The sequence below is a fragment of the Miscanthus floridulus genome, chromosome 1 (assembly GCF_019320115.1).
Source record: "Miscanthus floridulus cultivar M001 chromosome 1, ASM1932011v1, whole genome shotgun sequence".
Classification (NCBI taxonomy): domain Eukaryota; kingdom Viridiplantae; phylum Streptophyta; class Magnoliopsida; order Poales; family Poaceae; genus Miscanthus; species Miscanthus floridulus.
In genome coordinates this window covers 37,027,660-37,314,448 of record NC_089580.1, presented here as the reverse complement: position 1 = coordinate 37,314,448, position 286,789 = coordinate 37,027,660, and the positions used below count along the sequence as shown (strand labels likewise).

Here is a 286,789-nt window from a genome sequence, read left to right as displayed (position 1 = left end):
GGCCTCCCGATCGGACCCCTACAACGAGCAGGGGCTTGGGGGCTACGCTCGCACCATGACCCGACGAACAGTCACACATCATTAAAAACACACGGTAACTCACGCTAACAAAAGGCACAATTCGTTAAGAGATGATAGGTCTTTTTTACAATATTTCTGCTGATGCAAAATACGAGAGTCTATCCTAGGCAGGGATCAAGGCGGCCTCAGCGTCGACGTCCTTGGGGGTTGGCAAAGGAGCACCGGTCAGCAGGGATCAACCTTGATGTTGGCGGCCGCTCAAGGCCCCAGGCCCCGGTGGCCTCCTCGACGATCCCCTCGGCGGGAACCAGATCGACGACGGCGTCCGCTGCCTCCTCAAAGTCCTCCCGAGACCCGTCATGGTTGGCTAGCTCCTGGCCCTCCGGGAGCCCCGCCAGGTGGTGGAGCACGTGCCCCGACCGCACATGCGCCACTGTCAGGGCCACCGCTGCCCCACGGTGGACACCAAACTCCACCGCGTCCCGCACGCGGTTGGGGATGTCAAGGATGTGCTCCTCCCGGCTCCCGCCGCGGGCATGAACGTACCCCGCTGCGGCATCCGTGGCCTCCTGGATCCCCAGTAGCTCTACCTCCAGCTCTACCCAACACACAAACGGGACAAGTAAGAAAATGAAAAGAAGCAGTCGAATTAGAACAACGGGCGGAGAACTCACCAGCCACCCGGCCGTCCGTGGCAACCTGTTGGTCGCGAACGGCCTACATCTCCCGTTCCACCGCCTCGAGCATGGCCTGGGAAACCTCCAGGTACCCCCTAAGTCTTTCCAGCTCCGTCTCCGTCGCCGCCACCGGCGGTTGCGCCGGTTCCGAAGACACGGCCAGAGGTAGGCGCCCCCACGCCCGGCATGGGATGACGCTCCCTGTCAATGTTTTCAACTAATTCCAATAGGCCTATACCAAAAAAAAAGAAACAAAGGATATGTTTTTGAAAATCACTATAATGCTAAACTGAGCCTAAGAGTTCCACTGATAGAAGATATGTTGCTAGCAGAAAAGATCTATTGAAAGAAGCAGATTACTGCAAGCAGGAAAAACATTGCCCACCCTACATGTGAGTTTGACTTCCCAGCAGTAAACTTTGAGGCCATAGTGACATTATCACGTAGAGAACGATAATCATCAAGAACATAAATAAATTTATAGACAGAACAGTTTGGGAAATTACCTACTGCTTGCCCGAAACGGGGTCTATCACGAGGCGGTATGCTGGAGCATGCAAGTCCGAGACGAATTACTAAACAAGGCTGAAGCATCGTGTCAAATCCATGCCAAAAGACTAAGTGAGACCATTTATCAAGTTCTTGCAATGTAAGTACGTGAAACGTCTCCCTCCAATGAATTGTCTTCTTTACCGAAGAGAGTAAACTTGAAAAGTCACCATTTGCAGCGACATAAAATCTGCGTAACTCATCTTCAGTAAACCTGAAACATCCATCTAGATTCTCAGGCCCTGTTTAGTTCTAAAAACTTTTCACGAAAAACTACAGTAACGAATCTTACGGCACATGCATGGAGTATTAAATATAGACGAAATAAAAAACTAATTGCACAGTTTGCGTGTAAATTGCGAGACGAACGTTTTGAGCCTAATTAGTCACTGATTCGACACTAAAGCGCTACAGTACAAATGTGCTAATGACGAATTAATTAGGCTTAATAAATTCGTCTCGTAGTTTCCAGGCCAGTTATGTAATTAGTTTTTTAATTAGTATCCGAAAATCCCTTCCGACATCCCATGAAACATTCGGTGTGACACCTGAAAACTTTTCGCGAAACAACTAAACAGGGCCTCAGTTGTGTGGAACTAGATGCTCATTTCAGACATGTGCTACCTTCCTAATAAAGGCAGCTTGATTAAAAGACTACTGTGTACTGTGGCAATAGCATTCATAAATGAAATGATATTATATGTCTTCTTTATTTTTAGATAATAGCATTGCAAGCAAGATCAAAAGATTACCAACATAATATAACAACTAGTGTGTAGAATTCATTAAATTGAGAACTTAGAAGCTGTGTCTATCCTCACACAGATAACATAGACAGTAACATATTTCTGCACTTCTATCAAAGTTCTCTTCTTAAGGATAAACTGATGTCCCCATATTCAGAAGTACAGTAAAAAAGCGCTGCAAAATGTACAATGAACTTGTTTGCCTGCTGCATAGTGTTTCAGATCCTAACTCAAGGACAAATACTCCAATAGTTCCAAATATGATGCACATGAATAGCAAAGAACATAGCAGAAAGTTCGCGAAAAGAAATTTTTTAGGTGTCACATCGGATGTTTCATGGGATGTCGGAAGGGGTTTTCGGATACTAATAAAAAAACTAATTACATAGCTCGTCTGGAAACTGCGAGACGAATTTATTAAGTCTAATTAATTTGTCATTAGCGCACGTGGGTTACTGTAGCACTTAAGGCTAATTATGAACTAATTAGGCTTAAAAGATTCATCTCGCGATTTCCAACCAAACTATGTAATTAGTTTTTTTTTATTTACATTTAATGCTCCATGCATATGTCCAAACATTCGATGGGATAGATGGAAAATTTTTGGTTGGGAACTAAACAGGGCCCTCTCGGGCAAAGCGATTCCTTGCTTGTCAAGCTCCCTGAAAAGTAACACAAGCCAGTTCTCTTGCACGATTTCCTTTGTGCCGTCAGCAGCATCGCTAAAACAAGTCAAACCCACTGTGTTATTAAACAAGGCAGGCTTTTGTTAAGAGTATATTTGGTAGTTAGGATTGTAAATGAGGTATCGACGTAAGTATCCAGGGAGGTGTCTTGCCCCCCAAGTCTATGTACTCTCTATATATACTGCCCGAGAGGGCCCATCCACGTATTGGCCTCGTTCGCTTGGAGGAATTTGTGAGAGGAAAACATTGTTCTGGATGAAAAAAGATGCGGATCAAGCCGGGTTTAAGGCCATTATTCGCAATCCTTCCGGCTTCACTTTTCATACCACTATCTAATTGCTGTGATAGGATGCCAGAAGAACTAGAATAGTATGATATCATAATTCAATGACAACAAACCAGCAAAGTACTGTATAAACTAACAGATATTTATTGGCTTATTTCTCAAGTTTTAACCAACCTTGTGCCACTTCATTTGTTTCAGAAGGTGTCTCAGAATGTTCTGTATTGTTATCTGGTTCATCGTCACGCTTGGAAGATAGCTCACTTACTGTTGTTATGACTGACAGAACAACAGTGGCATGGATAGTTTCTGCAGTAGAGAACAAATCATCAGTTACTTGGAGCTCTTTTTTTTTTGGGGGGGGGGGGTGGATAAAATGCTGTTTTGGAATGTGTTATGCAACCCATTCAAGTATCCAACAATGTATTGAAGAAGGGAAAAGATACAAATGAGATTTGATTGACATCTACAGCGCATTCATCACATGAATTTACTTGGGATGTTCCACAGTAAGTATAGGTTATCTTGTGAAGTGCTGCAATGTACATTAAATAAGACATGTCCATTTTTTGTCACTGTCATAAACGTTAGCTGCATCCGAGCCACCTCGCGTAGCGCTCACCACATTTTAGGAAAATGTTTTTGATTTCATAATCTGTCTAGAAGCCCAGATGATGTTGCAAGAAGCCCATTGTGCAAAACACCCAATGCCCCAAACCAAACTTCTAGTCTTATGCCATTGCGAGCTATAAGCTGAGTAGAATTCTTCATATATTAAAGGGTTAATTGCATAGGTGCCATTGCAACTGTCACAATTTGGAAAAAAATATTATTACTATTCATGATATTGGATGAGTGCCGTTACAATTCGTTGTGCATCTGAGATACGCCATTCTGTACACTCTAGACAGCATTGGACCCATATGCAGGATGGTCCAAAATGTCCCTGCCACTCCCCAACTCTCTATCTCAATGATTGAGGACTGTACCTCCCTTCTCCTTCCTCCAGCTCTGCCTAATCTCCGCAAGGCAATGGCCGGCGAGGGGTGCAGGACCGGTGGCTGGCTCGCGCGGCACCAGAGAGATATGCCTCACGCCCCTCCCGTGCGCTGGCTCGTGCGACGCGAGAGATATGGACAGCTGCGGCTGCAAGCACTGGAAGCACAAGTGCCGGTGATCCAATCTCTGTTCCTCGTGCTCTCCGCTCTCGTGTCAGGATAGGACTGTACAGTCCTCAATCAAGTGGGCAAAATCAAGTAGCAGCAGGTGCAGGTCCAGAATTCGTGGAGTAGCAACCAGATGTCTCCGATGTTGGTAATGGCCATGCTTCGGGGCCGGCGAGCAGAGCGCCGCCGCACTGTGCACCCTCCTGTGCTTGCCGGTGCAGCAGCTGTACGTTCCCTCTCGCAGCTAGCGCTCGTCGGCAACGAATAGCCTGCTCGAGCTGCCCCTCCTCTTCACCTTCCAAGACCTCGCCGCACCATCCCGTACGACCCGCAGCTCACCAGCCAGCCAGGCAGCCACCATGGCCGCGCGGAGCGACGAAGCCAGCGGGGGGCTACTCGTGCTCCAGCCCCCCCTACCTACGGCCATGATTTACACGGAGCCCGGGCTTAGCCCGAGCTACCGCCATGAGGAGGAAGAAGAAGGCAAGGAGGGGCTGGAGGAAGAAGAAGAGGAAGCCAGCCCTGGCTTCGTCGATTCCTGGCTTCGTCGCTCCGCGCCAGAGCGCCGACCCGCACCAGCCTGCTCGCCGGCCCGCCCACCATGTCCTCTGCTCTCGCTGCTATCCATGTCCGTTGGGTACCTCGCCGCACCGCCGCTCGTCGGGCCCCTCGCCGGCTTTTGGCCCGGTGGAGGTTTGGCCGAGCTGGTGGAAGGAGAAGAGAGGAAGGGGATGACGTGTAGGGCCCTCGTGTCATTGAGATAGAGAGTGGGGAGTAGCAGAGATATTATGGACCATACAAACACACGGACATATGCATGTGGGTCCGATGCTGTCCAGAGCGTATAGAATGGCGTATGTCAGTGGCGAAGCTAGAGCAAAATTGAGGAGGGTGCACTACTTCCTACTACTTTACCATAAGTACGGATATACATATGATTTCATATGGTGTTCTTCTAAATAATGATGTATTTAGTTCGAATTTAACACAATGCATGAAAACGGCGTAGCGAGAGTTTAAAAAAAACACTTAATAGTATTTTATTATGATAATGGAGTGAAATAATAGTTCAACCTAGCAAAAGGAGAACAAATACTTTTAGACCCAGTTTGGATGTTGTAGTCTATTAAAAAATAAAGTATTGAAATACAATAGTTTCCAAAACAATGATAGTCCTTCCGTACCTAAATAAACCAACTTTTAAAGTTGTCGTAAGTCAGACTTTTATAAGTTTGATCAAATTTATAAAAAAAGGAGTATTAACATCTATGTCACCAAATAAGTAGAATATAATAAAAATAATTTTTTTGGTATCTATAGTTCTTTGTGCTTGTATCTGGATGCAAAGTATTGATTGGAACTAAAATTAGTGAAATTGAATGATTTGAAATGATGGAAAAAAGGGGGAAAAAAGGTGGATAACAAGAAAACCACGCTGAACTGAGCCATCGACTTCTTGTTCTGCCCGCTAATGCTCAGCCTATCAGCTCACTGTATTGATCTTGGGGGGTGCATGTACTTGGGCCAAGGGGGGTGCATTGCCTAAAATTTAGGATAGTTAGCTCTAGATTTTTCTTTTGTTGTGGGTGCATGTGCACCCACTATCATATAGGTAGCTTCGTCCCTGAGATGCACAAAGAATTGTAATAGCATCAATCCAATATGATGAATAGTAATGGCAGTTTTTCAATCCGCGATAGTTATAATGGCACCTATCCAATTAACCCATTATTAAACAAGAGGGTGAAACATTTCACTACAGATTAACTCTGGACCAGTCATGGTTTGATTCGGCATGGGCTCAAAGGACGGATAAAAATGTTTGTCAAGGCTAAAAAAAGTAAAACATGCAATTGAGCAAACGCCTAAAACAGTGCTCTTGTTGCTGTAGTGTTGAAACTAAAAAAAAAGGCTGCTAAAAAATATGCCAGAATGGAAAGAAAATTTGAGCATCCTAAGAACCTATTGACAAGATAATGCTGCTGGATCTATGTTAATTTCTAGAGAAAATTGTTCTAGGTCACCATGTTCGAAACACAAATAAACTATATAACTTACATCAGAACCGAACATGTTATTAAGATTGTGAGTAAATGAGACAATGTTGATGTACTACAGTACTATGATCAACTCAGTAGAAAGAAGGTTGTAATGTATAATAAAACTAACCGGAACCCCGCGCGTTGCCGCGGTCACAAATCAAGCTGAAAAGGGATATGGCATAATTGCAAATTAGGACACATAGGCTAACAAAAATTCGATTGAAATGACGACAGTGATGTCCAAAAGGTACTTATAAAAAGCAAGATTGGCCATTACATGCTGAAATGGAGCCTATAAGTTTTGAACCAAAAAATATTTCTGAAAGTTCAGACCATTTCAAGGAGTGTCCTGAAAGCATGCACAGAGAGAGTGAGCTCGAGAGTAGTCTATTAAACTAAACACTGTAACCTGAGCGACAAATGACATTAAGCTACCAGGTAATTCTCTCATGTTTTTTGGCTACCTGTTATTAGTAAAAAAAATTCTCGAAAATGCAGAAGAGCTACACTTCATTGTATTAAGAAGAAGAAAGTTGGGCAAGAGCCCTGTTACAACTCTTATTAGTAATTTCATTTAAAAAAAGGTAGCATGGGTCATTAAGTTTTAGATTTATACAATTAGGATAGATCTAATAACTTGGATTCGACAGAAGACATTAAGCTATCAGATTGAAAAGGAACGCCATGATATTTATGTGGACCTTTCTCTATATCATCTAGTTGACAAAGTTTGCCAAGTGAACTAACACCATGTAGGATCTATATCTGTATAACAAAATGATGATAAGAATTGATAATGCGCTCTTAGCCTGACCAACATCGGCTAAATATTAAAGAAAAATTACTGAAAATTTCGAACAATAAATGTTGCATATTCTATCAGTCAAACTTTTAAAATTCTTTAGAAAAATATTGTACCTTCTACAGAAGGTTGGCAGATGTTTGGAATGTGCTCGTGCTGCTGCCTTCTTTTCTGCAAAAAGAATGACAGTAAGCAATAAATGTTAGATATTTAGAAACAATCCTTGTGCACAGATAAATGTTCTACTACAGTGAAGCAAAACAAACCCAAAGGCAATGCTTGTTCTTTTCTCGGCAAGCATTCAGCATTGTGAGTTACCATAAGAAAGTATCGTTGACCAATTACTAAGGCTATTTCTTTTTTGCACTATCCTCCGAGATTATATATTTACATCACTGAATCTGAATCGCTTGTAAGAACTCTATTTGCTGAGGGTAAGTCCTCTAATAAGGCTATCCTGTAAGCACATACATTGACTATTAAAAACACAGTTGTAAACCTGGTGCCCACACATTTTTGTGGTATGATATGATCATGTAAGAGAACAACTAAGTACACTCAACGCATTAGCATAATTAAGAAACTACGGATTGACATTGCACATCGGGCTCTCAGTTTCAATATACTAACAGGCTATCAGAAGAGTAAACAGGAGCCATAAAGCTAACATGTGAATTCTGTATACAAACTTAAATGAATAAGCTCTAATTTTTAGTGTAAGCTAATTACTTGACATTGCACAGAATCGTTGTTTGATGAACCTAGTAAGGAGGTCCAAAGATTTGCACATACCACCATTTCTTCTTATTAAGGCCCTGTTTAGTTCCAAAAACTTTTCGCGAAAAACTACAGTAACGAATCTTACGGCACATGCATGTAGTATTAAATATAGATGAAATAAAAAACTAATTGCACAGTTTGCGTGTAAATTGCGAGACAGACGTTTTGAACCTAACTAGTCCGTGATTTGACACTAAAGTGCTACAGTAACAATATGCTAATGACGGATTAATTAGGCTTAATAAATTCGTCTCGTAGTTTCCAGACGAGTTATGTACTTAGTTTTTTAATTAGTATCCAAAAATCCTTCCGACATCCTATAAAACATCCGATATGACACCGACTTTTCGGGAGAGAACTAACGGGGCCTAAGACCGCAAGGGTCGGCAGCCGCTCAGCCCATCCACGACAGTAAAATTAATTTACTCCGTCAGATCTTCTTTCTATGGTCTGAGTTAACCCCACTTTTTGTCACCGTACATGGCCCGTGTGTCATCATTTAGGCCCTATTCAGTTTCAAAAAAAATTCACGAAAAACTACGGTAACAAATCTTGCGGTATATGCATAGAGTATTAAATATAAACGAAATAAAAAACTAATTACACAGTTTAGATGTAAATTGCGAGACGAACGTTCTTGTCCATCAGCAGCTCGCTGCTCTGTTGCGTTGTTCCCTGCAGCAATGCCGATTTTACTGAAGGAAACAGCATCATGATCGATTCTATTTCTTTTTCTGCATCTTCAGGCCACAAGTACGTACAGCTAGCTACCCGCCATGATTTCTTCCAACGCGGAATAAAAAGTACAGTGAGCTCCACGAATAGTTCACCTAATCTGCACGACCTATGGACAAATGCAACAGCACTACGGCATGTGAAATCGGCCAATATTGCGTACTCCAGCTCTTTTTTTTCTTTTTTATTTGTAGCAAAGTGAGCGAGGAAGCCCGTCAAAAGAAAAAAATACTAGGAACCGAGGATAAGGTCTAAACTAGAGACGCAATAACACGCAAGGGGCTAAAATTCAGAAAAGCAAACTAAATTTTAAAAAGTAGTAGTCGCACAACGGGTGATAGCACAGAAAAAAACAGATTAACATAAAAATAGCAGTCGCACAACGGATGAAGATTAACACAAACACTTGGAACATGCATTTCCAGTATATCCAAGGAAGCTACTCAACTTAAACCATCAAATAAACACTGGATCCCTTTTAGGGTTTAGCACAGATCAACATCAAAGGCCCACCCTTCCTTTGCTATCATCTCCTGACCTCCCTGATTTTTGCAGTGGCGGCCTCCATACTGTTCCGTCAGGTAGAGCCTAAAAGTAGAGTTATACAGGCTATGTTAGAATCCCCCGGGTAGTCTGGTCTTGTTGAATAATAAGCATGTAATCTGACATGATTCTTAACAAAATTTACATACTTGTGTGGGGGCTGGAGCGTATCAAACCCATTTTGTCTGCAATATCCAACTTGTTTTTGGCATATTCATAATAGGTCTTGAGCCTTAGAACCTGCAAATGAATTTAGCTTCCAGATAAGCGAAGTCAAGCAAATATTTGGAACACATTAAAAACCAGAATAAAGGTACATCTAAAATCTCAAAAGAAAAAAAGAATCAACTAACAAGTTTTCTGACAGCCTCGAAGATCAACCAATAAGCTTCACCTTCTTCAAGCTACATACAGACAAGAATTGCTTTAGTGCAAAGAAAAATTCCAGTTGGACACTGATCTCCAAGAAAAAAATAGCTTACATTTTTATCTATGCCATCCACACATGTTTTATACTGGAGAGAAAAATATGAAAGAATTAGGCACTGGGGATAGGACAGAGAATAAATTTCAATATATAAGCGAATGACGCCTGTGAACAAGGGCGACTTAGACTTACATTATCACTTTCTAGCTCAGCATTCACTTCAGGCCACTGGAAGGGCCACATGGCTTTGTCGTTCACTTCATCCAAAGCATCTTTGAAATTCATCTAAACAATGTTCAAGGGGAAAAAATGACCCTGTGATTAATAAACATATAAAGCCAGAACAAATTGAAAAAAAAAAGCACTGTAAATTTCTTAGTTCTGCATATTCAGACAAAAATCCAAACCTTCTGCTTAGCAACCCGTTTCCAGATCTCAAAATAGAGACGAGCATAAAAATGATCACTCCTAACACTATCCAAAAATTCCTGAAAAGAAAAGCGATATGTAATTGTCGAATACTATCACTTGCAATATCCAACACATTAATATGTTGAGGAGCTAGGATCGTTACCAATAAGAAAGGACCAAGTAACCTCGAATAAATTTGGGGGTAATCTGCTTTAATCTTCGCTGCGTGATAGTAGGTCACACAGTCCATTTTCCTCCGCTAAACAAAAAATAAATGAAACCACTTTAGGGTGTGAAGACTGAGATAGCATCGAACACATTCAACAAGCCTATTAACCACAAGAGAATTTTAGGGGCTGTGTACCTCTTGCGGTGTGAGTTTGTGGTAATGTTGAAGCCACTGCATGTGACAAAAAGGTTATCAAAACAAAATTGACATATGACCAGAAGTGCATAATCAATAACATCGCTTATACCTTGGTTTTATCTAATAGCTTTTCCCACAAGCGGACAAATTGTTGATCACTCTCAAGTGTACTAAAGGCATTGTAATAATAAGACCAGTCTTGGTAACCCTGCACGAAGAAAAAAAAATAACAATTACACATTTTGTTTCGTCACTACTGATAGCACAGGTGGTGGGCACCAAAGACATGGGGAAAAGAAGTAAATCCGGTGCCAACTTATAACTGCTGGGTGTAATTTATTTATGGATGTCCCACTCCCACTGCATTAGCTCTGTCAATTCTGCATTGACAGGGAGACAACTTACGACAACAGCCCTTGCAAAGAGCCACATAGACAAGGCACCACTCCATTTCAAAGCCTTGAGCGAATATAGATGATCCAGAGCAACACAGACTGTTTAATGTGGCTCAAAACAGAATGCATCTCGGACTAAAAATGCGATGACGTGGGCTTAGCAGCAAGAATGGATCTGAGAAATAGTAGTGCCTAAGTGTTACATACATGATCATTAAGGAGAATGAGACGCTGGTAGTCCTGGAATCCAGCAATCTTGGAGCGTTCGACGTCGAAGGTCCACTTGGGATCACGCTCGTAAGGTCGGAAAGGCCCATCTTGTTCGAGTATGGACAACAACTGTGCATCGTTCAGCCCAGCACCCTTTGATATATCGGCAAAAGCAAAAGCAAGGCAAGGCATAAGGGGTATATTAAACAGATGCAAGTGCGGAAAGCAGAATTGTACACATCCGATGTACTATATGGTTACCTTGTGAGCTCTGATGTGAGCTATGGCGAGGCGTTTTTGGACTTGTTCAGTCTGTTGGTCATCGTTTAAAACCCAAAAGTCATCATCTAAGTCAGGAAGGCCGAAGTAATTAAAAAAGGAATCGACTTCCACATTGACATCAGCATCGGTCCAATCATAGCCTTCGACCTGCTTCCAATCAAAGCCTTCAACTCGCCCCGCTCCTTGTTCTGGTCCGGGTTCAGTGCTGATCATAGGAGCAGTCATGTCGACACCCTCAGAAGTAGGTGCGCTTTGGACCTTTGCCTTCTTCTTACCCGTCCATGCGCTTGTTTTCTCACCCACCATGGCATCTCCTGTTTTCTCCCCCACCATGGCATCTCCCCCGATGGTCAGAGGACGAACGCGGAGTCGAACGCTCTGTCGCCTCTCTCCATCAGCCTCCCCACCAGCAGCTCCGGATCCGGATTCACGCAAGCCGCTAGCTCAGCGCGCAGGACCCCGTGCCGACATCAGATCCTAATCCAAGTAGAATCAGGAAACCCTAACCTCGGGACTTCTCCGCGATTCGAGTAAAAGCGTGGACGGGTAAGGGATTGGCTTGGAGGAGAGCGTGGGGAGAGTCAGCGGGCCGGGAGGCGGCGTCTGGTTTGGCCGGCAAGGATGTCGGGATTGATTTTGGGGATCCGCCGGGCAGGATGAGAAAACAAAAGAGGCCGCCGCCGCCGCAATGTGACTCGCAAACTCCGACTTCCCCCTTATATGTATGGACTGATGAGGCGGTGGTGGTGATGAGGCGGTGCGCTCACCCAACGGGCCACTCACATAGCCCGCGTTCCTCTCAACTGGCTGGGATCGTGGGCCGCTCTTCTTTTCTATTTTGTTGGCCCATCTCTTGTTGTTTCTTTTTTTTTTCTTAACAAAGCTGCGTGTCATCGTTCAATTGGCTTGGAAAGAAATATCTCCCCACGTCCCTCAATAAAAAAAAGAAATATCTCCCCACGCAAAATTAATATGCACCGTCGGATCCACATTTCACGGTCCGGGTTAACTGTAGCAGAACCGCCCGAAATAGCGTACTTACAGAGGCGCTCGTCTTCCACCAGACACTAAGCACCCCGAAAGCGAGCTACAGCGAGCGGTGTCCGTCGGGCACACTCCAAGGGAGAACCCGAAAGATCCACATTTTTCCCAAGGATCCAATAATGAAAACGAATTACAATACTTGTCCATTTCATACATCAGAGTTTCTTAAAAAGTACATTATTACAATACCAAATACCAGAGTGCGGAATAATAAACAGCGGAATTTAAATAAACATCTAGCGATAGGAGCGAGGATTCCATCTGAGCCCACCAGAAGAATCCTCCAAACAAGGTACTTCTCATGCATCACCTGCAACAGGGGTAAATAAACCCTGAGTACACAATGTACTCGCAAGACTTATCCGACTAGTGAGAATAATTTCTCGACTCCAAGGAATATGATAAGCTTTATGGTTTGTTGGTTTTTTTTTTGCAAAATAGCACTAACAGTGAGTCCTTATTCATATCTTATTATAAGTCGTCTTAAGTTATCATCTACCCAGTCTATATAAGCACCTGTTCTACTTTCAAGCAAGAGTTGAGCAATCAGTTCCATTCTTCTTCTTTCCACTTTCAGTTCTTACTACGGTGCTAAACCGCACACAAGCCGAACCGGATTTCACGGTAATTCACGAATCAATGTGCCCAGCTGGGTGCCCCAAAAACACACGTCCCGCTTGTACCCCAGACACAAGCAGGACTAACCCACCACTCTCCTATCCCGGGTGTCCAGGTTCCCGTCCAAATTTAGACTCCAAGCCCCCACTCCTGAGTCCCGGACTCAGTGCGGTGTAAGGACCTCCACCACCCCGCCTCCCATCAGTTGGTCTGGAAAGAGCCGGATCCGCGACAAGAGAGCAATAAGCCTTCCCTGCGCCCATACCCAAGTATGCGCTCGAAACAATAATATGTGACTTGCCTAGAGCCATATGCAACGATCGGTCCTTAATCGACACAGACAGGGAAGAAGTGTAACCGAGCTATGCCCTGTTGGCCGCAGAACACAACCCCATACACCCACCAATACCCAAATCATATCCCTGCCCGGTCACTATTTTTCTTTCCACCATTTTGCCATGAGTGATCATTTTATCACCTATTTACGAGTAACGGCAGGTTACTCACGCTACCGATATCCTGAGCATAGCAGCTACTCGGCCTGTACTAGTTGGACTCATAGGTAGATATATTTATGCATGTAGTATCTATAAAATGCCTGTAACATAAATGCACATTATAGATATATATTCAGTGATCATTTAAAATAGTGGTTATGCACCGAGGCTTACCTTGGGCAGGCGCGGGGGTCAGCAGGGTCAGCACCAACAGGCTCCTGGGCTTCCTCCTGTACGAAGATCTCCTCCTCGTACTCCTCGATCACCACGTCGTACTCCGACTCGCCGACAGGCACGAAGTCTACCAGCTCGTGATCTACATGCATGAAATGATGATGCAATGCTTAGGAATATAACAACAGCAGCTCTTAAAATAAAAGTACATTGATTTAGCTACTAAGCTATGGCTATCGACCATGGTACCAGGCTACCTATTGTTACCGATAACCATTTTGAAGTATCATTATTGTCATAGCAACTACAGCTATTCTTACTTCTAATGCTAATTTATGCTATATACGATAAGGCAAAGGTAATAGCTACTCTATCTAGCAACTCGTTCTTACCACCAGCAGCTCCGGATCCGGATTCACGCAAGCCGCTAGCTCAGCGCGCAGGACCCCGTGCCGACATCAGATCCTAATCCAAGTAGAATCAGGAAACACTAACCTCGGGACTTCTCCGCGATTCGAGTAAAAGCGTGGACGGGTAAGGGATTGGCTTGGAGGAGAGCGTGGGGAGAGTCAGCGGGCCGGGAGGCGGCATCTGGTTTGGCCGGCGAGGATGTCGGGATTGATTTTGGGGATCCGCCGGGCAGGATGAGAAAACAAAAGAGGCCGCCGCCGCCGCCGCCGCAATGTGACTCGCAAACTCCGACTTCCCCCTTATATGTATGGACTGATGAGGCGGTGGTGGTGATGAGGCGGTGCGCTCACCCAACGGGCCACTCACATAGCCCGCGTTCCTCTCAACTGGCTGGGATCGTGGGCCGCTCTTCTTTTCTATTTTGTTGGCCCATCTCTTGTTGTTTCTTATTTTTTTTCTTAACAAACCTGCGTGTCATCGTTCAATTGGCTTGGAAAGAAATATCTCCCCACGTCCCTCAATAAAAAAAAAGAAATATCTCCCCATGCAAAATTAATATGCACCGTATGATCTACATTTTACGGTCTAGGTTAACCCACCGTTTATTTCTGTAGATGTTCCACTTGTCATCATCCAATTGGCTCGGGAAGAAATCTCTCTCCTGCACGATGGACCCCCCTTGCCGATGCCACGCCATACACACCTCTGCCACTAAGGACACCCTTCACGCTCCCATCATCGTCGACGCCCCTTTGCCTCTCCCCTCGCCATTAAGCTTGATGTCGGTGGTCCCGCCATCAAGCTCGTCGTTGTAGACGCCCTCCATGCTCCCACATCTCTTCCTAGCCCATGACTTGAACATCATACTAGTGCTTCACCGCATCTCGCTAGAGTACGACCCGCTCTTCACCTTTCGCTTGCTCTCCATGGCTTTCGGCGTTGTGTTCACCAGCGGCCACCTACACTTGGTGTAAGGTAGGAGTGGAAATGGTAGGGGAAAGGCGGTGGTAAGCTAGGAGTGGAAAAGGAAGGGAAAGGCAAAAGCAAAGCAGGGCGCCAAGCTTCCCACATGGAAGGAAAGGGCAACCATGGTTTTAGATGATGAGGTTGGCGAGAGAGGAGGAAAAGTTGGTCTAGCCTCTAGAACTCTAGATGGGGAGGGGCCGGCGCAGAGAGCACTCCGCTCTCTCGAGAAAAATGCTAGTCGGTGCGCCCAATGCAAAGGATTATCATAGCGCAACGTATGAACTATGTAAGGAGCTGAAACCATTCAAGTCAGTGTGTTGTGGCCTTGTGGTTGACAACTTTAACTTACACTAACGAGAAATCGCATTGCCCTACTAAAGCAAACCAGTTAAGAAAGACATCGAAGGGGCTCAAATTGAACTGTGAACCAACATTGCCACACACAAGATTATTGTCGAGTACCGATAGTAGCCATACCCAACTAAAGGCATTAATAGCCTATGATCCATCAAATCACCCAAGGTTTAGGGCCAGTTTCTATGGCAGAACCGACCAATTCATACAGGCTTAAGTAAGAAAATCACCTGCCGACGCAGATAAATTAACATACTTAAGTCCATATGAACCCGGTAGTCCGTGAAATCACGAAGGATTTCAAACCATCCAACATACAAGCCAAGATCGTACAAGTTTAGCAGCCACTATTCATATGTTACATAAAGTTCGCAACTTCATTCGAATATATCGGAGTTTAGAACATAAAGTTATTACAAACCAAGTTCATCATAAGTAGCGGAAGCAATTAGTTTTCGAACCACACAATCACACTTAGTTCAGATACAGTGTCATATAGTGATCAAGTCCCACAAAAGCAGTAGATAAGACGTAAGGAATGAGCATGCCCTTGGTCCTAGTTGTCGTCCATAGCTGGGTAGAGACAGTGGATGCAATAACCATAGTATATCTGACCATCTGCAACAATAATGGAAACAAAGCCCTGAGTACGAGAATGTACTCAGCTGGACTTACCCGACTTAAACAGAAATAAAAGCGACATCAAGGAGTATGCAAGGCTTTCTTTTGGTGGGCTAGCTTGACTCATTTGCGGAAAGCATAAGTTATCATGAATAAACCATTTTAAGTACTTTTGTAGCATCTTTATTATAACCTATTAGTCTAGGTAAGCACCTATGCTAAAGCAATCACTTGATTAACCATTAACATCCAAGTTACCATCTCAGATTTAGCATGTCCAACTTAATCCACGTAACCATCCATGTTCCATCATCATTACTACGATGCCCTAGCTCGAGTCAAGTGCTCACTGTCCAGGAGCAATGGCGATTCGAATCGATTCCTAACCAGCTGGTGATTTATTCCACACACAAACCACGCTTCCCTCGTCAGGGTCGCTTAGATCACAAATGGCACTATTCTGGTAAAGTCATGGGACAAACAGGGACCGTAATACCCAGGGACCGCCTGACTGCCAAGAATCAGGACGCACCTGCCCTTGGGCTCACTCAGAATAGACCAAGATATCATCTATAAATACCACCACAAATTTCTCCATCTGAGAATGAAGAAGATCACATTGAACATTTACGAGTGGTTCTCACTAGACTACGTGAACACAAGCTGTATGCAAAGTTCAGCAAGTGTGATTTCTGGCTTCATGAGGTACCTTTTCTCGAGCATGTGTTGTATGATGGTGGAATTATAGTGGATTCCACCAAGGTGCAAAAAGTGTTGGACTGCAAGGCTCCAATCTCGGTGCATGAGGTTCGGAGTTTTCTAGGATTGACTGGCTATTATCGTCGCCTCATCCCAGATTTCTCTAAAATAGCCAAGCCTATGACTCAGTTGCTGTAAAAAGACATGAGGTTTGTTTGGACTTCCGAGTGTGATGCGGCTTTTCACACCCTATGAACCCTTCTAACTTCGGCTCCAGTTTTGGTGCAACCGGATATCGAGAAACCTTTTGATGTGTTTTGTGATGCATTAGGCACAAGTTTAGGAGGTGTTCTTATGCAGGAAGGTAGAGTCATTGCTTATACCTCTCGCCAACTTTGGAAGCATGAGGTGAACTATCCTACGCATGACTTAGAACTCGCTGTAGTAGTTCATGCTTTGAAGGCCTAGAGACATTATTTGATTGGCAATGTATGCCACATCTACACTGATCATAAAAGTCTTAAGTACATCTTCACTCAACCTGAGTTGAATATGTGTTAGAGAAGATGGCTCAAGTTGATCAAGGATTATAACCTCCAAGTGCACTATCACCCTGGCAAGGCAAACGTCGTTGCGGATGCCTTAAGCAAGAAATCTCATTGCCACTCTTTGGTCGAAAGTGACCTCCATTTGTCACAGCTCTTACATCCTGCAGTCCTTCACAACATCACTGTTAGTTGTACTCTACAGAGTCGAATTATTGAGCTATAGAAGATAGATCCAAGTGTGTTCCACATGAAGCGCAAGATGAACGAGCAAGAAACCAAATATTTTCGGGTAGTTGAGAATGACGTGTTATGGTTCAAGGACAGGTTAGTGGTCCCAATGGATAGAGATCTTAGAAATCAAATCATATTCGAAGCACATTTCTCGAAATTATCTATTCATCCTGGTAGTAGTAAAATATACCATGATTTGAAGCCTCGTTTTTGGTGGATCAAGATGAAGATAGAGATAGCTGCTTATGTGGCTAGGTGTGACACTTGCTGTCGAGTCAAAGCTGTACACATAAAAGCTAGATTGCTTCAGCCACTCTCTATTCTAGGTTGGAAGTGGGAGGAGATAAGTATTGATTTTATTATTGGACTCCCTACTACCTAGAGGAATTTTAACTCTATTTGGGTGATTGTAGACCGTCTAACCAAGTCTGCACACTCTATTCCTGTTCACGTAGATTTCCGTCCAACTGACTATGCTGAGTTGTACTTCAATCAGATAGTCCAACTTCATGGGATACCTCGCACTATTATCTCTGATAGAGGACCATAGTTCACTACTCACTTTTGGGAGCATTTACACGGATTATTGAGAACTAAGTTAGTAAGAAGCTCTGCCTATCATCCGCAAACCAATGGGCAAACTGAGCGAGTAAATCAAATCTTAGAAGATATGTTGAGAGCGTGTGTCATCTCGTCTAAGGGTTCATAGGAAAAGTGGTTGCCCCTAGCTAAATTCTCTTATAATAATAGTTATCAAGAGAGTATCAAGATGGCACCATTTGAAGCTTTATACGGCCGGAAGTGTAGAACCTCGTTTAATTGGGTTGAAGCCGGTGAAAGGAGATATTATGGAATTGATTTTGTTCAAGAAGCCAAAGAACAAGTCCGTACTATCCAAACCCATATGGCCACAGCTCAAGCTAGGCAGAAAAGTTATGCTGATCGTCGTAGAAAACCTATCGAGTTCAAAGTTGGAGACTTCGTTTATCTGAAAGTCTTACCCATGAAGAGTGTCCAACGCTTTGGTGTGAAGCGAAAGCTTGCACCGAGATATGTCGGTCCGTTTCAAATTATAGGACAGAGTGGTAAGGTAGCATACAAGATACAATTACCTCCTGATATGAGAGCTATCTTCAATGTCTTTCACATATCTCAGTTGAAGAAATGTCTTCACGTCCCTGAAGAGAGAGTTCCACTGGGGGATATCGAGTTAGAATCTGATTTAACTTTTGAAGAAAAGCCGGTTCGAGGAATTGACACTCGAGAGTGAGTGACTCGGAGTCGGGTGGTCAAGTTTTACAAGGTCATGTGGAGTAATTAGGGTAGTGAACGTGATGCAACTTGGGAAAGAGAAGATTATTTGAGGGAAGGTTATAAGGAATTCTATCAACAATGGTACGCTTATCAAATCTCGGGACAAGATTTTTATAAGGGGGGAGGACTGTAATACCCCAGGTGTTTGGCTTCTACATTTGCACTTGCATTTCATAAACATGAGCATCATTCATCCATGCACGAGCTTTGATTGTTTGGAACATGCTTTTGAAACATTACAACATATGTTTATATTCCATGTGTGTTTGTTTTATGAAATGAATAGTGTACAACACTCAAGTACAACATGTGCAACTCACTCTTGAAACATGTCACATACTTTAGTAACATGGTTAGTTAGTACTATGCAATAAACTCATGAAACATGGCTTTGAAATAAAAGTAACATTTCACTTGTTCTTCCTTGTTTCAATACATGTGATGCTTGATTTTGGTGTGACCAATGTGTGGTGTGGCTAATTATCCTCTTAAACAACTTAGCTACACTTAGAAGGTCATTAGGAACAATGTTCATGTTAACCATATTGCCTAATTATGTTTCCAAGGAATAAGTTTGACTAGTGTTGACCCCTAGAGCTCTCTTGTTTGACTATTTAAAAAGTGCAGCTTAGAGTATTTGCATGTCTGAGAAACCTAAAGCAAAGTTGTAGAAAATTTTATAAGGAACAAAAGTTATTTTATGACCATCTCATGAAAATATGCAGAACATGCTCAAAAAGGGCCCACAAGTCAGTTTTGAGGTCTATTTGGAACCTCAGAAAAATTCTAAGTCAAAAACCAAATTTCAGTTTCATTGACTCGACTTGGTGATGATTTTACTCATGATTCTTGGAGAATTAGGTCTTGGTCTTTTAATAGAAGTTGAAGATGGTATAAAGGGCTACAACTTTCATTTACATTGTTTTCGCTAATGATCAGCGGTTTAGTAGTTTCAACGCGATGAAAGTACGCTGTCAGGCTCGGTTGGCTTCACTGAATCAAAGCTACAGTAGTCCGACATGTTCAGAGTTTGAAGGCCGTGTGTGCGCCGCGCGTCACCGCCGGCCTGACCAGCCAGGCCACGACGGGCTGCCGCGCGACACATCAAGCCCCAGTGCGTGCCCGTGAGCCTCCTAGTGCCACATTTCCATTCCTGCTTCTCCTTCGCCTCCTCCGCTCCTCACGCAACAGCAGTCGTAGCCCCAGCGGACCACCGCCGTTGCCATTGCTCCGCCGAGCTCGCACGAGCTCGCCGCTGCACCACAGCCGGCGCTAGCCCTCACATAGCTCCGCTAGCACCTCACGGACCTCGTCGACGTACTCGCTGAGCCATCCGAGCCCTAGGTGAGCGGCATTGCCGACTCCGCGCACCGCCGCGCCATGGCCACCATGGCCGAGCCACCGTGCACCATGGCCGACGCACCTTGAGGCCGGTAGCATCTAGGTTTAGGGGGTCAATCGATGCGGGAGACCTTGGGGAACACGGTGGTACCGGTGCTGTCGCCGGAGACGCCGCCGTCGGTGAGCTCCGCCGGTTCCGCGCCGTCCCGAGCCGCCTCCTCTGTTTTTCTTTCGCTGACACGCGGGCCTAGCTAACCTATGGGTCCCAGCTGTCAGCGACACTGATTTGAAAGCTAGTTCATTTATTTCCAGTTTTGATGCTATTTTGTAAAATCCATATCTAGAGTTTGGTAGATCCAAATTGGGTGGTTATAATTTTGTTAGGATCTTGATGAAGTGTAGTATTTAGGAAAAATATAATATGAGCACTTGTAGTAGAGTTTCTGGAAGAATTAAATTGAAACTTGAAATGTGTTTTTAAATGGATGCAAACTTATTTAAATTATATCTAGAGTTCTTGTACTCCAAAAATTATGAAATTTATATGGTGAGCTTTTATTGATGAGTATAAGCTCTGGTAAAAATTTGAGAGTCGGTGCATGAATAGTTTTTGAGTTATAGATTTTCCTTTTATAATTAGGTGATCCTTGTGTGAATTTTTATAAATTATATATGAATCCAATGCTGATGAAATTTATTGGAAGTTGTCCTAGTACCTTAGGGATGCTAAGAAAAATATAAATCTATTTCTTGACCCTTTTGATTAGGGTTTCCTATTTATGTTATTTTATGCCTTGTTATTTTTGTGTAGGATGTTATACTTGTTCAAATGATGTGAAATTTTTACAGTAGCCTACTTGGAGCATATAGTGCCTACCGTAATGTTTGTAGATTAAATGATGCAGTTTTCATATATGTTTATTATTCCTCTTAAACAATTAAATAAATTAAGAAAGGCATTAAAAGAAATGAATTGGTGGTGAACACTTTACTTTCTGGTGTTATTTTGATATGTGTAATGAGTTAGTAAAGTTGGTTTTGTCCATTTATATGTTTGCAACATAAGTTAATAATTATTTTCTTGCATTATGTCTTTCTAGATAGTTCTGGGAACTTTGCAAAATTCACCATGATAATTTGGTTTTTTGGGAAAGTGGTGAGTATAAAAGTTGTAGATAACTTATGTATCTAGCTGCTGTTAAAATTTAGTGGCATTTGGCCTAGTAGTTTAGGAGTTACAGTCATTCAAACTTGGATCATAGTTTTGCTTACTCTCTGTCTTGTTTGGACCTGATTATGTGGTTATGTAAATTTGACCTGGTAAAGTTTGGAATCATGCCTTGTGGTCTAAAAATGAATTATAGGAAATTTCATAAGCTTTCCAAATTATCTTGTTGTCTGTCATTTCGATTTGTAGATCTCCAGTTATGATCAGTTTACTATACCGCTGTATAGTCTCTGTTTTGCTGAAATACGAATGTTTATGTGTATGCTTTGTTGCAATGTTCTTATTGATTGTTTAGGTGCTAGCCTAACTTGAGAATATGCTTAGGTGCAGGAGCTAGGTCCTTAACTGAAGATGAGCAATTGTACATTAGGTTGTATAAACTTGGTAAGTTAAAGTGATTTAAATAGAGCAATTGTACATTACGGGTTAGGGGGAGAAGAAGAAGGAGCGATGCTAATCCAAGGAGAGGAAAAAGGGGAAAAGCACTCACCAATTCGATAAAGTCCTCGTCGGGCTGTATCGGTGGATGGACGTCAAACATGGTGTCGTCGAGGGCGCTCCTGAGCGCCAACCTGATGCACTTCTTGATCTCCTTGCGGCGGAGCTCCCCCGGTCGGACACCATCCCTTCAAGGGATGCACCAGGAACCATCTCGTCCAGGCTGCGTGCCCACCACATCAGTGGTAGCACCCTCCGAGTGTGGAACGCAGTGATGACTCTAGCCCCGATGACCCCCACATTCACTAAGCGCTTGACCGCCTAGAGAAGAGAGGCAATCTTCTTCCCCTCCTTGGTGGGGGGGTGAAAGGTCCTAATATGGCTAGAGGGGGATGAATAGCCTATTTAAAAATCTACAAACCAACTAGAGCAAATTGATTAGTATGACAAATAGCGAAATGCAAAGTTGCTCTAGCTCTACAAGGGTTACAAGCCATCTATCCAACAATTCTAGTTGCAATGATTGCTAGTCACACAACTTGCTATGATACTACTCACTAAGAGCTCTCAACCTTGTTACTCTAAAGAGCTCCACTAGATGAACTTAATTAGCAAAGCAAGCTCTCAATTCTAATTACACTAAAGAGCTTGCCATAACTAGTTTGCAAGAATATAAATGAGTGAGTAGGATGATTATGTCGTCACGTAGAGTAGTGAACCAATCACAAGATGAATACTTAATCAATCACTGAGAGAATACAAAAGGGCAAGTGACAACTGATTTTCTCCCGAGGTTCACGTGCTTGCCAACATGCCACGTCCTCGTTGTGTCGACCAACACTTGGTGGTTCGACGGCTAAGAGGTGTTGCATGAACCTCGTCCACACAATTGGACATCGCAAGAATCTACCCACAAGTGAGGTAACTCAATGACACGAGCAATCCACTAGAGTTACCTTTCGGCGCTCCGCCGGGGAAGGTACAAATCCCTCACAATCATCGGAGATGGCCACGAACAATCACCAACTCGTGCCAATCCTCCTCCGCTGCACTAAGCTATCTAGGTGGTGGCAACCACCAAGAGCAACAAGTAAACCCCACAGCGAAACACGAATACCAAGTGCCTCTAGATGCAATTACTCAAGCAATGCACTTGAATTCTCTCCCAATCTCACAATGATGATGGATCAATGATGGAGATGAGTGAGAGGACTTTAGCTAAGCTCACAAGGTTGCTATGTCAATGAAAATGGCTAAGTGAGTGAGCTTGAGTCGGCCATGGGGCTTAAATAGAAGCCCCCACAAAATAGAGCCGTTGTACTCCTTCACTGGGCAACAACACGGGGTGACCGAATGCTCTGGTCATATTGACCGGACGTTGGACCTCAGCGTCCGGTCGTGCGATGCACGCCACGTGTCCCCTCTCTTCAAATGTCGATCATCCGATCTCAACGGTCAAGTGATGACCGGACACTGGACTCCAGCGTCCGGTCATTTCTAGTAAGGTTCCAAACGCGAGAATTCACGACCAGACGCGTCCGGTCATGCTCGACCGGACTCTCCCAGCGTTCAGTCACTCAATGTCTCCTCTGTGCGCCCCACGTCAACGTACGTCAGCATTGACCGGACGCACCCTGCCAGCGTCCGGTCACTTTTAGCGCCAGCATCCGGTCGAAGACTGAGACCGCGCGCTCACTGCTGCTACTGACCGAACGCGCTGGTCCAACAGAGACCATCGTCCGGTCACTTATAGTGACCTTCGTATTTTCTGTCTTAGGCGCCGGTGGCACCGTCGGACTGTCCGCACTACACTCCGTCGGTGAAGTATCATACCCTTGCTCAAATGTGCCAACCACCAAGTGTATCACTTTGTGCACATATGTTAGCTTATTTTCACAAATATTTTCAAGGGTGTAAGCATCCCACTAGATCCTAAATGCATATACAATGAGTTAGAGCATCTAGTGGCACTTTGATAACCGCATTTCAATGCGAGTTTCACCCCTCTTAATAGTACGGCTATCGATCCTAAATGTGATCACACTCGCTAAGTGTCTCGATCACTAAAACAAAATGGCTCCTATAATTTATACCTTTGCCTTGAGCCTTTTGTTTTTCTCTTTCTTCTTTTCCAAGTTTAAGCATTTGATCATCACCATCATCATGATCTTCACCATTTCTTCATCACTTGGAGTAGTGCTACCTATCTTATAATCACTTTCATAAACTAGGTTAGCACTAAGGGTTTCATCAATTCACCAAAACCAAACTAGAGCTTTCAGGGGGCCCCAACCCCAGTGCTTCGGCGTGACCATGAAAGAACGGTCGGTGAACACCGGTAGGGGCGCCTCGGCGTCATTCCTAAGGTAGAACCATTTATGGTGCCACCCCTTATTAGATGACATGCCCTTCATGGAGATGTACCCATCCTGCCAGCTCTGGCGCACCTAGATTGAGCAGCTGCCAATGGGCACCGGTACCATCTCCCCCTTCACCGTCTTGAGGAAGACGGAGCCGGAGAAAAAGTGTCTCCACAAGGCAAAGTTGGGCTTGATACCCAAGTAGCCCTCGCACAGCACCATGAAGACCGCCATCTGCAGAACCGAGTTGGGGTTCAGGTTCTGCAGCTCGATCTTGTAATGGTGAAGGAGGCCATGGAAGAAGTTGCTCGCCGGCGTCCCGAGGCCCTGCTTGTGGAAAAGCACGAAGCTCACAACATAGCCGGTGGGACACTTCGGCACATCTTCTTTGCCAGGGACGGCCCACGCCGACTGTGCGCCACCATCTAGCCAAGGGCGGAGGAACCCCTCCTCGACGAGCCGCAACGCTTCCATCTTGGTGAAGGAAGAACGCGGCCATGGTTTCATCGACAGGGATGGGGGGAGATCACTCCAGCAACTATGGCGGCAGCGACGGAGTTTGGGTGAGCCCTTCTCTCTTCTCTCTTTCTCTCCTGCTCTAGCAGATGAAAAACTTGAGCATGACGAAGGCGAATCGCTGGAGGCGTACGGAGGAAGGGGCGGACGCCTGCTTAAAAATGGGGACGCACAGCAACCCAACCACCCGCATTAATTGCGGCGCCCGGTATGCTCCCCACGATTCCCAAACTCTTCGGTAACCGCACACGCATTTCCTGCAAAACTGTCCCATCATGCCGTGCCGCTCGCCTCGCTCTCCACGCCTACCGTTATTCCATTACTATGCAGGTCTCGGGCGCATTCCACCTACACAGGCCAGACGTGGGCCTCGGTAGGTAAGTACGGGATATAGGGCTATAGACACCCCTACGGCCCATCTTACGGTCCAGGGGTTCAAAGGCTGGCCCACTAGGAGTTCGACAACCGCCTTAGGATGACTTAGAGTCAGGGGTGGCAAGGGATGGGCACACTAGCGGCCAGTACCCTAGCGCGGGCACCGAGGGCATTCTGACCCATGTTTGAGTTCTCATGGATAACAGATTCATGGTATTCCTTGGTGGAAGGCATCGAGCCCTCGAGACCGGTCGGACGGCCCCGGGAACTATATGAATCGGCCATCGAGAAGTTGGAGTGCATCACCAGCTTGACCACTAGCCGGCGCCCAACGGATGGGACCGGGGCTCCACTCAAACCTACCCGCTAATAGCTCACTGAGCGCCATGGTTCGTCCATCGAGGATAGCATGATCTGGCTCACCCCCTTCGTTCTGCAGAGGAACGCGTGAGGGGCTGAACCAAAGACGAGAGGCCTCCCGATCGGACCCCTACAACGAGCAGGGGCTCGGGGGCTACGCTCACACCACGACCCGACGAACGGTCACACATCATTAAAAACACATGGTAACTCACGCTAACAAAAGGCACAATTCGTTAAGAGATGATAGGTCCTTTTTACAATATTTCTGCTGATGCAAAATACGAGAGTCTATCCTAGGCAGGGATCAAGGTGGCCTCGGCGTCGACGTCCTTGGGGCTGGGCAAAGGAGCACCGGTCAGCAGGGCTCAACCTTGATGTTGGCGGCCGCTCAAGGCCCCAGGCCCCCGGTGGCCTCCTCGACGATCCCCTCGGCGGGAACCAGATCGACGACGGCGTCCGCTGCCTCCTCAAAGTCCTCCCGAGACCCATCATGGTTGGCTAGCTCCTGGCCCTCCGGGAGCCCCACCAGGTGGTGGAGCACGTGCCCCGACCGCACATGCGCCACCGTCAGGGCCACCGCTGCCCCACGGTGGACACCAAACTCCACCGCGTCTCGCACGCGGTTGGGGATGTCAAGGAGGTGCTGCTCCGGGCTCCCGCCGCGGGCATGAACGTACCCTGCTGCGGCATCCGTGGCCTCCCGGATCCCCAGTAGCTCTACCTCCAGCTCTGCCCAACACACAAACGGGACAAGTAAGAAAATGAAAAGAAGCAGTCGAATTAGAACAACGGGCGGAGAACTCACCAGCCACCCGGCCGTCCGTGGCAACCTGTTGGTCGCGAACGGCCTACATCTCCCGTTCCACCGCCTCGAGCATGGCCTGGGAAACCTCCAGGTACCCCCTAAGTCTTTCTAGCTCCGTCTCCGTCGCCGCCACCGGCGCAGCGTCCGGCGGTTGCGCCGGTTCTGAAGACACGGCCAGAGGCAGGCGCCCCCACGCCCGGCATGGGATGACGCTCCCTGTCAATGTTTTCAACTAATTCCAATAGGCCTATACAAAAAAAAGAAACAAAGGATATGTTTTTGAAAATCACTATAATGCTAAACTGAGCCTAAGAGTTCCACTGATAGAAGATATGTTGCTAGCAGAAAAGATCTATTGAAAGAAGCAGATTACTGCAAGCAGGAAAAACATTGCCCACCCTACATGTGAGTTTGACTTCCCATCAGTAAACTTTGAGGCCATAGTGACATTATCACGTAGAGAACGATAATCATCAAGAACATAAATAAATTTATAGACAGAACAGTTTGGGAAATTACCTACTGCTTGCCCGAAACGGGGTCTATCACGAGGCGGTATGCTGGAGCATGCAAGTCCGAGACGAATTACTAAACAAGGCTGAAGCATCGTGTCAAATCCATGCCAAAAGACTAAGTGAGACCATTTATCAAGTTCTTGCAATGTAAAGTATGTGAAACGTCTCCCTCCAACGAATTGTCTTCTTAACCGAAGAGAGTAAACTTGAAAAGTCACCATTTGCAGCGACATAAAATCTACGTAACTCATCTTCAGTAAACCTGAAACATCCATCTAGATTCTCAGGCCCTGTTTAGTTCCAAAAACTTTTCACGAAAAACTACAGTAACGAATCTTGCGGCCTATGCATGGAGTATTAAATATAGACGAAATAAAAAATTAATTGCACAGTTAGCGTGTAAATTGCGAGAAGAACGTTTTGAGCCTAATTAGTCCGTGATTCGACACTAAAGTGCTACAGTAACAAATGTGCTAATGATGGATTAATTAGGCTTAATAAATTCGTCTCGTAGTTTCTAGGCGAGTTATGTAATTAGTTTTTTAATTAGTATCCGAAAACCCCTTCCGACATCCCATGAAACATTCGGTGTGACACCCAAAAACTTTTCGCGAAACAACTAAACAGGGCCTCAGTTGTGTGGAACTAGGATGCTCATTTCAGACATGTGCTACCTTCCTAATAAAGGCAGCTTGATTAAAAGACTACTGTGTACTATGGCAATAGCATTCATAAATGAAATGATATTATATGTCTTCTTTATTTGTAGATAATAGCATTGCAAGCAAGATCAAAAGATTACCAACATAATATAACAACTAGTGTGTAGAATTCATTAAATTGAGAACTTAGAAGCTGTGTCTATCCTCACACAGATAACATAGACAGTAACATATTTCTGCACTTCTATCAAAGTTCTCTTCTTAAGGATAAACTGATGTCCCCATATTCAGAAGTACAGTAAAAAAGCGCTGCAAAATGTACAATGAACTTGTTTGCCTGCTGCATAGTGTTTCAGATCCTAACTCAAGGACAAATACTCTAATAGTTTCAAATATGATGCACATGAATAGCAAAGAACATAGCAGAAAGTTAGGTCTTGTTTAGTTCGCGAAAAGAAATTTTTTAGGTGTCACATCGGATGTTTTATGGGATGTCGAAAGGGGTTTTCGGATACTAATAAAAAACTAATTACATAGCTCGCCTGGAAACTGCGAGACGAATTTATTAAGCTAATTAATTTGGCATTAGCGCGCGGGGGTTACTGTAGCACTTAAGACTAATCATGAACTAATTAGGCTTAAAAGATTCATCTCGCGATTTCTAACCAAACTATGCGATTAGTTTTTTTTTATTTACATTTAATGCTCCATGCATATGTCCAAATATTCGATGGGATGGATGGAAAATTTTTGGTTGGGAACTAAACAGGGCCCTCTCGGGCAAAGCGATTCCTTGCTTGTCAAGCTCCCTGAAAAGTAACACAAGCCAGTTCTCTTGCACGATTTCCTTTGTGCCGTCAGCAGCATCGCTAAAACAAGTCAAACCCACTGTGTTATTAAACAAGGCAGGCTTTTGTTAAGAGTATATTTGGTAGTTAGGATTGTAAATGAGGTATCGACGTAAGTATCCAAGGAGGTGTCTTGCCCCCCAAGTCTATGTACTCTCTATATATACTGCCCGAGAGGGCCCATCCACGCATTATTCGCAATCCTTCCGGCTTCACTTTTCATACCACTATCTAATTGCTGTGATAGGATGCCAGAAGAACTAGAATAGTATGATATCATAATTCAATGACAACAAACCAGCAAAGTACTGTATAAACTAACAGATATTTATTGGCTTATTTCTCAAGTTTTAACCAACCTTGTGCCACTTCATTTGTTTCAGAAGGTGTCTCAGAATGTTCTGTATTGTTATCTGGTTCATCGTCACGCTTGGAAGATAGCTCACTTACTGTTGTTATGACTGACAGAAACAACAGTGGCATGGATAGTTTCTGCAGTAGAGAACAAATCATCAGTTACTTGGAGCTCTTTTTTTTGGGGGGGGGGGGATAAAATGCTGTTTTGGAATGTGTTATGCAACCCATTCAAGTATCCAACAATGTATTGAAGAAGGGAAAAGATACAAATGAGATTTGATTGACATCTACAACGCATTCATCACATGAGCGCGTGCTTAGTTTCAGGAAGTTGAAATTTGGGGCTACTGTAGCACTTTCGTTTTTATTTGGCAATTAGTGTTCATTCATGGACTAATTAGGCTCAAAACGTTCATCTCGCAATTTCCCACCAAACTGTGCAATTAGTTTTTTTTCGTCTACATTTAATGCTCCATGCACGGGCCGCAAACATTCGATGTGATAGGTACTGTAGCACTTTTTGAGAATTTGGGGTAGAACTAAACAAGGCGTGAATTTACTTGGGATGTTCCACAGTAAGTACAGGTTATCTTGTGAAGTGCTGCAATGTACATTAAATAAGACATGTCCATTTTTTGTCACTGTCATAAACGTTAGCTGCATCCGAGCCACCTCGCGTAGCGCTCACCACATTTTAGGAAAATGTTTTTGATTTCATAATCTGTCTAGAAGCCCAGATGATGTTGCAAGAAGCCCATTGTGCAAAACACCCAATGCCCCAAACCAAACTTCTAGTCTTATGCCATTGCCAGCTATAAGCTGAGTAGAATTCTTCATATATTAAAGGGTTAATTGCATAGGTGACATTGCAGCTGTCACAATTTGAAAAAATAGCATTACTATTCATGATATTGGATCGGTGCTGTTACAATTCGTTGTGCATCTGAGATACGCCATTCTGTACACTCTAGACAGCATTGGACCCATATGCAGGTGTCCGTATTTTCGTATGGTCCAAAATGTCCCTGCCACTCCCCAACTCTCTATCTCAATGATTGAGGACTGTACCTCTCTTCTTCTCCTTCCTCCAGCTCTGCCTAATCTCCGCAAGGCAATGGCCGGCGAGGGGTGCAGGACCGGTGGCTGGCTCGCGCGGCACCAGAGAGATATGCCTCACGCCCCTCCCGTGCGCTGGCTCGTGCGACGCGAGAGATATGGACAGCTGCGGCTGCAAGCACTGGAAGCACAAGTGCAGGTGATCCAATCTCTGTTCCTCGTGCTCTCCGCTCTCGTGTCAGGATAGGACTGTACAGTCCTCAATCAAGTGGGCAAAATCAAGTAGCAGCAGGTGCAGGTCCAGAATTCGTGGAGTAGCAACCAGATGTCTCCGATGTTGGTAATGGCCATGCTTCGGGGCCGGCGAGCAGAGCGCCGCCGCACTGTGCACCCTCCTGCGCTTGCCGGTGCAGCAGCTGTACGTTCCCTCTCGCAGCTAGCGCTCGTCGGCAACGAATATCCTGCTCGAGCTGCCCCTCCTCTTCACCTTCCAAGACCTCGCCGCACCATCCCGTACGACCCGCAGCTCACCAGCCAGCCAGGCAGCCACCATGGCCGCGCCAGAGCGCCGACCCGCACCAGCCTGCTCGCCGGCCCGCCCACCATGTCCTCTGCTCTCGCTGCTATCCATGTCCGTTGGGTACCTCGCCGCACCGCCGCTCGTCGGGCCCCTCGCCGGCTTTTGGCCCGGTGGAGGTTTGGCCGAGCTGGTGGAAGGAGAAGAGAGGAAGGGGATGACGTGTAGGGCCCTCGTGTCATTGAGATAGAGAGTGGGGAGTAGCAGAGATATTATGGACCATACAAACACACGGACATATGCATGTGGGTCCGATGCTGTCCAGAGCGTATAGAATGGCGTATGTCAGATGCACAAAGAATTGTAATAGCATCAATCCAATATGATGAATAGTAATGGTAGTTTTTCAATCCGCGATAGTTATAATGGCACCTATCCAATTAACCCATTATTAAACAAGAGGGTGAAACATTTCACTACAGATTAACTCTGGACCAGTCATGGTTTGATTCGGCATGGGCTCAAAGGACGGATAAAAATGTTTGTCAAGGCTAAAAAAAGTAAAACATGCAATTGAGCAAACGCCTAAAACAGTGCTCTTGTTGCTGTAGTGTTGAAACTAAAAAAAAGGCTGCTAAAAAATATGCCAGAATGGAAAGAAAATTTGAGCATCCTAAGAACTGCTGGATCTATGTTAATTTCTAGAGAAAATTGTTCTAGGTCACCATGTTCGAAACACAAATAAACTATATAACTTACATCAGAACCGAACATGTTATTAAGATTGTGAGTAAATGAGACAATGTTGATGTACTACAGTACTATGATCAACTCAGTAGAAAGAAGGTTGTAATGTATAATAAAACTAACCGGAACCCCGCGCGTTGCCGCGGTCACAAATCAAGCTGAAAAGGGATATGGCATAATTGCAAATTAGGACACATAGGCTAACAAAAATTCGATTGAAATGACGACAGTGATGTCCAAAAGGTACTTATAAAAAGCAAGATTGGCCATTACATGCTGAAATGGAGCCTATAAGTTTTGAACCAAAAAAATATTTCTGAAAGTTCAGACCATTTCAAGGAGTGTCCTGAAAGCATGCACAGAGAGAGTGAGCTCGAGAGTAGTCTATTAAACTAAACACTGTAACCTGAGCGACAAATGACATTAAGCTACCAGGTAATTCTCTCATGTTTTTTGGCTACCTGTTATTAGTAAAAAAAATTCTCGAAAATGCAGAAGAGCTACACTTCATTGTATTAAGAAGAAGAAAGTTGGGCAAGAGCCCTGTTACAACTCTTATTAGTAATTTCATTTAAAAAAAGGTAGCATGGGTCATTAAGTTTTAGATTTATACAATTAGGATAGATCTAATAACTTGGATTCGACAGAAGACATTAAGCTATCAGATTGAAAAGGAACGCCATGATATTTATGTGGACCTTTCTCTATATCATCTAGTTGACAAAGTTTGCCAAGTGAACTAACACCATGTAGGATCTATATCTGTATAACAAAATGATGATAAGAATTGATAATGCGCTCTTAGCCTGACCAACATCGGCTAAATATTAAAGAAAAATTACTGAAAATTTCGAACAATAAATGTTGCATATTCTATCAGTCAATCTTTTAAAATTCTTTAGAAAAATATTGTACCTTCTACAGAAGGTTGGCAGATGTTTGGAATGTGCTCGTGCTGCTGCCTTCTTTTCTGCAAAAAGAATGACAGTAAGCAATAAATGTTAGATATTTAGAAACAATCCTTGTGCACAGATAAATGTTCTACTACAGTGAAGCAAAACAAACCCAAAGGCAATGCTTGTTCTTTTCTCGGCAAGCATTCAGCATTGTGAGTTACCATAAGAAAGTATCGTTGACCAATTACTAAGGCTATTTCTTTTTTGCACTATCCTCCGAGATTATATATTTACATCACTGAATCTGAATCGCTTGTAAGAACTCTATTTGCTGAGGGTAAGTCCTCTAATAAGGCTATCCTGTAAGCACATACATTGACTATTAAAAACACAGTTGTAAACCTGGTGCCCACACATTTTTGTGGTATGATATGATCATGTAAGAGAACAACTAAGTACACTCAACGCATTAGCATAATTAAGAAACTACGGATTGACATTGCACATCGGGCTCTCAGTTTCAATATACTAACAGGCTATCAGAAGAGTAAACAGGAGCCATAAAGCTAACATGTGAATTCTGTATACAAACTTAAATGAATAAGCTCTAATTTTTAGTGTAAGCTAATTACTTGACATTGCACAGAATCGTTGTTTGATGAACCTAGTAAGGAGGTCCAAAGATTTGCACATACCACCATTTCTTCTTATTAAGGCCCTGTTTAGTTCCAAAAACTTTTCGCGAAAAACTACAGTAACGAATCTTACGGCACATGCATGTAGTATTAAATATAGATGAAATAAAAAACTAATTGCACAGTTTGCGTGTAAATTGCGAGACAGACGTTTTGAACCTAACTAGTCCGTGACTTGACACTAAAGTGCTACAGTAACAATATGCTAATGACGGATTAATTAGGCTTAATAAATTCGTCTCGTAGTTTCCAGACGAGTTATGTAATTATTTTTTTAATTAGTATCCGAAAATTCTTCCGACATCCCATAAAACATCCGATATGACACCGACTTTTCGGGAGAGAACTAACGGGGCCTAAGACCCTAAGGGTCGGCAGCCGCTCAGCCCATCCACGACAGTAAAATTAATTTACTCCGTCAGATCTTCTTTCTATGGTCTGAGTTAACCCCACTTTTTGTCACCGTACATGGCCCGTGTGTCATCATTTAGGCCCTATTCAGTTTCAAAAAAATTTCACGAAAAACTACGGTAACAAATCTTGCGGCATATGCATGGAGTATTAAATATAGACGAAATAAAAATCTAATTGCACAGTTTAGATGTAAATTGCGAGACGAACGTTCTTGTCCATCAGCAGCTTGCTGCTCTGTTGCGTTGTTCCCTGCAGCAATGCCGATTTTACTGAACGAAACAGCATCATGATCGATTCTATTTCTTTTTCTGCATCTTCAGGCCACAAGTACGTACAGCTAGCTATCCGCCATGATTTCTTCCAACACGGAATAAAAAGTACAGTGAGCTCCACGAATAGTTCACCTAATCTGCACGACCTATGGACAAATGCAACAGCACTACGGCATGTGAAATCGGCCAATATTGCGTACTCCAGCTCTTTTTTTTCTTTTTTATTTGTAGCAAAGTGAGCGAGGAAGCCCGTCAAAAGAAAAAAATACTAGGAACCGAGGATAAGGTCTAAACTAGAGACGCAATAACACGCAAGGGGCTAAAATTCAGAAAAGCAAACTAAAAGCAAACTAAATTTTAAAAAGTAGTAGTCGCACAACGGGTGATAGCACAGAAAAAAACAGATTAACATAAAAATAGCAGTCGCACAACGGATGAAGATTAACACAAACACTTGGAACATGCATTTCCAGTATATCCAAGGAAGCTACTCAACTTAAACCATCAAATAAACACTGGATCCCTTTTAGGGTTTAGCACAGATCAACATCAAAGGCCCACCCTTCCTTTGCTATCATCTCCTGACCTCCCTGATTTTTGCAGTGGCGGCCTCCATACTGTTCCGTCAGGTAGAGCCTAAAAGTAGAGTTATACAGGCTATGTTAGAATCCCCCGGGTAGTCTGGTCTTGTTGAATAATAAGCATGTAATCTGACATGATTCTTAACAAAATTTACATACTTGTGTGGGGGCTGGAGCGTATCAAACCCATTTTGTCTGCAATATCCAACTTGTTTTTGGCATATTCATAATAGGTCTTGAGCCTTAGAACCTGCAAATGAATTTAGCTTCCAGATAAGCGAAGTCAAGCAAATATTTGGAACACATTAAAAACCAGAATAAAGGTACATCTAAAATCTCAAAAGAAAAAAAGAATCAACTAACAAGTTTTCTGACAGCCTCGAAGATCAACCAATAAGCTTCACCTTCTTCAAGCTACATACAGACAAGAATTGCTTTAGTGCAAAGAAAAATTCCAGTTGGACACTGATCTCCAAGAAAAAAATAGCTTACATTTTTATCTATGCCATCCACACATGTTTTATACTGGAGAGAAAAATATGAAAGAATTAGGCACTGGGGATAGGACAGAATAAATTTCAATATATAAGCGAATGACGCCTGTGAACAAGGGCGACTTAGACTTACATTATCACTTTCTAGCTCAGCATTCACTTCAGGCCACTGGAAGGGCCACATGGCTTTGTCCTTCACTTCATCCAAAGCATCTTTGAAATTCATCTAAACAATGTTCAAGGGGAAAAAATGACCCTGTGATTAATAAACATATAAAGCCAGAACAAATTGAAAAAAAAAAGCACTGTAAATTTCTTAGTTCTGCATATTCAGACAAAAATCCAAACCTTCTGCTTAGCAACCCGTTTCCAGATCTCAAAATAGAGACGAGCATAAAAATGATCACTCCTAACACTATCCAAAAATTCCTGAAAAGAAAAGCGATATGTAATTGTCGAATACTATCACTTGCAATATCCAACACATTAATATGTTGAGGAGCTAGGATCGTTACCAATAAGAAAGGACCAAGTAACCTCGAATAAATTTGGGGGTAATCTGCTTTAATCTTCGCTGCGTGATAGTAGGTCACACGGCCCATTTTCCTCCGCTAAACAAAAAATAAATGAAACCACTTTAGGGTGTGAAGACTGAGATAGCATCGAACACATTCAACAAGCCTATTAACCACAAGAGAATTTTAGGGGCTGTGTACCTCTTGCGGTGTGAGTTTGTGGTAATGTTGAAGCCACTGCATGTGACAAAAAGGTTATCAAAACAAAATTGGCATATGACCAGAAGTGCATAATCAATAACATCGCTTATACCTTGGTTTTATCTAATAGCTTTTCCCACAAGCGGACAAATTGTTGATCACTCTCAAGTGTACTAAAGGCATTGTAATAATAAGACCAGTCTTGGTAACGCTGCACGAAGAAAAAAAAAATAACAATTACACATTTTGTTTCGTCACTACTGATAGCACAAGTGGTGGGCACCAAAGACATGGGGAAAAGAAGTAAATCCGGTGCCAACTTATAACTGCTGGGTGTAATTTATTTATGGATGTCCCACTCCCACTGCATTAGCTCTGTCAATTCTGCATTGACAGGGAGACAACTTACGACAACAGCCCTTGCAAAGAGCCACATAGACAAGGCACCACTCCATTTCAAAGCCTTGAGCGAATATAGATGATCCAGAGCAACACAGACTGTTTAATGTGGCTCAAAACAGAATGCATCTCGAACTAAAAATGCGATGACGTGGGCTTAGCAGCAAGAATGGATCTGAGAAATAGTAGTGCCTAAGTGTTACATACATGATCATTAAGGAGAATGAGACGCTGGTAGTCCTGGAATCCAGCAATCTTGGAGCGTTCGACGTCGAAGGTCCACTTGGGATCACGCTCGTAAGGTCGGAAAGGCCCATCTTGTTCGAGTATGGACAACAACTGTGCATCGTTCAGCCCAGCACCCTTTGATATATCGGCAAAAGCAAAAGCAAGGCAAGGCATAAGGGGTATATTAAACAGATGCAAGTGCGGAAAGCAGAATTGTACACATCCGATGTACTATATGGTTACCTTGTGAGCTCTGATGTGAGCTATGGCGAGGCGTTTTTGGACTTGTTCAGTCTGTTGGTCATCGTTTTAAAACCCAAAAGTCATCATCTAAGTCAGGAAGGCCGAAGTAATTAAAAAAGGAATCGACTTCCACATTGACATCAGCATCGGTCCAATCATAGCCTTCGACCTGCTTCCAATCAAAGCCTTCAACTCGCCCCGCTCCTTGTTCTGGTCCGGGTTCAGTGCTGATCATAGGAGCAGTCATGTCGACACCCTCAGAAGTAGGTGCGCTTTGGACCTTTGCCTTCTTCTTACCCGTCCATGCGCTTGTTTTCTCACCCACCATGGCATCTCCTGTTTTCTCCCCCACCATGGCATCTCCTGTTTTCTCCCCCACCATGGCATCTCCCCCGATGGTCAGAGGGCGAACGCGGAGTCGAACGCTCTGTCGCCTCTCTCCATCAGCCTCACCACCAGCAGCTCCGGATCCGGATTCACGCAAGCCGCTAGCTCAGCGCGCAGGACCCCGTGCCGACATCAGATCCTAATCCAAGTAGAATCAGGAAACCCTAACCTCGGGACTTCTCCGCGCTTCGAGTAAAAGCGTGGACGGGTAAGGGATTGGCTTGGAGGAGAGCGTGGGGAGAGTCGGCGGGCCGGGAGGCGGCGTCTGGTTTGGCCGGCGAGGATGTCGGGATTGATTTTGGGGATCCGCCGGGCAGGATGAGAAAACAAAAGAGGCCGCCGCCGCCGCCGCAATGTGACTCGCAAACTCCGACTTCCCCCTTATATGTATGGACTGATGAGGCGGTGGTGGTGATGAGGCGGTGCGCTCACCCAACGGGCCACTCACATAGCCCGCGTTCCTCTCAACTGGCTGGGATCGTGGGCCGCTCTTCTTTTCTATTTTGTTGGCCCATCTCTTGTTGTTTCTTATTTTTTTTCTTAACAAACCTGCGTGTCATCGTTCAATTGGCTTGGAAAGAAATATCTCCCCACGTCCCTCAATAAAAAAAAAGAAATATCTCCCCACGCAAAATTAATATGCACCGTATGATCTACATTTTACGGTCTGGGTTAACCCACCGTTTATTTCTGTAGATGTTCCACTTGTCATCATCCAATTGGCTCGGGAAGAAATATCTCTCCCGCATGATGGACCCCCCCTGTCGATGCCACCCCATACACACCTCTGCCACTAAGGACACCCTTCACGCTCCCATCATCGCCGACGCCCCTTTGCCTCTCCCCTCGCCATTAAGCTTGATGTCGGTGGTCCCGCCATCAAGCTCGTCGTTGTAGACGCCCTCCATGCTCCCACATCTCTTCCTAGCCCATGACTTGAACATCATACTAGTGCTTCATCGCATCTCACTAGAGTACTACCCGCTCTTCACCTTTCGCTTGCTCTCCATGGCTTTCGGCGTTGTGTTCACTAGCGGCCACCTACACTTGGTGTAAGGTAGGAGTGGAAATGGCACGGGAAAGGTGGTGGTAAGCTGGGAGTGGAAAAGGAAGGGAAAGGCAAAAGCAAAGCAGGGCGCCAAGCTTCCCACATGGAAGGAAAGGGCAACCATGGTTTTGGATGATGAGGTTGGCGAGGGAGGAGGAAAAGTTGGTCTAGCCTCTAGAACTCTAAATGGGGAGGGGCCGGCGCAGAGAGCACTCCGCTCTTTCGAGAAAAATGCTAGTCGATGCGCCCAATGCAAAGGATTATCATAGCGCAACGTATGAACTATGTAAGGAGCTGAAACCATTCAAGTCAGTGTGTTGTGGCCTTGTGGTTGACAACTTTAACTTACACTAATGAGAAATCACATTGCCCTACTACAGCAAACCAGTTAAGAAAGACATCGAAGGGGCTCAAATTGAACTGTGAACCAACATTGCCACACACAAGATTATTGTCGGGTACCGATAGTAGCCATACCCAACTAAAGGCATTAATAACCTATGATCCATCAAATCGCCTAAGGTTTAGGGCCGGTTTCTGTGGCAGAACCGACCAATTCATACAGGCTTAAGTAAGAAAATCACCTACCGACACAGATAAATTAACATACTTAAGTCCATATGAACCCGGTAGTCCGTGAAATCACGAAGGATTTCAAACCATCCAACATACAAGCCAAGACCGTACAAGTTTAGCAGCCACTATTCATATGTTACATAAAGTTCGCAACTTCATTCGAATATATCAGAGTTTAGAACATAAAGTTATTACAAACCAAGTTCATCATAAGTAGCGGAAGCAATTAGTTCTCGAACCACACAAGCACACTTAGTTTAGATACAGTGTCATATAGTGATCAAGTCCCACAAAAGCAGTAGATAAGACGTAAGGAATGAGCACGCCCTTGGTCCTAGTTGTCGTCCATAGCTAGGTAGAGACAGTGGATGCAGTAACCATAGTACATTTGACCATCTACAACAACAATGGAAACAAAGCCCTGAGTACGAGAATATACTCAGCCAGACTTACTCGACTTAAACAGAAATAAAGCGACACCAAGGAGTATGCAAGGCTTTCTTTTGGTGGGCTAGCTTGACTCATTTGCGGAAAGCATAAGTTATCATGAATAAACCATTTTAAGTACTTTTGTAGCATCTTTATTATAACCTATTAGTCTAGGTAAGCACATATGCTAAAGCAATCACTTGATTAACCATTAACATCCAAGTTACCATCTCAGATTTAGCACTTCCAACTTAATCCACATAACCATCCATGTTCCATCATCATTACTATGATGCCCTAGCTCGAGTCAAGTGCTCACTGTCTAGGAGCAATGGCGATTCGAATCGATTCCTAACCAGCTGGCGATTTATTCCACACACAAACCACGCTTCCCTCGTCAGGGTCACTTAGATCACAAATGGCACTATTTCGGTAAAGTCATGGGACAAACAGGGACCACAATACCCAGGGACCGCCTGACTGCTAGGAATCAGGACACACCTACCCTTGGGCTCACTCTTCGTACCCCTATCGTCCCCTATCCAGCTCCAATACGCGCGCCCATCAGGTCGATCTTGGCCCGAATAGTGCCACTAGCTTCGCGGTCAGAATGACTTATCCGGCCAGCTAAGTGTGAGGCATGCGTTCAACATGACAAGAGGGATGAGCAACGATCGGTCCTTAACCGACACAGGCAGAAACTACGAACACCCCAGAACCCTGTCTGGTTGCCCACTACACATTCTGCTCAGTCTCTATTTATCCATCAACACTTGGTTATTTCCATGATAGTATCCATAGTTGAGTATCTAGGTAACCACCTATAATTGTCGGTGACCAGAAATCACCGACTGCTACCGGTCTAGGCAGGGCTAAGCAATTAATGCGGTCCTAGACCTAACAAGGTAAGATATATTAAGGTAGACAAGGATAGGGCGGGCGAATTCTAGCTGCCTCGGGGGCTCACCTACCCCCACTAGATCCCTCGCTTCCTTCGCCTCAGGGCGGGCCAACCCTGACTTCCTCGGGGGCTCACCTCCCCCGAAATGCTCCTTTTCCTCCTCCTCCCTAGCCAGGGAGTCCAGCCAGTCATAGGACTGGGCCCCCTCCTCTTCTTCACCCTCCTCATCATCGTCGTCATCCTCCTCCACCTCGCCGGCGGCCCACTGCCTCCTTCGGTGCTGGTCGCGCTCCATCTTCTTCTTGGCCTTGATGTTTCTCTTTCGCGTCTTCTTATCCTTTTGCTTCTTCACCCCCTCAGCATGGGTCCAGTTCGCCGCATGTCGGGCCACGTCCTCGGGAAGAGGAGGGTGGCTGTTAGGGACAATGCAAAGGTTCCCCTACAATTCCCAAATTGCAGGTCAGGGGAAGAAGAAGAAGAAGGAGCAATGCCAATCCAAGGAGAGGAAAAAGGGGGAAAGCACTCACCAATTCGATAAGTCCTCATCGGGCTGTATCGGTGGATGGATGTCAAACATGGTGTCGTCGGGGGCGCTCCCGAGCGCCAACCTGATGCACTTCTTGATCTCCTTGCGGCTGAGCTCCCCCGGTCAGACACCGTCCCTTCAAGGGATGCACCAAGAACCATCTCGTCCAAGCTGCGCGCCCACCGCATCAGCGGCAGCACCCTCCGAGTGTGGAACACGGCGATGACTCCAGCCCTAGTGACCCCCACATTCACCAAGCGCTTGACCGCCTAGAGAAGAGAGGCAATCTTCTTCCACTCCTCGACGGAGAGGGGGTGAAAGGTCCTAATATGGCTAGAGGGGGGTGAATAGCCTATTTAAAAATCTACAAACCAACTAGAGCAAATTGATTAGTATGACAAATAGCGAAATGCAAAGTTGCTCTAGCTCTACAAGGGTTGCAAGCCACCTATCCAATAATTCTAATTGCAATGATTGCTAGTCACACAACTTGCTATGATACTACTCACTAAGAGCTCTCAACCTTGTTACTCTAAAGAGCTCCACTAGATGAACTTAATTAGCAAAGCAAGCTCTCAATTCTAATTACACTAAAGAGCTTGCCATAACTAGTTTGCAAGAATATAAATGAGTGAGTAGGATAATTATGCCATCACGTAGAGTAGTGAACCAATCACAAGATGAATACTTAATCAATCACTGAGAGAATACAAAAGAGCAAGAGACAACCGATTTTCTCCCGAGGTCCACGTGCTTGCCAACACGCTACGTCCCTGTTGTGTCGACCAACACTTGGTGGTTCGGTGGCTAAGAGGTGTTGCATGAACCTCGTCCACACAATTGGACATCGGAAGAATCTACCCACAAGTGAGGTAACTCAATGACACGAGCAATCCACTAGAGTTACCTTTCGGCGCTCCACCGGGGAAGGTACAAATCCCCTCACAATCATCAGAGATGGCCACGAACAATCAACAACTCGTGCCAATCCTCCTCTGCTGCACTAAGCTGTCTAGGTGGTGGCAACCACCAAGAGCAACAAGTAAATCCCGCAGCGAAACATGAATACCAAGTGCCTCTAGATGCAATCACTCAAGCAATGCACTTGAATTCTCTCCCAATCTCACAATGATGATGGATCAATGATGGAGATGAGTGAGAGGACTTTAGCTAAGCTCACAAGGTTGCTATGTTAATGAAAATGGCCAAGTGAGTGAGCTTGAGTCGACCATGAGACTTAAATAGAAGCCCCTACGAAATAGAGCCGTTGTACCCCTTCACTGGGTACAACACGGGGTGACCGAATGCTCCGGTCATATTGACCGAACGCTGGACCTCAGCGTCCGGTCGTGCGATGCATGCCACGTGTCCCCTCTCTTCAAATGTCGATCGCCCGATCTCAATGGTCAAGTGATGACCGGACGGTCCGCTAGAAAGTGACCGGACGCTAGACTCCAGCATCCGGTCATTTCTAGTAAGGTTCCAAATGCGAGAATTCACGACCGGACACGTCCGGTCATGCTCGACCGGACTCTCCCAGCGTTCAGTCACTCAATGTCTCCTCTGTGCGCCCCACGTCAGCGTACGTCAGCATTGACCGGACGCACCCTGCCAGTGTCCGGTCACTTTTAGCACCAGCGTCCAGTCAAAGACCGAGACCACACGCTCACTGCTGCTACTGACCGGACGCGCTGGTCCAACAGAGACCAGCGTCCAGTCACTTACAGTGACCTTCGTCTTTTCTGTCTTGGGCGCCGGTGGCACCGTCGAACTATCCGCACTACACTCCGCCGGTGAAGTATCATACCCTTGCTCAAATGTGCCAACCACCAAGTGTATCACTTTTTGCACATATGTTAGCTTATTTTCACAAATATTTTCAAGGGTGTAAGCATTCCACTAGATCCTAAATGCATATGCAATGAATTAGAGCATCTAGTGGCACTTTGATAACCACATTTCAATACGAGTTTCACCCCTCTTAATAGTACGGCTATCGATACTAAATGTGATCACACTCGCTAAGTGTCTCGATCACTAAAACAAAATGGCTCCTATAATTTATACCTTTGCTTTGAGCCTTTTGTTTTTCTCTTTCTTCTTTTCCAAGTTTAAGCATTTGATCATCACCATCATCATGGTCATCACCATTTCTTCATCACTTGGAGTAGTGCTACCTATCTCATAATCACTTTGATAAACTAGGTTAGTACTAAGGATTTCATCAATTCACCAAAACCAAACTAGAGCTTTCAGGGGGCCCCAACCCCAGTGCTCCGGCGTGACCGTGAAAGAACGACCGGTGAACGTCGGCAGGGGCACCTCGGCGTCATTCCTAAGGTAGAACCATTTGTGGTGCCACCCCTTATTAGATGACATGCCCTTCATGGAGATGTACCCATCTTGCCGGCTCTGGCGCACCTGGATTGAGCAGCTGCCAATGGGCACCGGTACCATCTCCCCCTTCTTCACCATCTTGAGGAAGACGGAGGCAGAGAAAAAGTGTCTCCACAAGGCAAAGTTGGGCTTGATACCCAAGTAGCCCTCGCACAGCACCATGAAGACCGCCATCTACAGAACTGAGTTGGGGTTCAGGTTCTACAGCTCGATCTTGTAATGGTGAAGGAGGCCGCGGAAGAAGTTGCTCGCCAGCGACCCGAGGCCCTGCTTGTGGAAAAGCACGAAGCTCACAACATAGCCGGTGGGACACTTCGGCACATCTTCTTTGCCAGGGATGGCCCACGCCGACTGTGCGCCACCATCTAGCCAAGGGCGGAGGAACCCCTCCTCGACGAGCCGCAACGCTTCCCTCTTGGTGAAGGAAGAACGCGGCCACGGTTCCATCGACAGGGATGGGGGAGATCACTCCAGCAACTGTGGCGGCGACGACAGAGTTTGGGTGAGCCCTTCTCTCTTTCTCTCCTGCTCTAGCAAATGAAAAACTCGAGCATGACGAAGGCGAATCGCTGGAGGCGTACGAAGGAAGGGGCAAACGCCTGCTTAAAAATGGGGACACGCAGCAACCGAACCACCCGCATTAATTGCGATGCCCGGTATGCTCCCCACGATTCCCAAACTCTTCGGTAACCGCACACGCATTTCCTACAAAACTATCCCATCACGCCGTGTCGCTCGCCTCGCTCTCCACGCCTACCGTTATTCCATTACTATGCAGGTCTCGGGCGCATTCCACCTACACAAGCCAGACGTGGGCCTCGACAGGTAAGTACGGGATACAGGGCTATAGACACCCCTACGGCCCATCTTACAGTCCAGGGGTTCAAAGGCTGGCCCACTAGGGGTTCGACAACCGCCTCAGGATGACTTAGAGTCAGGGGTGGCAAGGGATGGGCACACTAGCGGCCAGTACCCTAGCGCGGGCACCGAGGGCATTCTGACCCATGTTTGAGTTCTGATGGATAATAGATTCATGGTATTCCTTGGTGGAAGGCATCGAGCCCTTGAGACCGGTCAGACGGCCCCGGGAACTATATGAATCGGCCATCGGGAAGTTGGAGTGCATCACCAGCTTGACCACTAGCCGGCGCCCAACAGATGGGACCAGGGCTCCACTCAAACCTACCTGCTAATAGCTCACTGAGCACCATGGTTCGTCCATCGAGGATAGCATGATCTGGCTCACCCCCTTCGTTCTGCGAAGGAACACGCGAGGGGCTGAACCAAAGACGAGAGGCCTCCTGATCGGACCCCTACAACGAGCAGGGGCTCAGGGGCTTGAAAGGTCCTTGTTTGGTTTTGGTAATTGAGTGACAACTTAGGTGGACTAATTGTGTTTATGTGAGATACACAGGTGATTAGTCCACAGGTACATGTGTGTGAGCAACATATGCCATGAAGGTGAAAATGGCTTGGAGATGTTGCAAAGCTCACACATGTGATGATGAAGGAGCTTATTGCACATGAGACATGACATTGAGTCATGTGATCAAGGTGGAGAAGATCAAGACAAGACTTGGCTTGATGGACCAGTTGCAAGCGTGAAGGGCAAGTCGAAGGCTTTGGAGTGATGGACCGCGTGGCGGTGAAGCTTGAGCAAGACTTGGCGCCGATGGACGATGGCAACGGTGAAGAGCAAGTAGAGTCAAGATCGATGAACCAATATGATCATGTGATGATATGAAGTGGATCATATCATTGTTGATCGTGTTGGTGCATGTGTTGCATCGACATTGGAGGAGATGGAATGGAATGCGCAAGGCAAAGGTATAACCTAGGGCATTTTATTTCACCGGTCATAGGTGTGTAGAGAAGTTTATGACCGAGTTTAGGATAGATGGCCGTACTATCAAGAGGGGCAAACTTGTTTGCATATCGGTCATCTAGTGCCACTCGAGTGATCTAACTTTGCATTTGTCGCTAGGATCGAGTGGCGTGGCAAGTTGAGTGGCTAACATCCTTTGAGAAATGATTGTGAAAATGCTAACACACATACACATGGTGGTGTACACTTGGTGGTGTTGGCACATTTACAAAGGCGGTGGTGTTGGCACATTTACAATTTGGCGCTTTCGGGAAAATGGAATGTCTATTTTCTATTGCGCCGGATGCAAATTCTGGTGGTTAGCACATTGGTGCAAGGGTGAAGAAGTTAGAAGTGAAAACGAGTTGGTCGCGAAGATGCCGGCGTCGGTCAACTGACCGGACGCTGGATCTGAATGCACCAGACGCTGGAAGGCTGCGTCCGGTCAGACTGACGTACGGTGACACAGTAGTTGGAGTGTGACCGGACGCTGGCTGTGTCCGATCACGTTCGACCGGACGCGTCCGGTCATGCTCGGGAGCTTACTGGAAATGACCGGACGCTAGGGGTTCAGCGTCCGGTCAGTTGAGTGCTGCTGCGTCCGGTCAAGTCAAGTGACCGTTGGAACCGGGACACATGGTCGTCTGCGAGCGACCGGACGCTGAGGTCCAGCGTCCGGTCAACACGACCGAAGCGTCCGGTCGGCCCGACCGTTGCCCAGTGAAGGGGTAACGGCTAGTTTAGCCCTTGGGGCTATAAATAGAAGTGGCCCTCGGCCATGGCTGGTGCTAAGCACCTTGGGGGACTTTGTGTCCCTGCTTGAGAGTGCTTAGGAGCCCTCCATCACACATATACTTGATATTGATCATTCGATTGTGTGAGTGAGCGATTCTAGTGCGATTGCATCGTGAGGTTGCATCGAGTGGCACTAGGTGATCGAGTTGCAAGCCGGTGGTGCTTGTTACTCTTGGAGGTTGCCACCTCCTAGACGGCTTGGTGGTGGTCTCCGTCGAAGCGCGCAAGAAGCTTGTGCGGCGCTCCGGAGAAGTACTTGTGAGGGGCATTGTGCTCGCCCCACGGGAGCCGCGAAGAGCAACTCTAGTAAAGCGTGTCATTGAGCTACCCTCACTCAAGGGATAGGTTCTTGCGGCGCCCGATGTGCGGGCTTAGCGGGTGATGCTAATTAGCCGCCGAACCACCAAGTGAGCGGTCGACACAACGGGGACTAGCGTGTTGGCAAACACGTGAACCTCGGGAGAAAAATCATCGTGTCAACCTTGTTCTTCCTGTTGGTTTGCATCCCCATTACACAAGCTTGCAATTACTTTTATACATATTAAGCTTGTGTAGTTGCTCTTGTAATTAGATAGCTTGTGTAGCTTGCTAATTACCTTCTTGCTTGTGTAGCATAGAAGTAGCTCCCTTACGTGGCTAATTTGGTTTTAGTAACCTTGTTAGTCACATTGCTTAGTTTGTGTAGCTAAGTATTTGCGCTCTCTAATTAGGCATTGGTTGCCTTGTTATTGAGCACTGCTAGTGAGCTTAGTTAGCTTTGTGCTTTTGCTTACTAGCATGTGTAGGAGCTCCCTTGTTGCTTAAAGTACTAGAGGCATAGGTTTGTGTGACCTTGCTCCTAGCATTGGTTAGGTGAGCTCTAGCTAGCCCGGCACCTTTGTTGCTTGATTAGTATCTTTGGAAGGTGCTAGAGAACATATATAAAGGGGTGTAGTCTTGGCTAGACCGATTGTTTTAATTCCGCATTTATATCGGTTAGCCGACGCGATTAATTTTAGAAAAAGACTATTCACCCCCCCTCTAGTCCGCCATCTCGACCCTTCAGGGCTACGCTCGCACCATGACCCAACGAACGGTCACACATCATTAAAAACACACGGTAACTCACGCTAACAAAAGGCACAATTTGTTAAGAGATGATAGATCTTTTTTACAATATTTCTGCTGATGCAAAATACGAGAGTCTATCCTAGGCAGGGATCAAGGTGGCCTCAGCGTCGACGTCCTTGGGGCTGGGCAAAGGAGCACCGGTCAGCAGGGCTCAACCTTGATGTTGGCGGCCGCTCAAGGCCCCAGGCCGCCGGTGGCCTCCTCGACGATCCCCTCGGCGGGAACCAGATCGACAACGGGGTCCGCTGCCTCCTCAAAGTCCTCCCGAGACCCGTCATGGTTGGCTAGCTCCTAGCCCTCCGGGAGCCCCACCAGGTGGTGGAGCACGTGCCCCGACCGCACATGCGCCATCGTCAGGGCCACCGCTGCCCCACGGTGGACACCAAACTCCACCGCGTCCCGCACGCGGTTGGGGATGTCAAGGAGGTGCTCCTCCTGGCTCCCGCCACAGACATGAACGTACCCCACTGTGGCATCCGTGGCCTCCTGGATCCCCAGTAGCTCTACCTCCAGCTCTGCCCAACACACAAACGGGACAAGTAAGAAAATGAAAAGAAGCAGTCGAATTAGAACAACGAGCGGAGAACTCACGAGCCACCCGGCCGTCTGTGGCAACCTGTTGGTCGCGAACGGCCTACATCTCCCGTTCCACCGCCTCGAGCATGGCCTGGGAAACCTCCAGGTACCCCCTAAGTCTTTCCAGCTCCGTCTCCGTCGCCGCCACCGGCGCAGCGTCCGGCGGTTGCGCCAGTTCCAAAGACATGGCCAAAGGCAGGCGCCCCCACGCCCGGCATGGGATGACGCTCCCTGTCAATGTTTTCAACTAATTCCAATAGGCCTATACCAAAAAAAAGAAACAAAGGATATGTTTTTGAAAATCACTATAATGCTAAACTGAGCCTAAGAGTTCCACTGATAGAAGATATGTTGCTAGCAGAAAAGATCTATTGAAAGAAGCAGATTACTGCAAGCAGGAAAAACATTGCCCACCCTACATGTGAGTTTGACTTCCCAGCAGTAAACTTTGAGGCCATAGTGACATTATCACGTAGAGAACGATAATCATCAAGAACATAAATAAATTTATAGATAGAACAGTTTGGGAAATTACCTACTGCTTGCCCGAAACGGGGTCTATCACGAGGCAGTATGCTGGAGCATGCAAGTCCGAGACGAATTACTAAACAAGGCTGAAGCATCATGTCAAATCCATTCCAAAAGACTAAGTGAGACCATTTATCAAGTTCCTGCAATGTAAGTATGTGAAACGTCTCCCTCCAACTAATTGTCTTCTTAACCGAAGAGAGTAAACTTGAAAAGTCACCATTTGCAGCGACATAAAATCTGCGTAACTCATCTTCAGTAAACCTGAAACATCGCCCTGTTTAGTTCCAAAAACTTTGTAACACCTCGGTGTTAAGCATGCATTAACATTCCATCTCATGAGCATAATCATCATTTCATTATGCATAAGCAGCATCTATGCATTCCATTCTAAAGAAAGAAAGTGTCATTTCATGTGGTACTGAAATTAAATTGAAATTCATCATGTTTAAACTATTTGAAATGCCATGCTCATGTTTGGGTGATATGATTTCTTGGTTTGATCACTAAGATAGCTTATAAATATTTAGGATACAATTTGGAGCAAAGTTTATATTTAAATTTTTGCCAAAATTTTCTTTTAAAAATAATCTTCCAAAATAGGGTTTTGAAATTTAATTGACTTTAATTTTATAATTCAAAATCTAGCAAGAATTTGACTTTGGTCATTAAAGCAAAGTTATAGAGTACATTTTTCTGAGCAACTTCTATTTTGGGTCCAACTTTTGAAACTGCTTTGAAAAGGTTCAAAATTTTATTTGAATGGATTTGGAGAAGAAAATAAAAAGGAAAAATCACATTTTCATCCTTAATGGGCCGCCGCCTCCCTTTCGGCCCAGCAGCACAGGCCGGCCTGGCCTGCCTCCGCGCTCGATCGCCCGCTCGCCCGTGCCGCGCGCCTGCGTTCGACCGCGCCCGGAAGCACAAGCCGCGTGGCTGCCATGCGCCGGCGAGCTCGCCGCGCGGCACCGCCGACCTGGCCGTCCCGGTGGCCCCTGCGTGCGCCCACGTGCCCGCCTTCACCTGCCCGACCGCGCCACGCTCCCCACTCGCCCCTCCACTTCGCCCTCTCTTCCGCCAGTGCAAGCAGCAGCCGCAGCACACTCGCTCCGCCACGCGCCATCGCCGGAGTAGCCGTCCCGGCCACGCCTGACCACCAGAGCTCGCTATATCTTCGCCACACCTTCGCCCCGGCATCGCGTAGCTTTTGCTCGTCTCCTTTCGACGTGGTAAGGCTCGAGCCGGCCGCTATTGCTCGCCGGAGCAGCACGGCTCCATGGACCTCCCCCTTTTCGCTCCCTTTCTCCTTCCGATTTCGCGCGCGTTAGCACCGCCTTGCCCTTGTGAACCTCGTGCACGCCTCCCCGTGCCTTGCTGTGGCCGGGAAGTGCCCGCACGCGGGCATGCCGCGCCGTCATGTCGCCATGCGCGCCGGCGAGCTCGCTTCCGAGCTCCTCCAGTGCCCGCTCTTGGCGCATCGGGTCCGCCTCGTAGCGGGAAGCCGCTGGTGGTGACCTCACCGCCAGCGAGCTCACCGGCGGCGAAAGCCGGCAGGTCAACGACGACCCCTGCCTCGGCTCCGGCTGACGCGTGGGCCCGGCTTGACCGCGGGTCCCACGTGGCAGCACCTCTGGGTGCACTGCACCGTGTGCACCTAGCAGATTAGGGTTCGGTGGAATTTCAGTTTTAAAGAAAAGGATTTCTAAAATGATTTCAAAAATTGATTAAAAAGCTTGTAAAATGTATATCTCGAGTTATATTGCTCCAAAATTGATGAAATAAATTTTGCTAGGTTTCTTGTGACTAGATCTATCTGTTAAAAATATTGCATGTGGTTTTTGTGATACTTTTGTATAGGGTTTTATTTAATTCTTGTATTTGCCGTTTCTTGGAAAATGCTTAATAAATAGAATATACATCAGAAAAATATGATTCTAATTTGGTTGATCTATTCTTGAGATGTACTTTCTGTGAAAAATATATGCCATGCATGTTCTGTAGAGAAATATTGAGGTGTAGTTCAAGTGCCTTTAATTGATGATTTTTGTTATTTTAATAGAGAGCAAAAATTGTATAAAACATGTGTATGATAATTTTTGTGCAGTGATTGTTTACTGTGTAGAACATAGGAAAAATACCAAATCTGTTGTTTAACACTTTTCATAGTACTATTCGAGATAATTGTTTATTTAATTGTACCTCGCATTGATGAGGATTCCTGCAAATAATCAGAAAGCTTCAGAAAATTGATGGTTGTAAATGAAATGCATGTGTTCTTCCACCGATCTTCGAAACCTTGATGAGTTCATCATGGGGAAACGATCTTAATGTTGTCCATTCATCTATCCAGACAGATACAGAAGGAAGATTAGTATCAGATTATACGGGTGAAGCCCCAATAGGCTACTGCTTTTCAAGGGCATTATTGATAGGCGCAGGCAAAGAGGGTATCAAGATGTTCATTCGCTTGTGAGGTACTACCGTAGTAGGCATGACCTGTTACTTAGATTATGCGATTTATGAGAGTAACTCATTTCTGATCATGCCTTCAAGCTCCAAGTTCATGAACAAATGATGCTGGCCAAATTATCGAGACCTCTAAAATGCTCTAATGTTTTTTTAATTAATTTATTTTCCCTCTAAACACATTCCACTGTTTGCTATCTAAACACATTTCGCTGTTTGCAATCTAAACACATGCTCATTATATGATGATGGTGTGGGTGTGTTGTGTATCACTAAAATTACGCTGAAAGCCTCTTTGCTTATGAAAGGCTGTTCTAGGCATTTGCCAATTCATGTGATGCATTCCTACTTATGAAAGGTTTTGCTAATATACATTGTTGTTAAGCAGTTTCTGTTTCTTTTTTTTTTGCTCTGCAGCGTCGGCTCATATGCGTGTCTGTTTTTTTGTTAGGTCTATATTCCCTACATCTGGGGTGCTTCTCATTTGTTTCAAAGATCCAACAGACACTTTTGTTGCTCCTACAAATCGCAGGTTGCTGTTGTTCAGACTGGTGGGCTAAACTCCTACTTTTCTTTCTATTTTCCTCATCTACGTTGCACTTTTCACCTATAGTCATAGTGTTGCTTGCTGAATTTGTAACTTCTGGTTATTCATATGCACGTTCACGTGCCGGACTGCCGGTTCTATTCTATTCTACTATTATTATTCAGATTGATTGGGTTACAACATCCATTTTTTCTTTTCAAACATACAATGCTTGATTAAGATAATGAAAAAGGCATCATAGCTTATTGACTTTTCTGATAACCATTGTTTCCTTCTTTGCCAAAGTAATTGTTGTTCTTCGAGTGATATGTATGACATAAATAGTACGGTAAAGGCATCAATAATTGTTGTTCTTCGAGTGAGATGACATATATAGTATGGTAAATGCATCCAAAAATTGTTTTCATTCGTTGCTGTAGCTAAATCCTTAACTATACCCTCCTATGATTGTGTCTGATGGATGCCTGTGATTTGAGATTTTAAGATATTGGTTGCTCAGGTAAATTTGTTAGGGTTTTTTACTGCAATATATACTTACTGCTTCAGTAACTTCACACAGATTTTTTGCACTCTTATTATCTTTAAAGCTTCTCACTTATTCATATATTGTAGGATTAGATTGATCTGAAAAATGGGAAAAGAAGTGAACAACCGTAATCCTATATCACAAAGCAACTGCTGATATATGATGAATGGAATATGATTTGTGAATGTTAGCTTGTCTTAGAAGCGGAGCCTTGGCGCAGTGGTAAAGCTGCTGCCTTGTGACCATGAGGTCATGGGTTCAAGTTCTGGAAACAGCCTCTTGCAGAAATGCATGGAAAGGCTGCGTACAAAAGACCCAAGTGGTCGGACCCTTCCCCTGACCCTGCGCAAGCGGGAGCTACGTGCACTGGACAAATGACAGTTCTGGTACTCTAATTAGTTTCAACTAATATTAATGCCTTTCAAAATCCAAGTCACCGATGTGCTTAATGAACACTTCTGGTTCATTTAAACCTTAAACGTTCAAAATCTGACTTTTTTTTTACATAGTGCATAACCTGCTAGAAATTAAAGCAAATGCTCCCATCAGCTATTTTTATTTTCTGAGGAAATTTCCGCTTCACTAAATAGGATAGCAAATGAGGTCAATCAAAATTATTTTGTCTTATCATAGAATGAATCCATGTCTTAGTACTGTATTCAAGCAAATCACTCTTGACAGTACTGAGACAAATGCATCGTCTACTGCATGTATCTCCGATCATATCTTCATGCATAGTTTGAGGTGGCCACATACTTCTACAGTTAAGATATAGTATTTCCCTTTCCTTAAAGAAAAGGCTTCCATTCTTGCTAATAACACACCTAATTACTATAGTTCTAGAACATAGGTTGAAACACAATAGTGTCTTGCTGCCAGACAGGTGAACCATTAGCATTGTACCCCAAAAAATGTGATCTTTTTTTACTGACATGTCATCTATTGACATATTCATATAATATCTAATGCATATTACAGGCTTCAGCCACACCTGTTCAAAGCACGGTACATCCATCGGTCCTCTATGGAAGCACCACAAAACAGCAAAGGTACTACGTCACCATCGTATGCCAATTATCTGTACCCAATACAAAGGGTACATTATGAATTACCATCACCATTAACCAATTTCAGATACACATCAACAATACATAGCCATTGGAAGACTAAACGCATACAGCATGCACCCAGATGAAATTGCAAAAGAAATTGCAGTACCATTTAACTTATATGTCACCATTTTCAAGGTAACATATATACCACCAAAGCTTTATCATCCATTTAAGCAAAGCGAATCTACAAGCAAATCTACTTTCACAGCAGACGCTCCATGCAGCGAGCTTTGACTTGGAGATGTTACCGTGATGCAAAGAACATGAATTGGCTTATCTACCGTGGATGGCAGGTACATTCACCATGCCATAAACTGACACGGCTAACAGTCATCATGCTCTACATTTATCTACAAAACTGTGACTTTTTCTGCTATAATTTGGAGTGTTTTTTAAACAAGTATTTTTTTTAACAGTAGGTAGATCCAAACTTAATGTTTCAGCAACCATTTTCCCTGTTGATTTCAGATTGATTGACATTTTGTTTCCACATCCTAGGCGCCTGTGTGGCTCCAGCCTTCATCTGTGCCACTTCAATAGGTATGTTTCTCTTGCACACAAACAGAAGGCGTGAGCCTGTCTCTTCAGCATTCCACTTCATTTGGTCCTCTGAACCCCCATTCTCTGCTTTTGTTTCCTACCAGAATATGTGCTCCTTATAGTGAACAGTGCATACAAACAACCAAACGCCAAGATCTACAACCCGTTTCGTTGGTCTGGATTTGTATGGGATTAAACTCTAAGGACTCTTTGGATCATGAATCTAGCACATGATAATTGTACATGAATGTGTAACTTTGAAATTAGTTGAGACACCTGCATTTGTTACCTTAGGTTCACATAATGACCACATTTACTTTGCTTTGTTCCGAAGCTGTAGTTGGGCCTTAATGAATTGTGAAATATCGATCTGATGATTCATGTTGTTTTTGAGGTTGTATGGAGAGAAGATAAGACAGTTGTAAACATTGCCAAGACATGTTTTCTATTTACAGCACATACACTTACCCGACGCGCGCAGGGGCACGCGCATTCCACTAGTGTGCTCGCAATCACATGCACAAGAACATAGGGACACAACGTGAGAAGGGGAACGAGAATTATTTCTGTATTTCTCTTTCTTTCTCATGTATACAAAAGATGAAAAGCACCTCCTATTTATAGAGGATGGAGGTTGGATGGATGTGTGAACTCCTTGACTTTCTTCCCTCTCTTCATTTAATTTGGCCACACTCAAAGTCTCCCTTTCTTATACTGTTTTTGGACTTTGATTTACAACACTCCCCTTGGCCAAATTTATGCTATGTGTATGGCTCGTTAAAAACTCCCAAAACCTAGTGGGACATCACAGCCACCATTGGATTTGCACAAATTCGCATTGATCCGAAGCGACGCAGTGCGTAGGGGGTATGCCCTTAATGGCACATTAATACTTTTTTTTCGTGTACGCATTTTTCTCTCCTCAAGGACATATGTTATCCTTTTCCTAGTTTATGCACAATTTTTAGAGTTGTGAAGAGCAATTGAAAAGAAAAAACTTTTTGAAAAAGCAGGTTTTAAATGCTGCCTATTTATTTATTACATTGTCCAACTTGAAGCCTTAATAAATTATATTTTTTTATCGCTTCATGTTTAAATAAGTTGAGTTTTCTCTTAAGTTAAATTGCTAGCTACTACAAGTTGTTTGAGAATCCAGCAACTTGTATTTTCCACAACCAGGGGGGGCGCACACCACTTATCCAACGGCTCAGTTTGTTCCGAGATTCGTGCAAGCCAACCCACTCTTACCCCACTCCAAAAAAAAAAAGCACTGGCGCATGGAATTTTTTTTACCAAAAAAGCACTGAGGCACGAATCTTGAAGCAAATTGGACGTTGGGAGATAAGGGGTGGGCGCATACCCCATTGTGGTTTGTATTTAACCATTCTAAAATCTCAAGCGCCATATACCCTTAAAATATCAGTAGCTGATGTTGCTGATCTTTCTATAAAATACATACATTATACATGGGTGTTTTTTTTGAAGGAAATTATACATGGGTGTTACATGAACCAAATCACAAATACAGCACAACGAATTGCAGGTTTCTATAGTTACCACGAACTCAACGAGTGTGAAGACAACAGGAACTCCAACAGGTGTCCAAATGTGCCATTGTGTTTGGACGTGCACGGCTGTGGAACAACCTTTCCGGATTTTCTCCATTTTGCATTCTGGCATGTACTTTCTGTGTGGCCCTTACCGCCCTGCATTTTCAGGTCAATGTTCTGCAGTGTAATGCCTTGACATGGAACATTCTCGCTACAGCTCATCTTGATGGCATCCTTAGTAACAGTTGTCCCTCTGACGTTCTTGAAGACAACATTGCTGATCTGCACTGCTGACCTCTGTTCCTTGCATGGCCTAGCCTTGTCGCAGTAGTTCTGGTCAATGATGATCGGGTTCTTGACATTGTACATGATCATGTTTTGGAATGTGATGTCCTTGGCATATCCACTTCCTTCATGCGCCGCGAGTCGCGGGCCAAGAGATACCTGAGCAAGCTGCTGCGCAGCTTTGGGCTCCGGTGCAAGCTGTGACAACGGGTGACACTTGTATGCTAAGCTACTGGATGCATATGCTGACATGCGAGCGACACAATTGGTCAAAAGCTCCGTTGCACGCATTCTTCCGTCTTCGTCTCGTGCGTTTCAGACTGTCAGTGAACTAGTAGGTTCATCGAGTTTCCTTTTTTTTCTTTTTCTTTTTCTTTTTCCTGATGAACCAAAGATCGACCTTCACCTATGTGACTACGTGAGGATGGCCAATTCTTTTTTTGGTATGAAAAGTCTCGAAACATAGTTGTTGACAACTTCTATGTTGCAGGTGACTTTTCCACCGCTGGTGAGGTTACCGGAAAAACGTTTTTGGATTTGGCGGATCCAATGGTTTACTTTTTGTCTTCGTGTAAGCATTTTTTTCTCCTCAAGGACATATGCTATCCATTTCCTCGTTTATGCATGATCTTTAGAGTTGCAATTGAACTTTTTTTTGAAAAAGTAGTTTTTAAATGCTGCCTATTTATTTATTTATTAATTACATTGTCCAACTTGAAGCCCTAATAAGATATAAATTGGCCATAAAAGCGGCCGATGCTAATACTGATGCTGATGCTGATGTTGATGCTAATTTATTGTGAGAGAAAACACTATAGCTGATAAGTTCAAGCGAACACGGCTATGCTTCCAATCCGAGCTAAGAAAAATGACGTGAAATGTTGTAGCCAGATCACCACCAAGCTGGATTCTCAAATCTCAAGCCGCATGTACCCCCTAAAATATCAGCAGCTATAGAATAAATATTGATGCTAATTTGCTGCGCCTTCTATAAAATAAAATACATTATACATGGGTGTTTCTTTGAGGAAATTATACATGGGTGTTACGTGAACCAAATCACAAATACACTGACCAGCACAACGAATTGCAAGTTTCTATAGTTACCACGAACTCAACGAGTGTGAAGACAACAGGATCTCCAACAGGTGTCCAAATGTGCCCATGTTTTTGGAGGTGCACGGCTGTGGAACAACCTTTCCGGATTTTCTCCATTTTGCATTCTGGCATGTACTTTCTGTGTTTCCCTTGCCACCCTGCATTTTCAGGTCAATGTTCTGCAGGGTAATGCCTTGGCATGGCATATTCTTGCTGCAACTCATCTTGATGGCATCCTTGGTAACGGTTGTCCCTCTAATATTCTTGAAGACAACATTGCTAATCTGCACTGCCGACCTCTGTTCCCTGCATGGCCTAGCCTTGTCGCAGTAGTTCTGGTCGATGATGATCGGGTTCTTGACATTGTTCATGATCATGTTTTGGAATGTGATGTCCTTGGCATATCCACTTCCTCCCTGGTACGTCTTGATGCGTGCTCCATTGGTGGTGCCATGTAATTGTACTGAATCTATGGTAATATCAGAGACTTTGGCTCGTGAGTTGTCATCTCCTAAGCTTCCGATGCTGATCCCGTGCCCAGGTCCACAAACAACATTGGAGACATGAAGTTTATGAGTCCCGTCCTCAATTGATATGCAATCATCCCCTGCGAAGTTTATATAACATGAAAAAAGTTCTAAGATAGTGAAAGTTTGAAGACATAGTGGCATATATGATGCGAAGAATCCAGAACATTTTACTTACCAGTCTTGATCTTGCAATTTGTGACCCGCACATCTTTGCTCCGAGTGATGTGAATGCCGTCAGTGTTAGGGCTCGTGCCAGGTGCTGTGATGGACAACTTCGCCAGTTGCACATTGGCGCAGTCCTCGACCGACATGTGGATCTGTTGGCTATTCACAATTTTCAGATTGACCACCTTCAGATTGGTGCAGTAGTGGAATGACAAAGCTGTTGGAGCCTCCTTGCAAGGCTGCAGAAAACAGAAGCCAATTCAGCTAGGTCAGGTTAGGAGTCCGGACACTTTTTTTCTGGAACACACACGCGCCCGTCAAAAAATTACTGAAATGAGCCGGAGCATGGGCGCCACTCTTTACCAGAGCCTTGTTGATCTTGCACGAGAACGGCCACCACTTGTGTCCGTTACCGTCGATGGCGCCACCGCCGTCGAGAGTGAGCTTGTTGACGCTCCGGAACACGATCCAGAGCCTCCTGTCCTTGTCGCTCCAGTCCGCTCTGTTCGGCGACGCCACCAGCGTGCCCTTCACGGTGACCGTGACGGTGGACTTGCACGGGCCGCCGAGGGTGACGACCTTGAGCAGGTAGCGCCTGCCGTTGGGGACGAGCACGACGGCCGGCTGTGGCGAGGCGCACGCCGCCTTCCACGCCCTGGCGAGCGCGCGCGTGTCGTCGTGCCTGCCATCGCCACGGGCGCCGTAGCGGTCGAGGCTGAACACGCTATGGTGGGACGACGGCGACGCCAGGGACCCGCGGCTGCCAGATGAGCTGCACGTGTAGCCCGCACCGTCAGCTGAGGTGTCGTTGCTCGCGCCTACTACAGCCTCGAGAGCGCCGGACAAGAAGAGGAGCGCGAAGAGGGGTAGGGGCGCCATGAACGCCGCAAGCTTCGTCGGATTCCTGCTGGATGCCATTGGCAGCGCTAAGCACGATGGACAGGCAGCAGCAGCCCGGACTCCGAACTGAAGTTGAAGGCAATTGTGCAGCTTGAACTTAAACTCTGATCGCAGGGGACTAGAGACAATGCAGTTGCTCGGCTTGGCGTTGGGATTGTGATGCACGCGCGGGACGAACTAGATTCTATTCTATCTGGGGTTGCGTTGCCGTTGAAGAATCACACACACGGACGGCAGAGTTAGGCTGGTTTGTAGTGTGCATGCATGCGGCCATGTTTGCAGGCAGACGGAAACCCGTAGATTCTTGCTTCAGGTATGGCACGGATAAAATGAGTAATGTGACTTGAGTCTGAATCTGAGCCTTCTGTTGCTTCCTCGTGACAAAGCTTCTCTGCCCTGTTCGCTGCTGATAAGTCATGGCTGAAAGTACTGCTGACTGATTTGTTGTGAGAGAAAAATAATGTTTGTTGGCTGAAAAAAATACGGCTTATAAGCCAAGCGAACAGGGCGCTCAAATTTGCATCCCTCCACCCTGCAGTTGGCACGTGTACGTCAGCACACATGTACTTTGGTTCAGGTCAAGTAGTCCAGATGATGTTACGGAACTTTCAGAAAACAACTGAACAAGAGTTGCCTGACATTAGCAAGCTCCTGGCAAAGCATATTCGTGACACTAAAATTAAACTGACAGGGAAGTATGTAGCTTTACTGAAGGAATAATCACATGACACTATAACCAGCTCAAAGCTAGACGATCATGACAAAATCTATAAATAAAGATCTCTAAACTTGGTGACGATGATAGCTACAGTGCCGCTTCGTCTCATTGACTCAGAATCCGGTTCATCCACAGTAACCATCCCTGGCCATCCGATCCTTTCTTCCTGCGCTGGATGCCCACCACGCTCCCGTGCGGCCGCTGCGCCCCGCCTGCTTCCTTCGCTCGGCCTTATCCTTTCCCCAGACCCACCGACGCCCACCAAAAAATCCCCGCCGCAGCGGGAGGCGCTAGGCGTGTCCGCCCCCGCGCGCTGCAGGCGGACGGCCCGGCGCCACTCTCTGGCTGTGCGACGTAGCACAGCCGCACGGACGCGCGCCGGCGGTGCCCGCCTCCCGAGGCGGCGCGGTGCGGGCGACCCTCGTCGGTGGCCCCCGCAGCGCCTGGCCCCCCTCGCGTCGCCCGACGCCTCTTCGTCGGCCGTCCACTCCGCCTTTACCTCTGTCCTTCCCTCTCCTGATGCGTCCATGCTCCCGGCCACAGAACTCCACCCCAGGTTCAAGAACGGCAGGGGAGCAGAATGGGAGCACCCTTTGGTGCACGCGACCTCGAATGCGTCGGATCAGTTGGTGTGCCCACGAATTGTGAGTCCAACCTTCTCTGTCTTTGCCTCTCTAGACGGATTTGATTAGATTAGATTCGATCTATCTGTCTCAAACAGGACCGATGATGGTGTGGACCATTTGGTGTTGGCCTCCAACTGCGACTCCATCCTTCACTCTTTACCTCCGATGTAGCGTGGACTTGCCTACCTGCAGAGGCGAGGCCGGCAAGGTGCGCAGCCGTGGTTTTGACCCACTGTGCCTCTGTTGCCTCCTCATTTATTTCCCAGTGTTCATGCTCATCGCTGTATAGCCTACAGGACACAATGCCATACTGATTTACTCATCCTCTGCTCCGTGTTGCTGTAAATTTTGTTGCATTTTTTAGTGTTGCCTCCCTCGACGTACTTGCTGAATTATTAATTTCACCAAGCTGATTACTGTCCCATTTTTTAGGCACATACAGTATTCCATAGTACAGGTCTGTGATTTATATAAAGCTGTGCAGCTTGGATTCCATCAGTGCGCTGGAAAGGAGGACTTCAGAAGATACAAATTGAGGTGTCTGAATTCAATTGTATTATTTCTGTTCTGGCAGAGCAATAAAATGTTGCTCACATCCTCTTCGACACATTTGCACCAAAGCATTACCATGAAAATTCACATGAAACCTCCCAGGAATTATCTACCCAGGTACACGTAGCAATGCCACTACTGACTTCATATGTACACATATTGACTTTGCTGGCCAAAGTACAACCATATATACTTTAGGCTGTTTATTTGCCTTTGGGACGCACAGACTATATCATTACTCATGCAGTTGTTTCGTACTACAACATAACTTCATATTACACTTGCAAGGTTATATGATCATTAGGCTATAGGCAAAATAGTCTCCGGTCTTAACATGTTCTTACACAGAATCGCTTGATTGTTTGTTTCTCTAGTGTGTGGACTCCAAAACACTATGCTCAATACATTGTTTCCGTACTAATAGTGTCATCCATATTCCGCCTTTCAATAGTGAAATTGAGATCGTCACATCTGCTTACTTACTGCTACAATTACCATACTTAGTGAACCATACTTTTGTCTACTGTTGCATGTTCTCAAGAGTGAATTTGGTTACTCCAAAATTTACGGCACCATATCTGCAACTGTTGCATGTTCTGAGTAGTGAATTTGGTTACTGCTAAGATAACTAGGAGACAAGTAAGATGTAGTACGGTCTAGGCTCACAATGGTTGTTCATATTTGATTTTATAGTTGTAAATTAGTTGACCAAATGCCTCTTTGGGTTGTATTGAAAATTTTGGATGGGTACCTACTTACACATGCAAAAAGCTTCTGGTCTACATAAAAAATCTGTCATTTATTTTGCATTTACACTTCCAAAATGATTTCGGTTCTACGGGAAACAAATTTGGCTGTGCATGCGGATGCTTGGGTTCTCTGTTTGCTTCTCCTACTGTATGGTCATTCTCAGAAAGTTGCAGAATGCATGTTCCTTTCTACCTGTCTCATTTACAAGCATATCGCCACTCAGTAACATTTTGTGTCATATCAGTTTAGTGCCTATACAATGATAGGTCATATATGCATCAAAGGCAAAGTATGGATTAACATAGTGAACGCTTTTTGTTCGCTGCTGGTGCAAATTGCAATTTGGCTGCTGTGAACATTGTCCTTTTAGGTGAATCTACTCTTCTAAAGATGATTTCGCTTTCAGTCAATTGGCTTATTATCTACTCTTCCGTACCTTTTTCCTTTTTCTCAATCTTCGCTTCGTTCTACCTTACGTATTAATTTCACGCCCTGCTATTGTCCATTCACGCCATTATAATTTTTGAAGTTTGAAAATACGTCATTACAATTCACCTATTTGAAGAAATACCCTTATAATTTTATCTCTCATCCATCCATGCCATTTTATACACATCTCGTGTACATGGGCTCACTATCAGGTCGTATGCCTACATGAATACGCGTACAGGCCCGCTGTGCGCGAGCCGCGTGCGGAGGCGGAGCGGCGGCGGTCTGCCTCAACGGAGGAGCGCGTCGCGCTAACCTCGAGCTCGAGCGGGGTCTCGTGCGCGCGCCTGCGGTGGCGCGCCGGACCATGAAAGCCGAGGCCGACGACAGCGCCCGCCGGAACAGCAGCGCCTACGCCTTCCGCGGCGAGGACAGGATCGGGGTCAGGACTCAGGACCGGCTGCCGCCCGAAGCCCCAGCTAGAGCAGCCCTTGGCGGCGCCGTTCAGCAACAGCATGTCGCCGGCAGGGAGGATCAGCATGTCGCCCATGACGCGGCCCGCGTGCATGTCCTCGCTCTCCCACTGCGCGTCGGGCCTGCCCAGATTGATGCGGGCATTCCTCGCTCTTCCCCAAGGGCACTATTTGCCTTTGATTCATTATTTTCTTTTGTAATTCATGATCGTTAGAACGCATGGTCTACTAATAAAGCATGCACTGCTGCTGTTTTGTTGTTAAGAATAAAGTACACAGATAGTTCACTACATAAATGCTTAAATTGCCCGTCTAAGTGGCCAACAATGTTCTTTTTCTACACTCATGAATCATGAATTTCATGACAGACATTGATTGAAATGCCATTGTTTAAACACTTGCGCCGAGCCCATCATATTAGCAGGGAGAGGCCCAACAATCACAGCCCAGCTTGAATTTGTCTAGACTTGAATCTTCTTAACCCAGCTTTGCACTGGCCTGATCGACTGCACTTTCGGTCCTTTTTTAAGGTTCCACACAAAGATTATTAGGAGGATTCCTTGCAAACTCGAGGATCAAGTGCATGCTTGGTTAGCATCCAAAATATACCAAGTCATGGTTTTGGTTGTTATTTGGTTTGCTACAAAGATTTGCAACCTCTCACATATGGTTTGTCAAATCTATAGCAATTCTTTTTCCAACTTTTGCTTGCCAATCTTTAGCCTAACAAATTTTGGCCACAAACCAAACAGCCCCAAATACGCAAACTCTAATCCATTAAACCTATCTATACCATGAATTTGTGATGGAAGTAAAATAGTAGTACGTAGGCCCATATCCAGTCGTTCCCGAAAGCTTTCCACCACTGTGGCCCTATTGCACTAGAAAAAATTTAGTGGAGACAGTCCCATAAAGCAACCATAAACACCTGTCGCGAACTTGTGACACGTGTCATGTTGAAGCATCTAACGCATGTGAGGAAAGATAAGGCACTTGGAGGCCTCGCAAGAGGACGGATAAGACATGACAGATAAGAAAGCAGAAAAAAGAAAGTAAATGAAAAAAAGATAAAAAAACATAAGGATATTATAGATATTTTTCTCTTTTTATGTACCACGAGGACCTATTTTACCCAACCAGCTTCATCTTCACCCGCGCGAAGCTGCTTCTCAAGCTCTAAGTCAAAAAAACCTGCTCCACTAGTAAAGTAGAGTTGTACCAAACACAACCTTAGCTCGCGATGTGTAATCTAAAATCTTTTTTCTACTTTAATACTGTACAAAAGAAGCGCAGAGAAAAGAAAGATGGATCGAACAAAGTAATGACGTGTATGTAGACGCTTACGCACGTCAGAGCGAGCACCTGGCCAATTAATCCAGTATCGGAATGAATACGGATTCTGGTGAATTCTGGCCTCGTTCGCTTCGTTAAAAAAACAAGCCGAAATACTATTCTAACTGATTTGTTGTGAGAGAAAACACTGTTCCAGCTGACAAAACAAGTTGAAAAAGACGGATTATAAAATAAACGAACATAGCCTCTATTTGTCGTCCGTAATAACGTGTGTCTGCCGGAGACGGACGGGATCTCTCGCTAGGTTCTAGCAAGAGAGACAAGAGTACGCAGTAATGCTGGAGATGAATACTCGTACACACCAAGAGACGAGAATCTGGTGGCGCGGCCCCTCCAGCCGACGGCGTGGCATCATGCAGATCGATCGGCAATCAAGCAGTAAGCACAGTCATCTATCATGGCCGTGATGATGATGAGTTGATGACGAGGTGCAGTACAGTGTATGCCTGTCAGCATCGAGGTTACTGATTGCTGATGGGACGTTTTCACCATCCACGGTTAAGGCTGGTGAGATGACGTGGTACCGTGTCCCGCCGACGGGGGCACCGGCCGGCACCCATCCGTACGTAGCCGGAGGCGGAGGGGACGCCCCCCCTCAATGCCCATGATAACTTTCATCGTTAATCCCGGCCCACTACAAGTTGTTAATATCTTGGATTCTGCCATATAATTTTACGTTTTCACAGTGTTAATTAACTACTAAGGGTCCGATTCCATGATCCTAAGTACGTACTAGAGTATGCGTCTCTATGATTTTTATATTTATTATTACGATCTTACAATTACGATTGTTCCTAAAACCCCGCAATTTAATTTTGTTTTGTTTTAATCTACGATTTTGACAGCCGTTGCAATAATATAATTCTGCAAAGGCCACGGCGGGCACATATTGGTCGAGACTCACTTAATTCTGCAAATCCACCCCCATTTTCTTTTCTCTCTGGCTAGTCATTTGCCTCGCGCTAGCTAGCTGGGCCGCTAGGGTTCCCGTTCCCGTTCCGGTTCCGCCCGCCTCCGCTGCGTGCATCTGCAATTCTGCATGCATGCCAGGCGGCCACTCATTTCCGGCCATCGTGCGGCGCTTAACTTAACCATTGCTTTTGGTAGGTAAAGCCTCATTTATTTTCTTATTATGAAATCCGGAAAGGAGGAAAAAACAAAGGCAAAGAGATCGACGATGGCCTACTACTACTGGCGGCCTTAGCACTAACGTGGATCATGATTGAGAGAATTCCTTATTTGACACCAGACAAATGACCCGTTCCTTTTTTGGCCCTTAAAAAATTTTCGTTCCCTATTTGACACCAAGTTCAACTTTCGTTCCTTATACGACACTCCGTCGGGTTTGCCATCCGTGAACCGTTAACTGACATGTGGGCCCCACCACCCTTCTCCCCTTAACTGACATGTGGACACCAGACAAAACAACGGCGGCGCTTGGACGGGGCGCATCCGCGCGTGGAGGTGGCGGCGCAGGCGCGCTCGCACGGCCAGGGGCGCGTCCCATCCCCGCAGAGCCAGCACCCCGCAGAGCCCATGCCCACCCCACCCGGATGGACACCGGCCGGCCGATTCCCCACTCGATCCACTCGCCGCGGCTGCGCATATCATCGACGACGGACGACGACACCTCGATCACCCACTGTCCAATCCGCGGGACCACAGCCCCGCCGGCCGGAGCCGGACCCCCATCTGCCCGCGCCCGCTCTGCCTGCTACCAGGACTGCTAGCTCGCTCATCAGTCGCGTGAGGAAATAGCTTGCTGCTGCGAGAGCTAGCGAGGTCGCCTAGCTTCTTCCGGGTTCCCCAAACACTCTATAAGTAGAAAGAACTAGCCACAGCGGCAAGAGAGCTCCCCTCCCCTCCCCTGGATCGTGTGGTGCGTGGTGCAACGACGTGCGCGCGCCCCGAGCTGGTGGGGTGAGGAGCTGCGGTCGTCGCCTCGTTGGTGACCCATTATTGCTGGGCTGGCCGTGGCCGGCCTGCTGTGGTGTGGTCTGGAGGAGGAGGAGGAAGAGCTAGCGGCAGGGAGGGCTCGATCGACCGGCACGCAGCGGCGGCGGCGGCCATGCAGCGCGGGGACCCGCTGGTGGTGGGGCGCATCATCGGCGACGTGGTGGACCCCTTCGTGCGCCGGGTGCCGCTCCGCGTCGCCTACGCCGCGCGCGACATCTCCAACGGCTGCGAGCTCAGGCCCTCCGCCACCGCCTCCTGCTGCTCCAGTTCCTGGACGACCTGAGCGCGAGTAGGAGGACGCCGTGGAGCGCGCGGACTCCGCCCCCCGTGACGACGGCGGCGGCGTTGGCGGCTCAGGCCTGCCGTTGAAGATGGCGTTGAGGAACCCGCGAGCCGCGCACCAAGGGACGCCGGCCTCCTTGGCAGCCTTCTTCTCCGGCACGGGCTCGGACTTCGCGGCGGCGGCGACGCTCGAGACGAGAGCCCGTCATAGCTGGAGCACTCGGAGAGTCGGAGAAGCTCGACGTGGTGGCACCGTGCGGCCCTGGAGCCGCCGCCGCAGCCTTGCTGCCACGATAGCTCCTCGCCGCGGGGATGGGACGCGCCCCTGGCCGCGCGAGCGCGCCTGCGCCGCCACCTCCACACGCGGATGCACCCCGTCCAAGCGCCGCCGTCGTTTTGTCTGGTGTCCACATGTCAGTTAAGGGGAGAAAGGTGGTGGGGCCCACATGTCAGTTAACGGTTCACGGATGGTAAACCCGACGGAGTGTCGTATAAGGAACAAAAGTTGAACTCGGTGTCAAATAGGGAACGAAAATTTTTTGAGGGCCAAGAAAGGAACGGGTCATTTGTCTGGTGTCAAATAAGGAATTCTCTCATCATGATTTGTCATCCGAGCGCACTTGTTCTCGGCATCACCGTACCTTTTTTTTTTTTTTTTTTTTTTTTTGCAGTTTCTTCTCAGTGGTGTTCCCTAATCCGTCGGCCGCCATCATGTGCTGAGTCACCCACCAATCTCAAGTGAACAATCCCTCAACATGCGTTCCAGCCTCTAGAAAAAAAAAAGAATATAAGCAGAATTAATAAGGGAAAAAAGAAGTGTATAGTATTTAGACGTCAAGCCGGTACAATGATTGGTTTGGTGGTAAAGATAGCAGCTAGCTAAGCTCCAAAGCCTCCAAGCAGGGCATTGGCATGATTCGTGGAATCACTTTTTTTTTTAAAAAAAAACATTTTACTTATGCGCGCACACATCGTGCAACCTCTATGAGCACTTGTATTGAGTCGGACACGTGGACTTTAACCGGCTGCATCACTTTGCTTTGCACAAAGTTTTCGATTCGCTTGGCTAGCCTCCTCCACTCGCTCATGACCAGGGGTGAACAATGAGCGAATTGTATTTTTTTTTTCGAGTTTTCTTCAGATTTGACATATTTAACTAATGAGCAGAGGCAAAATAATTGGATTTTATTCAGAATTTGCTACTTTTGATTTTGGATGGATGAAAAACAAATACAAATGCAATTGGATTATTGTTTGTTTTTTGATAGGTGGATTATTGTTTTTTGGAACGAGCCACTGGGTGAGTTCATTCGACAGTAGTTTTGCCCGGTCCTATTCATGATGTACCGTGACACGGATGATGACTCGGAACGCGCGCAGGGTGCGAACAAAGGCAGTGTTCGGCTAGTACGAATCCGGTACCGTTCATGATGGAATTTACTCTTTACGCTGAAATTTTATAACAGAAAAACACTACTCCAACTTAAAAAAAGAAGTCAACCAGCCAGCCCAACAATGCCGAAGCTTGAAACCGAGAGCTAACCTACCGGCACCCGTAAACCCTCAGTTTATAGTAGTAGTTACAGAAAAATACAAAACATACGACTAGTTTCTTGGTGTGGTGCTTTACGTTTGCCAAGCTGTTACCAGCTAATTAAGCAAACAGACAGCATGTATACATGGCAGCACCTGAGCGATCCAAGGTCGCTCTCTGCGACTGCAACGTCTCTGCGAAATCAACCCATTTGTTTTAGGGCACTGTTCGCTTGTCTTATAATCTGTAGTTTTCAGCTTGTTTTTTTAGCCGGAACAACGTTTTTCTCTTACAATAAATCATCCGGAACAGTGTTTTAGCTTGTTTTCAGCGAAGCGAACGGAGCCTATCTGTTGTTGTACCCAAAGGCCAGAGGCCAAGCCGAGCGTGCCAATCGACGTCCTCGCGCAGGAATGTCGCACGCACGCACAATATTTTAGCCCGCACATCTGTGCCTCTAGCCACCGTAAACCAGCCAGCTGGCACTGGCGCACTGCACCCATCCGTGCTGCGTCAGCCCGCGCGGCGACTGACTCGGCGCAGCGCGGCAACGAGCGGGCGAGCGCGACAGCCGGTGGGCCACGTCACCCGCCGTGTACACGTCCCGCGGCCGTCGCGCACACGCAACCCCGCGGCCCGCGCACACGGGCGCGAGGGCGGAGGTGCAAACGGCGACACCCCCCTCGGCGCGCTCGCGGACGACAGAGACGTCGCGTCGCGTCCCGGGCTCGGCTGCGCTAAGGAAGGAGGAGGGAGGAAAGCGACGCGGCCCTCGCGACAGCGGCCGGCGAGCGACGCGCGGGCCGCCCCCGCACGTAGAAAAACAAGAGCGAGAGCGACGGCCCGCCACGACCTGGGCCTGTGCCTGTGCCTAGCCTGCCTGCCTGGCTGTACCGCCCTATCATCATCATCCATCCATCCCAATCGCGCGCGGAGCAGAGCATACTTGCCCGCGAATTAAACTAGTGTCGTGATGAGCTGCTGCTGAATACTGATGATGATTTTGGGCGATGACTAGTACTGCTAATACTATTTATTTATTAGCATGATAAACAACCGTGAATTAGTAGAGTAATCCCGTTGGCTTTTGGTCGCTGTTGTTTGTCCATAGTACGTACTACAAGATTATGCTTTCAAAAGACGTGCGTGGATTGGGCTTTCTGGTATCTTTTCTCTTCTCTAGTGCCCCGTCTCGATTGCGATCGATAATAATGCAGATAATAAAGCAACAACACTAGTAGCTAATCGACACACCACACCAGCACCTATCTACTTTCGCTAGGCGGTTTAGTAGTAGCAGTAGTATACAAATTTATTTACAAAGCTCCGTGCACGCTGGAACGTGATGGCACAGTACAGTAGCGTGTGTGTTTTTCGTTACGCTATCCATGCACTACTGTTAAGGCTGGACGAAAAACTCGAAGCTCGTTAGCTCGCTCGGCTCGTGGCTGGCTCGACTCGGCTCGGCTCGGCTCGTTATGATAACGAGCCGAGCCGAGCCAAGATTTTAGCTCGTTAGCTATAACGAGCCAACTCGAGCCAGCTCGCGAGCCGCTCGCGAGCTAAACGAGCCAAGCTTCCAGGAAAAAAAGTATCAAAACTTGTATTAGTTTTTGTATTACTTCATGTCTTGCACTTTACAATTGACTGGTAACTGATCTAGGCCCTATAAATTGACTTGTAACTGATCTAGATGCATTTCTTTTGTATTATTATTATTCTCAAATTTTAGATAAATGCAAATATTATATTTTGTGTATTTTTTATACCTGGCTCGCGAGCTTAACGAGCCGAGCCGAGCTGGCTTTCTGGCTCGTTAGGATAACGAGCCGAGCCGAGCTAGCTCGTTATCTTAACGAGCCAGAACGAGCCGAGCCCAAACGAGCCGAGCCGGCTCGTTATCCAGGGCTAACTACTGTACAACTATGTGTTTTATACAGTTTTAACATATGAATTTTTTTCACCGTAGAATTAAGATTCAACAGCCTCCATCCTTTTTCTACCTCCAGCCTACAGCCTCCACAAATCACAGATTACAGATCACAAATTTTTTTCTATGAAAGGACAAATCACATATGCGTCGCCGCCACTGCCATGGCCGGCGCGGGAGCGGGGAGGCGCACCAGGCGCGCCAGCACGCAGCAGTCACATGTTGTATGTGTTGTGCTGCCCTCCCTATGGCCTAGCTGAGCCAGCTACTTGGTCTGCTACACAACAGACATATGGGAGAGGTCCGTCGAATCAGAAGAGCTACTTGGTCTGCTGTTGTATGTACACGGCTAGGCCAACCAAAAAGAAACACAGACGCGCCAGATGCGCGGGCGCGGGCGCCGGGGCGAGCTCACCGGTCACCGGCGCCGGTGATCACCGGTGAGAAAGAGAGAGGAAGATAGATAAAAAAAATCCATGTGTTTTTTTTTTTCTAAAACATATGTGCATTATATAGTATTTCTGTTATATATATAGTTGTCAAACTTGTCAAGGTTTCAAGTTAGAAGAAAAAATGGCAGTAGATAAGGGCAGCCTTTTCTTGGTGCTTGTTTAGTTCCCAAAAAGTTTTCCAAAAAGTGTTATAGTAGCCATCACATCGAATCTTGCAATACGTGCATGGAGCATTAAATGTAGACGAAAAAAAACTAATTGCACAGTTTGGTTGAAAATTACGAGACGAACGTTTTGAGCCTAATTAGTCCATGATTGAATACTAATTGCCAAATAAAAACGAAAGTGCTAGCCAAATTTCTAAAATTTACGAACTAAACACGCACTTGTTGCGAATTGTGCTCATCGTATCCTTAATTTGACTGCTCTGTACAAGCCGTAAGTATTACTGCTATACCACTAGTAGTGCTTGGAAGCTTCAGTTCAGCGCTTAGGTACACGACAAGAAGCTGGAGAAAAAAAAAGGACAAAGAGAAGTTTCTCGATGGGAGATTCTTCTGCCTGCCTTCGTCTTCTTACGTAATTTATCAGTCAACCAATAATATTTTTCTTTCATACCAAATCAATCAACAATACTTTCGGTCATGGCTTATAAGTCAAACCAGTCTAAACAAACAGGGCAAGTAAAAGAAGCCTATCAAAGTACTGTGACGCGCCACTGTCAGTTACTACCAACATTTAGCTTTTCATTAACAGCGTACTTCTACTAAAACCCTTATCAGAATCACACACAGTCAAAAGTGCTATAACTTGCAAACTGGCAGTGTCAAGAAACATTCGGGGCAATCTATGGATGGGATTAAACAAGCTCCCATTTGCAGTAGTCAAGTCGCCAATCTCCAGGTGCACGGGAAGTCAGGCATGCAGCTGGAACACGAACACCCACGCCGCTGTGATGACTGCAGTGCATGCACCGGAACCGGAAGGGAACTTGGGCGATTCCCCCGACAGCTACGTGTCATCCGCGCGCGCCAATGGACGAGCCTGCCGAGACCCCATCCCATTTCCCATCAGCCATGGGCCATGGCCATCACTTGACTGACCCAGCTCGGGCTGCCTGCCCATCCTCCTCTCCTTGATAAACTCCGTGGTCCGCACCGAGCCGAGCCGAGCACAGGCACTGGCACGCTCGCACGCACGCACCAGCACCACACCACGCTCTCCTCATGCATGGTGGAGCCTAGCACGGGCAGCTCCCCGGCGGCGACGACCACCACCACATGTTGCATGAGCAGCAGGCACCGCCATCACCGGCAGTAGCAGCGCCACCGCCAGTGCCCTCGGCGCCGAGCCCGGCCAGCAACCACCACCACGACGACGACGGCGACGGCGGCCATGATGTCGAGGTCACGACGTTCCGCGACATCCACCCTCTGACGCCCGACGCGCCGACGCCGACACCGACGCCCCCCGCGCGTACCAGGTCCTGGGACACCGCCAGCCACCGCTCCTTCTCGTCCGAGGAGCAGTTCATGACGATGAGCCGCGAGTTCACGGCCATGGTCGCCGCCGGGGCGACCATGCAGACCGGCGGAGGCGGCAACGGCGGGTACGACGGCGGGGCCGACCAGCTCACCAGCATCGGCGAGGACGAGCTGGAGGAGACCAACCCGCTGGCCATCGTCCCTGACAGCCACCCCATCGCCACGCCCGCTAGGTCCAGGGCGTCCGCCGCCGACGCCGGGCTGGAGGTCGTGCCGGCGCCGACGCCGACGCCGCAGCCGCCCGCGCACGTGGAGGCTAGCCAGGTGAAGAAGGAGGAGGTGGAGACCAAGGTGTCGGCGTGGCAGACGGCCGAGGTGGCCAAGATCAACAACCGCTTCAAGAGGGAGGAGGTGGTCATCAACGGATGGGAGACCGAGCAGGTGGAGGAGGCCTCCGCATGGCTCAAGAAGATCGAGGTAAAATCTCTCAAAATAATAGCCCTTTTGTTCACTCCCTTTAATTTATTTTCATCAATCAATCCATGATTTATTAATCTGAATAACGCAAATACTAGATGCAATCTCTGTTAACAGTTTCTCAATTTCTTTTTTTTTTCTCGAATACATAAAAGGTTTGTGCATCTTTTATATTTATATTAAGATTGAGAAATAGTGAAAGTTACACCGATGAGCCACAGACACGGCACACTAGGGGGATACAGTTATACAATCAGTTTCTCGATTTCTGATGAACACATGCAGCCGATGGTCTTTGATTTCTAAATTGGGCGAATCTAAATCTGCTACACTAGATGTTAACGGTTCTTTCATCAGGAGAAAAAGGGGGGAAAAAAAGTAAAACATGACAAGCAAAGCACATGCACTAAATTGCCAACCATGCTTGTGGTCTTGCAGAAATCAATATGATTTCAAGCTGGTTATCGATGAAATTAGGTAGCATCTATGTGAATTCTGATGGGCAAACTGAAACAGAGGGGGTCATATGTGTCTTCAGAGTAGCTCTAGTTATTCAGTCCTGTTGCAGGAAAACAGTGGGTTCAATTTTCCTCTTGCCTCATGTCTGTTAAAAAAACAAACTCATCTTCTTCATGCAACTAATTTCTACAAGGAAAGAAAAAACTAGCTTGACAGGTTTCGTAAGTTGTTTATTTATTGTGCGTGGTCGATGTTCGTCCTGAGTCCCTGAGCACCCTATAAACAGCTGCATCGCGTGTCAATCTGTTCCTCCTCGACAACTTGACTGTTTTCAGTTTGGACAGGGCGACTGGCTCTACTAACAGAATTACAGAAGAAAGATGCGTGCTGTCTTTTTGACTGGATATATTCCTTGATTCCTTTGCGCAGAGGAAGCTGGACGAGCAGCGCGCCAAGGCGGTGGAGAAGACGCAGAACGACATCGCCAAGGCGCGGCGCAAGGCGGAGGAGAAGCGGGCGTCGGCGGAGGCCAAGCGGGGCCTCAAGCTGGCCAAGGTGCTGGAGCTCGCAAACTTCATGAAGGCCGTCGGCAGGGTGCCCACCAAGCGCTCCTTCTTCTAGCCGATCCATCCGGCGATCCCTACCACCTCCGATCCCCAGTACTGCTGCTGCTGCTGCCTACGGTTACGACCATAGCTAGCTCTCTCTGTCTCTCTGTGCGTGATCGATGCACGCTCGCCGCTGCATCCGAGAACCTAACTGTAAAAAAAAATTGTAAGCTGTATACGTACCGCCTGGTTCCCTGTGATGCCTGTGATCCATCACAGGGTGGCCGTTCTTCTCCCTCTTTTTATCCTGGCTTGTACTATATCGATCCATATGGTGGTGCTTGAACGAACTGTTTGCTTAACCCTGCAAACATACTGCATTCAGAACCCAACACTGCAACTAAGAGCTGTTACGTACTTGTGCAGTGCAGAGAATAGAATACGGCCACATCACATTACTGCAAACATGTGGAGGTTTTCTTGCGGTCTTGCTTCTCCGATCTGTCTGTTTTGTATGTATACAGCCATCGCCATGATCGGTACTGTAGCACTGCACGGCTGTGTTCGGCTACTCAGTCACGATACAATATTTTTCTCTCCTAACAAATTAGCACAAGTGGCTTATAGACCAGCCGAACAAGTCCTAAGCTTCTTCTGATCATGCATCATGATCAGAAGCTACTGTACATGTCTGTTATCTTCAGGAACGACCATACATATCTGTAGGAGTACACCGCGTTAGCGGCAGTCGCGCATCATCGCGACTGACGAAGAATGGCATGGCGACTTGAGGAAAGGAAAGACCCATCGCCCTGCTCGGCACGTCAGTCGGTAGCTTCATGCCCTCGATCGATTTGCCCTTTTCCTCATGACAAGGCCACCTCGATTTGGATTTAGGGGCCATGCAATTTTTGAAGAGGGGATGGATCCAAGGTAGTATACGATAGGATCGTGAAAGGGACAGGAGGACAGGTGTGGTTGACCGGGAGGGGGGGGGGGGGGGGGGGGGGGGGGGGACGACCGCCGGGCATCTTTCGTGGCTGTAACGTCGGCGACGGCGAGATGCCCGGCCGTCCGTCTCACTCACGCTGGCGCTCGCCGTAGTCCAGGCGGAACGGATGGAGACGGGCACTTCAGGGTTGTGAACTGTGACGAACGAACGAAAGGCGGTCTGCGACGTCCCAGACAGATTATTCCTGGCTGGTCAAGGTCTCGAGATGATGTCGCATGCAGAAACTGCTGGTTGGATAGAACATCACAAGTTCAGAGTTACGTTGCGACATGGGAGAACAAAGTCGCACGTTCAGAGTTTTGTCGCGACAACGGACGAGACTTTGTAGTAGGTTTCATTAGTGTCCCGCCCGTTTCTTACCCTTCACTTGGCTATTGCCGCCTCTGCTTTACGTGGTGAGTAACTGAGTACTGGCTTCTGAAATCTCAAAAAGTAAATTTAGTTTCCAACACACATCCGAAAAACAAAGCGAATTTGCGCGTGCGTCAAAAGCCCGAATCAAAGGTGTTGTAAAAGAAAAGGTCGGTCCGTGGCCAAGGCTTTGCAAAATGATAGGTCGACGGGAGCGCGGCTTCAGGTTAAGCTTAAGAGACAACTGATCCCCTTTCTCAAGAAGAGTCAACAGCAAAGATGGCAACGGGGATGTACCCATCGGGTATCGTCAGAACGTTCTCTTTCCCGCTACGGAGAATTTATCCTGTCCCCGTCCCCGTTAACTGTCTCGGGTATAGATTCTTGCCCATCCCGTACCCGTCGGGCATCGGTCGGGTAACAGATACCCGACGGGTACTGCATACCTGATAAACAAGGACACTTGGGGTCACAGCTTTGCAATCGGAGACGTTTCTTCTTCACCTGGGTATAAGTGTCGGAGTCTCGGAGCTGCCGAGGAGAAGGAGCGAGGTTGCGAGGAGGACGAGCAAGAGGAAGCAAGGGGCACGAGCGCTCGTGAGGCAGGTGTGCTTGTGCTGCTGGCGGAGATGGTGAGGAAAAATTGAATTAGGGTTCCTAGAACACACAAACTATATATACGATTATTCAGATTTCGGCCAAAATACCTATGTTGAGCTTCTTTGGACCTAATACTCGCATGACAGCTCAAATTGTCGGGTTCCCCCAACGGGTAACGGGGACGGGTAAACAGGGAACGTTCGCGTACCCGCTATACCCGTCGGGGATGGATTCTTGCTCATTTAGATGCCCGCGGGTAAAGATATGATCCCATCCCCGTTCCCTAATGGATCAAATACCCGTCGGGTATCGGGTATCGGGTATCGGGGCCGTTGCCATCTTTACCTTTAGTCAAAGAGTGTGGGTCTGTGGGATCAGATTTTTTTTTGTTTGATTGAGAAAAGTCTGTGGGATCAGATGGCCGCATGGACAGAGAGAAGCGGACCGAGGCCCAGGAAGAGTCAGAGTGTGGGATGGATGGCCGCATGGACAGAGAGAAGCGGACCGAGGCCCAGCAACTGGGGCCCGTTGAGAGATCTGAGCTCGTGGGTGAGTGAGCTCGCTGACCAGGAGCCAACATCCTTCGGCAAGGCATGTTACAAAACCTGTTGTGTGCTCTTCATAGTTTTGGAGATTTGGAGGCAGAGAAACAACAGAGCTTTTGGCAGGACCCTGAAAACGGCTCAGGAGACCTTCAATGACATATCAAATCTGCCGTGCGCTTCTTACGCATGGCCTTGTATTTTTTTTTTTGAAAGATCCGGTTACCCGGCTTTGATTTATCATAAGAAGGGGTCAGCAAACAACTGTTACATGCGCGAGAGGCGCGACCAGCCACAGCCTAAGCTATGGAGGTTTAGAGAGTTACATAGTCTATTACATAATGGGAAGATTCGCAACTGATAAAGACTTAAGGGCATGCCCGCCTGAAATCGACCAAAGATAACACTCATCCTTTATTTCGAAGAATATGGCCTGCTCATCTTTCCGGCTGTTCTTGAAAATAATAACATTTCTTTGCTTCCATAAGGTCCATAAGGCCTGTTCTTGAATATGGCCTTGTAATCAATCTCTACTATACTTATCAATGAATGAAATTCAGGTGACCGGATCTTTCGGGGAAAAAATACAGATCCCCTAATGGGACAATTCAGTTTCGTCAAAATAGTTGTAATAGGTGAAAATTGAGGCACAAGCCTGCTGCATCTAATAAAAGAGTGAAACTAAGAAGGTTGGCTGTATCAGTGATGATCCATGATTCAGTGTGCTGACAAATTATTAGGTGCTTTTACTATCACCAGTTTGATAGAACATGCATTTTTCAGTGTATATCCAAGGATGCTACTTAACACTGCAAACCAAGTAAACACTGACTCCGTTTTAGGCTTATCACCATCAATGGCGTGCCCTCCCGTGCTATCATCATCTCCTGACCTCCCTGATTTTGTAGTGACCTGATGACCACCAAAATGTCCTGACCTCCCTGATTTTGTTAGAACTTAGAACCCATGGAGGCGTCTAATCTTGTTGAACAATAAGCATGTAAACCGACATGATCGCTGACAAAATTTACATACTTGTGTGGGGGGCTGGAGGGGATCAAACCCATGTTCTCTGCCTTCTTTTTGGCATAATCATAATAGGTCTCTAGGCTCTTTCTTTTTTTTGCGATCGGACGTTTCACTCGTTTTTCATTAAGAGGAAAATAGGTCTCGAGTCTTGGAACCTGTAAATAATTTTAGCTTCCAGACAAGCAAAATCAGGCAAATTTGGACAAAAGCATTGAAAGACCAGAGTAAAGGTACATCTAAAATAATAATAATAATAATTAACAAATTTTTTGACAGCCTCCATGATCAAAACCAATGGCGTGCGAGGAAGCACGAGTCGGTCCAGCGGCATGCAGGAGACGACGCGCGCTATCGGAGGCCACCACAACAGCTCCCAGTCAGGCAGGCGGCGTGCGGGAGAAAAGACGCGCGCTCTGACGGACACAGCAGAGTAGCTCTGGAGACGGTCCGTCAAAACAGTTATAAGACTGTCACCCATTTCAACCAAACCCAAAATAGGTAGCAAAAGGCCCAAAATCAGCCTCCAACAGAGTACCTATACAGGAGACCTATTTTGGGTTGCCTGAGAGGCACAACCCAAATATGAGCATTCTCTCTTCTGAAAACCTATTTGCAGAAATGATTCTCTTTTAGGTCTTGTTGTTGGAGAAGATGCTGAATAGGTATTGAACCTTTTGCCTGTAGCGCTACCCAAAGGACGAATGTGTCTTGTATTTTGGTTGTTGTTGTTGAAGATAGCCTAATAGGTGAAAATTGAGGCATATGCCTGCTACATCTAAAAGACTAATAAAGCCAGGACGGTTAGCTGCATCTGTGATGATCCATAATTCAATGAGCTGAACAAACTATAGGTTCTTTTACTATTAGCATTTTGATAGAACATGCATTTCCAGTATATCCAAGGAAGCTACTTAACTTAAACACTGTCTACCAAATAAACACTAGATCCGTTTTAGGGCTTAGCACACATCAACATCAAAGGCCCACCCTTCCTTGCTATCATCTCCTGACCTCCCTGATTTTTGTAGTGGCCTCTAAACTGTTCCGTCAGGTAGAGCCTAAAAGTAGAGTTATTGTACAGGTTATGTTAGAACCCACGGGTCGTCTGATCTTGTTGAATAATGAGCATGTAATCTGACAAAATTTACATACTTTTGTGGGGGCTGGAGGGGATCAAACCCATTTTCTTTGCAATATCTAACTTCTTTTTGGCATACTCATAATAGGTCTTGAGCCTTGGAACCTGCAAATGAATTTAGCTTCCAGATAAGCAAAGTCAAGCGAATATTTAGAATGCATTAAAAACAAGAATAAAAGTACATCTAAAATCTTGAAAGTAAAAAAGAATCAACTAACAATTTTTTTGACAGCCTCCACAATCAACCAATAAGCTTCACCTTCTTCAAGCTACATACAGACAAAAATAGCTTTAGTGCAAAGAAAAATTCCAGTAGGACACTGATCTCCAAGACAAAAGTAGCTTACATTTTTATCTATGCCAGCCACATATCTTTTATACTGGAGAGAAAATATGAAAGAATTAGCCACATTATCGCTTTCTAGCTCAGCTTTCACTTCAGCCCAGCGGAAGGGCCACATGGCTTTGTCGTTCACTTCATCCAAAGCATCTTTGAAATTCATCTAACCAATGTTCGAGGGGAAAAATGTCCCTGTGATTAATAAACATATAAAGCCGGAACAAATTGAAAGAAGAGCACTGTAAATTTCTTAGTTCTGCATATTCGGACAAAAACCCAAACCTTCTGCTTAGCAACCCGTTTCCAGATCTCAAATTAGAGACGAGCATAAAAATGATCAGAGTCAATAACATCGTGCATACCTTGGTTTTATCTGATAGCTTTTCCCACAAGTAGACAAATTGTTGATCACTCTCAAGTGTACTACAGGCTTTGTGGTAATAAGCCCAGTTTTGGTAACCCTGCACAAAGAAAAAAAATAACAATTACACGTTTTGTTTTGTCACTGCTGAGTACTGACAGCAAGTGGTGGCACCAAAGACATGGGGAAAGGAAGTAAATCTGGTGCCAACTTATAACTGCTGGGTGTATTTTATTTCTGGATGTTCCACTACCACTCCACTGCATTTAGCTCTGCCAATTCTGCATTGACCGGCCGGGAGACAAGGCACCGCTCCATTTCAAAGTCATGAGCGAACATAGATGATCCACGACAACACAGACTGTGTAATGTGGCTCAAAACAGCATGCATTGCGGTGACGTGGGCTTAGCAACAAGAATGGATTTGAGAAATAGTAGTGCCTACGTGTTACATACATAATCATGGAGAGCTAGCCGCTGGTAGTCCTGGAATCCAACAATCCTGCAGCGTTTGTGGTCGAAGTACCACTGGGGAATGCGCTCGTAATCGCGGAAATACCCATCTTCTTCGAGCATGGACATCACCTCTGCATCGCTCAGCTTCGCTCCCTTTGATATATCGACAAAAGTAAGGCAAGGCATAATAAGGTTGTTATAAATGAAACAGATGCAAGTATGGCCGACTGAAAGTAGAAATTGTCATGTTCTATATGATCTCGCCACATCCAACCGATATCGATATAATATAGGCTTGGCCCATATAATATTTAACAAATCAAATAAACTCTATGGTACGTAACATTAAGTGTTGTATGGCTTAATACCATACGGGATTTTGCATGAACGCTGACTCAGCTTATATGGTTGAAAATTACTCATCTAAATTGAGAAGCTGAGAAAAGGATAAAGGCGTGCCACACGCGCGCGCGCCGCGGAATGTGGCGGGCGGACGTGGCCAGTCTTTTGCCACTTAAATCCACATTATCACGGGAGTTTCGCTCCTTGATGGTGGAGGCGAACTGACTGCGTCAGTTACCGTCCCTTCCGCTTCCGCTTCCCGTCTCCTGGGATTCTCCGCTGCCTTCGTCTCCTTCCCCTGTCGCAGCCATATATCCCGTCTTCCGTCAGTCCAGAGATCCTGTCTTCCGCCGTTCCCGAGAGAACCACAGATCAGCAGCCCTTCTGACTTCCCCGCCCCGTACCTCTGCGCGCACGGAGGAGCGGGAGAGCAGGTGCCTCCGGAACCCTCGTCCGCCTGAGAATCCTGCACGGGGTGAGCGGCGATTAGGTTTTTTGGGAGCGATCCGTGATTGCTCGTCCATCTTCTTCCTGCTGGAGATCGCTCTTGGATCCGTCTTCTCCCTGGAACGTCAAGGCGTCTTCTTCCTGGTGATCCATTCGTGGGACTGCACTGCGAACATCTTCCTATATCGACCGTGGTCCGCGACTTCGAGCAACGCGCTATGTCGACCAGTGCGAATAGAGCCTCCGATGCCCTCGGCATGGGACCCTCCGCTGGGTACAGTCTAATCTCTGTGATGACTGTATTTTGTATTTTTACTGTATCGATCTGTATGTCATCTATGCATGTTGTAGCGTTCATAAGAAAGATACACATGCACATATATGCCGTCACAAACCTGCTGATGTTATATTTCTGGATTAAACTGATAATGAAAATGTCTAAATATCTAACAATCCAAAAACCTAATAATAGGCAATTTTCTGTCAGTGGATTTGCTGCCACTTTGAAGCCGAATAATTTTAATGGCAGGAATTTCATGATATGACGTGCAAAGATGGTATTGTGGTTGACTACGATGAACTGCTATCACGCCGCATAGGGGAAGCCTGAACAGTTTACTCCTGAGGAGGAGCGAAAGTTTTTTGCTGCCGATAACCTGTTTCGAGGCGCCGTGATTAGTGCACTTCATCCCAAGTATGAGAAAAACTACATATCTTGCACTTCAGGCAAAGAGTTATGGGATGCTCTTGAGGTAAAGTTTGGGGTTTCTGATGCTGGTAGTGAGCTGTACCTTATGGAGCAGCTGTATGACTACAAAATAGTTGAAAACCGTTCTGTGGTCGAACAGGCTCATGAGATACATGCACTGGCAAAGGAACTAGAACATTTCCCATGTTTGTTGCCCGACAAATTTGTGGCCGGCGGTATAATCGCTAAGTTGCCACCTTCTTGAAGGGATTTTGCTACTTCTCTAAAACACAAGAGACAAGAGTTTAGCGTGGCTAAGCTTATTGTATCTCTTGATGTTGAGGAGAGGGCGAGAGCAAAAGACAACCGTGGAAAAGGAGTTGAGTCTTCCACTGCCAATATGGTGCAGAAGAAAAACTCATTTGCTTCTCGTAATAAAAAGAAGAAGAACATGCAAGAGAACAACAATGCAAAGCCTAAGCAGACTGCACAGTTTAAGAAGAAAAACAATAAGAAAGGTGGAGGATGCTTTGTTTGCGGGAGTGATAAGCATTGGGCAAGTGCATGCCCAGACCGCAAATATAAGCAAGAAAAAAAATCAGCAAATATGGTAATTAGCGAGACTGGAGGAGGAACATTTGGGTATGGTAATTCTTTACCCTTTGTTCTTTTAGTTTGTCTTTCACCTGAGTGGTGGATGGACAGTGGTGCTAATATTCATGTGTGCGCTGATGTTTCTTTATTTATTTCCTATCAGGCCGGTAGGAGTGGAGCCTTGCTGATGGGAAACGATTCGCATGTGCGTGTTCTTGGTGCTGGTACGGTCGTTCTAAAGTTTACTTCGGAAAAGACGGTGTTATTAAAGAACGTGCAGCAAGTCCCCTCCATCAAGAAGAATCTTGTTAGCGCTTCTCAGATGTGTCGCGATGGCTTTAAAATTATGCTTGAGTCCAATAAGTGTGTTGTATCGAGACATGGAACATTTGTTGGAAAAGGTTATGATTGCGGAGGCTTGTTTCGCCTATCTTTGCTTGATGATGTGTATAATAAAGTAGTGAACAATGTTATTGTTTCGAATAAGTCGAATATATGGCATTCACGACTTTGTCACATTAATTTTGGTTCTCTCACGCGGCTTGCAAATCTGAATTTAATCCCGAAATTTAACTTAGTCAAAGATTCTAAGTGCCAGGTGTGTGTGCAATCAAAGTAACCGCTCAAGCCTCACAAGGCTGCTGAGGCGAGGAACTTGGCACCATTAGAACTCGTTCATTCTGATTTATACGAAATGAATGGCGAATTGACTAAAGGCGGTAGACGATACTTCATGACATTTATAGATGATTGCACTAGATTTTGCTACGTGTATTTATTAAAAACAAAAGATGAAGCGTTGCATTATTTTAAGGTCTATAAAGCTGAGGTAGAAAATCAACTTGAGAAGAAAATCAAGCGTTTGCGGTCCGATCGCGGGGGAGAATATTTCTCAAATGAATTTTCTGAGTTTTGCGCGGTGCATGGAATTATTCATGAGAGGACGTCACCATACTCACCATAGTCCAATGGGATTGCAGAGAGAAAGAACAGCACTCTAACTGATTTGGTTAATGTCATGTTGAAAACTATGGGACTATCTAAGGAATGGTGGGTGAGGCTATTTTGACAGCATGTCATGTCCTGAATAGAGTGCCCATAAAGAACAAAGAAATTACACCATTCGAAGAATGGGAGAAGAAGAGATTAAATCTCTCTTACCTGCGAACTTGAGGTTGTTTGGCAAAGGTGAATGTGCCAATAAACAAAAAGTGAAAGCTTGGACCAAAGACGGTTGATGGTGTTTTTCTTGGTTATGCTATTCACAGCATGGGTTATAGATTTTTAATTATAAACTCTAGTGTTTCTGAGATAGCTATTGATACAATCGTGGAATCTAGAGACGCTACATTTTTTGAGAATAAGTTTCCCATGAAAAATGCACCTAGCACAACTGGTCATGAATTTATAATTTCCCATGAGCATGAAAACTTTATTCCGATAGAACAAATTGAGGAACCCTATGTGCAAAATCCTGAGGAGGATGACACTATAGTCACCAGAAAAAGTAAGAGACAGAGGACTGCAAAGTCTTTTGGTGATGACTATATTGTGTACCTTGTGGATGACACACCAATAACCATTGAAGAGGCATATTCCTCTCCTGATGCTGACTTATGAAAGGAAACAGTAAGGAGTGAGATGGATTCTGTTATGTCTAATGGAACTTGAGAAATTGTTGATCGTCTCTATGGGTGCAAACCTATATGGTGCAAATAGGTGTTCAAGAAAAAGCTTAGGCCTGATGGTACTATTGAGAGGTACAAGGCAAGACTTATGGCCAAGGGTTATACTCAAAAGAAAGGTGAGGATTTCTTTGATACTTATTCACCGGTTGCTCGATTGACCACAATTCGAGTTTTGCTTTCCCTGGCAGCCTCTTATGGTCTCATCGTTCATCAAATGGACATTAAGATAGCTTTCCTAAATGGAGAGTTAGAAGAGGAGATCTATATGAATCAGCCTGATGGGTTTATTGCAAATGGTCAAGAAGGCAAGGTGTGTAAATTATTAAAGTCATTATATGGCCTAAAACAAGCTCCTAAGCAGTGGCATGAGAAGTTCGACAGAACTTTAACATCTGCTAGCTTTGTTGTGAATGAAGCTGACAAATATGTGTACTATCGGTATGGTGGGGGTGAAGGAGTCATTTTGTGCTTATATGTTGATGACATACTGATCTTTGGATCTAGCCTTAAAGTGATTGAGGAGGTGAAGGAATTTCTATCTAAAAATTTTGAGATGAAAGATTTAGGAGAGGCTGATGTTATTCTTAATATCAAGCTTCAAAGAGAAGGTGATGGTGGGGTAACTTTGTTACAAACCCACTATGTGGAAAATGTGTTGAGTTGCTTTGGGTTCAGTAACTGTGCACCTGCTCCTACACCTTATGACCCTAGTATGCTATTGAGGAAAATCGAAGAATAGCAAGGGGTCAGTTGAGATATTCCTAGATCATTGGTTCACTCATGTATCTTGCTAGTGCAACAAGGCCTGACATCTCATTTGCTATGTGCAAGCTGAGCTGGTTTGTGTCAAACCCAGGAGATGATCACTAGTGTGCTCTTAAGAGAGTAATGCGCTACCTAAAAGGGACCATGAGCTATGGTATTTGTTATATCGGACATTCAAAAGTGCTGGAAGGCTACTGTGATGCCAACTGGATTTCTGATGCTGATGAGTTTTATGCCACAAGTGGATGTGTTTTCGCTTGGAGGTGGCACTGTTTCCTAGAAGTCTTGCAAGCAGACTATCTTAACGAAGTCTACAATGGAAGCAGAACTCACAGCGTTAGACACTGCTGGATCTGAGGCTGAGTGGCTTTGTGATCTCCTTATGGATTTACCGGTTGTTGAAAAACCCATACCGGTTATTTCTATGAACTGTGATAACCAGACTGTGATTACAAAGGTTAACAGTTCTAAGGATAACATGAAGTCCACAAAGCATGTTAAGCGACGACTAAAATCTGTCAGAAAATTGAGAAACTCCGGAGTAATAGCGTTGGACTATGTTCACACAATCACACGTCTAACAATTTGGCAGATCAGTTCACTAAGGGTCAATCACGCAATGTGATAGAAAGTGCATCGAGAGAGATGGGTTTGAGACCCACTTGAAATTTACTATAGTGGTAACCTGTTCTATGTGATCGGAGATCCCGTGAAGTAGGACGGTGAAACAAACTAATAGTAAATTATGAGGAAAGATCCTTGGTAAGACTCATTTATAATGCATATCTTTCCTTTCTGTAAGGCAGGCTGGCTTTTGCCTTAATGTGTTCCAAGTGGCTTGTCAAAGCAAAGATGTTGTCCTACAGAACATCTTTTGAGGAACACACCTATATGAGTCAGACTGCTGGTCACAGTCTATGAGATTTGGGTGATCTCTAAATACTCATGAAAGGCACTGAAGTATGACTTATATGCTTCAAATAGAGGGGATGTCTTTTGCTGCCCAGTATTAGCTAAGGACTTTAGTGACATTCAACTCACACAAAACTGTCAATTCAAGACTTAGTTCATTGTTCAATTGTGACTGAGTAAAACTATTGTTCTAGATGGATGTTTAACTTAACAGTCTCCATCGAAACACTGGTATATAAAAGAAATATGGTTCTAAGACTACTTTGTTCCAAACCCTAGAGTTTGGTGGGGATTGTTGGATATAATATGGGCTTGGCCCATATAATATTTAATAAATCAAATAAACTCTATGGTACGTAACATTAAGTGTTGTATGGCTTAATACCATATAGGATTTTGACTGAACGTTGACTCAGCTTATATGGTTGGAAATTATTCATCTAAATTGAGAAGCTGAGAAAAGGATAAAGGCGTGCCACACGCGTGCGCGCGCCGCCGGCTGGGCCGGGCCGTGGGCCGGGCCGAGGCCATGGGCGTGGCGTGGCGAGGCAGGCAGGCAGGCGAGCGGCGAGCGAGCGGGCGGGCGTGGCCAGTCTTTTGCCACTTAAATCCACATTATCATGGAAGTTTTGCTCCTTGATGGTGGAGGCGAACTGATTGCGTTAGTTACCGTCCCTTCCGCTTCCGCTTCCCACGGAGGAGCGGGAGAGCAAGTGCCTCTAGAACCCTCGTCCGCCTGAGAATCCTACACGGGGTGAGCGGCGATTCGGTTTTTGGGGAGCGATCCATGACTGCTCGTCCATCTTCTTCCTACTGGAGATCGCTCTTGGATCCGTCTTCTCCCTAGAACGTCAAGGCGTCTTCTTCCTGGTGATCCGTTCGTGGGACTGCACTACCAACATCTTCCTGCATTGACGGTGGTCTGTGACTTCGAACAATGCACTATGTCGACTAGTGCGAATGGAGCCTCTGATGCCCTCGGCATAGGACCCTTCGCTGGGTACAGTCTAATCTCTGTGATTACTGTATTTTGTTTTTTTACTATATCAATTTGTATGTCATCTATGCATGCTGTAGCGTTCATAAGAAATATACACATGCACATATATGCCGTCACAAACCTACTGATGTTATATTTCTGGATTAAACTGATAATGAAAATACTTAAATATCTAACACTATATGTTTACCTTGTGAGCTCTGATGCGATATACGGCGAAGCGTCTCTGCAGATCTTTAGTCCGTTGTTCATCACAGAAATTCCAATAGTCATCATCTTGGTCACGAAGGCCAAAGTGAGGCTGTCTCCAATAGGAGACCCATTGCGGAACACAAACTCAAAATGGGTCTCCAACACAATATCTATAGCCTCCAACAGAGTACCTATATAGAAATATTTTGGGTGCCAGAAGAGGCATAACCCAAATCTGAGTATCCTCTCTTCTATAGACCCATTTGCAGAAAGGGTTGTCTTTTGGGTCTTCTTGTTGGAAAAGATCACAATAGGTATTGAATCATTTGCCTGTAGCGCTACCCAAAGGACAAATGGGTCTTATATTTTGGGTCGCGGTTGTTGAAGATAGTCTAACGACCGAAGGAATCGGTTTCCACCTTGACATTAGCCTCGGTCCAATCAAAGCCTTTGACCTGCCTCCAATCAAAGGCGCATTTGACTTGCCCCTCCGCCCCTTGTTCCGGTTTAGGGTTGATCACATCGACGACAGCAGTAATGTCGAGATCCTCAGAAGCATGTGCGCCTTCTTGGACCTTTGCCTTCTTCGCACCCGTCCATGCGCCTGTTGTTTCCACCACCACCACCCCACCAGCAAAATCGTGCCGGATGGTCGTCAAAGAAGGCGAGCAGTTCTTCTTCTGTGGCTTCGTCCTCCCATCTGCTGATCCTGAGCTCTCTCTATCTATTTCTATCGATAGCATCAGGTCTACATCGATCTGCCATGTGTCGTCGCACCGCAGACCCTAACCTAAGTAGAATCGCCCAGCCCTAACCTCACTTGATCAGAATTTGTTTGGAGGAGTAGCGGGATTGGTGCGGAGGAGAGCGGACGTGCCGACACAAACTCCCACCTTACCCGACATGTGGGGCCGTATTTCACCAGCGTCGCGCCTTGCCGCAGTCACTGCCACCTGGTCCCACACTCCCTCTCTACCTGTGCAGGTGCGGCCATAACCCATAGGACATATCAACTCTTTTTTTTCAACCAAAAGGACATATCAGCTCATGGTGTTTGAATTTTGATTGCTCTAACATGACTATTATTTTTTGTTCATGGAATGTAGAATGTGTGTGGCAGAACTGTCTAAGCTAATGCCTTTCAGGAGTACTTGTCTTCCATTAGACACTAAGTACTCAAGGAAAGACACTAAATGACGTAGTTTCGTCGAGCACACCCCAAGGGAGAACCCGAAAATCCAAATTTTCTATCAGGATCACAAATGAGAGAATAAAGCTTACAACATTTTAGCCATTTCTTACATCACTTTTCATGCAACATCAGAGTATAATATTTATTGATTATAACAGCGAAATATACCCATGTTACCAGAGTTATGAATAATTTAATTTAACAGCGGAATATAAACATGCGATCAGAGTTACAGCGGAAATAAATATATATTCATAACATGATGAAGCATTGATATATAAACTATGACAACAAATTATAAAACATCTATTTATAAAAACATTTAGCGAGAGTTATAAATAAAAACTAAGATCCTAGCGTAAAGGAATCATCTCTGAGCCCACCAGGAGGGATCCACACACAAGAGTCAGCTCTAGCATCCGCCTGTCACCTGCAACAGGGGAAAATAAAACCCTGAGTACTCAATTATACTCAGCAAAACTTACCCGCCAGGAGGAAATAAAACACTCCAAGGTTATACAAGGCTATCTGGCTTGTGGATTTATTGCATCTGCTGGAGCATTATTAAACGTACGTTCTTATATTTAATTTTATTAGCAGTCAGCATTAGTTCATTAACTAACCCTTCTATGTAAGCACCTGTGCTACTTTCAAGTAGGTGGTAAGCAATTAGAATTATTTTACCATCTTTCATCTTTCAGTTCTTACTATGGTGCTAGACTGTAGACAAGTCGTACCGAATCACCCGGCGATTCGCGAACCAATGTATCCCAGCGGGGTACCCTAAAACACACGCCCCGCTTGTACCCCAGGCACAAGCAAGACCAACCCACTACCCTCCTGTCACGAGGTCTAGGTCCCTGTCCAAACTTGGACTCCAAGCCCCCGCTCCTGAGTCCCGGACTCAGTGCGGTGCTTAGACCTCCACCATCCCTGCCTCCCATCAGTCGGTCCAAAAAGAGCCGGAACCTATGACAAGAGAGCAATGAGCCTTCCCGCGCCCATACACAAGTATGTGTTCAGGATAATAAGTCTATGACCTGACTACCATCCATTGTAATGACCGGTCCTTAACCGACACAGGCGGAACAAGTGCAACCCAAGCCTCGCTCGAATGCCAAACCAAGTCTAGATCCAAAGTACCATTCCGTCCGGTCTCCAATTATCATTCATATATATTCTATGTGATAGTAATATAATAACAACAATAATATCTTTCCTATCTCTCGCAAGTGACAGGCAATCACTCGACTTCTACCGGAGTCCTATAGCATAGCAATCTACGTGATCATGTCATACTAATAAAACTCATAGGATAAGGATATATATATATATATGCAAGTGGGTGTCATTCAACTCCTTAAACTTAATGCACAAGCATAAAATTAAGAAAAAAGAGTTTCGACCCTCTTTGGAAGACGTTTTTAGCCTATATATGTTTTTAATTTTTGAAATTCAACTAGCTCCTTTGAAGTTTTTGTGTTCAAAACGGAGGCCTTAACCCTGATCATGTCGATTTGTAAAACTGGTTTGTGAATTAATCTATGACGACTCACACGAGTTAATTTGATGCTACTCATGGCATTGTGTGACTCACCGGGGACCGGGGTTCTCTTAATCGGGTCAAATTCTCTATACTGACTTGGTAAGTTCCACCTATGGAATGTACGGTTTAAGCACTTAAAATTTACTGTGGTTGTTATATATATTCTAAAATAAATAAATTATGTTGCGGTTATTTTTTCTAGATCTAATTATCAACACATGGAGCTTAAGCCACAGGATCTTTAATCTTATTTGACCTTTATGCAGAGGATCTCTAAATAGGATCTCTACTCAATCTTTTGTGTTAGAAAAAAACTTAATCCAACAACGGTCCAACTCAAGTTTCTACTTTCCTAAAAAAAACTCAAGTTGGAGACCTCCAAAGCTCCCCCTCCTCTCAGGGGAAAAAACTCTATGGATACAGTATCCACGGTGCTCCTGTGCATACATACTCCTAGATGCTTGCCACGTGTACAGACAGATGGATCCAACGGCGTGCAGTCATGCGGAGTCGTGCGTCAAAGCCGAGCGGAGGAAGCTGCGGAGAGCTAGGTATGTATGCACGGAGGCTGTAGTGGATACGGTTTACATGGAATTGTTTCCCCTCTCAGCCCAATCTCTGGTGCAGTGGTGCGTAGGGAGCTTCCTACCTTATCCCACCAAAAACTCACCTCTGCTTTTTTTTCAGACTTTCTCCCACGCCACCACCCTGGCGAAGGGACCGCGTTATAGCGCGACCTGTCGCGCCATGGGGGAGCGCGCGACCCCTTCATGTGCCCCGACATTGCTCAAGCTGTGTTTAAATTCAGAGATAAAGTTTAGAAATGTTATATTAGGCGTCACATCATGGTGTCATGTGAGAGTGTTTGGATAATAATAATAAAACAAATTATAGAGGTCCTCAGTAATTCACGAGACGAATTTATTAAGCCTAATTAATATGTCGGCAGCACACGTTTACTGTACCTTTACTATAGCACCGCATTGTCGAATCATGGACTAATTAGGTTTAAAAAATTCATCTCGCAAATTAGTCACAATCTGTATAATTAGTTATTTTTTATCTATATTTAATATTTCATATATATATATCAAACATCCAAATGTAATAGTGACTAAATTTTATGGCCTCGATGGGATTCGGACCAACTCACGCAAGCAAGCCGAGGTAATATCTGCTGGCTATAACGGCCGTCCACCTGCTCCCGTACAATGATTCGAACCCCTTCCCGTCGACCCGCTGCAGTCCCGCTGCATGTGCGACATCAAATGCATGCAACTGACGTAAGCGAAAAACCAAAACTTTTTTTTTGGAATTGCTTTAACTTTTAAATCATTTATCCGTTTTCAATTTCGTCTATATCGGTATGTTCTACGTGACGAGACGAATAAAACTAAATCCCACTTACCTACGTTTCGAAGAATTTTATTTTAGTAGCAATTTATGTGTAAAAATGTGATAGGAGATTTATGAAGAAAAAAAAGTTGCTATACTAAACTTGCTACTCTAAAAATAGACTAAAGTTTTTGATTTGGTATGCACATCGATTGTTACCATGAAAATATAATAAATTTGTTATATAGTATTTACATAAAGTTATTAATCCCTAAAGAGAGTAATAGACCAAAACAAGACAAGCTGCAAACTAGAGGGCAAATTACTAAAATAAACATTGCATAAACTGTTAATTAGGGGGCAAGTTATTATAAAACACATTAAAAAAGTCAGGATACATGACTTGCTGTCAACTAAGGGCATTTATTATAAAATGAGGGTAGCGATACAAAAGAAGACAAGCTACAACCTGAAAGCAAATTGTTAGAACAAACATTGCATAAGCTGCCAACTAGAGGGGCAAGTTATTATAAAACCCACTATATAAGCCGAAAAAACATGACTAGCTGCAAATTAGAGGGACGTTTATTAAAAAAGACAAGAGTAGCAACCCAAAATAAGATAAGTTGCACCCTGAGGGGCTAATTATTAGATGAAGCATGTCATAAGGTGCCAACTTAGAGGGTAAATTATTATACAACTAATATGCAGGATTTAGAAATGCATTCGAACCTAAAAGGATGGCCGAGAACTGAAACTAAAAAAACATGACTGAAAACTGAAACTAAAAAAAATGAAAAAAAACTTGACTGAAAACTAAAACTGGGGGCAATTTTTTTGTGGCAACTTATGTGTGCAATGGCTATACTTTTATAATAACTTATATATTATAGGTGATGCAACTAATATGCAATATTTAGGAAGTCGAACCTAGAAGGGTGATTGAAATCTAAAACTAACAAAAAGTAAAAAAAAAAGTTGAATGAAAAATGAAACTAAAAAAACTGAAAAAACAGACTGAAAACTAAAACTAAAAAAAAATAAAAAAAACATGACTGAAAACTGAATTAAAAAACTGAAAAAAACTTAACTAAAACTGAAACTAGGGGTAAATTCTTTTGTGTCAACTTATGTATGCGATGACTATCATTTTGTAACAACTTATATACTACAGGTGAGGCAACTAATATGCAGGATTTAGAAAGACATTTGAACGGTAACTGAAATCTGAAACTAAAAAAATAAAAAAAAACATGACTGGAATATGAAACTAAAACCATTCTGAAAACTGAAAATAAAAAACATTTAAAAAACCTCGTGAAACAGAGACTAAATGAAACAATGAAAAAATCAGAAATGAAACAAAAACTGCTCCTTGCTGTACGTATCAGCAGGCAAACAGACACAGAGCATTGCAACATTGAGGTGATGTAGACATCATACGCCCATAATGTGTATGTGTACGCTAAAGGTCAATGTGTACGCACCTTGACATCCAATTGTGACGTGCGCGCGCACGTACAAGAAGATTGGTAGGCATGCTCATCTCGATTTTCTTTCATGATTAGCATCAGTGGCCCGATTCAAACTGATGCGTATTTTAAACCTGCTTCAATATTTTCGGTCCGGCCCACTTCATGTTCATATAGGCTGCTAACTCGGGCCTATATGCCACCGTACGCGCGGACGCGGACGCGGACGCAGGCCGGGAGTCGCGCGCTCCGACAGGAGCGCGACCGTACGCGCAATAGCCCCTTGGCCTGGTGCGGCTGCCCTCCTTGGCGCCCGTTCCCGCGAGGCCCATTTAAATATGGCTCCGCTCCTCTCGGTGAGGTGAGACACTCGACACACACACACACCGTGGGTCCGTGGCTCTCCTCCTTGTGCCATCGATCGGACCTCTCCGTGTCATCTCCCGTGCTCCTCTCTCGCGCCACCATAGCTCACTTGATTTGAAACGATAGTGGATGTGGCCGAATGATGAGCAGGTCCCATATGCCAGTGTATACTGCAATGGATTTGAGGGCCCTGATTAGTGCATTCATATTAGAGTAGATGAAAAAGAAAGGGTCTGTCTACCGAAAACTCACCCGAGTGACAGAACAGATAAAATCACTCAAATTTACCATACAAAAGAAATCGAGTGATTCAAGGTGATCTGTCACCCGATTCTCATAACCACAACAAAATCCAAAGAACGAAATGAAAAGGTCAAAAACAAAACAAAAAATAAAAAATAAAAAAATACAGATTAAACATATCAGTTGTATTAAAGGCATATTAGAAGAACAAAGCAGAAAATCAAAAGAAAAAAGACAGATCTAACCGATCATTTCTATAAAAGGCAAATTAGAAGAAGATCGAAGCAAAAAAAAAACAAAGAAAAAAGACAGAATTCACAGATCATTTCTATGAAAGGCAAATTAAAAGAAGATCAAAGCAGAAAAAAAAAACATAGAAGAAAGACAGATTCAACCGATCATTTCTATGAAAGGCAAATTAGAAGAAGATCAAAAGCAAAAAAACATAGAGAACTGTTCAAGTAATCCAAATGACCACTCTCATTTATAAAGAGTTAATTTACACCAATTAAACCTAGAACTTACACCCATGGTAAAATATGCTACATTGAGGTGTAATCTGTAGCTACTAATCAAGAAATGAATTTGCACAAGGCAGCACCTCGGCCCGGGCTGCGACGCGGCGGCATCGGCACTGGACGAGTGGGGATGGGGAGGAAGAACTACGCAGGGCCGCAGGTGCACGCGGCGCACGGCACGCCGGTGTGCGGACGCCGGAGTGGGGTCGGAGGCGAGGAAGAAAGAGAAGGATGCGAGAAGAGGAGCGAGGAAGAAGGAGGCGCGCTGTCCACTGCACGAGTTAATGCGATGCCTTTTCCGGTGCATGCGGCGGGGCCATTGGAGAGTAGAGTGCGCGGGATTAGGCGCGCGCTTCGCCCATCTGTCATCGCGTCCGTTCATGCCACCAGATGGATGGCAGAGAAATCGAGTGACACGACACCCAGAATCACCCGAGCGCCATATAGATTTAGCGAAAAGAAACACCTCAAGTGTACGTGAAGCCGTCAAAAGAGGATATAGCAAAAAAAAAAAGCAATCAACACAACATATTTCCAAAGAAAAATTAAAAACAATCGCAAACAATTAATCTGAAAGAACAAGGAGGTCACTGATGATAGATTCTCCACCATAAAACCAAATTGCATGACGATATAAATAGAACTGTTGCGGCAGCAAGGTCAAATGTTCAATCCTGGTACACAAATTAAACTTGTCCATCAACTAGGAGAACATGCATCTGTTTGGAAGATGAAGTACCAAATATGCTTCAGTGTCTGTTGGCATGTTGTTTTTTGCCTAGGTCAGGTACACACAAGCATTTAGATGGAGAAAATCCGATCGAGCTGTATATAACAAACGGTAATGCGACAATGCGTGGACAGGGAGAAATGACATTCAGAGTAGCATCCATTAGGTCTACTGACGTGGTGCTTCTTCCTCCAGCTTCAGCACAGGTTTCCCTGGATGGTCTGCAAGCTGGTCCTGCACGTCATGCTTCAGTGTTTCCTCGTAGGAGCCCTTCAGCCAGACTTCCTTGAGTTCAGATAGATGAACCAGGCCAGAAAGCTGATGTGACGACCCACTGCAGCAGTCAAATTTCAGCAGATCAAGTTTTTTCATTGTTTCTGATCCAAAAGTCACATGTAAGCTGGACATGCAAGCAATCTCAAGGACCTTGAGCTTCTGATAAGAGCGCTGCTCAACTCCATCTATAAAAACACAAAAATGGAGCCGAACATCTTCAGGCTGATTGACACAAAGGCGCAGAATGCATAGTTTTGGTAGCATGCCAAAAAACCTTATGTCCCATTCCCTTAATGTGGTTATCTCTAGATCCAACTTTGCGAGCTTGCTAAGCTGGCCGATCTGTAAAAATTGCAATTTGTCTACAAGCCCGTACAGTTTGAGGCTCTGTAGGTTCTTTAAAGGCAGGAATGTGTCATCCAAACAACATTGACTTTCTTTGTCGAACCACACTGACAAGGATTCCAAATGGACATGACCCGATATTGCAGAGGAAAACGCCGTACTGTTATTCCTGTTGACGCCGAACACTCCCAGCTTGCGCAATTGGGTGAGCTTCTTTAGCGCTTTCAGTATGGCCTCCCCCGCTGAAGAACCTATATTAACTACACCAAGCGTGTGCAAGGACCTCAGTTCCCTGATCCCAATGGGCACCCGAACACCAACAAGATGACTGAGATGGCGGAACTTGGACAGCCAGGATGAAGAAGCATTTGGCACTGATGGATCCTCTAATGAGATACTAGGCGTGCCCCCACGGATATACTGCAGCATCTGTAGTTTGGTGATAGTTGCTGGCAGAGTGACTATGGAGGTGTCCATCACGTCCAAAGTCTGAAGCTGCCTCAGACCACCAATTGAGCTAGGTAGATGGAAGATCCCACGGCATCCTCTTAGCGACAGGAACTTGAGGCAACACAGCCGCTTTACCATCTGCTCAACATCTGCATCTGTTAAACCTAATGAATCCTCCAGATCCAACACCCGGAGAAGCTTCATACTTTTGGAGATGAAGAATGATTTCCACATTCCAACCACTGTCATTGACCGTAGCCGTGAGAAGTCGATCCTCTGGAACACAGTCATATTTCTGTCCCAGTTTTCAGATATGACAAGATGACGTCCACTGCTTTTGGTGGTTGGGCTGCTAGTGTCGGTCAGTTCAAATACAAGGTTTTCCTCCATTGCCCGTGACAGGATGCACTCACGCAAAAATCCATTGACTCGGCATAAGACCACCCTTGCGTCACTGATGGCTGATGACTCCGGTTGGATTATGCTCAGATTGAGGAGCTTGGAGAAGAACTCCTCCCCATTCTCCTCTGCAGATTTATCATCACTGTCCCTGGAGTAGCCCTCAGCGATCCAACGCCTTACTAGACGCCTTCGCCGAATGTTGTGGTCTCTAGGAAAAAATGATAGGTAGAAGATGCATGGCTTGATGGAATCCGGACAAGTGCGGAAGCAGGAATGCATCCAACTAAATAGATCCCATAGGCTGTCAAACTCCGGGTTCATCTCTACCTCATTTATAAACCTCAGATTGATGGAACCTGCAGCGTCCATCCACGCTGCCTTGGTAGCCAATATGCCAGCCATAGCCACTATTATTGAGGGAAGGCCCCCGCACTTTGAAATAAGTTCTCGCAGCACCTCATTTTCGCGATAAGACGGTGAAGCGGACAATAGAGTCTTCTTAGATACTACCTGTACATTCAAACAGATCAACAACTGACCTTAATTACCATTAATTTGCGTAGGATTTTCACATAATGTACTTATATAATTATATACACTAGTACATCAACTCATGCTCACATCTGGACTAGAATCTTAGTAGTCATAAGTATCAAGATGTTTACCACTAATATTTACAGCTAATAAAATATTTCATATAGATACTCTATGATCTCTGTCCAACTGTGATATGTTGGATATATTATGGGCTTGGTCCATATAATATTTAATAAATCAAATAAACTCTATGGCCCGTAATAATGTGCGGTGTATGGTTTAATACCGTATGGGATTTTGACTAGACGTTGAATCGGTTTATATGGTTGAATATTGTTCATCTATATTGAGAAGCTGAGAAAAGGACATAGGTGTGCAATATTTATCTAACATGATAAACTTATCAATTATTATCTCATGCCATATTTAGATGTCCCTGGGTGAAATGGTAAGTACGAGCATGCATGCAGGAAAATACCGAGGTTACTGAAGTAGCAGGATATCATGTATATACATGTTTGTTTCTATGTATGTGTTTTACTTCTGATCTATATACTGGGCGGATCGAGGAAACACACCTCATTTTCGAAGAGATCAAAGGCTGCATCAGCTTCTAGAGTTTTGACATTAAACGCAAGTTCTTCCTTATCTGCGCAGTATGTTGCAAAACTTGCTTCAGTTGTTATCACAATGATGACAGTTCTAGATTCAGAGTGTCTAGATACCAACGAAGATTGTATCAAATCCCATTCCTGTATGGACTGAAGACCATCGATAACAACAAGGCACCGACGTGTACTTAGAACCTCACGACACTTTCCAATGGCGCCTTTGATCCCCACTATATTAGAGGGTGCAGTTTCCTTGGCTTGAAGAGACTCTGAATGAAAATTCATAAGCAAGCTTCGTGAGAAGTCCCTTAAATTGAAGGGTCGGGAGTGTGATAAACCCACCCAACCGTATTCTTGAAATTGCTGGTTCTCTAGTATCCTGTCGCAGTACAAGTTCCTGACAAGAGCTGATTTCCCCACGCCAGGTATCCCCCAAACAGACATAACTTGAGAATGGTTCATTTGTGCCTGAACTGTACAGTGACGAAGTTGATCCATCTGCAATCGGCGTCCAACAAGGGAAGAATTCTGCATCCAGTCCCTGGCTGCTTTCATTTTAGAGTTGGGGACGATCCTGTGGTAAGAGGAATAGACATTCCTCTGGTTATGGCTGAAGTCATACTCTGTTGATATCTCATTGCTTCGTGTCGATGTGCTATCATTGTTGGCCTCGCTTTTATCTCCAGCGTCTTCAAAACCCTAAAAATAAGAAACGGGTAAAAGACAGAAAAAAAAAGTTCTTAATTTTGTGCAGAAATTTTAATCACATGAATATGAATAAAAAAATTAAGAGTAAAATTTATGGCCGATCCTCAAACTTATATTATCTCATTGCTGGTCCATGTACTCTTAAATTGCACCGGTTCAGGCCTTAAACTCTGTTGGGGTCTCTTAGTCGTCCAAACAAATCTGACCCTACCCATGTATCAATGTGGCATACGAAGTGTGTGTTGTCATTGACCCAACATGTAGAACCCACATATCAGCTCCATCTCTCCTCTCCTACCTTTCTCATGGCCATGATCGATTGGCTCGTGCTACTCATGGGCCATAGGGGGAGAACTGGAGAAGGCATAGGCGGACGAGCTAGCCTGGCGATGGGCGGCAGAGGGTGCAAGCTCTAAGGTGTGGGCCAAAGATGGCATGGACACGACGGGGCAGAAGGGAGATAGGAGGCGAGTCACACTTCAATGATTTGGATGGCAGAGGCTGACTCATGGGTGCGGTGAGCCGGTGATGGAACTCGACAAAACTCCGATGAGCAATTTCTCTACATCTGATGCTCTTTGGCAAAATCCAACATCACCATTGAGTTCGCCTTTGTAAGCTCTATACCTCGGTGTAGCTGGTTACAAAGATCTTCGTTGTTGTACCTTGTCACGATCCTGACCAGATAGATAGGTTTGCCGGCGTGCACGCGCGGCTGGGAGCACGGCGGCGGCGCCGCCCCGAGCAGACAACAGAAGGAAGAAGAGGGTTCGGAACTAGGTTTTTATTATTCGCTGACCTCCCATCCTCCCACACAGCGAGTATTTGTTCAGTTCTACGATAAGGAAACGGGCCGAGCCCAGACGATACATCCATGCGGCTCGCAGGCCATCTTACATGCCATTTCAGCTAGTGTGGCCCATCCACGAAGAGCAGCCGGAGGCCTGGTCGTGACATTTCCCCCTCCTTAAGCAGCAGCGCGCCCTCGCGATGCAGTGCCAGCTGACTGCAGCAGCGATGATGGTACATTCGTAGCACGCTCCCAGGTAGCCCAATGCACTGGACAAGATTCACGCTGCAACAAAGCAACCGGTACCACCCGGTGACCTACCAGATGAAGCCGCTGATCCAGTACCTGGGATGGGGGAAGCCCTTCCAACATGTAGAGAAGCTGAAGCTCATCATCATTAGACAGATTAGTGTTCGAAGGTAAAGCCTTCTTTAGCTGTGAGACATGCAAAACAGGATGAATTTGACTATTTGCAGGTAACTGAAGCTTATATGCTAGTTTACCCACGGTTTGGAGCACCAGATATGGTCCGAAGTACTTGTAGCTAAGCTTTTGGTTGGTACGACGGGCAACCGATTGTTGTATGTGTGGTTGCAGCTTGACATAGACCCAATCACCCACAGCGAAGGTTCTTTCCTGACGATTCTTGTCAGCTTGATGTTTCATGCGCTGCTGAGCGCGAGCCAGGTTGTGCTGGATATGCTGCAACATGATATTACGGGACTGGAGCCAAGCCTCCAGATCAGGAACTGAGCAGGCATCAGTAAGTGTAATGCCGAAGTGCTTGGGCGGATAGCCGTATAAGGCCTCAAATGGGGTATGACCATGGGCCGAGTGGTAGGTGGTATTATACCAAAACTCGGCTAATGGAACCCACTGAGCCCACTTGTGAGGACAGGAGTGAACCATACAACGAAGATAGGTTTCTAGGCACTAGTTTAAGCGTTCCGTTTAACCGTCGGTCTGTGGATGATAGGCTGGGCTCATGTTGAGTGTGGTGTCAGTCAGCTTGAAAAGCTCTTGCCATAGGGTACTAGTGAATAGGCGATCTCTATCTGAAATGATGACAGAAGGCATGCCGTGCAATTTGTAGACATTGGAAATGAAGGTGTGAGCCACTGACAGGGCAGTGTAGGGATGACTGAGGCATATGAAGTGGGCATATTTGGTTAGTTTGTCGACAATGACCAAAATAGTGTCAAATTGCTTGGACTTGGGTAGACCTTCAATAAAATCAAGGCTGATAGTGTGCCAAGCATGTTGGGGAACGGGTAATGGTTGCAATAAACCGAGCAAACGACAATGTTCAGGTTTAGCCTGGGCAAGCGTTGATATAGTCAATGACAGATTGGTTCAAGTTGGGCCAGGCAAACAGGGCACGCACCTTGTGATAAGTGGCAGTAATACCACTGTGTCCTCCCAGACCACTAGAGTGAAGTGCCAGTAACACTGCTTGGTGGGCTTCTGTATGATTGCCCAGCCAAATTCTATTTTTATACTTGATAAGACCATCCGATAAGGTGAAGCCTTTATCATTGGAGCCAGTGATGCTGAGTTCTGTGAACAGTTGCTTGGTCTAATCATCCTTGGTATATCCTTCCACTATGATCTCTAGCCACCTAGGTGTACTGGTAGAGATGGCTGCCATCGTACTAGGTTCAGCTTGCCTAGATAAAGCATCAGCAGCCTTGTTTTCCAACCCTTTCTTGTACACTATCTTGTACTGCAGACCTAGAAGCTTGAGAAAGGCTTTATGTTTCATCCCTTCCTGTAACTTTTGTTCTCCCAAATGGATCAGGCTTTTATGATCAGTGGCTATACTGAACTCCTGATGTTGCAGATAGGATTTCCATTTGGTAACTGCCAAGATGAGTGCCATGCATTCTTTTTCATATGTAGATAATACTTGAGTTTGGGGTCCAAGTGCCTTACTAATGTAAGCCACAGGGTGGTTGTTCTGGGAAAGCACAGCACCAACTCCTATGGAGGATGCATCTGTCTCAATGGTGAATGGCTTGCTGAAATCTGGTAGGACCAGAACAGGGGCTGAGATCAAAGCCTGTTTGAGAGCCTCAAAACACATTTGCAGTTGGGGGGTCTAGTGAAAGAGAACATCCTTCTTGAGGAGGTCAGTTAATGGTCGACTGATGAGTCCATAATTCTTGATGAATTTGCGATAATAGCCAGATAATCCAAGGAAACCCCTTAACTGTTTGAGATCTGTTGGAGTGGGCCAATTGGCCACAACTTCAATTTTCTTAGGGTCTATGGCTACTCCCTCAGCACTGATGATGTGGCCCAAGTACTCCAAAGTCTGTTGGGCAAATGAGCACTTAGAGCGCTTGAGGAAGAACTGATGCTGCTAAAGGATCTTGAAAACCTCTTGCAAATGTTGCAAGTGGGCATCTAGTGTTGGACTGTAGATCAAAATGTCATCCATGAATACCAGCACACACTTGCGGAGTAGGGGCTTGAAAATTGTGTTCATTAAGGCTTGGAATGTTGCCGGGGCATTGGTGAGCCCGAAGGGCATCACCCAAAATTCCTAATGCCCACTATGTGTTTTGAAGGCTGTTTTCTCTTCATTAGCTGGTTGCAGTCTGATTTGATGGTAGCCAGAGAGCATATCCAGTTTTGTGAACCAGGCTGCTCCATTGAGTTCATCCAAGAGTTCATCAACAACTGGTAGGGGGTACTTGTCCTTGATAGTGATGTTGTTCAGTTGTCTGTAATCCACATAGAAACGCCAGCTGCCATCTTTCTTCTTTACCAAAAGAACTGGGGAGGCAAAGGGGCTGTGGCTGGGCTTGATAATGCCATTGGTGAGCATTTCCTGGATTTGGCGCTCAATTTCATCTTTCTGGGAAGGTGAATATCGATAAGGCTTGATGCAGAATAGTAGGGGTTATACACCGGGGCTTGTCTGGGTAAGATATAACAAAAAATTAGTATTCCATCTTTGTGACCTGATCCCTGGCACCATCTTTTTAGCTACCCCAGTTGATCCCATTAATCCATCATCGTTCCTAAATGATATGCAATATGCAATGCATTCTCAAGTCAAACAAGCATAACAAAACATTTACAAACATTAAACAACAAACAACATGCTAAGCATGCAATTATTACCAAACAAAGATGAGCAACACTTTACTTAGTCAAGCATGGAAAACAAGTAGCATATAAAGCATTTATTAACGTTATTCTAAACATCTAGTATATATAAAAGCTTAATCACCTACAACGTGGAATTAATAATCAATAAAGCACATGGCATCATGAAACTTATATAATAACATTTTATTAAGCACTAGAGCCATATTATGGGTTAATGGAACACAATAATTGTGAAAGTACATGATGGAACCACATTTTCTATTTTTGTCTACTTTTAATAATTTTAAAAACCATTAAACAAGCATATTACGAGATAAATCAATAACTCAAAAACTATGTCTCAATAGTGCATGAAATTTTTACCAGAGCACACACACGCCAACACTAGTCTACCATAAAATTTTCACTGCATTTGGATTACTAGAACATCCTCTAACAAATAAACATAAAGACCAAACTACACAAAACAACCAAAAACTTTAGACTAAAGCATATGATATTATATGTCTACTGCATAGAGCTAGTCACAAGGATTCCAAAACATATTCATTTTCCTTTTTATGATTTTCTACTATTTACTATGAATTTTCAAGCATTCAGCCGATTACTGAAATTAACAAAACACCGAAAAAGGAAAAAGGGTCCTTAGGCCCGAAGCGGCCCAGCTCGGCCTGGTCCAGCGGGCAAGGCAGCCCAGCCCAGCCAGAAGCGGCTGGCCCACGCGCGGCCCAACCAGGGAGACGCCGACTATTTTGCGAAGGGACCCTTGAGCTTCTCTCTATTCAACATGCAGTACATCACACACTATGCATCGCTATTTATATGAGTCACGGTTTTGCATTAGGAACCCTGGAAAAGTTTCTATTCTCACCCCGAGGTCTACTCTTCTTCCTCATGAGCAGAGCAGGGGCAGGAGACCGGCCGACGGCCGATTCGGCCGGTTGGGAGCCCGCTAGCGACGACTAGACGGCCGAGGAGGCGCGCGGGCCACGATCGGCCCAGGGCCTGACCACAAAGCGGACCGAGGCGGGGCACGATATAGCGGCCATGTGTGGCCACGGCAGGGGAGGCGGAGTGCCAGAACCCGGCCGGGGAGGATGGCCGGTGGCGGCGGAGAACGCCGCGAGAGCAGCGGGGTGCTTGACCGCACCCGAGGGGCTGCTCTGCTTGGCCCGAGGCAGGCCAGGTCAGCCTGCTGGCTGCGGAAGCAGACGACGGCAGCGATGGCTGCGTCGGCAACTGTGGCTTCCGGCAGCGACGCGGTCGGCGGAGGAGGCGCTCAGGAGCTCGCGCAGGGCAGCGTACGGCCAGACGGACAGCTGCAGCACGCATGAGTCGGCGTCCATGGCGGACGCGTGAGAGAGAAAGGGAGGGAGAGAGGGCAGGACAGAGGGGCGCGAGAGCAAGCTAGGAGCCATGTGTGGCACACCTTGTCCAGAAGCCAGACGTAGGGGCAGAGCGGTATAGGCAGCGGCTATGGCACCATCGAGCTTGGTCCTTTCCTCAATAACGTGCGAGTCGTACCAGGCGTGGTAGGTGAGATGAGTGGCTGTGAACGCGCGTTATCAACAGCGGCACAATGGTCGCGCGGGGCCGATGCACAAACGACGCGCGAGAAGTGCAGTGGCACCATGATCAGAGCATTAACTCGACGTGCCAACGCGGGCAGGCAGCGGCTCGGCGAGTAGGTGGTTCGAGCGGCGAAGAAACGCCATGACGCGACAAGGCGAGGCAGGAGACACGCCGCGGCTTCGGTCGACACGCGACAGCAGCATGTGTGCTGGCCCGCAGGGAGAGGCCACGGCCGGCCATGGGCCGAGCCCGGCGCCAGCAAAGCACGTGGGCACGATCACCGCGAACACAAGGTGAAAGACAGAAAACGGTGTCGTGCACGCTATTTAAAGCATACCAAAACTGCTTAAAAGCTCGACTAAGGCTCAACCAACTACACGAACCTAAAGTCCACACCACCTGCTATCCAGCGAAGCAATCGTCGAGACTAAAGAGTGACTAGAGGGAGAGGGGAGGATGCCAAGGTGATCATGTCGCTTGAACACTGGTTCACGAGCAAAGCACCGGTGATAAGGTTCTAGTGCGTTCTGATCGAAGTTAGGCAATTTCTATGAGATTACCGTGACACCTATCGCCACCTCGACCTACACCGCTCTCAAGTGCTCATTTCGACGCAGCTGACGGTGCAAAAACATGAAGTTGGTGTTTAGGAAATTTTGTGGATATTTAAATGTCGAAGTAGCATTGTCTATCATCTTTTCAGACTTAAAAGGAATTCAAGGTTCCATTTAGAACTAACACTCCCTAGCACTTTTGGTTGAATTTTTAAACAGTCTAAACTTTACCAAACTTCACCAACAACCATTTCACGACTTAGCACACACTTTATACCAAACAATAGAACCAAAATATTAGGGCGTTATTTAACTATTTTGTATTTTATAAATCACCAAAAAGTGTACTTTCAACACAACTTCAAATTTTTGCCGATTCAACGAAAAGGGCTAATTTTAATTTCCAATTTGATTTTTGAGCTTCCAAGAACACTAGTTAACAACCTTTGTTTTCAAAAATTAAAGTTGCACTTTTCATTTACACCATTTGCTCATCACCTTTACTTAAGCACTACACACAAGCTATATTTATTTTTTTGTTTATAGAAATTGCTTTTCGTGCCAAACAATTAAAACTACTTTTCTTATTTTCTTGTTAGAATTTTCATTATCGCATTTGATTAAAGTAACTCACTATACTTATAGATCTATTTCTCAGGCCACAATCTCAGTGCTTAGTGAGCTCGTAACACCAGAGGTGTTACAATGTGTAAGACACAAACATATCAATTCGTTATAAATTCCTTTTAGACCCTCTTTTTTTTTAAAGGACGGTAAAAGCTTTGTCGCAAGTTTTATTAGACGATAGGAAAAGAAAAAAGAGTTTCGACCCTCTTTGGAAGACGTTTTTAGCCTATATATGTTTTTAATTTTTGAAATTCAACTAGCTCCTTTAAAGTTTTTGTGTTCAAAACGGAGGCCTTAACCCTGATCATGTCGATTTGTAAAACTGGTTTGTGAATTAATCTATGACGACTCACACGAGTTAATTTGATGCTACTCATGGCATTGTGTGACTCACCGGGACCGGGGTTCTCTTAATCGGGTCAAATTCTCTATACTGACTTGGTAAGTTCCACCTATTGAACGTACGGTTTAAGCACTCAGAATTTACTGTGGTTGTTATATATATTCTAAAAAAATAAATTATGTTGCGGTTATTTTTTCTAGATCTAATTGTCAACACATGGAGCTTAAGCCACAGGATCTTTAATCTTATTTGACCTTTATGCAGAGGATCTCTACTCTATCTTTTGTGTTAGAAAAAAACTTAATCCAACAAAGGTCCAACTCAAGTTTCTACTTTCCTAAAAAAAACTCAAGTTGGAGACCTCCAAAGCCCCCCCTCCTCTCAGGGAAAAAAATTCTATGGATACAGTATCCACGGTGCTCCTGTGCATACATACATACTCCTAGATGCCTGCCATCCAACGGCGTGCAGTCATGCGGAGTCGTGCGTCAAAGCCGAGCGGATGAAGCTGCGGAGAGCTGGGTATGTATGCACGGAGGTTGTAGTGGATACGGTAGTACATGGAATTGTTTCCCCTCTCAGCCCCGATCTCTGGTACGTAGGGAGCTTCCTACCTTATCCCACCAAAAACTCACCTCTGCTTGTCTTTTTTTTTTTCAGACTTTCTCCCACGCCACCACCCTGGCCAAGGGACCGCGTTATAGCGCGACCTGTCGCGCCATGGGGGAGCGCGCGACCCCTCCGTGCGCCCCGACATTGCTTAGGCTGGGTTTAAATACAGAGATAGTGTTATATTGAATGTCATATCGTGGTGTCACGCGAGAGTGTTCGGATAATAATAATAATAAAATGAATTATAGAAGTCCTCAGTAATTTACGAGATGAATTTATTAAGCCTAATTAATATGACGGCAGCACGCGTTACAGCACATTTACTGTAGCACCATGTTGTCAAATCATGTACTAATTAGACTTAAAAAATTTATCTCGTAAATTAGTCGTAACATGTATAATTAGTTATTTTTTTTTATCTATATTTAATATTTCATAGATGCGTCCAAACCACCCCATGTAATAGGAACTAAAATTTGCGAGCTAAACAAGGCCTCCATGGGATTTGGACCAACTCACGCAAGCAAGCCGAGGTAATATCTGCTCGCTATAACTGCCGTCCACCTGCTCCCGTCGACCCGCTGCAGTCCTGCTGCACGTGCAACAGCGAACCCGTTCGCTTGTCCGAATTCTGAAGGAATTTGGATAGTTTGATAAATGCTGGATGAATTTGTGAGAGAAAAACACTGTTTCGGATGAAAAAAATAAGCAGATCAAGCCGGGTTTAAGGGCACGCGAACGGAGCCAGCAAATGCATGCAACTGACGTAAGCGAAAAACCTAAACTTTTTTTTTGGAATTGCTTTAACTTTTAAATTATTTACCGTTTTCAATTTCGTCTACATTGTAATATTCTACGTGACGAGACGAATAAAACTAAACTCCACTTGCCTACGTTTCGAAGAATTTTATTTTAGTAGCAATTTATGTGTAAAAATGTGATAGAAGATTTATGAAAAAAAAGTTGCTACCATATAATACTAAACTTGCTACTCTAAAAATAAACTAAAGTTTTTAATTTGGTATGCACATCGACTGTTACCATGGAAATATAATAAATTTGTTATATAGTATTTACATAAAGTTATTAATCCCTAAAGAGAGTAATAGACCAAAACAAGACAAGCTGCAAAGTAGAGCGCAAATTACTAAAATAAACATTGCATAAACTACCAATTAGGAGGCAAGTTATTATAAAACATATTAAAAAAGTCAGGATACATGGCTTGCTGTCAACTGAGGGCATTCGTTAAAAAATGAGGGTAACGATACAAAACAAGACAAGCTACAACCTAGAAGCAAATTGTTAGAACAAGCATTGCATAAGCTGTCAATTAGAGGGGCAAGTTATTATAAAAACCCACTATATAAGCCGGGAAAACATGACTAGCTAAAAATTGGAGGGACATTTATAAAAAAGACAAGAGTAGCAACCTAAAATAAGATAAGCTGCACCCTGAGGGGCTAATTATTAGATGAAGCATGTCATAAGGTGCGAACTTAGAGGGTAAATTATTATACAACTAATATGCAGGATTTAAGAATGTATTCGAACCTAAAAGGATGACTGAGAACTGAAACTAAAAAAACATGACTCAAAACTGAAACTAAAAAATGGAAAAAAAACTTGACTAAAACTAAAACTAGGGGCAAATTCTTTTGTGACAACTTTTGTGTACAATGGCTATACTTTTGTAATAACTTATACATTATAGGTGAAGCAACTAATATGCGGTATTTAGGAAGTCAAACCTAGAAGGGTGATTGAAATCTGAAACTAACAATAAGTAATAAAAAGTTGAATGAAAAATGAAACTAAAAAACTGAAAAAACAGACTGAAAACTAAAACTAAAAGAAATAAAAAAAATCCATGACTAAAAACTGAATTAAAAAAACTGACTGAAAACTAAAACTAGGGGCAAATTTTTTTGTGTCAACTTATGTATGCGATGGCTACTCTTTTGTAATAACTTATATATTACAGGTGAGGCAACTAATATGCAGAATTTAGAAAGACATTTGAACCTAAAAGGGTAACTAAAATCTAAAACTAAAAAAATTAAAAAAAAACATGACTGAAATATGAAAATAAAAGATTTCAGAAAACTGAAAATAAAAAACATTTAAAGAACCTCGTGAAACTGAGACTAAATGAAACAATGAAAAAATCAGAAATGAAACAAAAACTGCTCCTTGCTGTACGTATCATCAGGCAAACAGACACAGAGCATTGCAACATTGAGGTGATGTAGACATCATACGCCCATAATGTGTATGTGTACGCGAAAGGTCAATGTGTACGCACCTTGACATCCAATTGTGACGTGCGCGCGCAGGTACAAGAAGATTGGTAGGCATGCTCATCTCGATTTTCTTTCATGATTAGCATCAGTGGCGCGATTCAAACTGATGCGTATTTTAAACCTGCTTCAATATTTTCGGTCCGGCCCACTTCATGTTCATATAGGCTGCTAACTCGGGCCTATATGCCACCGTACGCGCGGACGCGGACGCAGGCCGGGAGTCGCGCGCTCCGACAGGAGCACGACCGTACGCGCAATAGCCCCTTGGCCTGGTGCGGCTGCCCTCCTTGGCGCCCGTTCCCGCGAGGCCCATTTAAATATGGCTCCGCTCCTCTCGGTGAGGTGAGACACTCGACACACACACACACCGTGGGTCCGTGGCTCTCCTCCTTGTGCCATCGATCGGACCTCTCCGTGTCATCTCCCGTGCTCCTCTCTCGCGCCACCATAGCTCACTTGATTTGAAACGATAGTGGATGTGGCCGAATGATGAGCAGGTCCCATATGCCAGTGTATACTGCAATGGATTTGAGGGCCCTGATTAGTGCATTCATATTAGAGTAGATGAAAAAGAAAGGGTCTGTCTACCGAAAACTCACCCGAGTGACAGAACAGATAAAATCACTCAAATTTACCATACAAAAGAAATCGAGTGATTCAAGGTGATCTGTCACCCGATTCTCATAACCACAACAAAATCCAAAGAACGAAATGAAAAGGTCAAAAACAAAACAAAAAATAAAAAATAAAAAAATACAGATTAAACATATCAGTTGTATTAAAGGCATATTAGAAGAACAAAGCAGAAAATCAAAAGAAAAAAGACAGATCTAACCGATCATTTCTATAAAAGGCAAATTAGAAGAAGATCGAAGCAAAAAAAAAACAAAGAAAAAAGACAGAATTCACAGATCATTTCTATGAAAGGCAAATTAAAAGAAGATCAAAGCAGAAAAAAAAAACATAGAAGAAAGACAGATTCAACCGATCATTTCTATGAAAGGCAAATTAGAAGAAGATCAAAAGCAAAAAAACATAGAGAACTGTTCAAGTAATCCAAATGACCACTCTCATTTATAAAGAGTTAATTTACACCAATTAAACCTAGAACTTACACCCATGGTAAAATATGCTACATTGAGGTGTAATCTGTAGCTACTAATCAAGAAATGAATTTGCACAAGGCAGCACCTCGGCCCGGGCTGCGACGCGGCGGCATCGGCACTGGACGAGTGGGGATGGGGAGGAAGAACTACGCAGGGCCGCAGGTGCACGCGGCGCACGGCACGCCGGTGTGCGGACGCCGGAGTGGGGTCGGAGGCGAGGAAGAAAGAGAAGGATGCGAGAAGAGGAGCGAGGAAGAAGGAGGCGCGCTGTCCACTGCACGAGTTAATGCGATGCCTTTTCCGGTGCATGCGGCGGGGCCATTGGAGAGTAGAGTGCGCGGGATTAGGCGCGCGCTTCGCCCATCTGTCATCGCGTCCGTTCATGCCACCAGATGGATGGCAGAGAAATCGAGTGACACGACACCCAGAATCACCCGAGCGCCATATAGATTTAGCGAAAAGAAACACCTCAAGTGTACGTGAAGCCGTCAAAAGAGGATATAGCAAAAAAAAAAAGCAATCAACACAACATATTTCCAAAGAAAAATTAAAAACAATCGCAAACAATTAATCTGAAAGAACAAGGAGGTCACTGATGATAGATTCTCCACCATAAAACCAAATTGCATGACGATATAAATAGAACTGTTGCGGCAGCAAGGTCAAATGTTCAATCCTGGTACACAAATTAAACTTGTCCATCAACTAGGAGAACATGCATCTGTTTGGAAGATGAAGTACCAAATATGCTTCAGTGTCTGTTGGCATGTTGTTTTTTGCCTAGGTCAGGTACACACAAGCATTTAGATGGAGAAAATCCGATCGAGCTGTATATAACAAACGGTAATGCGACAATGCGTGGACAGGGAGAAATGACATTCAGAGTAGCATCCATTAGGTCTACTGACGTGGTGCTTCTTCCTCCAGCTTCAGCACAGGTTTCCCTGGATGGTCTGCAAGCTGGTCCTGCACGTCATGCTTCAGTGTTTCCTCGTAGGAGCCCTTCAGCCAGACTTCCTTGAGTTCAGATAGATGAACCAGGCCAGAAAGCTGATGTGACGACCCACTGCAGCAGTCAAATTTCAGCAGATCAAGTTTTTTCATTGTTTCTGATCCAAAAGTCACATGTAAGCTGGACATGCAAGCAATCTCAAGGACCTTGAGCTTCTGATAAGAGCGCTGCTCAACTCCATCTATAAAAACACAAAAATGGAGCCGAACATCTTCAGGCTGATTGACACAAAGGCGCAGAATGCATAGTTTTGGTAGCATGCCAAAAAACCTTATGTCCCATTCCCTTAATGTGGTTATCTCTAGATCCAACTTTGCGAGCTTGCTAAGCTGGCCGATCTGTAAAAATTGCAATTTGTCTACAAGCCCGTACAGTTTGAGGCTCTGTAGGTTCTTTAAAGGCAGGAATGTGTCATCCAAACAACATTGACTTTCTTTGTCGAACCACACTGACAAGGATTCCAAATGGACATGACCCGATATTGCAGAGGAAAACGCCGTACTGTTATTCCTGTTGACGCCGAACACTCCCAGCTTGCGCAATTGGGTGAGCTTCTTTAGCGCTTTCAGTATGGCCTCCCCCGCTGAAGAACCTATATTAACTACACCAAGCGTGTGCAAGGACCTCAGTTCCCTGATCCCAATGGGCACCCGAACACCAACAAGATGACTGAGATGGCGGAACTTGGACAGCCAGGATGAAGAAGCATTTGGCACTGATGGATCCTCTAATGAGATACTAGGCGTGCCCCCACGGATATACTGCAGCATCTGTAGTTTGGTGATAGTTGCTGGCAGAGTGACTATGGAGGTGTCCATCACGTCCAAAGTCTGAAGCTGCCTCAGACCACCAATTGAGCTAGGTAGATGGAAGATCCCACGGCATCCTCTTAGCGACAGGAACTTGAGGCAACACAGCCGCTTTACCATCTGCTCAACATCTGCATCTGTTAAACCTAATGAATCCTCCAGATCCAACACCCGGAGAAGCTTCATACTTTTGGAGATGAAGAATGATTTCCACATTCCAACCACTGTCATTGACCGTAGCCGTGAGAAGTCGATCCTCTGGAACACAGTCATATTTCTGTCCCAGTTTTCAGATATGACAAGATGACGTCCACTGCTTTTGGTGGTTGGGCTGCTAGTGTCGGTCAGTTCAAATACAAGGTTTTCCTCCATTGCCCGTGACAGGATGCACTCACGCAAAAATCCATTGACTCGGCATAAGACCACCCTTGCGTCACTGATGGCTGATGACTCCGGTTGGATTATGCTCAGATTGAGGAGCTTGGAGAAGAACTCCTCCCCATTCTCCTCTGCAGATTTATCATCACTGTCCCTGGAGTAGCCCTCAGCGATCCAACGCCTTACTAGACGCCTTCGCCGAATGTTGTGGTCTCTAGGAAAAAATGATAGGTAGAAGATGCATGGCTTGATGGAATCCGGACAAGTGCGGAAGCAGGAATGCATCCAACTAAATAGATCCCATAGGCTGTCAAACTCCGGGTTCATCTCTACCTCATTTATAAACCTCAGATTGATGGAACCTGCAGCGTCCATCCACGCTGCCTTGGTAGCCAATATGCCAGCCATAGCCACTATTATTGAGGGAAGGCCCCCGCACTTTGAAATAAGTTCTCGCAGCACCGCATTTTCGCGATAAGACGGTGAAGCGGACAATAGAGTCTTCTTAGATACTACCTGTACATTCAAACAGATCAACAACTGACCTTAAGTACCATTAATTTGCGTAGCATTTTCACATAATGTACTTATATAATTATATACACCTAGTCCATCAACTCATGCTCACATCTGGACTAGAATCTTAGTAGTCATAAGTATCAAGATGTTTACCACTAATATTTACAGCTAATAAAATATTTCATATAGATACTCTATGATCTCTGTCATACTGTGATATGTTGGATATATTATGGCTTGACCCATATAATATTTAATAAATCAAATAAACTGTATGGTCCGTAATAATGCGCGGTGTATGGTTTAATACCGTATGGGATTTTGACTAGACGTTGAATTGGTTTATATGGTTGAATATTGTTCATCTATATTGAGAAGCTGAGAAAAGAACATAGGTGTGCCACACGCGCGCGCGCGCGCCGCCGCCGCCGGCCGGGCCGTGGGCGTGGGCGTCGCGGGACGGGGCCGTGTTTTACCAATCAAGTTGCATAATTACGGAAGTTTCTTCCATTTTTAATCAGTGGCGACTTGATTATGGGAGTTTCACCCGTTACCGCTGGCTGAGCCTTGATGGACAGAGCTCTTCCGTCTCCTAATCTCCTCCTGAGACTCATCGCTTCCCTGCCACGAGCATATATTCCCAACTCCTCCGTCAGTCATCTTCTTCTTCGCTTCGGAGTCAACCACATTTGCTGCTCTTTGGTTCTCCCCGTCCCGGTTCCCTGCGCGCAAAGGAACTGGGATGAGTAGAGCCTCCGGGAGTCAACCACATCCCAACTCCTCCGTCAGTCATCTTCTTCTTCGCTTCAGAGTCAACCACATCCTGCTGCTCTTTGGTTCTCCCTCGTTCCCGTTCCTTGCGCGCACAGGAACTAGGGTGAGTAGAGCCTTCCGAAGTCAACCACATCTGCTGCTCTTTGGTTCTCCCTGTCCTGGTTCCCTGCGCGCACAGTAACTAGGTGAGTAGAGCCTCCGGAACGTCTGCCGTCTTCGAGTTCACCTGCTCGGGTGAAGGGCGGCAATCACGTTTTTGGGGAGTGTCGTTAGCGGCACGACTACTCGCATCGATCGTCTTCTTCTTCCCGGCCTCGGCGCACGTCTCTAGGTGATCGGCACTGCTTCCTTCCTGCACTGCAACGAGCGGGACGACTACACCGACCTGCACTATGTCGACTAGTGCATCCGGCTCTAGCCGCTGGGTATGTCTCTGTTCTCCGTTATCCAGTAAGGTCTTGTGTACTTACCTTGCTGGTTAGTATCATATACATGACGTTCATGCTTAGATCACACAAGCACATGTATGATGTCACCAACCTTGGCTCTGCCGCTGGGTATGTCTCTATTCTCCGTTATCCAGTAAGGTCTTGTGTACTTATCTTGCTGGTTAGTATCATATACATGATGTTCATGCTTAGATCACACAAGCACATGTATGATGTCACCAACCTTTTGTTTATCGTTTTTTTTTGGATTAAATTGCTATTGAAAATGCCTAATTATCTAACAATCCAAAAACGTGACAGGCAATTTTCGGTAGTTGGCTTTACGGGTATGCTGAAACCGAATGTGTTTGAGGGCACTCACTATAAGAGGTGGCGGCAGAGGTGCATATTATGATTGACTGCTATGCACCGCTACTTTGTTGCTGAGCCTAGGGCTGTTGGGCCGCATACTCCTGAGTAGGAGCGTGCGTTCCAACATGCTGACAATACGTTCAAGGCAGCAATTTTGAGCGTGCTAGGAGACTCCATAGTAGATGCATATGTGCCACTATAGACTGGTAAGGCCATGTGAGAAGCACTTGAGGCCAAATATGGAGTGTCTGATGCTGGTTCTGAGTTGTATGTCATGGAGCAGTTTCATGACTATCGGATGGTCGATGGCCATTCTATAGTGGAACAAGCTCATGAGGTACAAACACTAGCAAAAGAACTCGAAATGTTTGGATGTGTGTTGCCCGACAAGTTTGTGGCAGGCTATATCATTGCTAAGCTGCCACAGGCTTGGACAGATTTTGCTACCTCTCTGAAACATAAGAGACAAGAGTTTGGTATTGCTGAGCTCATTGGCTCTTTGGATGTTGAAGAGAAGGCGAGAGCAAAGGATGTCCGTGCCAAGAAGGTTGGTGAGGGGAGTTCGAGTGCCCATGTGGTACAGAAGAATCATCCTAAGCCCCAAAAGAAGACATTCCAGCAAGAACTCAAACAAAAGTCTACCACTCCTTTTAAGAAGAAGAAGAAGAAGGAAAGGGGAAATTATTTCACTTGTGGCAAGCCTGGGCACTATGCTAGAGAGTGCGAGGAGGCTAAGTGGAAGCCAAACAAGAAAACAGCAAACACAGTTGAGACTGATGCAGGAACAACGGGGTATGGTAATTTATTGCCTACTGTTCTTTCAATTTGTCATTCACCCGATTGGTGGGTTGATACTGGTGCAAATATACATGTGTGTGCTGATGTTTCTTTATTTTTTTCTTATCATGTCGGGCGGACTTCCTTCTTGTTGATGGAGAATGGGGCACGTGTGGCTGTACGTGGTGTTGGTACGGTCGATCTCAAGCTTACTTCGGGAAAGACCGTGCAGTTGAAGAACGTGCATCATGTCTCCTGAATAAAGAAGAATTTGATCAATAGTTCTTTGCTTTGTCGTGATGGTTTTAAACTTGTATTCGAGTCTAATAAGTGCGTACTTTCTAAGTATGGTACTTTTGTTGGAAAAGCTATGAGAGCGGAGGCTTGTTCCGCTTGTCTTTGACAGATACTTGTTTTAATTTCATGAACCATGTGAGCCACGATGATGAGACAAATATTTGGCATTTGCAATTATATCATATTAATTTTGGTTGCATGACTCGCTTAGCTAGGTTTAAATTTAATTCCAAAATTCGATGTGGTCAAAGGTTCTAAGTGCCATGTATGTGTTGAATCAAAACAACATCGCAAGCCTCACAAGGCTGCTGCGGCGAGGGATTTGGCACCGTTAGAACTAATCCATTCTGACGTGTGAGATGAATGGAGAGTTGACCAAAGGTGGCAAAAGATATTTTATAACTTTCATAGATGATTGCACTCGTTTTTCCTATGTGTATTTATTAAAATTAAAAGATGAAGCGTTGTATTATTTTAAGATCTATAAAACGGAGGTAGAGAATCAACTTAAAAGAAAATTAAACATTTGCGGTCTGATCGTGGGGAAGAATATTTCTCAAACGGATTTTTTGAGTTTTGCGCTGTGCATGGAATTATTCATGAGAGGACATCACCATATTCACCACAGTCCAATGGGATTGCAGAGAGAATGAACCGCACTCTAACTGAGTTGGTTAACGCCATGTTAGAGACTGCAGGACTATCTAAGGAATGGTGGGGTGAGGCTATATTGACAGTGTGTCATATCCTGAATAGGGTGTCTACAAAGAACAAAGAAATTACACCATTCAAGTAATGGGAGAAAAAGAGATTAAATCTTTTTTACATGCGAACTTGGGGTTGTTTGGTAAAGGTGAATGTGCCAATAAACAAAAAGCGAAAGCTTGGACCAAAAACTGTTGATTGTGCCTTTCTCGGTTATGCTATTCACAGCGTGGGTTATAGATTTTTAATAACAAACTCTAGTGTTCATGACATGGTTGTTGGTACAATTATGGAATCTAGAGATGCGACATTTTTTGAGAATGAATTTCCCATGAAGAATACACCTAGCACTTCCAGTCATGAATCTATTTTTCTGCCTGAGACACATGAATCGGTAATACACGCTGATGTTGAAACCCATGAAGAAATTCCCGAGGATAATGATATAGTCACTCGAAAGAGTAAGAGACGGAGGGTTATAAAATCCTTTGGTGAAAACTATATTATATACCTTGTGGATGACACTCCCACAACCATAGTTGAGGCATATTCATCTCTTGACGCTGACTTGTGGAAGGAAGCTGTTCAAAGTGAGATAGATTCTATTATGTCTAATAGAACTTGGGAAGTGGTTGATCGTCCTTACAGATGTAAACTAGTGGGGTGTAAATGGGTATTCAAAAAGAAGCTAAGGCCTGATGGTACTATTGAGAAGTACAAGACGAGGCTAGTGGCTAAAGGTTATACTCAAAAGGAAGGAGAGGATTATTTTGATACTTACTCACCAGTTGCCCGTTTGACGACCATACGTGTGCTATTGTCCTTGGCTGCCTCACACGGTCTTCTCGTTCATCAGATGGACGTTAAGACAGCTTTCTTGAATGGAGAGCTTGAGAAAGAGATCTACATGGATCAGCCTGATGAATTTATAGCAAAAGGTTAAGAGGGTAAGGTTTGTAAATTATTAAAATCCTTATATGGTCTAAAGCAAGCTCCTAAGCAGTGGCATGAGAAGTTTGACTAAAACTTTGACATCAGCCGACTTTACAGTGAATAAAGCTGATAAATGTGTTTATTATCGGTATGGTGGGGAAGAAGGTGTAATTTTGTGCTTGTATGTGGATGATATTTTAATCTTTGGAAATAATATTAATGTGATCAAGGAAGTGAAAGATTTCCTGTCTAATAATTTTGAGATGAAAGACTTGGGTGAGGCTGATGTTATTCTTAACGTTAAGCTACTGAGAGAAGGAAATGGTGGGGTAACACTTGTGCAATCCCACTATGTGAAAAATGTGCTAAATCGCTTTGGTTATAGTGAATGCACGCCTTCTCCAACTCCCTATGACCCAAGTGTGCTATTAAGAAAAAATCACGGAATAGCACATGGATCAATTGAGATATTCTCAAATTGTTGAGCTCACTAATGTATTTGGCTAGTGCAACAAGACCTGATATCTCAGTTTGCTGTGAGCAAACTTAGCCGGTTTGTTTCAAATCCGGGAGATACACATTGGCACGCTCTTGAGAGGGTGTTGCGCTATCTGAAGGGAACCATGAGCTATGGCATTCACTATACCAGGTACCCGAGGGTACTGGAGGGTTACTGTGATGCTAACTGGATATCTGATGCTGATGAACTGTATGCCACAAGCGGATACGCGTTCTTGCTTGGAGGTGGCGCTGTTTTCTAGGAAGTCTTGCAAGCAGACTGTCTTAACGAAAGTCTACAATGAAAGCAGAACTCACAGTATTAGACGCCGCTTAGCGCTGAGGCCTAGTGGCTTCGTGAACTCCTTATGGATTTATCGGTTGTAGAGAAACCTATACCAGCTATTTCTATGAACTGTGACAACCAAACTGTGATAACTAAGGTGAACAGTTCTAAGGACAACATGAAGTCTACAAGGCATGTGAAAAGGCGGTTAAAATTTGCCAGAAAACTGAGAAACTCCAGAGTAATTGCATTGAGCTATGTCCATACATCTAAAAATCTGGCAGATCAGTTTACTAAGGGTCTGTCACGTAATGTGATAGAAGGTGCATCGAGGGAGTTGGGCTTGACCCACTTGAAGTCACAATCTATGAGATGTGAGTAATCTCTAGATACTCATGAAAGGCCGTTAAGTGTGACTTATATGCTTCAAATAGAGGGGATGCTTTTTGCAGCCTAGTACCAGTTAAGAACTTTAGTGAAACTTACTTCACACAAAACTGTCAATTCAAGGCATAGTCCATTTTCAGTTGTGACTGAGTGTAACTACTGCTCTAGATGGATGTTCAACTTAACAATCTCCATCGAAACACTGGTATATCAAAGAAATGTGGTTTTGAGACTAGTTTACTACGAACCCTAGAGTTTGGTGAGGATTGTTGGATATATTATGGGCTTGGCCCATATAATATTTAATAAATCAAATAAACTCTATGGCCCGTAATAATGCGCGGTGTATGGTTTAATACCGTACGGGATTTTGACTAGACGTTGACTCCGTTTATATGGTTGAATATTGTTCATCTATATTGAGAAGCAGAGAAAAGGACATAGGTGTGCCCACACGCGTGCGCGCCGCCGCCGGCCGAGGCGTGGGCGTGGGCGTGGCTGTGGCGAGGCAAGGCGAGGCAGGAGGCGGCGAGCGGACGGGGCCATGTTTTGCCAATTAAGTCGTATAATTACGGGAGTTTCTTCCGTTTTTAATCAGTGGCGACTTGATGATAGGGAGTTTCACCCGTTACCGCTGGCTGAGCCTTGATGGAGAGAGCTCTTCCGTCTCCTGATCTCCTCCTGAGACTCATCGCTTCCCTACCGCGAGCATATATTCCCAACTCCTCCATCAGTCATCTTCTTCTTCGCTTCGGAGTCAACCACATCTGCTACTCTTTGGTTCTCCCCGTCCTAGTTCCCTGCTCGCATAGGAACTGGGCTGAGTAGAGCCTCGGGAACGTCTGCCGTCTTCGAGTTCACCTGCTTGGGTGAAGGGCGGCAATCATGTTTTTGGGGAGTGTCGTTGGCGGCACGACTACTCGCATCGACCGTCTTCTTCTTCCCGGCGCCGGCGCACGTCTCTGGTGATCGGCACTGCTTCCTTCCTGCACTGCAACGAGCGGGACGACTACACCGACAGGCACTATGTCGACTAGTGCATCCAGGCTCTGCCACTGGGTATGTCCTCTGTTCTCCGTTATCCAGTAAGGTCTTGTGTACTTACCTTGCTGGTTAGTATCATATACATGACGTTCATGCTTAGATCAAACATGTATGATGTCACCAACCTTTTGTTTATCGTCTTTTTCTGGATTAAATTGCTATTGAAAATGCCTAATTATCTAACATGATAAACTTATCAATTATTATCTCATGCCATATTTAGATGTCCCTGGGTGAAATGGTAAGTACGAGCAAGGACATACATGCATGCAGGAAAATACCGAGGTTACTGAAGTAGCAGGATATCATGTATATACATGTTTGTTTCTATGTATGTGTTTTACTTCTGATCTATATACTGGGCAGGATCGAGGAAACACACCTCATTTTCGAAGAGATCAAAGGCTGCATCAGCTTCTAGAGTTTTGACATTAAACACAAGTTCTTCCTTATCTGCGTAGTATGTTGCAATGCTTGCTTCAGTTGTTATCAGCAATGATGACAGTTCTAGATTTAGAGTGTCTAGATACCAACGAAGATTGTATCAAATCCCATTCCTGTATGGACTCAAGACCATCGATAACAACAAGGCACCGACGTGTACTTAGAACCTCACGACACTTTCCAATGGCGTCTTTGATCCCCACTATATTAGAGGGTGCAGTTTCCTTGGCTTGAAGAGACTCTGAATGAAAATTCATAAGCAAGCTCCGTGAGAAGTCCCTTAAATTGAAGGGTCGGGAGTGTGATAAACCCACCCAACCGTATTCTTGAAATTGCTGGTTCTCTAGTATCCTGTCGCAGTACAAGTTCCTGACAAGAGCTGATTTCCCCACGCCAGGTATCCCCCAAACAGACATAACTTGAGAATGGTTCATTTGTGCCTGAACTGTACAGTGACGAAGTTGATCCATCTGCAATCGGCGTCCAACAAGGGAAGAATTCTGCATCCAGTCCCTGGCTGCTTTCATTTTAGAGTTGGGGACGATCCTGTGGTAAGAGGAATAGACATTCCTCTGGTTATGGCTGAAGTCATACTCTGTTGATATCTCATTGCTTCGTGTCGATGTGCTATCATTGTTGGCCTCGCTTTTATCTCCAGCGTCTTCAAAACCCTAAAAATAAGAAACGGGTAAAAGACAGAAAAAAAAGTTCTTAATTTTGTGCAGAAATTTTAATCACATGAATATGAATAAAAAAATTAAGAGTAAAATTTATGGCCGATCCTCAAACTTATATTATGTCATTGCTGGTCCATGTACTCTTAAATTGCATCGGTTCAGGCCTTAAACTATGTTGGGGTCTCTTAGTCGTCCAAACAAATCTGACCCTACCCATGTATCAATGTGGCATACGAAGTGTGTGTTGTCATTGACCCAACATGTAGAACCCACATATCAGCTCCATCTCTCCTCTCCTACCTTTCTCATGGCCATGATCGATTGGCTCGTGCTACTCATGGGCCATAGGGGGAGAACTGGAGAAGGCATAGGCGGACGAGCTAGCCTGGTGATGGGCGGCAGAGGGTGCAAGCTCTAAGGTGTGGGCCAAAGATGGCATGGACACGACTGGGGTAGAAGAGAGATAGGAGGCGAGTCACACTTCAATGATTTGGATGGCAGAGGCTGACTCATGGGTGCGGTGAGCCGGTGACGGAACTCGACAGAACTCCGATGAGCAATTTCTCTACATCTGAGGCTCTTTGGCAAAATCCAACATCACCATTGAGTTCGCCTTTGTAAGCTCTATACCTCGGTGTAGCCAGGTTACAAAGATCTTCGTTGTTGTACCTTCGACCCTTATCTCCCTCTCCAACTCCGGGCGCTGACACCGAGCCGGCCGCCAACCGTGGCTTACCTACGCCCAACCCCATGTGCGCACTCCGCTTACCGCCAATGTCACAACCGCCCAATGCTATGCCCCGTTCGTCGCTGCCTCCCTCCCCCTCCCTCCTCCCGATTAGCCATGCTGCACTATCCCAGCCTAACCCCATTGGCCGCAAGCATCGATGGATGATGGGCTGCACAACCCCAGCCAGCTATTGTTGCCCACTGCTGCAGAAGATGATGATAGTTTTGGGAAATAACCAGGGGAAGTTTGTATCTTCACATAAACCCCTCCAAGCTTCTATGTCAAGCAAGTCCAGTCCTACATTGGCCCCGCATATTAGAGTCACATCACCACACACTCAACATGCCACATGAGCACAAAGGCACAAGCACTGATCCTGTTTGGATGGCCACTAAGACCTAACAGAGATTTAGGTCAAAACGATGCAATTTAAGATTATTAGTAGCGGCATATCACACCGATGTAAGTTTGAGAACGGCCATGCACTTCACTCAAAAATTAATATCGTACCTCTTATGGTGCAACCATCATAAACTAACTCGGTAAACCCGAACAACTATAGCTTAGCTCGAGTAATACCAGGAACCACCGTGGGTTCACGAAAAATTATAACCGAAATATGGATGGATACGGGGCGGACCCAGAAAATATGAATGAGGAGGAGGGGTTATAGATGAGTTATAAGAGGGGCAAAATCAATTGTAGGTGTTCCTTTGATAGGGCTGGGTAACTTAGATGCAAATGTAGGAGTTATTTTGATAGGGCTGGGTAACTTAGATACAAATGTAGGGGTTACTTTGATAGAGCTGGTAGCTTAGATGCAAATGTGGGGTTACTTTAAATTATCTTTTCATAATGATTGAAGTATGCAAATTTAGAGGTTACGCTAGGTTATCTTTCATAATGGCAGTCTTTTTTTTTTAACTTTCATAATGGCATAGTCAGTTAAGCAAGATGCAAATTTAAGAGTTATTACTTTGTATTACCTTTCACAATGTTAGATGGGTAATTTAAATACAGATTTATAAGTTATTATAATGTCATACGTGGGTGATAATAAATGATCCCGCAATCGACAAATGAAGAAAGAGGAAAGTTGTATCATGATAGTGATACAGTTTTGGCACGAAATCCAACCATTAAACCATGTACTTCCCTCCGTCTAGAAAAAAACGCAATTCTAGCTTTGAACCTGGACAAGGTGTCCAGGTTCAAAGCTAGAATTGCAGTTTTTTTTCTAGACGGAGGGAGTACGGCTATTAGGTAGAGTTGTTCCGTTTTATATTAGTTTTGGGCCCAATGTCATATAGGAACAAATATATGCTATAATTAATGGCATCGGTATAAGGAGAAATACTCCAAGACACTATGGATCTGATTGGGTACATGCATTAACTTGTATCAAGGCTTGTGTAGTGCACAGTTTATCGTGTTTGGTTGTCTGTATAGACTTTTATGTAGGCTTTCACGGTGCTCAAAGCAGCCCAATACAACATTAGCCAGAAAACTAGATTTCATTGTACTTAGATAATGCATATTTGAACAAGCTAATAAACAAAAATAAAATATTTTTACTCTGCGTACCTCTACTATAAATACGAGACCTCAACTACAACATAGAGTTGGCTACATTATAAACAACGAAACATAATTATCAAACTTGGCTATGCTAATGCAAGCAACCAATCAGACCTTAAGGCACGTACAGCGTCGTCTTTTTCCCTTCTCCATATCGGCAATTTTGCAAAATTCCCCCCGTTCGGCTCAGTAGACGGTCTCCCCGTCGTCTCGCGTGGCGACGTGCAGCCTGATCGGCAGGGAGCCGCTGGCTGGGCTGGCTGGCCAGCCCTCTCAGCAAAACACTGTTCACACGAACCAGCCAGCAGTATTTTTTTCTCACGTAAACGAATCAGCAATGATACGAACCAGCCAACCGATCATGCTGGTGGAAGGCCCGTACTCCGAGGCCAGTTGACGGAGAGAGCCGCGCTGTAGGACCTCATCCTCACTAGTCGACAGGGTGCTTGGTTCCCGCGTGGGCACGCGCAGTTTCTGGTTTGGGCGTGCACAGGATGGTGCGGCGCGCCAAACTCCCCGGTGTCCTCGCTTTCTTCCCCGTCTGTGTCGGCTTCGATTAGGAAGGGCATGGCGGCGGCGGCAGCCACCAACACCATGGTCGCGGTGGCGGCGAGGCGGCGGTACCCATCCCCATTGGTCATGGTGGCGGCCGGCGGTAACTTCCTCGATGGCTGGATCTAGCGTGGCCGATTCGCCCCTAATCCATGGCAGAAGCTGGTCCCGTGCTGCAGAAGAGCGCAACACTGTGTGAGGTCGTAGACGCGGCGAGTGTGTGGGGTGGGGCTGTGAGATGCATAGTCGCGGGAGCAGAAGAGGGCGGCAGCAGTTGTGCGGCGCAATGACAACGACGGTGGGTGATGGGCATGCAACGTCATCTGCACCCAAAAAGCTCCTTCGGTGGCCTCGCATTGGCTTCAGTTACCAGTATCTGAAAATTGGTTATCTGTTATCTGAAAATTGGTGTATTAGTGTTATCTGAAAACTAGAGTCATAGATGGCCATGTTTTTGTTATCTGTAATCTGAAAACTGGATTCATATATGTTCATGTTCTGGAAAAGTTCAAAGCTCCAATTATATTACTGAACATGTTGTCATGTATGAGCGGTTAGTGTATTGTTTCTTACTCAAATGTTTCACTGAATATGCATATTCTTTGTTTAGTCAGTTGTCGGTGTTTCGGACCAAGGGGTCCTCAACCAACTAGTAAATTTGTACTACGTGTTCCCAATCCCGGATGGTGATGCAAAGAGACACAAGGCTTATACTGGTTCAGGCGATCGGTGCCCTACATTCAGTCTGAGAGATTGATCTTGTATTCCTTGCACCGAGGTGCTTGTAGTACGGGGTTACAAGCTGGGTGAGAGAGCGAGCTATTCCCAGGTCTCGGCACGGAGTGATGGGGGCTGCTTGAGACGTTGCTCTCAGACAGCGGGTGAGTATGCGTGTTACAGGGTGTTGTATTTGTGTGTGCCTGTGTTCCTCCTCTAGAAACGACCCAAAGTCCTTTCTTTTATAGTTGAAGGGAGGACCAGGGTAGTACGTGTGCTAACTATACGGCGTCGTGCGAACGGAGGCGGCGTGTCCGAGCTTGTAGCCGGTTCCTGTGGCGGTATGGTCGTCGGAGTGGTTCGTCCTTGAAGCGCTGGGGCGACGTGCTGGTCATATCCGATCCTGTGCGTCATGGAAGCTCCAGGGCTACCTCGAAGCGGGTGTGGCGGTCAGCGTGCAGGGTCGCTGTGGGTTGACTGCGCGCGAGGCCGAGGCTCGATTGGTGCCGAAGGCCGAACCATGGTGGGGGTCTCGGCAGACGTGAATCTCGAGATGGCCGAGGCCCTGATGCAGGGTGCCGAGGCTCGGAGGGAGCAGTCGGTCTGGTACGCTGGTTCGGAGGCGATGATGACCCGGGTCGGACCTCCCATGCCGCGTTGTCCTCGGGGCGGGTGTTACGGGGCACAGCGTAGCGCCGGCGCTGATCGTGGGCACAGCGCCGGAACACAGTGGCCGGTAATCCCCGCCATGCCTTGTCTTAGCCGGTATGGTGTTGATGCGACTCCTCGTCCCGTCGGCCACTCCGTGGTGTCGAGCCGTCGTCCGGCTGAGATTGCGGGAGTGGTTGACGCATTAATAGGACGTGACATGTTGTCGGGAAGACTGGTCGAGGCGGGAGCGACGGGTTATTGCCAAGCCAGCCTCGGGCGATACGGAGAATAGCTGTCTCATCCGAGGCTGTACGCACGGGGCCTCGGGCGAGACGAAAATTGGGCTCCTTGCGAGGCCTCTCGTGGGAGGCCTCGGGCGAGGCGAGGATTTCGTCAGGGTGTCGAGACCTCCCGCGCGAGGCCTCGGGCGAGGCGGAGAGCCGGTGGGCTCGGACGGGGCTGGTGGTGAACCCATGACTTACCTTCTGTCTTTGTTTGTTGATGAGATTTAAGTGACTCTTTTGGTGTACGCTCGGGGTACCCCGATTTATGGTACCCGACAGTAGCCCTCGAGCCTTAGGGGGAGTGCGTGCACTCTCCCTGAGGGTTTGTCGAGACTCGGCTTGCTAGCCGCTCCTGTAGGGATTGCGTTTTTTGTACTTCGAGGCCTCGATGGGTGCGCGCGAGCGCACCCGCCGGGTGTAGCCCCCGAGGCCCTAGGGGAGTAGATTCATTCCCCTAGGGTCTTTTTTCTCACTTTGAGTGAGAGATTTTGCATTTGCCGAGCCCACAAGTGCGAGTTCGGGTCGTGGGGTTTAGGCAAGGTCACAGGAAGAGCCCCCGAGCCTCTGTATGGAGCGAGAGGGCGATCGGGAGCACCCCTGACTTTTTGTACGACCCTCGCGTTTCCTTTTCGCTCGGAAGGAGGGGTGGGATATGCCAAGCTACCCTCGGTGGGCACAAGCGGTGACATTCCCGATGAGCTGTTATCGGGTAGTCCGAGTGGAGGCCCGAGCCCCGTTCGCTAAGGGTCGGCTAGCAGTCCGGAGACGCACTCCAAGAGTACCGGAGGGTTTCTCTAGTGGGTGCCAGGGCCGTTTGCTGGGCCCCGGTGGCTTGTTGCCTCCCTACGGTGGGATCTCATTCGGAGACCTCTCTGCCGGTCTCGGACACGACTTGGGGCGTCCCGAGCGATCGTTCGCTCGGGCCTTGGCCATACTTGGGCTTGCCCCCAGTCGTCCCCGACTCTGTTGCCCTGGGGCGGCTGTCAAAACCCTGGGGGGCCTAGCCTTCGAACCCCTAGACCGTAATGGGCTTGATGCCCTTTGTCGTGTTTTTAACGAAACTTCCAGCGCGGGCCTTTATCGTTTGTCTTTGTCTTGGGTGCAGGAGAAGCCCCCGAGCCTCCACGCGGAGCGAGAGGGCGGTCAGGGGTCCTCCTGACTTTTTTGTTCGACCCTCACATATCCTTTTTGTTTGGACGGAGGGGTTGTTTACCGAGCCCATTCGGGTGCGAGCCTGGGTCGCTGGGTCTCGGCAAGGTTGCAGGAAGAACTCCCTAGCCTCTGCATGGAGCGAGAGGGCCGTCAGGAGTTCCCCTGACTTTTTGTACGCCCCTCACGCGTGAGGGTTTGTTTTGTCGAGGCCCCCTTGGGCGCGAGCCTGGGTCGTGGGGTCTCGGCATATCTGCAGGAAGAGCCCCCTAGCCTCTGCACGGAGCGAGAGGGCCGTCAGGAGCTCCCCTGTCTTTTTGCACGACCCTCACGCTTCCTTTTCGCTCGGAAGGAGGGTTTGTTTTGCCAAGCCCCCTCGAGTGCGAGCCGGGGTCGTTGGGTCTCGGCAAGGTTGCAGAAAGAGCCCCTTAGCCTCTGCACAAAGCAAAAAGGCCGCCAGGGGTTCCCCTGGCTTTTTGTACGACCCTCATGCTTCCTTTTCGCTCAGAAGGAGGGGTGGAATGTGCCACGCTACCCTCGGTGGGTACGAGCGGTGGCACTTCTGGTGAGCTATTATCGGGTAGTCCGAGTGGAGGCCCGTACCCCGTTCGCTAGGGGTCAGCTAACGGTCCAGAGACGCACTCCAAGAGTATCGGAGGGTTTCTCTAGTGGGTGCCGGGGCCGTTCGCTGGGCCCTAGTGGCTCGGTGCCTCCCTACGGTGGGATCCCATTCAGAGACCTCCCTGCCGGTCTCGGACACGACTTTGGGCGTCCCAAGCGTTTCGCTTGCTTAGGTCTCGGCCCCGCATGGGCTCGCCCGCGGTCGTCCCTGACTCTGTTGCCCTGGGGCGGCTGTTGAAACCCCTAGGGGCCCAGCCTTCGAACCCCTGGACCGTAATAGGCTCAGCGCCCAGTTCCTTCATCTGAAAGGAATAGGGCGAGGGGAATATCTTCCCCATCGGCTCGGCAATGGCTGGCGTGCCTTTTGAGGCGGTTTTCTAGGGAGACAGAACATCGCCTGCTACCGCAGCGGTCGGGCACACCGTGGTGTCAGCGGATGGGACGTAACTGTTCCCACAATTAATGAGAAAAAAGGTGGGCATGCGGGCGGTAAAATCGGATCGGGGTTAACCGCGCCGAATTCGGGGGAAACTTCCCCGATTTCATCGCCCGTCCGTTTCGTCTTTACCCTGCATAAATACGTAACGAGCCTCGCCCCTCCTCACCTTACCTTGCCTGTGTTAGTTCTGCCCCCATCGAGCCATCGCTAGAGCAGTGGACGCCGAGAAGAAGAAGGGAGGAAGGCGAGCTAGGGAGAGAGAGAGAGAGACAAACTCACCACCGCATTCGAACCCTCCACCACACCCATGGCCAGCGACATCGTTGTCATTGAGGTAGACCCCTGGGATCCGTCTGATGTCATCGTGGAGATGCTTCAATCGCTCATCGACGGCGGACTCCTTCGTTCGGTGACGGACCCTAATAGGCCAGAGTGGATCGCTTCGTCGGGCGAGCTGGAGCCGAGGCCTCGCGACGGCTACATCGTGAGCTTCGTCTCCTTTCACGAGCGTGGCCTCAGCGTTCTGGTGGATTGGTTTATGCGGGCACTCCTGCATTACTATGGCGTGGAGCTCCACAACTTCAACCCCAACTCCATCGTGCAGGCGGCCATCTTCGTCGCTGTCTGCGAGGGGTACTTATGGATTGCTCCCCATTGAGAGTTGTGGCTCCATCTCTTCCGGGCGGGGCATACCACTAAGCCAACGGGCATGTCGGGCATGAGGAAAGTGGTGAGGGCCGGTGGCTGCACTCTCCAAGTGCGTCAGGACCGCTAGCACCTCTACATCCCGGCCCAGCTCACGTCATCTAATCGTCGATGGTACACGAGCTGGTTCTATCTTCGCAACGACGACGGAGGACCTACCCCCTACACTAGGCGGATTGTGGGGAGCTGCCCAAAAAGGTGGCAGTACGGCGTCCCGAGGAAGGATCAGCCCAAGCTGAAGCCGCTTCTGGAGGGGCTGGAGAGGCTACTAAGCCGTGGCCTTACTGTGGCCGTGGTCGTGGCTGCCTTCCACCGCCGAAGGGTGCTGCCGCTGATGGCTCGGCGGCGGCGCCTGTTCGAGATGAGGCCGGGTGAGCCAAATGAGGGCATCCGGATGTCCTCCTCCTGCCCTTTCCGATGAGGAAATTCTTCACCGGGTGGGGGAGACGGTGGAGGCGAAGCTGAGAGGCGGCAACCTGACCCCCATCGCGATGCGCCCGTCGCGGGGGTTCCTCTCGCTGGTAAGTCGCGCGCCGCTGCAGCCCTCGAGCCCTCTCTATTTTCCACTATTTCTCGTTCCCTTATGCGCGATCACCGTTCCTGCAGGGGATGAGGGATGTGCGAGCCTCTCCGCCGCCCGTTCCCGAGGACGCGAGGCGGCGGGCGGTCAACCGGGCGCACGCCGAGGCGTAGAAAAAGAGGAAGGACGCCAAGGCGGCGAAGCGTACGAAGCAGATTCTCGCGCGCAAGAAACTAGATGAGCGTCGCCGGCAGCAAAGGAAGGATGGCCTCCCGTTGGAGGAGTCCCCGTCGCCGTCGTTATCGACGGATGCCTCGGACGAGGATGACGAGGGCGAGATGGGGCGGGGTCCCTTGGACCATCTCCCTGACGTAGGGGAGACGGTGCCCGGGGCATTGGCAAGCAGCCTGGCGCTCCCAGGAGGAGGAAGAGGAGCTGCCCCAGGGTCGGCGGTTGCCCGCCTCGGGGCCGAGGCCGACACGCCCAAGGAGCGGGCGTTGGGCAAACGTGCCATCAGCCCGGTGGGCTTGGCGGCAGTGGTGGAGCAAATGGCGGCGGGTGCAACGCCACCGCCCCTGTAGAGGATCGAGGGAGCACCGAGGCCCGTTGGGGACAGGCCGGCGCCGGCGGATGCGGAGGCCGCGCCCCTGCCACCGCCACCGCCCTTATAGACGAGGGTTGCAGTGCCGAAGCGGCTGCAGCCTCGCTCGGGGGTAAGCGTATTTTTGGGTAGAGCCTCAGCGTTTTCTGTTCACTCTTTGGTCTCGTGCTGACCCTATAAGTGATTTGTCCTTAGTCGGAAGCGACCTACGGAGGTGCTTTCCTTGGCGCCCCTCAAGGCGCTCAAGGTGAGCCCTGGCTCCTCCATCCACTAGGTGGCAGAGGCGCAGGCCGCCCTACAACGCGGCGCGGCGTCGGCGAGGGCCGACCTGAAGGAGCCGGCCACCCAAGGAGGGGCTGCCGAGGCGACCCCGACACAGACGGGGGAGGGAGTGCTTCCACCCCGCGAGGGCGAGGCTCATGAGTCGGATGGGGCCAGGGTGCCCTTAGTTGCCGAGGCCACCGAGGTCGAGGTCCCTAGGATCTCTGAGGCTGAGGCAACGGAGGCCGGGGCGCCCAAGATCGCCGAGGCCGCAGCGGCGGTGGTCGATGTTTCCGCGACCACCGAGGCCATGATGGCGGAGGCCGGAGCTCCCGAGACCATTGAGGCCATGATTGTGGAGGCCGGACCCCCCGAGATCACCGAGGCCGACGTGACGGCGGTGTGGCCATCTGCCCAAGAGGTGGAGATGAAGGCGGCGGAGGCCTTGGTGGTGCCCTTGGTTCAGGGCCCGCCGTTGTTATGAGAGAGCGCCCGGGAGGCGGAGGTCTATCCGATCTCCTCCGACGATACTTCCCGGGCGCGGGAGGTGGTCGACGCCGAGGAGACCAGCGCTGTGGAACAGCCGGTTCTGACCCTGGGCGAGGGAAGCTCGGCCCTCAGTGCAGGTGCGACCCGAGCCTCGCGGGTGGGATCACCCGCAGTGTACTGTGGTAGGAGCCAGGACGACCCTGAGGGGGAGCCTCTGTTCGCCCTTGAGGACAGCAGCCGAGGGCGAGCGCTGGGACACCTTCGAGCAATACCGCCAGCTCACGGAGCGGTCACTATGGACGGCGCTGTCCGTGGTGGACCGACAAACTACCCGGAGTCGCCCAGGTTCGCGCTTTCTTTTCTCGTGACGATGTCGTCTTTTTCTGAGTTTTATTGTAGTGAATGACCCCTGTTCTGCTTCCCCAGGAGCTCGAGACCCGGTCCCTTGGGAAGTCGGTCTTTCTCCGGCGGGAGAGGGACGTCTGGACCAGCTCCAGCGGCAAAAGGGCCTGCTTGCGGGTGCCAACGAGCTTCTGGCGGCGCGGAGCGCGGAGGTGGAGGACCTTCGGCTTCATTGTGCCGACGCGAAGGTCGAGGTGGTCACGGCCAGGAGCAGGTCGCCCCTTTGGCGGCGCGGGTCAAGGAGTTGGAGGAGGAGCTTACCCGCGTCGCCGGTGATCAGGATGCCTTCAGGTCCCGGGCTGAAGAAGCGACGGCCTCGGGCAAGGCCCTTGCTGGGCAGCTGGGGGCGGAGCAGAGTGCGCACCAGCTGACGAAAGGCGCCTTGGATGAGGCCCTTACGGCGGTTGAGGCCTCTCGGACCGAGGCTGTGGTCTAGGAGGGGAAAGGCCGAGGGTGAGTACTGTCCCCTTCGTTTTCTTCGTTTTTCTTGTGTTCGCCTCCTAACTCCCTGGTGTGATGCAGAGCTGGGGAGAGAGGCTCTAGGGCTGCCGAGGCTTCTCGGGTCGAGGCCCAGCGCCTGAAGGAAAAGGCCGAGGCTTCCCCGTGCCGAGGCCCAGCGCTGGGGAGAGAAAGCCGAGGCCTCTCGGGTCGAGGCCCGACACTAGGAGCAGAAGGCCAGGGGTGAGTTCCGCAGGCTTCCGTCCCTTTTTTGGCTTGTTTTTCTTCGCGCTCAATCTTACTCCGTTTCCTTGGGCGCAGAGTTGGAGGCGGAGGTCACCCGGGCGGCCGAGGCTTCCAGCGCTATGTAGACGGTGCTCAAGACCGAGATCGAGGAGCATGAGGCACTGAAAGGTGCCACCCTTTCCGCCTGTGAGGCCTTGGAAGTCGAGGGGGTTCAGTCAGGCAGCTCCCTTGGGAGCCGTTTGATTGCGCTGAGCAGCCAGATGCGCGAGCGGCTTGAGGAGCGCTGCACACGGGTGTCAAGCGCGTGTTGGCCGTCATCGCCTCTCACTACATTGGCATCGACCTCCCGGTCATCAGTGATGGTTATGTCCTGCCTGATGATGACGAGGAGGCCAATGCGGCGGTCACGAAGCTGATGGAGGTGGCGGAAGGCCCTGGCACGGCGCTGGCAATGCTGTTCGAAGAGGAGGTGGTCCCTCCCCTGCCGTCTGCCGATGCTGGAGGCCCTGAGCCTTGACCTAGGCCCAAGGGGCCATGTAAAATAGAGTAGGAATTATCTTTGTATCGTAACGCTTGTGGCCGTCGAGGCCTTTCTTTTTGAAGTACTCGTGTTTCTTAGTTAGTTTTTCTCGTGTTTCCGAGCCTCTGCCCTCTGTTGCTCTGATCAGATTTCTTTTGCAAAAAACCTCCTTGGAGCTTAAGCCGTCCCTTGGGCGAGAGGTGGTGAGGGAGTGCCGTAGCCCGGAGGCGTAGGCCGTCTCACGACTCTACCGGCCTCCTGCTTAGGAAACAGACTTTCGGTCCATGGGCTTTTTACAACCGATTCATCAGAGCGTGCTAGAGAGACTTGGCGTAGGAATTTTTTTCGAAAAATGACTGAAGAATGGTGCTTGAAGAATGGTGCATGGGACTTAGGGGGAGTCCCCCATCTAGCCCCCGAGGGAGGCTTGGTTCTGCAGAGGCAGAGCCGAGTCTCCCTTACAGTGTTATCGTATTGCCGAGACCCACGATGGGCTCGGGGGGGTTTCTCGAAAAATTAGAACAACTAAAGAACGCTTCTTAATTGTATTCCGAGAAACAATATATACAATGCTTGGAAATTTAAGGGTAAAAGCGACGTAGCTGTTCTATGTTCCAAGCGTTGGTGAAGATTTCGCCCTTCTCGTTGGCTAGCTTGTAGGTCCCGGGCTTCAGTACTTGGGCGACGATGTACGGCCCTTCCCATGGTGGGGTCAGCTTGTGGCGGCCCTTGTTGCTCTGTGTTAGCCTCAACACCAGGTCGCCTACCTTCAAGTCTCTGCTTCGAATGCGCCGAGCCTGATAGCGCCGTAGGGCTTGCTGGTACTTGGCCGAATGTAGCAGCGCAACGTCTCGGGCTTCCTCTAGTTGGTCGAGGGCGTCTTCGCGGGCGGTGCGGTTGCTTTGCTCGTTGTAGGCCTGTAGCCTCGGGGAACCATATTCCAAATCAGTGGGGAGGATGGCCTCGGCACCATAGACCAGGAAGAAAGGTGTGAACCCCGTGGCTCGGCTTGGAGTGTTCCTCAGGCTCCAGGTGACCGATGGGAGTTCGGCGAGCCATTTCTTGCCAAACTTCTTCAACCGGTTGTAAATTCTTGGCTTGAGGCCTTGTAGGATCATGCCGTTGGCACGTTCTACTTGGCCAGTTTGTCCTTGGGTGTCCTACGGCCGACCAGGCCACACGGATGTGGTGGTCGTCGCAGAACGCCAAGAATTTTTTGCCGGTGAACTGTGTCCCGTTGTCGGTGATGATGGTGTTTGGGACCCCGAACCTGTGGATAATGTCGGTGAAGAATAGCACTGCTTGCTCGGATTTGATTTGATTGATCGGACGAGCCTCGATCCACTTGGAAAATTTATCGATTGCTACCAAGAGATGGGTGTAGCCCCCGGCGCCTTCTGCAGAGGCCCGACCATGTCGAGCCCCCATACGGCAAATGGCCAAGTGATGGGGATGGTTTGGAGGGCTTGGGCCAGGAGGTGCGTCTGCCGTGCGTAGTACTGGCATCCTTCGCAGGAGCGTACTAACTTGGTGGCGTCGGCAACCGCCGTCGGCCAGTAGAACCCTTGGCGGAAGGCGTTTCCGACGAGCGTCCGAGGCGCCGCGTGGTGCCCGCAGGCCCCTGCGTGCAAGTCCCAAAGTAGGGCTTGGCCTGCCTCGGTGGTGATGCATCGTTGGAGGACGCCAGAGGGACTTCGTCTGTACAATTCGTGATTGCAGAGGACGTAAGTCTTGGCTTGTCGCGCAAGCCATCGGGCTTTGGTCCTATCGCTAGGAAGCTCTCCCTGAGCGAGCCAATCAAGGAACGGGACTCGCCAGTCCATGTTCTGGTCGGTCTGGGGAGGCCCCGTGTCCACTTCCATGACCTCGGGCTCGGCCGAAGGAGTCTTGGCAGCCGAGGAGGCGTCGAGCCCCACGGTGGGTTCGGCCGGTGGGCCCCTCTTCTGCTGAGGCGTAGTCAACGGAAGGCTTGTGGAGGTCCCTGGCAAAGACGTTCGGGGGGACCGGAGCCCGTGTCGAGGCCATCTTTGCCAGTTCATCCGCGGCCTCGTTGTATTTCAGGGCGATGTGGTTGAGTTCGAGACCGTCGAACTTGTCTTCTAGGCGACGTACCATCTTGCAGTATGCCTCCATTTTGGGGTCGAGGCAGTTTGACTCCTTCATGACTTGATCAATGACGAGTTGCGAGTCGCCCCGGATGTCGAGACGCCGTACTCCAAGCTCGATGGCGATCTGCAAGCCGTTGACGAGGGCTTCATACTCGGCCGCAGTTGTTGGAGGCGGCGAAGTGGAGCCAAACCATGTAGCGCATGTGTATTCCGAGGGGCGAGATGAAGAGCAGACCCGCGCCTGCCCTCGGACTTCATCAGGGACCCGTCGAAGTACATGGTCCAGCACTCCGTCCGAATTTGAGCAGGTGGCAGTTGGGTGTCGGTCCACTCAGCCACAAAATCGGCCAAGACCTGAGACTTGATTGCTTTCCGAGGCGCAAAGGTCAGGGCTTCCCCCATGAGTTCGACTGCCCATTTGGCTATCCTACCCGAGGCCTCCCGGTTATGGATTATCTCTCCTAGGGGGAAAGACGATATTACCGTTACCGGGTGGGACTCGAAGTAGTGGCGCAGCTTGCGTCGAGCCAAGACTACGGCGTAGATAAGCTTTTGGATGTGGGGGTAGCGTGCTTTGGTCTCGGAGAGCACTTCGCTGATGAAGTAGACAGGTCGTTGGATGGGTAGAGCATGCCCCTCTTCCTGCCTCTCTACTACTACGGCCGCGCTGACCACTTGGGTTGTTGCGGCGACGTATAGTAAGAGGGCCTCGTCCCTGGCTAGCGGTACCAGGACGGGAGGATTGGTGAGCAGCGCTTTGAGCTTGGCGAGGGCTTCTTCGGCCTCGGGGGTCCAAGAGAAGCGTTCGGATTTTCTCAAGAGGCGGTACAGAGGCAAGCCTTTTTCGCCGAGGCGCGAGATGAAGCGGCTCAGGGCCGCAAGGCATCCCATGACCCTCTGTACTCCCTTGAGGTCTCTGATTGGTCCCATGCTGGTTACGGCCGAGACCTTCTCCGGGTTGGCTTCGATGCCGCGTTCTGAGACTATGAATCCCAAGAGCATGCCTCGGGGGACCCCGAACACACACTTCTCGGGATTGAGCTTGATGCCCTTCTCTCTAAGGCATTTGAAGGCTATCTTCAAGTCGTCGACGAGATCCTCGGCCTTTCTGGACTTGACCACGATGTCGTCCACATAGGCCTCGACGGTTCGCCCGATGTGGTCGCCAAAGACCTGGGTCATGCACCGCTGGTAAGTGGCCCCTGCGTTTCTGAGGCCGAAAGGCATAGTCACGTAGCAGTACATGCCGAATGGGGTGATGAAAGAAGTCGCGAGCTGGTCAGGACTCTTTCATCTTGATCTGATGGTAACCAGAATATGCATCAAGGAAAGACAAAGTCTCGCATCCCGTAGTGGAGTCAACGATTTGATCGATTCGAGGTAATGGGAAGGGGACTTTTGGACAGGCTTTGTTCAAACCGGTGTAGTCTACACACATCCTCCATTTCCCATTTTTCTTTTTGACCAACACAGGGTTAGCTAACCACTCTGGATGGGATACTTCCCTGATGAACCCGGCCGCCAAAAGTTTCTGCACCTCCTCGCCGATGGTCCTGCGCTTTTCCTCAGTCGAATCGGCGTAGGCGCTGCTTCACCGGTCTAGAGCTGGCCCGGATGTCTAAGGCGTGCTCGGCGACCTCCCTTGGTATGCCCGGCATATCCGAGGGACTCCACGCGAACATGTCGGCGTTTGCGCGGAGAAAGTCGACGAGCACGGCCTCCTATTTGATGTCGAGGGTGGCGCTTATCCTCAGCGCCGGTCGTCGGGGCAGGCGGGGTCGACTGGGACGAGCTTGATGGCCTCCGCGGGCTCGAACGTCCCGGCTCGACGCTTGGGCTCGGGCAGCTGGCTGCCGAGCCGGTCGAGGTCGACGATGAGGGTCTCGGCTTCCACGAGAGCCTCGGCGTATTCGATGCACTCGACGTCGCAGTCGTATGCATGCTCGTACGTGGACTCGATCGTGATGACGCCGTTGGGACCCGGCATCTTGAGCTTGAGGTAGGTGTAGTTGGGGACCGCCATGAACTTGGCGTAGCACGGCCGCCCCAGGATGGCGTGGTAGGTTCCCCTGAATCCGACCACCTCGAAGGTAAGTACCTCCTTGCGGTAGTTGGACGGGGTGCCGAAGCAGACGGGAAGGTCGATGCGCCCGAGGGGTCGCGTGCGTTTCCCTGGCACGATGCCATGGAAGGGCGCGGCGTCACCCCGGAGCCGCGAACGGTCGATCTCTAGGAGCTCCAGGGTGCTGGCGTAGAGGATGTTGAGGCCGCTGCCTCCGTCCATCAATACCTTGGTGAGCCAGGTGTTGCCGACGATTGGGTCGACAACAAGCGGGTACTGCCCGGGATTCGGGACATGGTCGGGGTGGTCATCTCGATCAAAGGTGATCGCTTCCCGAGACCAGTCGAGGTATCGGGGAGTGGCCACCTTGACCTGAGAAGACCTCTCGGCGCTCCCTCTTCCGCTGGCGCGCTGTGAGGCACGCCGAGGGTCCGCCAAAGATCATGAAGGCGTTGTGAACCTCGGGGAACCCATCGTCCTTGTCATCGTCCCGGTCGCCGGCCCCTTTTGGCTTGGTGTCAGTCGTCGGGGGGCCCGAGCTTGGCGTAGTAACGCCTGGAGCATGGAGCAATCCTCGAGGGCGTGCTTTACCGGGCCCTGATGGTACGGGCAAGGTTTCCTAAGCATGTCGTCGAAGGGCCTAGGGCCCTTGAGGCCTCGGGGATTCTTGCGTTCTGCGGCCGCGACCAGATCGGCCTCTAGGACCTCCTGCTTCCCCAGGCGGCCCTTTTTCTTTCTCTTGGGGAGGTGGGAGGCTGAGGCCTCGGGGGCCTCGTCCCTCCGCTTCCCCTTGGCGTCGCTGTCGGGGAAGATGGCTCCAACAGCCTTCTTCGCCCGAGGCGAAGTTGGTGGCGATGTCGAGGAGCGCGGCAGCTGAGCGCAGGCACGTTCCGACCTAACTCTCGGACCAAGTCTCGGCAGGTGGTGCCGGAGAGGAAAGCCTGGACGATTTCCGAGTCGCCGACGCTGGGCAACTCGGTGCACTATTTGGAGAAGCGCCGGATGAAGTCTCGGAGAGACTCGTCCGGTTTCTGGCGACAGCTCTTAAGATCCCAGGAGTTCCCAGGGCGCACGTATGTGCCCTGGAAGTTCCCGACGAAGATCCTAACCAAGTCGCGCCAGTCGTGGATTTGTGAGGGAGGAAGGTGCTCGAGCCAGGCTCGCGCGAGTCTGACAAGAGCAAGGGGAGGTTGCGGATGATGAGCAGGTCATCGTCCACGCCACCTAGCTGACAGGCCAGGCGGTAATCGGCAAGCCAGAGTTTGGGATTGGTCTCGCCGCTATACTTCGCGAGATTGGCTGGTTGCCGAAACTGGGCCAGGGAAATGAGCAGCGCGGATGGCTCTGCTGAAGACCCGAGGGCCTGGCGGTTCAGGAGAAGGACTAGCGGTCCTCCTCACTGTCATAACGGCCACCTCGGTGTGGGTGGTAGCCCCGAGGCAGGCCCCTCATTGTCGTGGCGTCGTCGCCTGCTGACCACCTCATGGTCTCCCTGCACCTCGCGTCGATTGCCGAGGCGGTCAAGCAGCAAGGGGACCCTATGGGCTATCGGTGCTCGAGCGGGCTCGGGACGAACCGAGGCTTCCCTATCCTGCCGAGGCTGGTGCCGTGGGCAGGTTCAAGGTGCCCCCGTGCCATCGGGAGGTGGAACTCTCGGCCTGCTGCACCGCGGCGGTCTCTAGGAGATCTCAGAGCTCGCCGCGGACCCGTCGCCCCTCCGTGGTAGAAGGCTCGGGCATCGCGTGGACCAGCATTGCCGTAGCCAGCGACATTCTGGCTAGCACGATTGAAGACTGGGGTTTGCTCACTCCCTTCGTCGTCGTGGATGCGGTGATGCACATCTGGGCCCTCCGTCGGGCTCCTCCGCCGTCGCCGCGACCTCGCTGCTCCTGTTCGAGAGAGTCTCGAAGCTAGCTGTAGAAGGAGTCAGGTCTTGTTCGACCTTGGCCTAGAGCTCACGGAGCTGTTCCAGGTCCAGGCGTTGAGGTCGTGCAAGGGCGAGGTTCTCGTTCCGTGCTGCCGGCAGGACAACGCGCGGAGGTGTGGCGGCGCCTGTACCCGGGCGAAGTGGGGAACGGCTACCACCCCCTTCCTCCTCGTCCGCCCTCGGCATCCCGAGCCCGACGTGGAAACACTCGCGAGTGGGGTCGTAGGTGCCCTCGTCGTCGGAAGTCGGAGTAGCCAAAGCAGTATTCGCTTGCGGCCAAGAAGCGGCGCATGGCTTCAGGGTCGTGGAGTCCGGAGAAATCCGCTTCGGGCCATGCCTCGTCCTCCTCCAAGGAGTCGGCGTGGGTGTCGAGGTTGAGAGCGAAGCGCTGGCGGCGTCCTAAGGGATCCTCGTGAGCGAAGTGTAAGCGTAAGCATAAGAGGCGGCGGCATTTCTCAACCCAAAGGGGTATGGGGATGGTGCCAGTCGCCGGGCTCTGCTCCGCCGGAGTTGGCTCCTCAGGGAGCGGTGGAGCGGAGCTTGATGACTGGGCGTCGCCGCGTGCCACCGGCGTTTTTCCCTTGTCCAAGCTCAGGCTAGACAGGTCCCCAACCAGGGACCTTGCGCCAACAGCTGGTCGTAGGATATCGGCGGAGAGCGGCGTGTCGCCCTGGATTCGCATAGCGTCGGGGTGATCCTGCTCGCGTCGTGCCTGGCGAGCGCGGCGAGAGCGGCCGCCCGGGCGCCGCCTGCTGCCTGGGCTGCCGGTGCGTGACTTCATCGTCGGTTGGTGGGGCTCGGGGCGTGAGGAGTACCATGTCGTACTCATGCCCTAGAGACATGAACTCTAGGCTCCCAAACCAAATCACCGTGCCGAGACGCAACGGTCGTACGGGGTCTGCCATCCGGAACTTGTTGGGATGACGAAACTGACACGCAGAGGCCCCTACCTGGCGCGCCAACTGTCGGTGTTTCGGACCGAGGGGTCCTCAACCAACTAGTAAATTTGTACTGCGTGTTCCCGAATCCCGGATGGTGATGCAAAGAGACACAAGGCTTATACTGGTTCAGGCGATCGGTGCCCTACATCCAGTCTGAGAGATCGATCTTGTATTCCTTGCACCGAGGTGCTTGTAGTAGGGGGTTACAAGCTGGGTGAGAGAGGGAGCTAGTCCTAGGTCTCGGCACGGAGTGATGCGGGCTGCTTGAGACGTTGCTCTCAGACAGCGGGTGAGTATGCGTGTTACAGGGTGTTGTTTTTGTGTGTGCCTGTGTTCCTCCCTAGAAACGGCCCAAATCCTTTCCTTTTATAGTTGAAGGGAGGACCAGGGTAGTACGTGTGCTAACTATACGGCGTCGTGCGAACGGAGGCGGCGTGTCCGAGCTCTGTAGCCTGTTCCTGTGGCGGCATGGTCGTCGGAGTGGTCCGTCCTTGAAGCGCTGGGGCGACGTGCTGGTCACATCCGATCCTAGTGCGTCATGGGAGCTCTAGGGCTACCTCGAAGCGGGTGTGGCGGTCAGCGTGCAGGTCGCTGTGGGTTGACTGCGCGTGAGGCCGAGGCTCGGTTGGTGCCGAGGCCGAACCATGGTGGGGGTCTCGGTAGACGTGAATCTCGAGATGGCCGAGGCCCTGATGCAGGGTGCCGAGGCTCAGAGGGAGCGGTCGGTCTGGTACGCTGGTTCGGAGGCGATGATGACCCGGGCCAGACCTCCCATGCCGCGTTGTCCTCGGGGCGGGTGTTACGGGGCACAGCGTAGCGCCGGCGCTGATCGTGGGCACAGCGCCAGAACACTGTGGCCGAGTAATCCCCGCCATGCCTTGTCTTAGCCGTATGGTGTTGATGCGACTCCTCGTCCCGTCGGCCACTCCGTGGTGTCGAGCCGTCGTCCGCTGAGATTGCGGGAGTGGTTGACTGCATTAATAGGACATGACATGCTGTCGGGAAGACTGGTCGAGGCGAGAGCAATGGGTTACTGCCAAGCCAGCCTCGGGCGATACGGAGAATAGCTGTCTCATCCGAGGCTGTACGCACGGGGCCTCGGGCGAGACGGAAATTGGGCTCCTTGCCGAGGCCTCTCGTGGGAGGCCTCGGGCGAGGCGGGGATTTTGTCAGGGTGTCGAGACCTCCCGCGCGAGGCCTCGGGCGAGGCGGAGAGCCGGTGGGCTCGGACGGGGCTGGTGGTGAACCCATGACTTACCTTCTGTCTTTGTTTGTTGATGAGATTTAAGTGACTCTTTTGGTGTACGCTCGGGGTACCCCGATTTATGGTACCCAACACCAGTAAATCAATAGTTTGCAAAATGATTTTGTCCTACCTGATTAGCTGCATGGAATGGTACTGTGTTTGGCTAATACATGGAAAACATTGTCACTATGCTATTTTCATAATGTGAAATGGTAGCTGTTTTTGGCTGACTCGGGGCTAAGAGGATGTGTGCCTCTTTGTGGATCTTTCTAGTGAAATTTTCATTGAAGTCAAATCTGTAGCAGTTGCTTGCGCTATGGAAACAAAGAAAATAGATAAAGATGTTGCAATTATATACAATATATCATTTATATTGATTATTTTAAAATATTGTAATCATGTTCATCTTATTTAAGTTTGATCCGTTTTTTAGCAAATAGCAACACACTAGTATACAAAATAGTCTTGACAATTGATCTAGGCTATATACACAACAATAAATAGTTCACAGACAGTGAAACAATTTTTAGTTGTCTCTATGTCAGATTCGAGGCTCGTACAGACGACCCCTGTCTCTGGGTTGTACACGCCTTTATGTGTTAAGAAAGTAGTATTCTTCTTGTAATCTTATGGCATTGAAGTTTTGGAGCAAGTGCGACAATTCAATGGCTTAGTTCTAACCCTAGAGAAATACGAATACTATACTCAATATGGTAGACGGGATATTAATCCAGCGTGCGCACAATCACACACATAACAAAGACTAAGGCTAAAAGAAAACGGAGGATGTTGTGATACTGGCACCTTACGCGGAAGCGATTGCTTGGATCTACCTAGGCGAGATGCTCACGAGAGATCGCACACACCGCAAAAGAGACTCGATGTTTGGTAACGAGGTTCGGCCGAAGACTACGTCCCCGGGGCATGCTTACGGGCGCTCCTGCTCGAAACCGTGACACTGGCTGGCCGAGGCGCCGGCCAAAATCACCAACACCCCCCACGAGCCTGTTTGTCATACACCCAAATGAGGGCTGAAGGCCCATCTGGTCTAGGTGCCAGGGGCAGCAACAGTGCCGCAACCAAGGGGGCGCCGCCTAGGAAGGAGGCGCGCACAGCAAGGGAGGGTCCCCGCCGCTCCACTATCCATACCCAGATGATCCCCAATAGGAATAGGATCGGTTGAGATTAGATAGGGAGGAGTCCATATCTATAAGGACTTCCCTCAATAGATTAATTATGATACAAGTTTACCTAGGACTATAAGTAGAGAGGCTATGTAATCATTGCGGTCAAGAAAGAACAGCCTAAGGGCTTCCCTATCCCTCTCCTCTCTCTCTGTTGCGTCACCTCCTCCTCTTCTTCCCCTGTGCCACACCCTCTTCCTCCCCTAAACCCTAGCCGCCACCACCATAGCCGCAGCCACCCTAGGGCCCCTAACCAATAGGGCTCTTACACTGGTATCTCGAAGACTAGATCGAACCGATGGCCACCACCACCAAGATCGTTGATATGGAGACAATCTGCAACAACGTCCACAACATCACCGATCGCTTTTTGGAGGAGATGAACAAGTTCCTTGATCAGCAACACCAAATCCCTCCGTCAAATCTAATTCAACTGGAAAAGATCACACCAACACTCAGCAGATTCAACACCAAAATCAGCCCTACTTTTGCTCCTATAGATGCGTCTAAGGAGTCTTCAGATGGAACCTCCACGGTCACCAAGCACGACACCAACTCCACAAATGAGATCACCGCCGAGGGAACCACACACGACAACAGTAGGTTTGTTCCTCAGGGGAACGACGTCTACCACATCGTCAACAATGGGTATGCTCCGATCACCAACTTTGGGGCTACCACAGCCGCCAACAGCAGCAGCAGCCCGCTGTTGCCTGACACAGCCGCGCCCTCACTGCTTGCTGCACCTCGCAGCGAAGACGCAACCAGCCGCGCCGCCGCCGGCCATCTCCACAGCGACCTCGCCACCAAGATTGGGGACAACGACGCTCGCTGCAATGACGAGCATCCACGCCCCAAGAAGACCCCCGACATCCGCGACGTCACCGACCAGTGGATGAAGTTTGGCGAGCTCATCGCTCGTCTCGACACTCTTGCACCGATAGCGGTTCCAGAACTACTTTTGGTGGGGACCCTCTCGGCTCCGACAATGGCAACGACATCAGGCGCGCCACCAACACATCTACCATGCCCCCTCAAATGCCTCACCTCCACGAAGATGATGGAACACGACCACAAATGCAAGAACCTCTTCGACATCACGGTTGTCAACAACTACGACACCAAGGACATCGACAATAGCCTACTCATGATGATCGGTACTACTCAGTGGGCGGTTCATAGCTCCCCTCCCATGTTTCTTGCAGGAGCGATATTGGGCACCGACGTCCACATATTGGTTGACACGGGCGCTACACATAATATCATCGACATCAACGTCGCACGAACTATCAGCCTCCTCGAGCAGCGCATCACCACCACCATTCTCATTGGCAGTGGCCACGACATCTCGTGTCGAGCAGGAGCCTTCAGCGTGCCACTCCGCATTAATGCGGAAAGCTTCCAGGTCAATGCCTTCCTCCTCAACATTGGCAATGACGTCGATGTCATCCTAGGCACGCCATGGTTGGTGGACCTCGAACGCTTCACATGGGACTTCCCCACCATGGAGCTTCAGTACTACCGCAATGAGCGCTCCATCTCCTTCACCGCCGTACAGCCCCGACGCGCACCGGTGACCGTTCTCGCTCTCCTGGCACTGCCGCCCATCACTAGGATACCACAGGAACAACCAGTGCTACCTCGACTACAAGCACCACCGTCACTACCCCACGACATAACAAACCGGGCAAGCCGGTCTCGATTCCCTCAACAACATCGGCACCATCGCGCCGGTCTTTGATAGTCTATGACGGGCCATGCTTCAACAGAGAGAGCTACGCCACCTCGCCCTCACCATCACCCAAGGGACGGTAGTGCTGGCCTGGTCAATTGACCAAGGCTTGCTCTTCTTCGATGGGCGCCTCTACATCCCCGCAACATCGCCACTCCTTCTGGATCTACTTGCGGCCATATCACTAGGTGGCCCTGATAATATGAGGTACCTGGCTCTAGGCAAACACTCACCACCAATGGCTCCCCACCATAATGCCACCCCCACAGGCATTCTATTGGGTCACCCATGGCTGTAGGACGTAGTCTCCCCCACTACGGTGATCTTCATCAATGGCTTGGGACGACAGATCTTCTGCGTTCACAACATCTTCACCGGCCTCTGACCCGACTCTGACCAACAACAGCTGTCGGATACCATAAAAAGGGGCACCCTAAGCAAGAACCTAAAAATTGCTTAGACCTTGTAAATATCGAAGCCAAGTAACAACCACGAAGCCTCGGCCGATTCTCCGATTCACCCGAGGCCCACGTCGCAAGGCCTCAGACGTGGTACCAACCCTTCGCCTCGACTGAGGCCCCCTCGCCCGAGGCCCCAAATAGCAAGGCCTCGGACGGACCCCAAGGATCCGCCGGGAGGACAACAGCGCCACCTGCCATGAGAGCGGAGGAGAATGTAGCTACGGCGGTAAGGCGTACTCTCGCTATCTCTCACCTCTCCTCCCCCTTCTCCCTTCTTCTCCCCGGCGCTCTCTTCCCCTGTTCTTAGTAACTGCTCGAGGGCAGAAAGGGGCAAACGCAGGCAGCAAGGTAAAGAGGGGTGGGGCGAGGCTCGTCACATATTTATGGGGGAGGGAAGGGGGCGAAACGGATGGGTGATGAAACCGGGGAAGTTTCCCTCAGATCTGGCGCAATTAATCCGGATCCGATTAAACCGCCCACATGTCCACCTTTTCCTTATTAACCGCGCGCGCAGAGTAACGTCCCATCCATAGACATTACGTCGCATCCAACTACAGCGATGGCGGGCGCCGTTCCGTCTCCCTGAGAAACTGCCTCAAAAGGTGTGCCCGCCATTGTCAGTCGATGGGAGGGGGAATATCCCCCACCTGATTCCTTTCAGGCTAAGGAACTAGGCACCGAGCCCATTATGGTCCAGGGGTTCGAAGGCTGGGCCTCCGAAGGTCTCGATAGCCGCCCCAGGACAAACAGAGTCAGGGATGACTATGGGCGAGCCCGTATGTGGCCGAGGCCCAAGCAAGCAATTGCTTAGGATGCCCTAAATCGTGTCCGAGACCGGCAGGGAGGTCTCTGAATGAGATTCCATCGTAGGGAGGCACCGAGCCCTCGGGGCCCATCGAACGGCCCTGGGACCCACTAGAGAAGCCCTCTAGTACTTTTGGAGCGTGTCTCTAGACCGCTAGCCGACCCCTATCGAATGGGGCACGGGCCTCCACTTGGACTTACCCGATAACAGCTCACAGGAGGTGTCACTGCTCGCGCCCACCGAGGGTAGCCTAGCATACTCCACCCCTCCTTTTGAACGAAAAGGATGTGCTAGGACCGCACAAAAAAGCCAGGGAGACTCCTGATCGCCCTCTTGCTCCGCGCAGAGGCTCGGAGGCTCTTCCTGCAATCGAGCCGAGACCCAGTGACCCAAACATCGCACTCGGGGGCTCGGCCAATAATCCCTCCTTCTGAACGAAAAGGATGCACGAGGGCCGCACCAAAAAGCTAGGGAAACTCCTGATCGCCCTCTTGCTCTGTGCAGAGGCTCGGGGGCTCTTCCTGCAATCGAGCCAAGACCCAGCGACCCAAAAAATCGCACTCGGGGGCTCGGCCAACAATCCCTCCTTCCAAACGAAAAGGATGCACGAGGGCCGCACAAAAAAGCTAAGGGAACTCCTGATCGCCCTCTTGCTCCGCGTAGAGGCTCGGGGGCTCTTCCTGCAATCGAGCCGAGACCCAGCGACCAAAGATCGCACTCAGGGGCTTGGCAAACAAACCCTCCTTCCGAACAAAAAGGATGCGCGAGGGTCACACAAAAAAGACAGGGAGACTCCTGATCACCCTCTTGCTCCTCACGGAGGCTCGGGGGCTCTCCGTGCAATCGAGGACCTGAACTCGCACTCGGAGGCTCGACAAACGCGATAAAATGACTAAGGAACTGGGCACCGAGCCCGCTATGGTCCAAGGGTTCGAAGGCTAGGCCCCCAAAGGTTTCGACAGCCGCCCCAGGACAAACAGAGTCAGGGACGACTATGGGCGAGCCCGTACATGGCCGAGGCCCAAGCAAGCAATTGCTTGGGATGCCCTAAGTCATGTCCGAGACCGGTAGGGAGGTCTCTGAATGGGATCCCACCATAGCGAGGCATCGAGCCCCCAGGGCCAATCGAACGGCCCTGGGACCCACTAGAGAAGCCCTCTAATACTTTTGGAGCGCGTCTCTGGACCTCTAGCCGACCCCTATCGAATGGGGCATGGGCCTCCACTCGGACTTACCCGATAACAGCTCACCGGAGGTGTCACCGCTCACGCCCACCAAGGGTAGCCTGGCATACTCCATCCCTCCTTCCGAATGAAAAGGATGCGCAAGGGCCGCACAAAAAAGACAGGGAAACTTCTTATCGCCCTTTTGCTCCGTGCAGAGGCTCGGGGGCTCTTCCTGCAACCGAGCCAAGACCCAGTGACCCGAACTCGCACTCAGGGGTCCGGCAAACACGATAAAACCCCACACTCGACAGGGAAAAAGCCGCTAGAGGAGTAAATCCACTCCTCTAGGGCCTCGGGGGCTACACCCAGCGGGTGCGCTCGCGCGCACCCACTGAGGCCTCGAGCAGAAAAATACAATCCCGACGGGAGCTGCTGCGAGCCAAGTCTCGTCAAAACCTCAGGGAGAGTGCTCGCACTCCCCCCAAGGCTCGGGGGCTACTGTCGGATACCATAAAAAGGGGCACCCTAAGCAAGAACCTAAAAAATTGCTTAGACCTTGTAAATATCGAAGCCAAGTAACAACCATGAAGCCTTGGCCGATTCTCCGATTCACCCGAGGCCCGTGCCGCAAGGCCTCGGACGTGGTACCAACCCTCCGCCTCGACCGAGGCCCCCTCGCCCGAGGCCCCAAACCGCAAGGCCTCGGACGAGGTACCGATTCTCCGATTCGCCCGAGGCCCGCGCCGCAAGGCCTCGGACGAAGCACCGATTCTCCGCCTCGCTCGAGGCCGGCTCGGCAACAACCCCGTCGCCTCCGCCTTGACCGACTTCTCTGACAGAATGTCACGTCCAACTAATACGTCCAACCACTCCCGCAACGTCAGCCGCACGTCGGCGTAGTACAAGCAGAGTGGCCGACGAGACGGGAGTCACATCGACACCATGCAGTCAGGGACAGGACGGGGCGGGGGTTACCGGCCGCTGTACTCGACACTATGCCCACAGCTGACACCCGTGCTGCACTGTGCTGCCTAACCCCTGCTCCAAGGATAGCGTGGCGTGGAGGGTCATGTCCGGGTCCCTGTAGCCTCGGAATCGGCATGAAAGCCCAACTGCTCCTTCCGAGCCTCGGCTACCCACCTCTGCACCTTGTAGCCTCGGGACTCGCGCTCACCGAGCCCCCCACAATGGTTTAGCCTCTGCACCGACGGGACCTCGGCACTCTACGCTGACGACATACAGCGATCGGCACCACGCCCGTAGAACGCGCCATACCCTGCGTCGGGCTGCAGGAGCTCCCACGTCGTGTACAGGGCCTAGCTCCTGTAGCCTCGGAATCAGCGTACCCGCGCCATCGCATCAACCCTGCCTCGGCACTCCACGCCGGTCAAACATATAGCGACCAGCACGCCTCCTATAGAAGAGGGCACGCCTGCCACCACAGGAGCTCCCACGTCGCACAGGATCGAGCGTGACCGACGCGTCGCTCTAGTGCACCGAAGACAACCGCTCCACCGACCATACCGCCATAGTGACAAGCTGTAGGGCTCAGACATACCGCCTCCGCCAAGAGAAGAATGCCACGTAGCTAATACCTGTACCGCCCCTGTGCCTCCCTTCGACTATAAAAGGGAGCAACTAGGGCCGCTTCTAAGGGGGAAGACGCGCGAAACGGTAGAGACCCGCAGAACACACCCGCACGAGCGACGCGCAACACTTTGTAACACGCACTCCTCCACTGCGAGAGATCAACATCTCAAGCAACTCGCACTACCACTCTACGCCGAGACCTGGGACCGGCTCCCTCTCTCGCCCTGCTTGTAAACCCCTACTACAAGCACCTCGGTGCAAGGAATACAAGATCGCTCTCTCACACTGGACGTAGGGCACTGATTGCCTGAACCAGTATAAACCTTGTGTCTCTTTGCATCACCATCCGGGATTAGGGGCACGCAGTATAAATTCACTCGTTGGTTGAGGACCCCTTGGTCCAAAACACCGACAACAGCTATCCCCTAACGAGTTCGAGAAGGGCTACTTCATGTTCGGCACCATTCTGGACCTGACAACAACGCCAGCTACACGCTCCAACTCCACCATCTGGCGACGGGTGAACAACTACTTGCTTCCTGACATCGCCAATCACTTCAACAACTTCACGGCTCCACCGAAAGAGATGCAACACTTCGCCGTTGACGCCGCGGTCCGCCGCACCTTGCTGCTAGCAGCCCGCCGAATAACGATGACCGCGGAGGGAACAATCAGGCCATACACCTACTTCTTCTACAGCTACATCAGCAACCTACTCTACCGCCTCGAGTTCGTGTGGAATGCACGAGGGACAACCTCATCCTTGCAGACCCAATTCGTGGCCGCCTCTTCGTCGCCATTGAAGCCATCCTCCTAGGACAAGCGTATCCACCCGACGGCGTCAACACTTGGACACTACTTCAGCGCGAGGACGCGCTGATCGGAGAAGGGGGGAGTGATGTCATACGCCCAATGAGGGTTGAAGGCCCATTTGGCCTAGGTGCCAGGGGCAGCAGCAGTGCCGCAACCAAGGTGGGCACCGCCTAGGAAGGAGGCGTGCACGGCAAGGGCGGGTCCCCACCGCTCCACTATCCATACCCGGAGGATCCCCAATAGGAATGGGATCGGTTGAGATTAGATAGGGAGGAGTCCATGTCTATAAGGACTTCCCTCATTAGATTACTTAGAATACAAGTCTACCCAGGACTATAAGTAGAGGGGCTATGTAATCATTGTGGTCAAGAAAGAACAACCTAAGGGCTTCCCTATCCCTCTCCTCTCTCTCTCTCTCTCTGTGTGTGTGTGTTGCGTCACCTCCTCCTCTTCTTCCCCTGCGCCGCCCCCTCTTCCTCCCCTAAACCCTAGCCACCGCCACCATAGCCTGCAGCCACCCTAGGGCCCCTAACCAACAGGGCTCTTACACTGTTGCTTTGGGTTGCTTCTCACTATCGTGATTGAGTAGGTTACGAGTGCAGCCCCCTCCTTTTATAGAGGAACCGGGTTACAAGAGTCAATATCTAGCTCACCTAACCCTCTATTGCTAATTACAACACAAGTTTACTGTAGCCCCAATTAATACAATTAAATATTCGACGCATTTATAACATAGGAAGTAGCAAGAGAGTAATTTTATTTGCAGAATTAAGGTAACTGGCGGGTGTTTTCAGGTTTACCTCTCTCAAGAAAGCACAAATATAGTGTTCACCCGGCAACTGCTTCAGGTCCAATACTTGATACGAATGTCCCACGCATAAACTTGCAACTTCGTATTTCTGTGAGGCCACGACGATCCAGCTGCCATTCTTTCTGTTGGGAAGGAACGTCCGGATTGAATCCCACTCTGCCATGGTGGTCAGGTCTTCCAAGACAACGAGGTACCTGTTCTTGTCAACTATCTGAACGAACTCACTGAGGAGATCGGCACTCGCATCCATACTAGTTAGGACATCAACACCAATGACTGCTCCTTTTCGTTCTTGGCAACTGTTTGCGTAGAAGTGAGCCATCAAGGACCGGACAAACTCACGGGGATTGAATGGGTGAGTGAGGTTGACCCAGGCTCGGCATATGAAACTTTGAATGATCTCTGGATCACTGTAGCAGCTTCTGATGATGGATGTCGTCCCAATACCTCCGTCTGCCCCCCACACCGAAATCACTTGAAGGTCAGCATCGTCCTTGTTGGTGATAAGCTGGGTGAGATCCCCTAAGATGTGGTGTCTTCTCGTGTCGTATCCGACAGAATTGGGAGGCGCCGGTTGTTGCTGCGCGAGGACGGGCTTGGACTTGGAGCCAGAGTTGCTGATGAAGCTGTACCGAGAGTTCCAGTGGCTAAAGTCCTCCATCCTCACCCTTAACGCCTCGATCATAGACACTGCTTCCCACGAATCGACGTCACCATTCAGGGAAAAGACGGCCTCGATGCAGTCTTCTAGGTCATAGGCCAGCTCACGCACCTGCCTCACCCAGTCCCATGCCACGACGTCGTTGATGTGCACCTCGTTAGTGACTTTAAGGGATTGGATCAAACTGAACTCTTTGTTTATGAACGCCTGGACATGCTCCACGCTCACGGGATGCAGATTTAACTCGACTGCCCATTGGACCTTGTTCTGGGCCACCTCCAACACCGACTTGGCTAACCCAATCACCAGGTCCCGCATTGTGTACTGTACGTGCTCTCTCAGCCTTCTAACTCCCGTTATGTTGGTTGTTTCTTGTGTGGTGTAGCTAGTGGCAGGAAGCAGTGATGCTTGTGCTGGAGACGAGGATGTATCCACTGGAAGTACCTGGAGATGGGATTTTCAGAAGAGGATATCAGAAGCCTTATTCTAATAAGAAAATTAAAGTGCTGGAGTTCCTAAATACACGATGCAGAGTTTCCTCTTCCATTTATCCAGAGTACTGGAAAGATGCGTTATGCGAGATGAGTTGGTCTTAACTACAAGTATTATTGTACTCCTACCTATATATGTCACTTGCTACAACTTTCAACAAATAAAAAACAATTCAGCATCTGGGATTCTAGGCTGTTGAGGTGCTTGTGAAAATTTAATGGCCGAAATAATTTCCTTTGTATTATCTGGTGGTTAGACTTAACAATTGAAATATGCGTAGGCCCGTCTCAATGGGGAGTTTCATCACACAAACTGACACGTCAACTTTGTGCTGGTAACTCTAACAGCGGGTTTCATCTAGATAAAACTCTACGAAATTCTCTATCTCTCACTTCATAATTAACATGTCAACTCAGCAAATTTGCTGATATGCCACAACACTAAATGAGAATAAAACTCCTTTAAAACTTTCATTGAGACTGGCCTTATAGTAATGTATAAAAAAAGGCATCAAGAAATGGTCAACGTTAAACAACATATGCCATCGCATGTACTATTTTGAGGCATGATAATTTTGCATACTAGTCTATCAACCCGTGGTACTCCATGTGCACGAACTAGAATATTAGAAAATATAAGCATTAGACTTTAATGTTTAGTATTTACAACTAACCAAAATTATTAGTTATCTCTGCTTGCACTCTATCTTTGTCCATTATCTAAATACTCAATATTGGTACTCTACAATCTCTATCCGCCTGTCATAATCTTATCAATTACTATGTATCTTTTTTACATCCATATAAACATTTTTTCCTTCGTTTGCATAGCACCTCCATGCATATATATCCAGCATGAATTTAGTTGAGATCTTATTTTAAGCTACGATAGTTCTTGTTGCGTCTTATGTCTCGTGATGTCATAATTCTTTATTTTACCTTTTTAAATTTAAATCTTATTAGTTGCTATGCAATTTTTTTATCAATATGTGAAGTTGAAACTCTTTTCCTTATTGTGCCTATTACTCAAAACTCTCCTTTTGTATTCATTAAATGTAAGGTCTTAAAGTTCTAGACTACATGTTGATTACTATGATGATATAAATGGCCATTTAAGCCTGCACTGCATTGCTCAAGATAGAAGGTGGATCTTGGAGTAAGATTTAGGAGGGGCCGATGAACCTCAAAAAGATATTGATATTTAGATTAATTATAGTAACATTCATGTTTACTCCAAAGAAATTTTAAACACCAGGGAGACCATGACCATCTTTGGGCTATACTAACCTTCTACGTTGCTTGAGATGTTGAATTTCCTCTATCAAAACATTATATGTGTAGTACTATTTGTTTATAGAAAAATAGTGTTAAAATTATATTATGGATATATCATAATGTTCTAGTCAAAATACATAAATTTATCTAAATTAGCCACTTACATTAATTATTTTCATGGAAATTAATATAATTTTAAATGAATTGGTACATGCGTTGTTAAGTGAACATTTTCCATGATTGGTAAAACATACAAATAAATTTGTATGCTCATGAATGTATGTATACTTGATATGCACTGATGGCACAACATGCACTTTTTTACTTAATGGTAATAGAATTGGGTAATTTAGCAGCACATATATGAATAATTTATGGTCATTTAAATTTTTTCTTGTAGCAGTAGTAGTTGTTGTTGGTAATTTTTATGTAAAGGACGTTTTACTTTGTTCTTAATAATGGTATAAGTGGGTAATTTAGTTATAAATTTAATAGTTACTTAGATTACCTATCATAATGGTAGGGCAAGTATTTTTATACAAATTTAGAGGTTACTTTAGATTATGTTTCATAACAGTAGAGGTGAGTAATTTAGATGTAAATTTAAGGCATTATCTATCATAGTGATAGGGAAGGTAATTTGATGCAAATTTAGGAGATTAATTTAGATTATGCTTCATAATGGTAGATGTGGGTATTTTTAAAGGAAATTTAGGGAGCTCCTGTATACTGTTTTCACAATGGCAGGAGTGGATAATTTCTTATAAAACATATTAGAGTCAACATATATTATTATCAAAGCATAATTTGCTACGGGATATTGCATTGCCAGCAGACATCGAAAAAATTCGAATTGGTCGATGCCTGGTGGATACTTTGGTTTGTGACAAATTTTCTAGAAGACACCATGGCAATTAAAATAATCATTTTTTTGCCTCCGGAGGAGAAAGAACAATGGTGAAATAAATGTGCGTTTTGCGGTCGAGAATGGGATTCGCTAGATAGCTTATTTGATAGCTTGGAAATCGAAGTTGACGCGAATCCGAACAAAGACTTAGTCATTTTCTTAAGTCAGAAAATGGATCGACGAAGTGAAGTTTGGGAATTTTTATAGAAGAATAGGTTTAAGTAGTAACATGGTTTTAGGGTATGTTTTAGTAGTTTGATATACCATCTCGAGCGTTAAATAGTTAGTTTAACTATAGGATCATCGAGTTGGATTTTTGAGCCGCTTTAACAACCGTGCATGGCACGTTACCATCGGTCGCTGCGTTTGGACGTGGTCACCCTCTGTTTCGGCTTAGCGCGCTGCGCTAGTCCGCCCGCCGCGCCAGCTGCCCAACGCGCCCGCCGCACGCGGACCACCGCGCTGGCCGGTCCTGCCACTAGCTCCGTGGTGCGGGCCGTGCCGCCGTTGCTGCGCCCTGGCATGCCACACACGCACACGCACGCGCATGCCGCGCCCGACGGCCTGGCCGCTCGGCCAACACCGTCGTCGTCGCAGGTCCGCTGCTCTGCCCAGCCCGCTATAGCCACTTCACCATGTCGCTGACCACGCGTCGCGCCACTGCGCTGCTGCTAACCACGACCGTTTGCGCAAAGTCACCGCGTGCGCCCTGCCACCACCGTCGCATCCGCTTGGCCGCTCTATTGCCTCACGCCCGCCTGGCGGTACCGTGCGCGCGTGGCCACTTTTGGCATTGCCCGCACGTCGCCTTGCCTCGCCTGCTTTGTCGGTGTGTCAGCACTCGACGACGCTACGCTGCTGCCTCCTCTGACCGACACCATGTCACTGCGGCGCGCTGGGCCGAGCCATCGTCGGCAGTTTGTGAATTATGGCCGTGCGGCCCACCATCCTGAGCACGTTGGTCGTTTCCCCATCGCCCTATAGCCGTATGTGTTGTGCACCGATTGACAGTCGCGTCCCACCATGGCAACGTCCCGCCAAGCCACATCGGCCGTCCCCTGTTCCTCTACCGCCTTGGTCGTCAGTCCCGCGCTTGCAATTCAACCTGGTGAAGCCACCTCAGTCCAATTAACCCCGTGCACAACTCCATCATGTAGCCAGCCAACCGCCCGACCCCACCTTGCAGTGAGCCTCGCCGTGCCATGCTCCAATTCGGAGTTTTCCCTCGCCGGGTCATTAAGGCCGCTGGGGCATGCGTCGAAGGCCAGCTCCCTATCCAGTGTAGCTCGTGTTAATTCGTTGCACCGCTAGCTTCGCCTCCGCCTACTCATCAGCCTATGCACCTTTGCCTAGTCGCTACCACCACCTAGCCTCCCCTGACGTAGCCTTGCCACCGCCGTGCGCCACCGCACCGCCCGTGCACACACGGCTAGCCCGGCTTGGGCCGCCTCTGGCTGAACCATCGCGTCGTCTGTGTTCGTGGCGAGTTCCTTGAGCTCACTCGCTACCCCAAGTTCTCCAGCATTGTTGTAACTCACCGGAACATCGCTGTTGCAGTGCAGGAGCTCCGCCGTCGTGGACCGGCCTCGCTGCGATGTCCCAGCTCGCGCTTCCTTTGCTCAGTGCTTCGCGTTCAAGCCTAGTAAGGTATCGACTCCGTAGATAGGGCGGGGAGGGGCTGGTCTCACCGGCATAACCACCGGTGTCAGCGTCGCCGCGCCGATGCGCGCGTGGGAGGGCCCGAGGGTATGGCCATGGTAAAGGAGATAGCAGACTGGCGAAATAGTGCTAATAGTGTTCGTGCGATTACCGGGTAGGCCGGGGGTGTTTTTGCATGATGACCGATGCGCGCGGGCCTTCCCGTCGCGGGCCGTCGTCGCCCGGCTGGGCCGCGCCCCTGCATGGGCTGCGCCATGCATCGCGCGCATGCGCGAGTCGCGCCAAACTGGGCCGAGCCGCTCGCGTTGGGTCGCGCGGTAGAATTGAGTTTTCCATTTTCCAGTAAGGTAATAAATGCTTATTCAATTTAGTTTTGAGCTGAACTTTGATAAATTGTAGTAAATCTTAGAGATGTCCAAAAATAGTGAGACAAAATTTGTTGGGTTCACAAAAATGCCATCTATCTGTTAGTGTAGTTAGTTTACAGTTAGCTATAATAATGATAGGTTCATAAATTCAATTTAGAAAGCTTAGTATTATTTAGCCTAATATTTGTAGGAATTTTTGTGGCAAATTGATGATAGCTTTAGACATGAAAGTTTTATAGTAGGTTCGTTAGATTATTATGTGCTCACTGTAATTTTTGTAGCCCTAGAGTAGGTTGATAAGTAGAGTAGCTAGTACCCCTTGTTTTATCATATATAGAGTAAATCGGTATTAAGAGTAAGGATACCTTTAGTTGATAAGATAATATATGTCAAACTTCATACTTGTTTGTGGTAACAGTAGGTAACTTAGCACCTTAGTCGGTAGGACTAGCTTACTAGCTTGATAGATGTATTTTATTTTAAGAGCTGCTGTTGCCATATTACTGAGTGTTGCATCATCATTTCGTGCATGTAGATCACGAGTTGGTAGAGTTTGTGCCCGTGGATGAATAGGATTATGAAGAGGTCATTGAGCAGTACAAGGAGGAGATCTTCGTGTAGGAGGGAGCCCCGGAGCCTTTTGGTGCTGACTTTGTTGACCCACCGCCTGCCCAAGGCAAGCCCCGGTGCATAACCCGTAATTTTAATGATCACTGAATATGTATGATGTGCATTTACGTTACAGGCATTTTATGGAAACTACATGCATAAATATATCTACCTATGAGTCCTACTAGTATAGGTCGAGTAGCTGCAATGCTCAGGATTGAGGTAGCGTGAGTAACCTGCCGTTACTCACAATAGGTGATAATTATGATCACTCATGATAAATGGTGGAAAGGAAAATTGTTGATCGGGTAGGTATATGGTTTGGGTACTGGTGGGTATAAAAGGTTGTGTCCTACGGCCAACAGGGCATAGCTTGGTTACACTTTTTCCGTGTCTGTGTCGGTTAAGGACCGACCGTTGCATAAGTCTCGAGATAGGTCACATATTTATTATCACGAGCACACACTTAGGTATGGACGTATGGAAGACTTGTTGCTCTCTTGTTGTGGGTTCTGGCTCTTTTCGGACCAACTGATTGGAGGCGAAATGTTGGAGGTCCTTGCACCGCACTAAGTCCAGGACTTAGGAGCGGGGGCTTGGAGTCCAAATTTGGATGGGGACCTAGACCCCATGACAGGAGGGTGATGGGTTGGTCCTGCTTGTGCCTAGGGTACAAGCGGGGCGTGTGTTTTTGGGTACCCAGCTGGGGGCATTGATTTGCAAATCGTCGGGCGATCCGGTACGGCTTGTTTTGGGTCTAGCACCGTAGTAAGAACTGAATGATGAAAGGTGAAGAAATGGAACTGATTGCTCAACTCTTGCATGAAAGTAAAACATGTGCTTACATAGAATGGCTAGATAATCAATTAATCATGGCTATTAATAATTACATAAATAAGGAGTCACTATTAGTATTGCTTTCTGCAAAAAGGAAACCAGCAAACTATAAAGCTTTGCATATCCCTTGGAGTTGGGAAAATATTCCCACTAGTCGGATAAGTCTTGCGAGTACATTGTGTACTCAGGGTTTATTTACCCCTGTTGCAGGTAATGCTTGAGGAGTACCATTGTGTGAAGGATTCTTTTGGTGGGCACATACGGATCCTTGTTCCTTTATCGCTAGATGTTTATTTTTATTCTGTTGTTTAATATTCCGCACTTGTGACTTTGTAAATGTAATAATGTACTTTTTACGAACTCTGGATGTATGAAATGGATTAAGTATTGTAACTCGTTCTCATTATTGGATCCTTGGGGAAAAATGTGGATCTTTTGGGTTCTCCCTTGGGGTGTGCCCGACGGATACCGCCCGTTGTAGCTTGCTTTCGGGGCGCTTAGTGTATGGTGGAAGACGGGCGCCTCTGTAAGTGTGTTATTTCAGGTGGTTCTGCCATAGTTGGTACCAAAGCCAATAATGAGTTTACGAGTTCGTCACTCTTTTCCAAAACTTAAAATTTGACCAACAAAAGTTTTGCGAAAAATAGGATGCGTTAAAATCATGTAAATAAGTATAAGCCCTAGCAATATGGTCTATTTAGGATAGCGGCACTGGTTTTATCTAATCAGTTTCTATAGGTACACTGACTTACATTGCGTAAGAAATCGATTAGCATACGGAAAGTGAGTGTGCGATGTGCCGAAATCTTTGTGAATGCCGCTATATTCCGGCCTGAGTGATCGGATAGGCCGATACATGCATCATGATAATAGCATCTTGTTTAAAACTAAAATCCCCCTACACGTATAATTTGGATTAGTAAATTGATAGGATAAGTAAAAGAATGCTTTAATAAATGTCTCGTCGTTTCTCTAATCCCTTGTTTATGAATCTGGAGGGTTGTTCTAAATAGATGGTTCCTATCTCTTACAGATGAACCTAAGGTCCAGACGTGGGAGCACCAGTGCCGGGGCGGGCCACGATCTTGGCGAAGGCCAGGTGAAAGTGGTCGGGCCAATGAGCACGACGGGGAGAGCCATGAGGCTCCACTGTTGGCTCCTCCTCCTCCGCCACCGCCGCCGCCACCGCCAATGACTCATGCGGATATGATGGCGGAAATGATGGCTGCTCATCGCGAGTCAGCCCGTGCCATGGAGCTGCTGGCACAGGCTGTCGCTGGCTTCGCTCGTGCAGGCCACAGGGGCAATGGTGGGAATGGGGGTGGTGCTCACGGTCCTGAGGGGCCCTGCTCTTACCAGGATTTCCTCAAGACGCACCCGCCTACGTTCACACCATCTGCTGAGCCCCTAGATGCGGAGCATTGGCTTCACATTCTGGAGCAGAAGTTCCTGTTGCTCAACGTGACAGACGAGTAGAAGGTGCGCTTTGCAGCTCAATAGTTGTTGGGGTCCACAAGTGCATGGTGGGATACCTTCATTGCCATGCAGTAGCCATGTCATAGGGTGACCTGGCAGGAGTTCACCGTAGCATTCAGGGAATTTTATATTCCTGTTGTTGTCCTCAATAGGAAATTGACAGAGTTCCTAGACCTACGGCAAGATAGTTTGTCAGTGATGGGCTACGTCAATTAGTTCAATCACTTCTCCCAGTATGCTGGGACTCATATGGATACAGACAAGAAGAAGAGGGACCGCTTTTATCGTGGCCTCTCTTGCAGCCTTAAGGAGAAATTGGATACTAGGAACTATCAGACCTTCGGGGCAATGATGAATGCTGCCATCGCCATGGAGGGCTTGCAGCGGGATTCCCAGGCGGAATGGAAGAGAAAGCGGATGGCTACGGGGTCTTCTAGCCACCCCCATACTCAAAAAGTACAGGTTGTTCGATGGGTGCCCTATCAATCATCAGGCGGTCATTCGTTTTGATAGCCCCAGCATACTTCTCAGGCTTCTTCCACATAGTACCATGCACCTACTCAACAGGTGCCGCAGCAGCAGCCCCAAGGACAGCAGGCCCCACCTCAGCTGGGATAGGAAAACAAGCTGGGTGCTTGTTTCAAATGTGGCAAGGATGACCACTATACCTAAGAGTGTCCCTAGAACCAGCCAGCCCAGTCTACCCAGCCATCGGCTAACTCCAGGCTAGTGAAGCAGATAGTGATCAAGAAGAAAGTGCCAGTCAGCCGATCTAGACAAGTGAATTTTATGGATGCTGAGCAGATATTGCAGCAAGAACTAGTGATGGCTAGTATGTTTACCATTGATTCCCATCCAGCTTATGTGTTGTTTGATTCTAGTGCATCACATTCATTCATGAGCATGGGATTTGTAGACCGGCACAATATACCTCTTATGGCTATACCGTATGCCTATAGAATTCGTACTCCAGGTGCGCAGATGTGCATCAATACTCGGACGGACACAGTGAGCTTGGTATTAGCCACTCACACCTACCGTCTCCAGTTCATGGTGCTGCCTGGGCAAGGCATTGATGTAATTCTTGGGATGAACTGGTTGCGGGTGTATGGGGTAGTCTTGGATCTGAAGCAGAGAATTATTGAGTTACGGTTTCCTTCTTCTGAGGATAGGATGTCTCTTCTAGTACCCTCAGATCCAGTCTTACCTGTTGCTGCTCATGCTGAAGCCTCTCTTGATCTTGCCTCTATTCTGGTAGTATGTGAGTTCCTGGATGTTTTTCCTGAAGATCTACCAGGGTTGCCACCGGACAGAGAGGTGGAATTCTCTATTGAGCTAGAGCCCAGTACTGCTCCTATCTCCCGACGCCCGTATCGCATGGCTCCAAAGGAATTGGCTAAAATGAAGAAGCAGCTAGAAGAATTGATGGAAAAAGGATTCATCCGTCCTAGCTCTTCACCATGGGGTTGTCCAGCCATTTTTGTGAAGAAGGATGGCACTCTTCGGATGTGTGTGGATTACCGCCCTCTTAATGCGGTAACCATTAAGAACAAGTATCCTTTGCCTCGTAAAGATACTTTGTTCGATCAGCTAGCTAGTGCCAAGGTGTTCTCCAAGATTGACCTCCGTTCGGGCTATCATCAGATCAAGATTAGACCACATGATATACCAAAGACAACTTTTTCTACTAGGTATGGGCTGTATGAATATCTAGTAATGTCTTTTGGTCTCACCAACGCTCTTGCATTCTTCATGTACCTGATGAATTTGGTCTTTATGCCGGAGCTGGACAAGTTTGTTGTGGTGTTTATTGATGATATCCTGATATATTCCAAGAACGATGAAGAGCATGCCCAACACCTTCGGATTGTACTGACTTGATTGAGGGAACACAAGCTGTATGCTAAATTCAGCAAGTGTGAATTCTGGTTAGATCGAGTACAGTTTTTGGGGCATATGTTGACACCTGATGGTATTTCTATAGATCCCAGCATGTTGCAAGAATGCTGAATTGGAAGTCTCCCAAGTCTATGCACCAGATTCGTCAGTTTCTTGGTCTAGCTGGGTACTATCGGCGTTTTATTCTAGATTTCTCCAAGATAGCACAGCCGATGACCAAGCTGCTCCAAAAAGAAGCCAAGTTTGATTGGAGCCTAGCCTGTGAAGAAGCCTTCCAAGCTTTGAAGACATTTCTGACCACTGCTCCTGTGTTGGCCCAACCAGATAATGATAGGCCTTTTGATGTATATTGTGATGCCTCAAAGATGGGGCTGGGATGTATGCTTATGCAGGATGGGCGTGTGATAGCTTATGCTTCGCGCCAACTAAAAAAGCACGAAGTGAATTACCCCACTCATGATTTAGAGCTGGTTGCTGTGGTCCACACTCTAAAGATTTGGAGGCACTATCTGTTGGGCAACAAAGTACATATTTTTATAGATCATAAGAGCCTCAAGTATATTTTCACTCAGTCTGAGTTAAATATGAGGCAAAGATGGTGGTTGGAATTGATTAAGGATTATAACTTGGAGGTGCATTATCACCCAGGAAAGGCCAATGTAGTAGCTGATGCTTTGAGCCGAAAGTCACATCAAGTTGAAGAAACACCTTTGTCTCTTAACCATGCAGAGGTGCTGGCTCACATTGCCTTGACCTCAGAATTGCTGGAACATATTATTCTGGAGCAGAGGCAAGACACTGAAGAAATTCCTCACATTAGGAAATTGATTGCCAAAGGGCGTGGCCCGCACTTTAGTATTGATGAGCAAAATATAGTGAGGTACAAGGATAGATTGGTGGTTCCATCAAATGATGAGCTGAAGAGGAAGATTTTGAATGAAGCTCACCATTCAAATCTATCTATCCATCCTGGCAGCAACAAGATGTATCATGATTTGCGCCACTTGTACTGGTGGTCCAAAATGAAGCAGGATATCACCCAGTACGTCGTGGAGTGCGACACTTGTGGGAGAGTTAAAGCAGATCATATGCGTATCCTAGGATATTTGCAGCCCTTGACCATTCCTATTGGGAAATGGTAAGATATCTCCATGGACTTTGTGGTGGATTTGCCCCATACATCCAAGGGCTATGATTCTATTTGGGTCATTGTGGACCGTCTCACTAAGTCTACTCATTTTATCCTGGTGGACACTAAATATACAGTCAGGAAATATGTTGAGATATATTTTGATCGGATCATGACCCTACACGGAGTCCCCTTACTATCATCTCTGATAGAGGGTCAGTTTTTGTCTCTCATTTCTGGGAGCAACTACAAGAATGTCTTGGTACTCGTCTCCTCAGAAGCTCAGCATATCATCCACAAACTGATGGCCAAACTGAAAGAGTGAACTAGGTTCTCGAGGATATGTTGAGAGCTTGTGCCATTTCTTTTCTTGAGAAGTGGAATGAATGCCTGAAGTTAGCTGAATTTTCTTATAATAATAGCTACCAAGAGAGTATTCGTATGGCACCATCTGAAGCTCTATATGAAAGAAAATGCAGGACGCCACTTAACTAGGTTGAAGTGGAAGACCATGGATACTTTAGGCTACATTTCATCAAAGAGGCTCAAGAGCAAGTAAGCATTATTCAGAGTCACTTGAAGGTAGCTCAGAGCCGACAGAAAGCTTATACAGACAAGCAAAGAAGGCCCTTGTAGTTTGCAGTTGGAGATTATGTGTATCTCAAGGTGTCTCCTATGAGAGGGGTGCATCGGTTTGGTGTCCATGGCAAGCTAGCCCCTCAATATGTGGGTCCTTACTAGGTGTTGGCATAGTGTGGCCCAGTTGCCTATCATCTCCAGCTCCCCGATATTTTATCTGCGGTACATAATGTGTTTCATGTATCACAATTGAAGAAATGTTTGTGGGTTCCTGAGGAAGCTGTAGAAATTGAAGGACTTCCCCTCTAGCCTGATTTGACTTATGTTGAGCACCCGGTAAAAATCCTGGACAAAAAGGAAAGAGTGACTAGAAACAATGTGGTGAAGTTCTACAAGGTGCAGTGGCAAAACCACTCAGAGGATGAAGCCACGTGGGAACATGAGAGCTATATATTGAAGCATTACCCCCACCTTCTCTCTAGTTCTGATGAGTAGTAGTTACGCTAAAATGTATTTCCTATCTCCTTCCCACACTAGGCACATGAAATCTCGGGTAAAGATTTTGTTTTATGGTGGGTAGATTTGTAACACCCTCTGTGTTACACTGTACAGTCTTTTGCTAAACATTGCATGTGCATCATGTTTATGTGATAGTGTATGAAATATAATGTATAAATAAATTCATGTGACTTAAAACATTTATCGGAAACACGAAACGGAGGTAATATTTTATGTCGCGTTATATCGCTTAGAGTTCTAGACGAATTTTTATTGGACGAAAATACTATAGAACGCATATCCGTCACTTTAATAAAGTTTGTAGTACATACTTCATAGGTGGCGATGAAATACTTGCGGTCGAGAACGGGATTCGCTATATAGCTTATTTGATAGCTTGGAAATCAAAGTTGACGAGAATCCGAACAAAGACTTAGCCATTTTCTTAAGTCAGAAAATGGATCGACGAAGTGAAGTTTGGGGATTTTTATAGGAGAATAGGTTTAAGTAGTAACATAGTTTTAGGGTTTCTTTTAGTAGTTTGATATACCATTTCGAGCGTTAAATAGTTAGTTTAACTACATGATCATCGAGTTAGATTTTTGAGCCGCTTTAAAAACCATGCAGGGCACATTACCGTTGGTCGCAGCATTTGGACGCGGTCGCCCTCTGTTTCGGCTCGGCGCATTGCGCTGGTCCGCCCACCGCGCCTGCTGCCCAACGCGCACACCGCACGCGGGCCACCGCGCTGGCCGGCCCTACCACTAGCTCCGCGCTATGGGCCACGCCGCTGTTGTTACGCCCTAGCACACCACGCACGCACACACACACGCATGCCATGCCCAGCGGCCTGGCTGCTCGGCCACCACCACCATCGCCACGGGTCTGCTGCTCTGTCCATCCCGCTATAGCCGCTTCACCATGTCGCTGACCCACGCGTCGCGCCACTGCGCTGCTGCTAACCATGGCCATTTGCGCGAAGTCACCGCGTGCGCCCTGCCACCACCATCGCGTCCACCTGGCCGCTCTGTCGCCTCGCGCCCGCCTGGCGGTACCGTGCGCGCATGGCCACTTTTGGCATTGCCCGCACGTCACCTTGCCTCACCTGCTTTGCCATCGCATCGGCACTCGACGATGCTGCACTGCTACCTCCTCTGACCGATGCCATGTCACTACGGCGCGCTGGGCTGAGCCACCATCGACAGTTTGCGAATTATGGCCGTGCGGCCCATCGTCCTAAGCACGTTGGCCGTTTCCCCATCGCCCTATAGCCATACGCGTTGTGCACCAATTGACAGCCACGTCCCGTCATGGCAACGTCTCACCAAGCCACGCCGGCCGTCCCCTATTTCTCTGCCACCTTGGTCGTCGATCCCACGCTTGCAATTCAACCTGGTGAAGCCACCTCAGTCCAATTAACCCCGTCCACAACTCCATCGTGTGGCCAGCCAACCACCCGACCCCACCTTGCAGCGAGCCTCGCCATGCCATGCTCCAATTTGGAGTTTTCCCTCGCTGGGTCATTAAGACCACTGGGGCACACGTCGAAGGCAAGCTCCCTATCCAGTGCAGCTCGTGTTAATTCGTTGCACCGCTAGCTTCGCCTCCGCCTGCTCATCACCCTACACACCTTTGCCTAGTCGCTACCACCGCCTAGCCTCCCCTGACGCAGCCTTGCCACCGCCGTGTGCCACTGCATCATCCGTGCACACGTGGCCAGCTTGGCTCAGGCCGCCTCCGACCGAACCACCGCGTCGTCTATGTTAGTGGTGAGTTCCTTGAGCTCACTCGCTACCCCAAGTTCTCCGGCGTTGTTGTAACTCACCAGAACATCATCGTTGCAGTACAGGAGCTCCACCGCCGTGGACCGGTGAAAGCTCTAGTTTGGTTTTGGTGAATTGATGAAACCCTAAGTGCTAACCTAGTTTTTCAAGTGATCATGAGATAGGTAGCACATTCAAGTGGTGAAGCAAATGAAGATCATGACATGATGATGGTGATGCCATGGTGATGATCAAGTGCTTGGACTTGAAAAGAAGAAAGAGAAAAATAAAAGGCTCAAGGCAAAGGTATAAATGGTAGGAGCCATTTTGTTTTGGTGATCGAGACACTTAGTGAGTGTGATCACATTTAGGATCGATAGCCATACTATTAAGAGGGGTGAAACTCATATCGAAATACGGTTATCAAAGTGCCACTAGATGCTCTAACTCATTGCATATGCATTTAGGATTTAATGGAGTGCTAAAAACATTTGTGAAAATATGCTAACACATGTGCACAAGGTGATACACTTGGTGGCTGGCATATTTGAGCAAGGGTTAGAAACTTCACCGGCGGAGTGTCCACCGGTAGAGTGCGAACAGTCCGACGGTACCACCGGTGCCCTATACAGAAAAGACAGGGTTTCACAGAGTGCACCGGACGCTGGTCTCAACTAGACCAGAGCGTCCGGTCAATGGAAGCTATGAAGATGCTGGCGTCGGTCTTCGATTGGACGCTAGGTCACTTTGTGACCGGACGTTGGCGAGGTGAGTCCGATCCTGCTGATGTGGCAGCGCACAGAGACAGTGAGTGACCGGACGTTGGGTGAGTCCGGTCGGGCTTGATCGGACCCGTCTGGTCGGGCTTGATCGAACGCGTCCGGTCACGAGTGGAGGCTTATTGGAAATGACCGGACACTGGAGTCCTACGTCCGGTCATGATCATACTGGCACATCCGGTCAAAGCTGGAACCTTACTGGAAGTGACCGAACACTAGGGTCCTGCGTCCGGTCGTGGCACAATGCTACGTCTAGTCATCACTTGAACATTGGGATCGGGCGCTCAGTATTTGAAGTGAGGGATGACATGGTAGCCATCCGTTGACCGGACGCTGGGGTCCTGCGTCTGGTCGATCTGACCAGAGCGTTCGGTCACCCCGAGTTGTGCCCAGTGAAGGGGTACAACGGCTCTATTTTATGGGGGCTTCTATTTAAGCCCCATGGCTTGCTCTAGCTCACTCTCTTGACTATTTGCATTGACATAGCAACCTTATGAGCTTAGCCAAACCCTCCCACTCATCTCCATCATTGATTCATCATCTTTGTGAGATTGGGAGTGAATCCAAGTGCATTACTTGAGTGTTTGCATCTAGAGGCACTTGGTGTTCGTGTTTCGCTGCGGGATTCGCTTGTTACTCTTGGTGGCTGCCACCACCTAGATGGCTTGGAGCAGCGAGGATCGTCGAGCGGAGGTTGGTGATTGTCTCCAGCTCCGATCGTGGTGATTGTGAGGGGTTCTTGACCTTTCCCCGACGGAGAGCTAAAAGGTACTCTAGTGAATTGCTTGTGGCTTGTGTGATCCTCATCTTGTGTTGGTTGTGCGGCACCCTATTGAGGATTTGGCGTGTGATGCCAATTAGCGCGTGAACCTTCAAGTGAGTGAATCGCCACAACAAAGACTAGCTTACTGGCAAGCAAGTGAAACTCGATAAAAATCATTGTGTCATCATTTGATTCCGAGGTGATTGGTCTTCATTGGTATTCATTCTTGTGATTGATTGGTTCACTCCTTGACTCAGCGATATAATCATCTTGCTCACTCTCTTTACATTACCGCAAACTAGTTATCAAGATCTTTAGTGTAGCTAGTTGTGAGAGCTTGTTAGTTTGGTTAGTGTGGCTCTTTAGTTAGCCTTTAAGAGCACACTAACTTAGTATAGTGACATAGCCATTGTGTGGATAAAAACTATATAAACTAGAATTGTGGTAAGTGGCTTGCTTTTTTAGTAGGCTAGCGCAACACTTGTTTCGTCTCATAATTGTCTAACCGGTTTATTAAGTGTTGTTGTAGAAATTTTTAATAGGCTATTCACCCCCCTCTAGCCATTAGGACCTTTCAACCAGCCTCGCTGTGGCGTCCCAGCTCGCGCTTCCTTCGCTCAGTGCTTCACGTTTAAGCCTAGTAAGGTATTAGCTCCGTAGATAGGGCGAGGAGGGGCTGGTCTCGCCAGAGTAACCACCAGTGTCAGCGCTGCCGCACCGGTGCGCGCGCGGGAGGGCCCAAGGGTATGGTCATGGTAAAGGAGAAAAGAGGGAGGGGCGTAGGTGTAAGATAGCAGACTGGCGAAATAGTGCTAATAGTGTTCGTGCAATTACTAGGTAGGCCAGGGGTGTTTTTGCATGAAGACTGGCGCACACGGGCCTTCCCGTCGCGGGCCATCATCGCTCGGCTAGGCCGCACCCCTACGTGGGCCACACCATGCGTCGTGCGCGCGCACGAGTCACGCCAAACTGGGCCGAGCCGCTCGCGTTGGGCCGTGCGGTAGAATTGAGTTTTCCAATTTCCACTAAGGTAATAAATGCTTATTCAATTTAGTTTTGAGCTGAACTTTGATAATTTATAGTAAATCTTATAGATGTCCAAAAATAGTGAGACAAAATTTGTTGGGTTCACAAAAATGCCATCTATCTGTTAGTGTAGTTAGTTTACAGTTAGCTATGATAATGATAGGTTCATAAATTCAATTTAGAAAGCTTAGTATTATTTAGCCTAATATTTGTAGAAATTTTTGTGGCAAATTGATGATAGCTTTAGTCATGAAAGTTTTATAGTAGGTTCGATAGATTATTATGTGCTCACTGTAATTTTTGTAGCCCTAGAGTAGGTTGATAAGTAGAGTAGCTAGTACCCCTTGTTTTATCATATATAGAGTAAATCGGTATTAAGAGTAAGGATACCTTTAGTTGATAAGATAATATATGTCATACTTCATACTTGTTAGTGGTAACAGTAGGTAACTTAGCACCTTAGTCGGTAGGACTAGCTTAGTAGCTTGATAGATGTATTTTATTTTAAGAGCTGTTGTTGCCGTATTACTGAGTGTTGCATCATCATTTCATGCATGTAGATCACGAGTTGGTAGAGTTTGTGCCCGTGGACGAACAGGATTATGAAGAGGTCATTGAGCAGTACAAGGAGGAGATCCTCGTGAAGGAGGGAGCCCCGGAGCCTTTTGGTGCTGACTTTGTTGACCCACCACTTGCCCAAGACAAGCCCCGGTGCATAACCCATAATTTTAATGATCACTAAATATGTATGATGTGCATTTACGTTACAGGCATTTTATGGAAACTACATGCATAAATATATCTACCTATGAGTCCTACTAGTATAGGTCGAGTAGCTGCAATGCTCAGGATTGCGGTAGCGTGAGTAACCTGCCGTTACTCACAATAGGTGATAATTATGATCACTCATGATAAATGGTGGAAAGGAAAATTGTTGATCGGGTAGGGATATGGTTTGGGTACTAGTGGGTGTAAGAGGTTGTGTCCTGCAGCCAACAGGGCATAGCTTGGTTACACTTTTTCCCTGTCTGTGTCGGTTAAGGACCGGCCATTGCATAAGTCTCGAGGCAAGTCACATATTTATTATCACGAGCACACACTTGGGTATGGGCGTAGGGAAGACTTATTGCTCTCTTGTCGTGGGTTCTGGCTTTTTCCAGACCGACTGATTGGAGGCAGGAATGGTGGAGGTCCTTGCACCGCACTAAGTCTGGGACTTAGGAGCGGGGGCTTGGAGTCCAAGTTTGGACGGGGACCTAGACCCCATGACAGGAGGGTGATGGGTTGGTCCTGCTTAATTCTAGGGTACAAGCGGGGCGTGTGTTTTTGGAGTACCCAGCTAGGGGCATTGATTCACGAATCGTCGGATGATCCGGTATGGCTTGCTTTAGGTCTAGCATCGTAGTAAGAACTAAAAGATGAAAGGTGAAGAAATGGAACTGATTACTCAACTCTTGCTTGAAAGTAGAATAGGTGCTTACATAGAATGGCTAGATAATCAATTAATCATGGCTATTAATAATTACATAAATAAGGAGTCACTATTAGTATTGCTTTCTACAAAAAGGAAACCAGCAAACTATAAAGCTTTGCATATCCCTTGGAGTCGGGAAAATATTCCCACTAGTCGAATAAGTCTTGCGAGTACATTATGTACTCAGGGTTTATTTACCCCTGTTGCAGGTAATGCTTGAGGAGTACCATTGTGTGAAGGATTCTTCTGGTGGGCACAGACGGATCCTTGTTCCTTATCGCTAGATGTTTATTTTTATTCCTCTGTTTAATCTTCCGCACTCTGACTTTGGAAATGTAATAATGTACTTTTTACGAACTCTGGATGTATGAAATGGATTAAGTATTGTAACTCGTTCTCATTATTGGATCCTTGGGGAAAATGTGGATCTTTTGGGTTCTCCCTTGGGGTGTGCCTGACGGATACCGCCCACTGTAGCTTGCTTTCGGGGCGCTTAGTGTCTGGTGGAAGACGAGCGCCTCCGTAAGTGTGTTATTTCGGGCGGTTCTGCCACAGTTGGTACCAGAGCCAATAATGAGTTTACGAGTTCATCACTCTTTTCCAAAACTTAAAATTTGACCAACAAAAGTTTTGCGAAAAATAGGATGCGTTAAAATCATGTAAATAAGTATAAGCCCTAGCAATATGGTCTATTTAGGATAGCGGCACTGGTTTTATCTAATCAGTTTCTATAGGTACACTGACTTACGTTGCGTAAGAAATCGATTAGCATGCGGAAAGTGAGTGTGCGATGTGCCGAAATCTTTGCGAATGCCGCTATATTCAGGCCTGAGTGATCGGATAGGCCGATACATGCATCATGATAATAGCATCTTGTTTAAAACTAAAGTCCCCTTACACGCATAATTGGGATTAGTAAATTGATAGGATAACTAAAAGAATGCTTTAATAAATGTCTCGTCGTCTCTCTAATCCCTTGTTTCTGAATCTGGAGGGTTGTTCTAAATAGATGGTTCCTATCTCTTATAGATGAACCTGAGGTCTGGACACGGGAGCACCAGTGTCGGGGCGGGCCACGGTCTTGGCGAAGGCCAAGGTGAAAGTGGCCGGGCCAATGAGCATGGCGGGGAGAGCCATGAGGCTCCACTGTTGGCTCCTCCTCCTCTGCAACCGCATGAACTTTCGTGGAGTAGTCGGTCGCTAGATTGAGTCTATTCCCCAACCCGATCGCATACCCTGGCCTGATTTCTGCAAAATGCTCCACGATTGCTTTGGCCGTGATCAACGTGACAAACTTATGCACCAAATGTTCCATATAAGCCAAACATCCACTACCACCAACTATGTCGAGCGCTTCTCCACCCTCTTTGATCAGCTTAAAGCCTATCAACCTGATCTTGACATGCATTACTTCACCACTTGGTTCATGGATGGCTTACGGGATGATATTAGGATGGTTGTTACAATGCAGCGTCCTTCTACTATCGATACTGTGTACTCATTCGCTCTATTGCAAGAGGAGGTGGCTGCTTCAGCTCTGAAGCCTGAAAACACAAGGATGGGGTTCAGGCCACAGCACAAATCGGTGATATCACTGTCGTGGCTGCTTGGCGCTGACAAGGTGTTGGGAGACAAGGCTCCTATCAAAGACCAAGATGACAAGCTCCACACACTTCGGGCCTACCGCCATGCCTAGGGTCTCTGTGAAGTCTGTGCTGAGAAGTGGGTGAGAGGACACAAATGTGCAGGCGTGTAGCTACTGTTTCATTGCAGGCAATGCAAGAAGTATGGGATTTCTTCAATATTGAGTCAACTTCTGAAGAAACTAATGAACCTGAGGAGCAGCTACTTTTGGCCCTGTCACATGACGCCCGAATGACCACACCATTCGGTTTCATGGTACTATTCATGGACTTCCTATTATCGTGTTGGTTGATTCCGAAAGTTCATTGTCATTTCTGGCTGCTTCCATTGCTACTCAGTTACCTAAGTTGGCTCAGGTTCCTGTCAAGGCTTCCGTGAAGATTGCCAATGGACAGATCTTGAACTGTACATCATCTATTTTGGACTGTCAGTTTTCTCTACAGGGTCACCCTTTCCAACATGATTTGAGGATTCTTCAGTTGGACTCTTATGACCTGATTCTGGGAATGGACTGGCTTGAATGTTATAGCCCCATGGAAATTCATTGGAAAGCTAAGTGGATATCTCTACCATATGATGGTGTTCCACTCATACTTCATGGGATTTCTTCGGCATCTACTGCTGAGATGGTTTTCCATTTGCTTCCTGTTGAGATTTAGACCACTTCAGCTCAGTTAGATGTAGTACCACCTGATGTTCAGCATATTCTAGATGCTTTTCCAAAGGTGTTTACAGTGCCTGATACTATGCCGCCCAAGCATGCCAGTGACCATGCGATACCCTTAGTTAGTGGAGCCACACCTGTTAATATTCGAGCTTACAGATATTCACCCCAACTCAAGGATGAGATTGACAATCAGGTTCAAAGCATGTTAGCTCAAGGTTTAATCCAACCTAGTTCATCACCGTTTTCTTCCCCAGTGCTGCTTGTCTGCAAGAAAGATGGGTCATGGTGTTTCTGTGTTGACTATCGTTACCTCAACGCTTTGACAGTCAAATTTGTGTACCCAATTCCTATGTTTGATCAATTAGTGGATGAGCTTGGGTAAGCTAAGTGGTTTTCCATATTGGACTTATACTCCGGTTATCATCGGATACGTCTTCAGCCAGGCGAAGAACATAAGACTGCCTTCTCGACACATGTAGGACATTATGAGTTCACCGTCGTTCCCTTTGGACTATTTGGTGCACCAGGAACGTTTCAAGGTGCCATGAATGGCACTCTAAGCCCCTTGCTACGCAAGTGTGTCATTGTATTTTTTGATGACATTCTCATGTACAGTTCTTCATATACGGAACATCTGCAACACTTACAGCAAGTGCTATCACTTCTCGCCAAGAATCACTGGGTTGTTAAGCTCAAGAAATGCCAATTCGCCAAACAAGATATACACTATTTGGGCCATGTGTTGAGTGGTGGAGGCGTTCATACTGACCCTACCAAGGTCACGGCAGTTGAAGAATGGCCACAACCAGCCAATGTTCGCGAGCTCCGGGGATTCTTAGGCCTGGCAGGCTTCTATAGAAAGTTTGTCCGCAATTTTGCAGTCATCGCGAAGCCGCTCACCAACTTGCTCAAGAAGCACACATTATTTGTTTGGACATTGGAACATCAAGTAGCTTTTGATACTCTGAAACAGGATCTTTGTTCGGCACCTGTTCTGGGCATTCCTGATTTCACTCAAGTGTTCGCCATCGAGACTGACGCCTGTCAGACTGGTGTTGGCGCGGTTCTTTTGCAAAATAATGGACATCCACTCGTTTATGTAAGCAAACCGCTGGGTATCAAGAATCAGGGCCTCTCAACATAATAAAAGTATCTCGCTATTCTGGTAGCAGTAGACCAGTGGCGTTCTTACCTACAGCTGGCCGAGTTCGTCATCTACACTGATCAGAAAATGTTGATTCACCTCAATGATCAGCGACTTCATATAGTTTGGCAGCAGCAAGTATTCACTAAATTATTGGGGCTATGGTATCGCATCATATACAAGAAGGGGTGTGATAATAGTGCTACTGATTCTCTGTGTCGCAGGGTCCATCCTAAGGAGACTTGCTGTGCCTTTTCTATGATCACACTACAGTGGTTTGACGACATCATTGCCGGTTATCAGCATGACTCACATGCAACTGCCTTGCTTGCAAAATTAGCTACCAATCCGGAGGCAGTACCCAACTTCACCATTGACAAGGGTCTTCTTAAGTACAAGCATCATATATGGGTTGGGAACAATACTACTTTACAACAACAGTTGATTACAGCTCTGCACAGTTCACCTGTCGGGGGTCATTCAGGCGTTCCAGCTACCCTCAAGCACATTCAATCGCTGTTTGCTTGGCCTAGCATGTAGAAACATGTTACAACCTTTGTCTAGAGCTGCCCAGTGTGTTGGCTGGCTAAACCAGAGCGGGTCAAATACCCAGGTCTGTTACAACCGTTGGCAACTCCTTCGATCGCTTGGCAGGTTATGTCCTTGGATTTTGTTGAGGGATTACCAATATCTCATGGTTTCAATTGCATCCTCATAGTGGTTGATCTTTTCTCAAAGTACAACCATTTTGTCACTCTAAAGCATCCATTTTGTCCTTGGATTCTCGTAGTGCGCTATATGTTGCTAAGGTGTTTATGCAGCACATATATCGCCTCCATGGTCTTCCAATGGCTTTGGTGTCAGACAGTGATCGGATATTTACCAGCCAGCTTTGGCGTGGGCTATTTCGTTTGGCGGGAGTGGATCTTCGCCTCAGCTCCACGTACCACCCGCAGTCCGATGGGCAAACGGAACGCATAAATCAATGCATGGAAACCTTCCTCCGTTGCTTTGCTAATGCTGCTCCCAGCAAGTGGTTTGATTGGCTCCATCTTCCAGAACTTTGGTACAATACCACTTGGCACTTGGCAATCAACCGATCTCCATTTGAGGCCCTGTATGGTCAGTCCCCTAGGCAGCTCAGTATTGATTCGTCTTCTGCTTGTTCAGTTGACACTCTTGATGACTGGCTTCAGCAAAAGTCGGCTATGCAATTGTTGATTCAGCATCAGCTTAACCGTGCTAAGAATCGAATGAAGAGTCAAGCTGATAAACGTCGCACTAAACGTACATTCAATGTCGGCACTTGGGTCTACATCAAATTGCAGCCCTATGTTCAGAGCTCTGTTGCCGCACAAGCAAACCAAAAGCTTGCTTATCGCTTCTTCGGGCCTTACTTGATCACTCAAAAGATTGGCACTGTGGCATATAAGTTGAAGCTGCCAGAGTCATCCTCAGTCCACCCGGTGTTTCATGTATCTCAATTGAAGGTGGCGGTCCCGGTAACCCACACTGCTCAACCATTACCCTCCTCACTTGATGGTCTGTAGGTTCCTAAGCGAGTACTACAGAAATGAGTCACCAAGGTTGGTACCGATGTTCGCCTCCAAGTTCTCATCCAATGGTCAAGAATGCCATCAGCTCTGGCGACTTGGGAAGACATGGAGACTCTGCGCCAGCGCTTTCCTCGAGCACCTGCTTGGGGGCAAGCAGGTTCTTATCGGGGCGGGGATGTCAGCCCCTGTACTTCTACACCGTCAAGCCTGGAAGAGAATGAGGACAACGTCGGCCACACCGATCTCTACAACAACAATCAGGTCGGGCGTGGGCTGCGTCGAGGAGAGCGTATCCATAGGCCCAACATACGAGTCCATGGGCCGGAGTGGAAGTGATCGACCAACAGCTGGCAGGAGTGCCGAGACAGCTCGTTATCCTACCGAGCCAGACCGAGCCGAGCCAGCTCGATATCCAGCTCTAGTGTCGTGTTTGGCTAGTATATGTAATGAGAGAGAGAGAGAGAGAGTGGAGGATATCAATCAATTACAAATAGAACTCTGTAACTCTCAAGCACTCCTGTTCTTCATCTATGAACTCAACTTCCCAGATTATTGCTTGTTCTTCTGTTGATTGCTTGCTATCTGTATTCTGTACTCCTTTGCTTACACATAGGGTGCACGGCAAGGCACCTCGCGGCAATGGGGCAAGCACAGGCAAGGCGGCGCTGTAGATCAAGGCTCGGGACAAAGGAGACATCACTATGTCCTCTGAACCGGCAGCCACTGGATGTCCGGATCTACCGTCCAAGGTTGTGGGATGGAGTTGGAGGTGCAACGATGCATTTGCAGGAGGAGGCCATGGAAGAGGAGGCATGAGGGCTTGCCCAGATGCCATTGCGCTGCCTCCTCAGCTGAGGTCGCATGCGTGCCACCGTCGCCCTGGCAGAGCTCGCACGCACTGACGCACGCCACCGCCTCACTGATCGAGCTCCACCACACGCAACCGCCATCTCCCGGCTGAGCTCGCGTGCATAGCGCCGCCACCTCCGGAGCTCGCGCGCACACTGTCCCCTTCCCAACTGAGCGCTCACGCGCGTCGCAACCATCCTGCAGCACAAGAGTACCTCGCCGGGCTGAGAGAGGGAGGAAGGAGAGAGAAGACCACAAAGGGGGACCACAATGGCGGAGGAGGGAGACGGGACTACGGGAGGAGCCATGGTGTGCAGGATAGAGAAAGGGGGAGAGAAAGAATACAAATAGAGAGAGGAAGAAAGGGACTACGGCAAAAATGTAATTTCACTATTGTCCTCTCTCCTCCTGGGTTAGAAATGAATGAATGTTTTAATAATGGACACAATGTCTTCCCATAAATTTATCACAAACTAGAGCATCCACCAAACAATTGGACTTTTTTTTGGTGTCGCGGACAATACAACTTCACTTTCAGTGTTCGATAGCCATTTTTGCCTATTATCATTGGCGATTAGAGTCTACAAGTTAAGCTAGATCTATCAATTTTTTTGAAAAAATAGGATTTTATCTTTTTTTTCCTTAGTGTGTCTCATGAGAATTAACATGGACACTTCAATAAAGACCTCCTATTACTAATATTATGGTTAAAGCATTTGAAGATGATTTTTATCGGACAGAGGACAAGAAAAGAGGTGAATTATACCAAGAATGAAAAGAGTGTCGTTACTCGTTAGTGACTATACCTGGTCGGTAGTTGTGTACATCTTATTTAGCTTCTCAATTATAGCCCCTATACTCGGTCTTTTGTGCCGATCAGTCTCCACACAAGTTAAAGCCATTTCAATGCATCTCATTACTTGTTCAGAATATGTCTCCAGTGCATATTCATCTACTGGTGTTGCTTGTAACCTATTCTTCCATCTTTGATGTACCTGTTATTTCAGAACATAGAAAAATGAAGTATAGAGCAAGTGCTATTTCCAGAAAAGTTACAATTGATCATCATTTCTAGGAAAGTTCTCTTACAAGCTCAACAAATTGCTTGGAAGGCATTTCAGCACACTGGGTGTAACCTGTAGGTCCAGTTATAATCTTTATGATGATGACACCCAAGCTGAATATGTCCAGCTTATTTGAGATTAAATTCTCATCTATATATTCTGGTGGTAGATATCCACTGCATAAGGCATCATTCATGTTACTGATATGATGAAACACAAAACATAATTCATTGCAAGTGTAATTCATGAATAATTAATCTTACTGTGTTCCTATACAACTTTTTGTGATTCGCGTCCGTTCTTGTTCAAAAATCTTTGACAAACCAAAATCCGCAAGCTTTGGCATCATATTGTCATCCAACAATATGTTAGCTGGTTTTAAATCCAAATGATAAATAGGAGGGTTCAATTCCTCGTGAAGGTATTTCAAACCCTCACAGATCCCCTTAATTATTGCATAGCGCGTGGGCCAGTCATGACCACTATATTCATCTGTTGGAGCAAACAGTGTCTCAGATTGTAAATTTGAAGAATGGTTACTTCAAGAGAAATAAACTGATCATACGAGAAAGAAGAGCACAATAATACCAAAAATGTACTTATCAAGGCTTCCATTATGCATATATTCAAAGCAGAGCGCCTTATGTTCGCTATCAGCAAAAATCATTCTTCCGTCATGCAGTACGAATTCGCGTTGAATTTCATGGCAAAAGCCAACAAGATGCACAATATTCTTGTGTTGGAGTCTTGCAAGGTTGTGAAACTCCTCCTTAAAACGTTCGTCATCAAGTCCAGGCATGGAATGAAGCAACTTCACAGCGATAGTTTCACCATTTTTATGCACTCCCTGCTTAACATCGCATATAAAGCATGGTTTAATGCAAGCATATAACATGTGAAAACAGAAAATTACTATGACACCATGTCTGCCTCTTAAGTCGTACCTTGTAAACTTTTCCATATGCACCAGTACCAAGTTCACGGTCCACAGAGAAACCATTTGTTATCTTCTTCAATAAATGGAGTGGCACACGTTTTGGAAACACCTTGCTTGCATGGACCAAATTATTGCTTCCCCTGGTTGGAAAAAGAGAAGGAGCGGCTTCATGTTCACGAATGCCAGGGAGGGGAGAAGGCGCCACCGTGATATTTGGAGGATCGTGGTGAGATCGCGGAAATGCGGCCATGGATGGTGGATCTAAGGCCTCAACCGCCACTGCAAGTCCAATCACTGAACTGGCTCTACAAGGCCCACGGCTGCAAATTAAAGCTGATATCAACACCAACATGTGTGATGATCAAAGTGGCATGGACATGCAGAACCATGGTTAGTTCTAAGTAAGCAGATAGAGAGACTCAAACCTGGAGAAGACGTGCAATCCAGTCCTTTGCTTGTGATGGATATCAGAGTTGAGGTGTAACAGGACTGATTAAACTGCTAGGTTAACTAGAATAAAATGTAGTTTGCTTGATTGTACTGCATCCAAGTTGAGCCCTTCATATACATGTTCCAAATTAAGGAGCAATAACTGTCAAATGAATAAAAGAAAATTTGAGGTGCCATCCACAAGCTGCAATAATTTGTGTATCTACTCAAATGAGTACGTAAGACATTGATAAGAATGCACTTGCGCCTCTTGGACAACCAACAAAATGAAATAAAGATTGCATGTGCTAAGTAACCGTATACCTCCAGCTCCGGGGCTCCAGTCGATGACCAATCAGGGACTAGTTACTGTCAAGAAATGTATAGATGTATCATCTGACCAGAAATCAAGAATTCAAATATCATCTACTAAAATTTACAACCGCTGATAAATTGTGTGTGCCTAATATATAGTATACCTCCCGCTCATTTTATCAAGACATATTTATTTTTCATGTGCATTATCTGTTATGTAAAACAGATCTGATGTTTGTTTAAATATGATCTATTTTTTTATTCTAAACCTAAAGTATTACTAGCAAACATGGAAAAAAAGAACTATCAAACGATCAAGACAATGGTACATATTTATGTTTTATCCTTTCTATAAAGTTTTAAATCCATAATTTATTTAATAATGGTCATAACATTCATAATATAAATTAATGTTGGCAAATATAACAGTATCCAATTAAGCACGTATTGAATTAAAATATTTTTCTTTCATTGCAAGCATAGAAATAACTAAATATATGATAACTTTAATTTTTGCACTATCCATTTATTGTTACATAAACCAAGCTCTGTGATTTTATTTGAGGACCCATATTAAAAATATGTAATTCTAATATCTAATTAAATTAGTTGTTGATGTGTTTAAAATTAGTGTGTCTATATTAATGATTATGGCAAGCGACCTCTCTCGATTTTCTACATGGCAACCATCATCATAGATTGTATAAGTACATTTATCTAGACTTGGTTAGACAATAAACTGATCAAGGTTTCGATTTATGGGTTTGATTAGTTATACCATCGGTTGATCCAGATTCTGTAAGAACAATTTTCTTTAGTATAATCAAAACTATATCAGCAACTTGGTAAAACTACATCAGCAACTTGGTGGTTGAAATCTTTGTTTCTTATGGATATGGAAGGGTCACCGATTTAGCTCTTTCTCCTCCGCGTTGACCTCTACCGATAGACCAACAGAGTTTCCACAGAATGCATGAAAGCAAAACATAGGCAGCGTGCGGCCAGCGGCAGATCTGCCAGATTAAGCTCAGACCGACCAGTAAAGCTAGATCTGCCAACAGCAGATAGCAGATTTTACGGGGAACGAAAGCACTAACCTGGAAAACAGACTCCGCCTGCAGCTAGCTAGTCTTCGTTCGTCAACGCGCAGTGGAAGCTGGAAGGAGAGTGAGCACTGAGCAGTATAGCAGGTAGCGCTTGGGGGGGCAGGTTATTATATAGGAGTGGCAGAGAATGTATGTACTAGCAGAGTGGCAGTAGGTGGGGAGTTGCTCGGTTGCTGCGTTGGTGACTTTAGGGCGTGATTGGTAGACTGTTTTGGCGTTACCTTTTGTTTGCGTTTGGTTGGCAGCTCTTCTTGTGTGGCCTGGTCCAGCTCGTGCAAAGGAGCCCCCGTAGCCAGGCTCGGTGGAGACGTAGACCCGGGAGCCTGGCGCCGGCCTGCTCTAATGCCCGCGCTGGCTAGGCCCAGCTGCTCTCCAGGGAAACCAACAAGCCCCCTGCACCCGGCGGGCACGGCCCAGAGGCTGATCCAGGGAAACAAACAGGCCCAGATTCTCCGCGTTCGTGGTGGGCCAACTAAGGCTATGGAGTCTCTGACGAGCGGAAGCAAGCAGGTGAAGCAAGGAACCAATCACGTGCGATGACCCCCCCAGCCAGCATGAGGTGAAACAGGCTACCAAACAAGACGAGCTTGCGCAATACGAGCCATGGCAACACGGGCCTGGTTCCTCCTGCCGGCCTGGTCCAGGGCTTTAGTTACGTGACGTGCCTTGTTTACGTGGGCTTTGGTTGCAGGGCATACGAGTTGATGAGCCTTCCGTCTTGGACCACGTTTTGGGCCGGACTGTATCGTTCTAATGGCAAATACGTGCCCATCGTCATCGTTGATAAGCCGACTGAAGCTGATTTCTTGTGACAGAAAAACACTGTTCCATAGTTAACCAGCCAGGCTGATAAATTCAAGCGAACAGGTTTTTCTTTCAAGTCGCTTTGTCAAATTTATAAAAATAAGCAACAAGATTTATGATATTAAATTAATATCATGCACCATAAAATATATTTTTAATATTTTATTTGGTGACATAACTGTTTATGTGCTTTTTTCTATTAATTTGATTTGATCAAACATAAAAAATATCTAAATTAAGATAACTCTAGGAATTGATTCATTTATGGATGGAGGAAGTACCTTCGAATGTTGTTAGGGTGCCTTTAATTTATACTAATGAACACGCACACGTGTTTATACGTGTCTATGGTATTTTAAATGCTCATACCTAAACGTGTATAGAAGTTGCTTCTATGATGCCATGATTATACATATATCTATATCTATATCTATATCTATATCTATATCTATTCTATATCTATAGGGTGCATTTTTCCTACCTCGGGAGTAGTTACTCCCACCTTTAATAATGAACATTGTGTATGTGTGCATACACATTTATCAGTTTAAGTATGTTTATATACTCATTTTATGATACTCTAAATCTGTCGACACAAAAATATGGCGATGTGATCAACACACAGCAAGCCGGAAGAATCTGTTTGATGGAACAAGCCCGGAGATCCGCTTGGCTTCAAACACAGAATCGGTTGGCTTCGAGGCCAGAGGCGTGCCAGTCAATTTGACCCTGCAATTGACAAAGAGAGAATAATCAGTAGTTTAAGGTGGAACATACCGATGTTGCACCAGACAGTTTCGATATGTGGCTAGATAGCCGATTCCATGGGGCTATCGACTAAATAGTCGATATCCAGCATATCAAGGATCGCTGAATTAAAGATTATCGGCTAATATCAATGATGATGGTACGAATTTAAAATAACCGATACTCATGGGTCATAGCGATTTATTATAATTGATTAATCTAGACAGAACAAGTACTATACACCCAAATATAAGTAATATAAAGAAACATCGTCAGCAGATGGATATAACCAATATAAAGCATTGAGCCAATAAGTTTAACGAGAAATGATATAACATGCGAATAAATCGACTGTCTGGTACAAATGAATCTACAAGCGCTCTGAATCTAATCTGTTACCATCAACAGTGAGGTTCGACCGGATCAATACAGCTATGATAATAATAACAAACTAAAGCCAAAGAATCCATAAAACCATCTATATATTGATAGGTTCATGAAAAACATGCTATATGTGTGAAAGCACAGGCGAATCGGCTAAAATAGCCGATTCAGGTAGAAAAATGATTATAGTATATGAACAATCGACTATTTAATATGAATAGATTTATAAACTCATCAAATCTAACCTATTATCTTTAACAGTGGAGTTCGACCGGATCGATGACAATCATAATAAAGATAACAGATTAAACATTTAAAGTAAACAAATCTATTCGCATTTAACAGAATTATGAAAACATACTATAAGCGTTGAAAGTAAGGGCAATCGACTATTTAGCTGATGCAGGCATAGTAAACAGCCAAGGTCATGCCTGGCCGAAAGCAAATCTACCAACTAGCATACTCTGATTTAAAGTGCCAACAGTGGGGATCGACCGGATCGTTATAGCCATAATAGCAAGCTATAGACCATATTCGACTAGCTAGTAAACCTATTCAAAATCAAACATGCCTTGGCCGCATACTATGCACGATCAAGATCAAAGTAGAATGGCCAATAAAACATAATCCATCGTTTAAAGTAAAAAATATCGCAATATAGTAAAATAAACGATGGACTAAAAGGATGTGAGGCCGATCTAGATCGATCTCGATCGGGCAGGTTGATATTGCTGAAACTAATAACAATAAGAACATCAGCAAGATCGATAACTTAATGAATCTATCCGAAGGATGCCACACTTAGGTAGAGCCGGTAACTTGACCTTAATCTAATTCGAAAAGTCGAGCTTAACCGATGGCAGCCGTAGTTGAACTAGATAAGGATCGATAACTAACTTATACTAAAGCTCATAAGAGGTCGGCCGGACCGATGTAGCCTAACAAACAAAAGTATAAGCCGTGACGGTACTCACAGACAAGCCAGAGGTCGACCGGATCGATGCAGCTCTGCTTGTTGAAGAACTCGTCGAGATCTACATTACTCCTACTCCTAAGGATTGGTGTGAAGCCAAAAAAGTAAAGACTGATTTTGATTGATGTGTGTATATTTCCAAGCTGCCATGACACTTTATTATTTATAGGGCTGCTGGACTTTGCGTACAAGAATAAGATTCTTTCATACGTACACAAAGATTTCCTAGTTAATCTGGCCATACGTAGTCCAACTCCATTACGTCCCCTATTTTTGCTTGTCCCAGGCCAAACCATGCACTGACCTGGTAACCACGCCGACGCATGTGTTTCTTTCCTATTTCCTTTTCTTTCCCTGAACCACGACGCGTGGATTGGAGTCTGAGGTCCAGTCAATCCCTGCATATATTGCACTCTGCCAAAAGCCGACCGTCACATCATCCATCTTTAGCACCGGTTGTAATGTCCTAGATCGACGAGGTTCCTCCGTAATTGTATTTCATATGGCGATAGTTGCAAGGTATATAGGACATGCATGCCATGTATACGTATGTATATTAATTCGACCATCTTGCTTGCTTGCTTGTACCCAGCCATACGTATGCCAATTTTCAATGATAATTAAATCGGTATACTTTTTTTATATCAATATATGGTTTCTGGACCGATTCGTATTGGAGATAGCCCGTATGACGTGATACATATGGAGTCCGGCTGGCTTCCTTTAATTTTCTTCACGTATATGCAAACTAACTCATGCTCCCAGATGTCTCTTATCCTCCCGTCAAAAGATCTTGGACATCATGCTTCTCTCAAAATATTTTAAAGAATATTCCTCGGCCGGTTCGTAAATATACATCAATTAGGAGATCTTTCTTGCATTCGACATCATCGGCCGATCTCTTCCTTTGCAGGAAAAGCTTATCAAATTTTAGTGTAAACACATGCCCCCTAGTTCGGAGTATGAATTTTCATGCTTCGAACTATTTCGATCCGATGGTCTTCTTTTCCTGAGTCGATGACATCTGATCGCAATCACTGAAAGTTGCATCGGCTCTATCTTCTTTTTGATCTTAATAACTCTAAAATTGATCTTTCTCTACATCTCTGTCCATCTGCTTTAGTCGACTAGGAGCTCCCCCCCCCCCCCTCCCCCTGAATCTATAATTATAATAGGCTACCTCTTCCCTGCTATTGATGATTAAGTATCTGTATATGTGACTTGCCGAAGAATATCATGCCAAATCGATTGCACAAATATGAACTATCAGCTAGCAACAAACTCGATCATAACAACACAAGTTAACCGGCAGTATGAAAATATGCTCAGGTATTCTAGCCGATAGTCTTCTTCCAAGGAGCCGAGGAATTCATTGGCAGTAATATTACCTTACTCCAAACCTCACCTACATATGTGAACTTTGAAGTGTCTACCACACCATCTTGGGTGGTTGAGGAATGGAACGGATTAGAATCTAGTCATCCTTGCATCTCCTGCTCAGAAAACTTGGGTTTTTGAAAGATTTTCAAATTAAAACATAACTGTGCTACTCAAATGATTCTCTCAGATCGCTCAATGTGAATAGTTCCTTATCAAATCATTGTTTTGTCTCTCTTTATCCTACTTCTAAAAAGCACAGTATATGACACTTGCTATGATGATAGGACTAACAACCTGCTTTCTGCATTATGGGTTCAAAACCACATCGCTACTATATACGACACTTGCTATGATGTTACTTTTTGTATTGATCCACTTTAGCATCCCACCTTTGCTTTGACCTATTTCTGTTATGGTTTCTTTGCAGCACGTCGTGGCCCAGTACAACAACAAAAGAAGTTTAATCCTCTGCATCTAGAGAAAACACTCTTAGTAACGAAGAAGAGAGAATGCTAGAGACAGAATTGAAAGCAAGGTATAGAACTACCATCACAGTAAGTGAACCTACATGTGTCATCCTTCAAAAAATATGTTTGTCCTTTTGAATGAGTGGCTGCTACCTAGATTAATTTTTCATGGCACAGCCTATTAGCGAGGGTGTATGCAAAGGTTTTTGGATAGCCGTTCTTTATTTTTTGTTTGGATCACCTCATGAAATTAGCCTGTTTTTGGTTAGCTCAATGCCTTCTGTAATTAATCTTGGAGTATGATCGTGGTTAGCTCAATGCCTTCTGTAATTAATCTTGGATTATGATCATAACAACTGAGTAGTCTGATAGTGTCTTGCTCAACCGTAGGGTGTCATTCACTGCCTACCAGAAACATTGCATTGTCAGGGAATTAATATCTGTTGAACTGATTTATTAAAAAAATGTTTAAAACGGACCACTTTTTACCTACATGTAAATAGAGTATATTTTACAATACGACGAAATAGCCTTGTTTCTCTCAATATGCTTCTGTTTTCGAATCCGGGTCCCTCGTGGACTCATCAGGAAGTGAGGCCTTATGTGGTGCAGGCAGTGCTTCCACATGAGTGCCAAGGACATTGGCCTCATCAAGGTGTCCATGTTTGTGGAGCAGCCTCAGTATTAATTAATTTTCCCTGGATCATTTTAGTTTCCATACCATCTGACTGAGGTACCATCATGTTTTTACACTTCCTGTATCACTGTGTGGTTACTTTAAAAAGACAAAGCAGAGGGATTCCATTGTTCAGTCTGACGGGGAAAAAAATCAGCTCTCCCAAATTTTGTTGTAACCTTACCGCTTTATCCCCGGGTGGTATACCAGCTTCAATAAATCTCTAAACACTTTAACCTTGTGCATTATGGTCTACATAGACAGAAGGTAGGATCATACAACAACAACAACAACAACAACAACAACAACAACAAAAAAACATTTAAGTCCCAAACAAGTTGGGATAGGCTAGAGTTGCAACCCAGCCGAAGCAATCAAGTTTCAGGCACGTGAATAGCTGTTTTCCAAGCACTCCTATCTAAAGCTAAGTCTTTGGGTATATTCCATCCTTTCAAGTCTCCTTTTATTACCTCTACCTAAGTCAACTTCGGTCTTCATCTGCCTCTCTTCACGTTACTATATTGGCTTAGGATTCCACTACGCACTGGTGCCTCTGGAGGTTTTCGTTGGATATGTCCAAACCATCTCAACCGGTGTTGGACAAGCTTTTCTTCAATTAGTGCTACCCCTAATCTATCACGTATATCATCGTTCCGAACTCGATCCATTCTTATATGACCGCAAATCCAACGCAACATACGCATTTCCACGACACTTATCTGTTGAACATGTCGTCTTTTCGTATGCCAATATTCTACACCATACAACATAGCAGGTCTAATCGTCGTCCTATAAAACTTGCTTTTTAGCCTCTGTGGTCCTATAAAACATAGAAGGTAGGATCATAGCCTCCCTAAATAGACAGCTCAAGCTTACCATAAGTTTAAAATATATAATTAATAATTTTCAGCTATCTTCTTGTCACCACAGTTAATAGCTACCAGCTCTAGATGGCCTGTATATTGGTTGACAAAACCTGGCCATAATTATGTTGCCTGTTTTACTAATGTTCCCTATGTATTGGAGTGACTGGTTGTTAGCTTGTTGGCTCCACGATCGAAATTACAGGCCCTTAAACAATGCTAGCCCATTTTTAATTGCAGCGCCCCTATCCAATCAGTTCCACCACTAATTTCTTTCTTTGCTCCAGCATGTTCGTTTGGCTGTGGCTTGTCGTAAACGATCGTAAATTTTCAGCCGGAACAGTATTTTTCTCTCACACAAACCAGCTAGCAGTACTTCTTCATGAACCAGCAATGAAACGAACCAGCCAACCGAACAGATATGCTGTATTCTTATTTCCAGCCGGAACAGTATTTTTCTCTCACACAAACCAGCCAGCAGTACTTGTTCGTTTTGGTGAGAACCTTATTTTCGGCCTACTGTTTCTTATTTTCGATTTCAGATATGCTGTATTTGCCCTGGCTGCTTGGGCTCGGTTCTCTCTTTTGATCACCTTTTTGCTGTGCTCATACATGTAGCTAATATTTATTTTTCAGATGGTCTTTCCGGTTCGTACATCTCAGGAACCAGTTGAGAGTGCTTTGTATGGTCTTTTGCTTTCGCATATTCTAATAGTTGCTTCTAAAAAACGATCAGCTTATGATATAGTATCTTGCCTTACTGCCTATGTGTCTTTTAAAGAAGCTATCGCCTTATCAATTTAGGCCTGACCTGCGCCTTACTGCCTGTATTTTATATGAAAAAAAATGCTTCTTTGTACGCCTAATCTGGCCGCCAAGTATTAGATGCAACAAAAACTAGATGTTTGACTCAATATAGATCCATGGTGAGGGTCCTTGCTATAGGCTCATGTGATTTGCAATGGTTGTATATTCTTACAAAATTTGGTAACTCGATATCCATGTTCAGAGTTGGCGCTACATGTGCTGGTGTCTGCTCATTTTTGGTGTTTGTATGTTTTCGCTCAAAATTTGAACTGAATATATATGACATGCGCTACAGGTCAGTGTGTGGATCCTTATATTCCGGATTGGTTCACTTGATACTTCCTATCCTGGTGTCCATGGGAATGTTTTGACGTGGGATTTATCAAAAACTTTTTTAATTTACATGGTTACTGTTTTTTTGGGTAGAAAGCCTAATTTGTTTGAATTTAATTTAATCCGTTGCAGTCTCTAGGTGTGGACGCTGATGCTGATGTGTTCGTTCTTCTCATGTTATAATAAAGGTAATGGACCTTTCTGCAGTATCGATTAATGGACTGCTTTCATATGGGTTTTGGTTTCATACTTTAGTGCTTCGTTTTACCAATCTTCCTGATTTGCAAGATGGAATCATATTTTGTGGCTTCATTTTTCCATGTCCACCAATTGTCCTACTAAATCTATTTTTTGAACGGCTACAGTTGGTTTTGGTTGCATCCTAGGACAAGTTTAGGGCCGTTGCAGTAATTTTTAAACTTGCCCCGTTTGCTTGAAATTGGCTGAAACAAGCTAAGGCTGAAATGTTGTGAGAGAAAAATACTGTTCTGGTTGAAAAAAAGAAGCCGAATAAACCGGCTTTTAAGGTAAGCTGAACGGGGCCTTACAGATTTCTTCTTTCTTCCCTGTCCGTTTCCATCTGGTTCTGGCGCTGCATTTTTTGTCAGCTTATTTATCTCCAGACCACTTGCTCTGCTACTGCTTCCCTTTTCCCTAACCCGTATGTCTTCTGTTACCTTGTTGTTTCATACGTATTATCGACACAATTCTGCTTCTTAATTGGCATGCTTTTTATTCACTGCAGGGTGCAAGCTTGCAACGATCTAGGCTTTGGGATTCCAAGGTTCAGTTTCCTAGGAGCCAAAGCTCGTGAACCAAAATACTAACATAGCAGCATCAAGCCATCAGTAACTATGCAGTTCTACCTAATGTAATATACAGACCATCGAATGTATAAAGCGTGTACCAGCACCTATACAACCTGTTTACTTATTGGTTTCAGCCAGCCTAAATCAGCCAGCCAATAGTATTTTCCTCTCACAACAAACTAGCACCAGCCAGTCTAAATCAGTCCAGAAACCAACCAGCGAACATGCCGATAGTATATGCCTATGCACCATCCTCTTTGCAGCCTTGAACAATATACGTAATATGCACATCCTGGATATATGTATATCTACCGACCTTATTACTTATATTGTAGTCTATATATCCAGCACATTTTCTCCATCTTTAAAAGTCTATCCTGTGCCCACGTACACGCGCGATGGCGCGGGCCCTGTACCAGTACATATCCATATCCATATCCATACTCATACGGTCATACCCATATCTTGCTTATCCACATGTTACCCTCCCCACTTTTATTCATACCCGATTTCCCCATATTCATTAGATAAATTGAGCAGTGAGTACTCGTACGGGCTTGCCGCCACGGCCGCGGCACGCGCGCGACGCCCTTCGCCGGAGACCTACACCGGCCGGGTTCCGACGCCACTGCCGTCTGCCCGCGCGACGCAAGGAGCAAGCACAGGCACAGCCGGAGTGGCGACCCTTGCGCCAGCGCTGTCGGCTGCGGCCGTAACGCACGCGACGACGTCGGCCGGGGCGACGCCTCCGTCCTGTGGGGCCCTCTGGCGTGCGCCCACCAAGGCGTGCCTGGTACTCGGCCTAGCAATCTGTCGCAGGGGGCAGCGCTGGCCGGAGCTGCAGCCGGAGCAGGCGGGCATGGAGCAGCGGAAGAAGGCACGGTGGCCGTCGGCGCGTCGCGCAGGTGAGCAGCGCTGGGCGGAGCAGGCGGGCGTGGAGCTGAGGGCCGGCGCCACCGTCTTCGAGCACGAACAAGACAGTCGATCTACAGCAGCGGAAGGCTCGTCGGACTCGGACGATTCGGGCAGCCAGCGACGGAGTTAGGGAAGGATCAGCCTGTTCATTTGTTCACGAGGAAATACTGTTGATTAATTTACGTGAGAGAAAAATATTGTTCTGGGTGAAAATTTATATGATCGTTTTCCTCCCGTTTCACTGGATATTACCCATACCCGAACGGGCAAGCGCTTTTCTACCCATACCCAACCCGTTTCACATGGGTATGAATTTAAATACTGGGTATGAATACCCGGCGACAGGCTTAATACATATGGATTTGCGACTAGAAGAGCACAGCGCGTGGCATACGCGTCAACCGTGGCCGTCCTCTGGAATTCAGTGAGCGATCATGTGTCTGGCTCTGCTAAAGCTGAACCACGTGTGCCTGCAGAGCGCGTTAAGTTCACTTTGCCTTTGGTTGGACGGTCGCGATTGAATGTTGCAATGCATGTGCAAATACCATGGATGAAACGGCATATTATATTTGTTTTTATATTTCTGACTGAATTCGAATTCAAATACGGATATTATTAACCATACCAGATAGAATACGATTGGATATCGACATCATCACCATATTCGCTTGTTGGTTTCGGCCAGGCTTATTCAACCTGTCAACAATGTTTTTCTCTAAAAAAAACCAGCACCAGCCAGCCCAAATCAGCACCAGCACCAACCAGCGAACAGGGTTATGCGATTTGATTATTCGAATATGGATACGGTATCAGATGTTGAAAATCCAGATTCGGATACAGACAAATCTGAACCCCCTCTAAACGTATTCGGTCTCAAATACGGTCGGAAAATATCCGTACAACCTTGCACTACCTCGGGCTAGAGCTGACGATCAGTTCTACCTTGCACTGGCACAAACATGGAGGGGGCAGTGTGACCTCCTGCCCTCCTGGTACTGTATTTGTACACTATACACAGCGGAAATTCAGGCCCCGTTTAGATGCGAAAATTTTTGGCTTTTGGCTACTGTAGCACTTTCATTTGTATTTGGCAAAAATTGTCCAATTATGGACTATTTAGGCTTAAAAGATTCGTCTCGTCAATTACGGGCAAACTGTGCAATTAGTTATTTTTTTACCTATATTTAATGATTCATGCATGTGCCGCAAGATTTAATGTGACGGAGAATCTTGAAAATTTTTGAATTTTAGGTGGGATCTAAACAGGGCCTCAATTGTTTGGCTGACTGACAGCAGATATGCAGCTGTTGACCATCAGCATCCAAACATTCCATTCCATGACATTCCTTATATATAGAAAATAACATTCCATGCCATTCTTTCATTCCCGTCCTTCCGGCACTACTCTAGCGCCAGCCAACCAATCACCAGCTGTCGCGCTTTGCCGCAGTCCCTGCCACCCGGCCCCACGCGCCCTCTCCAGTCTCCAGCTGTGCAGTGCGGCCGACCACGAGACGGCCTCGACAGTCGACACGGACTCCCCCACTTCACTGTCCCGTGGTCCCCGTCCAGCTCACCGCCGGCCCCCACTCCACGGCTAATCCCTTCCCATTCACCCACCGGGCCTCCCCTGCACGCGAAAACTAATAACCAATAACCAAAACCAAGGACAGATCAACTCCACCCCCCGCACGCGAATCCAAAATTACTCCGCAAAATCCCGGGGTTTATCACTCAATCGCCGATCGCTAAACCCCGCAAGGAAGGTGGTCACCGAGCGGACGCGCCGATCCAATCCGCGCGGCACTGCGTCGTGTGCGCGTCCCCCCCACCCCACGTCGCCGTCTCGTCGGTGCCGCGTCCTTTTTCTCTCCCCCCCTCCGTCGCCGTCTCGCGCGAGCTCCACCACTTGCTCCCGCGCGAGGTGAGGTGAGCACTGGGTTAGGGCCACTGCCACTGCCACCGCCACCACTACTTGGCTGGGCTGCCTCTGTCTCCTCCCGTCGGCGCGCGAGCCCGGGGGCGATTCGGCGCTGGCACGCGGGTGGGGAAGCCGAGGAATGCGGTGAGTCGGTGGGGGTCCGGCCTTTGTGAACCGTAGAGGCTCGGATTGGTGCGCCATGGACGGCGGCGACGCTGCGGTGAGTGGCAGGCATTTCGGGGATGGGTATTGGGGTTTTCGTCTGCGGTTCGTTTGGGGATTGAGCTGAAGGTGTTTTGTGTTTATTTTTTGTCTGTTTCTTTCTGCGCGTGCGAAGAATTCGGGGAAGCATGTGTCAGGGCAGGTGTGCCAGATCTGTGGCGACGGCGTGGGCACCGCGGCGGACGGGGAGCTCTTCACCGCCTGCAACGTCTGCGGCTTCCCCGTGTGCCGCCCCTGCTACGAGTACGAGCGCAAGGACGGCACCCAGGCGTGCCCGCAGTGCAAGACCAAGTACAAGCGCCACAAGGGTATGCCAACCTCTTTCATTTCCATGCATATTTTAGGTTATTTTAAGTGCAGCAGGTTAGGCTTACTGAAACCAATCAGGTAGTTGCATTTTAATAGCTAGGAGCAGGTGTTAATTCAGTGGCTGGCAAATTTATTCAGATTCTCACCGTAAGCTACCTCTTTCAGTGAATTGTACTCAAATTGTAGTGTTGAGTTGTGTTACATTGCCGCCAAGAGCAGCAAATAAGAGTGGAGTTTGTTGGCTTCAACCACGGCCAAATCTTATTCCTTACTCAGTTGTGTTCTGTTGTTTAGGGAGCCCACCAGTACACGGTGAGGAAAATGAGGATGTGGATGCTGACGATGTGAGTGACTACAACTACCAAGCATCCGGCAACCAGGATCAGAAGCAAAAGATTGCTGAGAGGATGCTCACCTGGCGGACAAACTCACGTGGCAGTGATATTGGCCTGGCTAAGTATGACAGCGGTGAGATTGGGCATGGGAAGTACGACAGTGGTGAGATCCCTCGTGGATATATCCCGTCACTAACTCATAGCCAGGTTGGAGTTGAAACTTTAGACTTTTAAGGTGATTGTGTTAAATATAGTTCAGAAGACAGAACTAATGTTCAGTTCCTTCATATGGATTGTTTTTACAGATCTCAGGAGAGATTCCTGGAGCTTCCCCTGATCATATGATGTCTCCTGTTGGGAACATTGGCAGGCGTGGACATCAATTTCCTTATGTCAATCATTCTCGTATGTTTATCAATCATCAATATCTCATGTTTTGTTGGCTACTGCTGCATCTACTACGATCTAATTTCTGCGTCTTGGTTCGTATCAGCAAACCCATCGAGGGAGTTCTCTGGTAGCCTTGGCAATGTTGCATGGAAAGAGAGAGTGGATGGATGGAAAATGAAGGACAAAGGTGCAATTCCTATGACCAATGGGACAAGCATTGCTCCATCAGAAGGGCGTCGACTTGATGATATTGATGCTTCTACTGATTATAACATGGAAGATGCCTTACTGTAAGTTCGCATATGCTTGTGTATACCTTTAGCCAGCTCCAGTGTACCAATAATTAATGTTTCCTCCTTTATCTGTACTAGTAGTGTTAACAGTAGTTTGCACTTTGGTGTGTTTGGAAATCTAAGACAGTTTGTCAGATCATGCCTTTTGAACAAATTTTATGCAGATCACTGATTCAGAGGAAATACTTATATATTATATTTATATATTATATGAATGCAGATATTGGCTATCGCTATCAAACATGTAAATGCTGACTTTCATGTCACTTTTAGCAATAACCTTTGTGGATCCATATTGCAGGAATGATAAACTCGGCAACCTCTTTCTAGGAAAGTGCCAATTCCTTCATCCAGAATAAAATCCATACAGAATGGTCATTGTGCTACGTTTGGTTGTTCTATGCATATTCCTGCGCTACCGTATCACACATCCTGTAAACAATGCATATCCACTGTGGTTGTTATCCGTCATATGCGAGATTTGGTTTGCTCTGTCCTGGATTTTGGATCAGTTCCCAAAGTGGTCCCCAATCAACCGTGAAACTTACCTTGATAGACTGGCTTTAAGGTGATGTGAAGTATTTACTGCTAACTCAAAACTGTCTTTGTTGTTCCAAGACTGACAATTTCACAATGCTACTTCCATTGTCAGGTACGACCGAGAAGGTGAACCGTCTCAATTAGCTCCTGTTGATATTTTTGTCAGTACTGTGGATCCTATGAAGGAGCCTCCTCTTGTCACTGCAAATACCTGTGCTTTCCATCCTTGCCGTCGACTATCCGGTTGACAAGGTATCTTGCTATGTTTCTGATGATGGAGCTGCTATGCTGACTTTTGATGCGCTCTCTGAAACTTCAGAGTTTGCTAGAAAATGGGTTCCGTTCTGTAAGAAGTACAACATAGAGCCTAGGGCCCCGGAGTGGTACTTTGCTCAGAAAATTGATTACTTGAAAGACAAAGTTCAAACTTCATTTGTGAAAGAACGCCGGGCCATGAAGGTATATTTGATATTTATATATATGTGTGTAGGTTTTGGCAGTTCCTTCTGCTGTATGACGTTAATTTGTATTTTGAAACATACTTGACAGAGAGAATATGAAGAGTTCAAAGTCCGTATCAATGGCCTTGTAGCCAAGGCACAAAAAGTTCCTGAGGAGGGATGGATCATGCAAGATGGTACACCTTGGCCTGGGAACAATACTAGGGACCATCCTGGAATGATTCAGGTTAAGCTCAATTTTTTTTGCCCTAAACTATTTGACCACAACATATATTCCCAGCACAGAATGATTATTGTTGTTTGCACTTTAAACTCAAAATTGTGGTCATTCTCAGGTTTTCCTAGGTCACAGTGGAGGCCTTGACGTTGAAGGCAATGAACTTCCTCGTTTGGTTTATGTGTCTCGTGAAAAACGTCCTGGATTCCAACATCACAAGAAGGCTGGTGCCATGAATGCACTTGTGAGTGGCTAAATACGAACAATTTCAAAATGCATCTTGCTAACTTTAGTTACTTGGATGTAATGGAGGTTGAATGTTTTCTGCAGGTTCGTGTGTCAGCTGTCCTTACTAATGGGCAATACATGTTGAATCTTGACTGTGATCACTACATCAATAATAGCAAGGCTCTCCGAGAAGCTATGTGCTTCCTTATGGACCCAAACCTAGGAAGGAATGTCTGTTATGTCCAATTTCCTCAGAGGTTTGATGGTATTGATAGGAATGACCGATATGCAAACAGGAACACTGTGTTTTTCGATGTAAGCTAGCGTTATCCTTTTAAAGTTTTTTGGGCATCCACTTCCACATTTTCATGAGGCATAAAGAAAACTTGATGAATTAGTGATGCTAATACTTGTTATGTGATGAAGTTTTTGAGAATCCGAGTGCAATGTGCCAGGTAATTATCTGTATTTCTGTTTGCTGCAGATTAACTTGAGAGGTCTTGATGGCATTCAAGGGCCAGTGTATGTGGGAACTGGTTGTGTGTTTAACAGAACGGCCCTATATGGTTATGAGCCTCCAGTCAAAAAGAAAAAACCAGGCTTCTTCTCTTCGCTTTGTGGGGGAAGGAAAAAGATGTCAAAATCTAAGAAGAGGTCGGAAAAGAAGAAGTCACACAGACACGCAGACAGTTCTGTACCAGTATTTAATCTTGAAGATATAGAGGAAGGGATTGAAGGTATCATTGAGTTGTGTGTGTGTGTGTTTTAATTCGAGTAGATGTGCATTCAATATTTCTGATTTTTGTTCACCACGATTCAGCTGCCCATTTACTTGTTTTTATCTGTTGTAAATATAAGGTACCATAGACAAGTAGAGTTACCTTTCTTTTATCCTTGATCTTTTGTCTTGTACTTCACAATCTTCATAGGTTCTCAATTTGATGATGAGAAATCGCTGATTATGTCTCAAATGAGCTTGGAGAAGAGATTTGGCCAGTCCAGTGTTTTTGTAGCCTCTACTCTGATGGAGTATGGCGGTGTTCCACAATCTGCAACTCCAGAGTCTCTTCTGAAAGAAGCTATTCATGTCATCAGCTGTGGCTATGAGGACAAAACTGACTGGGGAACTGAGGTAATTACTCCTGAAGTTATGACTAGTAACATCAGCGTTGCTGATGCTCGTGCTATTACTTGCTACTAGCACACGCAAGGAAATGTTGAGATATGAATTGATGTTTTCTTGTCTGGTTTGCTCATAAAACCTTTGATTTTTGTGATAAATATCTACTTCTGTTGTTGGAAATGATATATTTGTTATTGAATTGATGTTTTCTTGTCTTTAATATGGTGCACCGCAGATCGGATGGATCTATGGTTCTGTTACAGAAGACATTCTCACTGGATTCAAGATGCATGCTCGAGGCTGGCGGTCAATCTACTGCATGCCTAAGCGACCAGCTTTCAAGGGATCTGCTCCTATCAACCTTTCGGATCGTTTGAATCAAGTGCTTCGGTGGGCTCTTGGTTCCATTGAAATTCTTTTCAGCAGGCATTGTCCCATATGGTATGGCTATGGAGGACGGCTTAAATTCCTGGAGAGATTTGCTTATATTAACACAACAATTTATCCGCTCACATCAATCCCACTCCTCCTGTACTGCATACTGCCAGCAGTTTGTCTTCTCACTGGGAAGTTCATCATCCCAAAGGTAAAACACACACATTTATGTACTGTGCAGGCAGAATTGCAAAGAATTGATTCTGACTGCTTTTATTTTTCTTGAATGCAGATTAGTAACCTAGAGAGTGTTTGGTTTATATCACTCTTTATCTCGATCTTTGCCACTGGTATCCTTGAGATGAGGTGGAGTGGTGTTGGCATTGATGAATGGTGGAGGAATGAGCAGTTTTGGGTTATTGGTGGTATTTCTGCTCATTTATTTGCCGTCTTCCAGGGTCTCCTAAAGGTGCTTGCTGGTATTGACACGAGTTTCACTGTCACTTCTAAGGCCACTGATGAAGAAGGTGATTTTGCCGAGCTCTACATGTTCAAGTGGACAACGCTTCTGATCCCACCAACCACTATTCTGATCATCAACCTGGTCGGTGTGGTTGCTGGCACTTCCTATGCGATCAATAGTGGTTACCAGTCATGGGGACCTCTTTTTGGGAAGCTCTTCTTCGCCTTCTGGGTGATTGTCCACTTGTACCCCTTCCTCAAGGGCCTCATGGGGAAGCAGAACCGCACGCCGACCATTGTTGTTGTATGGGCTATCCTCCTTGCATCGATCTTTTCCCTGCTGTGGGTTCGTATCGATCCATTCACCACCAGGGTCACTGGTCCTGATATCGGAAAATGTGGCATCAACTGCTAGAATGAGCTGAATATATTAAAGAGTGGAACTAGCACCCATTGTCTCTTTCTATAGTATGCTAGGAACTTGGTCGGGAGAAGTTAATTACATATGGTGTAATATGTACCTCCGCTAGTGTTTATCCATAAGTTAATATAATATATATAGACTGCCTAGCTTGTCCGAAAGTTTATGAGAGTATCAGCGAACTATGTATGGCCACCAGGTTGATTTAGTGTGTACATTCAAATCTCATGTGCCAATATCAAATACGTTTACCATGAAGCATCAATTATAGCTTTGCTTAAAAGAATTTAGAAGAATGTTGCACACACCAATTAACAAATACAATTACACACCATTTTTTGACTAGTTTGTGTATACCCTCGTATTTACATGCTACAAATTGCTCAAATCCAACCCATCCTAGCTTTTGTCAGTGCAGGGCTGTGGGAGAACTGTCCCGGATTTTCTCCATTTTGCATTCTGGCATGTGCTTTGTGTATTGCCCTTGCCGTGCTGCATTTTTAGGTTGATGTTTTTGCAAGGTAATGTCTTGGCATGGGACATTCTTGCTGCAGTTCATCTTGATGGCATCCTTGGTGGTGGTTGTCCCTCTGATGTTCTTGAAGACGACATTGCTGACCTCGACAGCCGACCCTTGCGCTTCGCATGGCTTGGCCTTGTCGCAGTAGTTCTGGTCGATGATTATTGGGTTCTTAACATCATACATGACCATGTTTTGGAACGTGATATCCTTGGCGTATCCACTTCCTCCCTGGTATGTTTTGATGCGTGCTCCGTTAGTCGTGCCATATAGTTGCACGGAATCTATGGTAATGCCAGAGACTTCAGCTCTTGAGTTGTCATCTCCTAAGCTTCCTATACTGATCCCATGTCCAGGACCACAAACAACTTTGGAGACATGAAGATTATGAGTCCCGTTCTCGATTGACATGCAATCATCCCCTGCGAAATTCAGCGGTGATGAGTTCACCGAAAGCTTGAAGATGCAATAATGGCATATGTTGTATACGATGCGAATAAGTATTCGCATCAAGCTACTTACCTGTCTTGATCTTGCAGTTTGTGACGCGTACATCCTTGCTCCGAGTGATGTGGATGCCGTCGGTGTTAGGGCTCGTGCCAGGCGCTGTGATGGACAACCGCGCCAGTAGCACATTGGTGCAATCCTCGACTGACATGTGGATCTGTTGGCTGTTCACAATTTTCAGATCCTCCACTCTCAGATTGGTGCAGTAGTGGAATGACAAAGCCGTTGGAGCTTCCTTGCAAGGCTGAAGAAAAGAGAAGCCAATTCTGCTAGGTTAGACACTTCCTAGTAAAGCACAAGCTTACAAATATTCAGATAAATAAAACCAAAGGGTCGGCACCACACTTACCAGAGCCTTGTTGATCTTGCACGAGTGTGGCCACCACTTCTCGCCATTGCCATCGATGGCGCCACCGCCATTGACGGTAAGCTTGTTGACGCTTCGGAACACGATCCAGTGCCTCCTGTCCTTGTCGCTCCAGTCCGCCCTGTTCGGCGACGCCACCAGCGTTCCCTTGACCGTGAGAGTAACGCTGGACTTGCACGGGCCCTGGAGAGTGACAAGCTTGAGCAGGTAGTGCCTGCTGTCTGGGACGAGCACGACGGCCGGTCGTGGCGAGGCGCACGCCGCCTTCCACGCCCTGGCCAGCGCCTGCGTGTCGTCGTGGCTCCCATCGCCACGGGCGCCGTAGCGGTCGACGCTGAACACGCTCTGCGACGACGTCGACGCCAGCGACCTGCCCCTGGGAGCGGCGGCGGATCCATTGGCGCGGGGGCTGTGCAAGTGGTTCGTGCCGTCAGCCGTGTCGTCATTGCTCGCTCCTGCAGCCTCAAGAGTGCCGGACATGAAGAGCATCGCGAGGAGAGGCACCATGAACACAAGCTTCACCAGCTTCCTGCTGGATGCCATTGTCAGAGCTACGCACGCGCGCTGTGCAGGTGGTGAGTTGCGGCCTCGACTTTGAACTCTCAAGTGAACAAAGATCACCGAAAAATACAAAGGTCACAACAGAACTGAAGGCGATAGTGCAGCTTGAGCTTTGTATCTGATCGCAGGGGACTTGTTGCTAGGCTTGCTCTGCTTGGTGATGGTGTTGGATTGGATGGTGACTTGGTGAGTAAGCAGCATGCCAACGGCTGTATATATAGGCGCGCGCGCGATGAGGCGGGATGCGTTGCTTGTGAAGAAGAGTTAGGTTGGCAGCAGATACGTGCAGTGGAGTGTGCATGCATGCTTTGCCATGCATACCCCATGGATTCCTGAGATTCTTCAGGCATGGCAAAAGGAGATAAATGTGCCTGAATCGTGTCCACCTGCAGGTATTTCTCACGACGAAAATTCTAACGTTTGTTTGCTTGCCCGCTGCCGTTGATGCGAGTACGTCCGATAGTGCACGTGCACGAGTGTTTGTGTACGTTTGTTCTCAGGACAAGTCAGCATGTCCATCAGATTCTTTGCAGTGCACTCCATGAAAGTTGGAGCATGAGGGCCCCCCACGGCAGTGACAGTTCATAATTCGGTTAGGCATATGTGAGGAACTGAACCATGCTTTATATAATTTCTCGATATGACGATGTCCGGAAGCAACAGGGGCTTATAACGTCCGGAAGCAACATACTAATATTATAGCATTCAACGTGTCGATGATGATGCAATCTGCTGCAAGAGTCAGCACAATCGACGCAAGCAATCGATCATGCATCTGTTTAAAATGTTTCAAACTATGTATTGCAGCACCAATTATCAAATATCTCACTAGCTATTACAAATTGAAGGTCCTAACGAAGCCTCCACATTAATCCTCGTGACAAGGCGCGGTAGAAAAAATAAATTCTTGAAATTCTTATAAAAACCCAGAAATATATAGTCATCAAAATTCAGTAGTACGTCTCTAACCAATATTGACATAACCTTTTTGAATTTACCCACCTGTGCTATTATGATAAATTGCTGATCCTTCCATTATCATAGATAATCTAAGCTAGTGACCCATTAAATTTTAATCTAAATTGCCACTTCTGCCACCATGAAAAATCCCTCAAAATAAGTATATAGGTAGCTCAACTGCTTAGATTTCTTATAACGTTTTACACGGATCGCAACAAAAGTAAAATCCGTTGCCCCTGCTAGCTTGATGTCTTGATGAGCCCCTGCCTGTAGTGCCTACTTTAATTTTCACGTTTGCTGATCTTTGTTGCGCGCGTTTTAATTGAGCAATCGACTATGATCGGGAGAAGTGGAGACGGGTACGTACGTGATGCATATTGCATTGCATGGTGCAGATCGAGGTCGTGTGCTGCCAAACTCCATCGGGTGACTTGCCGGCCGGTTGCCGCGCCCTAGCTGGATCGATAGGCTGGAGGTAGACCGGTCGTTGCATTGCATGCATGGAGAGTACGCTACTTTTCACTTTTCGTGTGCTGGAAGAGACTCGATTAACGCCGCCAAACGAAATGAAGGCCCAAGTACACGTAACATCAGTACAAGCAGGTCTCTGTTTAATTTGGGGCGCGCGGAGGGTGAGGTCACTCTCCAACTCCAAGTCTCCATTATGGATGGCACTAATTAATTTGCTTATTTTATTGCTCCAACTAGTGAGTTATCTGTTGATACATTTTCATGTCTGTCTCCGAGGTGCATAATAAACTGCTAGCTGTGTGTTCGGAATTTCGGCCAAAATTTCGCGATTTTCTATCCTGTATATTGGTGACCTCCGGTAAATATATATACCGTTAATCTCATTTTTTCAGTCAAATGAGATTTGTTCGGATTCTCGAGTTTTTAATCAAAATTCCACAAATTTTAAATATTTTTGGGGGATTCTCAAGATTTTTATTTGTATCGTCTCCTCCGGGATTTGTTCTGAACCGGTAGGCCGAACCCTGACTATCAGTGTCATATGCTTCCAAGTTCTAAGAGCATCTTTAAGAGTTTCCAAAAGTCACTCCTAATCTAGATTTTTTTTTGGCAAGATTAGAAAGAAACTGCTCTCCAACGGCTCCCTATCTCAACTCCCAACCCTTACCGCACTTGGCAAACTAGACCAGATCGCGCCGATGTATAACGCGTGTATGCATCGGCTTGCTTGTGAAGACCGCCAGCAGGGACTGGACATGTTCCGCTGGTCAGTTGATAGGGTATATCTTATTTTTCGCTAAATTGTTTTTTAGTTCACAACACCTCCTAGAAAAATCAAGTATGGATGCCAGCATTGTCTGTAAGTCAGAAACCGAAGGATTAGCGAAAACGCTAGCATATCGGCATAAAGAGAGCACATCAGCTTGGTATTCAGGCAATTTGAGGTGTACAATGCTCTGCTTCGCCCTCCCTAGTCTCTACAATTGATTTAAGGAAAGTAAAATACTTTACCTTGTAATTTGTATGAATAATGATAGCTATGGTTCATTTTAGAGTTTAGATTGTCTTGAATTTGGTTGGGGGTCTCTACAATTTTCCATTTTCATTCACTGGCCACATCACCCACGCATTGCAGGCTACAAATCTGAAGCTATACGTGACCTTACAGGAAATGGATTTACAAGAAAGGGAAATTATTCCTAGAAATACGAACTGTTGCTACTTTGTATAAAAGCATATACATGAAAGTTATATGAATGAACCAATTAACGAATACACAGTTACCAATACAAAGTTACAGGTTTTAACAGGTGTCAGAAAAAACAAGTCAATTGAGAAAAAACGCACACCCCTTCCCCCGAGCGCCCACCCCTCGGCCGACTTGGGGGCGACCCCGTCGTCAGTGCCCCAGCCCCCCCTCCGTGCCTCCCCTCAGGCCGCCGTCGCTGCCCTCGGGCGTGCGGCGGCGGCGGCCCTGAAAAAGGGGCTCGTGTGCACCTCCTCTCCTTCCCCGGCGCTCCTCCTCCTCCACCACCCCTCCACCTTCTTCTCTTGCGAAGCGCGGCGGCAGCCAACCGGATCCGGTCTCCCTGGGGCCTTATCTGTAGTTGCCATGCCCGGATCCGCTTCGGTCGGTGGCCGCCCTGCCGGATCGGGTCTCCACGGGCCGGATCTCCTCGACGGTGCCGGGATGCCCATGCCTAGGGGCTGCCCGACACCGGGGTGCCTGCACCCGCGGGGGTCTGCTGCAGCCTACTGGGTGCTGCCCGTGGTGTCCATCGACAATGGCGGGCGGCAGCTGCACGGCCGGCCGGAGGCCGGATCTGGCCGGTCCATGGCCAGCTTGCTACATGTGGCTACGTTCCTGGCGGTGTGGGCCGTCTCTGGCGCGGCTAGCGAGGCGTAACCAGTGGATCTGGCCGGGCATGCGTCTGGCTGGCTAGCGGGGCTGGATGTTGGCCATGGCCATGGCCGAGCCACCACCTTACGGTGGCCAACGCGCCGGGGACGGGGCCAAGGGACGCCCCCAACGACCGTGGTCGAACAAGCTCATGGGTGTAAATCATGTCCATCTTCTCGCTTCAGGGCGGCGGCGGCGGCGCAACCTGCATCATCCACCTTTCTGAAGGCGTCGTCGAAGGATCATTTCGTCGCGCGGGTCGTTGGGGCTGTGAAAGGTCCTAATATAGCTAGAGGGGGTGAATATCCTATTAAAAATCTACAAGATCACTAAAGCAATTTGATTAGTATGACAAATAACGAATTGCAAACTTGCTCTAGCTCTATAAGGGTTATGTAGGATCTCTGATTAGCCTAGAGGGGGTGGGGGTGAATAGGTCTGTTAAAACAAATACTCAAACTTTCATCAAATTCAACCTGCGGCACTACCGCTCTGTGCCCACGGTGCTGCCGAGCAAGAACAGTGGTACTGCCGCACCTGCAGACAACTTCGTGGAACAATTCAAAAAATGTGAATGAAAACTTGAATCGGATAAATTACTGAGCTTCCTGCAGGTATATGTAACACAGATCAACAGTTAGAAGTGATAGTAACACCACACACAAGTAGATTGGCCACAAACCCTAGAAATCACCTCAACAATAATATGAAATGCAAATGATGTAAATCAAGCATAAGGTGACACGATGATTTATCCCATGGTTCAGCTCGACACTAAGGCTTGCCTAAGTCCACATTGTTGAGGTTAGCCACTAAGGCTTAGGACTTTGCAACTCTTCCTCGTTTTCAAGTCAAGAGACTCAACTCTTGAGATGAGGGGTGAGTTTACTAGCTTCAAGAGATGGTTACAAACCTTCCGGGGCTGCCACATAAGTTGGCAAGCTCCACGAGCGACGCTCTATCTGGTGAGGAGCAAAGCTCCAAGAGTAATAAACATACCCGCCGGCCAAAACATGAACCAAGTGCTCTTTTGAGTTGGGGAATCAAAGGATCTGCTCTCTAATCAAGTTTGAGACCTTTTTTTCTCAAGGATTGATAGGGAAATCAATGTAGAAGCTTGGGAGCTCAAGGTCACCAATGGAGGAGAGAGAGAAGAGCACTCTACTGTGTTCTGGTCGAACTGAACAGGTTGGAAGAAGAGAGAGATGTTAGAGAGGAAGGGGAAAGGTATAAATACCTCCAGCCCCCAACGGTCACTTAAGTCGTGGCAGTGCCGCTCTGCGGTAGTGCCTCTCTTCATATACGGCACTGCCGCACTAGGCAAGACAAGCAAGGGTAAGAGTGAAGTGTTGGCTATCTTGGCCATGAAACAGAGGGTATATGTGTAGGATTGGGCACTTGGTAGCATATGCTGGCTTAAGCATTGTGTCCCCCTTTATAGTACGACTTTTCTGGTACTCAAATTCAAAATATAAAAGAATTTAAACCTCCTTTGAGTTTGAAGCCATCAACATTTGTAATTGGGGGCTCCTCTGTTTCATGTAACATCCTCGAATATAGATTCTCTGCTTGTCATCTCGATAAATCTTATTAGTCCTCTAATTGCGTGGTCATTATCACCAAAACCCATAATTAGGGCTTGATTGCACTTTCAGGTTGCAAGCCACCTATCCAACAATTCTAGTTACTATGATCACTAGGCACACAATTTACTAAGTCACTACTCACTAAGAGCTCTCACACTTGCTACACTAAAGAAATCCACTAGATGAACTTAAACTACAAAGCAAGCTCTCAATTCTAGCTACACTAAAGAGCTTGCTACAACTAGTTTACGGGAATATAAATGAGTGAGTAGGGTGGTTATACCGCCGCGTAGAGGAGTGAATCAATCATAAGATGAATACCAATTCAATCATCAGGAGAATACCAAAGGGCAAGAGACAACCAATTTTTCTCCTGAGGTTCACGTACTTGCCGGCACGCTAGTTCCCGTTGTGTCGAATAACACTTGGTGGTTCGGTAGCTAAGAGGTTGCACGAACCTCATCCACACAATTAGACACCAGCAAGAACCTACCCATAAGTGAGGTAACTCAATGACACTGAGCAATCCACTAGAGTTACCTTTTGACTCTCCGCCGTAGGAAGGCACAAGACCCCTCACAATCATCGAGAGATGGTCATGAACAATCACCAACTTGTGCCAATCCCCCTATGCTGCTCCAAGCCATCTAGGTAGCGGCAACTACCAAGAGAAACAAGAAATCCACTAGCCACAATAATCTCCAAGTGCCACTAGATGCAATCACTCAAGTAAATGCACTTGAAATCACTCCCAATCTCACTATTATGATGAATCGATGATGGAGATGAGTGGAAGGTGTTTGCTTAGGCTCACAAGGATGTTAGAAATGTCAAAGTGCCAAGAGAGTGAGCCCCAAGCTGGTACCTTTCTATTTATAGAGCCCCAAGACTCAAAGATCCGTTGGGCACTCTCAGGCTGACCGACGCACTGACCGAACGCGCCCTTGCGTCCGATCGGCCAGCGTTCGGTCACACTGATGGCTGCCACGTGTCTCCATTTAAACTTCAGCCATCGGATGCCAACGATCACTTAATGTTCAACATGGTAGTCAAACAATCGACCGGACAGCGCCGCTTCAACGCACCTGACGTAGAGCCACGTTGTGTCCGTTCGATTTAGTAAGAGTCCAGAGACATTTTTTCGTTGACCGGACGCGTCAGGTCATGAGTGACCAGACATGCCTGGGAGTCCGGTCAGCTCCCCGCATCTTTGCTTGTGAAAAATCTATCGACGTCAGTGTACGTCAGCCATGACCTAACGCAGCCCCTGCGCGTCCGGTCGCATGCTAACCTCTGCGTCCGCTCGCCTGAAGAAGTGATCGAACACGCCGGTTCAGGGCCTAGAGCCAGCGTCCAGTCCTTCAGCTCGCCCTCGGCCAGACAGCGCTTCTTCGCTATAATTGACCAGACACGCCCGGGGTGAGTCCGGTCACCCTCGCGGCCAGCGGCCAGTCGTGGACTGTCTCCTCCTTTTCTTTTTCTAAGTCCGCAACCGCTTCACCCTTGCTTCCAACTTGTTAACCACAAAGTGTAGAACTAGTGTGCACGAGTGTTAGCATTTTTCAAAGCATTTTACAAGGGTCAAGGTTAGCACACTAGGTTCCTAAATGCATATACAAGAATCATGGCACCTAGTGGCACTCGATAAACCATTTAGCCAAATATTTCCCCGTCTTTATAGTATGGCTATCGATCCTAAGTCACTTACACCCTTTATGGTGTCTTGAGTGCAAAACAAAAACCTATCTTATACCTTTGTCTTGATCTTCTCAGTTTTTGTTTTTTCTCTTTCTTCTTTTCCTAAGTTAGAGCTTGATCATCATCAACACTTGTCCATCTTCATCTCCATGGACCTCACCTTGCTCACTCACTTGGATTGCACCAACCTAGCTCATATCACCACTCATGACAAAGGTTAGTGCTAGGTTCTCATCAATTATACAAAACCAAACTAGGGCTTTCAATCTTCCCCTTTTTGGTAATTGATGACAACCTATTTACAAAGATATTCAATGAAATTTTCTTGGATTCATGTTGCTTGCCCAAGCATATTACCATGTGTAAAGATTATGGACAAGTTTTATCAACCTAAATTGGTAGTATTAGCTTCCCCTACATCTGTGCTAAGAGTTTGGATTTGAAAAGCTTGCACATATGCATGGATTGGAAATTTGGGAGAGTAATAGCTACCAAATGATGCTAAGGTGTAAAGAATGGACCTTTAAAGCGTGATACCAATCAGAGTTGCCAATATACACCATCCTTAGCACCAGTTAGTAACTAGACATTCACAAAAAACTAGAAAACCCCAGTGAGATCAACATTATATGAAAGGGTCTAGTTTTTACATGGTGAGCACAAGTCTAGTTACTCTTCCTATGCATGCTAGTTTTCATTTCATCAATCATTTTCTACAATCTAGCATACATCACACAAGCATGGAAAGGGAATTTAAAAACTTGTGCCATACAAGCAAACATATGTAATGTACATACAAGTTTATGAGCTTGCTCCCCCTACTTGTGTGCTTCAAATTTTAATTGATCCCCTTATAATGTCATATTTCATTTGTTTGCTCCCCCTATCTTACTATCTTTGTGAATTCTCTCTCCCCTTTATTAACAATTAACACAAAAGGTGAGCTCAAATTTTAGATAGGTTGGGGTGAAACCATGTGAAGTGAGGATCATTTTTCCAATTTGGTTCAATCTAGATTACTTGCAAAAGATATTTAACTCGGTTTGATCCAAGGGCAAGCTTCTTCAGTCCTTCAAATAAGGGTTATCATGCACCATGTTGAGTTAAATACTTATAGCTCATTCTCTAGATTAAACACTAGGTTCACAAGCCCACAAACATGTCATATGCTACCACTAGATCATTTTCAAGCATACAAACAATAGTGGTACCATACAAGCATTAAATTCATTTGATTTCCATGAATGAGCCTAAGATATGATATGAATGACTAGATGCACTAAACAAGTCCTTAGCAAAGGATGAACGACATGACAATCAATTTTACCTTGCTTTACTCGAAGGAGAGGCATGTCATATAGTGGAGGTGCATCAACACATATTTGAGAAGTCAAGTATGTTCAATTCATTCTTAGCTTGCAAAACCTCTTCTAATCAAGTGGCTTGGTGAAGATATCGACAAGTTGATCATCGGTGTCCCACACTCTCAATGCAAATGTTCCCTTTTTGTTGGTGATCTCTAATGAAATAGGTGGTAGACATCAATGTGCTTTGTTCTTGCATGTTGAACTGGATTGTTGGTGAGCTTGATAGCACTCTCATTGTCACATAGCAATTAGCACTTGTTTGAATTTGATTCCAAAGTCACTCAAAGTAGCCTTCATCCAAAGTAATTGAGCACACCAACTACCAGCCGAAATGTACTCCGCTTCGACGGTTGAAAGTGCTACACTATTTTGCTTCTTTGATGACCAAGACTACAAGTGATCTTCCCAATAGTTGACATGTATCCGATCCATTCACCACCAGGGTCACTGGTCCTGATATCGGAAAATGTGGCATCAACTGCTAGAATGAGCTGAATATATTAAAGAGTGGAACTAGCACCCATTGTCTCTTTCTATAGTATGCTAGGAACTTGGTCGGGAGAAGTTAATTACATATGGTGTAATATGTACCTCCGCTAGTGTTTATCCATAAGTTAATATAATATATATAGACTGCCTAGCTTGTCCGAAAGTTTATGAGAGTATCAGCGAATTATGTATGGCCACCAGGTTGATTTAGTGTGTACATTCAAATCTCATTCTCCCAATATCAAATGCGTTTACCATGAAGCATCAATTATAGCTTTGCTTAAAAGAATTTAGAAGAATGTTGCACAAACCAATTAACAAATACAATTACACACCATTTTTTGACTAGTTTGTGTATACCCTCGTATTTACATGCTACAAATTGCTCAAATCCAACCCATCCTAGCTTTTGTCAGTGCAGGGCTGTGGGAGAACTGTCCCGGATTTTCTCCATTTTGCATTCTGGCATGTGCTTTGTGTATTGCCCTTGCCGTGCTGCATTTTTAGGTTGATGTTTTGCAAGGTAATGTCTTGGCATGGGACATTCTTGCTGCAGTTCATCTTGATGGCATCCTTGGTGGTGGTTGTCCCTCTGATGTTCTTGAAGACGACATTGCTGACCTCGACAGCCGACCCTTGCGCTTCGCATGGCTTGGCCTTGTCGCAGTAGTTCTGGTCGATGATTATTGGGTTCTTAACATCATACATGACCATGTTTTGGAACGTGATATCCTTGGCGTATCCACTTCCTCCCTGGTATGTTTTGATGCGTGCTCCGTTAGTCGTGTCATATAGTTGCACGGAATCTATGGTAATGCCAGAGACTTCAGCTCTTGAGTTGTCATCTCCTAAGCTTCCTATACTGATCCCATGTCCAGGACCACAAACAACTTTGGAGACATGAAGATTATGAGTCCCGTTCTCGATTGACATGCAATCATCCCCTGCGAAATTCAGCGGTGATGAGTTCACCGAAAGCTTGAAGATGCAATAGTGGCATATGTTGTATACGATACGAATAAGTATTCGCATCAAGCTACTTACCTGTCTTGATCTTGCAGTTTGTGACGCGTACATCCTTGCTCCGAGTGATGTGGATGCCGTCGGTGTTAGGGCTCGTGCCAGGCGCTGTGATGGACAACCGCGCCAGTAGCACATTGGTGCAATCCTCGACTGACATGTGGATCTGTTGGCTGTTCACAATTTTCAGATCCTCCACTCTCAGATTGGTGCAGTAGTGGAATGACAAAGCCGTTGGAGCTTCCTTGCAAGGCTGAAGAAAAGAGAAGCCAATTCTGCTAGGTTAGACACTTCCTAGTAAAGCACAAGCTTACAAATATTCAGATAAATAAGGGTCTGTTTGGTTTCCATAAGTCAGGTGACTGAAAATCAGTGACTTATAAGTTATGCCTGTTTGGTTGTAGATGACTTATAAGCTCATTAAAGGTGTGGGCCCCACGTGGAAAAGGATAACTTATAAGTTTTAAGCAGGGGTGGACCAACTTAAAACTTATAAGCAGGGGTGACTTATAAGTTGGTGGTGTTTGACAAAATAAGTCACTTATTTTACTTTTTAACTTATAAGTAGTTGACTTATTTGGAACCAAATAGGCCCTAAACCAAAGGGTCGGCACCACACTTACCAGAGCCTTGTTGATCTTGCACGAGTGTGGCCACCACTTCTCGCCATTGCCATCGATGGCGCCACCGCCATTGACGGTAAGCTTGTTGACGCTTCGGAACACGATCCAGTGCCTCCTGTCCTTGTCGCTCCAGTCCGCCCTGTTCGGCGACGCCACCAGCGTTCCCTTGACCGTGAGAGTAACGCTGGACTTGCACGGGCCCTGGAGAGTGACAAGTTTGAGCAGGTAGTGCCTGCTGTCTGGGACGAGCACGACGGCCGGTCGCGGCGAGGCGCACGCCGCCTTCCACGCCCTGGCCAGCGCCTGCGTGTCGTCGTGGCTCCCATCGCCACGGGCGCCGTAGCGGTCGACGCTGAACACGCTCTGCGACGACGGCGACGCCAGCGACCTGCCCCTGGGAGCGGCGGCGGATCCATTGGCGCGAGGGCTGTGCAAGTGGTTCGTGCCGTCAGCCGTGTCGTCATTGTTCGCTCCTGCAGCCTCAAGAGTGCCGGACATGAAGAGCATCGCGAGGAGAGGCACCATGAACACAAGCTTCACCAGCTTCCTGCTGGATGCCATTGTCAGAGCTACGCACGCGCGCTGTCTTGCGGCCTCGACTTTGAACTCTCAAGTGAACAAAGATCACCGAAAAAATACAAAGATCACAGGGAACTTGTTGCTAGGCTTGCTCTGCTTGGTGATGGTGTTGGATTGGATGGTGACTTGGTGAGTAAGCAGCATGCCAACGACCGTATATATAGGCGCGCGCGATGAGGCGGGATGCGTTGCTTGTGAAGAAGAGTTAGGTTGGCAGCAGATATGTGCAGTGGAGTGTGCATGCATGCTTTGCCATGCATACCCCCATGCAGGCCCCATGGATTCCTGAGATTCTTCAGGCATGGCAAAGGGAGATAAATGTGCCTGAATCATGTCCACCTGCAGGTATTTCTCACGACGAAAATTCTAACGTTTGTTTGCTTGCCCGCTGCCGTTGATGCGAGTACGTCCGATAGTGCACGTGCACGAGTGTTTGTGTACGTTTGTTCTCAGGACAAGTCAGCATGTCCATCAGATTCTTTGCAGTGCACTCCATGAAAGTTGGAGCATGAGGGCCCCCCACGGCAGTGACAGTTCATAATTCGGTTAGGCGTATGTGAGGAACTGAACCATGCTTTATATAATTTCCCGGTATGACGATGTCCGGAAGCAACAGGGGCTTATAACGTCCGGAAGCAACATATACTAATATTATAGCATTCAACGTGTCGATGATGATGCAATCTGCTACTATAAGCACTTCATAAGCCAGCCGGTTCAGTAGTGCAAGAGTCAGCACAATCGACGCAAGCAATCGATCATGCATCTGTTTACAATGTTTCAAACTATGTATTGCAGCACCAATTATATAATATCTCACTAGCTATTACAAATTGAAGGTCCTAACGAAGCCTCCACATTAATCCTCGTTACAAGGCGCGGTAGAAAAAATAAATTCTTGAAATTCTTATAAAAACCCAGAAATATATAGTCATCACAATTCAGTAGTACGTCTCTAACCAATATTGACATAACCTTTTTGAATTTACCCACCTGTGCTATTATGGTAAATTGCTGATCCTTCCATTATCATAGATAATCTAAGCTAGTGACCCATTAAATTTTAATCTAAATTGCCACTTCTGCCACCATGAAAAATCCCTCAAAATAAGTATATAGGTAGCTCAACTGCTTAGATTTCTTATAACGTTTTACACGGATCGCAACAAAAGTAAAATCCGTTGCCCCTGCTAGCTTGATGTCTTGATGAGCCCCTGCCTGTAGTGCCTACCTTAATTTTCACGTTTGCTGATCTTTGTTGCGCGCGTTTTAATTGAGCAATCGACTATGATCGAGAGAAGTGGAGACGGGTACGTACGTGATGCATAGTGCATTGCATGGTTCAGATCGAGGTCGTGTGCTGCCAAACTCCATCGGGTGACTTGCCGGCCCAAGCCTTGCCGGCCGGTTGCCGCGCGCCCTAGCTGGATCGATAGGCTGGAGGTAGACCGGTCGTTGCATTGCATGCATGGAGAGTACGCTACTTTTCACTTTTCGTGTGCTGGAAGAGAATCGATTAACGCCGCCAAACGAAATGAAGGCCCAAGTACACGTAACATCAGGACAAGCAGGTCTCTGTTTAATTTGGGGCGCGCGGAGGGTGAGGTCACTCTCCAACTCCAAGTCTCCATTATGGATGGCACTAATTAATTTGCTTATTTTATTGCTCCAACTAGTGAGTTATCTGTTGATACATTTTCATGTCTGTCTCCGAGGTGCATAATAAACTGCTAGCTGTGTGTTCGGAATTTCAGGCCAAAATTTCGCGATTTTCTATCCTATATATTGGTGACCTCAGGTAAATATATATACCAGTTAATCTCATTTTTTCAGTCAAATGAGATTTGTTCAGATTCTCGAGTTTTTAATCAAAATTCCACAAATTTTAAATATTTTTTGGGGATTCTCAAGATTTTTATTTGTATCGTCTCCTCCGGGATTTGTTCTGAACCGGTAGGCCGAACCCTGACTATCAGTGTCATATGCTTCCAAGTTCTAAGAGCATCTTTAAGAGTTTCCAAAAGTCACTCCTAATCTAGATTTTTTTTGGCAAGATTAGAAAGAAACTGCTCTCCAACGGCTCCCTATCTCAACTCCCAACCCTTACCGCACTTGGCAAACTAGACCAGATCGCGCCGATGTATAACGCGTGTATGCATCGGCTTGCTTGTGAAGACCGCCAGCAGGGACTGGACATGTTCCGCTGGTCAGTTGATAGGGTATATCTTATTTTTCGCTAAATTGTTTTTTAGTTCACAACACCTCCTAGAAAAATCAAGTATGGATGCCAGCATTTTCTGTAAGTCAGAAACCGAAGGATTAGTGAAAACGCTAGCATATCGGCATAAAGAGAGCACATCAGCTTGGTATTCAGGCAATTTGAGGTGTACAATGCTCTGCTTCGCCCTCCCTAGTCTCTACAATTGATTTAAGGAAAGTAAAATACTTTACCTTGTAATTTGTATGAATAATGATAGCTATGGTTCATTTTAGAGTTTAGATTGTCTTGAATTTGGTTGGGGGTCTCTACAATTTTCCATTTTCATTCACTGGCCACATCACCCACGCATTGCAGGCTACAAATCTGAAGCTATACGTGACCTTACAGGAAATGGATTTACAAGAAAGGGAAATTATTCCTAGAAATACGAACTGTTGCTACTTTGTATAAAAGAATATACATGAAAGTTATATGAATGAACCCATTAACGAATACACAGTTACCAATACAAAGTTACAGGTTTTCACAGGTGTCAGGAAAAAACAAGTCAATTGAGAAAAAACGCACACCCCTTCCCCCGAGCGCCCACCCCTCGGCCGACTCGGGGCGACCCCGTCGTCAGTGCCCCAGCCCCCCCTCCGTGCCTCCCCTCAGGCCGCCGTCGCTGCCCTCGGGCGTGCGGCGGCCCCGAAAAAAGGGGCTCGTGTGCACCTCCTCTCCTTCCCCGGCGCTCCTCCTCCTCCACCACCCCTCCACCTTCTTCTCTTGCGAAGCGCGGCGGCAGCCAACCGGATCTGGTCTCCCTGGGGCCTGATCTATAGTTGCCATGCCCGGATCCGCTTCGGTCGGTGGCCGCCCTGCCGGATCGGGTCTCCACGGGCCGGATCTCCTCGACGGTGCCGGGATGCCCGTGCCTAGGGGCGGCGGCTGCCCGACACCGGGGTGCCTGCACCCGCGGGGGTCTGCTGCGGCCTACTGGGTGCTGCCCGTGGTGTCCATCGACAATGGCGGGCGGCAGCTGCACGGCCGGCTGGAGGCTGGATCTGGCCGGTCCATGGCCAGCTTGCTGCATGTGGCTACGTTCCTGGCGGTGTGGGCCGTCTCTGGCGCGGCTAGCGAGGCGTAACCAGTGGATCTGGCCGGGCATGGCTAGCTAGCGGGGCTGACTGCTGGCCATGGCCATGGCCGAGCCACCACCTTACGGTGGCTAGCGCCCCGGGGGCCGGTGGCCGGGGCCAAGGGACGCCCCCAGTGACCGTGGTCAAACAAGCTCCTAGGTGTAAACCTTGCCCAGCTTGTCGCTTCGGGCCGACGACAATGGCGCAGCCTGCGTCATCCACCTTCCTGAAGCCGTCGTCGAAGAATCAGTTCATCGCGTGGGTCGTTGGGGCCATGAAAGGTCCTAATATGGCTAGAGGGGGGTGAATATCCTATTAAAAATCTACAAGATCACTAGAGCAATTTGATTAGTATCATAAATAGCGAATTGCAAACTTGCTCTAGCTCTACAAGGGTTGTGTAAGATCTCTAGTTAACCTCGAGGGGGGGTGAATAGGCCTGTTAAAACAAACACTCAAACTTTCATCAAATTCAACCTGCGGCACTGTCGCTCTACGGCACTGCTGAGCCAGAATAGTGGCACTGCCGCACCTGCAGACAACTTCGTGGCACAATTCAAAAACTGTGAATGGAAACTTGAATCAGATAAATTACTGAGCTTCCTGCAGGTATATATAACACAGATCAACAGCTAAAAGTGATAGGAACACCACACACAAGTAGATCGGCCACAAACCCTAAAAATCACCTCAACAACAATATGAAATGCAAATGATGTAAATCAAGCATAAGGTGATACGATGATTTATCCCGTAGTTCAGCTCGCCATCAAGGCTTGCCTAAGTCCACGTTGTTGAGGTTAGCCACTAAGGCTTAGAGCTTTGTAACTCTTCCTCATTCTCAAGTCAATAGACTCAACTCTTGCGATGAGGGGTGAGTTTACTAGCTTCAAGAGATGGTTACAAACCTTCCAGGGCTGCCACACAAGTTGACAAGCTCCACGGGCGATGCTCTAGCGGGCTAGGAGCAAAGCTCTAGGAGTAATAAACACAACCGTTGGCCAAAACGTGAACCAAATGCTCTTTTGAGTTGGGGAATCAAAGGATCTGCTCTCTAATCGAGTTTGGGACCTTTTTTCTCAAGAATTGATGAGGAAATCAATGTAGAAGCTTGGTAGCTCAAGGTCACAAATGGAGAGAGGAGAGAAGAGCACTTTGCTATATTCTGGTCAAACTGAACGGGTTGGAAGATGAGAGATACGTTGGGGAGGAAGGGGAAAGGTATAAATACCCCTCAGCCCTCAATGGTCACTTAATTCATTGCAGTGCCGCATCTCAAGTGCGGTAGTGCCGCTCTGCGGCAGTGCCTCTCTACATATGCGGCACTGCCGCACTAGGCAAGACAGCAAGGGTAAGAGTGAAGTGCTAACTATCTTGGCTATGAAACTGAGGGTATATGTGTAGGATTGATCACTTGGTAGCACATGTTGGCTTAAGCATTGTGTCCCCCTTTATAGTATGACTTTTCTTGTACTCAAATTCAAAATATAAAAGAATTTAAACCTCCTTTGAGTTTGAAGACATCAACATTTGTAATTGGGGGCTCCTCCATTTCGTGTAACATCCCCGAATATAGATTCTCTGCTTGTCATCTCGATAAAATCTCATTAGTTCTCTAATTGCGTGGTCATTATCATCAAAACCCATAATTAGGGCTTGATTGCACTTTCAGGTTGCAAGCCACCTATCCAATAATTCTAGTTACTATGATCACTAGGCACACAATTTTCTAAGTCACTACTCACTAATAGCTCTCACACTTGCTACACTAAAGAGCTTCACTAGATGAACTTAAACTACAAAGAAAGCTCTCAATTCTAGCTACACTAAAGAGCTTGCTATAACTAGTTTACGGGAATGTAAATGAGTGAGTAGGGTGGTTATACCGCCGCATAGAGGAGTGAACCAATCACAAGATGAATACCAATTCAATCATCGGGAGAATACCAAAGGGCAAGAGACAACCATTTTTCTCTCGAAGTTCACGTACTTGCTGGCATGCTAGTCCCTGTTGTGTCGACCAATACTTGGTGGTTCGGCAGCTAAGAGGTTGCACGAACCTCGTCCACATAATTGGACACCGCAATAACCTACCCACAAGTGAGGTAACTCAATGACACAAGCAATCCACTAGAGTTACCTTTTCGGCTCTCCGCCAGTGGAAGGCACAAGACCCCTCACAATCATCAGGAGATGGCCACGAACTAATCACCAACTCATGTCAATCCTCCTCCGCTGCTCCAAGCTATCTAGGTGGCGGCAACCACAAAGAGAAACAAGAAATCCGCAGCCACAATGATCTCCAAGTGTCACTAGATGCAATCACTCAAGCAAATGCACATGGAATCACTCCCAATCTCACTATGATGATGAATCAATGATGGAGATGAGTGGGAGGTATTTACTTAGGCTCACATGGATGTTAGGAATGTCAAAGTGCCAAGACAGTGAGCCCCAAGCCTGGTACCTTTCTATTTATAGAGCCCCAAAACTCAAAGAGCCCTTGGGCACTCTCAGTCTGATCGGACACACTGACCGAACGCGCCCCTACGTCCGGTCGCACCGATGGCCACCACATGTCCCTATTTAAACTTCAGCCATCGGATGCCAACGGTCACTTAACGTTCAACGCACAGTCAAACAATCGACCGCACGCGCCGCTTCAACACACTTGATGCAGAGCCACGCCATGTCCTTTCGATTCCAGTAAGAATCCAGAGACATTTTTCGTCGACCGGGCAGAAAGTGACCAACACGTAAATATTTGTAGTTTTGCCATACATTGTGATCGGATGTGGCCTAACACTCAATGACATAGGGTTTATACTGGTTCAGGCAACGTGCCCTACGTCCAGTTTGAGTCAGTCGGTGACTTTATTCCTGAGCCCAGGTGCTCGAAGTTTGCTGTGGGGTTACAAACGAAAGGGAGTAAGATGGGGGTGCAAGAGGTCTGGTCGAACTCTGGTCTGAAGGGCCGAGAGTGCATGGAGCTCCGTTATGTGCTAAGTGTTCGAATGTCTATTGTTCGTTGGAATCATTGGTTGTTTGGATCGTTGGAGCGTGTTTCAGTTGTTGTCTGACTAATCTCCCTATTGGGAGAGAGCGCATCCCCTTTTATAGATGAAGGGGATGACCTTTACAAGTGAGAGAGTGAGAGTATGTATGCTACTAAGTCTTGTTGCCCACGTCGTCGGGTACAAGATGATGGTAGGCACCCATAACACTATTTGTGTTAGACGCATGTGGGAGGTTGTACCAGTATTCATCATGTATGGCAAATGACGGTGCCCACAACACTGTTGATGCCTAGAGGACATGTGGGGGTTTTTATCGTGTTTGCCTAGCATGGGAATTATGGGCGCCCACAACACTGTAGGGCAAATCAGTCGGTGCCCATAACACTGCTTGGGTTCTGACATGCCTGGAAGGTTGCAGGGCACCATTCTAACATGTCTTGTCGGTACTGTCCTGCAGGTGTACAGGGTACTGGTCCTTGGTTTTGCGGTTGACTTGAGCATCCTACTTTACTTGCTCTGCCCGTTTCCTGGTCCTCACCGAGCGGGCGTCCCTGGTCGGTTGGTCCCAATTGGAGAAGAGCTATGAGCAAAGGTTCGGTGTATCCCTGGTCGGAGAGGCGGGTCAGAGTCAGAAGCGTTGTTGGCCAGGCCTTTCAGTTGGAGAGGCAGGCCAGAGTCAGAAGCGAGGCCTTCCGATCGGAGAGACGGGCCAGAGTCGAAAGCGAGCGCCGTTCCTCCTTGGCCGGGCCTTTCGATCAGAGATTGGATCATCCTTCTAACCTGTCGTTAGGTTTTTGGGCCAACACAGGAGTTGCGCATCGCTCACAACGTCGTCTGCTAGGCCGAGCTTTTTGCTAGGAAGCAAGTCCATGAGGGACCCCGGGTTTATGATCCCGATAGGAGCCCTAGGCGATTCGGGTAGAATCGTCTGGGGAATTTTGTCTTGACAGTGGGTACGCACAAGCGTACCCGTGGGTGTAGCCCCTAAGCCCTTGGGCGATTCGGGTAGAATCATCTAGGGGATTTTTGGTGTTGCCAGCGGGGGGATTTTTTGTTTCGACAGCAGGTGCGTGCGAGTGCACCCGCGGGTGTAGCCCCTGAGCCCCCAGGCAATTCGGGTAGAATCGCCTAGGGGGTTTTGTTAGCAGGCATGAGTGTGTGCACCTTGGTGGGCGTAGCCTCCTCTTTCTAGTTTCTGACCCATCATTTCTAGGAGCGTGGTCTCAAGCATTTTGGGCGTGGTCGTGGATCCAGGCGCTGGGCACAACGAGGGATCGGGCGAGTTGGAGTCGTGGATCTAGGCGTCGGACATGCCGGGGCATTTTGGACGTGTCGAGGGATCATGCGGGTCAGAGTCGTGGATCCAGGCGCTGGGCGCAATGAGGGATCAGGCGAGTCAGATTTGTGGATCTAGGCGTTGGACGTGCCGAGGTGTTTTAAGTTTTCATGCGTTACCTTGTCCACGGTTTTTGCAATTGGAGGTGCTGAGCTAATGTTGCTTGCCTCGATGGCTCGAGTGACGCGCTCGGTGAGCTCGCTAACGGGCACGTTCGAGTGAAATCCGGGTCCATCGTTTGTGATGGGGTCGGCATAGCCCTCATGTGGCATTCCACTGCTCCTTAACCCATGTCCCGGTAGATGCCTGGGTCATTCCAGAGACCGACCTAGGTGGCCCGCTGGCCTCTCCTCGATGGAGATTCTATGGGCATGGCTCGAGGTTTAGGATTGAACTAGAAGGTTGAGATGACCCTGTTTGCTTCGGAGTAGACTAGGCGAGGGCCGCTCGGAGCTCATCTGTGTTTCTCCCCTATCTTTGTTTGATGCGGGGTGGCCTCGAGCCCTTCGTGGGCTGGCCTTTGAACCCCGGTCGGTCGTTGCTCATGTTGAATGAGACAACCGCTGCTTTGTGACGCAACACGGAGCGTTATGATGCATTTAACTGCATATGCGATGCTTTGGATGTATGGGATAAATGAATGATTTGTATGAATGAATGCGTGAATGCGTGTATGAATGACAACAAATGAGTGAATGGTTATATAAAGAAATAGTGGGGGTTGGTAATGTTACCGTGATGACTCGAGAGACGAGGTTTGAGGAGCTTCTATCGGATATGTCCGACCGGGATCCGCGCTCATTGTTCATGACGGAGTTGGCATGGCCCACATGGGGCATCCCTCTGCTCCTTACCTATCTCTCGATGTTCGCTTGAGCCGTCCGATCGACTCAGGAAGCATGTTCATCTCTCCTGGGTGGAGATCCCATAGTTAGGCCTTTCCAAGTCCCGCCTACGAAGGTGGAGAGCCGGCTACGCACAGTTGCACCTTGTTTCTCGCACCCGGCATGCGGTAGTGGTGGGCCATACCCAGGCCACGTCCCGTATGACTAGGCACCGTCTTGTCAAGCAGGGTGCGTCCCATCAGTCAGGGCACATCCCATCGTATCCCATCCGCATTGAATGGGGGAAGGGAGAGGGTTTCTCGCCCCAATCCTTTCGCCTTTCCTCAACTACTGCGCCTCCTCTTTAAATAGGGGAAGGGAGAGGGCTTCTCGCCACAATCCTTTGCCTATTCTCCAACCGCTGCCTCTCCTCCTCCTTCCTTCTCACCAAGAGTGCTTGTGTGCCATGGTGGTTCCTAAGTGAGAGAGAGGGTAAGCGAGGGGGAGAACTCATAGATCTATTCTTGAATCTGGAGTGCAATGTCGAGCTAGAGGCTGCCCGAGGTGGTGCTGACCGCCTTCACCGAGAAGGGGCTGCTTCCACCGAAGGAAGTGGCGCACTGGACCCGTGCGGGCTCCTTGATGAGTGGGGCCTAGAGCTGCAACGCCTCAATTCGACTAGGGTGCTATGCGTCATCGGCTTCGTCACCGTCTACGAGGCCTTCTCCGGGATGTAGCCATACATGGACTCTTTCCGGTGGATCTTCGCCGAGCGAGCCTTGTCGGAGGGGAAGCCACCCAAGACTATGCCAGTGGGGGGGTTTTGCCCCTGCAGCTGCTCAGGTCGGCCAATTCATAAAGTTTGATGAGATGTCAGAGACATCCTCTAGCCATGGCGGTCATACTACAGCAGGCAGCATCCCTATCTAGGGGCTGCCCTGTCTGTATGGGAAAGTCTGGAGCTCCATGTTCTTCTGCTGAGCATCTATGGGTGCGACGCCCTTGAGGTACCCATTGCGCTCGTCAAAGTCAAGGGAGCAGAATCGGGAAGGGCCCTTGCGAGCGTGACTGAAGGCGTGCGTCAAGAAGACATCACCCAGCCTGTGGATGGAGTGGAGGTCGGGTTGGAAGCTCTATCTGAGCTGAGTGTTGCCCCATCGGAGGGCGAGCGGCCTTTATCTTCGCTGGTCATATTGTTAGCCGATGCCATCGGGCGGCCATAGTAGAAGTAGCCAACAGATGTAATAGTTTAAGTTTGTGGGGGAACCCCCGTGTGAACAGTTGTTTTGATGAATTCATCAATTTTCGTTTTGTGATGAATTACTTCATTCGGAGAAGCTTGTCTCGTCCGTTCCTTTTTTTACCTTAGCATAGCTTTGTTTTTATTCTTTCTTTTTCACACCTACATGTTCCTCCTATAGGCTACAACCTTAAGATCTTGAGCATGGCCCATGAGGCTCAGCTGCCCGTAACCGTAGGTAGAGGCGGGGTGCGATCGGTCAGAATGTTGAAGCAAAGTTACATAAGATAATTAAAGGAACGGACTACCCTTTCATTTCGGTAAAAAATGTATTTTCCATATGATAGTAAAAAAAGAGGTGGCATCACACCCTCATGGAGCCCCCGAGCGACCCGGGCCAAAAGTGTTCGGGCCGGGGTGCTCTGTAGGAGCGAACGTTGAATGAAAAAACGGTAAGACCGAATTTTTAAGGGAAGAAATGATGTAATTGTTCGATGTTCCAAGTATTGGAGAGAACGTCGCCTTTGTCATCCTTCAGTCGGTAGGCGCCCAGTCAGATCACTTCAGTCACCGTATAGGGTCCTTCCCATGGTGGAGAGAGTTTGTGCTTCTCCTTGGTCGATTGGGTCCTTCGAAGCCCAAGGTCTCCGACCTTGAGGATCCTTCCTATGATTTTCCTCTCATGGTACATATGGAGAGTCTGCTGGTAGCGAGCGAAGCGGATGATGGTTGTCTTGCAAGCCTCCTCAAGTAGGTCAATTGCGTCTTGTTGAGCCTCCATGGCTTGGTTGCGGTCGAAGGCCTTCACTCTTGGGGCGCCATGGTCAATGTCGGTGGGCAGCACTGCTTTAGCTCCATAGGCTAGGAAGAAGGGTGTGAACCCTATGGATCAGTTTGGGGTCATTCTTAGGCTCTAGAGGATCGCTGGGACCTCTGCAACCCATCGCCCGGGGTACTTGTTGAGTCGGTCGAAGATGCATGACTTAAGTCCTTGGAGGATCATGCCACTGGCACGCTTGACCTAGCCGTTAGTATGTGGATGTCCGACCAAGGCCTAGTCGATCCTGATGCCATATCCATCACTAAAGTCCAGGAACTTCTTCTCGATGAAATTAGTTCCATGGTCAGTGATGATATAGTTAGGAACGTCGAACCAGTAGATGATGTCGAAGTAGAACTTGTCTGCCTCCTTCGAGCGGATGTTGGTAATGGGTTTGGCCTCTATCCACTTGGTGAACTTGTCGACCACTACGAGTAGGTGAGTGAAGCCGCCCGAGCCCTTTTTGAGGGGTCCTACCATGTCGAGGCCCCAAACGACAAACAACCAGGTGATGGGAATGGTTTGGAGCTCCTGCACCGGCAAATGAGTTTGCCGAGCATAGAATTGGCATCCCACGCACCTACGGATGACCTCCTCTGCATCTCATAGTGCAGTGAGCTAGTAAAAACCTTGGTGAAAGGCTTTTTCGACCAGCGACCTTGGGGCCACATGATGTCCATAGATTCTGGCATGGACCTCAAGGAGGAGCTATTTCTCTTAGTCAGTAGGGATGCACTTCATGAGTACCCTCGATGGACTTCGTTTGTAAAGTTCATCACCGAGCGCGATGAACATCTTGGCTCATCGTGTGACCAGTCATGCTTTAGTCCTTTTGGGTGAGAGAACTTCCTTGAGGAGGTAGGCGAGTAGCGGCTCTCGCCAGTCAATTTGATTGAGTGCCAACACGGCAACGTCGGCGAGCGACGTCATCATGGAGGCACTGGGTCGGGGGCCCCAAGCGTCAGGTTGGCATCGGGGTGTGTTTGGATCAAACCTTCTAGGATGTGGGTGGATGGCTCATGGAGGTTGTTGATGAAGACCCTGCTTGGAGATGGATCCCACCTAGCAGCCAATTTTGCAAGAAAATCAGCGGCATCGTTGTCCTTTCGAGGGACATGATGCAGCTCGATACCCTAGAATTTGTCCTCGAGCTTGCGCACCTCTTGGCAGTATGCTGCCATGAGAGGGCTATTGTAGGAGGACTCCTTCATGACCTAGTCAACGACTAGCTCTGAGTCGCCATGAATATAGAGTCACATAGCACCAAGCTCGATGGCGATGCGTAGTCCATTGATGAGGGCCTCGTACTCTATGGTGTTGTTTGAGGCTAAAAAGTGGCAGCGGATGGCATAGCAGAGCCTACTCCCATCTAGGGAGATCAGAACCACTCTAGCCCCCGAGCCGTGCGCCATGATGGACCCATCAAAGTACATCATCCAGTACTCGTGGGTGATGTCTAGGGTCGGTAGCTGGACCTCCGTCCATTCGGTGACAAAGTCCGCGAGAGCCTAAGACGTAATAGCAGTGCGGGGGATATACCTGATATCATGGCCCATGAGTTCGAGTGCCCACTTAGAGATCTATCCTATGACATCATGGTTGCGGACGATGTCCCTGAGCGGGTATGAAGTAACGACCAGTGACTTCATGGTCGGTGACGTAGTGCAGGAGCTTCCTGTGTCGCCATAGTATGGCGTATAGGAGTTTTTGCACCTAGGGGTACCAGACCTTGGGGTCGATGAGTACCTCCCCGATGAAGTATATGGGTCGCTAGCCTTAAGGTGGTGTCCCGGCTCCTCCCTTTCGATGACTAGGGCGGCGCTCACCACATGGTTGACCACCGTGACAGTAGAGGAGGAGGAGGGGTTCTCTCCATTCGGGAGCGACAAAGATTGGGGCTGATGTCAGTGATGTTTTGAGGCTCTCCAAAGCCTATTGAGCTTCCTCCATCTAGACGAAGGTGTCCATCCTTTTGAGGAGCTTGTAGAGAGGCATCCCCTGCTCACCGAGCCGGGAGATGAACCGGCTCAGGGTGGCCAAGCAACCGATGAGCCTCTGTACGCCCTTGACGTTGCGTATAGGGCCCATGTTGGAGATGGCCTCAATCTTTTTGGGGTTGGCCTCGATACCTCATTCAGACATGATGTATCCAAGCAGCTTCCCCTCGAAACCCTGAAAACACATTTCTTGAGATTCAATTTGATGTTGGACCTTTGGAGGTTCATGAACGTTGCGGCCAAGTTTGCGATCAGGTCGCAAGCTTGAGCCATTTTGACCACTATGTCATCAACATAGACGGTGGTTGTTGGTTTCGTCCGCTTGGTTTGATCAGGCTGATTGAGCGGGTCGATTTGGTCGATGAAGCATTGCTACTTGCATCTTTGGTAGGTGGCGCCAGCGTTCTTCAGACCAAAAGGCATGGTTACATAACAGTACAAACCATACGGGGTGATAAACAAGGTTGTGAGTTGATCGAACTCTTTCATCGCAATCTGGTGATAGCCTGAGTAGGCATCCAGAAAGGAGAGGATCTCACATCCCAAGGTGGAGTCGACTATCTGGTCTATGCACGGCAAAGGAAAGTGATCCTTTGGGCATGCTTTGTTGAGGCCAGTATAATCAACACACATTCTCCATTTCCCGGTTTTCTTTTTAACAAGAACAGGATTAGCAAGCTAGTTAGAGTTGAATACCTCTCTGATGAATATGGCTGCCAAGAATTTGGTGACCAGCTCACCTATGGCCATACGCCTCTCATCGTCAAAGTGACGCAGGCGTTGCTTGGCGGGCTTCGAGCCCGGGACCTCCCGTGGTATGCCTGACATGTAAGAAGGTTTCCATGCGAAGACATCGTGATTGGCGTGTAGAAAGTCGGCAAACTTGCATTCCTATTTGGTCGGGAGCTAGGTCCCGATCCACACTATCTTGGTTGGGTTAGTGGGGTCAATCCCCACCGCCTTAGTTTCCTCGAGTTGGCAGAAGGCCGTCGAGGAGGTTGGTTTGTGGTAGTCTGGGACTACTAGGGTCGACGACTCCCTAAGCCATGGGAGCTCAGAAGAGTTGATGATGGCAGTGGCGAGCTCGTAATGCTTGTGGTCGCACGTGAAGGTGTGCGAGAAGGTGCTACCCATAGTGATGACGTCATTTGGTCCCGACATCTTCCGCTTTAGGTAGGTGTAGTTGGGGACCGCCATGAACTTGGCATAGCATGGCCGCCCCAAGATGGTGTGGTAAGACCCTAGGAAGTCCACCACCTCAAAGGTAAGCACCTCCGAGCGGAAGTTGGCTCGGTCGCCAAACATGATGGGTAGGTCGATCTACCTGAGCGGGTATGCCTAGGCTCCCGGTATCATGCTATGGAAGGGAGAGCTCGCCGGTCGGAGTTCTGACTGGAGGATGCGCATGGCATCGAGGGTGTCGATATAGAGGATGTTGAGGCCACTAACTCCATCCATTAGCACCTTGGTGAGGCGCTTGTTGCAGACAAGTGGGGTAACGTCCTAGGTCTGGCGACGTGGGATGGATGGTCCCTCTGATCAAAAGTGATCAGAGATTCTGACCAACGAAGGAAGTCAGGGATGGCCTGTTTCGGCGATGCAACCTCTCGGTAGCGCACTTTGTGCTGGTGCTTGGAGTAGATGGCATTGGATCCCCTGAAGATCATGATACATTCCTCGAGGTTGGGGAAGCTATCCCCATCCTTGCCCACCGCCTCCCTTCTTGGCTGCTGCCTCCTTGCCCTTTCCCTTCTTTCATCCCGTCGGCCTAGTTGCAGGAAGCGCTTGAGGAGCTTGTAGTCCTTGTAGAGGTGTTTGACGGGGTAAGCGTGGTTGGTGCAAGGGCTATCCATGAGCTTGCCAAAGTGGCCAGGCAGGCCCTGCTAGGGCTGCTTGCCCACACGATCAGCTACGGCGACCAACGCGGAGTTGCCGGTCGACGCTGATCCTTCTTGTTCTTCTTGCCCCTCTATGTGGAGGGGCCCTCATCTTGGTCCTCATGCTTGGCCTTGCCCTTGTCCTAACCTTCATTGAAGACCGCTTTGACTGCCTCCTCGCTGGAGGCATGGTTTGTGGCGATGTCGAGCAGATTATGGGTGGTTTGGGGCTTCAGACAGTCAAGCTTGTGGATCAGGGACTCGCAGGTTGTCCTAGAGAGGAATGCGCTGATGACGTCCGCGTCGATGACATCAGGTAGGTAGTTTGCACCACCTTGGGAACCTATGGATGTAATCCCGTAGGGACTCGCTGGGCTTTTGCTGGCAGCTCTTGAGGTTCCAGAAGTTTACAGGGTGGACATACGTCCCATGGAAGTTCCTGACGAAGACCCTCTTGAGGTCCACCTAGTCGCGGATGCTGTCGTACGGGAGGAATTTGAGCCATGCTCGAACATGTTCCCCCACACAGATGGGGAGGCACTGAATGATGAAGTGATCATCATCCACTACTCCGACTCGATAGGCGAGCCAAAAGTCTTCGAGCCATATTCTGGGGTTCGTCTCCCTGGTATACTTGGTGATGTGGGTAGGCGGTCAGAAGCGCTGTGGGAACGACACTCTATGGATGCACTAGCCAAAGGCCCATGGTCCTAGGCCATCTAGACTGGGACTCCGGTCATTGGGTCAGTGACCGTGCCTGGGGTGCGTTTCACTGGTCCCCTCGATGGTCCGGCAGAACCCATGTCATCTGGTCTCACCATTGCCTGATGGATGTCATCATCATGTCGGGCTCGACGACGGTTGCTGATGACACTGCGAGCATCTTGGTTTGGCCTGAGACGTTCGTGTATAGGCGGTCGGTGTGGAGCGGGTGATGGGTCAGGCTGTGGCGTAGCTGTGCCCTCATGTTCCGCGCCCGCCAGCTATAGAGGCAAGCGGATAGAGCGATGCGTCTAGTGCGTCCTAGCTCCCCTTGTGGGGATGGAGGCCGTGAGTCGGTGTCGTGATGCGGAGCTCTCCGCCTATTGAACGACAGTGGTTTCCACCAGTGCCGGAGGTTCTGGTGGATCGCCTATTCCTAGGGGTTGTCTAGCTTGGTAAGGCCACACAGAAGCATCGCCGCCGTGGCGATGTTTTGGCCTGTCTGAGCGAACTATGGGGGATCATTCCCCCCATCCATGATGTAGCGCTGGACCTGGCGGAAGCGACCCCAGGCGCCGCTCACCGGGTTTTGTGCACGGGGCGTATCGTGGTGCGTCGAGCGTGCTGGCACAGGTGGTGGCTGGTTCTGCCACCTTTATCGTACCTCATCGCCGTGCGCCTGGACACATGCGAGGGCATCCGTATGAGGGTCCGGAGGGTTGTGGGTCTGGAGAGACTCCACTACCACCGGTGGCTGTCCTAGGGTGTCTACCATAGCGCACTCCTAGGACAGAGGGTGGCTAGGTGCCACGACGTCACCGATGCTGGAGCCGTCGCTCTCAACATCGTCATCCAGGAGGTCGTGAAAAGAGGCGGAAGCGTAGCTCACCATCCCCATGAATTTGGATGTGAGAGGGGGCAGCACCTGCATCCTTCAGAGCCCCTAGGTGTACGCATCCACGGGGGACACGAGGCCGTAGGAGAACCGGTCGCATGGTGGTCGCGGTAGGGACAACGGGGTCCCTCCACAGAATCGGTGAAAGACAGTAAATAGCGAGTAAATAACAAAGCGTACATTGCTCATAGTGGGGTTTTAGCAGAGCATATACTCAAAATGAAGCGCAGGCACCTCGCCGTTGAAGTCATCGGGTGTCCCGGAGCTGATGGAGTATGCACCTCCTTCGACAGGCACTGGAACAAGTGCCTCCTCATGGAGGTGCAGCATGCCAAGTCGATCGATGACGAAGTCTAGGCTTCCAAAGAGGAAGGCCTAGGATAGCTTGAAGATGGGAGGATCCCACATCCCAATAGGTGGGAGTGCGGGAAAATCCAGTGAGATGAAGTGAGTCGTATCGCTTGAGCCCACCATGGCGGAGATGGCAGAAAAGTGGGCCATCCGATGACCAAACGTGTGAACGTACGGCGTCTTCCCCACAAACGGCGCCAACTGTCGGTGTAGAAAGTGACCAACACGTAAATATTTGTAGTTTTGCCGTACGTTGTGATCGGATGTGGCCTAGCACTCAATAACACAAGGTTTATACTGGTTCAGGCAATGTGCCCTATGTCTAGTTTGAGTTGGTCGGTGACTTTATTTCTGAGCCTAGGTGCTCAAAGTTTGCTGTGGGGTTACAAACAGAAGGGAGTAAGATGGAGAGTGCAAGAGGTCTGGTCGGACTCTGGTCTGAAGGGCCAAGAGTGTTAGGAGCTCCGCTATGTGCTAAGTGTTCGAACGTCTGTTGTTCGTTGGAATCCTTGGTTGTTTGGATCGTTGGAGTGTGTTTCAGTTGTTGTCTGATTGGTCTCCCTATTGGGAGAGAGCGCATCCCCTTTTATAGATGAATGGGATGGCCTTTACAAGTGAGAGAGAGAGAGTGAGAGTACGTATGCTACTAAGTCCTGTTGCCCATGCCGTCAAGTACAAGATGATGGTAGGCGCCCATAACACTATTTATGTCAGACACATATGGGAGGTTTTACCGTATTCATCATGTATGGCAAATGACGGCGCCCACAACACCGTTGATGCCCAGAGGCATGTGGGGGGGGGTTACCATGTTTGCCTGGTATGGGAATTGTGGGCGCCTACAACACTGTAGGGTAAATCGTCGGTGCCCACAACACTGCTTGGGTTCTGACATGCCTGGAAGGTTGCAGGGCACCCTTCTGACATATCCTATCGGTACTGTCCTGTAGGTGTACAGGGTACGGTCCTTGGTTTTGTGGTTGACTTGAGCATCCTACTTTACTTGCTCTGCCTATTTCCTGGTCCTCACCAAGTGGGCGCCCCTAGTCGGTTGGTCCTAGTCGGCTCTGACTGCGCTAGTCAGAGAAGAGCTGTGAGCAGAGGTTCGGTGTATCCCCGGTCAGAGAGGCGGGTCGGAGTCAGAAGCGTTGTTGGCTAGGCCTTCTGGTTGGAGAGGTAGGCCGAAGTCGGAAGCGAAGCCTTCTAGTTAGAGAGGTGGGCCAGAGTCGGAAGCGGGCACTGTTCCTCCTTGGCCAAGCCTTCAGGTCAGAGATTGGATCATCCTTCTAGCCTGTCGTTAGGTTTTTGGGTTGGCCTAGGAGTTGCGCGTCGTTCACAACATCATCTGCTGGGCTAAGCTTTTTACTGGGAAGCAGGTCCATGAGGGACCCTGAGTTTATGAACCCAATAGGATGTGTCAGGTCATGAGTGACCAGACGTGCCTGGGAGTCCGGTCAGCTCCCCACATCTCTGCCTACGAAAAACCTACCGACATCAATGTACGTCAGCCATGACCTGACGCAGCCCCTACGTGTTCGGTCGCGCGCTGACCTCTGTGTCCACTCGCTTGAAGAAGTGACTGGGCGCGCTAGTCAGGGCTAGAGCTAGCGTTCGGTCCTTCAGCTCGCCCTCAGCTAGATAGTGCTCCTTCGCTATAATTGACCGAACGCGCTCGAGGTGAGTCCAGTCACCCCATGGCCAGCGCTCGGTCGTGGACTGTCTCCTCCTTTTCTTTTTTAAGTCCACAACGGCTTCACCCTTGCATCCAACTTGCTAACCACAAAGTGTAAAACTAGTGTGCACGAGTGTTAGCATTTTTCAAAGCATTTTACAAGTGTCAAGGTTTGCACACTAGGTTCCTAAATGCATATATAAGAATCATGTCATCTAGTGGCACTCGATAAACCATTTAGCCAAAGATTTCCCCTCTTTATAGTACGGCTATCGATCCTAAGTCACTCACACTCTCTATGGTGTCTTGAGTGCAAAACAAAAACTTATCTTATACCTTTGCCTTGATCTTCTCGGTTTTGTTTTCTCTTTCTACTTTTCCAAGTTAGAGCTTGATCATCATCAACACTTGTCCATCTTCATCTCCATGGAACTCACCTTGCTCACTCACTTGGATTGCACCAACCTAGCTCATATCACCACTCATGACAAAGGTAAGAGCTAGGTTTCATCAATTATGCAAAACCAAACTAGGGCTTTCAGGCTAGTTCTAGGACGTAAGTCCTTCTTGTGCCCTCTTCAACATCGTTGGCGTCTATGGACATCATTCCCTTCTTGGAGGCTTCATTGTTGACCACCATCTATTAGAGCCGCTCCTAGCTTGTACTGTGCCAGCTGTGCTTCAGCTTCCTCATCGCTTTTGTTTGTCCACCTAGGGTGTTGTTGTTGCTATAGTTGTCATCTTCTTCACAGTGGCTACCTAGTCGCTTGCGGATGCTATCGTCTTCTTCTTCGCAGCGGCTACCTGGTCGCTTGCGGATAATGTCGTTTTCTTCTTCACAGCGGCTACCTGGTCACTTGCAAATATGCTGGGCTTTCTACCGGTGGATGCTTTGCCACCACGGCTTCACCCCCTCTGTTGGCGACCATTGCGCGGATGTATTTTCTTTTGCAGGCATAGTCGGTTGGTGTTTGAGGTGGTGGTTCCCCCTCGTGTTTTCTTGCTGTCTGTTTGTGTCTTTTGTATTCCGCAGGTAATCCTAAGATTACTTGTGAGTCTTTTGTAACTGTTATCCAGCCTTTTTTGGACATTCCTCTTAATGAAAAATGGGTAAAAGATCCGATCGCGAAAAAACAGTTGTCAGAAATATATATACAAACATGAGCATGGCTACTCTATCTGTACAAACTACAAATTACAAGCAACTGAGTTCAGATGCCCCCTACTTTCTGGCAGTGCAAGGTTGTGGGTAGATGGTTCTAGATTTACTGCATTTTGCATTCCTGACATGTGCTTTCTACATTGCCCTTGCCGCCCTATATTTTTAGGTCGATGTTCTACAAGGTAATGCCTTGGCATGGGACATTCTTGCTACAATTCATATTGATGGCATCCTTGGTAATGGTTGTCCCTCAAATGTTCTTGAAGACAACATTGCTCACCTGCACTGCTGATCTTTGTTCACCGCATGGCTTAGTCTTATCGTAGTAATTCTGGTTGATGATTATCGGGTTCTTGACATTGTACATGATGATGTTCTGGGATGTGATGTCCTTGGAGTATCCACTTCCTCCCTGATAGGTCTAGATGCGTGCTCCATTAGTTGTGCCATATAGTTGCACTGAATCTATGGTAATGCCAGAGACTTTGGCTCTTGAGTTGTCATCTCCCAAGCTTCCAATGTTGATCCCATGCCCAGGACCACAAACAACTTTGGAGACATGAAGGTTATGAGTCCCATTCTCGATTGACATGCAATCGTCCCCTACAAGATTCAACAAAGAAGATCTAAGTTCACTGAAAGCTTGAAGACAATATATTCCGTATGAAGTGAATAGTGAACATGCTACTTACCAGTCTTGATCTTGCAGTCTGTGACCCGTACATCTTTGCTCTGAGTGATGTGGATGCCATCAGTGTTAGGGCTCATGCCAGGCGCTGTGATGGACAACCTTGCCAGTTGCACATTGGTGCAATCTTCGATTGACATATGTATTTGTTGGTTGTTCACAATTTTTAGATCCTCCATCCTCAAATTGGTGCAATAGCATAATGACAAAGCCGTTGGAGCTTCCTTGCAAGGCTAAAGAAAAGAGAAGCCAATATTTAGCTAGATTAGATACTTTCTAGTAAAGATCAAGCTTATAGATATTCAGATAAACCAAAAGGTCTCGACGCCACACTTACCAGAGCCTTGTTGATCTTGCAGTAGTGTGGCCACCCCTTGTCGCCGTTGCCATCGATGTCGCCTGCCACCTATGACGGTGAGCTTGTTGATGCTTTAGAACATGATCCAGTGGCTCCTGTCCTTGTCGCTCCTAGTCCGCTCTATTCGGCGACGCCACCAGCGTGCCTTTCACCATGAATGTGATGTTTGACTTGCACGAGCCGGAAAGGCTGATGACCTTGAGTAGGTAGCGCTTGGCACCAGGTACGAGTAGGACTGTCGGCCATAGTGAGGTGCACACTGCCTTCCACACCCTGGCCAATGCCTACATGTCATCATGGCTGCCGTTGCCACGGGCGTCGTAGCTATCGAGGCTAAACACGCTCTGTGACGATGACCCCAGCAACCAGCCCCTAGGTGCGCCGGTAGATCCATTGGCGCCAGGGCTGCGTGAGTGGTGATCCGAGGTGTCATTGCTCGCTCTTGCAGCCTCAAGAGTGTAGGACATGAAGAGCAGCGTGAGGAGAGGCACCATCATCAACTTGCTGCTGGGTGCCATTGCTAGAGCTATGCATGATGTCCTGGTTAGTTGTAGATCGTGTTGAGTAATCTGCTGCTCCTCTTGTGTGAATGCATGATAGGGACATGCGGTGCCGAAAAGGGCTCCCTGCTGTTGCATTGCAGCAGCTACAGGGGTAGGCGCCGAATGGCTCTCCTGCCGCACTGTAGCCACTATAGGGGCAGGCGCCAAAGTCAGCCCTGCTGTCACATTTAGTCACTGTAGCAGCATGGTAGCCTGACATGTCTATGTACTAGAATTAGATGGGTAGAGTTGTATATATAGTTTGCCACTGCAACTCAGTAAAGAGAGCGAGTTCAGTTTGCTATCTCCTCTGCAGAGCTCCGGCCAACGCTGGTGCTTATGCTGTGTGTGCTCTGTTCTCCCTCCCTTCTTCTACCTCTAGCCATAGTGTGTGGTTGGCAACAACAGTGCATGGTCGGCAATGGTGGTGAGTGGTTGACTCACCTGTTGCTATGATCTAGTGGGCTAACAACTGGTGTCAGAGCCATACAAGCGTCGTCGCTGGACTAACCATTGGCAATGACAGACGGTTTGGAGATAGGCGATAGTAGCGGTGCTACTATGGCTGCCCAGCCATGATAGGAGGTCATTGTGTGCATGGTGCGGGAGGTCAGCGACACCAGTTGGCCGACGCTAACTCACACCAACTATAGTGAGTGGTCGGTGACCATGAAGGTCAAGCTCAGAGCCCGACAGCTTTAGAATGCTATTAACAAGGGCACCAACAATGAAGAAGATGATATATCAGCATTGGAGGCTATCTTCGCTGCTGTACTAGTGGAGTATAGGGAGCCATGTTAGAGGCAAAGAGCTCTGCTAAGGAGGCATAGGAGGCCATTGCGGTGATGCACGTCGGTTTCCGACCGCGCAAAGAAGGCGACGACCCAGCTTCTGAAGCAGGAGTACGCCAACCTCAAGTTCAAAGATGGTGAATCGGTGAAGGACTTCTCCCTCTGCCTGCAGACGCTTATCAGCAAGCTGAAGAGCCACTGGCAGTCACCATCGACGAAGAAGAGGCGGTCTCCAAGTACCTCCACTCCGTGCCGATGAAGTACATCTAGATTGCTCTCTCCATAGAGATGATGCTAGACTTGTCCACCCTCACCACTAAGGATGTGACAAGCCCATTTGTGGGTGGTGGACGAGCGCCTGAAGCAGGTGATGGCAACGACGAAGGACAGCGGCAAGCCGCTGCTGATAGAGGAGTAGGCTGCCTAGAGGAACTTTGGGGAAGCCTCCTCCAGTCGTGGTGGCGATGGCAAGCACCGCGGTAGGTCTTCTTCAGAGAAGAAGAAGAAGGTCAACCCCAACGCCTACCGGTGCTGTGGGAAGATGGGCCATTGGGCAAAAGAATGCCCAAATCACAAGAAGGGGAAGAAGGCTAAGGCTCATCTGGCGTAGGCTGATGATGATGTTGAGGCCACTCTCCTGATGGCGACATTCAGTGCACTACACGATGTTGAGGCTAAGGAGAAGGGAGAGGTGAAGGTAGTGGAAGGGTCTGGCAAGGCTCTGAAGGCTGTCCACCTCGATGAACCACGCACCCAAATCCACCTCGGACATGTGGGCGACGGACAGGATCAGCTATGGTACCTGGACTCCGGCACCAGCAACCACTTGATAAGCTCCAAGGAAGCCTTCTTTGAGCTCGACGGCAACGTGACCGGCACGGTGAAGCTCGGTGATGGCTCAAGGGTGGCAATACGAGGGCGTGGCACCATCATCTTTAGGTGCCAAAACAACGAGCACCACACGCTAATGGATGCATATTACATCCCGTAACTACGTTCAAGCATCATTAGCATTGGTTAGCTAGATGAGCGCGGTAGCGAGGTACTGATCAAGGACGGCGTCCTTATGATCAAGGATTAGGAGTAGCGCCTTCTTGCCAAGATGAAGAGGTCCCAGAACTAGCTATACCTGCTTGACTTGAAGGTGGAGCAGCCAGTGTGCCTAGTAGCACGGCACACCGCGGAGTCCTGGCTGTGGCAAGCCCGGTTCGGCCATCTCAGTTTTGACACGCTCGGTCGGCTGGAGAAGATGGTCCGAGGGCTACCCCACATCAAGCATGGAGGTGAGCTATGTGATAGCTGCCTGGTCGGAAAGCAATGGAGGCTGTCATTCCCAAAGGCGGCCAAGTATTGCGCGGAGGATGCTCTCGAGCTCGTCCACGGCGATCTCTGTGGGCCAATCAAGCCAGCCACAAACAGTGCTCGGTGGTACTTCCTCCTACTCATGGATGATTGCAGTCGCTATATGTGGCTGCAACTACCGATGAGCAAGGACGAAATGGTGGGTGTGATCAAGAAGTTCAAGGCACACACGAAGGTAGAGAGCAGCAAGAAGCTGCGCGTGCTGAGGACTGATCGCGGCGGTGAATTCACTTTGGTGGAGTTCACTATGTACTATGCGGATCAGGGTGTGGTGCAACACCACACCGTGCCATACTCGCCATAGCAGAATGGCATGGTCGAGCGACAGAACCAGACGGTGGTCGGCATGGCTCGATCCATGATGAAGGCCAAGAGCATGCCGACAAGTTTCTGGGGTGAGGCGGTGACCACGACAGTGTTCATCCTCAACTGCACGCCCACCAAGGCCCTAAAGGGCAAGACGTCATTCAAAGATTGGTATGGGCGCAACCCGAGCGTGTCCTTCCTTCGGACATTCGGCTGCATCGGCCACGTCAGGAAGACGAAGCCGGTCCTCACCAAGCTAGAGGACAGGAGCACACCGATGGTGTTCCTGGGCTACGTGAAAGGTACCAAGGTGTCCCGGCTCTATGACCCATGCGGAGGCATGGTGCTTGTCTCACACGATGTCATGTTCGACGAGAAGGCAGCCTAGGACTGGAACAGTTCGGGCATGGGGGAAGCTGGCGGCTTCACCAACACCTTCGTCGTTGAGCACTTGGTCATCCATGGTGGTGGAGATGCTAGAGAGGAGGTGCTGACCACTCCAGCAATGGAACTGAGCACTTTGGGAGGGGTGCCGAGCACTCCGAGAGTAATGCCGAGAAGTCCTGCAGTGGTGTTGACCACTCTAGGATGGGTGCCAAACACTCCCATAGCAGAGCCGAGAAGTCTTGCAGTGGTGCCGACCACTCCAAGATTAGGGCTGAGCACTCCTACAGTGGTGCCGAACACTCCAGGAGTAGGGACGAGCGGTCCAAGAGTAGTGCCGAGCACTGTAGCTGGGGAGCCGAGTAAGGAACTCCATCGACGTCGATTGAGTTTGCCTCACCTCTAAGTGACATCACTAAGTTCGTGGATGCCTTCCACGACGGTGAGGAGGTGCGGTTTCGTAGGCTAGACGACATCGTTGGTGGCACAGTGCCCTCAGGACTAGTGGGTCGGCTGCTCAATGACCCAGAGCTAGTTCTTGTAGTGCAGAGGAACCACCCACGTTCGCGCTGGCCGAGCACGTTGCAAACTGGCGATGGGCGATGCTGGAAGAGATGAAGGCGATCGAGGAAAACGAGACTTGGGAGCTCATCGATCCACCTCCAGGACATCGTACGATAGGCCTAAAGTGGGTGTACAAGGTCAAGCGGGATGAGCACAGCGCCATTGTCAAGCACAAGGCGCGCCTCGTCGCCTGAGGTTTTGTTCAGCGCGAAGGCATCGACTTCGAGAAAGTCTTTGCACCGGTAGCGTGCATGGAGTCTGTCCGATTGCTTCTGGCTTTGGCAGCAGCAAAGGACTGGCGCGTCTATCACCTAGGATGTAAAATCGGCCTTCCTCAATGGTAAGCTGGCAGAGACGGTCTTCGTCAGGCAACCTTCATGGTTTCGCCATCAAGGGAACGGAGCACAGGGTGCTCCGACTGCGCAAGGCGCTCTACGGGCTACGACAGGCCCCACGAGTGTGGAACGCCAAGCTTGACGCTATGCTTGGCGAGCTTGGGTTCACGAGGTGCGCAACCGAGCATGCGCTCTACACGTGGTGATGGGGAAGGAGGAGCTCGTCGTCGGCGTGTATGTGGATGACTTGATCATCACCGGCGCGCGTGCAGAGGACAGTGACAGCTTCAAGAGCGAGATGATAGCTCATTTTTGAATGAGCGATCTCGGCGTGCTCTCCTACTACCTCGGCATTGAGGTGAGATAGGGGAAGGAGGCACTCACGCTCGGTCAGAGCGCGTACGCCTCGAAGCTATTGGAGCGAAAGTGGCATGGCTGAGTGCAAGCCGTGCGTGACTCCAATGGAGGAGCGGCTGAAGCTGACAAAGGCTAGCACCATGGTGAAGGTAGATGCAACACTCTACCGGAGCATCGTTGGTGGTCTGCGCTATCTAGTCCACACGAGGCCGAACATTGTGTTCGCCGTGGGCTACGTTAGCCGCTTCATGGATGATCCTCAAGAGGATCACTGGGCTGCGGTGAAGCGGCTGCTGCGCTACGTCAAGGCGACGGTGGATCATGGGATTGTCTTCCCCAAGCCTAGTGAAAGTAGACTACAACTCACTGTGTTCAGCGATGCAGACATGGCGGGAGACATCGACGGTCGGTGGAGCACCTCTGGTGTGCTCGTCTTCCTCGGGTCGGCTCCAATCTCATGGTTGTCGCTGAAATAGAAGGTGGTGGCACTATCCACGTGTGAGGCAGAGTACGTGACGGCGGCCACAGTGGCGTGCCAAGCTGTATGGCTACGCCGACTGCTGGGCGAGCTGACCGGTGTGAATGCTTACCCATCAACACTGATGGTGGACAACCAGCCCGTCATCACCCTCGTGAAGAATTCGGTTCTCCACGACCGGAGCAAGCACATCGACGTCAAGTTCTACTTTCTCAGGGACTAGTGTCGTTGGAGGGCAGATCGTCATCGAGTTCGTCGAAACTGGTCGGCAACTCGTGGACGTCCTCACCAAGCCGCTCGACCGTCTTCGACTCACGGAGCTGAAGAATATGATCGGCATGGAGGGGTTCAAGGGTTCACAGCAGGATTAGGGGAAGAATTGTTGAGTAATCTGCTGCTCCTCTTGTGTGAACGCATGGTAGGGACAGGTGACACCTGAAAAGGGCTCCCTGCTGTCGCATTGTAGCAGCTGCAGGGGCAGGCGCCGAATGGCTCTCCTGCCACACTGTAGCCATAGCAGGGGCAGACGCCAAAGTCAGCCCTGCTATCACATCTAGTCGCTGTAGCAGCTTAGCAGCCTGACATGTCTGTGTACTATGATTAGATGGGTAGAGTTGTATATATAGTTTGCCACTGCAACTCAGTAAAGAGATGCGAGTTCAGTTTGCCATCTCCTCTGCAGAGCTTCAGCCAACGCTGATGCTTAGTGCTGTGTGTGTGTGCTCTGTTCTCCATTTCTTCTTCTACCTCTAGCCATAGTGTGTGGTCGGCAACGACAGTAGCATGGTCAGCAACGGTGGTGAGTGGTCGAATCACCCGTTGCTGTGATCCAGTGGGCTAACAGACCGGACTTTGAACTCTCAAGTGAACAAGATCACAACAGAATTGCAGGCTATAGTGCAGCTTGAGCTTTGTGTTGGTGTTAGATTTGGATGGTGACTTGGTGAGTAAGCTGCATGCCCACGGCCGTATATATAGTCACGCGTGGGTTGCGTTGCTTCTTGCTTGTGAAGAAGTGTAACTTTGCTTGTGAAGAAGAGTAATGCGGGAGAGTTAGTTTGGCAACAGATATGTGTGTAGTGGAGCGTGCATGCTTGCAGCCTCCACGCCATACCCCATGGATTCCTGAGATCAAATTCTTCAGGAATGGCAAGGAGATAAATGTGCCTGAATCGTGTCCACCTGCAGGTTTCTCAGGTCAAGAAGATTGAACACGTGTACGAGCGTGTGTTTGTTCTCGAGACAAGTCCATCTGATTCTGTGCCCCCACGGCAGTGACAATTCGGTTAGGCACCTGTGGAACTGAAACTCTATCTGAAACATTCTTTGTGCGATCGCCGTGTTACTATCACCAAGTGCATGGCAAACAGGCTGGCTGATGATCTCGACCGTTTGGTCTTGAGGAACCAAAGTGCCTTCATTAAGGGTCGCAACATTCATAACAATTTTAGAGACGTGCAGCTGGTGTGCAAGGAGATCCACAGGCAAAGGTTGTCATGTGTTCTGCTTAAAATTGACATTGCTAAGGCGTTTGATTCGGTCTCCTGGACTTACCTGCTCGATGTTCTAACCCACATGGGCTTTGGGTTATGATGGAGGAATTGGGTGTCAGCCATCCTTGCGACGTCCAGCACTAAAATTCTCCTCAATGGAAGGCCGGGGAGGAGAATATGCCATGCTAGAGGATTGAGGCAGGGCGATCCGTTGTCACCGATGCTCTTCATGCTGGTGATGGAGGTGCTCAACCACATGTTGCAGTGGGCTGAGGAACGACGATTTCTTTCACATGTACCTGGGTTGGTCACGGCAAGGGCCAGCTTGTATGCTGATGACCTCGTCATTTTTGTGGCACCGGAGGAGCGCAGCCTGCTGACCATTAAGGCAATCTTGAACACCTTCGGACGTGCCTCTGGTTTGTTCGCGAACCTTGACAAGAGTTTGGCAACGCCGCTGCACTGCACGGAGACTGACATGGAGTTGGTGCTCACCATCCTTTCTTGCAAGGTGCAAGAGTTCCCCTGCCGCTATTTGGGGAAAACGCTGTCGGTGTACAAGCTGAAGAGGGCCGACGAGCAGCCTTTGATAGACAAGATCGCTGCACGCATCCCGGGTTGGAAGGGTCGGCTGCTCAACGTGGCCGGCCGATCCACACTGGTCCAGTGCACACTCTCTGCGATACCGGTCTATACTTCGATTGCCCTTGGCCTGTCCCCTTGGGATATTGCGGCGATCGATAAACTGCGGCGTGCCTTTATTTGGACCGGGTCGGACAAGGTTGCCGGAGGCAAATGCAAGGTTGCATGGATCAATGTGTGCCGGCCCAAGGAGCTAGGCGGCCTGGGCATTGCGGACCTGCGACGGGCTGGTCTGGCGCTGCGGGTCAGATGGATTTGGCGGGACAGGAAGCACGGCATCGTGCCGCCCGCGTGCGAGCGCGTTGCGCTCCGGCTGTTCCAGGCTGCGACCACGTTTACAGTGGGCAATGGTGAGTCCACTCTATTCTGGACAGACCGGTGGCTCAATGGATCAAGCATCGTGCAGCTTGCCCCCGCCGTTTTTGCGGCAGTTCGCCCCAGGAAGAGGAGGGCGTCGGTGTCCGAGGCTCTAAACGGTAACGCTTGGGTACGTCATCTGTCTGGCGCAGTTTCCATGACGATGCTTCTTCAGTTTGGGAGGCTATGTGATTTGCTGGAGAATGTTCAGCTCTCATCTGATCCGAACGTCCTTTCTTGGCACCTAACTGAGAGCGGGAACTACTCGGCCGCATCTGCTTATGGGGCCATGTTCCTTGGCTCTTCGCCAGTCAGAGGCGCTGCACAGTTGTGGAAGACGGCTGCGCCGCCCTGTGTCCGCTTCTTCTATTGGCTGGCTTTGCAGGATAGATGCTGGACCGGCGAGCGTCGTCACCGCCATGGCCTTCACCCAACGAACGCTTGCATCACCTGCGACCGGGAGCCAGAGACAATTGATCACATCTTGCTGGGCTGTGCGTACAGCCGCGAGGTCTGGGCGACCTGGATGGACTGGCTTCACTTGCCTAATGTGGATGTTCGCCCGCAGCCGTTCATGGAGTGGTGGCTGTCCAATAGGAAGCGCGTCGACAAGCACTTTAGGCGCGGGTTTGACTCCATCGTGTTCTTGATCGGTTGGATGCCCTGGAAACAAAGGAACGCGAGGACCTTCGATGGCAGTACACGTACAGCGAGGGAGCTCGCCGTGGACATTCGCCTCGTCGCGGAGGACTGGCGAATGGGTACAGGCAGCTCGGCATCCTTCTGTCTAGACGCTGAGCGCCGTCCCGTGGAGTTTTTAAATTTGGTTCAATCATGTAGTCCCCTCTGTTGTCCGGTGGGTGCGTGTGTGTTGGCCTTGGTAATCAGAGTATTATCGAGTTTGTTGTTTCGCTTAAAACTCTCTTTCTGCTTAACGTCTCGGAAAAAAAAACTATCCATCATTCCATCAAGCTTGTGCGATCGCCGAGACTCCCGCAAAGAAGCTAACTAATAGCTGTCACGTTGTGGATAACATTTACGCATGGAGAGGAATGGCAACAAGCCATCAAACAAAAGTGTGATCCGTTGCCTGCTGCTAGCTTGAGCTAACCTGGTAGCCCTGCAGCAGCCTGTATTAGTACTTAGTAGTGCCTACTTTTCACATCTGCTGATCTTTGTTATTTCTACTAGGCACGCGTATGTTCTGAGCAGTCGAGAGGAGTCTGTCGTGCTGCCAAACTCGATCGGTGACTTGCCCGCCCAAGCCTCGCCGGCCAGCTACGTACCTCGGCTAAGCCTGGAGGGTCCTGTAGATCGGTCGTCGCTGCATGCATATGGAGACTACGTACGCTCCAGCTAGCTGCGGGCTTGCTCGATCGGCTGGAGCCTGGAGATAGACCAGTCGTTGTATTGCATGCATGGAGAGTACGCTACAGCCATAATTGGCCATGCAGCCCGAGCCCGTCGGCCCGGCCCAAGGCCCTTTTTTTGGCCCGGCCCAAGCATGGCTCGGCATGGAGGCTAGCGGGCCTAGGACGGCCCGGCCCGGAGCAGCAGGGCGTGTCTGGGCCTGACTCCAGGCACGTGGGCCAGCACGGCACGGCCTGCTACAGAGCAGCCGGCCCGCTAGCGGACCGGACTGCCAACGCCCCCCTAGGCCCCCCTCCCCCGCGCCACACCCCGCCCCTCGCCCCCGCATATAAGCTGGCAAGCGGCTCCCCCCGGCCCCCGGCGCCTCTCCTCCTCAGTCAGTCAGTCCTCACCTCTCCTCGCCCGCTCCACAGTTAGCAGTCGGCTCGCCAGCTCGTCTCCTCATCCGCTCTGCTCTCCGCTCTAAACCCTAACCCTAATCCCTAGTTCCCCTACTCGCTCGCCGCCGTGCAGCCGAGCCCCGCTCGCCCAGTCGCCTCGGCCTCACATGGTGGCCGGCTCCGCAGTCCGCTCTCAACCCTAACCCTAATCCCCACTCGCACGCCGGCTCATCGCGGCGCAATCTCTGCTCTCTCTCTCTCGCCCGCATTGGCCACATCCACGATCTGGTGAATCTGAGCTCTCTCTCGTGATCTATTGATCTCGTCCGTCGTCCCCGACTCCGGTGACCTCGATCCGCCTCTCCTCCCTTCTCCCTCTCTCTTCTCTCGCTCTCAGTGAACTATGTGAGTTCGTGACCATGTTCCCGTCTGTCCCTCCTCCGCCGTTCGCCATCGTTTCTAATCGGTCTCTCTCCTCTAGGTGGCCCTCGTCATCTTCGGCACCGGGCTCCGGTTGCGTAGGTACTTCGCTAACCCTAACCCTAACTCTAGATCTGTCTTCTCCACTTCTTGTGTCTCTTCCACTGACTCTGGATCTGTACCTCTATGGCTCTATCTCTCTGACTCTGTTTTTCTCCTCCATGCAGGTCGGTTGCCGATGCCTCGTCGTCCTCTTCCTATGGCATAGACCGTGCACGGCGGCCGCGCGCACCGTTGAGGAACGGTGCTAGAGATAAGCCGTCCACGGTCAAGGTCGCCATGGCGGATGACGATGATGTCGTCTATCCACTCACCGGCAACGATGACCTAATTACGGCAGGGCTGCTCCTAGAGGATGACGACGACATCCGTGACGACGCTGTTGCGTTGTTGGGTATCGATGTTGGTAGCGGCTCTGCTCCGATCGATCTGGATGGTGGTGACGGTGGTGGAGGGGCAGAGCCGGCGTCGTCGGCGACGACGATAGGGACATCGGTCGGCTCCAACAACACAGATGGTACCTCATGCCTTGGTAAGCATAAATCTAGGGTCTGGGTTGATTTTGATGAGTTCTATGAGACTGTGAATGGTCAAAAGATTCGAACTGCTGCTATCTATAAAATGTGTAAGAGAAGATTGTTTGCTAGATCTTCTGCTGGCACTGGCCATTTGATTAGGCATCAAAAATCTTGTAGGAAAAAGGTTGATCATGCTGCTATGGTTCAGTCTAGGCTTTCTTACAATCCTAATGGATCTGTGCATAACTGGGACTATAATCCTACTGTTGCTCGCTCTGAGTTATGTAGGTTGATTGCTAGGCTTGATCTTCTATTAGGTATAGGTGAGTTCACAGGCATGGGAGGATTACATTGTTCTTGCTCATAACCCTAGGTTTGCCAAGGTTTCTAGACAGACCACCACTAGAGATCTTGGTAAGTTATTTATTGAACATCGTGATAAGCTTAAGAATTTTGTGTTGCCTGCTACTTCTTCTGTTGCTTTGACTTCAGACATTTGGTCTGGTAATGCTAAGGAGGACTATATTAGTGTTGTTGCTCACTATGTGAATGCTGATTGGGAGTTACAGAAAAGGGTTATTGGTCTTAGGCTGATTGAGGTTAAACATTCTGGTGAAAACATTGCTGAAACAATTGCTGCAGTGGTTGAGGAGTATTGTCTGATTGATAAGATTTTCTCTGTCACTCTAGATAATGCTTCTTCTAATGCTAGGGCTATGAACACTTTGATACCTCTATTTGCTTGTTACTTGGGTCCTAATCCTTCACCTGATCCTGTGGATCCTAGTAACCGTAAGTACAGTCTTGTACATCAATGTTGTGCTTGTTATATCATTAATCTTATTGTAAAATCTGGCTTAAAGATGTTGAAACCTTACATAGAAGATTTTAGAACTGCAATTAACTTCTTAAATTCCTTTAATAAAGAATTACATTAGTTCAAGGAATACTATAATGCTAAGGGTGTTAGACCTAGAAAGTTTGACTTGGATATGGATGTTAGATGGAATTCTACTTACCTGATGCTTAAACACTTGGTTCCATACAAGAATGTCTTTCTGTGTACATTAATTTCCATTATGGTTCACAATTGTTGACTACAAATCATTAGTATTTTGCTGAGAAGTTACTAGAGTTCCTGGAAACTCTTCTGTGACTCCACTGTTGTACTGTCTGGTGTTTATTATCCTACAATTCCACTTGTTCTGCACCATATCTTAGAGATTGCTTCTTATTTGCATGCATATGAAAAAGATCATAATCTGAGAGCTATTGTATTACCTATGAAGCTTAGGTTCCTTAAATATTGGCAAGACATACCTCTGTTATATTCATATGAATTCATTCTTGATCCTAAAGCTAAGATGAGAGGTTTCTTTAATGTGCTGCAATTACTTGGTGGATACACTAGTTCTGAGTATAGTTCATACTATGCTGATGTCAAAACTGAATTGTATAAACTGTTTAACAAATATGAGAGCAAGTTTGGTGCAGCTAGGTCTCAAAGGGTTGCACAACCATCACGTCATACAGGTAAGAAAAAAGCAGGCATGGGGAAGAATCTTTGGCCGTGGATCAGGTGTTGTTGGTCCTTCCCCTCTCCCTGCCACTTCATCTTTATCTACTTCTGTTGTTTCTGAGCTATCAACTTACTTAGACAGTGACAATGTCACTTCTTATAAGGATGATTTTGACCTACTTCTGTGGTGGCGTGACCACAAGCTAACCTTTCCAATCCTGTCTATAATGGTTAGAGATATCCTATCAGTTCTTATATCTACTGTGTCTTCGGAGTCTTGTTTCAGTTTGACAGGTAGGATAATTGAGGAACGGCGACGGCGCTTGTCACAAGAGACTGTGGAGATGCTGATCTGCTTAAAGGACTGGGAGTTAGGAGAAAAAAAGGAACAACATGTTGTTGACAACCAAGAACTTGAATACTCATTCCAGAACTTGTATCTTGATGAAGATGGACCTGCTGGTGGTGCTCCTGGTACTTAGTGAGGTACTTAGGTTGAGACTTGCCTCGTGAGTGTGTGTGATCTGTGACTGTGAAAGGGTGTGTGTGACTGTAAAAGACTTATCTATCATTTGAACAATGGTTAATTAAGAACTTGCTGCACTCTTTTTTCCTTTCTAGGGTTTCTCACATGGGTGAGTTTTATCTAGAAAGGTTTTTAATAAGGCAGCATTGCACTAAACAGCTCATTTTAGTTATTTCTGTTGTCTGTTGGCTTTGGACTTTGATTCTGTAAATCAGTGAATGTATGAAACTGTGATCTGTGAATGTATCGGATATTTCAACTTCGATTCTGTGAATGTATGAAAATGTGACTGTATCGCACAAGTTTTTGACTTTGATTTTGTGAATGTAAGAAACGGTGATGATGTATTGATGTGAACTGTGAATATATGAATTATGAAACTGTGAACTATTATCTGTTTGTGAAACTATGATTCTGTGAATGCAAAGGGTAACAGGCCACGGGCTGGCACAGCCCATGATTCTGGCCGTGCTTCGTGGGCCGGTCCGGCACGGAAATCGGTCCATAGGGCCGTGCCTAGACCGAAGACCAGACCCGTGGCCCTATGAGGCACGGCCTGTGAGACACGGCGTGCCGTGCCGGCCCATTGGCTATCGGGCCATGCTGGCACGGGTCCGGCCCGTTGGCCATATATAGCTACAGCAATAGCTGATGCTAGCTACTTTTCACTTTTCGTGTGCTGGAAGAGAGACCCATCGATTAACGCCGCTGATCGAAATGAAGGCTCAATGCAAGTGCACGTATCAGTACAAAGGTCGCTGTCTGGGGCGAAGAGCGAGGTCACTCTAACGTGGTACTAATTAATTTGCTTACGGGAAAAAATTATACTTCCAAACAAGCGATCGAGTGTATTTGTCCAATGAGTCTTGAAAGCAAATCATGCGTTAGCAGCCCCTCCATTCCAAATTATAAGTCGCTTTGATTTTTTTTTTCCATCCATTTTTCTATATATCTAGACATATTATTATATCTTGATGCATAACGAAATGGATGTATCAAAAAAGTCAAAATAACTTATAATTTGGAACGGACGGAGTATTATATCCAACTACTCAAAGCAAATCATGCATTATATTATCCAGTACGTGCTATTGGTAATCTTGTTTTTTTATTCGAATGAGATTTTTTTCGGGTTCTTAAATTTTAGTCAAAATTTCACATGTTTTAAAAAATTTGGAGATTTTCAAGATTTTCGTTTCTACTGGTTCCCTCTAGCATTTGTGCCCTAACCGGTAGGCTGAACCCTGCCATTGCTATTTATATGCTTCCAGCTCGTTCCAACCTAAGAAAAAATTATATATACCCGTCTGTTTCAACTGTTGGTGCTAGCTTAAAAGTCTGTTTCAACTGTTGGTGCTAGCTTAAAAGACGGGTAACAAAAATCCACGTCTTTGAATTATAAACCGTCTTTGATGTATTGTGCATAACAGACAGGCCTCAAGGACGCGTGTCTTTAATATATTAGAGAAGGGTTATAGTAAGACGCGTCTCAGATATTATGTCATCAGAGACGGATCTAGTGGTTGTGGGGCTATGGACTAATATTTCAGAGACGGCCACCCGTCTATACTACTTTATCGATAATGCTACAACCTGGATGTCCGACACCAGCGACTCTCTCCGGACAGATGTGTTGCGTGACATGCAACATAACTTTGACTCCCTCCGTCTCTTATTCTCATCTGGACACCGCGCGCTCACTCCGCTCGGCCTTCTCCCACTGCGCCTTGACCCTGCGCCGCTCACTCGCTCCTCACTCCCGCACCATCGTGTGCCCCACATGCGTCGCTCACTCCTCACTCCTCTCTCCCGCCCGTCGCGCGCCCCACCCACACCTCGCTCCTCGCTTTGGTCGTGCACCGTGCTGCCCGCTCCCTCTCGTAGCACGCGCCGCCCGCTAGGCTGAGCCAAGGCCGGTGCTGGTGGCGCTGGCTGGTTGTGGTGCTCACGTACGCCGCTTGTGCTAGGTGCTGGTGGTGCTCGTGCGCCGCCGCTCGCCGGCTACTCCGACTCTGACGGCTAGAATCGACTGGCCTAGGCTTCCTCTCCCCTATGTTGGAAATGTATGTTTTAGATGTTTCGGTCGTTTCAAAGGTATGTTGTAGTTGTATTTTATGGATGTTGCAAAAGTAGATCTGGGATGTTACATATGTTGCAAGTGTTTGTTCAGAATGTTTCATTTGCTCCAGACGTATGTTGCAAGCGTTTTGATCCTGATGTTTGCATATGTTTCATACATATGTTGCAACAATATGTTCTATATGTTTCATCTGTTTTAGAAGTATGTTGCAAGTGTTCTATCTGGACATTGCATATGTTAGAATGACTATGTTGCAAATGTATGTTCCAAATATTTTATTTGTTTCAATCGTATGTTGCAATTGTTTCATCTGAGTGTTGCAAAAGTAGATCTTAATGTAGGGTTGTTTAGCGAGGAAGAGAGAGCTAATGCGGGAGCCATGGCGGCGTCGGCTGTAAGCTGGCGGCAGCGCCGCGCAGGCGTCCGCACTGGTGCACGCGGCCCATCCTCGTATGACATGCTGCCTCCGCTGGCCCCGCGGAGGTCCTGGAGCTGAAGCTTGTGTCATCTCCCCGCGCGACGGAGATGCAGACCCTGGCTATATATGGAGGTGATGCGGGCGCGACGAGGTTGAGACCCCCTGTGGGCACGGCGAGCGGGTAGGGCTCCCCTGTTACGTGGGTGAGGCGGACGCTCTGTAGGGGATGAGACAGGGTGTGACGGAGCTGCGTGTCCGGACGCGCGTCTGGGGCGGACGTCCGGGTGCTAGTTATTCCGCTACTTTATCTGTGACGCTGGCTGACTTACCGTCTCAGATGGACCCATCTTCTTTGTTGCTTTCTGGCATAGGTATGGTTCTAGAGGAATTTGGATGGTTTGGAGGAATTCTGGAGAAATTTGTGAGAGGAAAACACTGTTTCGGATGAAAAAAAGAAGCGGATCAAGCCAAGTTTAAGGGACACGCGAACGGGGCCATAGTGGCTTTCTACATGTACTTTATATAACCTGAAATCGATTGCTTGATATATCATCAGCTGCCGATACTTTCTATAAAATAATGTCATTTCATGAACCAAATCACAAATAAATTAATAATACACTGATGATCAATTTACAACGAACTGGGAGGTCTCTTGCTACCACTACCAGAACCCAATATTAATGAATGTATGTTTGAGTAGTATATGTCCTATACACACACTATGTACATGCTTGATTACTTGCTACAAATTAATAAGCTGCTCAGTTCCAACTGTGTGCCCTAGCTAGTTTTTGGAGGTGCACGGCTGTGGAAGAACCGTCCCACATTTTCTCCATCTCGCATTCTGGCAGGTGCTTTTTGCGGCATCCTTACCGTTACTGTCCTGCATCTTTAGGTTAATGTTCTGCAGGGTAATGCCATGGCACGGGACGTTATTGCTGCAGTTCAGCTGGATGGCGTCCATGGTCACTGTCGTCCCCCTGATGTTCTTGAACACGACATTGCTGATCTCCACTGCTGACCCCTGCGCTTCGCATGGCGTAGCCTTGTCGCAGTAGTTCTGATCGATGATGATCGGGTTCGTGACGTTGTACATGACCATGTTTTGGAATGTGATGTCCTTGGCGTACCCGCTTCCTCCCTGGTACGTCTTGATGCGTGCTCCATTGGTCGTGCCGTATAATTGTACTGAATCTATGGTGATGCCTGAGACTTCGGCTCTCGAGTTGTCGTCTCCTAAACTCCCGATGCTGATCCCATGCCCCGGCCCACACACGACTTGGGACACATGGAGGTTGTGCGTCCCGGACTCGATGGACAGGCAGTCATCACCTGCAAATAAAATCCACCGGAATTTAACAACCCAAAACATAGTAAAAGTTGAACCAAACTTAAAAACTTGTAGCACTGTGTGTGTTTCGTGTGTGGGTTTCAATTGTGAACATACTAGTAATATATGCTGCTTAATTACCGGTCTTGATCTCGCAGTTGGTGACCTGCACATCATTGCTGCGTGTGATGTGGATGCCGTCGGTGTTGGGACTGGTGCCGGGCGCCGTGATCGACAGGCCTGTCAGCTGCACGCCGGTGCAATCCTCAATGGACACGTGGATCTGCTGGCTGTCGACAACCTTCAGATCCTGCACTCTCAAGCTCGTACAGAAGTGGAACGACAGCGCCGTTGGGGCTTCCTTGCACGGCTGCATGCATGCAAAAACGAGTTGAGCTGGTCAGGACATACGTACACTTGCTTTTTTGCAACAAAACTTTACGTACGATAAATAAAGGCATGCACGTACGAGAGCCTTGTTGGTCTTGCACGAGGTCTTCCACCACGTCTCGCCGTTGCCGTCGACGGCGCCGCCGCCATTGACGGTGAGCCAGTCGACCTGACGGAACACGATCCAGTGCCGCCGGTCCTCGTCGCTCCAGTCGGACCGGTTCGGCGACGCCACCAGCGTGCCCTTCACGGTCACCGTGACGCTGGACTTGCACGGGCCATGGAGAGTGACGAGCTTGAGCAGGTAGCGCTTGCCGCCGGGGACGAGCAGGACGGCCGGCCGCGGAGAGGTGCACGCCTCGTTCCACGCCTGGGCTAGCGCCTGGGTGTCGTCGTGGCTCCCGTCGCCGCGGGCGCCGTAGCGGTCGAGGCTGAACACGCTCTGCGACGCCGCAGCCAGCGACCTGCGGCCCGTAGCTGCAGGTGCACCATCGGCAGAGGAGCCGATGGAGCTCACGGAGGAGGTGCTGGTGCCTGTTCCCGCAGCAGCCTCAAGGGCGCTGGACAAGAAGAGCAACGTGAGGAGTGACGGCCACAACACAAGCTGCAGCTGCGGCTTGTTTGTTCGGGACGCCATTGTTGACAGAGCTAACAAGCACGAATGCATGCACGATCGACGACGACGACAGGTAACTATATATACTTAGCAGCTAGCAGCTTAATCGATCTCGGCCTGGTTATGAGCAAGGTCACAGGAGACTTGCTTGATGAAATGCCGAATAAGCTAGCTAGAGCTACCTGGACTGGTTGCTTTGCTTGCTGGGCTTGGTGTGTGATTGGGGTCTGTGATTGGATGTTGAGCATGGATCAGCCACAGCTCACGGGGCATATTTATACTAGTCGCTGGAGCCTGGATTCTTGGAGTTGGAGGCGAGGGGGATAAAGGAAAGGGGTTGTGCACGTTGACTGTTGCGTGTGTGAAGAAGAATGAGCTAGGCTGCATGGCATCACATCGTCATGGCAGGGTTGTTAGGCCCGTTGGCAGATTAGAGATATATGCGTGCAGGTAGAAGAAAGGATTATAGATTCTCCAAGCATGGGAAGCAGATCTATAGATGTACCTGAATATAACCACGTTTCCATGCATGTTGGTTTCTACTAGCTCAGTGCCTCATGGTGGAAAAAAAAGTCACGTGCAGCTTATTAATATGGCAAATCTGTATAACACTTGAGTGTTCTCTCCTTCTCAACACTCGATTCTTCTCCCTCTGATTCTTCTCCATCGATCTCTGGCCTCTTCCCCCTCTTCTTCTCCAACTCCGGCAGACTTAGAAGGGGCTCGGGGGAGGTAGGCTGGCCAGGCAGTTGGGACGGCGGGAGGGCGGCGTTAGGGTTCCAGCAGCGTGGAAGATGTGGCCGGGCTAGGTCAGAGCGGTGGCGCCCATGGCCACTGCGGCAACACGAGAGGAGAGGGGAAGAAGGAGGCCGCCACGGACGCGGTAGGGTCTTATCAGAGCTCCGCGTCCACAGTTGGCCGCGAAGCTCCGGCGAGACCCTACCGCGCCACGGCGGGGCGGTGGGTGGCGTCGGCGCGTCGGGAGGAGGAAGAAGACGGTGAAGAAAAAAAATCGAGTGTTCTGACACTTGAGCGCGGCATAGACAGCAGACTCTATTAATATCTCTTCTCCTATATTTTAGGTGTCCAATTTTTTTTTGTTATTGTTGAGACAACATGTAATTTTGTCATTATATATTTGACTATAGAAAAGAATTACAACATATTCCTTGTGAGTTGTTCTTTTAATTGTCTACTAAGATTATGTATGCAAGTCCATATCAATACGGGCATGCATGTGAGCGTCCGAGATCCTCTGTGGCGTGGACACATACGTCAGTTCATATGCACACGTAGCTAGGAGCGTGTCGTCGTTGTGTGATTGAGGTGAACGAACAACGAAGCCGGCACGTCGTTGTCAGTTTATAGATCTTCGTCATCAGTTGACCACGTACGTACGTACAGGCAGTTTGATCGAGCGGATGAGCTGTTGCCGCGTGACCTTCCGTGCTCCCAACTCGATCCCCTCTCTCCGTCACACACAGGTTGAGACGAACGACGTTCGTTGCTGATCGGTGGTAGCTAGCTATAGGTAGGCAGATAGATAGCTCGAGATGTACGCCATGGCCATGACGCATGCATGTGCTGCATGTGCATGTGAATATGTGATCGCTCTCCATCGACGATGCCGGCCGGCTTTTTTTTAACAACAACCTTTAATATATAACGTTAAAACATAGTGCATCAACGTGGGAAAAGAATTCCCAGATTACAGAGCATAGATAAGGAAAAGCTATTGCTAATTTGCTTCTGTACATATAGGTGTTGCTTCCTTCAGGGGCGCGGGACCCATTGGGGCCACAGGGCCCACGAGAAGTGGCCACGATAGAAACATCGAGGGTCCTTCTCGCACTCCGATAGAACAGTCGGTGCTCTCCTCGATTGTCTGATCGGCATGTGTCTTCGATGATAAGTATTCTTGAGCCATAGATAGGATGTAGGCTTCACCAGGCTCAAAAAAATAGATCTACAGCCACTAATACCAAATATGAGGACCAGCTTCGACTGACGTTAGCGGTCTACCCGAACACCGATAACTGCTTTACCACTTCCATGCCTATAGAAAAAAAAACAGCAGATTTACGAAGCAAAAGGACTTGTTGTGCATGGTAACACCGGAAGAAAACTGTGGGACATGATGAGGAGGGCACGTGTCGAAGGCTGACGGCAGAGGGAGCCGCGCCGTCCACGGAGTGCTGCTGCATGCCTACCCATCTCCAAAAAAGCGGGCCCACACTGCAGGGATAAGCCCCACGTCAAGACCGCCGGGCCACACCACAGAGGGGATCACGGATGGCGTCCGGTGAGGCCGCCCCCACCCACACGGATCTTCTGCGGCAAGCAGCATGAACCGATGGCGGAAGGGCGCCGCCCCGTTGCCGTCTGCTGCGTGGTGGCTTTCGTGGCCACCAATTCGCCTTCGCCGGCTGCCGTAAAGGAGAGCTCCCGCTGGAGTCTCCAAGAGGAGCAGCCACGCCGACGGGAGGCGCGCCCTCGCCGAGTCCATCGGAGTCCTCGTCGCGTCCGTATAGACGAAGACTGGGATCGACGAGGATGGGAGATCCGCCGCTCCTACGCACGGCGGGGCGAGATCGCCGGAGACGTAGAGGTTGCCGGTGATGATGACACTGATGCTACTCACCTCAAAGCAACGGAGGGAGCTCACGCCGGCCGCCATGGCCGCTGAATTAAACGTGCGCACGTACGTCTTCTAGCAGCTTCACGTACGTACGAAAAGTGGAAGCTGCCGTACCCGTACCGCGCGCCAAGAAGAATCGTACGTGCTCGCTCGCTCCCACGTAACCGCCGACGTGCCGTGACAGCGGGGACCAACATAAATGTTGCTGTGGCTACGGCGGTTTATTAACCGTTGCCGAGGGCCGCAAGGCTTGGCCTGGCCGGTAAGTGAAAGTGACCCAAAACGCATAGAAAAGAGAAGTCCGATGACTGAAATGCACTTTGATATTTTTTTTTTTTGAGGCGTTGCACTTTGATACTTTAGGAACGAAACTGGACCCAATGCAAAATGTAAAGCTTAAGGACTAAAATGGTCACATTAATTGATAGTATATGATGAAATTGCGCCCAAAAATAAATGTTGAGGACTGAAACGGTCATTTTAAAAATTCAGGGACGAAATTGAGCCTTAGATGATAACAAGGGAACCAAAATAACTATTTCACCGTTTATATATGTTAATAATATATATAAAGCTCTCTCTTTTAATTAAAAAAAGGACATGCGCTGAAAAGTTTTCGTGATAAGCTTGTCTATATAAAATTATGTCAAAAACTATATTGAGGAAAATACGATAAAAGGCAGTCGTGATAATTTTATATATAAAACTATGTCAAAAAGTTGTATTGAAAAAGTTGCTACCTGCTAACAGATGTTGCTAACATAAAAAAACTCTAATTGATTAAAAAAACATGTCAACTTGTAACCTAGCTTATAGCCTATTTTGAATTGTTTAACCACTCTATTTATAAAAAGCTATTAGTTGGTTTTAATTTCCGGCCACTAGGGTTCATAAAAAGTTTAGCTTATCTAAACAGAGTCTTAGTTTTATTAAAAAACACTTTTGACGGTCTTTTGAAGATGTTCATAGGAATGGTATATATGTGTTCACAAAGATAAATATGCGTGATGTGTGCATTTAGAGAGAGAAAATATATGAATATATATGATTTTTTTTTTAAAAAGTACCACGCCAGTGCCGGTTGTGCTTCTAGGGTGCTCGCGGGAGCCGGGAGACGCAGCAGGATCTCCGCGAAGGTGTCCGTCCCTCCGTGGGGAGGGTTCCAGCCCAAGAGCCCAAAGTGCAATCAGAACGGTCAGGACCGTGCAAAGCTGGACTCCACTAACTCCGACAAATTCAAGCTGGACTGTGATTGGGCCTCTCCCAGCTAATATCATACAGCATGTTCGTTTAGCTGTGGCTCGTCGTAAACGATCATAAATTTTCAGTCGGAACAGTATTTTTCTCTCACACAAACCAGCCAGCAGTACTTCTTCACGAACCAGCAACGATACGAACCAGCCAACCGAACAGGCTGATAGTCTTGGCTTAAGTGTTCAAACAATACCATTTCGTTCGGTGGCTATCATGAGTGTTCAAACAATACCATTTAGACAGGCAATTTGAGCAATTATGTGCTGAGATATTTATATATGTGCTTTATTTTGGGCAGGTGTTGTTGTTGGTCAAATGGTCGAGGGCAGGAAAATAGCAGGACAAACTAAATTTTGCAAACCGTAGTCCATGGGCCATGACTATGAAATATGAATGCACGTAATTGGCATTACTATAGTTAAAGGGTTCAAGGTATCAGTAACGTTTTTATTGAAAAGAAACAGCGCATGATTCAATCACTAATATACTGTACTATTGTGAGTGACAAATCTACTCTAGCTTCTAATTCAAAACTGTACATAAATCTCAGCAGACAGCAGTGAAAAGGCAAGATTTGGTTGTCCTACACAGCATTGAACTGACTCTGTTGACGTTTGTAGTTTTACCGATCTACTTCCCTACGTGAAAAATAGTTTATAATAACGGGATAAATTTTTTGTAGAGGCAGTTGGTGATGGAGCCACCCCTACAGTGACATGCTCGGGAGCCCGAAGACCAGCCGCCCCTACAAATGGAACAGCAGGGGCGGCTGGTGATACAAGCCGCCCCTACAAATGAGTCGGATTTGTAAGGGCGGCTCACTCACCAGCCGCCCATGTTGTTGCTATTTATAGGGGCAGCTGGTGATTGAGCCGCCCCTACAAATGCCCCGCGTATAAATACCTACGATTTATAGGGACGGCTCAATCACCAGCCGCCCCCTACAAATGACCCACATATAAAATAAACTGCAGCACATTCTTCCTCCTCGGGTCACCCACTCTAACCCGTGAAAGAAATGTGGGGAGGCCTTGAACACCTCTCAAAAATTGCTCTAATAAGGAAGGAAGGTTTTGGTCTCAAATCCTTTGGTGGAGAGGTTGTAAAAGGTAAGAAAATGTTATTCCATATTTTTTAAGTTTTAATGGTTGGTTAGTGAGTAATTAGAGTTTTGCTTTTCTCTCTCTTCTATAGTGCTTGAGCTACTTATGAAGCAAATTAGACCCAAGTTTTAAATATACTTGGGTAAATTAGGTAGAGGAACAAAATCATACCCTTATTCGGTCCATGTTTCTTGATTTTAGTGAACAATTAGTTAGTTTTATGGATATTTCATGTGCATTTAGATCTAGATCTAGGGTTTGGTTTTTTATTAATTTTGTTTTTGTAAATTTATGTTTGATGAAATTGGACTATGGTTTGCATGAAAGATATTGGGTAAAATATAATTGTTGCTAATTGTTGTCTTTGAAATTGTTTATTGTAATCAACAAATATGTATTTTAATTATTTATGGATAAATGGGCCATCAATTAATTTTCCTCTACCATGGTATATTTGTATGCTTCATGTAATTATATTTCATTTATATTCATATATATCTAAAGTATATATAATTATTCTCAAGTAATAATTAATTTGATTCATTTATATATATATATGAATAAGTAGTCCTTTAATGTTTGTTTTGTTGTTGTTGTAAAAGATGGAGTACAGAAACTCTTGGATATATGGTTCGTTAAGGTTCAAGACAGGTTTTTATGAGGAGGTGGATAAATTTATTAAAGACATAAAGAAGCATGCAACGACGTTGATAGAGAATAAGGATATAATTATTTGTCCCTATAAAGATTGCAAGAACCGTATGGCATGGACAGATGTGACTATCATCAGATCACATTTGATTATGCGAGGATTTGTTGATGACTACACAGTATGGATTCATCATGGTGAAACGGTTATTGTTAACGATGAGGATGAGGAGGAATACGACGACAAAACCCTAGAATCTCTGTCCCAATATTCAGCAGAGCTTGATGCACGAATGGATCCCGAGTTTGGCAATGAACAAGGTGGTGATGCTGGTGGTTGGGATGGTAATGACGAAGGTGGTGCCAATAATGATGGTGGAGCACGTGTCGGGAATGAAGATGATTTGGAGGACATGATTCGAGCCCTTGGACCAGAGATTTTACTAAAGAACCCAAAAAGTCTACAAAATTTGGAAAGGGTGACAAAAGCATCGAAAGAGACTGTGTATGGTGTTGAAAAGGGTTGTCCGACACATTGGACATTGCTATATTTTGTGCTTGAGCTACTCATCCTGAAGGCTAAGTACGGCTGGTCAGACTGTAGTTTCAATGATCTATTGCGTTTCCTGTCATGGGTGCTGCCACAACCAAACTCAGTTCTCGTCAACATGTACCAAGCGAAAAAGGTCATAAGTCCATTGACAATGGGGGTTGAAAAAATCCATGCATGCCCCAACCACTTTTACTTTTTCGTGGTGAAACGTTCAAGTCACTGGATAAATGTCCCTGGTGTGGGGCCAACCGGTACAAGAACAATGACCTTTACGGTGGGGACGAAGCCTCCACGGGGAGAAAGAGGAATAAGAAGGGTACAAAAAAGGTGGTACAAGAATCTCAGCCCCTAGAGGACACTCCATTAGGCAATGATGGAAAGCAGAGAAGAATTCCTACCTTGGTAATGTGGTACCTACCAGTGACCGACAGCTTGAGACGTATCTTCCTAAACCCTAAAGAAGCCATACTCATGACATGGTGGGATGATGAGCGCAAGGTGGATGATGATAAGATTGCACACCCGGCTGATTGTAGTCAGTGGCAAAGGTTCGATGAGAAGCATAAAGAATTCAACGATGACACAAGGAATGTACGGTTTGGCTTGAGCACCGATGGAATGAATCCTTTCAATAAGAGGATGAACGACCACAGCACTTGGCCAGTGATCTTGACCATGTACAACATCCCAACGTGGTCGCGTCAGAAGAGAAAGTAACTTCTCCTCACTATTCTTATTTCTGTCCCTAAACAACCAGGTATTGATATAGACGTGCCCCTCGAGCCTTTGATGCAAGAAATGGAGAGGCTATGGAGGCATGGGGAGCCGATCCACGACGCGTTCCGAAAGGAGGACTTCATATGTAGAGCAATAATATTTGTTACTACCAATGATTACCCTGCGTTATTTGCTTTGTCTGGACAGATCAAAGAGAAGACGGGATGCTTGGTTTGCTTGGATGGTACAATATGGGTGTACCTAGATGCATCCAAGAAGATAGTTTACCTAAAGAATCGACGCTTCTTAAAGAAATCGACGCTTCTTAAAGACAAGTCACAAGTACCATAGCAAATTGTTCTTTAGATTTTATGACAACACCCCAGAGATTGAACCCCCTCCGGAGAGACGTCATAATGGAGAACATGTGTATAGAATGATGAAAAACATACATGTCGTCTATGGAAAGAAGAATCCAAATGGGACGAACAGAGATAGAATCACAACTCCTATCGAAGACGTACCTTTCAAGAAACAATCGATCTTCTTTTAGTATTTGCCTTATTGGCCAGACTTAGAGGTCCTCTATGCCATTGATGCTATGCACGTGCAGAAGAATATCTTTGAGAGTCTCATTGCTACCTTGATGGACACAGACAAGTCAAAGGATTGTCTGAAATCACAGAAAGACATGGTGCAGCTAAACGTGATGCCACAGCTTCACCCGGTACCTAAGGCTAATGGAAAATACACTCTATCCATGGCGTGCTTCAACATAACACCAGACGAGAAGAGAGCTCTATGCACTTTCCTGAGGGAGGTCAAAGTCCCGACTGGGTTTTCAGCGAATGTGAAGAAGCTAGTGTCGATGAAGGACTTGTCAATAACACACTGCAAGGTTCACAATTGTCATGTGATGCTGACGGTGTTTCTACCTATTGCAATCAGGGCTATAAAGCCAGAGTTCTTGAAAATGGCCATCACCGCATGTGCTACTTCTTTTCGAAGATCTTATAGAAGACGATTGGCAAGCAAGAGCTGAGTGACCTACATGAATTTGTGGTAGAGACACAAAACCAACTAGAGATGTGTTTACCTCCTGTTTTTTTTGATATAATGCCACATCTCATGATTCACATGGTTCATCAGATACAGGCACTAGGCCCTTGCTACTTGCATGAAATGTGGTCCTACGAGCGGTTCATGTTGGTTCTAAGTTGATATGTGCATAATCGAGCATACCCAGAGGGCTTCATGATAGAGGGTTACAGTACTAAAGAAGTCATAGAGTGCTATCAAGAGTACCTAAAAGTATAGAAAGGGATTGGTAAACCCAATTCTTGTCACAAGGGTAGGCTGGCTGGGAAGGGCACCAGTGGTAGAAAAGTGTTCATCGACCATGATTACAAAGAGGTGAGTCGGGAGCATTACAATGTCTTGCAGAGTACACAACTGATGCAATCGTACATTGATGAACACTTGGCTATCATTATAGCGGAGAGAAATGGTCGTTCGGATGATTGGATCATGAAACAGCACAAGCAACGACTAACTACATGGTTGAAGGACCAAAACATACTGCCTAGAGAAACCATAGACTCTATTACCATCAGTAGGTTTGCGAAGGGGCCATTGAGACAAGTGACATATTGGAATGCTTATGACATCAATGGGTATACGTACTATACCCACACAAAGGATAGTAAATATGTGAACCAAAACAGTGGCGTTCGAATAGAGGCTCTCGATGGATTGGGGCGAAAGATCCAATACTTTGGCATCATTGAAGAGATATAGGAACTTGACTATGGAAGGGATATAACGGTGGCCCTATTTTGATGTCGCTGGATCAAACAACACCAACTGAACAAGATCGGATTGAGAGTCCTGGACCTTGAGAATCTAGGCTACCAAGATGACCCTTGGGTACTCGCTTCACGTATCGCACAAGTTTTCTATCGTCGACACAAAATTTTCGTCCCATGACGAGGACACATGCAGCAAGGCAAAAGGGTCCGCTCGATGGAGCAAATCCGCCTAGCTTCAGCGCAGGGGTGGTCGATCCTACACGATCCTTCCGAGACGTGCCAGTCAATTTGACCCTACAATTGATAAGGAGAGAAAGTTCATCAGTAATTAAGGGCGGAACTTGCTGGTGTTGCCAGACAGTCTCGAATGTGCGGCTATGAGAGCCGATATGAAAGGAGATCGACTAAATAGTCGATTCAAGTATATTCATGAGAATAAATCAATTAGAGCTCATGGGGTTGTGTAAGAAGAATCGGTTATCATTCAGGATAAATATCATTAATCGAACAGATATTAATCAATGGCAATAAGATGTCAACAATGATCGGTTTACGCTGAGCCAATGATTATAATTAACCAAACCCCTTTTTATATAAAGAAACAATTCAACACCACTTAACCGTTTAATAAAGATAGATCTAATAAACATGTTAGATCTCATCTATCATCATGACCAGTGGGGCATGAGGCAGAATCATGCAGGCCGTAGAAATAACAATAGACTCGACGACCCTAACTCATTACTAATATCAGTGGGGCATGAGGCAGAATCATGCAGGCCGTAATACAATACTAAGATCATGAGGCTAACATATCTTTCAACCTATCTTTACTTCAACGGTCTCGTGATGCGAACTGTTCATGTAAGCGCTCGATATCGGCTAAAACAGCCGATTCAGGCATAACGCACAGTTAAAGTCATGCCTTACCAGGAATAGATCTACTAACTAACGATCCCCACTCCACGGTGCTAACAGTGGGGTGTGAGGCAGAATCACACAGGCCGTGATAACGGGCCGTGGAACAGTTCTCGCTAGCCAATAGATCTACTCAAGACGCAACATGCCTTAACCGCACGTTATGCACGATTAAGATTGATGTAAAACAGCCGATAAAACATAACTCATCGTTTAAGGTGTAGATTAGATCAGTTTTAGGTTGGCAAACGATGTGTCAAATAAGATATAAAGCCGATCTAAATCAATCTCAATCGGGCAGAGTGATATTGCTGTAATTAGATAAACAATGAAAGCAATAAGCAATATCGGTAACTTAATGAATCTACCAAAGACTGCCATTCTAAGGTAGAGCCGATAACTTGACCTCGATCTAATTCAAGCAGCGGGGTGTGAGGCAGAATCACACAGGCCATACTCGAATTAAACAAGAGTCGATAACTAGCTTATACCAGAGCCGCAGTAGGGGTCGACTGGATCGATGCAGCCATACGAATAGAGGTATAAACTATGACGGTACTTACAGACAAGCAGTGGAGGTCGACCGGATCGATACAGCTGTACTCGCTGAAGAACTCGCCGAGATATACTCTACTCCTACTTCTAAGGGGTGGCCGGAGCCAAAAAAGTAATTGACTTGTATTTGGATTGATTGATCCTTTGATACAATGGCTGGGGTTAATATTTATACCCTGGGCTAATGACGTACAAAACTTGCCTCAAAAGAAATATCTAAATAAAAGGAAATACTAAGATACATGGAGTCTGGCTTTCCTTTTTATAGAATCCTTGTTGTTGAAGCTTTCTTGACCGACACGTCTTTGATTCAATCGGCAAGAGTCCTGTGCAGACACACCTTGCAGAGTATGTATACGAACATGATGTCGCCGGCCTTGTATATACATATACGTGTTCTTGCTTTCCTTCACCGTTGATGTGCACTTGGACGTTATAGTCACGTATACGTATATATCTCTTTATTTCTCCCTCTGGCAAATATAAACTTTCATGCAAGATCGAATTGACAATCTCTCTTGGATTTGCTTGCCTTGCTTCCGCTCTATATTCCTTCCTTATCCGATCCTGCATGTTGCTGAAGCAAATAACCATCGATTTTCCTTCCCCTTTTCATCTTGCTTTTCCCTTGCCCGGTTGAACCTGGAAATTTTCTCCATAATCGCCTGGTAGTGTGTATGTATGCATGTGCTACCGCATATCTTCGTTGGCCTGCATCTTCATCACGTCGGCAACTAGAATCAAGAAGCTTTCCTTGTATAGCCTGGCCAAATATTATTAAAATATCATGTTGCAACATAATTTCCCTCCTCAGCACACTTCCGTATCCATACACAAATAGTCTCTCACGCCCGAGCCAATGCTGCTGATGCCATGGCCTTTTTCCAAATTTAGAACAAACAAGAACGCGCCTGGCCTTTCCAAGTCTGTTGAACACACGCGTTGGCACGTTTCTTCTTTCTCTTGACTTCTTCAAGTGTACGTATACACAAGCAACGTGCAAACCAATGATAACTATGTGCTTAGAGATGTCTCCTCTAATGCATAGCTTGACTTCAAATAATATGAATCCTGGCTGGCTTCTTTTCCTTAACATGCACGTACAGCTCTAACACATATGGCAGCTCCATCGGCCCCATTATTCTCGGCTGTCTTCTTCCAATTGGACTTGTCACCTTTTATCTTTATTTTGATTGGTCCAAAGCCTTTCGAAATATATCCATATGCATTTGGACAGCGCCAACGAATAAAAATGCACATTTTGACCAACCGTCATACCATTAGCCGATCCCTCCTTACCAGGCAAAGCTTACCAAATTCCGGTGTCAACATCTATATGTCTGACCCACAAACTAACCCCCCCCGAAGAAGAAGACAAAGCACGTGGTTGCCTCCGAGAAATAGCACATTACTGGAGTTGATGGTGTGGACGATATTGAAGCTTACAATAACTACGATGAGATGCCGCTATTCACAGACTTTCCTAAGAAGATCAGTGTTGTGGAAAAGAACTTGCCCAAAGACATATTGCCATGAGAATGTAAAGGTGTCAAGGGAAAAGTCATTATAGCGGGCTAGCTAGTTGTTGAATGTGGAGTGTTTGTGTAAGTGTGTGTTTATAAGACTTCATTTATGCATGCGTGTGAGACTATATATTTATGTATGTATGTAAGACTATATATTTATATATGTGTGTGAGACTATATTTATGCATGTGTGTGAGACTACCCTTTGCAACATCCAGATGAATCTATTTTAACATCCACTCTATTACTACTAAAACTTTATGAAATCACTTAACACTTTATGAAATGAAGAAATGACCAAAATAAAAGTAGGAGATCTTGTGAATTGTACTTGTAATTGTAGTTTATATAATACTCTTGAGCGAACGCAGTTCGGAAGCTGCGTTTTGTGAATTGCGTGTCGTAGTTAAGTTTCGCACGTTCCATGCCGCGGGCGATTCCCGGTCGCGCGTTGGTCGTGGGGCGTTCGGCGGGATTATCTCGCTTTCCTCGCTCACTCGCAACGCGAACACGGGAATACGCGGAAACAAACAGGGCTCACTCGCAACGTTCTAGTCGAATTTGAATTGTAAATTTGAATTTTTTTTGCGAGAAAATGTATTGTAGGGGCGGTTCTAGACTGAACAGCCCCTACAAACAGGTATTATAGGGGCGGCTCAGCCGCCCTTACAACTCGATTTGTAGGGGCGGCTGATAACACCAGCCACCCCTATAAATCAATTTGTAGGGGCGGTCTGGGAACCGCTCCTACAAATGCATGATTTGTAGAGACGATTTGGTAGAGACGGCTGGCCAAACCGTCCCTACAAATGGTCTTGAGCCGTCCCTACAAACCCTGTGTGACGTAGTGAATGTAACCTATATGCTCAATTCAGTTAGTTTACAAGTCATATAAGATCGACTGCTTGCGTTGGTCGTTCTGACAATGTGACTACTGAAATGGCTTAATTAGGTTTATTATGTACTACTACGCAGCGAATTGCATCATCATCGACACGTTGATATATGTTGCTTCCGGGCGCATTATATGCAATGGTTCGGTTCCACATATGCCTAACTGAATTTTGTCACTGCCGTGGGGGCCCTAATGCTCCAACCTTCATGGAGTCCACTCCACAGAATCAGATGGACTTGACCTTACTTGCCATGCTATGCCAATTGCAACCAGCGAGGAAACAGATTCGAGAATTTTTGTCATGAAAAACCTGCAACCTGGAGGTGGACTGGATTCAGCCATTAATTCCGGCACATTTATCTCCTTGCGATCATGCCGGAAGGATCTCATGGCCGGATCCATCGATACCTGCACGCATGGGCATGGCGTGGCTGCAAGCATGCACTCTACTGCACACACATATCTTCCAACCGTGGGCATTTTCAAGCAACGCAGCTCTCCTCGTCCTCGGTGCGCCTATATAAACGGCCGTGGGCATGCTGCTTACTCACCAAGTCGATCACCATCCAATCCAGCACCAGCACCACACCAACCTGAGCAAGCCTTGCAACAAGAGCTGCACTATATCCATCAATTCTGTTGTGATCTCAAAGTCCGGGCTGCAACTATAACCACCTGCACAGCGTGCTTAGCTCTCTGCCAATGGCATCCAGCGGGAAGCTGATGAAGCTTGTGTTCATGGTGCCTCTCCCCGCGCTGCTCTTCGTGTCCGCCATTCTTGAGGCTGCAGGAGCGGGCAATGACAGCTTGTCGCAGAGCGTGTTCAGCCTCGACCGCTACGGCGCCCGTGGCGACGGGAGGCACGACGACACGCATGCGCTGGAAATGGCGTGGAAGGCGGCGTGCGCCTCACCACGGCCGGCCGTCGTGCTCGTCCCCGACGGCAGGCGCTACCTGTTGAAGCTCGTCACCCTCCATGGCCCGTGCAAGTCCAGCATCACGCTCACGGTGAAGGGCACGCTCTTGGCATCGCCGAACAGGGCGGACTGGAGCGACAATGACAGGAGGCACTGGATCGTGTTCCGGAGCGTCAACAAGCTCACCGTCAATGGCGGTGGCGCCATTGACGGCCACGGCGAGAAGTGGTGGCCGCACTCGTGCAAGATCAACAAGGCTCTGGTAAGTGTGGCTGGCACCGACCCTTTTGGTTTATTTATCTGAATATTTGTAAGCTTACGCTTTACTAGCTGAATTGGCTTCTTTTTTTCTTCAGCCTTGCAAGGAAGCTCCAACGGCTTTGTCATTCCACTACTGCACCAATTTGAGGGTGGAGGGTCTAAAAATTGTGAACAGCCAACAGATCCACATGTCAGTTGAGGATTGCACCAATGTGCAACTGGCAAGGTTGTCCATCACGGCACCGGGCACGAGCCCTAACACTGACGGCATCCACATCACTCGAAGCAAAGATGTACGGGTCACTAACTGCAAGATCAAGACTGGTAAGTAGCATGTTCAGGATTCACTCCATTTGGAATATATTGTCTTCAAGCTTTCAGTGAACTTAGATCTTCTCTGTTGAATTTTGCAGGGGACGACTGTATGTCAATCGAGAACGGGACTCATAACCTTCATGTCTCAAAAGTTGTCTGTGGTCCAGGGCATGGGATCAGCATTGGGAGCTTAGGAGATGACAACTCAAGAGCTGAAGTCTCTGGCATTACCATAGATTCAGTGCAATTAAATGGCACAACCAATGGAGCACGCATCAAGACATACCAGGGAGGAAGTGGGTACGCCAAGGACATTACATTCCAAAATATGATCATGTACAATGTCAAAAACCCGATAATCATCGACCAGAACTACTGCGACAAGGCTAAGCCATGCGGGGAACAAAAATCGGCAGTGCAGGTCAGCAATGTTGTCTTCAGAAACATTAGAGGGACAACCATTACCAAGGATGCCATCAAGATGAACTGCAGCAAAAATGTTCCATGCCAAGGCATTACCTTGCAGAACATCAACCTAAAAATGCAGGGTGACAAGGGCAACACAGAAAGCACATGTCAGAATGCAAAATGGGAAAAAAAATTTGGGACCGTTCACCCACAGCCTTGCACTGCCACAAAGTCGGGGGACAATTGAACTTAGTTGCTTGTGCTTTGTAGTCTGTACCCATGGAGTAGTCGTACTCATGTATATATATTCCTAACACCGTGAAAATCTGTAACTCTGTGTGTATTCGTTAATTGGTTCATCCCTGTAACTTTCATATATATTCTTTTATAGAAAGTAGCAGCAGTTGATATTTCTAGGAATACATACAGCATTCTAGTAAATCCATGTCGTATAAGGTTACATACAGCTTGAGATATGTAGCTCACAATGCGTGGATGATGTGGCTTGTCACAATGGAAAATTATAAAGACCTCCAACCAAATTCAAGACAATCTGAACTCTCAAATGAACCAAAGCTTTCATTATTCATACAAATTACGAATTTATAAGGTATGTTACTTCCCTGAAATTAGTTGTATAGACTAGGGAGGGCGAAGCAGCATTGTAACACCTCAAATTGCCTAAACACCAAGCTGAGGTGCTCTCTTACCGATGATGGTGTTTTTGTTAATCCTTCGGTTTTCGACGTACAGATGCTGGCATGCATACTTGATTTTTTTGGGAGATGTTCCGGACTGAAAATCAATTTAGCAAAAACTGAGATATATACCCAATTAGCTGCCCAGTGGAACAGGTTCAGTCCCTGTTGTTGACCTTCCCAGGCAAGATCAGTTATGAGTTTGCATGTTCTTCTTGGGCCGTGTTTAGATGGCCACTGAATCGGCGCCGCCGAATTCAGTCGGTATACTGTAGCTATTGTAGTGTTTTGTTTTTATTTGGTAATAATTGTTCAATCGTTGACTAATTAGGCTCAAAACGTTCGTCTCGCAAAGTACAACCAAACTGTGCAATTAGTTTTTGATTTCGTCAACATTTAGTACTCCATGCATGTACCGCAAGTTTGATGTGATGGGGAATCTTCTTTTTGCATAGTGCCAAATTCTGGATTTTGAGGAACTAAACATGGCCTTGTTCTATTTACTTGTACGGTCTTTTTCTTCTCTTTTGTCTAGAATTGTCTCCTGGTGGCTGTACAGGGTAGAAGTTGTAAATAGTTGGCTAGGTTGTATGTGTTTTTTCCTTTACTAAAAGAATACGGCAAAGCTTTTGCTGCCCTTTCAAGAAAAAAATTGCCTAAACATTGCCAAGAGAAATTATATTCTCTACTACAACTCCAATTATGACTAACTGATACAGAAACCCAGAGTGCTCTACCTCGCTAAACTTAATTAGCGGCCCAAAAGAATTTTGGGTCTTGGCATTTGCCGATCTCTTCTCGTTAAAAAGTAGCCCTCCCTGTGGCAAGCTAACACTAATCTCTACACGAGGAGGTGTCAATTAGAGCTATCGAGATAAACATGCAAGATCACAGACGACACCGGAGACACGATATTTGTAAACGAGGTTTAATTGTGTGCCTACATCTCCGGGTCATGACTACAGGCGCTTCTCCCTCTCCAGAGTCCCGACAACGAGCCATCACCCTCCTACGAGCCTGTCGCTATGTCATCATGGTTACAATAGCAATCCTTCTCTCATATTTATGAGAAAACCGGATTACAGAGTCCAACTCCAACTCTATCCTATACAACCAAATACAACTCCGAGTGCTAACGTAACTAGACTAGTACATAATATAATATTCGATACATATCTAACAAACTCCACTTTTGTGAATATTATACCACCTTGAAGTCATCATGTGGGACCCTTTATGTACTCCTGATTTGAGTTGTTCCTTTGCCACTCACTGAGAGCTAGCCAGTGAGTCTCGTAAGAGACCCACTGTAAATAAAGAGCCCCTGCTATCCCAGTAACTCACTACAGGAAACGGCTGATTTGCCTGGAGCAAAAAAATTTGTCGGGTGCTTTTTATCGGGCACCCGGCAAAGGAATTCTTTACCGGGTGCCAGGCCTGGAGACACCCGGCAAAGAAAGGCCTCCGGCAAATCAGCCTTTGCCGGGAGCCGGGCACTCGGCAAATTCCAGCCGTCGGCAAAAATTGGTCTTTGCCGGGTGCTGGCCACTCGGCAAAATATGGCCGCCGGCAAAGGTGGCCGGCTTGACGGCGGCCAGCGGCCGTCAGCCTTTGCCGGGTGCCACGCCGTTAGGCACCCGGCAAAGAATTTTTTTAATTTTTTTTTAAATTTCTTTTTAAATTTCTTTGCCGGGTGCCCCATGACCTGGCACCCGACAAAGACTTCTTTGCCGGGTGCCCTGGGTGGCACCCGGCAAATTTTTTTTTTTGTTTGTTTTTTTTACCCCAATTTTTTTGTGTGGACTTGCTACAGTAAATATATCCCTGTTTCAAAATTTGGGACAATTATGAGTTCTTTAACAATATTTCCTTAATTTTTTCCGTTGCATTGAATTTTTCCGACTATTCCTAATTTGAACTGCAGGTACATGAAATAATGGAATTTCGTCATTCAAAAAATAGTATTCATGATATTTAGGCTATGTTGAGGCCGTATGCAGGAAGTGGCATGAAATGTCGCGCATCATGTTGTCATAACATGACGATGTACTCGCGGGGGAAGTTTATTTAAATTATATAAAATCCAAACGATGTCCGAAAATCACGAAACTTGTCGATGTGTCTTGTTATCACATGTGGAGGCCCTGGTTAAAAATTGAGAAAGTTTCGAGCAAGTTGCGACGTCGGCTACCTAAAACCCAGACATCTCCACATGTCATGGGGCACCCGGCAAAGAAATTTAAAAAGAAATTTAAAAAAAATTAAAAAAATTATTTGTCGGGTGCCTAACGGCGTGGCACCGGGCAAAGAAATTTTAAAAAAAATTAAAAAAATTCTTTGTCGGGTGCCGTCGTCACCTGGCACCCGGTAAAGGCGCATGACTAAAAAGGCCGGCCCGTCCCAACCCTATTCTATTCCAGCAGACCGACCCCGCGCCTGCTGTCCGCAGCCGCCGCCGCCGCCCTCGCCCGCGCCTCGCTGCTCTGCCGCGCCCGCCGCGCCCGCGCCCAGCGCCTCGCCGCTCTGCCCAGCGCCCGCGCGAGCCGCGCCCATGCCCGGCGGCGCTCGCCCCGGCGGCCGGTCGGCGCTCCAGCCCGGATCCGGCGGCCCCGCGGCCGTGGCCCCGCCCCGACGACCCCGGCGGCGCTCGGCCCGGCCGGCGCTCGGCCAGCGCTCCTGCCTGGCCCCGGCGCCCCAGCCTCGCCGGCCACGGCGGCCACGCGGCCCCCACCTCGCCGGCCGTCCCCGACGAGGCCGGCTGCCCGTGGTCTGGCCGCCAGGCTCCTCCTGCCGCTGGCCAGCAGTAGAGGAGGTAGGTGGAAGAAGGGAGGAGGAAGGAAGAAGAAGAAGAAAAAAAGGGGAGGAGGAAGAGGAAAAAAGAGAAGGGGAGGAGGAAGAAGAGGAAGAAAGAGAAGGGGGAGGAGGAAGAAGAGGAAGGTGCCGACCCGACCGCCCGTCGATCCCCGCGCCGTTCGGACCGGCCGTTGATCCTCGCGCTGCTGCGGTCATCCCCACCGTCGTCGCCGGCCCTCGCTCTTGCCGTTCTTGCCGCCAAGGTAAGCCCTACCCTTATAGTGTTAGTAGTAGTAGTAGTTAGTAGTGTTAGTAGTAGTTAGTTGTAGTGTTAGTAGTAGTAGTTAGTAGTTTTAGTTGTAGTGTTAGTTGTAGTAGTTAGTAGTGTTAGTTGTAGTAGTTAGTAAGTAGTAGTAGTTAGTAGTAGTAGTTGTTAATAGTTAAGTAGTTCTTACTATTAGCATTGTTAGTAGTTAAGTAGTTGTTAGTAGTAGTGTTAGTAGTAGTTGTAGGGTTAGTAGTAATTGTTGTTGTACTACTTCAATACTTTCATGTGCATGGAAAGAGAACTAAAGTACATGGCTCCTCTTGATATATTGGTGGTTGTTGGCCTTCGTGTCCATGTTTGGTATATATGTGGTTGTTGGCCTTCGTGCCATGTTTGGTATATATGTGGTTGTTGGCCTTCGTGTCATGTTTTTTGCAGGTTTTGGGAACCTCCCCGTGCAGGGGAGGTGCTGCCGAAATTTTGAGTCGACACTAACCATTTTTGCCCTTTTTTGTAGGAGGACCTGTGGGAGGGACTCGGCGACCCCGATCGTCTTCGTCGGCGCTGCGGGTCTTCCTGCACCGCGTCGACTCGCCACTGCACCGACTCTCCACCGCCCCGCTACCCGGACCTCACCGCCACCCTAGGTATAACCCCTCTATCCGTATGTGGTTTTTGGTCGCGTAACCTAGTTAGGTGTCTCCCGTTCGAAAGAGATACGGTCGGAGATATGCGGACCTTTGCATATCTGCGACCGTATCTATTTCGGATTGTCCACGCTTTTTGGACAGCCCGCGAATGCGTAGTTGAGGTTAGTTTTCATGCTCCGCTCTGGTTCGAGACGATGTTTCGGCATCACCTCTCCGTTGTTCTCCGGATACACACTCTCCCTTGCAGGACGTGTATCAGGAGAACGGCGGGGAGGTGCTGCCAAAATTCTGTCTCAGAAAGGAGCGGAGCATGGAAACTAACCTCATCTACGCATCCGCGGGTGGAATTAGGACCTATCCTCACCTATTAGAGAGTAGGGACACCGCGTAGATGCAATTGATGGTCACCTGTGGTGATGTTATATATGCTAGAGGATGGAGGACCGTCAGTGGATGTACACGGGCCGGACAAGTCAGGGTGATGCCAGCTATGAATGGATGCAGAAGACCGATCGTTTCTTGAATCGTGCATTTGGCAAGGCCACAAAATTCCCAAAAATGGCTTTGTGTCCCTGCAACAAGTGTGGTAACAGGAGAATGCTAGACAAGGAACTCATGGGTACACATCTGCACAAGAATGGGTTTACACCGAACTACACCCGGTGGGTCCACCATGGTGAAGCCGATCGTATGAGAGAGGAGGTGGTGAGACAACGCGTCGAGGCTTTCGATGCTGATGCTGGGGTAGCAGACATGGTAGATGACGTTCACCAAGCACAGTTTGCTGAAGGACGTGAGGAGGTGGAGATGCAGGCAGCCGTAGATGCGTTCAAGTACATGATGGACTCGGCACAGAAACCCCTTCACGCTCATTCTGAGGTCTCCCAGCTGGATGCCATAAGTCGCTTGATGGGGTTGAAGTCCGATTTAAACTGGAGTCGAGAAGGCTTCGATAAGGTGTTGGCCGTGGTTGGCACCCTGCTTCCAAAAAACCACGTGTTGCCGAAGACCATGTACGAGGCACACAAGCTCCTTAAAGCACTAAAGATGCCATATGAGCAGATACATGCTTGTCCGAACGGGTGTGTCCTATTTCGGGAAGAACTCAAGGAGGCAAAGTACTGTCCGAAGTGTAAAGCCTTCAGGTTCCTAGAGGTAGAGTCTGGTGACGGTGGTGGCCAGAAGACCCAGCTTAAGATACCCGCCTAAGTCCTACGGCACCTTCCCTTCATGCCGAGGATTCAAAGGCTATTCATGACCGAGGAAACCACGAAACAGATGACGTGGCACAAGAATGGCAAACGCTACCATCCTGACAAGATGGTGCATCCATCTGATGGTGAAGCATGGACCAGCTTTAATGACAAGCATCGTTTGAAATCCGATGAGGCTCGTAATGTACGTGTCGCGCTAGCAACAGATGGGTTCAATCCTTATGGCATGATGTCTGCCCCTTACACATGTTGGCCCGTGTTTGTTATCCCCCTCAATCTCCCCCCTAGCGTCGCCTTTCAACGACATAACGTGATCTTGATGTTGATAATTCCCGGGCACCCAGGGAGTAAGATGGGTGTGTTCATGGAGCCTGTGATTGATGAGTTGATCAAAGCTTGGAATGAAGGGGTATGGACATACGACCGAGCTACAAAGGAAAGCTTCAAAATGTACGTCTGGTACCAGTACTCCATGCATGACTTCCTGGCATATGGGTTATTCAGCGCCTGGTGTATTCATGGGAAGTTCCCGTGCCCAATATGCCAGGAAGCTGTGAGGTTCATTTGGTTGAAGAAGGGTGGTAAGTATTCGTCGTTCGATCAACATCGTCAATTCTTAGATTCCAACCATCCATTCCGACAGGACACCAAGAACTTTAGGAAAGGTGTCGCAGTCACGGACCCTAGACCGCACTTGAAGACTGGTGCCGAGGTTCATGCTCAGATAGATGCTCTCTTGCCCAATGAAGAAGGTGGTTTTGTGGGATATGGTGAGCAACACATGTGGACTCATAAGTCTGGCTTGACGAGGCTCCCCTATTTCGATGACCTTCTACTACCCCATAACATTGATGTAATGCACACTGAAAAGAATATCGCTGAGGCACTTTGGGCAACACTCATGGACACTGACAAGTCTAAGGACAACCCTAAGGCTAGAGTGGACCTGGCGACGTTGTGCGATAGACCACAGCAAGTGATGCGGCCTCCTACAAACGGCAAGAATTGGAAAAGGCCTAAGGCCGATTTCATCTTGAAACCTGAACAAAGGAGGGAAGTACTACAATGGATCAAGGCGTTAATGTTCCCTGATGGCTATGCAGCGAACCTGAGCAGGGGAGTGAACTTAGGCACTATGCGAGTCAACGGTATGAAGAGTCATGACTACCACGTATGGATTGAGCGGCTTCTTCCGGCGATGGTACGAGGCTACGTTCCTGAGCATCTCTGGCTAGTGCTGGCAGAGTTGAGCTATTTCTTCTGCCAGCTTTGTGCCAAGGAGCTATCTCGGACCATGGTTGCAAACTTGGAGAAAGTGGCACCTGAGTTGCTTTGTAAGTTGGAGAAGATCTTTCCACCTGGCTTCTTCTTGTCGATGCAGCATTTGATTGTGCACCTCCCTTATGAGGCACATATGGGGGGGCCCGTGCAGGCCCGTTGGTGCTACCCAATCGAGAGATGTCTGAAGGCCGTTCGCAAAAAATGTAGAAATAAAGCCAAAATTGAGACTTCCATTGCAGAGGCTTCTATTCTGGAGGAGGTGACAAACTTCACACAGCTATACTACACGGAGAACCTTCCTAGCGTGCATAATCCACTCCCTCGCTACAATGTTGACGAGAATGAATCCAACCTTAGCCTTTTCCAAGGGCAACTCGGCAGGTCAAGTGGATCGACCAATAAGAGGTTGGAAAATGAAGAGTGGTGCATGATCATGCTATATGTGTTCCACAACCTACCCGAGGTGAAGTCGTTCATTGAGTAAGTTCTCAAAGAACTTGTTTAAATACGCTGTCACTATTCTGCATCCAACTGATTTTTTCTCGTTTGCACAGGGAATTTATTCGTGTATCCTAGCATCAACCAAGGGATCCTACCCCACGACAAACCGACACCCTTCTTTCACGGGGTCCGGGAGCAGGGAGGCCCGATTTCATTTCTTGGTTCAAAACAAAGGTATTGTCCAATTTACCTTGTACCTAGTTCGAGATTCCGAGTTTCGCGTACTTAGTCCGATAATCTTTCCTTCTTGCGCTTGCAGGCCCAAACCGATGCAACTATGAGTAAGGAGTTGAGACAGGTTGCAAATGGCTTCGACAGTAAGGTGAAAGCTTATTCAGGTTATTATATGAATGGATATCGCTTTCACACAAGAAGCTACGAGCGAGCTCGGCCCCATCGAAAAACCACAAACAGCGGAGTTTGTACTCTCGGCACTGATGGCCTCGAGTATCATGGCATAATTGAAGATATCTATGAACTTGAATTTTATGGTTTGAAACCTATTCGTCTCGTCATGTTCAAATGCCACTGGTTCAATCCTCGACTAACGAAACGGAGCCCTAATATTGGTCAAGTCGAGATTCGACACGATTCCATCTATCAAGGAAAAGATGTCTTTATTGTGGCGGATCAGGCCGTGCAGGTTTATTATTTGTCATACGCATGCCAAGGCAACAAGGCTCTTCAGGGTTGGTCTATTATGCACCAGGTATCGCCACATGGTAGACTAGCTGTCCCAAACGATGAAGATTACAACTTCAACCCAAACACATATGATGGAGAGTTCTATCAAGAAGATGGGCTACAAGGGAGGTTGGTGATAGACTTAACCGAGGCGATTAGAATGGAAGTAGACAATGAAAGGGTTGATGACGAGGAAGGAGATGAGGTGCAAAATGCCAAGGACATAGAAATGCTTGAGCGATTACATTTAGATGATGACGATGAAGGCAACATTGAACCTTCGGACAGTCTTGTTTATTTGGACAATTTTGATAGTGATGACGAGACATATGATCCAGATAATCCCAATAATGATGATTACTTCTAATACATGTAATACTATGTTATTTTGTAATCGTGTTTTGTTTATTTACTTAGCATCTATTTCTAATACATGTAATGATGTCTTGTTTGTTTCTTTTTAATTGCAGGTGATTGAACAAAGATGGCGGGCGGCAGTGGGCCAAGGAACGTGAACTCGAGGTACCAGAGAGCACGTCAGGACGCAGATGCCGGAGAGAACGCATCGGATGGGAGGAGGCAGAGGGCCAGGAGCAGCGGCAGCGGGAGCGGCAGCAGGAGGGGCCGGCCTCCTCTAGTCAGGCCGCGTGACATGTCGGAGGAGCGCCGTACCACAGACTCCTCGGAGGACGAGCAGGTTCTGGCGACGGATGAGGTTCGTGCGACGGACAACGAGGGAGAGGCACAGGAGGGCGGCGAGGCCGGAAGTAGTTCCACTGCCTCTGCTGCGGCTAGCCCCTACTTGCGAGGTCCCTCAAAACTCTCTGGGCCTCCGCTTTCTCCCCTACGCCCAGTGATCCGCCCCCAGGGGGACATGTAACTAACTTTAGATTTAATCACAGCTACTTCATATAACCTATTGAAAATTGTCAGAGAAACTAATAATGTTTGTTAATGACTTGTGCAGGCACTGGGAGGTTGTGTCGCCTGGTGACTCACGCAACCCCAACCACATCTTGGGGCTTCTGTGCAGGCACTATTACCCCGGTATTGTCACGCACAAGGGGACTATGGGGCCGGCCAAATCGTGGGACCACTACAAATCTGCCCCCAACGCAGATTATGAAGACAAGCAGGAGCGGGTCAGGAGAGAGTTCTGGGTAAGTCTCGTTCGCACAACTTTGATCAATACATTGCATTCATTTGGCACTTTTTGACATAATGAATTGATACATTGTGTCTGTCTGCAGACTTTTTCAGGTGTGAAGAGGGACAGGAGGAGAGGGCAGAGAAGAACTTGGTGAAAAGTGCCAGGAAACGCATCAGCGACATGCACTACGAGGAGCGCCTCACTTGCATCATCAAGTACTACGCCACGCGACTTGGTCAGAAAGTCAGCAAGACACAGGCAAGACAGATGCCTCTGACCCGGGAACAGTACATTGAGGTAAATGAAGAAGAATAATACTAATTCGTTTTGAGATTAAGTAGCTTTCATTTGGTCGTCTTACATCTCAAATTCTTTATGACATGTAGATGATTCCATGGTGGTGCGAGTCCTTTGCCGACTGCTGGGAGATGATCGTGGACAGGTGGTTCACAGAGGGTTATATCCAGGAACACGAAGCCCACCGGGAGCGGGCTTTGCAGGCGACAGGCCCCACACACCACCAAGGCAGCCGCAGCCTCGGCGCGTACAAGCAAGCTTGGGTACGTGAATTCATTTTTAGTATTCTGACGCTCCATTCTGCATGTTACTTCTAATCATCTTGTTGTCTTTCTCGCAGTCGGCGTCGCATGGTGGCCAGCCTTTGTCCACGTTCATGGCGTATGGACTGGCCCGCAAGGGAAAGGCGACTTCCGCTGTCACCTTCAGCCTGGATGACCCACCTGAGTCGTACAGCAACCCGAGCGCCCACACCCGCATCAGCTCCTACGCGTCGGACGCAAGGTCGGTCCAGGGGCTAGACTGGGATCCGAGCACCGACGACATTGATGGCACGACTGTCATGAGGATCGGACAGGGCAAGAAGCATGGGCGGTACTGGCTTGGCGATGGCACCCTCGAGTCCGGCTCTGTTCCCTCCCTCTCCCAGATCCGAGCAAGTACCCCGAGCGGAGGCCCGGCCATACGCCAACGGCCGTCCCCTTCACAGCAGCGGGTCGACGCACTCCAGGTTAGTCCAGTTTAACTCTTCGTACATTGATCTTTACATAACTTAGTTACCTTTACATTACTAAAACATTCGATTGAAATGTTGCAGGCCGATAACGAAAGGATGGCTCAGGAGCTGCGGGACCTGGCGGCGAGGACCGAGGTGGCCGAGCGGGAAAGACAAGCCGAGCGGGCCGAGCGGGAGAGACAGGCCAAGCAGCTGGCGGAGAGTACGATGTTCCTGCAGAACTTTGGGCAAGTGAACGGTGTACCTGTGCCGATGTTCGCTCCAGCGCCGCCGCCAGTTGTAGCTAGTCCAGTGAGTATGAATCCATATTGCTTCGACTAGTGCTTTCATTAGATGACCCACTCTAAGCGCCTGAATATCTTGTCCTTTATGCAGCCTCCGTCGGCGGGTTCGAATGACCCATCTCAGGCGCAAGCAGGCGGTGCCGAGTTTCCTTCACCAGGCACTCAGTTTCCTCCCCACCTTTAGTTTGTATCTCTTTTTCACCGCTTGATGGACATGTGATGCACTGTGATCCACTATCGACTTGTTTCGATGGTAATTGGACCTATTATGTTTGTGATGTCGTGTATGTGAGGTATTGTATTCGCGATGTGATATATATGTGTGGTATTGAGTTTGTGATGAGATGGATGTGATATATATATGCTATATTGTCTTTGTGATGCTTCAGATGTGATATATATCTTTTATATGTTGTGTTTGTGATTATAGAATCAAAAAAACAAAATAAAAAAAATTAATTTTTGAGGCTTTGCCGGGTGCCCTGGCCCTGGCACTCGGCAAAGCTGGGAATTCTCTGAAAGGAATTCCCAGCTTTGCCGAGTGCCAGGGCCAGGGCACCCGGCAAAGTTTTTTCAAAAAAAAAATTCTTTGCCGGGTGCCCCATGATCTGGCACCCGGCAAAGAAATTACGAAAAAAATAAAAAACTCTTTGCCGGGTGCCCCCGCGGTGCGACACCCGGCAAAGAAATTATTAAAAAAAATAAAAAATTCTTTGCCGGGTGCCTCCCGGCACGGCACCCGGCAAAGAAAATTTGAAAAAAAGATTAAAAAAATCTTTACCGGGTGCCTCTGACATGGCACCCCGCAAAGCAAGGGATGACGGAGCCGGCGCCGTAACGACCACTTTTCTTTGCCGGGTGCCGGGTTTGCACTCGGCAAAGTCTTTGCCGAGTGCCCGATAAAAAGCACCCGGCAAAGAAATCTTTGCCGACTAATTTTTTGCCGGAGGCTCTTTGCCGAGTGCTGCACCCGGCAAAGGCTTTGCCGAGTGCAAAGTAGCCTTTGCCGGGTGCATTCGGCACCCGGCAAAGCGCCCTAATCCAGTAGTGACTCCATATACTCCATGACGCCATCTATGCACCCTTCTCTTTGTCACCACAACCTATATCAAGAGAAATTAGATTCATCTACAGCCCTGACATATGCCTTACTCCGCTAAAGTGTTCGTTCCATGTTAACCATCACATGAGCTAACCGAATCCAACACCACACTCATCTTGATTTCATGCGTAACATTAAGAACCACATAACGCTATCTGAGTCACATATAGCAATTGCCACCTTAGCTTTGCTCTTCTGTTTTTGTTGTCATGCTATGCCCAACGTTTTACATGTAGCCTCATGCAGCAACCAACCAGGTTACTCTAGTTGCAAATACAGACATCTACCATCTATACTTCCTTGTAATTCATCCCTTGAAGCTTCTGCCTGTCATTCGATCCACACTTCAGAATCCGCATGTGCAATTTGAATCAATCCATGTCCTTGTTGATTTGGGAGCATGCAAACTCGTCCAATGCATACTTGCATCGAACTCATGCCACATGTCACCATGCCACAAAGAACGAGAACCCCATCAGTCGTCACACTCCTATGTTGTTGTCATCTCTGCCCCATGGTATGACTATCCTATCATTGCCAACCTCTCTTGTGATTTAGGGTTGCTTCAAGAGTTACAAATATGGTTTGCGGCCTAGAAGCTTTATTGTTTTTTATGTTTTTTCTATGTTTCTCAGCTTTTCGTTATTTAGGGTTCTTTCAAAGGTTATAACTATGATTTGCCCTGCCTAGTTGGCAGCTTGTATTTTTGTATCATTTCTATGTTGTTACTTGTGTTGCCCCCTAGTTGTAAGCCTTTCTTGATATAGAGTTCCTTCAAGGGTTACTACTATATGGTTTCCCCTTTCTAAATCCCCACCCCCAAACACCAACCTTCACCCAGTGGCTATGATTTGGGGTGGGGGCATAGCAGGCTTGTGATTAGGGGTCTTGACATTGATTGTGATTAGGGGTCGTAACAGGGGTTATTGTTACATGGCCCTTGTATTTAGTGGTTGCAGTAGGTGTTGTTATTAAGGTTTTTAGCATGGGTTGTGATTAGGGGGTCGCAGCAGGGTTATGATTCAGGGTTACGTGTGCATTGTGGAAAGGAGTCGGGAAGTATTGTGATTAGAGGTTATGCATGCATTGTGGTTAGGGTTAGTATTTAGGGATTATCAGGGCATTGTATTTAGATATGTAGGGATTTGGTGGCCCTAAGAATTTTTTATCCCTAGCTTTTAGTTATCCTACTAGGAGGATGACCATATGCGAAGTTATTGTATTTAGAGTTGTTAGTTGCATCTTATAAAATTAGATACTTAATGTATTACTTTTAATATTATAAATATATAAAAAAACTAAAAAAAGATGCATTGGCATCCCTATAATATATATCTATGCACCCACAAGGCAAGTGCACCACCCTCTACTTTGCTCTAGTTTCTTAAGTCAAAAAAATTGCTCTAGTTTCACCACTGCTACCCATATATCCAGCTGACTAAAATAGTAGTACTCCCTCTGTTCCAAATTATATGTCGCTTTGACTTTTTTGGTACATCCATTTTGCTATGCATCTAGATATAATATTATGTCTAGATATATAGCAAAATGGATGAACCAAAACAGTTTTGTCGCGTGATGAGACTCAAATTTCAAAAAATAGAAAACCCTTCAATACGATGTCGGATGAAGATAATTTTTATATGTAAATTGTAAACCTCGATGAGATCTACAACTTTGTAGTTTTGAGTTTTTTTATTTGATGACGTTAAGATGCTCGAAAAAATAATATAAAATTTCAGCGCCTCCCGAAAATATCAAAGTCACTGTTTACCCGTGAAACAGCCCAGAAGGTTGAAAGTTGAACTTTTTCAAGAGTTGGAGGGCCAAAGTTATCCGGTTTTGAAATTCGAGGTTGAAATCCGAACTTTGGTGAAAATTGGAGGGTGTAAATTGGACTTTACCCTTTTTTTTACCACCCAACAACTCCAGTACTCTACCACGAACCAAGCAATCTTAGACAGTTTGGCTGTTAGTCGACATGAGTTTCAAGCCCAGCAATCTGCGCTTGCCTGGCAATCTCAGAGTCCGAGTTCTTGTTTGGTATGCTTCGAACCGTGCCCGTCCGCAGTTCGTTCAAGCCGCCTCAGACTCCAGTTACATCACACACGAGCTGCTGAAGCTAGTGTTCATGGCGTCCCTCCTCGCGCTGCTCCACGTGTCCGGCGCTTTCCAGGAGGTTGCACGCGCGAGCAACGACACCTCGTCTGACAGCACGAGCTACTTGCGCAGCTCTGGTGCCAGCGGACCCGCCACCGCGCCCAGGAGCAGGTCGCTGGCAATGGCATCATCTCATTCTCACCAGAGCGCGTTCAGCCTCGACAGCTACGGCGCACGTGGCGACGGGAGGCACGACGACACGCAGGCGCTGGAGAAGGCGTGGAAGGCAGCGTGCGCCTCCCCATGGCCGGCCGTCGTGCTCGTCCCCAACGGCAGGCGCTACCTGCTCAAGCTCGTCACCCTCCGTGGCCCGTGCAAGTCCAGCGTCACGCTCACGGTGAAGGGCACGCTGGTGGCGTCGCCGGACAGGGCGGACTGGAGCGACAAGGACAGAAGGCACTGGATCGTGTTCCGAAGGGTCAACAAGGCAACAAGCTCACCGTCAATGGCGGTGGCACCATCGACGGCAACGGCCAGAAATGGTGGCCACACTCGTGCAAGATCAACAAGACTCTGGTAAGTAGTGTGGCGCCGACGGCGACCCTTTTGTTTATCTGAATATTGGTAAGCTTGTGCTTTACTAGGAGGTGAGTGTCCTGACTTAGCTGAATTGGCTTCTCTTTTCTTCAGACTTGCAAGGAAGCTCCAACGGCTTTGTCATTCCACTACTGCACTAATCTGACTATCTGAGAGTGGACAATCTGAAAATTGTGAACAGCCAGCAGATGCACATGTCAGTCGAGGATTGCACCAATGTGCTACTGGCACGGTTTATCCATCACAGCGCCTGGCACGAGCCCTAACACTGACGGCATCCACATCACTCGGAGCAAAGATGTACGGGTCACAAACTGCAAGATCAAGACCGGTAAGTACCTTGTTCCTTATTCGCATTGTTTAGAACACATGCCACTGTATCTTCAAACTTTCGGTGGACTCAGATTTTGTTTCTCCTGTTGAATTTTACAGGGGACGATTGCATGTCGATCAAGAACGGGACTCATAACCTTCATGTCTCTAAGGTTGTTTGTGGTCCGGGGCACGGGATTAGCATTGGGAGCTTAGGAGACGACAACTCGAGAGCCGAAGTCTCCGGCATCACCATAGATTCAGTGCAACTTCACGGCACGACCAACGGAGCACGCATCAAGACGTACCAGGGAGGAAGTGGGTACGCCAAGGACATCACGTTCCAAAACATGGCCATGTACGGTGTCAAGAACCCAATAATCATCGACCAGCACTACTGCGACAAGGCTACGCCATGCGGTGAACAAAGATCAGCAGTCCAGGTTGGCAATGTTGTCTTCAAGAACATTAGAGGGACAACCGTCACCAAGCATGCCATCAAGATGAACTGCAGCAAGAATTTCCCATGCCAAGGCATTACCTTAAAGAACATTGACCTGAAAATGAAGGCCGGCAAGGGCATCACAGAAAGCACCTGCCAAAATGCAAAATGGAGAACATCCGGGACGGTTGTTCCACAGCCTTGCACTGCCACAAAGTAGGAGGGCAAGTGAACTTAGTTGCTTGTACTTTGTAGCATGTACAAATGGAGTGTAGAGACACCTAGCCATACTCATGTACATATGTTTCTGAGGAGTATCCGTTAATTGGTTCATTCATGTAAATTTCCTGTGTCTTCTTTTATAGAAAGTAGCAGCAGTTGATATTTCTAGGAATACATGCCCTGTTCTAGTAAATCCATGTACTGTAAGGTTACATGCAGCTTGAGATATGTAGCCTGCAATGCGTGGATGATGTGGCTAGACTAGTGAAAATGGAAAAATACAAAGACCTCCAGACGAATTCAAGACAATCTCTGAACTCTGAAATGAACCAAAGCTTTCATTATTCATACAAATTACAAGGTAAAGTATTTTTTGCTTCCCTTAGAACAACTGTAGAGACTTGGGAGGGCAAAACAGCATTGTTAACACCTCAAATATCAATTGCCTGAACACTGACTGACTGACTGATACACAAAATCCCAGAGTGGTCTACCTAATATAAGGAGCTAAGCTTGATCAGCAACCCAAAACAATTTCGCGCCTCGGCAGGCATCAGCCGATCTTCTCTGTGTTGGTGTCGTCGGTTGGCCAGATGACCGTCTCCATGAGCCGCTCTCGCATCAGCGTCAGGTTCTCGTCAGAGATCTTCTCGTACGTGTTTGCGTGGTCACATTTCTGACAGACAGATTATATATCCAGAACCCAACCAAAATGTGAGTCATCAAATAAGTCGGCAATAGGCAGGCTACAGCAGCACTTGCTTATCGATGGTTGGTTACCTTGATCCATTTTCCATATAGGTGAAGCCTGGTGATCATCACTCGCTCTGCAAGCTCCTGTCTCTCCTGCAAGATAAGCAGAGGCAATTGCGTGAGCTCGATTCGCAGCGGCAGAAGATCCGCACAGGAATTTTGTGGATGTATACGTGTAGTGTGTGTATACCTTGCTGAGAGCACGGAGGAAATGCATGCCGTCAGTAGGTTTGTTGACAGCGACGAAGCTACAGCAGACGGAAACAAGAACATGCATGTTTACACAATCATGAGCAGGGAAAATTCAGAGTAGAACAGAGAGGATTTGTTTGCTATTATTACTTGTAGAACCAACGGTAGCTTGGTGGGTTCAACTCGTAGAGCTGGGTCAGTACGGTCCTCACGGCTTTGTAGGTGAAGTAATTCATCAGTTGCTGCAGCCACAAACACCAGGAGGAAAGTTCAGTTCAGAGAAAAGGTCAGCCAAAAGCAAGCGCCTTGAATTTCTCCAAATTGAAATGAACCAAACGAATTTGGTCTCAGAAACTCAAAACAGATCCTATGTTTTTCCCTCGATCTCGTTGCTACGTTTCAAGAACATTACAATACTTTCTCTGCGTTTAGCCTGTCGATCAGCACATCTGATGAACAAGAAGTGCAAGAACCGGTACAAGAAAATCTAGCAGAAGTAATCGAAGCTGATGGAAATTAAGTGCAAGAAACTACTAGTTTAGTTTGAGGTACCCGCTGGACGTCGTCAAAGCTATCCTCGTACTGTCCCGCGAGGTTGCAGATGATGCCGAGGCCGCCCTTGCTCCTGCTGCAGCTCCGGCTCTGCTGCCTAAGCGCCCAGACCGAGCACGCCGGGCGGCGAGCCTTCCTCCTCCAGTCACCGGCGAACAAGCCGGTGGTGCTGCCCATCCCTGACCCTCTCAGCCCCGCCACACCCACGGCCGCCGGCGTCACCTGGACTCCGGCCATGCTGTCTAGGTACCTGTTCTTCTTGCAGCAGCCGCAGCCGCAGCTCGTTTCCCCTGTAAACCTGGTCGACGATCTGGGGAGCAGCTAGCACCGGCGGTGCGGTGTGGTATAAAAGAAAAGAAACCAAAGTGGCGTAGGGAAGAAGAGGACTTGTAGTGCTGTTTCGCCTTCTCGCTCCGTCCTCCGTCCTCGTGGTTGGCTCTCGCGCTGCCCTGGCTGCGACTCCCTCTCGCCAACCAAATTTTGTGAGGCCCAGGGCGCACGGCCGTGTGGCCGTCCCAGCCTCGGCGAAAAACTTTTCGCGTCAGCACCAGATTAGGCCCAGGCACGTCGGTCTCCGGCGAAGATTCTGACCGGAATTCCCGGGCGGACCCGCGTGTCATTTGGGCACGTCCACAGGCCAGATGAGGGTCGATCGTTGCCGGTATGTTCGGGGAACCTGAGACGACGAAAGTCGGGACGGCAGCAGCTTGCCAGTTTGAGTTTCAGGAAGGACGACACCACGGCAATTCCAGTTTCCCTGGCGCACCTCGTCGCAACTGGCCGGTTAAGGCTGCCTGCGAGCATGGAACCATTAGGTTCGACACAAACGAACCGGCGTGCAAGCAACGAATGGACTGTATATGCAAATTGGAGCACGACTGCCCGGGGAAAACAGCATTACGGTGGCCAGGCATTTTGCGCATTTCTTTCTTCTAGTGGACAGCTGCAGGGCAACAAAGCAAAGCGCGAAAAGAGGCCAAGCACAAGACAATTTTCCAGGGCGTGATAAGTGGCCAACAAGAACGACACGACAATTCCAATCACAATATTACAAATTACAAAAACAAAAACCCAAACCAGTCACCACAAATAGACTGGTGATGGCATAGCTATGTAACACTCATGAAACGGGTAGTACATGCCACAATACAAAACTTTACATGACAATCCAGATACAGGAAAATTAAAACATGGCAACCCGTTCAAAAGCACAAAAAAATCAGAACCGGATAAGGATACATATATCAAACAAATCAGATGACCAGCTATGAAACACTCAGAATCAGGCTAAGTAAACTGCAACAGTAGGCAGTCGAGCATCATCACTACTGCCTCCAGTTCTGCTAAAGAGAAAGCGCACAGACTAGCAAGGACACATTCACAGCACAAAGGCACTTAACAGCAAAACTGCATTCAAGTCAACCAACACCAGCCTCCAAAAGCCTTCACCGTGAAAAGACTATCGTGAGATAATTATGTAACATTCACTGATAAAAAGTACCATAGTAAGTACCATAATCCAAAACTTGACAGTAAAGAACAACATCCAGGGCAGAACAAAACCCAAAGTTGACTCACACAGTTCTTAACTATTGCCCTGTTCGCTTGGCTGATAAGCCGTGGCTGATAAGCCGTGGCTGAAAGTACTGTTGGCTGATTTGTTGTGAGAGAAGAATACTGTTATAGAAAGTGCATTTAGACAACTCCCAACGAGCAGAACTCTTCACTCAACCATCCTACGCCTCTACTGTCTCAGTTGGGGCCTCAAGCACAAGACCCTTGGTGGGCTTTCCCAGGAGGTCCGTGAACTGCTGGAATGGCGTCATGGAGAATTTGGTCTGAGTCCAGAATTCAGGAGTAAGGAAGCCATAGGTCTTCATCAAGCAGTCAAAGGTTGCCTGCACATAACCAAACCAAATGACTACTAAATGGCACTGAATAGACATCTATATAAGAATGTACGAATTAAATTGCAACAGTACCAAAAAAAAGGTAATATATGCTAATAGGTCAACTGTTAGTGTAACCACAGAACAGACTTAAGTTGGTTTAGAATTTTCGATGCCGTATAACTCACAAGCTAAGTACATGTAACTAAAGAATGATGTTACGTAAGTTTAAAACTTTTTTTTTGAAAGATTGTAACTTTAGATACTACATTATTCAAAAACTAAGTTCATACAAAATTCCAATACGGGCCATTAAGAAGGTAGAATCTGGTGCTAGAAAAGTAGACGGCCAATAATAAATGTCTAACCAGTCTTAAATTGAAGCAAAACTAGTGCATCTAAATATGAATTGGAACCAGATTCTACTAGTAATATGAATAAGAGATTTTGATGATTAACATCCAATCCGCAAGCCTTTCAAGATTTAACACTCATATCACAATGACGTTTAGAGTTAGCCTGAGTCATTGACATGTGGGTCTGGGTGTCAAATCTTGGAAGGCTTTAGATGTCAATTTTAGAAATTTCTCTGAACGAATTAGGTAAATCATAACAACACTATATAGTCCGTGTCCGCTGCAATTTCGTAATCACAATAATAGAATTATCATATCACATTAGTGGCCATCTCCCTAGACTAAGGAATAAATTAAAACACAAACAACAATTTCTGAAGTACCAAGTTAACTGATCCCATCTGATAAAGTGAACACCACAAATTCAACATTTCACATAAGCTCATTCAGATATCAGTATTGCAAATGTATAGAATAATAGAAGCATCGCATCATAAAATGAATAAGAGTGTAGTAGTACCTTGACGAAGTTGCCAAGGGTCTTAGTGGAGCCACGGGACGAGGTGAAGACATCCTCAATGCCAGCGAACTGCAGCACCTTCTTGGGCACGCGCGCGGCGACGATGCCAGAACCCCTGGGCGCGGGCACCATGCGCACGGTGACGGAGCCACACTTGCCGGTGACCTTGCAGGGCACGGTGTGCGGCGGTCCGATCTTGTTTCCCCAGTAACCCCTCCTGACGGGGACGACGGAGAGCTTGGCGAGGATGATGGCGCCGCGGATGGCGGTGGCCACCTCCTTGGCGCACTTGACTCCCAGGCCGACGTGGCCGTCGCCGTCGCCGACGACGACAAAGGCCTTGAAGCGGGTGCGCTGCCCGGCGCGGGTCTGCTTCTGGACGGGCGTGATCTTCATGACCTCGTCCTTGAGCCCCGGGACGAGGGTCTCGACGATCTGGTGCTCCTTGACGGGGAGCGAGTGGAGGTAGATCTCCTCGATCTTGTTGATCCTGCCCTCCTTGACGAGGCGGCCGAGCTTGGTGACGGGGACCCACTTCTCTTCCTCCTGACGCGGACCACGACGCCCGCCGCGGCGCCCGCCACGGTCGCCGCGCCCGCCGCGCCCGAAGCCACGGCCGAACCTGCCGCGCTCGCCGCCACGCTCGCCGCCGCGCTCCGCCATGGCCGGGTGAGGGAGGGGTGGTTGGGGTGCTCCGGAGAGTGATGGGGGGATGAGGGTTTGGGGGCTGCGGCGGCGCGAAGAGTGGCGGTGGTGGAGGCGAGGAGGTATTCATTTGGAGGGATGGAGCTAGGGTTTCTTTTCCCGGAGATGCTGCGGCGGAGGCCGTGGGCTGAACCATGGGCCGGGATTCCAGTGAACATTCGAGGATTACAGTTCTTAGGCCCGTTTTCTGTAATCCCTTCAAATTTTGTTTAACGGCCCATACACAAAGCAATAGATCCCGGCTTGTGGCCCACTAAGACGCTTGACTCGGGCAGTACTCTGCTTCAGTCGGCAGATGACAGGAACCAGTATACGTCGAAGATTGGAGCCGGGCCACCGCCGCGGTGTAGGACTGCGGCGCTTCAGATGAACCTGTGTTGGGTCTGGCCCGTTTGCAGCGTGGAACGAGAGAATACTCCACATTGGTGAAGACTGAAGACCAAACTGCTCTAAAATGTAATTTGGACACTTGCCAGTTTACAGGTTCCAATTGGTTGTTATGAAAAGTTTTTATTACTTTTCAAAATAAAATGTTTTCAAGGCCTCTTCTCCTTTTAAAAAAATTACTTATTCTTCAATACAATAGCTCTTATTGCACTATACTTTTTTTATATAATAGCAACTTCAAGCATATGTAAAATTGGTCAGGATGTACAGATTGTAGGAACTCCTGATTGCTAAATTCTATTTGAACAGGAACATGAATTCTTTTGGCGCTGTCTACAGGGCATTATTTCCTGAAGGGTTCATGGTGGCCAACTTTTCTTTAGAAAAAAAAAACTCTGTTTGTGTGCACATTGCAAACTATGCATGGCACTATCAGCATTCAGCTACGAGACTACGAGTATCTGCTATCAGTTCCAAGGTGATCGCCCGTTCCTAGCTGAAATGGAGACAATTGGAAAGGTGAAACATTGTTCCTCTACTTGGTTACTTTGTTGGTGTCGATGAACGATTGTTTATACACGAGTACATGGAGAATGGTAGTCTTGACATGTGGCTCGGGAACGAGGCTATTGCCACGAAAGCATTTGGATGGCCAGTAGGCGTGAAGATCTGTCTAACATATCAAATCAGTGCCAAATTCTATTGGGGAAGCACTTGGATGGTCTGACCTGCTGACCATAATAAAATCAGTGGATACATTGTACTAGACGGGAAAATTGGAGCACTACCTTAAACATCTCAAATCAGACAATTGCTTCAATGCCGGATTGAACACGGGTACATTCCTCCGGCAACCGCGGGTGGGCGGAAGAACGTAGAATTTCACAGGAATCTTGCAGAAATTTCACAAGAATCAGTTCAATTTTACAGGAATTTTTTCCAGCAATCCAAACATGCCCTGATTATCCGCTTGTGTGGCCGCAATCGTGGCATATCTGCTTCAGACTTTGAGGACATGAACAAACATCAAAAAACATGGAGCGAACAAAAAAGTGGGAGACCAAATTTCGCAACATTATGCATAAGTTCTGCACAGCATGATCAGATTTAGAAGGGTCCAGAGCTCGTCCACACTTGTCCCAACCCACCATGCCAAATCACGAGTTCACGACGAAGCACAGCTACAGCCTACAGACGACGAGAGCACAGCAGACCGTCACTCGGACGGAGCCCTCACGAATCATTCACGCCTAGACGGGCACGACCTTGACCTGGTCCAGCACGGGGCCGCAGAGCGAGACGCCGTCGGTGACCTTGGTGTGGTAGTAGGAGCTGTAGAAGGTGAGGCGGGTCCGGGCGCCGGCGGCCACGAACCTGAACGCCGCCGCCTTGAACCCACCCTTCCCGGCGGACTCGAACGGCACCTTCTGCGTCACGTTGCCCGCGAACGCCTCCACCAGCATGGACCCGTGGCAGCCGTTCTTGGCGTCGCCCACGGCGAACGACAGGTTGTAGGCGCGGTTCGGCACGGTGCGGATCACCTGCGCGATGGCGCTCTCCCGCCCGGACACCAGCTCCACCGCGTATTGCCCCGCCGGGACCGAGAAGTGGGCCGCGTCGATGAACCGCACCGCCTTGAGCGACTCGATGATCCACCCGGGCAGCGGCGACGTCGCGTCCTTCTGCTTCGGGGGAAGCAGCACGCCCACCGTCGAGTTCTTCAGCACCTGGGGACCGATCTCGAACCCGTCGTTCTTGATCAGGTTGTCTGCATGCGGATGCGACCAAAGATTCGTCCTTCGTCATTGAGATTACAATCGAACTGCAGTCCCCGAACCGAAAGAGAAGGTGATCCGTGGCCGTGGTCTCGTCGTTACCTTTGGTCGGGTACGGCGCCGGCAGCTCCTTGATGGCGACGGCGTCCAGAAGCGGGCCGCACGCGGCGTCCTCCTGCACGCCGGGGTTGGCGAACGTGACCTGCGCGACGGGGGAGGAGGCGCGGAACCCCCAGGCCCAGGTGTCGGCGGACGCGCCGCTGTAGAGCGTGCGCACGGCGACGTCGGCGGGCGCCGAGAGCGACGGCGACACGGCCACGCGCACGGACTCGTCCTGCGCACACGTCCGCGTCGCCGAGAACGTCAGCGCGTACAGCGCGCCCGGCCGCACCGTCACGTTCTGCGACGCCGACGCGCGGCTGCCGAGGCGGAGCGCGTGCACGCCGTGCGGCACCGCGAAGAACATGCCCCCTGGCTGCGGCCCGCCCGAGACGTACTCCACGTGACCCTGCACCGTCCACCCCGGCAGCGAGTGGCGGCCCACGATGAGGGTCTTGTTCAGCTTCCGCGGCGCCGTCTCGAAGTTGCCATTGATGAGCAGGCCTGTGTGTGTGTGTGTGACCAAGGATGCATGAACAAAAATCAGATCTTTCGCTAAGTCTTCTGCACGCCCAAACTCAAACAATGACCAACCATTTGTCCGGATCTTTCAAAAGCAATGAAAATACATTACTAGAACACTCTTAGGTTGCAAGCATAGAACAGTGAAAGAACACGATGAAACAGAAATGGAGCAAAAAGCTTAGGTCGTTCTCTGTTTCCTCTTCAGAGATCAAGCATAGACTATTCTGAATGTACTGCATTGGACAGAACATTCTTTCCTTTTTTTTTTGAGAAAGAGTCTCATATCTGATATACATCAAGGAAAACAATAGGTTGTACACAGGGACAACTTGACAGAACATTCTTGGAACAAAATAATCACAGCATTCTTGGACTGGAAACCCCAAAATGTGAACAGATGGATGATGAAAAGTAACAGAGTCATGAATGAAAATGTAGCACTAGAGTACCAGACCAGATTTGCTGTCCTGCACAGACATCTGTAGCAGTAAAACAGGAGGTTTCGTGCTTGCAAGCATATAACAGTGAAAGAACTAGATGAAACAAAATGGCGAAACAAACCCAGGCCGTTCTCTGTTTCCTCTTCAGAGATCAAGCGTGGACTACTGCAAATGCATTGCATTTGACAGAACAGCATGCAGATCTAAAAGAATGCAGCCAAATGACCCCGAGCCCCCGGCATGGGACAACAGAGGCAAGATTGGCACAGAAAAACAGCGTGTTGAAATGAGAGGCAAGCACAATGTCACCTTCAGCGTCTTGAGCATGACGAGGAGCAGGCACTGGGGGCGGAGCACTGACGGCGAGCGTGGCGGCAGCCGAGGAGGACGACGAGGAGGAGACGGAGAGGACCAGTAGCAGCAGCATTCCCCATGGAAGCTCCATTGCCAAGCTCTGTTCTCTTTCGCTTTCCCTTGGCTTCTTCCCCGGGAGCTGCCCCTTCCTTTAACAAAAGGAACCGATAACTTTCACTGCAAACCCCCTTCGTTTAGATATTTGCAAATCACCTCTAGTTCAAATATGATACTGTCCTATGATACTGCAAACTACCCATTACCCCAGACTTTTTGAAGTAAAAGTACCATTACCCCAAACTTGTTTTTTTTTTTTTTGTGTTTTTGGACGATGACGACGTGACTATCGAGAGCGAACAGCGAGTGGAGATGTTGTCTGTAATTAACAGTATACTCCTAGTAGCTACAGTACGTGAATTGAAAAAACAAAACTCTCGTGCTTTTAGATATATAGCTCAACAATTTATGATCTGTTTGATTCTACCGACGGTAACGCCGACGCAAACGATTTAAAGCTACAGGCCTTACCGGCCAAAAATGCAATTGAACTAAATTCATTTACGTTTACGTTACTGTTGAACCAACCAAACACTTCTTAATGTTATTGGAGTCAATCGAGAAATCTATTTATTAGGTCCTTATTATAAAACTGATACTCCAACTATTCTAGAATATAAATCATTTCGATTGTATCCTAAGTCAAACTTTTATTTAACATTGATATGAGTTTAAAAAAAAGCACATAAACATTTACGACAAAAAATTAGGTCTATTTAAATTAGCAATAAAAATATGCCTTAATAGAGCATTTATTTGATTCAATAAATGGCAGTAAATTTTATAAGCTTAGTCAAGATTAAAAAATGACTTAGAATGAAAGTAAAACTAGGAGGGAGTAGCATAGGGATCAAACTAAAGCGTGCATCTTGAATCAAAGAAACAAAAGTAGGCAAATTTTGCCATGAAGCCTGGCAAACAAATTGCTCGCCACACTCGAGAGAAAACTTTGGCAAGTTTTTAAGTACTTCCTTTACCCAAAAAGAATAGAAATCTCATTTCTCAAGTAATCTAATAATTCTAGATTTGATCAAATTTATTTATAAGTCTGTACCCATTCCCGGTTTGTTTTTTTTTTTTCCTTTTTCTTTCCGCTTCCGCTTTCCCTGCGTTCAGTTTCGTGACTTCATTCATCAAGTTTCCGTGGCCTTTTTTCTGGAAACGCCTTTGCCGGATTGTTTTTATTTTTTTCCCCGTTTTTGCTTTCCCTGCGTTCAGTTTCGTGACTTTAAACAGTAAAAATTAATATAAATATTGTATTATGTGTCTTTGTGTCGGTGTTTTTTATCACCGACGAGTAAATTTGTATTTGCGCGTCTGGCTCGGATGGTGTGCTTAGAGGACACGACATTTATACTGGTTCGGGCAGAAAGTCCCTACGCCCAGCTCGTCGCTGCTACTCGTGTTACTAGCACTGAAAGTTTATAGTAAGGGTTACAAGCAGGCGAGAGAGGGAAATGATCCCAAGTCTCTGGTGAAAGAAGTGAACGGGTGCTGAGAGCTCGATCGTTGCTCAGTCGTGTGCTCGTGTAGTGCTCTTGTGCGAATCTGGCCTCCTTCATAGGGCGTTCTGCTTTCCCTTTTATAGGCTAAGGGAAAGCGCGGGTTACAGCGGATAAAAAGGAGCAAAACGAGAGAGAAGAAGGTTTTCAGAATCGCCGCTTCTCCTTCAAGCGGGTCACGCCGATCCTGTAGATGTCAACAGGGATGGCTCCACGTCGCGGCCCTGTCCGTCACTGGCGCCATGCGCAGGCGTCATCTGCTGGTCATGGCGTTCCATCCCGTCCCGGCGGACGTCATGATGAACTGACGCGCCTGTCAGTGTTCGTACGAGGGTTAGACAGAACAGCACCGATACGTCCGATGCTATTCTTGATGTGAATTCTCATGTATAGCTCGTCATGGCCTCGGCTTACATCGAGTCGTGCCCATCTCTTTCCTGGTGTTAGAGTTTTGACCTAGGCCCATACGCCTGGACCTGGATTGGTTGGCAGCGATATGGGTCCCCGTCGGACGAGACGGAGCCCGCGACCATTGGGGGTCGAAATGAGACGGAGCACGCACCCAAGGGTCGGGGGAGACAGAGCCCGCGGCCTTGGGGTTGGGTGAGACGGAGCCCGCGGCCTTGGACGAGACCCCTGCAGCCTCGGGGTCGGGCGAGACGGAAACTGCGTCCTTGGGGTCGAGCGAGACGGAGCCCGTACCCAAGGGGTTGGGCGAGACATGTTAGTACGTTTTGCTCTGTCCGAGGAAGTTAACGTAGTCGCTAACCCCCTTGCTTTGGGTATCCCTAATATCGATACTCGACATTTTGATCTCTTTGTCTTTTCTTAATAAATAGCTACTTCCGTCAGTAATTTTCATTTGAAATAAAACTCATCTGATGATCCAACTAACCGATCTTATTTGTAATCCAATCTAATTTATATCTATATACTTATATATTTCTATACCTATATAGATAATATTATGTGTCAAAATTACATCCGTTTTCCCATCCACCCCTGCCTCCAACTACTGGGATAGGAGAGAGTTTGTTCTGTCCGCTTTTTTTACTTTGACACGGATTTATGACTCATACACGTAAGATTTAGAATAATTTGTATGTAGCGATAATGAAAATACAAGGTCTGATTCCGATATGTATTTGACCGTGCCCTCCATATCTCATGTATCACCCAGACTCATGATCTTCGCAAAAAAACTTGGATCTAGCGCTGACACGAATGCCGATTCCTATACGTATTGAATTACGTTGCAACATACAAGCATTTTTCTTGTATTTATACCACTAGAAAAAATTGTAAAATATATTTCGTAATAAATTAATTTGAAAACATAATTATCAACATTATTTTTATTTAAGTCTAGTTAAGTTTAAATATATTTGACTGTTGAGGACGCGAGACTTGACTTCTTTCCAGCACGGCGGAGGGAGTACGTGGCACACGGACACACGGGGTCAATCAAAGTCCGAAAACACCACTATACACGTGAAAGAAAGCAAACGGTCACCACTGGAAGTCTAGCAAAACATTGGCATCGTGTGACATTGCCCCTGCCTAAAATCATTCGGTGTTGTGGCTAATAACACATGACAATGACATGAACTCCACAGAGAGCACGATGGGGCCGGGCCATCCATAATGCATCAGCACGTACCCCTGCATAGTACAACCAAGGACTTGTAAAAAAAAACGAAGGTCGGAAGGTGGTTGGAGGTCCAGATAAATAAATAAAGGCAGTAGTAAAAATGCGCCTTTTGTGGTAAATCTCCGGCGTCCTCTCCCCCGACGGCCCGACGTGAAGAGGGTCATTTACCACCGCGTCGCTGGCCCCACTACTCCGTGAAGGCAGGACACGCACGCCATAGAGTAAAGAGCGGTGGACGGTGGTGGTGGTGGTGGGCGGTCGCCGCTGCCGACTGCCCATCCCTTCAATACATGCTAGCAGTAATCTTCACCGGCCCGTGCAACGAAGAACTTGCGGTGGTGCCGCCGTGGTGGCATGGTCATCATAAAGCAGGGGCGCCGGCGAAAAACTCGTTTGGAACCGGGGGCCTGGAACCAACAAGACCGAACGAGCTCCTAGTATGCACGGGACGGCCAAAGCCCAAAGCGAGTTTGCTTGCATTGCGCTTGCGGCATGCACGGGCAGGCAGTACGCAGAAGGGAATACAGTATCACAGTAGCACCAGATCGAGAAGATGCTTCTTCAATCTTCATCGTGATCGCCGTGGTAACAACGGAGCCACACACGCGTAGTAAACGTACCGGCAGCGGCTGCACCTGCACGGGCTGGGCTGTACGTGGATTCGCGATCCACGACGGACGGGCTGCGTACGGTACTGCAAGAGGATACAGTACAGTACATGGGCTGGGCACGCACACGTCCTGTAGCGAGCGAGCGCTCGCTAGCTAGTGCCCACTGGGAGTAGGCCCTAGTGCGTTGCATGATTTCGTCCGGCCGGGTGAGTTGTTTCCCGCCATTTCTGCCTTGGATGCTTGGGTGCGGGAAAGCGCGCGCGCGCGGTCGCGGCGGTGGGGTCGCGTCGTCGTCGAGCGGCAGGCTTCGTCCCCCATTGCCCATTGGGCAGCAGGGATACCGAGGTGAGTGATGAGGCGGGGCCGCGGGCAGAGGTCAGAGACTCCTCAGAGGTGGCGGTGCCAGTACCAGTACCAGTGGGGCCACGGCACGCGCGGCGGGAACAGGGCAGGGGTCGTCGTCATGCACGTTCCCCGCGGCAGGAGCAGGACGACCTCTGCACCGCATCCGCATCGCATGGGCGCCCTTCACGTCGATCGCGCCCCCAACAAGCGCCCGTGCCGGTCATGTGACCCTGCGTTCCTGCGCCCTCCCTTAGCCCCTTGCCTCCGCTCAGCCGCGGCCGGTTCGTGACCTTACTGACCTGTGACCTCTCGCTGGTTCTCTCTATATCCCCGGGCGGCTGGGCTGGGCCTGCCGGCCTGGTGGGCCTGGGCCCCTCCGTCCCTGCATCTGCTCGCTACAGGCTCCACCCAGTACGCGACGGCATCGTCGAACGCCTCTGACCAGGAACGGTGGACTGTCTCTGCTTGGAACGCAAAAATCTCGTAAAGTTTGCAGTACTCCCCCGTCGTGTCAGGTTCCAAACTAGAATTACGTTTTTTTTTAAATGAAGATTAATTAATTTAATTTTATATATAGAAAAAAAGAAAAGAACATGAAAAATAGATCCGTGCTCCAATAAGGCCTAAGAAATGATTAATAATAAAGTCTACTTGTGCGATTGTGCCTTTATCTATATGACGTGACATCGCATATATATATATAGTCAATATAATGCCATGTTTATATAACATAGTTAGCTACTGCTCCTTTTGTCCCAAAATAGATGATTTTTTTTTATTTTTTAGATATCATGTTAGACCCATTTATCTTATTCAGTTCTTTTGTGCAAATAATTAAAAAAAGTCATTATTAAAGTACAAAAACATATAGCCCACCATATATTTTCTCACAGAGTTTGTTAGAACATGTGCTTCGTAGGAATTACGGAGTAGTTCATTCTCACGAGTAAATAAAACACATAAATAAAACGAAGAAAATTCCCATATTTTAAAGGTGTATAAACGGCGTGTGCGCGTACAGCGCGCAAAGGCCTCCCTTTGTCATGGGTGCTGCTCCGACTTCTTACGACTTTTTGTCATGCCGTGTCAAACAGCCACCTAAAATCAGTCGGAGCTATTTTTTCACTAAACAATCAGAGCCGCCAAAACCTGGATTCTCCCGTTTTCTCCTCACAAACTATACACGAATTATTTATACAAAACTGTCACTGCAGCCGCTTTTGTCAAACATCTTACAAAAAGGCTTGAGCTCAGTAGAGAATGTCCAAAATAACCGTTTTTACGACTGTTCAATGACAAATTAATTAAAGCAAAATCTAAACCATAAATTGGGGGTGACAACTACTAAATATATAGTGCTACGTATGACCAACGACCCCTGATGCGTCCCTAGTGTACTCCGACATGATACACAGACCAGTGGCACAAAAGACGGTGACATAGCATCCTTACAGGTTTTGTACGTCTAATTGTTTTGGTGATTTTTTTGTCACGTAATGGATTTGGATGTGAGATCAATGCCATTGGAAAGATTATCTCCTTAGTTTTTCGTGGAAATGTGATACATAAATAACGCAATTTGTATGCAATCTAAGCTGGGTGACAGTTTTAGTGTTAGCTGCTCATGGAGTTTGAGGTGGACTTGAACTTTATATAGATTGGACATCTGGTCTTCTCTGCTTCTATCTCTCTCCAAATACTTCGTATCCCTCTCTAATTTTTTTAAGAATTATAACATCATTAAATAGCAATCTTAAAAAAAATAGTTGAGAACAATCTGGACTCGGCATTTAGTTGTCGTGCATGGATTTTAGTAATTGACCCTTGCATAGCCAATTGAGGAATTTCGTATGCATCAAAGGAGTGATTCCTTGTCATAGTTGAGAACAATCTGGACTGGGCATTTAGTTGCCGTAACATTGCTTCTAGAGTCCCAACCACCAGATTTTGACTCTCATAAACTTGCCAAACAAAAATGGCCAATCATCTTTTAAGAAGACCCTAATCAATTGATTGTTTTTTTTCTCGAATACGTAAAAGATTTGTACATCTTTATACTAAGTAGGAGATTGTTTTATACAACGCGCCGTAAGACGCGCTAAGGAGGCCAAATAATTTTACATTTAAGCATAGCCTCCGTAGCGAGGGATTCGAAACCTTACATACTAGATAACCTAGGCGGCACGCCCCTGCATTGATCATATTATTCATTGTACGGCGCAACCATACTGTGTGCGCCGTGTCTCCTCAGCCGAACTGGCCGGTCCGCGTCCGGGAAGGCTCCCTCGTTTCTTCTGCGTGCATCAATTGACTGTAGCGGCAGCTGTGAGTGAGGTCGTTGGGTGTTAACGATGTACTCGTGTGACACGTTTCTACCACTGTACTAACACATTAACTTGTTAGTATTGATGAGTACATGTGCCCTCATCAACCAGGACATCCTGTTCGTTTGCTCGTATACGATCGTGGATTATAAGTTAGAATAATATTTTTCTCTCACACTAAACCGACCAGTAGTAAATAATCCACAATCGTTTACGACGAAACGAACAGGTTGCAGGAAGTTTTGGGACTCGATACATCTGAGGTCATTCAAAAATTCTAAAACCAAATTTTAAATTATGAGATTTTTTTTAAAAAAGTTTTTGTGCAGTTTGAAATAAAAAATCAACTACAAAAGTGTAAATCACAGCGACCTATAAAAATTTAGATAAAGGATTGTATTTATTTGAAATTATATGAAAAAAGTTATGGATTACTCCCTTCAGGTCTCAGAAACGTGTCGCTGGGAGGGAAGAGCAAAAGCATCCTAAAACTAATCGTTTTGGACTTGTGGCATCAATTTGGACTAAACTAACCCTGCTGCTCTTTAACTAGTCTTAGGCCCCGTTCGGCTTACCTTAAAAGCCGATTTATTCGCCTTCTTTTTTTAGTCGGAACAGTATTTTTCTATTACAGTAATTCAGCTTTGGTTTGTTTTAAGACTAGTCTCACTGGGGTTTCATGATCTAGTTTTCAACTGTCGACACAGAATTTTCGTCCCATGCCGAGGACATACGCAGCAGACCGCCTAGCTTCAGCGCAAGGATGATCGATCCTGCGCACTCCTCCCGAGACGTGCCAGTCAATTTGACTCTGTAATTGACAAGGAGAGAAAGCTTATCAGTAATTAAGGGCGGAACTTGCCGGTATTGCCAGACAGTCCCGAATGTGCGGCTCTGGGAGCCGATATGAAAGGAGATCGACTAAACAGTCGATTCCAGCATATTCATGAGAATAAATCGGTTAAAACTCATTGGGTTGTACAAGAAGAATCGGTTATCATTAAAGATAAATGTCGTGATTTAAGCAGATATTAATCAATGGCAATAAGATGTCAACAATGATTCGTTTATGCTGAGCCAGTGATTACAAACAACCGAACCCCTTTTTATATAAAGAAATAATTCAACACCATTTAACCGTTTAATAAAGATAAATCTAATGAACATGTTAGATCTCATCTATCGATATAATCACTAGAGCATGAGGCAGAATCATGCAGGCCATAGAAATAACAATAGACTCGACGACCCTAACTCATTACTAATATCAGTGGAGCATGAGGCAGTCATGCAGGCTGTAATACAATAATAAGATCATGGGGCTAACATATCTTTCGACCTATCTTTACTTGAATAGTCTCGTGATGCGAACTGTTCGTAAAAGCACTCGATATCGGCTAAAACAGTCGATTCAGGCATAGCGTATAGTTAAAGGCATGCCTTATCAGGAATAGATCTATCAAATAACGACCCCCACTCCATGATGCTAACAGTGGGGTGTGAGGCAGAATCACACAGGCTGTGACAATGGGCCATGGAACGTTTTTTGCTAGCCAATAAATCTACTCAAGACGCAAAATGCTTTAACCGCACGCTATGCACGATCAAGATTGACGTAAAATAGTCGATAAAACATAACTCATCGTTTAAGGTATAGATTAGATCAGTTTCAGATTAACAAACAATGAGCTAAACAAGATAATAATAAGATCATGGGGCTAACATATCTTTCGACCTATCTTTACTTGAATAGTCTCGTGATGCGAACTGTTCGTAAAAGCACTCGATATCGGCTAAAACAGTCGATTCAGGCATAGCGTATAGTTAAAGGCATGCCTTATCAGGAATAGATCTATCAAATAACGACCCCCACTCCATGATGCTAACAGTGGGGTGTGAGGCAGAATCACACAGGCTGTGACAATGGGCCATGGAACGTTTTTTGCTAGCCAATAAATCTACTCAAGACGCAAAATGCTTTAACCGCACGCTATGCACGATCAAGATTGACGTAAAATAGTCGATAAAACATAACTCATCGTTTAAGGTATAGATTAGATCAGTTTCAGATTAACAAACAATGAGCTAAACAAGATATAAGACCGATCTAGATCAATCCCAATCGGGTATAGTGATATTGCTGTAATTTAGATAAATAATAAAAGCAATAAGCAATCTCGGTAACTTAATGAATCTACCAAAGACTGTCATTCTAAGGTAGAGCCGATAACTTGATCTTGATCTAGTTCATGCAGTGGGGGTCGATTGGATCGATGCAGCATACTTGAACTAGGCAAGAATCAATAACTAACTTATACCAGAGTCGCAGTGGAGGTCGACCGGATCGATACAACCGTACGAACAGAGGTATAAGCCATGATGGTACTTACAACAAGTAATGGAGGTCGACCGGATTGATGCAACCGTACTTACTGAAGAACTCACCGAGATCTACTCTACTTCTACTCCTAAGGGGTGGCCGGAGTCGAAAAAGTAAATAACTTGTATATTGGATTGATTGTTGTCTTTACAATAGCCGGGGTCTGATATTTATACCCAGAGTCTAAATATGAATTCTACTCGAGCACGATTTGTTACAATTTTTGGCATAAACAAAAATATTTCTAATTTAAGATAACTTGGACTCTAATCTTTTCCTTCATGTAGAGTCTGATATATAGTTTCATGGCGCCAATCGTAGTTTATCATCGCTATCCGCTGACGTCATCCCAAGAGATCTGATTCCAGAGTCGTATCTGAATCGGCTGACATCGATCCTCATTCAATCGATTCCTTGATTGGCACAATCTTGGAAGCCTGCGAGTTCCCGTGTTCTTTTCCCAAATTTTGGTGTAAACACATGCCCCCCAATTTTGGGATAAAATGGTTTTATTTCAAAATTCCAGCTTATTTGGTTTATCACGCCGTAACCGCTCTATCCCGAGATATACGCATAACTCCTGACTTTCCAGCCCGAGTCTTATACAACATCCCAATAGTACCTCTTTCGACGCACTCGGCCTTTTTGCTTTCCCCTCTTTTCTTGAGCCAACTCCAACAGCCGACGCTGTTATCGCCAAGGCCTCAAACCCTAGCAAATTCATCGTTCCATCAAGCCGTCAATTCAAGCTATTTTTGTCAGATTTGAACCTATTCTGACCGTAATGGCGACCAACGACCACGTTCCTGAGGTATGTTTCCAAGTTTCCCCTCTCCAAGCGTCGGTTGTTACCCTGTATTTCTTCTCTTCTTGAATTTATTTTATCTGATTTCTTGGAAATGAGGAACGAGATCTTGATTCCATCAGCTGCCATCCCTAATGTTTATTTTCTCGGGCCTATGGGCGATCCTGATCCATCTGATTTTATTCGCCAAGAAACTAACCAAATCCCCTTTAAACAGTCTGTAGTGGATTCATCTTCCTAGAACAAAACTCCCTTTAGAAACTGGCCTAAAGCGCCTAAGGGATAGAGAGATTAGTTTCGTTGGGTATCTGCGAAAAAGGACAGAGACTGGGAGCTTTATGATCTAAACCAGTGTTTGACACTTTCGTTGCCTGAAATGGAGAAGAATGATTCACTCTTGATCTCTGCTTCTTATTTCTGGTCTAATGCTCTGAATGCTTTTATTTTTTGCCATGGCCCAATGACCATCACTCTGGCCGATGTGTATATGTTGACCGGCCTTATAATTACCGGACCAGTGCAACCCTATGAGTACTTGAATGCTGGCTCCAAAAGATTGGCCAAGATAACAGACTGCACCAGATGGGCAAGTTACATTCTGAATCATGTTGGAGACGAATCATCTGTCAGCGAACGAGAATATGTGGCTTTTCTAAATATGTGGTTGGAGAGATTCATCTTTTGTTGGTCGTCTTATGGTTCGACTTACAATCACAAACTCATGACGGAGCACCTAGCATTAGGCAAGGACATTCCTCTTGGAAAATATCTGCTAGGAGCTGCTTATCATCTAATGTACCAGATGACTGCCCAATTACTGAAGAATGAACCAATGTAGACTATCAGCGGCCCTTGGTGGCTAATACAATTGTAGCTCAATTTGTACATGCACAAGATTATAAGGCCTGATCTCAGAGACCTGAGCTTTCCTTCTAATTTTGATGAGGACTATAGAGGCAAAGAAGGAAGAACTCGACAGTGTACGAGCTATGGCGAGGCTGCATCGGCCATAATAATTGACGTCGATGTTGGCCACCTCTTCAAAAAGCTTTACATAGGGTTTGATGCGGCCGTCTTGACTTGGCTACCTTATAATGAGGATGATGAACTGACTTTTCCATTTAAATTCTGATTTGAATCCGGCTGTTCGGACGAGATAGCGGCTGCGATCTTTAATTCCTTTATTAAGCCCTATGTTCTCCCAGCCGAATTTCGTCATGGTAGTAGCAAAATGGTTAAAGGTTCCTCTATCCCAGTCAATCCTCCAACCTATGAGTTTTACAACCCTTCTTTTGTGACCCATCAGTTTGGCCTCGGTCAACTTCCCCCTCGCCTGTTCTTCAAGAAC

The 286,789-nt window shown here is 47.3% G+C and overlaps 12 protein-coding genes, 2 long non-coding RNA genes and 5 pseudogenes across 20 annotated transcripts; 6 read left to right on the top strand and 13 right to left on the bottom strand.

The window, feature by feature from the left end:
* Positions 1–8,825: 8,825 nt before the first annotated feature.
* LOC136479334 (uncharacterized) lies at positions 8,826–11,798 on the bottom strand. The gene is made up of 11 exons (XM_066477231.1): positions 11,102–11,798; positions 10,838–10,993; positions 10,345–10,443; positions 10,233–10,268; positions 10,032–10,127; positions 9,865–9,945; positions 9,650–9,742; positions 9,513–9,545; positions 9,384–9,434; positions 9,180–9,270; positions 8,826–9,075 (listed from the first exon to the last, which is right to left on the bottom strand). Exons 1-11 carry the CDS (start codon positions 11,453–11,455, stop codon positions 9,065–9,067), a joined length of 1,101 nt encoding a protein of 366 aa, XP_066333328.1. The 5' UTR covers positions 11,456–11,798; the 3' UTR covers positions 8,826–9,064.
* Positions 11,799–33,390: 21,592 nt separating this feature from the next.
* Positions 33,391–36,415, bottom strand: LOC136479326 (uncharacterized; annotated as a pseudogene).
* Positions 36,416–49,146: 12,731 nt separating this feature from the next.
* LOC136479320 (uncharacterized) lies at positions 49,147–51,391 on the top strand. The gene is made up of 3 exons (XR_010764595.1): positions 49,147–49,276; positions 49,720–49,819; positions 51,320–51,391. It is a non-coding gene; the product is annotated as an uncharacterized lncRNA (long non-coding RNA).
* A 508-nt stretch (positions 51,392–51,899) lies between these two features.
* LOC136479312 (uncharacterized) lies at positions 51,900–52,380 on the top strand. Its single transcript, XR_010764594.1, has 2 exons — positions 51,900–51,993; positions 52,098–52,380. It is a non-coding gene; the product is annotated as an uncharacterized lncRNA (long non-coding RNA).
* Positions 52,381–54,805: 2,425 nt separating this feature from the next.
* LOC136479302 (polygalacturonase ADPG2-like) lies at positions 54,806–56,572 on the bottom strand. Its single transcript, XM_066477217.1, has 3 exons — positions 55,985–56,572; positions 55,632–55,860; positions 54,806–55,533 (listed from the first exon to the last, which is right to left on the bottom strand). The coding sequence occupies exons 1-3, from the start codon at positions 56,537–56,539 to the stop codon at positions 54,932–54,934; spliced, it is 1,386 nt and encodes a 461-aa protein (XP_066333314.1). The 5' UTR covers positions 56,540–56,572; the 3' UTR covers positions 54,806–54,931.
* A 12,072-nt stretch (positions 56,573–68,644) lies between these two features.
* LOC136484081 (remorin 4.1-like) lies at positions 68,645–71,042 on the top strand. 2 transcript variants are annotated; one of them, XM_066481343.1, is made up of 2 exons: positions 68,645–69,537; positions 70,332–70,563. In XM_066481343.1, exons 1-2 carry the CDS (start codon positions 68,857–68,859, stop codon positions 70,356–70,358), a joined length of 708 nt encoding a protein of 235 aa, XP_066337440.1. In that variant the 5' UTR covers positions 68,645–68,856; the 3' UTR covers positions 70,359–70,563. The 2 variants fall into 2 exon arrangements, with proteins under 2 accessions (XP_066337440.1, XP_066337368.1); XM_066481271.1 differs by having other exon boundaries at positions 68,657–69,537; positions 70,426–71,042.
* A 4,083-nt stretch (positions 71,043–75,125) lies between these two features.
* LOC136454815 (uncharacterized) lies at positions 75,126–83,744 on the bottom strand. The gene is made up of 7 exons (XM_066455088.1): positions 83,396–83,744; positions 83,000–83,106; positions 76,374–76,526; positions 75,919–76,017; positions 75,435–75,485; positions 75,231–75,321; positions 75,126–75,136 (listed from the first exon to the last, which is right to left on the bottom strand). Exons 1-7 carry the CDS (start codon positions 83,742–83,744, stop codon positions 75,126–75,128), a joined length of 861 nt encoding a protein of 286 aa, XP_066311185.1.
* Positions 83,745–90,275: 6,531 nt separating this feature from the next.
* LOC136484001 (disease resistance protein Pik-2-like) lies at positions 90,276–103,736 on the bottom strand. The gene is made up of 3 exons (XM_066481195.1): positions 103,653–103,736; positions 92,992–93,723; positions 90,276–92,386 (listed from the first exon to the last, which is right to left on the bottom strand). The coding sequence occupies exons 1-3, from the start codon at positions 103,734–103,736 to the stop codon at positions 90,572–90,574; spliced, it is 2,631 nt and encodes an 876-aa protein (XP_066337292.1). The 3' UTR covers positions 90,276–90,571.
* Positions 103,737–103,845: 109 nt separating this feature from the next.
* LOC136483692 (uncharacterized) lies at positions 103,846–170,877 on the bottom strand. 6 transcript variants are annotated; one of them, XM_066480963.1, is made up of 11 exons: positions 170,741–170,877; positions 169,653–169,697; positions 169,325–169,491; positions 168,907–169,219; positions 168,551–168,809; positions 168,226–168,454; positions 167,988–168,138; positions 167,705–167,893; positions 142,835–143,950; positions 114,358–115,090; positions 104,119–104,167 (listed from the first exon to the last, which is right to left on the bottom strand). In XM_066480963.1, exons 4-10 carry the CDS (start codon positions 169,147–169,149, stop codon positions 114,455–114,457), a joined length of 2,823 nt encoding a protein of 940 aa, XP_066337060.1. In that variant the 5' UTR covers positions 169,150–169,219; positions 169,325–169,491; positions 169,653–169,697; positions 170,741–170,877; the 3' UTR covers positions 104,119–104,167; positions 114,358–114,454. The 6 variants fall into 6 exon arrangements, with proteins under 6 accessions (XP_066337213.1, XP_066337060.1, XP_066337102.1 ...); XM_066481005.1 differs by lacking the exon at positions 104,119–104,167 and adding an exon at positions 107,337–107,471 and having other exon boundaries at positions 168,907–169,232; XM_066480855.1 differs by lacking the exon at positions 104,119–104,167 and adding an exon at positions 107,337–107,471.
* A 10,669-nt stretch (positions 170,878–181,546) lies between these two features.
* On the top strand, positions 181,547–187,447 carry LOC136483626 (probable cellulose synthase A catalytic subunit 2 [UDP-forming]; annotated as a pseudogene).
* Positions 187,448–187,603: 156 nt separating this feature from the next.
* LOC136479291 (polygalacturonase ADPG2-like) lies at positions 187,604–189,316 on the bottom strand (annotated as a pseudogene).
* Positions 189,317–197,997: 8,681 nt separating this feature from the next.
* On the bottom strand, positions 197,998–199,834 carry LOC136479281 (polygalacturonase ADPG1-like). The gene is made up of 3 exons (XM_066477204.1): positions 199,274–199,834; positions 198,675–198,903; positions 197,998–198,574 (listed from the first exon to the last, which is right to left on the bottom strand). The coding sequence occupies exons 1-3, from the start codon at positions 199,832–199,834 to the stop codon at positions 198,033–198,035; spliced, it is 1,332 nt and encodes a 443-aa protein (XP_066333301.1). The 3' UTR covers positions 197,998–198,032.
* A 19,310-nt stretch (positions 199,835–219,144) lies between these two features.
* On the bottom strand, positions 219,145–220,648 carry LOC136454804 (polygalacturonase ADPG2-like; annotated as a pseudogene).
* Positions 220,649–235,664: 15,016 nt separating this feature from the next.
* On the bottom strand, positions 235,665–237,589 carry LOC136479270 (polygalacturonase ADPG2-like). Its single transcript, XM_066477197.1, has 3 exons — positions 236,836–237,589; positions 236,508–236,736; positions 235,665–236,368 (listed from the first exon to the last, which is right to left on the bottom strand). Exons 1-3 carry the CDS (start codon positions 237,421–237,423, stop codon positions 235,821–235,823), a joined length of 1,365 nt encoding a protein of 454 aa, XP_066333294.1. The 5' UTR covers positions 237,424–237,589; the 3' UTR covers positions 235,665–235,820.
* A 13,100-nt stretch (positions 237,590–250,689) lies between these two features.
* On the top strand, positions 250,690–252,135 carry LOC136454784 (polygalacturonase ADPG2-like). Its single transcript, XM_066455073.1, has 3 exons — positions 250,690–251,166; positions 251,261–251,489; positions 251,579–252,135. Exons 1-3 carry the CDS (start codon positions 250,690–250,692, stop codon positions 252,133–252,135), a joined length of 1,263 nt encoding a protein of 420 aa, XP_066311170.1.
* Positions 252,136–261,967: 9,832 nt separating this feature from the next.
* Positions 261,968–267,400, top strand: LOC136483398 (polygalacturonase ADPG1-like; annotated as a pseudogene).
* Positions 267,401–267,532: 132 nt separating this feature from the next.
* Positions 267,533–269,161, bottom strand: LOC136483548 (chaperonin-like RbcX protein 2, chloroplastic). Its single transcript, XM_066480680.1, has 5 exons — positions 268,717–269,161; positions 268,315–268,406; positions 268,163–268,220; positions 268,000–268,065; positions 267,533–267,895 (listed from the first exon to the last, which is right to left on the bottom strand). Exons 1-5 carry the CDS (start codon positions 268,951–268,953, stop codon positions 267,773–267,775), a joined length of 576 nt encoding a protein of 191 aa, XP_066336777.1. The 5' UTR covers positions 268,954–269,161; the 3' UTR covers positions 267,533–267,772.
* Positions 269,162–270,181: 1,020 nt separating this feature from the next.
* On the bottom strand, positions 270,182–272,249 carry LOC136483475 (small ribosomal subunit protein uS5x-like). The gene is made up of 2 exons (XM_066480582.1): positions 271,482–272,249; positions 270,182–270,614 (listed from the first exon to the last, which is right to left on the bottom strand). The coding sequence occupies exons 1-2, from the start codon at positions 272,142–272,144 to the stop codon at positions 270,453–270,455; spliced, it is 825 nt and encodes a 274-aa protein (XP_066336679.1). The 5' UTR covers positions 272,145–272,249; the 3' UTR covers positions 270,182–270,452.
* A 1,377-nt stretch (positions 272,250–273,626) lies between these two features.
* On the bottom strand, positions 273,627–275,906 carry LOC136479260 (protein TEEBE-like). Its single transcript, XM_066477189.1, has 3 exons — positions 275,722–275,906; positions 274,451–274,951; positions 273,627–274,341 (listed from the first exon to the last, which is right to left on the bottom strand). The coding sequence occupies exons 1-3, from the start codon at positions 275,855–275,857 to the stop codon at positions 273,824–273,826; spliced, it is 1,155 nt and encodes a 384-aa protein (XP_066333286.1). The 5' UTR covers positions 275,858–275,906; the 3' UTR covers positions 273,627–273,823.
* Between the last annotated feature and the right edge of the window lie 10,883 nt (positions 275,907–286,789).

Bases quoted from the DNA above. Each gene is read 5' to 3' on its own strand.
- LOC136479302 (XM_066477217.1), bottom strand. From the start codon at position 56,539: ATGGCATCCAGCAGGAATCCGACGAAGCTTGCGGCGTTCATGGCGCCC. The intron at 55,861-55,984 runs GTAAAGAGTGGC...TGTTTTCTGCAG, and splicing joins GCAAGATCAACAAGGCTCTG to CCTTGCAAGGAGGCTCCAAC. The intron at 55,534-55,631 runs GTAAGTAAAATG...TAAACTTCGCAG, and splicing joins AAATTGCAAGATCAAGACTG to GGGATGATTGCATATCAATT.
- LOC136479281 (XM_066477204.1), bottom strand. From the start codon at position 199,834: ATGGCATCCAGCAGGAAGCTGGTGAAGCTTGTGTTCATGGTGCCTCTC. The intron at 198,904-199,273 runs GTAAGTGTGGTG...TCTTTTCTTCAG, and splicing joins GCAAGATCAACAAGGCTCTG to CCTTGCAAGGAAGCTCCAAC. The intron at 198,575-198,674 runs GTAAGTAGCTTG...TGAATTTCGCAG, and splicing joins AAACTGCAAGATCAAGACAG to GGGATGATTGCATGTCAATC.
- LOC136454784 (XM_066455073.1), top strand. From the start codon at position 250,690: ATGGCATCCAGCGGGAAGCTGATGAAGCTTGTGTTCATGGTGCCTCTC. The intron at 251,167-251,260 runs GTAAGTGTGGCT...TTTTTTCTTCAG, and splicing joins GCAAGATCAACAAGGCTCTG to CCTTGCAAGGAAGCTCCAAC. The intron at 251,490-251,578 runs GTAAGTAGCATG...TGAATTTTGCAG, and splicing joins TAACTGCAAGATCAAGACTG to GGGACGACTGTATGTCAATC.
- LOC136484001 (XM_066481195.1), bottom strand. From the start codon at position 103,736: ATGCTAATCATGAAAGAAAATCGAGATGAGCATGCCTACCAATCTTCT. The intron at 93,724-103,652 runs GTGCGTACACAT...TCTTATTTTTAG, and splicing joins CGTCACAATTGGATGTCAAG to GGTTTTGAAGACGCTGGAGA. The intron at 92,387-92,991 runs GTGTGTTTCCTC...TTGAATGTACAG, and splicing joins TTGATCTCTTCGAAAATGAG to GTAGTATCTAAGAAGACTCT.
- LOC136483475 (XM_066480582.1), bottom strand. From the start codon at position 272,144: ATGGCGGAGCGCGGCGGCGAGCGTGGCGGCGAGCGCGGCAGGTTCGGC. The intron at 270,615-271,481 runs GTACTACTACAC...GGTTATGTGCAG, and splicing joins CCCTTGGCAACTTCGTCAAG to GCAACCTTTGACTGCTTGAT.
- LOC136454815 (XM_066455088.1), bottom strand. From the start codon at position 83,744: ATGCTATCGATAGAAATAGATAGAGAGAGCTCAGGATCAGCAGATGGG. The intron at 76,527-82,999 runs GTAAACATATAG...GATATATCAAAG, and splicing joins ATCGCATCAGAGCTCACAAG to GGAGCGAAGCTGAGCGATGC. The intron at 76,018-76,373 runs GTATGTAACACG...TTCTTTGTGCAG, and splicing joins GGCTAGCTCTCCATGATTAT to GGTTACCAAAACTGGGCTTA.
- LOC136479260 (XM_066477189.1), bottom strand. From the start codon at position 275,857: ATGGAGCTTCCATGGGGAATGCTGCTGCTACTGGTCCTCTCCGTCTCC. The intron at 274,952-275,721 runs GTGACATTGTGC...ACACACACACAG, and splicing joins TCATGCTCAAGACGCTGAAG to GCCTGCTCATCAATGGCAAC. The intron at 274,342-274,450 runs GTAACGACGAGA...ATCCGCATGCAG, and splicing joins GGCGCCGTACCCGACCAAAG to ACAACCTGATCAAGAACGAC.
- LOC136483548 (XM_066480680.1), bottom strand. From the start codon at position 268,953: ATGGCCGGAGTCCAGGTGACGCCGGCGGCCGTGGGTGTGGCGGGGCTG. The intron at 268,407-268,716 runs GTACCTCAAACT...TTGTGGCTGCAG, and splicing joins GCTTTGACGACGTCCAGCGG to CAACTGATGAATTACTTCAC. The intron at 267,896-267,999 runs GTAACCAACCAT...TCTGTCTGTCAG, and splicing joins TATATGGAAAATGGATCAAG to AAATGTGACCACGCAAACAC.
- LOC136479270 (XM_066477197.1), bottom strand. From the start codon at position 237,423: ATGCATTCGTGCTTGTTAGCTCTGTCAACAATGGCGTCCCGAACAAAC. The intron at 236,737-236,835 runs GTACGTGCATGC...GCATGCATGCAG, and splicing joins GCAAGACCAACAAGGCTCTC to CCGTGCAAGGAAGCCCCAAC. The intron at 236,369-236,507 runs GTAATTAAGCAG...TTTTATTTGCAG, and splicing joins CAACTGCGAGATCAAGACCG to GTGATGACTGCCTGTCCATC.
- LOC136479334 (XM_066477231.1), bottom strand. From the start codon at position 11,455: ATGGTGGGGGAGAAAACAGGAGATGCCATGGTGGGTGAGAAAACAAGC. The intron at 9,946-10,031 runs GTAACGATCCTA...TTTTCTTTTCAG, and splicing joins TACTTGGTCCTTTCTTATTG to GAATTTTTGGATAGTGTTAG. The intron at 9,271-9,383 runs GTTAGTTGATTC...ATTCATTTGCAG, and splicing joins TCGAGGCTGTCAGAAAACTT to GTTCTAAGGCTCAAGACCTA.
- LOC136483692 (XM_066480963.1), bottom strand. From the start codon at position 169,149: ATGGCCGCATTTCCGCGATCTCACCACGATCCTCCAAATATCACGGTG. The intron at 168,139-168,225 runs GTAAGATTAATT...TGCCTTATGCAG, and splicing joins AAAAGTTGTATAGGAACACA to TGGATATCTACCACCAGAAT. The intron at 115,091-142,834 runs GTAAACCTGAAA...TCTTATTTTTAG, and splicing joins TTTGTGCTTTCTTGAGAGAG to GGTTTTGAAGACGCTGGAGA.
- LOC136484081 (XM_066481271.1), top strand. From the start codon at position 68,857: ATGTTGCATGAGCAGCAGGCACCGCCATCACCGGCAGTAGCAGCGCCA. The intron at 69,538-70,425 runs GTAAAATCTCTC...TCCTTTGCGCAG, and splicing joins CATGGCTCAAGAAGATCGAG to AGGAAGCTGGACGAGCAGCG.